We start from the raw sequence: 269,162 nt of genomic DNA, 5'->3' as shown, positions 1-269,162 counted from the left end.
ATGTAATTGGATTTTAGTTAGACATTTTGTGACATACCGGTCTGTGGCCAGTGCTCTGGTTACGGTAATATCCAATACCTTCTCTGAATAACAGATAAACAGTCGCTGTTGACTTTTAACACACAACCTAAAAAATTGTTTCTGATAATAGATATAATAATTTTTATATTGTAATAATTTGTGTTAATTTTGAACTGCAGTACAGTAATCGATGCAGTGAAAAGGTATTAATATTTTTGTTATAGATTTGTTGAAATATTCTTTGGATTCGGTCTTGATTTAGATCTACGTTGGGTTTTGTTTTGTTTTTTGTTTGTTTTTTGTTTTTTGTTTGGTTGGTTGTTTTTGTTTTATTTGTTTGTGTGTTAGTTTATTATTATTATTAAAAAAAAATATTATTCAATAATTTATCAGAGTGGCACAATCATTGAGGATGTTTTCCGAAATGGGACAACAATAACTGGCTGTGAGCCGAAGATTATGTATGTTGATTCACAGATGGTTATCATTACTACTATGGTAAATTATCAACACATTATTATAACTCATAACATTAATGGTACTATAATAATGGGCATACCAACAGGGATCGATCCTAGATCGACCGCTCATCAGGCAACACTTTACCACTGGGGTACGTCCCCCCTCCCCGCCCCCATGCATTACGTGTGCGTGTGCATAGAATATAGGATGCGCCTGAGGTGCGATGGATCGCAGGGTCAAACGCCCTCCGTGAACTTTCCAGTCCCTCCAACTACTGTCCCTCCAACTACTGTCCAATGATTAGTACAGTAACGGTCATGGTATGTACTATCTTGTCTACGGAAAAGTGCATATAAAAGATGTTTTTGAAGGAGTAGCCTGTGTGGCTGTAGCGAGTTTCATATCTCTCTCTCAGTGGGTCTCACTGTTTCTGATTCTCTCTCTCTCTCTCTCTCTCTCTCTCTCTCTCTCTCTCTCTCTCTCTCTCTCTCTCTCTCTCTCTCTCTCTCTCTCCCCACCCACGTATTTTATAACCATATGGCAGACACCAAGTATCCTTAGTTTATGGTGTTGTTAAATATTTCTATTTCTATTTTCCTTTTTAACTGAAATTCCGCAACAGCGCCAGCGGTGGACGTTTGAATATGAAGTTACGAAGTTGTATACCTTTTACGACTTAAAATCTGACGTAAATTTGGTTCAAAGAAGTTCTGTCGTAACCCGAGGAAGCCTGGGGCAGCTTGTTAAATTTACAAACATCCAACATCCGAGAGACGTTTATCTTGGTTGAAGACATTGCGAAAACACTGTCTGTACACTGACGACTGGACCATTGCCATTCTCAAGTGAGCCATGTCGACCAGCTGCCCGCACTGAGGTGGAGGAATATTGGGCTTTCAAGCCACTGCCGCTAGATCTTGTGTAACATCTTGGACCTATTCACTTCTGTAATATCTTTTCTACACAAAATAATCCTGTTGTTTATTTTCTCCTGAAGAAATAGGTATTTGGAGGAATGTTCAGCTTTATGCCGACGCATATTGGTGTATACAAAAAGTTTGTTTTGTTTAACGACACCACTAGAGCACATTGATTTATTAATCATCGGCTATTGGATGTCAACCATTTGAAAATTTGGACATATAGTCTTACAGAGGAAACCCGCTACATTCCTCCGATTCTCCAACGTTAAAAAAAAATAACTGTCACAAAATTTAGTCGGGGGCGGGCCCCTAGGGCCCTTCTTAGATCCGCCACTGATATGAGTTATAATAAAGTACGAGATATGTCATTCAGCGGAAAAGAGAAAGAAAAACAGTTGCTGTGATGTAGAACACGTATTTTAGTTAGCGGTGACATGTCTCTAGTATGTACTTTCCCATATATACCTATAACCAATCAAGTATAACAGTAGTGATAATTTGTATACCTTTGCCAGTTTGCCCTTTCTTCATCTTCGGTAATTCTTGCCGTATCCATTCTGCAACCTTAAAATTGACAGCACATATGATATAGAACAGTTATTTATATGAACTTTGTTGTATATGGAAAGCCGTTCTATGTAGACTAGGGCCTCCACGAGTCCAATATATTGGACTCGAGTACTCGAGGGTCAAACTCGACCCGGACCCGAGTACCCGACGCTTACACAAGATGATAATGAGACAAAGGAATATAACGTAAAATAGCATTATATAGCTTAATTCCAGCACTAAACATGAATGCCAAATCATGTCATTGTATTGCATTTAGAAACCCGTTGATACGTTCAGTATTGTGACGGACGGACGAACGGACGGCCAGATTAAAAAAGAAACTAGCAAATAGTCATATAATTATCGTGTAACTTGTATCGTTGATTAGTTACTGCTGAACTAGTTGCTCTACACTGTCTCACTTGTACGGGTACTCGAGTCCTGTGAATGGACTCGAGTCTTTGCTAGACTCGACCCGTGCCCGAGTACTCGAGTACTCGTGGAGACCCTAATGTAGACTTATAATATTTACTACTACAATCATTAATGAGACATTATTTTGTTTGAAAATACCCGTATAGTGTCTATTTTGTACACATTCCCAGCATTATGATCAAAATGTTAAAGTTTGTTTTGTTTAACGACACTTCTAGAGCACATTGATTTATTAAAACATTTAATATTTTTTTGCATACAGTCTTAGAGAGGCAAACCGCTGTATTTTCCCAAGGATAGCACACACCACGATATTTGATATACCAGGCGTGGTGCACTGGCTAGAACGAGAAATAGCCCAGTGGGCCCGCCGACGAGGATCGATCCCAAACCGAGGCGAGATTTTTTTCCACCGGGCTTCCATTATGATCACTGCACACAGTAGAACTACAAATAACGATCGGTTTCAATGGTAATAACTTGGTACTTGGTGTTGCCTCGACCAGAAGCGGTCAGGCCCTTATAAGGGCCCTATGGGCAACCTAGGGAGACACCACAGCATCGTAAAGGTCTAAAATTAACGAGCTACTCTCGATTCACTAATATCAAAACCTATATTAGCTCGGCCATTTACCTTTCGACCGACCGTTCAAATTGCGCCAAATTCCCTCAATCAAAATTGCGCACCCTTTTCTCTTTGGCATTTAACTGCTCCATTCAAATTCCATAGCACCACCACCACCACCACCCGCCTGCTACCGATTTGATCGGGCTGCTGGTGCTCCCTTGCACCTGCCAGTGCAGGCAGTCCCTCCTCTCCCCTCCCCCCACCTTTCCTGTCATGGACGGGGGAGCCGGCCAAGGCTGGCTCTTGCGCCCACGACAGTCGTGCGCTACAACAGTTTGTTCTGAATGTGCAAGTAAAACCCTATGACATGATATGACATAATAAGAAAACTGTGTAACTTACAGATGACCTGCGCTCATTCTATGGACAGAAACACGGGCGTCAATTTGAGAACTTCTCGGGACAAAACATTTAATAGCTAGTTCCCGTTAAAACGTAGATTTATTGGCCAAGCGAAAGGTAAATAATTATATACTACGGCCTCTCAAAGTTAACACAAACCCTCAATTTTCTCCTCACTCGATAACTACCTTCGATAACTGCTTTTCCTTAACTCAAACGACATTCTTCTACCGGTATATATTATCTAAATAATTACATTAATGCCTGTATGTAATTTGGAGGACAGCCCGAGGCACTGACAGCTTTTAGTTAAGGACAAGAAATCGCGATGAATAACATGGGCGTTTAGCTGATCAGTTGATTTACTGTCACTAACTGTAAAGGTGTCTTCACAGGAAACGGTGATAATGCTAACTGGACTTGTGTAAATTACAAACACTGGTGCCTAGAGATAGTTGTTTATTGTCGTAGAATGTTTTCTGAGGGTAGAGGGGATTGTTGTTGATGAAACCTGCAACCGTCCTCGGTGGCGCAGTGGTTAAGTCATCGGAATACAAGCTGGTAGGTACAGGGTTCGCAGCCTGGTACCGGCTCCAGCCCAGAGCGAGTTCTTGTGGGCTCAATGGGTAGGTATAAGGCCACTACAACCTCTTCTCTTTCACTAACCACTAAACAACTAACCCATTGTCATGGACAGACAGCCCAGATAGCTGAGGTGTGTGCCCAGGACAGCGTGCTTGAACCTTAATTGGATATAAGCACGAAAATAAGTTGAAATGAATCCCAGTGATGTATATACAGAATGATATTGGTTACGTATCAAGAGTTTTAGTATATTACGTAGAAGTTAAATATTAAGTCATAATATAGCGTTATGTACATGTCATAAAAGTAAAATGAAAATGTATTTATTTAATCTTATATGTAACTATATATTATGTTTTGGGTATTGGTTTTCTTCACAGTACACACGTGTATGTACTCGTCCATGTGTGTAGGGGTAGTAGCGAGAATAACGTAGTGTTAGTATTTAGTTTAACTCTGATCACTACTTAATGAATAGTTCAGTCGGTAGAGCGCTCGCTTGAGGTGTTTGCGTCGTAGGATCGAATCATCTAAGTTGACCCATTCTCAAATGGGTTTCCCGTTCCAACCAGTGAACCACCACTGGCTAAAGGTTGGGTATGTACTGTTTTGTTTGTGGAAAAGTGCATATAAAAGATCCCTTGCTACTAATGGAAAAAATGTAGAAAGTGCATATAAAAGATCCCTTGCTACTAATGAAAAAAAAAATGTAGCGGGTTTTTCTCTAAGTCTATATCCGACGCCATATAACCGTAAAAAGAATGTGTTGAGTGCGTCGTTAAATAAACCAAATGTTTGACATCCAAAACCCGATGATCGAAAATCAAGGTGCTCGTTAAACACAACAAAGTTTTACTTTTTAATCTTTACTGTCTCTCGCACAGACAGTTTCTACTCTCAAACAACTGACGGACAAATGGACACACGGACGGGTCGTTATTATCAGTTTCACCAGTACCATCATTAGTATTACCTCTTTCATTATGTTTCATAGCAAACAAACGTCAAGGTAAAATATTATTTGTCTTTGACAATTACATATTTTTGTTTGTATGGTACTATCTTGTTCTTCCATTAAAGAAAATGTGATCGCTTGAGCCTAATTAGACGGGCAGCTGAAGAAGTCGGCGCAGTAAGAAAACAAGCCGTTGTTGTTAGAATTTGTTTTGAGGATTTCCACCACCCTCGGTAAGATGTCTGGCGCCACCATGAGAAGTTCTCAGCAAACTTTAACACGTCAGGTCCAGGCCAAAGTCTCGGTATATTCGCTGATTACAATTAGGAAGATCTGGAGGAATCAGATAATTCCACGCTTAGAGACCGCGTAACTCGGTGAATAGAAGCTTCACAAAAACTACAGTGGTGTTCTAGTCGCGCAAATTGCAGGTTGTCTGCGTGACGTTAAAAGACAACTTGGGGCATTGTCGGTTTTGAGAACAATGAATTATATAATACGTATATGATGTGAAAGAAATACCTTTAGAATATCCAAACTCGAACGTTTGAGGCGAGGGCTCGAACGATCGACCCCCACCCCCTTTCTACGTCCCACCTCCCTCTGGTAGGCCCGTTAAGTTAATGTTCTGTTTCAACCTGTACTCCACGACTGGTATATCAAAGTTAAAGTTTGTTTTGTTTAACAACACCACTAAAGGACATTGATATATTAATCATTGGCTATTGAATGTCAAACATTTCTTAACGTTTGACATGAAGTCTTAGAGGAAACCCGCTACATTGTTCCATTAGCAGCAAGGGATCTTTTATTTGCACTTTCCCACAAACAGGACATCACATACCACGTCCTTTGATAAACAGTCGTGGGTCACTGGTATCTAAAAGGCCACGGTATGTGTTGTCTGTCAGGTAATGTGTCACGATACCTTGCAGCCAATCAGCAGAAGTGTAGTATGTAACTGAAGCATGTTTCTTCTCTAAAAGTGTGGAAAAGTAGCGCAAGAACCAGCATCCAATTACCGTTGATTTAAAGGGACATTCCTGAGTTTGCGGCAATTTTTAAGGTGTTATCGACTAACAGAGACTTTTTAACGATTATAATTACATATCAAATATATTTTTCTGCATAAAATATTAGTGGCTGTATATTAGATGTTTTTCTGATCGTTCTAATATTTGTACTAGGTTAAATTTCATTTTATTTCCTAAAAAAGATTTGGGCTTTTTACAAATATTAAGACGACCAGAAACACATAGAATATTCAGACACTAATATTCTAAACAAGAAAGTATATTTAATATGTAAGCTTAATGGTAAAAATAGCTTATTAGTCGGAAACGTCTTACAATGCAGCAAACTGGGGAATGCCCCTTTAAGATGTCCTCAAATTATCTTATTGACAAAGATGTTTTGTTTCAACTTTTCCACCGTATACCCATGTACAATAAGCGTTTTAAAATAACAAACACTTTTAAAAAATATTGTAAAATAATTTACCTTTCCAAAATTCTAAGCTTTCAAAAATAGAGATGTACTTTTAAAAATATTATTCAATATTTATAATTTCGGAGTAAATAGAATATATGAATATTGTGGAATGCTGTTGTTACATATGTGTGGTATACTATATGCGTGTTATACAGACCATTTGTGTACGTGGTATCATTTCACTTCGAAGTGGTAATGAAGTAACTGATGTTTCTACGACTACTGTTGCTATGCCTGCTTGTCAAGAACAAAAGACTGATAACGGAGAAAACAAGCCTCTAGTTAGACTAATTATAAGACAACAATAAAACACTGATTAATTAGATTCGGCGGAGTGCAATTAGGGTTTTTGTTTGGGTTTTAGTTGTCGTCTGAGAGATAAAACCGTCCTCGGTGGTGTCGTGGTTAAGCCATCGGACATAAGGCTGGTAGGTACAGGGTTCGCAGCCCGGTACCGGCTCCAACCCAGAGCGAGTTTTAACGACTCAATGGGTAGGTGTAAGACCATTACACCCTCTTTTCTCTCACTAACTACTAACCAACTAACAACTAACCCACTGTCCTGGACAGACAGCCCAGATAGCTGAGGTGTGTACCAAGGACAGTGTGTTTGAACCTTAGTTGGATATAAGCACGAACAATAAGTTGAAATGAAATAAAATGAGAGATAAAATACACGTACTTCAGCCACACCCTGCTGAGAATTTGATTTTTGCACAGCTCTGTACACTGTGTAATGAATAACTTTGAATTTTTATCTTTAAACTAATCATTTGATATGCATATAGTATAATGTCGTTGATACTCAGCAGCCTTTGTGTTTTTCGTGCTGGGGTGTCTCTAAACATCCACTCATTGCTTTCCTGAACTAAGTAATGGTACAAAAGAATTTGGCGAACTAGCCGTATCTCCTCATTATAGTTTGGAGATTGTGCTGGGGTATAAACAGCTACACCCCAGATTGATCATTCTTTGGTTCCAGTCAAAGAACCAAAATGTATGTATGTATGTATATATGTATGTATGTGTGTATGTGTGTATGTTGTCTGTCTGTCTGTCTGTATATATGCATATAGAGGAAAGGAAAATATTATCTGTTTAACGGCAACACATTTTAAACTACGCCTATTTAGTGTCTGTTTAGTACGAACGCAGTACCCACCAGCATCACCACTATACAACGTTTCTTTTGTTTAATGACACCACTAGAGCACATTGATTTATTAATCATCAGCTATTGGATGTCAAACATTTGGTAGTTTTGACATATAGTCTTAGAGAGGAAACCCGCACATTTTTTCCATTAGTAGCAAGGGATATTTTATATGCACCATCCCACAGACAGGATAGCATATACCACGGTCTTTTAAATACCAGTCGTCGTGCACTGGCTGGAACGACAGCGCTATACCACCGAGGCCGACCTATATAATGTTTTTCATCAATGTCCTTACTTAGTTACTAACGCTACTTAACTTGTTTATAGCTGTTTGTTTTTGTTGTTGTTTTTGTAAGTGCTATGTAATACTGTGTGCAATAAACAACTTATCCATCTGGACCGTGAACTGTCAGTTTCCCGTAACAAATAAAGTCAGCAAATTCAGAAAAGCAGTATTATCGCTAATTACCACTGACAGTTTTGTAGAAGACAGCATTAGTATTAGTAATGTGTTCTTTTCTTTCAAACACGAAAACCACCCAGAAACCCAGGCGCCATCCTGATTAACAAATTGTGTTTGGTGTATCACTCTCAATGTTTGAAAAACACATTACTTCACAGAAAGTACCCTTAATGAAAAGTGTTTAACTGACATATACACACACAAGTTTATAGTGACCGTCTGGAACCAACTACGTCAACAGCGGGAGCGGGAACTCGTTTGGTTCAAGCACGCCCATCCCGGGTCAGGGCTCTGATTTCGCCAGTGACGGGACCTGGGACGGGAACTACGTAATGGAATGGAAACTCGTTTAACGTGCCCATATCCACAAAGGTTCAGGCACGCCTACCACGGATCCGACCTCACACTTCGCCAGTGGAGGGTTCCATTCATTCCCTTATATTTATATAATGCTAACCGATTGTGTAATCGAAAGTTGATTGGTTGATGCCAGCCGATTATAACCGATGATCGAAGATGAAATTCAAATTGATTGCCAACACTAATTGGGAATATATAATCGGCTTTTGGGTGGACTTTTATAATAATAATTTATTCGCCGTAATGTATGACCGTTATATGATTTCGAATGACTTGTCAGTAATAAATTATCGTCACTTGTAATGTAATATTTTCTTTGCAATATTTACCTTTTAAATTAATAAGTACTTACATTATTAAACACGTTAATATGCAGATTCATTTCTTGAAGATAAATCAACAACCTTACACCACCATTATTGGCGTATAAATTAATAGGTTGTTGTTATAGGATATCAATACAATTTTAAAATAAACTCTCTTTGTTTAAGGGTGGATTGGTGGGTCTATATAACTTTTTAATAAAAAATATAATATAAATTAATAATGATCGTTGATGTATTCAACACACGATAGTTCAGACGTGTCAAAATGTGATTGGTCAAAGCCTTCACGGAACAAGTGTCTGCTGTCCGTGTATCTTCAATAACGGTCTGGGCGTAATGAAGTTCTGTTCTGTTCTGTTCTGTTCTGTTCTGTCACTCGACTCGTGAGAAAAACACAAAACGGTTAACTTAACTCAAGTGTCAGAAAGTGTAGATCTGTAACTTCATTAACACAAAATAGCAAAGTTTAAAAGTTAATGCTTGTTTTGTTCACTAGCACCACTGGAGCACATTGAATTATTAATCATTGGCTATTCATGTCAAACAGTTTGTAATTTTGACATATAGTCTTAGACAGGAAAATGGCTACATTTTCCCATTAGTAGCAAGGGATCTTTTATATGCACCATTCAACATTCAACATTCAACAGACAGGATATAACACATACCACGGCTCTTGGTATACCAGTCGTGGTGCACTGGCTACAAACTAACAAGATAAATTATTTATTTCCACTGTTGTACGTCCCATATGGTATTTATATTGTACCTATAGGCATCCTTAGTGGACATGGGCCACAAAAGAGTTTTTATCAAATGAATTTAGATTACACACATATTTAAGATTGCCAATGGAAACGCGTTATATAAAAGAAATATGTACGATTAGAATATGCGCTAATAAATTAAATGTAGAATCTGGCAGGTATCGAAACATCGAACGATCAGAAATAATATGTACTCTGTGTAATGCTACAGAAGATGAATATCACTTTATAATAGTGTCCACAATACAAAGATTTGCGTTGTAAATATATAAAAATGTATTATTATAAGCAGCCAAGTGTGTATTGTTTTATACAGTTATTAACCACCGGTAACAATAAGGAATTGAATAAGCTAGGCAAATATTTAGTGCAAGCGAATACAATTAGAGATCGGTTAATGCAGCATGATAGTTAATGTAATAAATGTAACATATACCACTTCATTTGTCCATGATTATATATAAACCACACCCACCATTGTTTACACGTGTGTATTTTGTATAGCTATGTTGTATTATTTATGTTATGTATTCAGCTGATGAGTTGTAAAACTCAAAGGAAATAAAGAACTTGATCTTGAACTTAACCGTGAATATACTGATGTTGGCGAATAACCATGACCGCTTGACGAATATATAATTACCATGACACTGATTTGTCTTTTCACTCAAAACCATCGTATTATGAGCACTTTAAAATTAATAATGCAATTCCAAATGAAAATTTATTTATATTTTTTATTTATTACATTATTTGTTTATTTATTTATTTATTTATCTATTATTTTATTTATTACATTATTACATCTATGATAATTATATTTTCATGTAACTCATATAGTAACTTATATTATTGAAAATGTTGTTCAAATCAGTTGATTGACGCTGCACGCAGACCATCTGAACGATACAGTAATGTTCCACTGGTTCTTCACAGTAGATATATTAAAACCCCAGCTAGAACATACAAAAATATCTTTAACTCATTAATTATTTGTAATCATGGCATGTTTATTTATTTATTTATTTATTTTTTATTTTATTTTATTTTATTTATTTATTTTGTGAAATGGTTCCTATTCCTGTTTTGTGAATGGTATAATGAATCACAGCGGTTTGACAAGATGTTACTTCCAATGTGTTTGTGTCTCTGTTTTCTTAAACTAAGCCGATTATTCCGAGATTCGCTTGCCCTCACTTTGAAGACGCATTTGACATTAAGTTGTTAATACCCGGGGCGGTAAGAATATATATCCGAAAATGACCCACCCCAAACAAACATCCTGCGAGGCTGTGGCCTTCAGAAGATGCTGGCAACACATGGATGCGTGTTACTGCTAGCATGATGAATGAATCACCACCACAGCTGTCTTGTAAAGCGACAAACTTTCCTTTCCAACCACCGCCGAGTCAGTGGCGCATGTCATCCTTCTTAAAGCTCGTAGGTACTAATTTGACAAACGACCTCGGTGGTGGTGTAGGACTTAAGGCTGGTAGGTACAGGGTTCGCCTCCTGGTGCCGGCTCTCACCGAAAGCGAGTTTAATGACTCAGTGGGTAGGCAACAACACTGATTCCACCATAATCCTGTACATATCCTGTATATATTTATTATTTTGTTGTGTATTGTATTATGCTGATAAGTTGTAAAAACATAAAGCAATAAAGAACTTGAACTTGAACTTGAATTCTCTCTCACTAACCACATACAGCCCAGATAGCTGGGACCTTACTTGGATATAAGCACGAAAACAACTATAAATGAAGTAATTAATAATTTGGCGAAGTCAGAGGCTATGCCCAGGATGGACATAAAGTCTTAGAGAGAAAATCCGCTACATTTTTTAGTACATTAGTAGCATGGGATCTTTTATATGCACCATCCCACAGACTGGATAGCACATACGACGACCCTTTCCCCCTCCACCTCCCGCCATGGAATCGTGGACTGGTTATGCCAGAACCCGAATCCATGGTGGGCGTGCCCGAACCGTAAGGATGTGGGCACGTTAATATAGTTCCCTTCCCTTCCCATACGACGACTTTTGATATACCAGTCGTGATGTACTGGCTGGAACAAGAAATAGCTCAATGGATCCACCGACACAACCAACCAAAACTATTTACGCGCCTATATTCACTAAAGGAAAGGAAGGAAGGAAATGTTTTATTTAACGACGCACTCAACACATTTTATTTACATTTTATATATGGCGAAGACGAATGGGCCTTTGGCAAACTAGTGGTTGAATCCATGAATCACTATCTAGTGTCTCGTCTATAGGATGACAGCTACTTCCGAGGAGATCTGTTCCTGGCGATTTCATTCCTCGTGCACTGCCAAAAGAGGACTGCCACTCCCAGACTAGTTTTACAAAATCAAAACCAGAGCCGGATAGAATAAATACAGTTGTTATGTCATCCACTCATGAATCACTGTCACACCAGTGATGATCCATCGGACATAAGGCTGATAAGTACTGGGTTCGCCTCTTGATATCGGCTCCCACTCAAAGCGAGTTTAGCTATTCAATGGGTAGGCGTATGGCCACTGCACCGACATCTTTAACTACTAACAACTAACCACTAATCCACTGTCCTAGACACAGTCCAGATAGCTGAACCTTACTTGGCCATAACCATGAAAAGAAGTTAAAATGAATGAAATAAATGAATGACGATGTCATAGTCTATGCCCAGGGTGAACATGCCTGAACCATAATGGGATACATTTGTTAATCATTGAACATTTGAAGGATACCAGATATTTATTTGTTTATTTATTTATTTAAGTCATCTCACTGTCACAAAACTATTTAACAGAGAAGCTAACGCCACTACTTTTGTTGGCAAAAGAGCCAATTACGAAAGACCAAACTCCGGCTGTTTAGCTAATAAAGTGGGTTGTTGGTTTTCCAGCAGACTGGAAATATTTCAGAAAGCTGGAGACAAAAGGAGAAAACGTATTGCTTGGAGGATATGCACAACAAACTTGTTTAAAAACCCGCTAAGCATGTCAACATCTGATTGGTGAACGCCTAAAGGAGAGAAAGCTCTTTCGGTTGAGTGTTGTTTTAAGTAACTCTATCACTTGTCTGGCGCCGGTTCTAATAATCTTTAACTGGGTACCCAATTGTCAATGCATTTCACATATAGAATACTAGTATTAGGATTTTAATTGTTAAATATTCGATGCTAGAGATAAACAAAATAGTATACATGAAAACGTGTTTAACCCAAACGAAAATAGTATACATGAAAACGTGTTTAACCCAAACGAAAATCCGGAGAGGAAGAGCCCATTTTAAACTACAGCCATTTTGTGTCTTAGATTTAACTAGGTCGACTCTTACAAAGTGTAACGTTCATACTTTGAACAAAAAAGTATCCCTATTAATTTGTGAGCTAATGAAATATTGTAATGCATCACAGAAAAAAAAAAAAAAAATTCCATTCTGTGTATTCGTTGATTAAGTTATCCGCCATTAAATTACCTATTATGCTTGAATAACTGCATAAATAAGAAAACAAGATGTAATTAGACCTAAACAAGAAAACTGTGTTTTATACACAAAAAGAGCTAACTCTAATCTTATTTATATATTTATTTATTTTATTACCTATAAAAAAAAGTCTATTTTCAAAAATTTATTTAAAAAAAACAAGAACATGCATATACTAGTACATAACATTTTATCTGGAACCGTAGCGGTAAATGTAGTGAAAAAAAAGCAGAAGAAGCTTACCTACCTTACCTAATTTTTGTTCGGCGTGTTCTAGACAAATATTAATAATTTTAAAAAATCTATTGGTCTTTTTTGTTAACACTTATGCTTTGCTATGCATAAAAAAAAACTAACTAAAATTAACCTAGCAAAATATAACTGTATAAACTATATTCAGTACCACGTGTTATTTATGTACCTTAAAGCGTAGAGAACGATCGTGTGAAGTAACGGTTTTAAGCCATTAGGACACACAATCATTAATTATAATTAGTGATAAATGTATATTTCTTATTCGGTTCACCCGATCTTCTCTACTGTTATCTCATTAAAATAATCTTGATTAAATAATCTTTCGATTAATTAGGGAACCCTTTTTCTTGTCTGTGTCCCTGACAACCATACATTTACTCAAAAACACGCTTCCAAGTCCATGGGCAATTTTGTATTTTACTACAAAGATTCATAAACTTGGTTAATTAGTTAATTAACTCACCTTTTGCTTTAGTACAATTTAACGCTCTGTTTTTAATTAGCCGTGTGTCTTTAAATTGTATGCATCTCTTTAATATCTAACAATAGGTGGTGTGTGTGTGTGTGTGTGTGTGTGTGTGTGTGTGTGTGTGTGTGTGTGTGTGTGTGTGTGTGTGTGTGTATCTCTTTGCGTCTTTGCGTGTGTGTTATGTGCCCAGGACATTAACGTTAAATTATTTCACAAAAACACACCATGTTAATATAGTGTGTGTGTGTGTGTGTGGGGGGGGGGGGGGGGGGGGGGGGGGGGGGGGGGGGGGTAACAAGCAAAAATGCAATTTATGTAATAATTATGAAGAAGTAATTACGTTAAATTCGTTTTTCTTATATTATGATGCGTCGTCTTCTACCACATTCATGCAGATTCTTTATGTAAGTTGTTTGGGAGGTAAATTAAATCCACAAAAATAATTGGGATTTTTATTAAGTACTATTCATTACACCTATACCTGACTGGTAGACTGAATTAGACTTTGTTTTAAACTTTCTTTTCATGTCTGGTGAAGATAAATTAGGATAAGTCCCGTAATCCCGGCCTGCCCCATCGAGTCGCCCCCTCCCCGCTCTAAACTCTCCACAAGAACCGCCTTTACTTTTAGAAATTTGCCTGCATGATATCTTAATCTGGAGAACACTAAAGTTTGTTATCGTCAAAGGCTTGAATATCTACCGTGTCTCGGCGTCTGTGAAGATAATCCTAATTCCAGTCACACGTTTACATTAAAATCATCGCTATACATATTCCCCGTGGGTGGTACATCTTCGCCGTTTATTTGTTTACTGATATTCGTCAACAAACAATACGCAGTTGCTTAGTGTTACTGATTACTATACCGAATGTAATGTAAATTGCTTGAACGTAAATTTACCGTATTGTGTATATTTATAATTAATTCAAACTAACCACACATTGTACGTGAATAACTAACATGGTTTTGTTTTGTTTTGGGTTTTTTGTTTGTTTTTAATTTTGTTATTAACTAAATCTTTTTGTTTTCTTTAATGGTGACATGAAAAAAGTTGCCTAAATAAAGGTTTACAAGAATAACCGGGTGGGATAGTGTACGATGAATTAGTGACGGATCATTTGAACATTACATTTTTCATCTTTCCATGTGTTAATCTATATCTTACCCCCAAAAATTGTTTTGTTTAACGACACCATTAGAACTCATTGAGTTATTAATCATCGGCTATTGGATGTCAAATATTTGGTAAGTTTGACAAATAGTCTTAGTGAGAAAACCCGCTACATTTTTCCATTAGAAGCAAAGGATCTTTTATATGCACCATCCCACAGACAGGATAGCACATACCATGGCCTTTAATATACCAGTCGTGGTGCACTGGCTGGGACGAGAAATAGCCCAATGGGCCCACCGACGGGGATCGATCCCAGAGAGACCGCGCATCAGGCGAGCGCTTTACCAGTGAACTGCGTCCCGCTCGTAATGTTATTTGTGCAAATACCAGTAAATATTTCCAGTAAATTAGCATGAACATATATTTAGTGTACAGTTGCAATGCAAACCAGGGGTTAGGTTGTGATGGAGGGCTTAAAATCAGAGAATGAGAACAGGTTAAATAATTAAATTACATTGTTATGTTTTGTCGTGTGTTACTTTATCTAAGGTGTACATTTTAGAGTTGCACTGATATGTAAAATAAATCAGGTCTTTGGTTCTGAAAAAAAAAATAGAGAGAAAAGAGAGAGAAAGAAAGAGAGAGAGACAAAAAGAAAAAAACAGAGATGGGGGGGGATAGAGAGAGAGAAAAACAATTGAGAGATGGGGAACAGAGAGATAGATGGGGAGAGATGGGAAGAGAGGGAGGGGGAGGGGAGGGAGAGAGAGAGAGAGAGAGAGAGAGAGAGAGAGAGAGAGAGAGAGAGAAACACTCAGAGAGATGGGGAGAGATAGAGAGAAAAACAATTGAGAGATGGGGAAGAGAGAGAGAGAGAGAGAGAGAGAGAGAGAGAGAGAGAGAGAGAGAGAGAGAGAAAGAGAGAGAGAGAGATTCACCAGAACGCCATTGTTTTAAGTGCTATACCTGATTAGTTTAGCATGACAATACATGAAGTCTGGAACTCTGGAACGTTAGTCTGGCGATAATTTGCACATCTCAGACAGCGTGTGTTAAAACATGCCGGATGTGATTGTACCTGGGTGTCTCAATATCTCATACTGCACCAGGTGTGTATACCAGACCTGTCTCAAGAGTTTGCAGGCCTGGCATTCCACAATTAACATCACACCTTCAACTAGGTGTCCGAGGAACGTGTGTCTCTGTTACTCAATCTCGGCCGCCGGTATTACTAATGTAATTTCTAAACGCAAATAGAGATTTAAATAATAGCAAGCTGATTTGAATTTGTGATTCTTTTGGAATTTAAAAGTAAAAATAAAAAATAAAAATAAGACACTGGGAATAATTAAAAGTTAAAGTTTGCTTTGTTTAACGACACCATTTGAGCACATTGATTAAACTAATCATCGGATTTATACATTTTGGGTAATTTTTATTCGTAGTCTTCAGAAAGAAAAAAAACTACACTTTTCCATTAGCGGCAAGGGAACTTCCCCCCATAGACAGGACAGCACATACCACAGTCGTGGCGCACTGGGTAGGACGAACAAAATAAATCTGTTTTGTTTAACGACACCATTAGAACACATTGATTAAGTTAATTATCGGATATAATTGGATGTCAAACATTAAAAAACCGTTGACTCGTACTCGTCAGAGAAAACCCACTACACGTTTCCATTAGCAGCAAGGGATCTGTTCTATGCACTTTGCCATAGACAGGACAGTACATACCACGGTATTTAATATACCAGTCGTTGGGTATTGGATGGGACGAATGAAACAAAACAAACATATAATTAAAGAATGGGTGAAGCGGATATTACTAATGCAATTTCTAAACATAAATAGGCAATTAAGTAATAGACAGCTGATTTTAAATTTATGAATATTTTAGAATTTAAAATAGGACATTGGAAATAATGAGTACCATGAACGACGAATTATCCATCTCTAGTTGTTTATGAGTACTTTGTTCAGAATTCAATTGCTGAATTTTTGGTATACCAAGATAATGAATGAAAGGGGTACATTTTAGAGTGGAGATATTCAGAATTCACCTTTGATTAAAAGCATTTCTCGTTTTATTCTGAGAACATAGTGCTTAAAAACTCTTTTACTTTGAATGTCCTTTTAAATAAATGTTAAAATTGTTTGGGATCTTTCTTTCTTGGTTATTTTTGTTTGTTTTGTTTTATTTTGTTTGTTTGTTTATTTGTTGTTGTTGTTGTTGAGTTGGTGTGTGTGTGTGTGGCCACTGGGGGGGGGGAGGGTGAGACTATAGTGCGTAAACAAAATTAAAGAAAGTATGTTTTATTGTTTAACCTTTGAAGTTTATTGAAGTTTATAAAAATAATTATTTCTTTTGATAAATTCTTTAAACTTTTTATGTTGCAAGTTAAAAGAATATATATATTGAAAGCGATAACGCCGCACCAGTAAAATGGAGTAGTATTGCTAATTATCCACTATCCGCAGTGCCAGCACATATCTGTAAAAGATGTGTATTTAATTAGCTAACCCATTGAAGGGATCTTGACCCCTCTGGGATCAAAACGAAATGCACGCAACGCGATTTCCAGTGATGCTTGATCATGGTACAAACACTCGGTGCTGGCCTCACAAAGCCGTCGTTCGACGGATTCCGACCTGATGGTGTTAACAAGCTTCGGGCGTGATGGGCGAGATAATGGTCAAGCTGTGGTCACGTGACTGGTTACGAAGAATACCCCTTTAGTCTTGTCCTTTCTACACTTACGTGAATCGCCGTGGTTACTGTCCCAGCTTACCTGTGTTCACTGGGTGGAAACTGGTCGACCAATCGGAGACGCCGACAGGAATTGGCTAGGAATTGTTAAAAGACGAGAGGCTAGGGTTTTCGAGAACAGTGTTTACCTGTCTGTCATTCAGTTCACCTGTGCTGGCGATTTCTGCCGGAGTCATAAACTGAGTCTCTCTTTTGTTTTTCATGTGTGTTAGTGGTGGAAATTTTTTGACAGTTGTTACAGAAGTTAGCATGGTGGTTACGTGTCTCTAAAAAGACTGTGGATTAATCTGACGATTCTGTGGTTGGCGTGTTGACAGAGAAAGAAAGAAAAAACCCGTTTGACAGTTCTACACACGAAGACATGGCCAGTGGTAATATGTTTTGCAGTGAGTCTGAAGTTTTTCTATCACTGGGATCTGTTTGCACTCTTTTCTTACTGCATGATCACACCTGGTGATTTTACTTCTCTTCCGGGGATCGAGTTTTGTATTCACACAGTTACTTTCGGAATTTGGTGTGATGAAAAAAATGGGGTGCATGGATCATAGCAGCTAATTTGACATCTTGGATATTATTGTAATAAGACCCCTACCCCAACACTAGGGAGGGTTATCTCACAATATCCAGATTCTATCAAATATTAATGTTTTAGATGGCTAAACAATCAAAAATATGATTAATTATGACTAATAAATAATTTTTATGTAAATATTTTATGTTTTCTTTTTTTCTAAATATAATTTTGTAAATCAATTTTTTTTTTACAAACCCTTGTTTCCAACCTATGTTTGGTTCTGTTCTGTACTAGGGTGTCGTCAACCAAACTGAAATATTCCCACCCTTTTCCTTGGCCCAACAACTACTGTACCATATGTCAGACACTTGATGTTCATTTATCATGTGCTGGGGTGTCATCCAACAAAAAAACAAATCCTAGCCTTATGTTCGATTCTGGTCACAGAAGTCCAGTCACAGTGCTTAATGGACTTGACCTTTCTCATTAATAAGCCGTTGTCACCAGTCGGTGCTCGGCCCACTTCGTGTTTTTGGATCTCGTCCCCGTGCACCTGTCCGGTTTTTTCGCGGGGTGGTCGTTTCCTAACGACAGCTTGCTCCGTCTTTTGTGGCCACCGTCAATAAGGGGCGCTCATTGTCCCCACTTCCTCGCACACCTGTTGACTTCACCTGTTGCTAATTCGCGCTGCCTTGTCGCCACGAGTGTGGGCTCTTTGATTTCACGCCTTCACTGTGTTCAACACACTGGGGGTGGGGACACATTTACAAAATCATAATCACCTCGACTTCTTCAACCCCAAAATGTACGATTATTACTGACAGGGGCCATTCACACTCTATAAAGTCCAAGGTTGTCAACCTAGGTATTTGTTTTAGGTGTGTGGTGGTCTTTTGTTATTTGTTGGGAGAGGGTGTATATATATATATATTTTTAAATTATTCTAACTAGTAACACATTATAAAGGGCGGAAGGACTTTCCTTTAGCACTCTCACTAATCCTAATCCTAACTCTATTTATAATGTTCTTAATACGTGACAGTGCTAAAGGAAAGTCCTACCTCCACCGGTATTTATGATAAGTATTTATAATGTTCTTTATACGTGACAATGTCAAAGGAAAGTCCTACCTCCACCAGTATTTATGATAAGTATTTATAATGTTCTTTATACGTGACAATGTCAAAGGAAAGTCCTGGCCACTTTTTAATAATTTTATAACTCTAAATATCAGAAAAATTGCTGAAATAAAATTTGTTCCAATGAGAAGCCTGCTAATGTCAAACTGGTTATTTCAAAATTTTATTGTTCAGTTTCTAACGTAAGAGATTCTTAAATCTTATCTTTAAATGACTATTTGCTTAGTCATGTTAGAAATAAGTCAAAACTTAATTTATAATCAAATCTAAACAAACTATGTAGGAGAGTGTTTTGTCATTAAGATATTTAGCTGAAGCGGATAATGATTGGGTCATAATGCCAGTCTGTTGGGGGGTGTCTCCAAGGAGACGGATCGCTAATGGGATTAACAGTGTGTCAATCAATCGCTAACACCCTCAACCATACAGACCCAGCTCAACTGACAGCCCGGCCATCAGTAATTAACTACTACTTACATGTATACAATAGTGATGAACCTACCTCTAGTGAACACCTACAATTTAGCATAAAGATGGCCTTACAAGACAGGTGGCTGCCTAACCGAGGTTAATTAAAGCTAATTGATATGCTGTACAATCTTGGATAATGACCAAATATAGTATAAAGATGGTCTCACAAGACAGGTGGCTGCTTAATATAGGTTAATAAATGTTTTGCAGTACAATGGTGGATAATGACCAAATGACTGTTTTAGATGCCAAGTTACCTGGTAACGTTATATCCAAATATTTCAAAATCATAAATGTACTTGACCTTCCACAAAATTACTGTTTGGAAGATATCCTTTGTTTGACCCATACGTTGACTACTGATCCTTCATTCGATCTATTTTAAAAAGCTGAGGTTTTGTACAAAATTACTGTTTGGAAGATATCCTTTGTTTGACCCATACGTTGACTACTCATGGGCGATCCAAGGGGGGGGGGGGGGACCAGGGGGACGCGTCCCCCCCAAAAATTGTTCAAGTGCCCTCAAAATGTCCAAGTGCCCTTTTTGTTTGTAGAATTTTTTTTTTTTTAAGTAAACAATAATTATATTGTAGATAAATGAAATCAAGATTTTCGTGTACATGCGCAAGCTTGCAGATATGTGTCTGTGTTATTGAGTCTCAATGGGGCCCCATTGAGGTTCTAACGCGAGTGACGCCAATTTACTTCATTATTGCTAGTATATTATGACGTAGAACTGTAGGAATTCATATTAATTGTAAATATCAAAACTTGTAGTAAGGTGCCCTTTTGACGAGTCAATGTGCCCTTCTTTTTTGGTCCCCCCCCCCTAAAAATATTTCCTGGATCCGCCCATGCTACTGATCCTTCATTCGATCTATTTTAAAAAGCTGAGGTTTTGTACAAAATTTCAGTGTTGTGCATTCCATTCTTTATCACTATTCGACTTTCTTTTTTAAACAGATCTTTAAAAAAAGAAGTTTTGATATATTAATTATACGGATTATTTTAATAGCAATAATACTAATTACAACACCCCATCCCCCAAGGGGTTTTTTCTCCCAAAGAAAAAACTTCGTATGTTCTTCCCCTTTAATCTCTAACAGAAAGTCACGTTGACATTATTTGTATTTTCTTGTCCAGGCTTTTTGTTGACTTTTGTCATTACGCACAAAAACATTGCATTGTAGTTCACAAACGCTTGTTATTACAACACTAATGGCTTAGACCTCGGCGGGTCTGCGTGCTGGGTCCCAGCGCCTAGCACAATTGCATTAGTATAAAGAGCTTAGTGAGGTCTTCCCAGGTTCCCACAGATGCTGACCAGACGACATAATGCATAGCAGACGACATGCATTATCAGAAACTTATTTTGTTGTGTTTAACGACACCACTAGAACATAGTGGTTTATTGGTCATCAGCTATTGGATTAGCCCGACTCTGGGACGGCAAAAACAAAACAGAAAAAAATAACCAGAGAGCGAGTCCATCAGGAAGTTAATTCTGCGCATGACACCTTTAAGACACTGAATCTCAGTAATAAATGTAAATTCATGAATATTAATTTTATCATTCCCATAATATAACTTCTTTAGTTTCTTTTTATTTCTAAATTCATTTTCTACATTTACATAGTCAGTGCAACTTGGTATTCAAAATTATGAGGTATGAATTTGGTAGTCTGTTTACCTGTTAAGAATAATCTCTATATGCAGTCGGTCGGCGTTTTATACAAAAGTACTTTTTAAAGTAATATTTTTCTTTCTCTTTGCGTACTTATTGAGAGTTTTAAAATTGTATTAGTTTAAAACCAACATATATGACCACTAATTAAACTGCACGGTATTGTCAGCAGTCAGTGTGTATTAAGACTTGGATAAAACAATACAGATTTGTGTTTCGTCTGGTTTCTGACATCTCCGAACCTCGCTACGTGTTAATGTGTTTGTAATGTAACCAGGCGGGATATCTAGATTGACGTACAATCCTTGTTCTGTGAGTACGACTCGGAAGTTGGCTCGTTCGGCAGACCCCGTGGAGTCGACCACCGCTCGCCCGCCATCTTGACACATCACCCAAGTGTTTGACATCACTCGGTATGGGAGCCGCTTTCAAAGAATAATTCTAAATAGTATTAAGAAAACTCCTCTTCTGTCTTACTTTGAAAAAACACATCTAAAGGAATCTGTGTTTCCATTGTGAATCTGATGTATAATACAAATATATTACTGTATACGTAATCGTAGACTTGTCTGAGAGTTGAGAGTAATTGGATTTCAGACCAATAGTAAAAACATATATTATGTTAGTGGCAGACTTTTGGACTTGAAACAAAGTTCAGAAATCTGTTAAAGGTAAATATGTTCTGTAATCAGATTTCATTATTTTATTCGTGTAATTGGGTTCTTTACATGCAATAAATAAAGTAAAACTATTTTTGATATTAATTTATATTTTAAAAATCACTTTGAAAATGTCTTCTTTCTAGAGAAAAAAAACCAACCTCACCAAACCATACCGGCTATAACAAATTGAACAGTATTACGTGTAGTGTGCACATAGTACTAAACATACTGTATATACTGAACATACTTAATATACCGAATATACTGAATATACTGAACATACTGAAAATACTAAACATACTGAACATATTGAATATACTGAACATACTGAATATACTGTATATAATATTTTTGAAGGTGTTGTGTAAGTCTTTTGTATATTTTGAAAGACGGAGAGATAATGTATTTTCAGGGCTCACACTGGAACCGATGTTTGTTTAGCCAGTGTTCAGACATTTAAAAAAAAATTATAATTTTTTTTTTTTTTTAATGACTAAAATGTGGTTACTTTCAGAACATTTTTATTAACCAAAAGGCTGAAAATTGGCACGTGGCTAATTTGGCAATGGCCAGGTTGGTTGAGCCCTGACTTTACTGTATAGCTTCACTATCTTTCGAAATTAGTCAAATGTTCCAAACGAATCGCACATCAGATTAATTCCACTTTTGCGTAACGAAAACGTAACGCCGATAACCGTTTCTGGGTTCAAGTTTCTTTCTGGTAATCAATTGTCTGCACTTTCAAAGACCGCGATCCCGTCGGTAAAGTGCCACGTATGTGCTAGACCTGGTGTGCGCGATATCGGCGGCTACTTCAAAGCGAACAAGTGGCGAGCTGTTCCATAAAGAACAATAGAACAAGTGAACGACTACAATGGACCTAGATAGGTGACTTCTCCTGCTGGTCACTCCGTCAGCTCCTGGTTCTAGTCTCTGTCTACCCGCTATGTGTGGTGCGCAATAATCGTGCAGAGGACAATTTAATCATGGCGATATGAAGCACTTGACATCTCCATACGCCTCCTGTCTTGGACAGATCCACCGGGGAATTCCGGAGAATGTGCCCAACTCAGTCGTGCTTGAACCTTCAGTGGATATAAGCACGAGTTAATTGATTGTTTGATTGATCTTCAAACTAAGTTTCAAAGTTATAGTAAAAAAAATTATGGGGTGGTGGGTGGGAGGAGGTAATATAGTTTTTTAACAAAATCCCTTCAGTGAGACCATGTAAGAAGATATTTGATAAAATAGTTTTGGTTAACTTAAAATACGTATTTATGACACATGGAGCCATTCAAATTCAGCTTGGTATTGCAAGGGTAAGAGTATGTGCGTTTCTTGTTTGAAAACATGGCCATATAGGTCGTGTCAACAATAACACACAAAACAACCCACTGATGTGAATATCAAGATTGGTTTCAAAATTCCATTAAACAATTTAAAAAATTTAATACATGAATACCAATGTGATTCAAACTGAAGCATTTTAAATAAAGTAAAGAACGGTACATTAATATTATAACTCTCGTCTGTCCTGGTAAATCGGATCATGAACATTTAAGTCATGACTTTTCCCAATTACATACCATTGGAAAATCATGGAATTTGGTCTTGGGAAGTCATGGTAAATTAAAATTGTTGATATATATATATATATATATGTATATGTATATGTATATGTATATGTATATGTGTATATATATATATATGTGTGTGTGTGTATGTGTGTGTATGTGTGTGTGTGTGTGTGTGTGTGTGTATGTGTGTGTATATGTATGTGTATATATATATATATTGAACGAAGAAGAAGAATATATATATATATATATATATATATATATATATATATATTGGCGTTGGCAATTCGCATTAAAACATTGTCATTTTACCGATGATTGCCCCAAAAAATCGTTGAACATTCTAAAAAATGGGGTGATGCAAAATGTCTTTAATAGTCCTGTAATTTGTTTTGTAATAATGTGTATTCCTCCTGTTATTACATAATATTTTGTATTAGTTTTATTGTTTTCCTTTTAAAGACTTACATTATTTTAAAGATTTAGTGTAGCGTGATAAAACATACTTTCTACTAGCAATGTACATCTAATTAATTGACGCTTTAGGATAATTATTCCTCTTTGGTTTCTTCAATTCCATCATCGGTCTTTAAATTAGTATTAATTACACTCCTTTAACAAGCTTACAACGGGTATCTCCCTAGTTTTACAACGGAAGAAAACCATAGCCTCTGGAGAAGAATAATAAACGCTGGGATAAGCATCAATTAATTGCCGGAGATATATGGACGAGGGATCCAGTTGCCTCATAATTACCCCGGCTAATTTGTCACCGTGCATAACGCAGCAGAAAATTGGAAGGATTAAGATATGGCCTAAGCTGGCCCATAAAATTAGTCTCGCCCTTTGGCTTGTTAATCGAGGTTATTATCGCCGAACCCGTGGTGGACTGTACGATAGTGCGAATCTGTTGGTGATGAAAGGGCTCTTCGTTGCATTATGGTGGTAACTAGAAGTGAAAATGCCTTCGAGGTTCTTCCCCTCATGGGAGTCTCGGTAAACCTACTTGCCCAGGCTAAAACAACACACACCCTGTGCCGTTAAGTTGACGAAGCATGTTTTCACAAAACTTAGTCCCCATTGAAACACTGGCGAAGTCTTATCCGTTCAAATTGTGACGACACAAAAGATGCATTTCAGTGTGATACCTACGTGAAAGGATCTTAGGGAGGTGTGGATATCGATCCCTGGTATTTTTTACACTAATATTTGAGTTAGGATCGCGAGCTAAAACAAGCAACAGTTGACTGGGGGTTTGCTGCGAGACAAGATTACGTAGGTCCCAGAGTTAGGTACCTCGGTGTGTTATGTCATTTCTAAACCCGTCGCTTCACGGGGCGGTGTTTTAAGTCGTGAAACTTTTCATTGCTGTAACGTGGGTCAGTCAGTAATTATCGAGAGACTATTTCCCACAGGTGGTGAACTTGGTTAATGCTGCTGTTATAAATAGGACCACCACAGATTAAAAGGTGTATACGGAACCCACTTTTAAATGGATGCAAAAGTTATTATTTAAAATGAATTAAACACATTCTCACAATCCACACTAAAACTGAAACAGGTAACACAAATACGTTTTGATTGAGGACACAAAGTCTTTAGTTATTAGGTTGTGGAAAACATGGTAGTCGTTGAAGCTTCTTTTTAAAGGAAGAAAAAAAACTGGTTTAAATTTTATTGAATCCAGTGTGTTTCTGGGCATCCACCTATTTGCAGTAATTAAAAAAATACATGTACAGTCGGAACTGTGTTAAGCAGCCACTAAGGAGAATAAAAAGTGGCCTATGAAGACAGATGGTTTATAGGTTTATTAGATGTTTTGGGAGAATAAAACTGGCCTCTTAACACAGAGAAGGTTGTAATGCGAAATCTATAAGATATGTGCCTTGGAAACAGGTGTAAATGACTTTGACGAGAACATGAATTTAATGTCCTAAAATATATTGGTACACACTCGGTTTACATAGACTAGTAAATGACTTAAGTGACATGCTTAGAAAATCACCAAAGTTTAAGATGGTGCTTTCAATACGAAGAACGCCGTGACTTTAAAAATAAAGTTTAAAAATGGCTGTCGTCTGCGTGTGATATTAGATTGAACTTGTCTTCAAAAGATGTCCATTAACATAACTGCGGCATTCAATGCCGTTTCCACAGGCGTGACAAACAGGAAATTAACGGGAGGTAACCCTTTGACAGAGTTGTGTAACATGTCGCTTTAGGGTCCGAGAACAACCTCGATTGTCCTGACACACTGTATTGTTCACCGGACCAATGTACCCGACATCCACTGATCGCCATCACTATCTCAGCACTGAAAGGTCAATATACAGACTGATGGCACTCAACAGGGCCGGATCTAGTGAAAATTGCAGGGGAGATGTTGTCCCGCACCAAATAAAAATCTAAAAATTCGCTCTTTAAGTGCCTAGCTGTGGTGTCATCTAGGCATATTGTGCTTATGTTGACATTCCAAATCACAGCACAGAACTTAAACTACAATCAGAAATCTTAACATAAAGGACGAATCGAAAACAAATTTATGACCATCCATTTCTGTTAACTATTGTAAAGTTTTACTTGTTTGAAAGCATAGATATGTAGTAATGTTACTGTAATTGTAGGCCATATTCTGTAAGCCATACTGGTTACAAAATTGATGTGAACCTGAATTTTACGGAAAGTCACGATATCAGGTGAGAATTGCACCACGATCATTTCTATTCTAGACGGATCGTTAGACGCAAATTCCATTTGTCAGAAATCGGTCAACGTATAGTTCGTCCATAATGCATTCAATGATTGGATACACAGATGCATACACACATACGTACGGACAGACAGACAAAATATGCTCAACCCATTTGTATAAAAAGTGATTGTTTCAGATTACGCATTGTGTATGACGTGTACGCACACGAATTATACACAACTAGAATAGTCTTATTCAACTTACTGTACTAGCACAACAAATATGCTATACAACCTGAGTCATCTCCTCCACTCCGTTGTTGTGCTAGTACTAGATAAGTATGAATAGTAATGAAAATTAGAAGAAAAAAATTCTAATTTGCACCCGATTCTGTTCAGATTGATATACTGCTGGCCAGTCCAGATTAAGTATAGGATATAACAGTGTCATTGAATACCCTAGTTAGCACACACATCGTACAAATTGTGTTGTATTTTTACCGTATGTACCATGTATATTATACTACTCAAAAGAATTTAAGGGTCAAAAATTTATAACCAAATAAGTTTCAGAGTGTATTAGATTGATGATGTAAACTACACCAAATTTTTTATTTATTGTTCCATATTTACAAAAAAACACAAATAAACGTCACTGTATACAAGAAAGTCACATGACATGCTGTCAAAGTTGAAGGTTGTCAAACATGGATTTTACACATTAGAACATTCGTTTAATAGTGTGTGAATCCACCCCTGGCGCGAATACACTCGACACATCGTTGCCTCATGCTGTTGATCAGACGTCTGAAGAACTCTTGGGGAATGGCCTGCCACTCTGCCATAAGAAGTTGACCCAGATCATGAAGGTTGGCCGGAGGGGCATGGTTATCCCGAACTCTCCTGCCTAATTCGTCCCAGGCGTGCTCTACTGGGGCCAAGTCAGGCGAATATGCTGGCCAATCCATCCTGGCGATACCTTGTTGTCTGAGAAAGTCCGTTACCACCCTGGCGCGGTGGGGTCTGGCATTGTCATCCTGCAGAACTGCCCCGCCGCCAATCTGCTGAAGGCCTGGGAGAACCAACGGCCGGATAATCTCATTCAGATAGGGATTCCATTCAGATCGCCATCCACCACATAGAGGGGGGTCCTGTGGTGGATAGAGATGCCGCCCCACACCATGACGCTGCCACCACCGAACCGGTGACGTTGTCTAACGTTAACGTCAGCGAAGCGCTCCCCAGGACGTCTGTAGACACGAACCCGACCGTCGTTAATTGCAGACTAAACCTGGACTCATCAGTGAACATCACTCGACCCCACTGAACACGTTGCCACCGCAGATGAAGCGTGCACCAGTGACGTCTGGCCGTTCTGTGACGTGGTAGGAGTGGTCGTCGAACAGCCTGGCGACGGCAGCGTAGATTATTGGCTCTCAGACGATTGCGTATGGTTTGATCAGACACTCGAGTTCCAGTCGCAGTCCGCAGATTGTCACGTAATCGGCGTGCAGTGGTTGTGCGTTGACGTAGAGCCATATTGGTGATGTAGCGGTCCTCTCTATTTGTAGTGCTTCGGGGTCTTCCCGAACGTGGACGATTTGGAACAGAATTCGTTGCTTGGTACCGTTGCCACAGTCGGCCAACGACACTCTGACTGACACCAAGTCTCAGAGCAACATTTCTTTGCGTATTGCCATCCTGAAGCCAAGCAATAGCCCTTCCTCGATCTTCGATAGTCAGTTGAAGTCGTACCATTGTCGAATTTGGAGTGTGCACCGTACACGAACGCAAGCTCCAATTATACGGAAATTCAGCATTGGGAACATGGAATACACGTGCAAATGAAGCGCTTTGTGAAAAAGCAAGTTATGGGCACTTAGCAGACCTTTCGCTTTCGCTCTAATTTACGTGCAAATGTAAGAATGTTTTCGCCATTTGATCTAGTCGACAGTGTCAATGACAGTGGATTTTAATTCATTTGTGGGTTGCTTAGACCCACTTTCGTCAAAATGGAACAATACCATGCGTGACATTATGGTCTAGCTAATATAATTGACATTCAAAAAATAATGTCGAAAATATCGTCTGACCCTTAAATTCTTTTGAGTAGTATATATATATATATGGTCTGAGCGAATAAAGAATTTGAAAACCCAATTTGTTGCACTATCTCCAGTAAAACATTATCAAAAGTCATCTAAACAGCCTTACTTCTTTTTGTAGCGATGGAAGGACATTTGTTTATTTTCCATACTACGCCTTCTTTTCAAATAAAGGGCGGGACGTAGCTCAGTGGTAAAACGCTCGCTCGATGCGCGGTCGGTCTAGGATCGATCCCCGTCGGTGAGCCTATTGGGCTATTTCTCGCTCTAGCCAGTGCACCACAACTGGTATATCAAAGGCCGTGGTATGTGCTATCCTGTCTGGGATGGTGCATATAAAAGATCCCTTGCTACTAATGGAAAAAATATATAGCGGGTTTCATCTCTATGGCTGTGTCTAGTGGTGTCTTTAAACAAAACCAACAAACTTCTATACCAAATACTCGACCTTCTTATTTGTATACAGGTATGTTCTATGGTATTATGCTCTGTGGTTACATCATTATCGACTTTACAGAACCAGCTCAGTGAAATATTGTTATTAGCTGACGATGTAGTAGTGTTGGTATTAAGTGCTCCTTCTGGCAGTAACTAGTGGGAATTTCCCTAGTAGCTCAGTTGGTAGATTGTTTCTGTTACAACAACAATTGTTATTTGTTGCAGGTCTTACGATCAGTATGTTGCCGGACTTTGACGACTGTGATATGGACGCCGGACAGATCTTCCTGCTCAACAGTCCTGGCTCCTCCACTTCCGGTTACTTCTCCACTGACGACGAGGCTTTTCCGTCCACCGCCGATAACAAAGTAACCTGTGTGATATTCTCAATGTCCACAGCATTCTCTAAGTCTTCAGTACAGTGTTAACTGTAAATTGGTTTCATAATTGTAAAAGATTTGTATTTTTCAATTAATGAAAATAACGAATTTTAAAGGGACCGTCGTGAGTTTGCTGACATTGTAATGTTTTCAACTAAAATATCCTTTTTAATAACTAAAATTACATATTAAAGATATTTTATTGTTTAGAATATCAATGTCTGTATAAACAAAGTGTTTGTTGTCGTCTTAATGTTTGTAACAACTCAAACCGGATTTTATCTTTCAATAATTTCGTATGTACTAAAAGATGTATTACAAAATAAAACGAACAATGACTGTTGCAAACATTAGTACAAGAAAGTGTATTTAATATGGCTCTGGTAGTCGTAAGCAACTTAAAATAGCTGCAAACTTGGGACAGTCCCTTTAAATACGCGTGTAATTTTATGTTTTATGTATTTTTATTGCAGTAAACTTTATTCAAAGTGGAATCGTTTAAAATAATTGAAATAAAAAATTTTCCGCAAACATAGCAATTTCAGAAGTTTAACATGACATAATTAATGATTTTCTGTGTAATTTTGTGGAACCGTAAAACAAATGTATACTTGCTATGTTGTGATGAATGTTTGTACAGGGCGGCGGAACTAATAGCTAATTCGGGGCATTTGTAATTTTGTATATATCTAATACGTATAATATGTCAATAATTTAACTTTTTTAAAACTACAAAACAGTTTATTGTAACTTTATTTTCTTTATATTCAAATACCGATTGTGTCTACATACAATGTTTTTCAGTTTTCATGGGGTTTTTTAATTTAATGAATATTTCAAAATGTCATTCAGCATTCAGAAACGTGTAATAAATTATTGAAAATGCTGTGTTTCTCAAAACGTGTATAGAGGATGGGTTTGTATTAAATCCGCGTGGTTATGGTATTCCCTCAATGACGCTTTGTTCCGCCCTCTGTTAAAATTACCTACTTTAAAACGTGTGCGACATGCGCAGTTGCAGGAAGAGATGGATGTGGACCTTACCCCCCTTGACTGTGTGGAGGGCGACTGGCACGAGACTCTACAGAAACGACTGGTGAGACCATTCTATCATGACGTCATACACACGTCTACCTTTAATGACCGTCGCTTTAAGTCCTTATATCACTGGCGTCGTCACAATTCAAATACTTTAAAAAGAATAACTACAAGACATAATACATTCTTCAAAGTTCATAACATTCTTAAAATTTAAGAATTGTTTCTGGGGAATAACAACGTTTAGTCTTCATTAACCAATCACTTTGGGTTTGAAAATTTTTGTTTTGGTCAAGCAGTCAACAGGTAAAGTCTTTGCAATTTACAATAAAATTTTATGTTACCATGACAACATTATTATTATCATTATGTTCCAATTTGTTAACAAAAGACAAAATAATACAGTTTGTTTTAAGAAAAGACAGAGTAGTAAGTAGTTAAATTTCTTATACGCATGCATGTAGCATCTTTGACGTAAAACCCCCTGAAAGCCTTTAAAATTAACCGCATTATATGTTTAATAAAAATGTATTTGATCTCTCTCTCTCTCTCTCTCTCTCTCTCTCTCTCTCTCTCTCTCTCTCTCTCTCTCTCTCTCTCTCTCTCTCTCTCTCTCTCTCTCTCTCTCGCATAATGGGGTAACCGATATAAATATGGACAAAACTCAAATTTAAGTTTGATATTATTTTTTATTACGAAAATACTAAGTAGTCTCTTCACATGTCCACTATCAAACATTCAAAATTACTGGAAGCATCATATTTCGTTTCAGAGTGATAATTTCTGTATCCGGACTCCCCTTAGACGAAGCGGGTCGCTGGATATCCGGAAAAAACTCTTCCAGTCGCAGAGCAAGATCCCCTTTCCTTGCATCGCAAAACCAAAACGAGGCTGCGCGCTGAAACGACCGCTAAACTACAGCCCGGAGCCAAAGGTATTGCTACAATGGTATTTAGCATTTTGTTGGCCAGTGTACACTTGTGTTATTTAATATATATATAACATTTTGATCTATATATATTAATTTACTGTTATTAAATCAGAATTACTTAAGATCAAAATGCTTATTAATGCATTTTAAAAATGTATTAATGTTTCGAATGAGAAATGGTTAAATGAAGTAGTTATCAAAGAGTAGCAACCCATTTCTTTGTAAAAATGATTGGTAGACATAATTATGGAATTTGTTTAAGGAATACGAGTACTAATTAGTTTTGTTTGATCAGACTGAACGATCGTCCTCCGTCTTGAGAGCAGAGAGTAGGATAAAGGAGGCTGTTGAGACGCTCACCTCGTCCGAGATGATCGCAGACGGAAGCAAAGTGAGTTGGACTGGCTTTTTTTAATCATGCACACAATATTCTGTATAAATATTTTGAAAATGAGTATTTTTAAGGCTCTGTCTGTGAGGTATATAGCAAGGATGATCATGTGTTTATTTTAATGCTATGTTTAATAGCATAAAAATACACATGGGCTATTGGGTGTCAAAAAAAGGATGGAAGGAAGGAAATGTTTTATTTAACGACACATTTTATTTCCGGTTATATGGCGTCAGACATATGGTTAAGGACCACACAGATATTGAGAGGAAACCCGCTATCGCCACTTCATGGGCTACTCTTTTCGATTAGCAGCAAGGGATCTTTTATATGCACCATCCCACAGACAGGATAGTACATACCACGGCCTTTGTTACACCAGTTGTGGACGAGAAATAGCCCAATGGGTCCACCGACGGGGATCGATCCTAAACCGACCGCGCATCAAGCGACGTTTTACCACTAGGTTACGTCCCGTGTCAAAAAAAGGTCAGTATACCGGCAGTATTAATTGTATCTATTGGAGCATATATGTCGAGTCTCAATGGGGTTCACCACATTGTCTAACGCGAGTAATGAGCGCCTTAAAGTTGCGTGATTAAAGTTGCATATATACCGGCCTCGGTGGCATCGTGGTTAGGCCATTGGTCTACAGGCTGGTAGGTACTGAGTTCGGATCCCAGTTGAGGCATGGGATTTTTAATCCAGATACCGACTCCAAACCCTGAGTAAGTGTTCCGCAAGGCTCAATGGGTAGGTGTAAACCACTTGCACCGACCAGTGATCCATAACTGGTTCAACAAAGGCCATGGTTTGTGCTATCCTGCCTGTGGGAAGCGCAAATAAAAGATCCCTTGCTGCCTGTCGTAAAAGAGTAGCCTATGTGGCGACAGCGGGTTTCCTAAAAAATAAACAATGTCAGAATGACCGTATGTTTGACGTCCAATAGCCGATGATAAGATAAAAAATCAATGTGCTCTAGTGGCGTCGTTAAATAAAACAAACTTTACTCCTTTTTTTAAAGTTCATAATGATAGCCTAATAGTTGTTATGTATATTTACCCTACCTATAGTCCGTCCCACGGGGAACGACTTTTTTCATGCTATGGAATTTACTACAAGTTATTTATTTCTGTACCGACTGATTTGTAAATAGCACAAAAAAATAGTATTTTGTTGTTATTTCTAAAATACTTTTACTCTTCTTCTTACGTCAAAACAAACTGAAATTATTTATTTAAAAAAACACATTTTTAGAGAATAATGGGTTGGACTATAGACAGCTGTCTCTAGAATAGTGCCCTTTACAGCTATAATTTACAAAATACCCTATATATCGGTTTTTTTTAAATGTATAACTACCCTACCTAGACAGAGCCGTCCCTAGAATAGTGCCTTTTTAAAGTTTTAATTTACAAGTGCCCCTTTGTATATGATAGTCATAGTTATCTACGAAGCAAAGTTGGTTCTGTGGGTTTTCTCTCGGGTCCCCCTCCCAGTTCTCCCCCTCCCTGGTCAACGCTCAAATTCACGTTTTAGTGACTGAGATCTAAGAGTAACGGGTTTGAACTCTTCTAAATAATAATATTTGGGTTATAAAACTCCAAAAGAGGAAGTGATACTGTCTGAAAATGGGTAATTTTGCTATCAAGATGCCAAGGGGTAAAAAACACATTCTTGGGTTATACTATTTAAAATAATGCTAAAAATAGTTTTAAAATTATTGTTTAAAAATGGCAAATTTTGCGATTTAGATGCCAAGAAAAGGCGTTTAAAGCCATCCGATTTTTAAAAAGTTCCCCGGCGAAACGTACCCCCGGATCCCTCTACGCATCTTGTGCCATGCTTAACAACGACCCTGATCATTAGCCCACCCCAATTTAAAAAATGTTCCGACGGGCCGAAAAGCTGCAGCTAGCGCTAAAGAAAACCGTAGCTAGTCGGACACTGTGATATATACACAAACCACAAACGCATTCATATTAACTGCAAATATTAAAACTTTTATTAAGATGCCCTTTTAACAAGCCAATGTGCCACTTTTTTCTTGCTCCCCCCCCCCCCCCAAAAAAAAGAAGAAAAAAATGTCCTTGATCTGCTCATACTGAAACCTTCAAATGAAACGGTATTTCAAGGGATGTTGCCATAAATAAATATTTAGTACTGAATTGTTTAGTGGGCATTGGAAGTAGATGTTATTGGCATTTGAATAATAATAAATAATATTATACAGCGATGTCTATTTAAAGATACAAATGTTTATTTCAGGGTTACGCCTTATCCACAATACCAGGGAAACATAAAGACTTAAAAAGTATTTCATCCCAAACTGTAAGTTACAGTTCCTTATTTCTTCTATGAACCAAAAACCTATATTGTTTTTATGGTATCAATATTTACATTTATTAAAAAGTCAATGCTACTAACTTTTAGTCATTTACAATATCAATATTAGCCATATTATTTATTATATATATAATCATGTATTGGTTATCTCGACCATTAGTTTCGATTATATACCTTTAGTTTTTACTTAACAATGTAAAATGTTCTAACATTTCTGGTTATAACAATGAAACCTCCAATTAATATTTACTTATTTTTGGTTTTATATACTTTCATTATAATCGTGTTTTTATTATTATTAGTTTTTATAAATTTAAAATTTGTTAATTTTAAAAGGCTGAGACATCTTTTTAAAGTATCTAACCCTAGTTCCTGAGGTATGTACTTTTTCTTCATATAACATACATCAACATTGGATTTGTCAGAATTAATAACTTAAGCAATAAATACATTGTAAGTTAACGGTTATAAAGCAGTAACTTAAGCAAAAAATTCCAAATTTTTATACTACCAAGAAACTAGGGTCAGTACATTTAAGACAAACAGTCCCCGGTTTTCCAAAAATAAAAAATCTCATTTACACACACAGCTGTCAAACTTGTTGTCTGGCCACTACGACAACGACGTTGATGAGTACGCCATTGTTGATTGTCGATATCCATACGAGTACATCGGAGGTCATATTCAAGTAAGACATAACTTTATTAATGTATTAGATGAACTTTAAATATCTGCTAGCTGCATATTCTGTATATTGTGGATAATGGAATTTAAATCCACTTTTTATTAAAATTTGTTTTTATATATAAATAAAATATTTTAAAATTAATTATTAGTGTGTCATATCTATGGCTTGTGTAATGAATTCAATGTTTTTTCTTTATATTATTTTAAAAATATCACGTCATACTAAGAAATGGCAGTTTACACTGACATTTGTTATAGTTAGAGCTTATGACGTTTTAATGTAAACAAGGAAAGAAAGTATAACAGATTTTTATAAAAGTAACATGTTTTTATAAATATAGTTTTACAACAGCTATTTAAATGCACCTGTAAACAAAATCCTGGAAATAAATGGTATTGTTCTATTTATAATTTTCATTTTTTTTTTTTTTAATGTTTGTTTTATTATTGTTTTAAATGTTATTGTATTTTCAGAGTGCTGTTAACTTGTTTACATTTGATGACGTCAGTGCACTTCTGGAGAAAGCCAATCAGAAGCGATGTGACAAACGTCGAATCATCATCTTCCACTGCGAGTTTTCCTCCCACAGAGCGCCTCGCATGTAAATACCATTTCCCAGAAACCTATAGCTATAACTCTTACTCTACACACAGTATCGCAATAATCATACGTCAGAACCAAATACCTGTAGGTTTTGAAAAATGTGTCCCAGAAAAACAAAAAACAAAAAAATACAAAAACCATATCTCATTTAAAATCATATACCCGGGTAAGCCTACCTCTACAAATGTATGTCAGATTTAGATACTTGTATCCATTACAGAATGTAAATGTATGCACCTAATCACTACGGTAACAAAATACATACGAAATAAAGATCATCTGTACAATTGTTTGCAGTTAGCAGGGGATACAACTCTGTGTTAACTGATGAACATTTTGTTACATAGTCGATTTTTGTAAATATAAAACGCTATATTTAACTGTTTTTACATTTATCACAAATTATGTATTTAACCTATTGCCCATCCTCATGATTTTCCAGCAAGTGTCTTTCTAACAGTAAATGAAATTTTATCGGCAAGTTATAAGTTTCACATTTCACATTTTAAAACAATTGTGTACTTTTAATATTTGTTCATGCATTTGTGTTTTCAAGTTTGTTTTGTTTTACAGTAAAGTTGAATAAGAATTACAAACTATTAAATTGTGAGCACTAATAAGAAGGGAAAATGCTAAGCAAGATATTTTTGCAGACACTTCCGACTGTTTGTTCAAGTTGTAATAAAGCTGCTATTCTTAATATATTTGTAAACGCCAACAGAAGTTGATTACAGACCATATTTACTGTTTTTATCTAGTAGTTTTCTGTAACTATTGTATTTATTTTTAAAAGAGATGGTTTTTGTTGTGTTACAGAATGCGACATCTCCGTAGTCTGGATCGAGCTCGGAACAGTGACCGCTATCCTCAGCTTTTCTTTCCAGAAATATATCTCTTGGAAGGGGGCTACAATGTCTTTTATGAAGAAGCAGAGGTATGTATTGCAAAATTATGTAATGGTATTAAAAATAAAACTGAATGTATAAAACTACAACTACAACTACAACTACAACTAGTAGGTGAAAAGATGATGCACACGTGAATATCCAAACATTGAATGCTATTAACTAAACGCCGACATTGGTATTCCAGTAATTATTCAAGTCCAAGAATATTTACGATCAAGCGTAAAATAACCAGAGAAGGCGCACTAGGATTTTGTATTGGGGGGGGGGGGGTGGGTGGGTGGGGGGTGATACTCAAACACACTACTACAGTATTAAGTCTTGTAGGATAGGCCAATAAATAAAGTGAAGGAAAAACATATGTGATTGGTAGACATGCTCCCAGCCCCACCACATGGCAACGTCAAAGACTGTATGGGGCAGTAAAAAAATACCTAAAAAGTAATATAGGGTCTTGTCCAGCTAGACAAAAAGGCCTATTTAAACTAAAAATGGAACCCTTTTCTCTCTTTTTTTTTCCCTAGGGGCGAGAACTCCTCCCGCACCGTCCCTCGGTAGTTACGGCCTTGGTATTACATTTAGAATCACACATACTTATTCATAATTTAATTTAATTTTAGGAATTATGTGAGCCCCGGATGTATACCCCCATGCTGCACAAAGATCATTCGTCAGATTTACGTCACTTCCGCCAGAAAGCGAAATCGTGGACTGCTGGTGAAAAGAAAAAGACCCTGATGAGATCTTTACGTTATTGAAATGAACTCTTCTACCACTTATCATGACGTCATTGAGATTGTGCTAGCAAAAAACCCCCAAAAAAATCCCCAAAACAACCCGGCAACATGTTAAAGTCAAATTTGTATCCCTTTTGGATAAACATATTGGTTACTTAATCACGACAGATTGATCTGTCATGCAAAACAACGGTGTCTGACTATTGTATCTTTAAAATGTTATATTCTACACCTGGTATAATAACTTTTGTTGCATGTTTATATATGTAATAATATTAATATTATACGACTTAGCCACAGTTAAAGATGCAATCACCGTAACATTACCCCAAGTTAAATTATTCTAAATGAACATATTACCCCAAGTTAAATTATTCTAAATGAACATAGTTTATTATTTAATTGGGGAGACAGATATTTCTGTCGATGATCATAGTGCATATAAGTTATTAAAAGCTAGTGCTTGCTGTACATATGTGTAGATATACATGTAAATAAGCAGGGACGTATTTATTCTGCCATGTACAGTACTGTGTTTTATATATAATGTACAGGAACCGGTGTACAGTCTGGTCGTGTTGGTTGAACGGTATTTTATATTTAATTTTAAGAATGCGTGGGAAAGAAGTCGAACATCAAGTGAAAATACATTCTGTATGTGTATGTCGTGCTGGTTTGGTGCAACTAAATGTCATCTGAGCGGTAGAAGTAAAATCAAAGTGTGAATATATTTTTACTCGTGATTAGTTGCATCAGGCCTCTGAGAATTGAAAATATGTGTGACCCATTTATCGGTTACGCAGAAATAAATCCAGGTAACCCATTTATCGGTTACGCAGAAATAAATCCAGATAACCCATTTCCTTTTTGCTGAACCCGTTATAAAGTAAATGGTGCTCCAAATTTCGCGTGAACAAAAGATGGGTTATGCAACCTTAGATTCGCGAGAACGAAAATATCGTTCGCGCAATTTTCAGAGGCCTATGCATGGACTTGGAAAACAAAAATGTGTCACGGTTAAAAGACATTTGGGAAAGTCTTGTGGCGAAGGTTGAATGTTTTATTACGGGAATGGACTTCATGGTTACGTGTATATTAGGTTTAGCGTTTAGCATTGTTTTTCAAAAACTATATAACCGCTTTAATACAAACAATAACGCTTACGGTGAAGGTTGAGTGATAAACATGCTCGGATAGACATTGGTGATGGAGATTTTGTTGGAAGTTAATTGTTCATCTCTGTATCCCAGTAAGCAGTTCCTGCAATAATGATAAGTATGAACTCGTATAATTAATATACATGTATACGTATTTTTACAGTATGCTGACTCAATAAAATGTGACTTTTTCCGTCAATTAAACAGGCCGATACGGAAGTATTTCTATATGAATACTTCCAGTGTAAGTTGATGAAATAATGACACGTGTGAACTAATCTAATAAAGATATCTATTTTTTTTTTACAGTATGCTAACTCGATAAAATGTGACATTTTTCGTCATTTAAACAGGCCGATACGGAAGTATTTCTACATAGATACTTCTAGTGTAAGTTGATGATGGGATATCTGTATGGAAGACATTAAACTGCCAAGCATTATATGCTGTCCATGAGTTTACAAAATGGTGAAAACCAAACCAGTGACACACCGTTTCCTATCGGTATATAGATGGGGTTTTTTTTATTGACGAGAGGATGATACGCATGAACTGATTTTAAAAGATTTTAAAACTTTATTTTAATGACTGAGTGTTCAACACAAATTCCAGGCCAGTAATTATACGTGAAAATAAAATTGTTTCATACTTGTAATAGTTATTACCTATTGGTTTGTATATAGTGTACATGAGTACCTCAAAGAAATACCATTTGTAACATGATGTATATATAAATAGTTATAAAAATGATACCTTGTTTTGTGTTTATTTTACTGTGCTTATTTGTGGGTTTTTGGTGGTTCTTTTTGGGGGGAGTGGGGGTGGGGGTGGAGTAGGGATTTTGAATGAAGGACCGGATCTAGGTCAGTGATAGAAACACTCTTGGTTTGAGTTTGGAGTTTTCCTTCTCTTAGGAGAGTTTCCTTACTAGGATTCTGAGCCTCTCCAGCCCAGTTTTGATTTTGGAGTTTGCTTCTCTTAGACAATTGTCTTTCTTGACTCAAGTCCTCTGTCTGTCCGGTCCATATTAGTCTACTCTCTACCCTTTGACCAGACCAGCTTGTGTGATCTACAAGGAGCTGATGCTCCTGCTGGCATAGCTCTCTGAGTCGTTGAGACATGCAAGCTACCTCACCACGTCAAGGAATGGACCATGAGATAGACTGTATTCAGTTATGGCATAACCATTCCAACAGATCATAACACGGTGTCTCATCATATGTTATTGCTATGATAATTTATTACCCAATTATTTTAATAGGGGAATAAAGGCTTATTGAACACATTAGTTTTATTATGACTTGGGAGTCATACGAGTTATATAGAAATACAGGGTCTGTGCCCAGTATATAATGACGTCACACACATGCAATTTTTATGGTGTTACCATGACGTTAAAGTATCTGATCCTGAGTTTAGACTGTAAAAAATTTATAAGCACCACTATTCCATTTTGGAAAATAAAAAATGGTTGAAAATTATTTTGTCTATTTAAAATATGATTAGCAGATGGGTAATTTGCATCAAAACATTGTAATATGATGATTGCAGAACGAGATATGGAAAATCTAAAAATAAAATCATGGAAAATCATGGAATATGTTTCAAAGTATATGAAAAAAAGAAATGTTTTATTTAACAACGCACTCAACACATTTTATTTACGGTTATATGGCGTCAGACATATGGTTAAGGACCACACAGATTTTGAGAGGAAACCCGCTGTCGCCACTACATGGGCTACTCTTTCTGATTAGCAGCAAGGGATCTTTTATTTGCGATTCCCACAGTCAAGATAGCACAAACCATGGCCTTTGTTGAACCAGTTATGGATCACTGGTCGGTGCAAGTGGTTTACACCTACCCATTGAGCCTTGCGGAGCACTCACTCAGGGTTTGGAGTCAGTATCTGGATTAAAAATCCCATGCCTCGACTGGGATCCGAACCCAGTACCTACCAGCCTGTAGACCGATGACCTACCACGACGCCACCGAGGCCGGTGACATGGTAATGAAGACGTTAGAGGGATTAGCTGAGTCGACAGCTCTAACCATGACTGGTATATCAAAGGCTGTGGTATGTGCTGTCCTGTCTGTGGCAAAGTGCATATAAATGTAGCTGGTTTCCTTTAAAATTACCAAATGATTGATATCTAATAACTGATGATTAGATATACAGATAGAATAGATGTTTAACGACACCACAGCACAAAACAATACATCAGCTACTGGGTGTCAAAACTATGGTAGACGCAAAAAAAAATAATCGATAATTAATTAATAAATGTGAATTCTGACTAGTACCGAGTGCTCAACACAAATGTTCGATCTTTTATATGCACGTTCCCGCCATAGTGTCTTTTAAAAACAAACACTTTAAATAACCGTTACATAGGTTATCTTTAGTCTGACAGCAAGTTTCATTATTTAGCAGTTTTAGTTCAGGATAACGCATAACGGCATTTGATATACTAGGGACGGGAAGTAGCCCAGTGGTAAAGCGCCAGCTTGATGCGCGGTCGATTTGGGATCGATCGCCGTCGGTGGGCCCATTCGGCTATTTCTCGCTCTAGCCAGTGCACCACGACTGGTATATCAACGGCCGTGGTATGTGGAAAAATGTAGCGCGTTTCCTCTCTAAAACTATTTGTGCAAATTACCAAATGTTTGACATCCAATAGCCGATGACTAATAAATCAATATGCTCTAGTAATGTCGTTAAGCAAAAACAAAGGTTAACTTTTAAGTCTGATGGCTTACCCACCACCACCAAGGCAAGTTTCTATAATGAGCAGTTTCAGTACAGAATAATGTATCACGTAATTTGATATACCAGTCCTTTTAATTTAAAGACAATTTATGTTCATTTGAATATATTTTGTGGCTATTGTGAAAACAATCCTCTTATGCCTTTAATAGTCGTTAACACTACAGCATTTAGGGTTGGGGGGGGGGGGGGTTTAATGAACGGTCTTCTTATGATACAAGTCTGATGTAGTTATGGGGTATAGCGTTCGTATCAGGTGCGGTACGTCATCAGATCGATCTCAGACAGGGACGTCACGTGTCTTAAATACCAATTTTAATTTCCTTAACGACACTACTAGTACTAGAGCACATAGATTAATTAGCAACAAGAGATTTTTTTATATGCACAGAACAGCACATACCATGACCTTTGATATACCAATCGTGGTTCAATGGTTGGGACGGGGAAAAACAATCAGACAATGAGTCCACCGAGGGGGTTCGATCCTTGACCTTAGCACCCCAGGCGAGTAGGCCCCTACTCTGAGCTAGATACAGAACTTTGTCCTCAATACAAACGATAAGGTGCAAATCCCGTCTGTCCGTAATCCGTCGGCGTGTCCGTGTGAGTAATTAACAATGCATAGATACGCACACACGTACGGAGAAACATAATTGGAATCTACTCAACCCCGTTGCACAGAAAGTGATAACGTATTGTGGCATACGTATACGAATTACGGACACATGGAATTTGTGCCTGTCACATGATCATCACAAACAACACGTGCCTATACTGCTCAGTCAAGAATGGTATAATACTTGGGATTAAGAAAAAGTTTGTTTTGTTTAACGACTTCATTAGAGCATATTGATTGGTTAATCATCGGCTATTGGATGTCAAACATTCGGTAATTCTGACATAATAGAGGAAACCCGCTACATTTTCAATTAGCAGCAAGGGATCTTTTATATGCACCATCCCATAAACAGGATAGCACATACCACGGTCTTTGGTATACCAGTTGTGGTGCATTAGCTGGAACGAGAAATAGCTCTATGGAATTGGGATTAATGTTAAAGTTAAGTTTGTTTTGTTTAACGACAACACTAGATAATATTATTTATTAACCATCAGCTATTGTATTAGTGAAAACCCGCTACATTTTTCCATTAGTAGGAAGGGATATTTTATATACACCATCTCACAGACAGGATAACACATACCATGGCTTTTGGTATACCAGTTGCGGAGCACTAGCTGGAACGAGAAATAGCCCAATGGGCCCACTGACGGGGATCGATCTTATACCGATCCACATTAGGCGAGCGCTTTACCACTGGGCGATTAAAGAATGGAGTTTGATGATACTTCAGCTTATTCTTTTAGAATACTTTGTTTAGATAAGAAACCCTCATTTGAATAACACTGGGTAGAGTGAATATTACCAATCATATCTCAAGCGAGTGTCCTAACTACTAAACCACGCCCTTTTTTTATCTGGTCCGTTTTGATCGCAGTAGTTGAATCATTTCGTGAGCATCAATACCTGGGGCGGGATCTAGCTCAGTGGTAAAGCGCTCGCTTGATGCGCGGTCGGTTTGGGATCGATCCCCGTCGGTGGGCCCATTGGGCTATTTCTCGTTCCAGTCAGTGCACCACGACTGGTATATCAAAGGCCGTGGTATGTGCTATTCTGTCTGTGGGATGGTAATTTTAAAAGATCCCTTGCAACTAATGGAAAAAATTTAGCTGGTTTCCTCTCTAAGACTATATGTAAAAATTACCAAATGTTAGACATCCAATAGCCGATGATTAATAAATCAATGTGCTCTAGTGGTGTCGTTAAACAAAAACAAACAAACTTTACCATCAAGCCGAGTGAGGGGCGGGATGTAATGCAATGAGTCACAGGATATATCGCACTTTATGGATCCGGGGTTTTTTCCCTTTACTTTTTCATACAGTGCCCACGAATGGTACATAAACGGCCGTGCTATGTATCCTACCTATGGAAAAGTGCATATAAAAGACCCCTTTCTGCCTTTTCAGTAAGAGTATCCCATTTTACCGTAGCAGGTGTATTATTTCTTATTCTATTGATCACGCGTCGAAGTAACCAAATAGTCTTTCCTATGATGCTTGTTACAAGATGTAGGCCGAATTGGGACATGCTATTAGTGATAACGATATGTGTTTAAAAAAATATTTGTTTGCTAGGCCTAATAAATCCAAAATGTAAACACCCGATATCATTACTGTTTTTACAGTGATTCATGAGTGTATTCCATCACAGCTGCATATATTCCATTGAGCTCTATCCTGTGCAAGTTTGGGGGTTTTACGGTAGTCTTGGGAGTGGCAGTCCTCTTGCGGGCGAAGCAGCAAGGAGGAAACATCCTGTTAGAATCTCCTGCGGCATTGGCGGTCCTCCTTAAACCGAGTACTTGATAGCGGATCATGGAAGCAGTCACGACTTTGCCTACATCCTTTCTTCTTTGCCTTTCGTAGAGATACGATTTTGATAAGGAAATATGGTTTTGTCATTCAGAAAATAACATTAAAAATAAAACGAAATTTATACACTGATAATATGTTGTCGTTATTTTACTGGTTTTATAAGCTTTAATTTAATTTCAAAACATCTGTTTAACTATGTCTGTTACAGGTTGTTTGTTTTAGAATAGCTCGAGTGTCATGTCGTCGTATTTTATTAGCATGTGACAATACTATTATGGCTAGAGACTGCTTAAGTTTTTGTTGTTGTTTGTGGGATACGGTGTCGGGTTTCTTCTTGTAGCGTCAGAGGTAGTCACTGACATGAAGGTTTAATTTTATGATTAAACTCGAAAAGGATCAAACTACAGGTATGTGGTAACAGATTTAGAGAAAAGTGTCTTATTTTAAACACAATTTTATAATAAATTACCTGAATTGTAAATTCGAGTTAAATCGAGTTAAATATTTCGACAACGAGTTTATCGAATTTAACTGTAATAACAAACAAAGAAAACAACTTTTATTTAACAATACGTTAAATAAAAGTTGTTTTCTTTGTTTGTTATTACAGTTAAATTCGATATATTATTACAATTCAAGTCGGTATCTTATTACATTTCAAGTCGATATCTTATTACATTTCATGTAGGTATAGTATTACAATTAAAGTAGGTATATTATTGCATATCAAGTCGGTATCTTATTACAATTCATGTAGGTATAGTATTACAATTAAAGTAGGTATATAATTACAATTAAAGTAGGTATATAATTACAATTAAAGTAGGTATATTATTGCATATCAAGTCGATATCTTATTACATTTCAGGGAAGCTATGGTTATAACGAATTAGGGCAGGTGTTGTGGTTTGGTTTTGTGGGGGTTTTTCATCATCTTTTTTTTAATAATTCAAGTCAGTGTTTTATCACAACTCAAGTAATTATAACAATTCAGGTCATTTATTACTATTCAGGGAATTATACCCGTCCCAATAAAGTGCTATCCAGCACACCTATATTGTGTCTGGGGAGGTTCTCCTATGCCGTTGTGCAACGGCCCGAGTGTAAATAAAAGTATTGTCTTGTTGTGTCGTATAGTGTACTAAAACAATACAAGGTACGATTATTGATCTTGTCTCTTGTGTTCCGTGTGCGAGGATCCATCACTCGTCCATATATCACGTGACCTAAACCCGAAGATCAAAGGAAACCATTAACACTTGAACTGAATGGACGTTATTACGTTTAATCTCACTTATTATGGGATGATATAAAATGATAAGACGATTCGAGCTTATCACACGTGCGTTATAGAACTCGGGGCAGCCTCGAAACCCCCACCGACACCTTCCAAGGGTAGTTTCATCCCATTAAGCGGGATAATTGTATGATTGGTATTAACACTACAGAAACCTCGCCGAAACTCGCCGAAACAGATAAGATACACGTGTTGTAGATGCGTAAAATATAGCACCTCTCTCGACAAACAGGCAAATTCCATTCACAATGGTGGACAGACATGTGAAAAGAAATTATTTTATTATTACGGTTCAGGAATATTCTGTGATTTGTGATCCACAGTATCGAATATGATAAAATATACCAAGTTAGGTCAAAAACACACTGAAGCCGGATTTGGGCCTGGGACTGGCAAATATGGCAATGATATTATGTCTGACCAGTGTTTTGACGTCTGGGTCTGAAAAGTTGTTCTCGTATCTCTGAGTTAATGTTTTTTTATAGACACCAACAATAATGGTAAAAACTCCACATTGATTAATACATACCTTTTCCTGTTCAAAAGTTAAATAGAAAGGTTCGAACATTGTACAGTTGCTAGTCTGGCAGTGTGAAAATATAGCGCATGTTCTGGTTAAAACAATATTTATTTCTGTATGTATTAACAGATGGGATTGGTCAACAGGCATAGCCTATATAAAGACCTTTCCCTACATTATACAACTGAAATATTAGTTGGTCAACATGGACATTTTAGAAAATCCAAGATGTGCATTTAGTGTTGAAAAATGTAAAACTACTGTATATTTAACCTGTTAAAATATAAATATTTGTATATAGATTAGAACAGAGAAACAAGAAGAATAAAGAAGAAGGTGAACGGTTCTAGCAGTTAAAACGTTTGCTTTCAGCTTTGCAGATGAGATTGTCTTCTTGTAGTGTTAAGTTGGGATCGCCATATATTAACGTGTTGATATTTAAATTTAAATGATTTAACCTGGATAAATAGGCCTGGCGCTCTCTGTTATATAGAGGACAAAATAACAGGAAATGTTTCGAATCTTCAACGTGATGACCACAGGTACCATATGGATGTTCTCCAACGAAGCGTGTAAATGTGTAGCCATTTAGATCACTTATTCCTAATCGAAGTCTGCAGTGCAGTATTTGTAGCTTTCTTTCGCCCTCATAAACATGTGCAGGGACTGCCAAATCTTTTGCTTTTAATTTTTCCTTTAAAGAACTGATTGATGTGAAATTTTTAATATCCATTGATAAATTGTTTCATAAATTAATGCTAGATGGGAAGAAAGATTCAGAATATAATTCTGAACGACATCGATACGAAAGAAAGTGTTCGGTATTGCGCAGGGAATATCTGTTTATTTGACCGACAGTTCGAGGTAGGTGGATGAACAAATATCTAGGAGAGAGGCCGTTACATAGTCTGTACTGTGTGTCTCCTCTTCCTCTCAGCTTTAGGGACAAGTCCTGTTTCTTAGTTTGCGCCAAGCACATATTCGATTCAGTATACGGTTGTATGTTTGTTTGTTGTTGTTTATTTTGTTTGTTTGGAGGGTGGGGGAGGGTGTTTTCGTTGTTGTTGTTTTGGGTTGGGTTTTTTTTTTGGGGGGGGGTGATGGGGGGGGGGGGTTCGTCTAGGATCACAGAAACTACTGGGATACTCTTTTTGATGAACCAGCGGCAAGGGAACCCTTACATGCACCATCCACAGACAGGATAGTGCATATTTATTTTCGCCTTTGTTACACCAGTTGTGAAGCACTGGCTGGAACAACAAATAGCTCAAATGGGCCAACTAACAGGTATCGATCCTAGTGCGACGGCATAAGATAAGCATGCACATGTTATTTACAGATTAGCTCAGCAGAAAGAGCACTTGATCTGAATAAAAGAAAAGATAAAACAGAACACTCGCCTGAAATGCTAGGATCGGACTCTTTGGCGGACATATTTAGTCATGGTATGTTCTATCCTCTCTGTATGGGAGAGTATATCAAACATCACTTGCTGCTAATTCAACATAATGTAGCGGGTTGCCTCTCAAAACTATAGGCTCTTACGCCTGTGACAGGGGCCGCGGAATAGGAGTCCACGAGGGTCATGACCCCATTTCCCCCGTTATTGTGCTCTGAAGGTTAGAAAAAAGTTCAAAATATGTTTTGTTTAACGACACAACTAGAGCACATTAATAAATTAATCATCGATTATTGGATGTCAAACATTTGGTAATTGTAACACGTAGTCATCAGAGGAAACCCGTTACATTTTTCTTAATGCAGCAAGGGATCTTTTATATGCACTTTCCCACAGACAGGAAAGCACATACCACGGTCTTTAACCAGTTGTTGATCACTGGTTGGAACGAGAAAAAACCCCATTCATTTGAATGGATCCACCGAGGTGGTTGGACCCTGCGACGCAAGCACCTCAAACGAGCACTCAACCGACTGAAGGTTACAAATGCAGTATTTGAACACCTGAAATTCAAAATGTTCATGTAAGAGCATGCCCCCATCCCATCCCCATCCTCCAATAGGTTCGCGCTTTCAGGTCTTTAATTGTTCATCCCCGGTCATCATACTGACAGTGTTTCCTCTCCCTACTTTCAAATACACTCCGCGGGCCGGGTGTGATTTATAAATCATCTCCCTGGTCATCGGACATAAGGTCGACAGGTACTGGGTTCGCAACCTGGTACCAGCTCGAATCCAAAGCGTGTTTTAACGACTCAATGGGTAAGTGTAAGACTACTACATCGACTTCTCTCTCATTAACAACTAACCACTAACCCATTGTCCTGGACAGACAGCCCAGATAGCTGAGATGTGTGCCCACGACAGCGTGCTTGAATCTAAATTGAATATAAGCACGAATATTAGTTAAAATGAAATGGAACAATCTCCTATGACTGTTGAGGCAGCCCTGTGAATGAAAGTTAGAAACATGAATTAACATAATATATATACTATCACTGTATATCAAGTAGTTTATTGTGCTTTCATATATTAATAATAAATCAGCTCAAAACCACTATGCTTTAATCTTCTGAACCCGATAGCGCGTTCCTGGATGTAGTTCCCTGGTGTTTATAGCTACCCCTACATTCTACTTCAAAGAAAACTCACACGACATTACCCAATACACTGAATATGACCATTAACTTTTCAATTTAATGCGATAATTTGTACTTAACCATTCCCAGATGTGTTCACAATCTTTTCAACGTTCGTCACATCGTGAAGCAAACGTGTGGAGAACTCAACTCGTTTCCCCGGTCAGCACCTTTCCCGTAATTAACCAACGAAAGTAAAAACATTTTTCCGTCACTAAACGGGACCATCGCGGGACCTGTCGGTCTCTTTGATCTCGTGTGATTAATGGTCAAGTGATATATTCTAAATAACCAATTTTACGCCTGCTAGATTTGCAGCTAGAACTAGGTGATACGTGTTCTTCCAAGAACAATACCATAGTGTACAGGTATCGGACAATGACGTAGTGTTTAAATAATCGTAACGAACGATATTGGTATTCATGTAACGGACAATACCATTTATTGTTCACGTAAGCGGACAGTACCCGAATTCACAAAATGTAAGATGTAATGCGTCATATATTATTTAAAGTGCCACAGTAAAGGCACATTTTTTATTAGATGTATGGAATGAAATTATATTAATATATCCGATAGTTAATTTTAAATTTTCATAAAACTAATCGGTTAAAACACACCGTTTTAACTGCTTGTATATTAACATAAATTATATTACTAATAAAAAACTAAACTAAAGTGGGTGTTGTTTAATAATACAACTAGAGCACATGCATAGTGAATTAAGCAATGGCTATTGCTTAATTAAAGTTTGTTAAGATTGATGATGCAACTAGGGCACGTTGATTAATTAATCATTTCATTTCAACTTATTTTCGTTCTTATATCCAATTAAGGTTCAAGCACGCTCTCCTGGGCACACACCTCAGCTATCTGGGATCTTTGTCCAGGACAGTGGGTTAGTTGTTAGTTGGTTAGTGAGAGAGAAGAGGGTGTAGTGGCCTTACACCTACCCATTGAGCCCTTATGAACTCGCTCTGGTTGGAGCCAGTACAGGGCTCACTGTACCTACCGGCCTGTAATCCGATGGCTTAACCACTGCGCCACATAGGCCGGTTATTAATTAATCATTAGCTTTTAGTCATATATGTTCTAGTAATATTAACCAAAACTATGGTATTTAAAACTGTAGCTGACATATTTAAAATGTTATAGTAGTATAAACGAAAACTGTAGCTGACATATTTAAAATATGTTACAGTAGTAACCAAATGTAAATGTATCAGGAGTGAATACCAAAGTTTTTTTAGTTTTTTTTAACCACGCGGGGTTCTGATCGGAAAGGTTTTTGACAAGAATATTGAACCGGTGGGGACTTTAACCTGGATTCGTTAGTTCAGCATATTTTCACATGCTGAATGTAGGTAATGCGCTTTTTTGCGAGGGGGGTGGGGGGGTGGGGGGACGCCATTGATTTGTGGAGGTTTGGTTTGTTTGTTTGGGGTTGCTGTTGTTTTGTGGGATTTCGTTTTTTTGGTGAGGGGGATGTTTTTATTAATATTAATTGTTCAGTGGTTACTAGAGTTCTGTTGTCAAATAAATTTTGAATCCATATAATTATAATATTTATTTATTTATTTATTTATTACTTTGTTTTTCTTTGTGGAGATGATGTTGATCAGGAATTAGGTCAATAATGTGTTTATTAAATAAACAACTATCTTGTATGGTGTTAATGTCACAATCCGAAACTCCATATTATGGTTGGGATAATCAGATTGGTGCTTGGTTACTTTTACCAGATGGTGACGTGTGAAAATTTGCAGACGATCGGCGGGGATTTGGCGCCACATAATCGATGCAAAACCGTCAAGGGAGACAAAGATGAAACAAAAACAAACCTCTTACATCACCACAATGGCTGCTTGTTTATTGTCTTATTGGAGAGTCTAGATCAACTCTGCTGTGACCCTTTTTAAGACAAATGACAATTGTATATTGTAGCATTTAGTTTATACAACACCTGCATTGTAAAGTAATGCTACTAGTGCTAGTATTATTTTGGGTTTTGTTACATCTGTAGCATTTATATAATATTATATATTAATATCATGAACAGTTAACGTTTGTTTTGTTTAATGACACCACTAGAGGACATTGATTTGAGGGTTTAACGTGCACATTCAGGGCAAGCTGTTGTGGCGCACGCCTGTCATGGGCACAGGTATCGACGTACGTCGGCTCCTTCGTCCAATGTGTCCATCAGCAGCAAGGGATCTTTTATATGCACCATTCCAAAAACATTATAGCACATATCACGGCCTTTGATGATATACCAGTAGTGGTGCACTGGCTGGAACGAGAAATAGTCCAATGGGCCCACAGACGGCAGGTGGTCCTGCCTCCATCAACACTAAATAATAGCCTACATTTCCAGCCCACACCTATTGGAAGGCGAAGTAATATGTTACTGACCCCTCCACTTGCTGACGTCGCCATAAAACAGCTGTGGTGGCAGTTATCATGACGGGGTCACCGGGGAGGGGATATGCTCACCGTTATCAAACAGTTATTCATAAATGCATATCATCATAGCTATGGTTATTCCAATGAGCTCTGTCCAGTGCTAATTTTGATTTAGTAAACTAGTATAGGAGTGGCAGTCCTCTTTGTGGCGGTGCAAGAGGGATGAACTCTCCAGTAAAGTGTCTCCTCAAGAGTGGTTGTTCTCGTACAGACGAGGCGCTAGACAAAGATTCATGGAATCAACCACTATTTTACCAAATGCCCATTCGACTCTGTATTGTGCAGAGATATGGCCCTGTCACGTATTGTGTTTTTGTCGTCCGGATTTGCTGCTGTTGTGTGTGTTTTTAAATACATAGCTCTACTATAGGCGTTCGGGGGGGGGGGGGGGGGGGGGGGGGGGGGGTGGCGTGGGGGGGGGGGGGGGTGGGGGGGGGGGCTTGATGTTTGCTTGAATTGAAAGAAAATGCCCGAAATGGATAATAGCATTTATTTATAATATTAGCATTCATACAGATAAATAGTCTCGCAAACGAATCGTTACGTTTACACGGTAAAAACGTTTCAGGCTAGCTCATTTTGCCCGAATATCTCTAGCGTTTTTGCTCTAATTTGAGGATTTTCCCCTGTACTGTGGTCAGTTTCTCCCCCCCCCCCCCCCCCCCCCCCCCCCCACACACACACTCACACCACACATCCCTGTCTCATACGCTTATGAGCCTCCATTGTTTGATAAGCTTGACATTTTGTTGCAGGGCAAGGCAGCTTAGGTACCGAGTTCGTTCATCTGTCTACCAGGATGATCAACATCAGAAGAGCACATCTCTCCAGTGTCTTTAATCATTACGGCGCCGGTTTTGTAGCGATGTTTGTATATAGGTGTCTCTTATTAAAATGGAATAACAACAATTTTCAGTGTTTTACTGTTATCTATTTTGTCTAAATAAATAACAACAAACACCACCAGGTAACTTTAGACAATGCAGTCATTACAGTACAGCGACAACCATTGATACTTTAGACACAAATAAACAACATTAGGGTTAATGGACTCCATTAAATTAACTCTACTTTTCAATATTTTCTCGTATTAAACACGTCTGTTGCTGTACGCCAGCAGTTGATGACTAGCGAGTCAGTGGATGTCTCGGGTACTATCAACATGTAAAACAACCAAAGTGAGCAACAATGGAAAACGTCGCCATTATTTGCGACCTCTAATTTAGAAACGGATAATCACAAGCTTAACGACAACATTATATTCACATATCCAAAAAGCCAGTTTAACGATCTATCTGTTACCGTCTGCTTCTTTTCCTGAATGAGTTTTACTTACCTATGTTTCAACATCTGTGAACACATTGACAAAAAGTCAAATGGTAGTGCAAAAGGAAATAAGAAGCATTGTTTTAAAATTCTTTTTTTTTCTTATTAAGTTGTACCACTATATACTACGGAAGTCTGTTTTTCCAGATGTTTTGGTAATTGTAAAGGAGATAGTAATGGACCCAAAATAGCTTTGTTTTCTTGTGTTAGAACAAATTGTCCTTCGGCAATGATTCATCACTACTATGTTCTTTCAGTATCTTACATTCGCCCTCTATCTATTTGAAACTGAAATTTGCTTTCTGTCTTTGAATAAAGGTTATTTTGAATGAAGTCACAGAAACATGAACATAAACAAATTCAGATGTATAAGTAAATAATTGAAACCTTTAATATTAATTAGTTTCCAGATCTGTTGCTGTAAACATACAAGGAAAGATAACAAAAATTAGCCCACTGAACTGAATTAGCCAGTTTTTACACTGTGCTAGATAACTTATAACTCACGCTTTATCACGATTGACTTCATAACTCCTTTTCATTTTTTTTTAAGAATTCTGTTGAATTAGGTATTCCCCAGATTGCCATTTCACGTTGTATCATAGTTTTTAAAATACTTAAACAAATTAATATTTTCATCTTTATATTTATTGTTACGTTGTTACATTTTTATGTCATTGCATAATGTGGACTATATTTTTCGCGTATGATTAAATGAATTTGTAGATGAAATGTTTATGAATCGTTTTACAATAAAGAAACCGTAGCTTACAAAATTAATGTTTTGTTACTGTGTTGTGAGGTGTAGATAAGGCAATTCCAACCCTCGGGACAAAATTAGTTTGTAACGGACTCGGTAAACCTCGGCCCTCATAAAAAAAAAACAACCAACAAATAAAAAAACTAACAAAACAAACAACAACAACATTTTGTCCCTCGAGTTGGAATTGCCGTATCTACACCTTACAGCAGTGATAGATTCTATTAGTAATTAACTGTATGTTGTCATGTGTGCATTTTGGGGGATTGATATGATAACATATATGTGATTCGGGACATAGAATTATTGATTAGCAGTTTAGTATCACCAGTGTGCCTGATCGTTCTTGATTTGCAGGTACTCTGATTACCTGGATTTCCAGCTGCTGTGTTGACAGTATTAAACATTAAATTTTATGTTATTATAAACAAAAACAGTATTTGTAATTTTGGTTGTTTTCAGTATATAAATTACACAACTGTGGTGTTACAAGGAGATTCGTTAGCTCCTATTGTTTTTATTACGGTCATCTAAAAGTTTGTATGCTAGTCAATAATTCTGGTGTTAATTATTGTAAACACTATTATATTGTTTGATGATCATATGTGTTGTTTTATAGTAAATACGTGTTTTCTAAATATTTTCTAATGTTTTTATTTAGCTGTTCGCGTTTGTTGTGCGATATACACACAAAAAAAAAAAAAAAATGGTTTATTTCACGACGCACTCAACACATTTTATTTACGGTTATATGGCGTCAGACATATGGTTAAGGACCACACAGATTTTGAGAGGAAACCCGCTGTCGCCACTACATGGGCTACTCTTTCCGATTAGCAGCAAGGGCTCTTTTATTTGCGCTTCCCACAGGCAGGATAACACAAACCATGGCCTTTGTTGAACCAGTTATAGATCACTGATCGGTGCAAGTGGTTTACACCTACCCATTGAGCCTTGCGGAGCACTCACTCAGGGTTTGGAGTCGGTATCTGGATTAAAAATCCCATGCCTCGACTGGGATCCGAACCCAGTACCTACCAGCCTGTAGACCGATGGCCTAACCACGTGCGATATACAAAACTGAACCTAAAATAGCCTGTGTTTTCGCTTTGATTTTTATTTATTTATTTTTAAATATTATTGTTGTTATTGTTTTCTGTTGTGGGGATTTTCCTTTTGTTAATCTAAATGTGGTTTAAATTAGTCTTCACAAAATGAAACAAAGAATAAAAAATAAGTTGTGACATTTCGTCAGTTTTGGGCCCTGGTGTGTTTATGATGGGTTGAGCGTTGAACGACGAAACTAATGTGTTTATGGTAATTAATAAGGCGTTATTTTCATTGATAATCAAGATCACTTATTTTTTATTTTTTTATTTTTTTTAAGATACTTTACCATTATGTAATAAATACACCCATCATCGCAGATTATATTGGTGAATGTATTATGCGAAACTTTGCAGTGCAACTTAGTGGCGCCAGTTTAAGTTGTATTTATAAACAAAAACAAAAAACAGTAACATGTTACGTACAATATATCTATGAAGGTGAATGCACTGTCACCTGTGGTAGAATCAATTACCTGTCTGTGTGGAAGATGTACGTGTTTAAGTAACATAGTCTGGAGTTCATTACAGTTTAATGTTTTAATTAACTTGTACTCGTCTTGTTTACCGCGCTCTTTGTTATTGTAATGGCTTTCGGTTTCACACGTTTGTGTCCACCAGAAGTAATCCATGATTACCGCCGACATACTGCGGAAAGACTTTTGAAAGTAACAATAACAGTTGCCAGACAGACACTCTTAATTGTATTTGTATGCATGCAATACAACATTATCTTTGTCTAGTTTGGGTGTTGACCTGAGTCAAGTACAAGGTCATACAAGAGACGGGACCAGGGTAGACATACCTGAACCTGATGGATGTGAGAATGTCAAAGTGTTTGGGTTTGGATTTCAGTTGTGTAATGGCGGGACGTGACCCGGTGGTAAAACGTTCGCCTGATACGCGGTCGGTCAAGGTTCGATCCTCGTTTGTAGGCCCATTGGGCTATTTCCCAATCCAAAGTTATAACAAATATCGTGGTATGTACTATCCTGTCTGTGGGATAGTGCATATAATATATTTCTTGCTGCTAATGAAAAAGGGTAGCTCACTACGTGGCGGTAGCGGGTTTCCTCTCATTACTAGTATGTTATAACCATATTATGCCCAACCTCATATAACTGTAATTAAAAAATGTGTTAAATTTCAGTTGTGTTATTTATTTTCGGGGGGGGGGGGGTTCTGTTGTAAAACATAACGACATATTAATTTGATAGTTATGTATTAATACCACTATAAATAAAAAAATATATACATGCTAAACGCACAATAATGTCTAGACTGGGATTCGAACTCATATCCTTTGACTTAGTGCATCAGTCATTGTTAGAGTGCTGTCTTAGACAATTTGTCATCAGACTTTTATTGGAATCGATTCTTGGAATGAAACGAAACTGGTCGCTTATCGTATCGTAGACTCTGTTACTGCTGATATAGTAAACGGAGAAAAATCGATGCCTCTTTCAATAATAGTGCCAATGCAGACGGAATTACAGGAACATGCATGTTGTTATTAATATTCACAATATGTACTGTTCTTCATTGTATGGAATTAATTAATTTGATCAAACCATCACTGGCGTATCCGGGTGGAGGGCGACATGAGGGCAAGCCCCCTCCCATCACACCTCTTTCCCCCACAAACTTATGTATCTCCATGTCGCCACATAACATGACTAATAGATAATGTGGTTAGCCCCCCCCCCCCCCCCCCCCAATGTTGATACCCACACCTCAATATAAACTCCTGACTACGCTATCGCAAATCATTTGCTACATTGTGGTATGTACCCATAAAGAATAACTTTACGCGGAAACTTTGAATTTTTTAAATTTAACCATAATTTAAATAATAATAATAATAATAATAATACAAATTCAGATGCTTAAAAATATATATATATGTGTAACACGTTTCAGAACTATCCAGTCAAAACTCTAGAAGATGGACTTTAAAACTTTGTTATTAAAAAGGCAGACAAATTCTGAAATTTAAAAATATCTCCATTAGTTGTGAAGACCTGTAATGTATTGAATTAATTAATTTGATCAAACCATCACTGGCGTATACCAAGTTTTAGAACCATCTAAATAAAAACTCCAGGATGACACAGACTTTTAAATATTTTAATTACTATTTTAATTTGAAAATGTAATTTTCGTAAATATTCAACCAAATCTGTCCAGTCAAAACTCTAGAAGATAATTTGTAAATGTTCAGTGTAAAACTTCAATTTCGTTTCATTAATATTTTAAAAATTATTATTAATTTTGAAAATCTTTGTCTATTAATTTATGGAGACTGACCCAGAGAATAAATGTACCAAGTTTGAAAAAAAAAATCCAATCAAAACTGTAGGAAAACTTTGAAATGTCCAATATAAAATTTCAATATTAACTTCCATTAATTGAAAACACCTTACCAAGTTTTAGGCCTATTTAATCAAAACTCAAGGAGGAAGAAATGTTGCTGAATACAAACAGTCGGACGACGTACGCCAGACAAATCAGTATCAGTAAAGATCTCGAGATGAATGCCGTAGCGTTGCTAAATATCGAATTTTAGATACCTTCAAAGGCGAAAAACAGCAAATTAAAGTCATTTTCGTAATTATATCTTTAATAGATTTTAATTGGACCTAGTCCTTTCCCGTCCCAACCATAGACACACAACTGGCATAGCAAAGATCGTGGTATGTGTTGTCTTGGTTGTAGGAAAGTGCTAATGGTAAAGTGTAGCAGGTTTCCTCTGAAGTCTACGAGTCAGAATTACCAAACGTTTGACATCCAATAGCCGACGATTGCACTAGTGGTGTCGTTAAACAAAACAAAAATTTTACTACTAGTATTCTTTGACAAATCTGATTGATTCAAGTCAAATATTCTTTAAAATTATAAAAGAAAATTATAAGAAAAAGACAAGAACATGTTTAAGTATTTTATTCACGTTTTTTTATTACATTTACATATGTACAAAGCGGAAAAATTCAAGGGGGATAGAAAAGAAAAGAAGAAAAAAAATGTGTAGAGATTGAAATGACAGACGACTGAAATAGAAAAGAAAAACCAGAAAAGAAAAAATATTTGTTTTATCACAGCCAGTTCTTTGCATTTGTCCGTTGATTCATATTGCACTGGTAGTCTTTGGTTATGGAAAATAAACCAAATAATTACTTATAAGGAATCCACGGGAATATAACACCCGAGTTAATTCCATTTAAACAAGTCAGCTCCATTTACGCCAATGAACTGAATTTAAACAGGTAAACTCCACTAAAAACAAGTCATCACGTCACATGCTCACAATCAAATATACCTCAAAATGATGACATACTGTTTTAAAAATCCATTATGAAATAAGTGTTCACAGCGATCTATCACTTTCAAAATGTCAGCTATGAAATGTATCCACATATATGACCTTTAGTCCTTCATAAAACGCATCTAAATCCACGAGGAATACATCACGTGACACACAACTTGTTCACAAACGGCGCCTTGGATGCAGGAGGTGGTGTTTGTGTTTTTTTCAAAAACGTGTGTTAGTTGTACATATAAAAATATTTATGAGTAAACTACTGAAGGTTAGCCACTGGAAGAGTATTTATAAGATAAATACAAGCTGACGTTGACTAAGTGTCTGAGGTTTCGAAACATACACAACTAACTGTCCGCCATTACTTCTGTAAATATTAATATCTCAGTTCGTTCAGTATTGACCTTCATTCAACTCCAGTGTTCGTTTAGCTACTTTGGATTTTTAGCAATGTATCGATACACCTAAATATACCAACAGGAAAATCAGAAATCACTATTTTAAATATTATCCATAGAAGTCCGAACCGTACCATCCACTACTATGTAATCACTATTGAAAAATTCAAAAAGAATTTTGCCAAAAAAAGTTGTCTTGAATACGGTATTTAACAAAGTTAGGTTCATCACAATCACAATTTTAGCACTGGGGTTTTGGTTTCTCACAAAGTCTGTCAATTATCGAGATGTACACTCTATTCATCGATTGTTTGATTTTCTTTTTCGAATATCATCACGTTTTGATATTAATGTCGTCGTCCGCTAAAACAATTTAGGAGAATAGAGGAGATTGACAAATCAAAGACCTCCTCGATCGTCCTCGGCTTTCTCCGGCAGTCCACGATTTCGACTTGACACGGAAGTGACGTAAATCTGCCGCATGGTCTTCGTGATGCATCGACAGGTAGCTTTGGGGAACACAGAAATCCTTAAACCAAAGATGAATCGATTAATAATATGAGTCATTGTTTATTTAATAACAATATACGTTTGAATCAATATTATTAAACATTTTAAAAGCATAGGATTTTTTTACAAATAACGCTGACAAATTCCATACTCTATTTCCACTTCGGACTCTTCCATTTAATTTGATTCCGTGATACTTTGGGTGTCTCACCGTGGGTAAATGACCTGGATCCGTATCTTGTATGACTATGACATTGGAATTTTTAATTAGTTTTTTTTAGTGGTTCTTTGTTTTCATTTTGAGTTTCAGTTACCTGTACTAGTATACTGCTATTACATGCCCCCAGGCATTTTATATTTACACTTCTTCTTTTTTGCCCAAAAAAAATTGTAGGCAGACATATATATTTATAAATGAAATAATATAATGTGCACATTGCTGGGAATGGTATGTAGCATCGGGTTACAGTCGATAAAATTCAACAGTAAATGGGTAATACATGCATAGTACTACTATACAATATAATAACGTATGTCATATATCAATGTTGTCTGTTCTATGCGTGGTAGCAGTGTTCAAATAATTACACAGTTTAATTAGCTGGTTTGAATTGTCGCTGGACAGTAGTTGCGTTAATTTAAATGTTGATGGTTTATTATAATAAAAATTTAAAAGTTTAATATATTTATCTCTTATGTTACTGCAGAAAGGACACACTAGAACAAAGTTATATTCGTCTTCTACTACATTCATATTGCACAGACTACAAATTCTATTATTCCTGTCTAAATTGTGGTATCTGCCCGTTTCTATAAAGAGATTATGGGAAGATAATCTATATTTACTCAAAATATGTTTGTATTTCAGGACAATAGGTTTCTGAAGGTAAGTTTGTGAGCAATAATTATTAACAACGAATTTTTATAACATGCATTTTGGAGAATTGTTGAATACAGCAAACGTAGATTGGATAAACTGATCAGTCATTCTCTGTTTGAATAGTGATATAAATATATTGCAATTTTCTACATTTTGATTATACCATATGTGACCAAAACCATTAGTGAGAAGCAGGTCTTGTATTTGACTAACCAAGTTAACAGAACGTGGTTTTCTTATGCACTCGTCATATAGGGCGGTATAACACTCCAGGCGCGTGCGCAGGGGGAGGGGGGGTCGACCCCCCCCCCCCGCTCAAAGCGATTTTTTTTTTTATATCCCGATTTTTTACATTCCTATGAATATGGTCAGAAAGCAGCTCGGCTAGCCAGCAGAAAACACCTCAGAATAGCCCTAGAAGGGGTCAGTTTTTCACCTCGACCCCCCACCTCCCCTGCAAAATTTTCTGCGCACGCCCCTGCACTCTTTCAAAATACAGTTATTTGTATCCAATATTTAACAATACGAATGTTCCTACCAGATACTTATGTACAAACGTGATCTACCTAATTCAAAATAGACCACCATATTAGTAGTGCTCCTTTTCACGCCTAAAATACGTTTACAGAATTGTAAATATAGGATCTCGTAACTATTTGCTTTGTTAAAATCCCAAACTTCACATCCAACAACCATGGATTATTAATAGACTGGTACCTTGTGATATGAGAAGAACTCCTTGTATCCACCGTCCAGCAGGTAGATCTCGGGGTAGTACAAGAACGGATACTGGTCGCTGTTCGACTTCCGGTCCTGACTCCGTAGCAGACGCATCCTGAAAGTGCAATGTGGCGTTCACTACAGTCACAACGTAATGGATTCAGTTCTACAGTCGATTCCACTTGATGACAATTATATACTCGCACTAAACTAGCGCGTTAAATGGAGGTAAAGTGCAGAACTCTGATACTTGGATGTATAATAATACCCCTATTACTACTGCAGATCAGTTTTATTTAGGTATTCCTTTTCGATACAATAATACGTTTATGTGTATGTTGCGCCGACGAGCCGCAAAAATCAAGGCAAATAAAGAATTGAACTGAATAGACTAATAGCTATAAGGCTAGAATTAAATTGAAAGCAGGGTGAAGAGAGGACTGTAGTCCAGGGACTAATTTCACAAAACCTAGTTTTGCTCGTAAACGTAGGCCTAATTAACGACTTTACCACAATTCGTTTTACTATTAACAGTAAAACTAATATCGTTTCAAGTATACATTTTTCATTTTCTTTTGTCCTTACAATGCTTCATTTTCCATAATAATGTAATTTTCTGCATCAAATAGATGCCAAACACGAGTATCACTGGTATAACTGCTAGTCACAATCGTAAACTTATAATGTATGGTGAAATTGGCTTAAGAACTACTCAGACGAGAGTGGGGAGGGGGACGAGGAGATACTGCTTCGGGTCCTACATTTCCTTCGCCTATAGCCTTTACTTTAATTTAAAAAATAATGTTACCAGTGTGTTTCCCCATCCCCACTCATGAACTCTTCTCGAATCTTACCCCCATCCCCCATGTATGGCTGACCTCTAGCGTAAAGTACTCACATTTTTGGCGCCCTCTGTGATGAGTATTCGCAGTGGAAGATGAGAACATGTCGCCTGCCGTCAGATTGATGATTTTCCACCAGTTCAGAAATCCCCTCCTCCGTGAAAATGTTTATGGCTCCCTGAATCAGTATTACGAAATTATTGACGGATATTCCAGTCTCAAATTCAAAACTGATATTAGGCTATAAACTTTATGGAAAGATATTAAGCAACAGAGATGTGGAATAATGCAAAAAAATGTCCGACTGGGAAGAAAAGATAACTATTAAAGGTGACACAGGAATGGGAGCAGTTGCACATTTTCCTGTGGACGACTAAGGCATATCGGCATATTGGGCTATTTCTTGTTCCAGCCAGTGCACCGCGACTGGTATATCAAAGGGCGTGGTATGTGCTATCCTGTCTGTGGGATGGTACATATAAAAGATCCCTTGCTACTAACGGAAAAATGTAGGTTTCCTCTCTATGACGGTGTCAAAATGACCATAAGTTTGACAACCAATAGCCGATGATTAGTAAATCATTGTGCTCTAGTGGTGTCGTTAAACAAAACAAACTTACTTATTATTCAAAGAAAGATGTATGTGTTCTCTAAATTGTAATTTGAAAGCTGCTATCTACGATTATGATTATTATTTGTTTCTTGTGGTGAAATACCAGTTAGAGTAGAAGTTATCTGTGTCGTATTATACCTGTATATGTCCGCCGTCGAACTCGTACGGGTATCTGCAGTCGATAATGTCGTGCTGTTTGATTACGTCACTGTATTTTCCGCGAAGTAGATCGTACACCTGGAATTAACAGACAACTGTACACTTAGGAAATCACATGTTATTATTCATTTGCTTTTAATGTCTGGTATGGGCTGTTCTGTATGTGGGAAAGTGGCACTTTTGTTTTGTTTAACGACACCACTAGAGCACATCGATTAATTAATCATCGGCTGTTCGGCTGTCAAACATTTGGTGATTCTGACACGTTATGTAGCCGTCTGATTCATTACACGTAAAGTGTCACAATTATCAAATGTTTGACAGCCCAATTAATTAATTGATGTGCTCCAGTGATGTCGTCAAACAAAACTAATTTTAATTTCACTTCAATATTTCACCTACTTCATTATTATGAAAAAAAACCTATTTTTAAAGCTGTCTTACAACAAATGTATTTTTATAAAAATTAAAACTGACGACGTTACCAAAAATGTAATGCGTTACAATAATCAATTAATTCATAATTAAACAATTTTTAAATTGTAAATCATAAATACACTCGCACATTGTTTGAAAATATAAAGTTAAATATATTACTCAACTAGTTTAGCGGGTTACAAAATGGCGGGCGTTTTTAAAGTTATGTTAAAAAGAAGAAACAGAAAAGGGACAAAAAAAGATTATTTAATTTTTAATTTTAAGTACCATATATTATAAGGTTCCAGTAATGTATCTGTTATCCAGAAATATTCTGCACCAAGTGAACAGGAAAACATGCATGTTTACTACATCATATGACATTTTAATAAGTACTGGCCTAACGTATTTGCTACAAATCGATTTACAAGCGATTAACGACGATTAAACTCACTGTCTGCGGACTGATTGACTTGAGGTCTTGGTGTCGTCCACAGGTTGTCGGAAGAACGTGGTTCTGAAAACAGTAATAATATAATTTAAAACACGGTTATAGTACTGGTATTTAACTCTTTATTTTCAAAACGCATATTTTAAGTTAACACGGTTAATGATTGAGAAAGAAAAATTCTAGGAATGAATGATTTGTAAGAACAGATTCGTTGATTAAGCCTACTGCTGAGTGAGGTGCTAACTTCACTATTTTGTTATAAATGCAGAATATATTATACTGAGATGGATGCTCCTTTTTCAGAAAAAAATAATTAATGTGTCAAGTATCTACGACTGATGCGAGCAGCACAGAAGACAATTTTATCTTAATTAAAGTAATTGTAAATATCATCATTTAACTTACGATGAAGAGGTCTTTAACACGATAATTTAATATTTGTGTAAAAGTCGTAAGAAAAATCACAGGTGTATGATTTATATGAGAAGATACAAACAGCAGTAATGCACGTGCGAACTATTCATACCTGAGAGCCATCACCAATAAGATTCTCTGTTCGTTGTAACCTGTCAACAGCCGACTTGACTTGCTCGTGTGTCGATCCTTCTGATTGGCGGAGACGAGAGAGAGGCGGGCTCAAACATAACTGAATCACAAGAACAAATATTTTAACAAGGTACACACATATATTAAAAACATACTGTTTTATCAAATTTATTATGATAAATAACACCAATGTAAAGTTTCAAAATTAAATCAAATTGAATTGCATTGTCATTTATGAACAAATGAGTGATACCTTTAATACACTTACATCATAGTTCTATATACTTTGATTAGATGCTGAACAAAAAACTCCAGTTTTCTTTTTCCACCAAAGAACAGCTGTACAAAAATAGTCGATAATTTTACGTGTTTCATTCAGTTTTTAGAAATAAGATGTAGGTCAGATGTCGGGAATTAACGTGCTTATATCAATTTAATTTTCAAGTACGCTCGTTGCGAGCACAATGTTTGACCAGGGATAGAAACACACTGAATTGATGGTTAAATAAGATATAGGGTCTACCTGGTAGTCTAAGGTGTTTTGAACTCGGATGGTTAAATAAGATGTAGGGTCTACCTGGTAGTCTAAGGTGTCTTGAACTCGGATGGTTAAATAAGATATAGGGTCTACCTGGTAGTCTAAGGTGTCTTGAACTCGGATACGCTTGAAGGCGCTGCCCAGATCCTCATCGTCCCCACGGGATCGTTTTGAGGCGAACGCTGACTTGAAGTCTGAGAACAAACAGCGGCGAGAAGTCTTTTTTTCCCGAGACCCTCCACTCGACGAAACACAGGGCGGCGGCTGGTCCGAACCATCCTGGAAAGAGAAACAGTCGAGTGTCATTTGTCGTCAAAATACTGTTTAAAACAAAACGAAACAAACATTAAAAATACATAGATAGATGGATGGATGGATGGATGAATGGATGGTGAATGAAAGAAGAATGAATGAATGAATGAATAAAGATAGATAGATAGACAGATAGACAGATAGATACATACATAGATAGATAGGCAGATACATGAATGAATGAATGCATGAATGAATGCATAGAGATAGACAGACAGACAGACAGATAGATAGATAGATAGATAGATAGATAGATAGATAGATAGATAGATAGATAGATAGATAGACAGATAGATAGATAAACAGATACATGGATAAATAAATTATTGAATGAATGAATGAACGAACTAATTAACAAACGAACTAATTAATTAATAAAATAAATAAAATTCAAATTTGAAATATATTATTTCTATAATACTTATTTATTCAGTCTTTTCCCCCATACATTTGTTTTATCTTTTTTTGTTCTCTTTTATAAGCTGTCCTCTTTCATGATCAACTGTAACCTAATTACCGTCATCGTCGCTTATGAAGTCCTCCAGTATCAGCGCAACATCACGGCAACAACAGATTTACAAATCACGTATAACACTTTGAAAACTAAAAACTACAAACGCGTCCTATTTTAAACTGCTACTGTGGTGCACAAAAACTCTGCCTGAAACGACAGTGAAATAACCTAGAAAATCTGTACTGCACCTCCCCGAGATGAAAATCCCACACTGAGGCACACACCTGCCAAGACCGAGAAGCGAACGCATGTAGTTGGTTTTACAATTATTCGGCGCATGTAACAGGCTAAAAAGCAGAACTTATTTTTTACTTCTAATTTATTTTCAGACTGTTATGTATATAAAATGAAAAGCGAAAGCGTGACAGCTATCTGATTTTTAAGTGAACTAATTTTCACACTCTCCCGACATTGATGGGTGCACTCCCGTGTGACATATATGGTCATCCCATTGTCATGCGCAACGCTTGGTCTAATCAGCTTGGACCAATAAGCAATGCTTTTGTTTGGGAAGTCGGGTGTGACCAAATGAAATAACGGATCTGATTGGTCAAGACTTCTGACTTCTGTTATCATTCACGAATTTTTTTTTTTACTTTTTCATTTCAAACTAATAATAACACTTGTATTTCGTATACATAAACAGTAAAAAAAAAAAAAAAAAATGAGTACATATTGCGTCTAGGAAAATGTACAGTTGTTTTCGGTTTTAACTTGTGATATTAATTTATGATGTAAGTTAATCTGGTGTCCAGGGTGTATTCTACAATACATTTCGTGTTCCGTGATTAGGCAGATGGCCGTTTCTGTGAGACATTTTACACAATGGTAGTAGAGAGTACACATTATCTGACAAATAACTGTCCTCCCCAGAACCTCGGTCCAATATTGCTCTATTGTATCTACCATAATACACGCCTGTCAGCATTAAATACAGTTACCAACAAACAAATTCAAGCTAACCTATACAAAACACATTGCAGACAATGTAGCTATTTTTTTTTTTTTAAAGACAACATATTTATATTTAAACCTCATTATTATAAATATGCTGTATTTTTTACCCCAGTAATTTGGCGTTACTTACTTGTTTAATACCTTTTTTCTTTTTTTTTAAATTCCAAATTTTTTGTTTTTAAGTTTAATGCGTAACTCCCAAAAGGTCACATGTAAAAACAAACAAACAAAAAGAGAGAAACAAATTAATGAATAAATGTTTAATGACACCCCATCACGAAAAAAAAAGAAAGAAAGAAAACTGGCATTGTGCACTGGTCACTGATTGTTTTAAAATATAATTATTGTATTTTTAAAATTGTAAAGAAAACTATAATTATTAATTTTGAAGTATATACATGATATGCAGATAAAAAAAAAAATTCAAACTGCTACAACTGTAAAAAAAAAAAAAAATTGATTTAAAGAGGTTGTTTTTTCTTTTCTTCTTTTCTTTTCTTTTTTAAATTGTTTTTGAGGTTGGGTTTTTTTAAAGAAAATTAGAAAAGTAAGCTATTATTTTTAAAAGCTACCTTTTGAAATGCACAATCCGGGGAACCAAATCCACTGTCACGTGACATCTCGTCTTCAAGGTGGGCCAATGAGAGAGCAAATGGACTAGAACTTCGTGGTGATGACGTCATCAAACCACCGGGACTGTCAAATACTAGATTTTGCATATTTTCCTCCAAAAGACTTAGCTGCAAAAGAAGCAAAATCAAAAGATTAAATTCAAAATGAATGAAAATCACACGTTAAATTGGTAAATATTTTAACCAATATATGTCTTTTTTTTCTTTTCTTTTAAATATAAAATTGTATTGCCTTCTCGTTTCATGCATTATAATTATTCTTCTTGTTCTTGACAGTTAACTTTTAACTGCTTATGGCAAGAGACATTCAGTTGTAAATTCAATACAATCCATACTTGTGTACGTCTGCACTGTGAACATCTACCACTGCAGCCTCTAACACAAATATACCAGGAAATTAAAATAAAAACTAAGCTCTCTGTAGCTCTGTTTGCAACGCTGGATAGCAGGCGAATGCTGTACCAGGATTATCGTCAGCCTTTTTCTCTGCTGGCGGCAAACTGGTAGGAAAGCCTCCGTCTCAATCACATGACTGACGGAACAACTCATAGGCTCCTCCTACTCCAACTGCAGAAAGCCATAAGTATCCCAGATGGTTTCTTACCTGGAGAACAAAAATATCCCAATCGTCGTAGACAATACAGTACTTTCATGGTGATTAAATTACAATGGCCCTCGGGATTAATTCTTATCTAAACGTTTATTGTGCTAAGTGTTGATTCGTGCGGGCCGGCCGATTGTAAAATACCTTACAGACAGGTAGGGACTCGTCGGACAGCGTGTTTTGCCAAGTATCTACCAGTATCAGGTTCTCCCGCGATTACGCAAACTCGTACACATCAAAAGTTTAGTGTCGCGGCTCATACGCCTTTCGTTTATTAACGGACGCTTGGAAAGACGGATGCAGCATGTTGACAGCTCAGTGACGACAATAAACATGGTCGGAAACTCGACTTTGAAAAATACACTCTTATGCAAATGTTTGTGTGAAGTCATGGGGTATTAATAAATTATGTAAATCTTACAGGCCCTTGTTAGATGGATACGCCAGGTTTTGTTTTAATAACATTAATTAAACACATTTGTACCTAGCAATAAATGACTACTACACAAGATGCTGTACATGCTTATTTTTGAAAACGTTATGAATATCGATGCTGTGAATGCTATGTGCATATCTTTAAGAAAAATTACTGTAAATTGATATTCATCAAATTATTGGTAGGCCTACCATTCTTCTTTTATTTTGAACATGTTTCTTACAAAAATTAAAACAAAAACAAAATTAAATATTAATTACGTTATTTATTGATGTTCGAATATACTCATTGATTTGGTTAGTTGTTTTTTGTTGTTGTTGTTGTTTGTCATCCTAATGTTTATAGTAGCTTAAACTGGATTTTTATTTCATAATATTTCTTTCTTATTGTGTATAAAACTACTGGGAGATAATTTTAGTTATTGTATGTGTTCAAGCAGGTCTGTCGTGGGTACAATCTCTGACTTCGCTAGAGAGTTTTGCCCACGACAGATGTCTAGCTGGTGAAACCCCTATATTATTGTATTCTGATTTTGTTTTTGGTCTACTTCCCCTCCACCCTTCCACAGTTATTCTAAGCTAGGTCTGTTCTGCTCAGCTGAGACTTGCGGTGAAACTGTTAGATAACCGCCCAGACTTTGCGTACACGAACATCGCCCCCCCCCCCCCCCCCCACACACACACATACTTACCGGGTAGTTAGGTAGCTTATGTTTGTCTTGCAATTGATGAGGGGAGAAAACCTACCACAAGACTTTCACGTACATAATCTACTCTCACGCCAGACAACTTACCCGTATCACAGACACAACACGGCCACTTTCTCTCTCTTTCTCTCGTTACAAAACAATACTTTCAGCAAAGACAACTAAACTTTGGTTCTACTCGGAAGGTTATTCACGAGGGAAGTGGTGATGGCAATGTCGGGGGGCATCTTTAATACGTGGTTTTTGTAGAGTGGGGACTAACAATGGGCTTGTGGTAGACAAGACTTTTTAATTTTAAGATAATTTCAATTTTTTTCTTTTTTACCTCCACCCTAATTAGCAGAGTGTTCTTTTCCACACGTTGGATGTGAACGGGGGGGAAGCAATTAAATGACTACGGTTTAAAGTAATGGACGTTCTATTCCCGAGGCGCTGTAGTGGTAATTATGAGATCAGTTTTATTTCTTGTATAGAGGTATCAGTGTACGATTTTTAATTATGAATAAGCTGACCTCCCCGGGGGTCGGTGCTTTAGAGTGCAAATTAGCTTGCCTATTGCAAACACCACCAAACGTAAACAGACGTACGAACATGGGATGTGGAGGGGTTAATGACGAACCGCACACGAGGTATGCATGGGGGAGGGGGTTAGAACATCCCAGATTTTGTGCACACACCCCCCCCCCCCCCCCCCCCCCCCCCCCAGTGCTGGAGCAAATCTTCAAATTTCATTTCATTATTTGGGCAAAATGTGTTAATCTGAAACCTTTTCACCATGTATTTCCATCATTCTACCCGCCTAATTAGTTGTAATCCATGTAAAAATGCGTAGTGATTCGTTTGTAACCCTATATAATTGTTTGGCAGTAATGCTAATATAAATAAATGTTGTTATCCAGATTCGTGCATTTTCATTTAATTCGGGCAAAAATGGGAGCCCATACACTTCGCAAACACTCTTAAATTTAGTTTTGTACAAACATATTTGAAGATATCCCCCCCCCCCCCCCCACACACGTTCCATGACATTATGTTTGAGACAGAGAGAGAGAGAGAGAGAGAGAGAGAGAGAGAGAGAGAGAGAGAGAGAGAGAGAGAGAGAGAGAGAGAGAGAGAGAGAGAGAGAGAGAGAGAGAGAGAGAGAGAGGAGGGGAGAGAGAGAGAGAGAGAGGGGGAGGGAGGGAGGGAGGGGGCAGAGAGAGAGAGAGAGAGAGAGAGAGAGGAGAGAGAGAGAGAGAGAGAGGAGGGAGAGACAGACAGACAGTCCTATAGATACAAACGAAAGAACAAAGACCAAAAAGGAAGAACGAAAAAGGAATATGGAATTTTATTATACGAGTTCACGTTCTTTTAAAATGGATTTCAATTATTTATTTATCTTTTAATTGATTTTATCCATATGTCTATATGTCCGTCCATTTATTAATTAAATTATTTATGTAACAAGACTGGAATTGACTCTAATAGGCCTACATCGTGTATCGTGAACAACTTGAGAAACCCGAATATTAATGTAGTTTTTCTTTAATTCATTTTACATTATTCAGTTTCCATTCAGGTCGGTGGCGTCGTAGTTAAGCCATCGGACATGAGGCTAGTAAGCACAGGGTTCGCAGCCCGGTACCGGCTCCCACACAGAGCGAGTTTTAACGACTCAATGGGTAGGTTTTAGGGCTAACCTAGAGAACTCTGTATGGCATATATTTTAAATTTAGAAACGCCCGATCAAAAAATGGAGATCAAAATTTATAACAAAATTTATTTTATCTTATTTATTAATTTTCATTAGAAATGGCGCATCAAAAACATAGCTTTAAAGCCCCCATATCCCCATTGGCTTAATTTCAAAATTGACCTAAGTAATTTCTGCCCCGGATTGGGCCCCTGGCCTCCAGAGGTCGATCCCGAGGTGGACATGCTCGAAACCTTAGTGGTATAGGAGCATGTTAAAAACATTACGATACGATTCAATGGGTAGGTGTAAGATTACTACATGCTCTTCTTTCTCACTGACAACTAACTCACTGTCCTGGACAGACAACCCAGATAGCTGAGGTGTGTGCCCATGACAACGTACTTGAACCTTAATTGGATATAAGCACGAAAATAAGTTGAAATGAATAAATGTGTCTATTAAATGTTTCGCGGAGCGGAATCTAGCTCAGTCGGTTGTGTGCTCGCTTGAGATGCTTGCGTCGCAGGATCGAACAACCTCGGTGGATCCATTCAACTGATTGGGTTTTTTCTTGTTCCAACCAATGCACCACAACTGGTCAAAGGCCGTGGTATGTGCTTTCCTGTCTGTGGGAAAGTGCACAGAAAAGATTCCTTGCTGCATTAGGAAAATGATGAGTGTTTCCTCTGATGACGACAGAATTACGAAATATTTCACACGATTAATTAATCAACGTTCTCTAGTGGTACTTTAAACAAAATAAACTATCAAATGTTTCACATCCAATAGCTGACGATTAATTAATCAACGTGCTCTAGTGGTGTCTTTAAACAAAATAAACTATTAAATGTTTCACATCCAATAGCTGACGATCAATTAATCAATGTGCTCTAGTGGTACTTTAAACAAAATAAACTATTAAATGTTTCACATCCAATAGCTGACGATTAATTAATCAACGTGCTCTAGTGGTACTTTAAACTATTAAATGTTTCACATCCAATAGCTGACGATTAATTAATCAACGTGCTCTAGTGGTACTTTAAACAAAATAAACTATTAAATGTTTCACATCCAATAGCTGACGATTAATTAATCAATGTGCTCTAGTGGTACTTTAAACAAAATAAACTATTAAATGTTTCACATCCAATAGCTGACGATTAATTAATCAACGTGCTCTAGTGGTACTTTAAACAAAATAAACTATTAAATGTTTCACATCCAATAGCTGACGATTAATTAATCAACGTGCTCTAGTGGTGTCTTTAAACAAAATAAACTATTAAATGTTTCACATCCAATAGCTGACGATTAATTAATCAATGTGCTCTAGTGGTACTTTAAACAAAATAAACTATTAAATGTTTCACATCCAATAGCTGACGATTAATTAATCAACGTGCTCTAGTGGTACTTTAAACTATTAAATGTTTCACATCCAATAGCTGACGATTAATTAATCAACGTGCTCTAGTGGTACTTTAAACAAAATAAACTATTAAATGTTTCACATCCAATAGCTGACGATTAATTAATCAACGTGCTCTAGTGGTACTTTAAACAAAATAAACTATCAAATGTTTCACATCCAATAGCTGACGATTAATTAATCAACGTGCTCTAGTGGTGTCTTTAAACAAAATAAACTATTAAATGTTTCACATCCAATAGCTGACGATTAATTAATCAATGTGCTCTAGTGGTACTTTAAACAAAATAAACTATTAAATGTTTCACATCCAATAGCTGACGATTAATTAATCAACGTGCTCTAGTGGTACTTTAAACAAAATAAACTATGAAATGTTTCACATCCAATAGCTGGACGATTAATTAATCAACGTGCTCTAGTGGTACTTTAAACTATTAAATGTTTCACATCCAATAGCTGACGATTAATTAATCAACGTGCTCTAGTGGTACTTTAAACAAAATAAACTATTAAATGTTTCACATCCAATAGCTGACGATTAATTAATCAATGTGCTCTAGTGGTACTTTAAACAAAATAAACTATTAAATGTTTCACATCCAATAGCTGACGATTAATTAATCAACGTGCTCTAGTGGTACTTTAAACTATTAAATGTTTCACATCCAATAGCTGACGATTAATTAATCAACGTGCTCTAGTGGTACTTTAAACAAAATAAACTATTAAATGTTTCACATCCAATAGCTGACGATTAATTAATCAATGTGCTCTAGTGGTACTTTAAACAAAATAAACTATTAAATGTTTCACATCCAATAGCTGACGATTAATTAATCAACGTGCTCTAGTGGTACTTTAAACAAAATAAACTATTAAATGTTTCACATCCAATAGCTGACGATTAATTAATCAATGTGCTCTAGTGGTACTTTAAACAAAATAAACTATTAAATGTTTCACATCCAATAGCTGACGATTAATTAATCAACGTGCTCTAGTGGTACTTTAAACAAAATAAACTATTAAATGTTTCACATCCAATAGCTGACGATTAATTAATCAATGTGCTCTAGTGGTACTTTAAACAAAATAAACTATTAAATGTTTCACATCCAATAGCTGACGATTAATTAATCAACGTGCTCTAGTGGTACTTTAAACTATTAAATGTTTCACATCCAATAGCTGACGATTAAATGTTTCACATCCAATAGCTGACGATTAATTAATCAACGTGCTCTAGTGGTACTTTAAACTATTAAATGTTTCACATCCAATAGCTGACGATTAATTAATCAATGTGCTCTAGTGGTACTTTAAACAAAATAAACTATTAAATGTTTCACATCCAATAGCTGACGATTAATTAATCAACGTGCTCTAGTGGTACTTTAAACTATTAAATGTTTCACATCCAATAGCTGACGATTAATTAATCAACGTGCTCTAGTGGTACTTTAAACTATTAAATGTTTCACATCCAATAGCTGACGATTAATTAATCAATGTGCTCTAGTGGTACTTTAAACAAAATAAACTATTAAATGTTTCACATCCAATAGCTGACGATTAATTAATCAACGTGCTCTAGTGGTACTTTAAACTATTAAATGTTTCACATCCAATAGCTGACGATTAATTAATCAACGTGCTCTAGTGGTACTTTAAACAAAATAAACTATTAAATGTTTCACATCCAATAGCTGACGATTAATTAATCAATGTGCTCTAGTGGTACTTTAAACAAAATAAACTATTAAATGTTTCACATCCAATAGCTGACGATTAATTAATCAACGTGCTCTAGTGGTACTTTAAACAAAATAAACTATTAAATGTTTCACATCCAATAGCTGACGATTAATTAATCAACGTGCTCTAGTGGTACTTTAAACAAAATAAACTATTAAATGTTTCACATCCAATAGCTGACGATTAATTAATCAACGTGCTCTAGTGGTACTTTAAACTATTAAATGTTTCACATCCAATAGCTGACGATTAATTAATCAACGTGCTCTAGTGGTACTTTAAACAAAATAAACTATTAAATGTTTCACATCCAATAGCTGACGATTAATTAATCAACGTGCTCTAGTGGTACTTTAAACTATTAAATGTTTCACATCCAATAGCTGACGATTAATTAATCAACGTGCTCTAGTGGTACTTTAAACAAAATAAACTATTAAATGTTTCACATCCAATAGCTGACGATTAATTAATCAACGTGCTCTAGTGGTACTTTAAACAAAATAAACTATTAAATGTTTCACATCCAATAGCTGACGATTAATTAATCAACGTGCTCTAGTGGTACTTTAAACAAAATAAACTATTAAATGTTTCACATCCAATAGCTGACGATTAATTAATCAATGTGCTCTAGTGGTACTTTAAACAAAATAAACTATTAAATGTTTCACATCCAATAGCTGACGATTAATTAATCAACGTGCTCTAGTGGTACTTTAAACTATTAAATGTTTCACATCCAATAGCTGACGATTAATTAATCAACGTGCTCTAGTGGTACTTTAAACAAAATAAACTATTAAATGTTTCAAATCCAATAGCTGACGATTAATTAATCAACGTGCTCTAGTGGTACTTTAAACTATTAAATGTTTCACATCCAATAGCTGACGATTAATTAATCAACGTGCTCTAGTGGTACTTTAAACTATTAAATGTTTCACATCCAATAGCTGACGATTAATTAATCAATGTGCTCTAGTGGTACTTTAAACAAAATAAACTATTAAATGTTTCACATCCAATAGCTGACGATTAATTAATCAACGTGCTCTAGTGGTACTTTAAACTATTAAATGTTTCACATCCAATAGCTGACGATTAATTAATCAATGTGCTCTAGTGGTACTTTAAACAAAATAAACTATTAAATGTTTCACATCCAATAGCTGACGATTAATTAATCAACGTTCTCTAGTGGTACTTTAAACAAAATAAACTATTAAATGTTTCACATCCAATAGCTGACGATTAATTAATCAACGTTCTCTAGTGGTGTCTTTAAACAAAATAAACTATCAAACGTTTCACATCCAATAGCTGACGATTAATTAATCAACGTGCTCTAGTGGTACTTTAAACAAAATAAACTATTAAATGTTTCACATCCAATAGCTGACGATTAATTAATCAATGTGCTCTAGTGGTACTTTAAACAAAATAAACTATTAAATGTTTTGTGAACAGTTTAGGCCCATTACATGACATTTAAAAGCTTGCTTTGTTTAACAACACCACTAGAGCACATTGATTTATTAATCATCAGCTATTGTATGTCAAACATTTGGTAAATCTGACATATAGTCTTAGAGAGGAAACCTGCTATATTTTTTCATTAGTAGCAAGGGATCTTTTATATGCACCATCCAACAGAAAGCATGGCATATACCACGGCAGTTGACATACCAGAGGGTGCACTGGCTGAAACAAAAAATAGCCCCACCGACAGGGATCGATCCTAGACCGACTGCCCCTCAGGCGAGCGCTTTAGCACAGCGCTATATTCGCGTTTCTTTTGTTGTTGAGTATATTAAAAGTATTAATTTACTTCAATCTTTGGAGTTGTTTTTTTAACCATATCAACGTAGCTTTTGATATATGGCTTCCTGTTTGTGGGAATAAAAAATATCACATGACCAGCTCATATGTTTTACAACTGCGCCAGACGATGACAATTATCACAACTATGTTTAGGTTTATTGTCCAAGGGGGCGGAACGTAGCCCAGTGGTAAGACGCTCGCTTGATGCGCGGCCGGCCTAGGATCGATCTCCATCGGTTGGCCCATTGGGTTATTTCTCATTCCAGCCAGTGCACCACGACAGGCATATCAAAGGCCGCGGTATGTGCTATCCTGTCTGTGGGATATTTTATCACAGCATACGTCACCAGTCCCAGGCACGGTAGTATTAAAGGCTCTATTTATAGCCCTTGCGACTTTGGTATCTAGTGCTAACTTAAGTGTATTTTAAAATTCTCAATGATGTAGAATTTGGCCAAGACTGTAAGAGCGGATTAGTAACAAAAATATGATATCCATTGCTGTTATTTTTAGTTTGTTTGTGTTATTTTAACACTTATACGTCTAAGAGATACACACACACACACACTCTCTCTCTCTCTCTCTCTCTCTCTCTCTCTCTCTCTCTCTCTCTCTCTCTCTCTCTCTCTCTCTCTCTCTCTCTCAATCCCTTTCCCTACTTATCCCTCTTTTTCTCTCTTCCCCATCTTTTCCCTCTCTTCTTCTTTTTCTCTCTTCCTCCGTTTCTCTCTTCTATTCTTTCTCTCTGGCCCAATTTTTTAAAACTATTTAATTATTTCATACGTCTTTTGGGGGTTTCTATAATATTTTAAACGACTATATTTGGTAATTTTGACATATAGTCTTAGAGAGGAAACCCGCTACATTTTTCATTAGTAGCAAGGGATCTTTTATATGCACCATCCGACAGACAGGGTAGCATATACCACGGCTTTTGAAATACCAGTCGTGGTGCACTGGCTATAAAGAGAAATAATCCAATGGGCCTACTGATGGGGATCGATCCGAGACCGACCGCGCAACAAGCGAACGCATATGTATACCACTGAGCGATGTCCAGCCATTTGGTTTTGATGAAACGGGATACAAATACTTAAACACTGTTTACATAAAAATTACATGATTTTTACACTGATTTTCTCTTTATTGAAAGTATTTTATTAACAACCCCCAGTTATATTCAGCAACATGGTTAAACACAATTTTATTAAATTTATCAATTTATATAATTACCCAATTTCCTGTGATAACATCCTGTTTAGAGGAAAACATGGTATGCACCCCTAAATACAGCGCATTGAAAAATCCACTGCCCTGCAGGTTGCGTCAAACGTCAACAACAAAATATAGTTATTCCAAGTCCATGACAACATCATGCACAAATATTTTGTAGGAAGTATTTGAAAATACGAGGGAAACCTTTCTCCATCATCCAGGCTGTCACTAATCTGTACCGCGGGTAGCCTGGTGAACTTGCCACAATCAAGGGCATAGGCGCGTTCGTATATAAAGATTGGCGTCGTTGTGACATCGTCAGGCTATCCTGATAGGATTGTATTAGCGAAGCAGGTGATGAGATTTCGGAGATTACTAGCAGATTTACGGTATTGTTATGAAATTCGACCATGGCGATTTAATGCACAGCTAGTGGTGGGCGGTGTTTAGTTCATTCATTAGTGTAAGCAGACCTATTTTATGTATTACATCGTACACAGTCGAATCACGCCTTGGCCACGTTCAGCCAGCTATTATTAACATTATGCAATAATAATTCAGACTGGCCCAGACACAACATTCAGTAAGCCCCTGCCCCCCCCCCCCCCCCCCCCCCCCCCCCCCCCCGTCCGCATTCTCCCATCTTCCGTCACTCCCAGTCAACAAGGATTTATCTAAAAATTATTGCATGAGATATGTTATCCATTTAGTAAAGAATGTGCTGGGGTGTCGTTAATCTTGCCATTATACTTTTCTTTACCCTTATAGTATAAGCCTGAAAAAAATTATGTACACGGACCTTTTATATGCATTTTCCCCACAGACAGGACAGCACGTATAACGGCTTTTAATAACTGTGACAATTTTTTTTTTTTTTTTTTTTTTTTTTTGAGAATGGTAAACAAGGAGAAATAATCATTAGGACCCGATAGTCGAGACATAAATAGAGAGAGAGAGAGAGAGAGAGAGAGAGAGAGAGAGAGAGAGAGAGAGAGAGAGAGAGAGAGAGAGAGAGAGAGAGAGAGAGAGAGAGGAAGGAGGGAAAGAAAGAGAGAAGGATGGGGGTATCGTCGGTGTACTCTTATTAACCATTAACAGCTTAACATTAAGACACTATCCTGAACAGACAAGTGTACCCAGGACAGTGTATTTAAACCGTAGTAGCATATTTATAGTATGAAAATCAGGTTAAAAGTAAAGGAGGAAATGTGATAGGCTAGTACTACTACTATACATTTAATAACATGCAGTATTCTATTTTTCACCAACTTACAATTATGGTATTCTTCCCAAAACCTCTGTGCTTCCTGCAACTTAAAAACAACAACTGCTGTGTATACATTAAAAATAATTGTAATAAAGTTATTATGTTTTTGTCAAAGGAATTACGTTTGAAGCGTCCAAAGTACATTGACTGAAGTAACAACGTCATTGCAACCGAAACGTTTGACGTCAATAACATGACGTCATTAGTAGTAAATACAGCTGAATCTATATTTCATTAATTAAAATCATTTGGTTCAGCAGGAATGTTCGAATGTCTGTCAGTTTCTCCACCATTACCAAAACGAAAAACATGTCCACTATGCATTCCTCACTAGTTTCCTTTGGATAATATTCAGACATCTCAAAGTTCAAAATTAGTTGTGTGTGTGTGTGTGTGTGTGTGTGTGTGTGTGTGTGTGTGTGTGTGTGTTAAAACCATTTTATCATTTATCCACTCATTCATTCATTAATTCGTTCGTTCGTTCATTTATTCATATATTAGGCCTACTATAATTCATAAAGTAAGTATGGACATAGTATTCTGTTTGTTATGGCTTTGAAAGAATACTCCAATTCATTTAAAACACACATATTGAAAACAGAACAGTTAAAAACCATTTTATCATTTATCCACTCATTCATTCATTAATTCGTTCGTTCGTTCATTTATTCATATATTAGGCCTACTATAATTCATAAAGTAAGTATGGACATAGTATTCTGTTTGTTATGGCTTTGAAAGAATACTCCAATTCATTTAAAACACACATATTGAAAACAGAACAGTTAAAAACCATTTTATCATTTATCCACTCATTCATTCATTAATTCGTTCGTTCGTTCATTTATTCATATATTAGGCCTACTATAATTCATAAAGTAAGTATGGACATAGTATTCTGTTTGTTATGGCTTTGAAAGAATACTCCAATTCATTTAAAACACACATATTGAAAACAGAACAGTTAAAAACCATTTTATCATTTATCCACTCATTCATTCATTAATTCGTTCGTTCGTTCATTTATTCATATAAATTAGGCCTACAATAATTCATAAAGCAAGTATGGACATAGTATTCTGTTTGTTATGGCTTTGAAAGAATACTCCAATTAATTTAAAACACACATATTGAAAACAGAACAGTTAATAATAAAGCTTTTGTTTAATGATTGTATGGCTGTAGTCACGTTTTAATGTTCCCTGCTCAGGGGCGTAGTGTGATTTGGACCGGAGGGGGAGGGGAGGGGTCAGGGGTCGAATATGAACATCCATTTAGCGGGGTCTCAGTGACATCTAAGGCGTAAGGCCAAAGCTTTTTATTAGTTGTTCCTCGGATTCTCAAACGTGAAAGAAAAAAAAAAACTGTCGCAATATGGGGGGGGGGGGGGGGGGGGTGCGGGCCCGGGCTGCTCCTCCCCTTACATCCTCCACTGATAGTGAACGTTTCCCACGAGGCGGGATTTAGCTCAGTCGGTTGAGTGCTCGTTTGAGGTGATTGCGTTGCAGGATCGAACCACCTCGGTGGATCCATTCAACTGATTTTTTTTCCCGTTCCAACCAGTACACCACAACTGGTCAAAGGCCGTGGTGTGTGCTTTTCTATGGGAAAGTGCATATAAAAGATCGCTTGATGCATCAGGAAAAAAGTAGCTGGTTTCCTATGATGACTACCTGTCAGAATGACCAAATGTTTGACATTCAATACCCGATATTTAATCAGTGCTCTAGTGGTGTCGTTAAGCAAAACAAACTCTTTTTAAAAAAACAAAAACATTTTCCATGGACGCTTATATGAATAGCCTAATTTCGCTAGTTTTAGCTTGAGCTGGAGGTGTGTGTGTGTGTGTTGTCCGAACCCTCGAAGCCCAATCCATCCTACGCCACTGAGCGGGAGGTGTGTGTGTGTGTTGTCCGAACCCTCGAAGTCCAACCCAGCCTTCGCCCCTGACTTCTCGAATGATTGACTTGGAAAAATAATAAGCTAGTAGGCCTATTACGAACAGTCGACTCTCTCGACAAAGCAGCCGGTTATGTGCTTGCCGGGACTAATGCACGCTGCGCTGTAAATGAACCCATTCTGTTCAACGAGCGGGTGGTGCGTCTTGATAAACAGTCATTCTGCGGCGACGACAGCTCGATACTCTGTGCTCGAGACTATGTGTGGGAAACCGCCATCCACCGTGAACATGACGTTCTGAAAATTACATCATTTAAATTAGACACACTGGTTTAGTCTTCACTTGGCGCACATCACAGTCAGGTTAAAGTTTTATTTAACGACACCACTAGAGCACATTGATTTATTCATCATCGGCTATTGGATGTCAAACATTTGATAATTTTGACAAATAGTCTTAGAGAGGAAACACGCTACATTTTTCCACATACCATGGTCTTTGATATACCAGTCGTGGTGCACTGGCTAGAGCGAGAAATGGCCCAATGAGTCCACTGACGGCGATCGATCCCAGTCCGACCGCGCAACAGGCGAGCACTTTGCCACTGGGTTGCGTCCCGACCCCAAGATCATAAAAATACACTCTTGTAAACTACTGATATACGTTGTTCTACATATGCTACAAAAATCAAGTTTGAAGCCATCCAAATATTGCTGTTTTGCATAGTCTCTGGCACGCACCCCTTTTGGCTGCCTTATTCAAATCTTTCTTACGGACCTGCATTATTTTATACATTTTTAATAACTGGTGATATAAAGCCGGTTACTAAAAAATCATTTTGTTATTTGTACAACTAGAGTATGGAGTACTAAAGCTTTTATTACAGTTGCATAATTATTATCAAGTGAATGATTCATTTCATAGTTAATTTATATTTCACTTATAAGAAGAAAGGTATATCTGCACAATACAGATATGAACAGGCATTTGGTAAAATAGTGATAGATTCCACGAATCTCTGTCTAGTGTCTCGTCTATAGGAGGACAGCCACTCCCGAGGAGATCATTTACTGGAGATTTCATTCATCTTGCGCAAAAATGACTAGTTTATTAAATTAAAATCAGCAGATCTCATTAGAGTAAGTACATATGTGATGACATGCCCTTGTGAATCACTGTCACAACAATGATGACATCAAGTGTACGCGAAATATGAACATATCCTGCCCCACCGATGGCACCTGTCACATGAGTACTGCTACCATAGCAAGTCTGTCACAGGCACGGCGGAAGCAAGTAGACATGGGGGTGAGCTGACTGAGATCGAGGGCGCAAAGTAAACTTTTTAATGGGTTCGGGAAAATGTCCCTTCGTAAAATTCGAACACTAGATGTTCTGAAAGCTATCAATTAAATTGCAACAACAGATACACTTAGTTTCACAAGTTTCACAAACCATAACGCGAGGGTTCTGGGGATGCGCACCCCTTTAAACATTTTAAGTGTCCCTAAAAATGCAGTGTTTAGCAGATGAATTCAATGCATTTATTCTTTTCTAGTGGGGGAAACGTAAATATTTTTGACAACTGAATATTAATTAACCACCTAGATAACACGTGGGTATACTTGAATACTGTATCACGTTGCACCCACTCTAGGGAAATATTGCATCAACCCTGCTAGTGATGTCATTAATGTCATAAATATATTATAACATGAGCTCGGTGTCATAAGGAATGTATGTACCGGTGTCACGGGGATCCTACAATACCCGTAACTAAATGAAACACGATTATCCAAATATCTCTCCTAACTGTCTATCTATTAGATCTCTCTGTAACGGGCAGTTATACCCGCGTGGCTCGGCTAGGTATGATCAGAGATAAGATCTTATTTAAAGTATATGTAATATAGCACGTTTAGTTCACTAGAAAACACAACAAAAAACACAATACACTTTGGAATCTGTATTAATACTACGCTGACAAATGTACTGCCGCAGTAGTTAATTAACAACAACAAATAATAACAACCCAGAACTGATCACTTAATTAGTTAATCTCTAGGTGTCTAGTTTACACAATATTGTAATCACTTCACCGTGACACAACACCCACACGTGTGATAATTGAGAAACGCTTCCAGGGGAACTTAATTAATAAAGGAATTACAACTCTATTCCTAACTGGTTAATTTTTAATTAACCCTTAACTACTCATTCAGTAACCTTGTAATACAGAATTAATACTGGTACCTATCACAATAAAGACAATAACCTACAGTTTACCTAGGTCCTCTAGGATGACTGGTTAAGCTATATATATATTAGAACAGTGAGCCTACAGTCTACTGCGTCAGATTACCGGCAGCACCGTCTAAATAATATTGGTATAATACAGTATTAAGATACTTAAAGTCACATCAATCACATCAAGGTTATACAACAGAGCAGAAATAATATTTACCAAGTCCAAACGGACGCGTTCCCTGGAAGCCTTCCAATATGTTTCTCCCTGATATCTCTAAAACCCTAGCTATTTATTATAAAATCCCAGTATCGCCTGGGAGAAAAGCGGTCCTTCCCCTATCAAGTGATATTTCCACAGCGACCAAGCCGGCATATTTTTCTTAGATGGCCAGACTTGATGACACCTAGTCGCCAAAATCACGGTCGTAAAAACCGCACTCGCGGAGGTATTACGTAACTACTGGCCACATGGCCTCCGCATCTGGTATGGGTGTGTATTAGAAAAAGCTCGACGACCGTCGCGCAGAGGTATTTCGTAAACAAAAGTGCCCAGCTGGGCTTAAGTGCATATTGGAACTGCACACGGCCCTCTAAAACAATTAATATCGCCACAGGCGAAAACAAAATTAAGAGCATGTTCCATCACAACCGGATTAGGGGCTTGTTTTATTTTCCAAACGAGAACGTATCTTGCGAAGTTTAGGTAGTGCTAAACCAAATAACTTCTGGCTGTGTCAAAGTTCGAGGTGCACCGAACTTTTGATAGATAAGTTAACACCACAAGTCCTGTTATTGGTGATAAAAGTGAGCGTGTTGATTGTAAAAACAATTAGTTTCATCTGGACAAAAATGTATGCAATTTTATTTCATCTAGTACCACTGTGTCAAGTAGCCTTGTGCTTGAAATATATATGGAGTACCTGTTAAAGAAAGTACTAATTTTTTTTGTAAAACTAGGGGTGTTGTAAAATGAAAGGTACCATTTTATTCAGTTAATATTTTGAGGTAGGGGTTGTAGTACTGATATTTATGGGTCATAGTTTGGTTGATATGTTGCATATAATGTTTTTAAACGCAAATGTTAACATGGTCGCATGAGGCCCCCCCCCCCCCTACTTTTCAGAAATTATGCTTTATAATAGTGTAAAAGTGTGTGTATATAAAAGTGTGGCCCCCTCCCCACACTTTTTGTTTTGTCCACCCCCGCCTTGCCACCTTCATACGCCACTGGTATATGTACATAGATAAAAAAATAAAAATAATAATCAAATGTGCGTGTTAGTCTGGGTTGTGCGTGTGTACTGGTGTGTGGGCTTGTTTTGTAGGTTATTGTTTATTTGGGAGCAGATTTGTTGTTGTTACTGGGGATTTCTTTGTGGGGGAGGTAAAATTGTTGAGGGGGGTATTTAAAAAATATTAGGGTTTTTTTTTGTTTTGCATGCCACTTACGCTTATAATCATGTATATAGAACAATGTCTTCATTTTAACATTTAACCTTGAAAAATTGGCATGCAAGACTAACATAAATATGTTTACACAGATACTGTTACTATAGGTAGACATTTTTAGGTTAAATTATATATTTAGCTGTTATTACAGCAAAATTTACACTTTATAATGCAATGTATATAGGCCTAATTAATTTACAGCAAACGAAATATTTAGTCAAACAGGCACATGTGCAGGAAATTGTGTAGAGAAAGTCTAGACTGGCTAGTGGTGTTTTTATGGGAGGGGTCGGGTCGTGCGTCCCCAGAAACACACTGAACCCCCTCCCCCCCCCCCCCCCAAAAAAAACAACAACAAAAAAAAAAAAAAAAAAACAACAACATAATATGGCACGTGGGGAAGGGGACTGTTCTGATCGGAATATTACATATAGTCCGTTCCATCCTCCTACAAAAATATTTTGTTGTTTTTGTAAATACTAGTAATTTAAGTTTGGTTTGACGTAAAAATAAAAATAAAAGTTTTTTGGAAATAACAAAAATATATTATTTTTGTGTGTAATTTAGAAAACAAGCGGCTCAGAAATAAATAACTTGTAGTAAATTCCATAGTATGAAAAAAGCCGTTCCCCGTGGGACACACTTGCATCTGATTGTATTTATTAAAGGAAACATGACACGAGACCATATTATAGCTCATTTTAAAAGCAAAATGATATAAAAATAATATACAAATAACTTTATAACAATAAAATACGTGTAGTTAACTTAAAATGAAGAAATTACGCTAATCAGTATCAAAGTACGATTTATGCATATTTATTCGTGAGCGTTCGGAAAAAAAGGGAAGTGATGTCAGAGCCGCTGTACTCTTCCTTGTTGTTAACTGTTTATATATGGAGTAAGGGGCTTACGATCTTTTCAGTCCAACAGTGCCGTACTGCGCGGCCTTTGGGTGTAAAAATAAACAGTTTAAACGATCGGAATTGTCTTTTTATGGTTTTCCAAAGGATTGTATCCGAAGAAAGACGCGTGTATTTTATCGTAAATGAAAAGATTGGACACCAACACCGCATAGTACTTTGGTGTCGGCCTATTTACAGCCCGGAGCCCGAACGTTACCCGGAGACAAAAACAGTACTCGGTTGCGAATGCCGAGGTGTACATTGTACATATTTGGCACAAAGATACACTTCAGCATGATATATTTATATATGTTAAAATAAAAATGTAGAAATGTTTTTTGTTTGGGTTTTTTTGGGGAAAAAAAAAGATTTTTCATGTTAGGGCTGTAGGCCTACAAACAAAATCTGTATTCACCGTCCGAAGAAGGAAACATCAATAAGTAATTAAATATGGCATATACAAACATGGGATTTGACATGAGGATACATCTCAGTACGATGTATTTAAATATGTTTTTAAAAAAACGTGTAGAAAACAATAATAATTTTAAATAATGTTTTTAATCTTCAAAGTAACACGAAGTTCAATACAAAATAAACCACTACTGTCGGTGTCGAAATAACTGTAAATAATGCTGTAAAACCCTTGATTAAGTAGACTTTCCCATCTAAAATTACAAAACTGACCAATTACGTAGTACCAAAGAAAAGAAAATTATTACTTGGGTATCGCGAGTGGTCGTTTTTACTCTAACGCACCCTACTAAAAGGCCTAATAATAAACTACTTTTTTTATGAGAGAAAAATACTATAACCCCATTTCGTTCTATGTATGCAAATTGAAATATATTTAGTTTAAAAGTTGATTATACTCTCAAGTCATTTATGTTGTTTTACAAGTCAGGCTAATGAAAGTGAAGCGCCTTGTCGTAAATTTGAGCGTTTGTTTACACTGTGCATACAGATTTCATAAAAAATGCGATATTTTCTAAAAAAAAATAAAAAAATGTTTGTCCTACATTTATATTTTTTTTTTACATATTTAAATACATCATACCGAGGTGTATCTTCATGCTAAATATGAACAGTATACATCTCGGCATTAGCATCCGGGTTTTGGTTGTCTCCGGGTTACTTTCGGGCTCCGGGCTGTAAATTGGTCGACCGGTCTGGTCTGGCACCATCGGTTTCTCCACCCTCCGACTCGCTATCCGTTTTTTCTTAAGTATCACTGTTGTAAGTAAATGTGTGTCATTCTTCATTTACTAACAGCTCAAATTGATACGGCAAAACTTTTGCGAACGAGCACTTTGTGCAAGTCTTAGATTCTTTATGAATGGTACGGACTAATGCTTTTAAGTGTAAGGCTTCAGATCAAGCGACGCGTCTCTAACGTCACGGACCTCGTGATTACCCTGCTCATTAAAGATCGGCAATTTCCGCTAAGAGTTCATATCTCAGGGTTTTTTACAGATATTTTAAGTAATTTTTTTAAATTTTTTTAGGTGATTCAATTTATAATTAATTGTACATGGTTGGTGCCAAATATAGGTAACGTGACATGTTTCCTTTAAAGTTAGTCTAGTGAAATTATAATCATGACTAGTAAATGTTTTACATCATTGAATCAATGATCCCATGGTTAGTGGATTTTTATAAAATTATAGAAGCCCAGGATTCATAATCCGAGATATCGGCCGATCTGTACATAATCAGACGACGTGGCCATTGATAAAGGGGAATAACTTTTAACATACAACAATCAACAAGAGTTATCTGCAATTTTTGTATAAATCAGGGTGGAGTCGTGGTTAAGCCATCGGACATAAGGCTGGTAGGTACAGGGTTCGGAGCCCGGTACCGGCTCCCATCCAGAGCACGTCTTAACGACACTTTGGGTAGGTGTAAGGCCACTACACCTCTTCTCTCTCACTAACAACAATTAACCCACTGTCCTGGACAGACAGCTCAGATAGCTGTGTGCCCATGACCGCGTGCTTGAACCTTAATTGGATATAAGCACGAAAATAAGTTGAAATGAAATGAAAATAAATAAAATATATCTATCGCTAAGGCCATAGATTATTTGTCTTTATATAGTAGCTTTTATTAATATTAGTAGTACCCACAAATGTTTTTAATGCCTGGGTGCAACACATTGGTTGCTCCCACGGTAACGTCTAACAAACCCATTTATTAACGGGTCAGTGCACACATTTACACACTAAACATAAAATTAAAGTTTGTTTTGTTTAACAACACCACTAATAGCACATTAATTTATTAATCATTGGCTAATGGAAGAAGAAGGAAATGTTTTATTTAACGACACACTCAACACATTTTATTTACGGTTATATGGCGTCAGACATATGGTTAAGGACCACACAGATTTTGAGAGAAAACCCGCTGTTGCTACTTCATGGGCTACTCTTTCCGATTAGCAGCAAGGGATCTTTTATTTGCACTTCCCACAGGCAGGATAGCACAAACCATGGCCTTTGTTGAACCAGTTATGGATCACTGGTCGGTTCAAGTGGTTTACACCTACCCATTGAGCCTTGCAGAGCACTCTCAGGATTTGGAGTCGGTTTTTGGATTAAAAATCCCATGCCTTGACTGGGATCCGAACCCAGTACCTACCAGCCTGTTGACCGATGGCCTAACCACGACGCCACCAAGGCTGGTCATTGGCTATTGGATGCCATGCATGCTGTAATTTTGAAATATAGTCTAACCTGCTACATTTTTCCATTAGTAGCAAGGGATGTTTTATATGCACCATCCCACAGACAGGATAGCACATGGCACAGCATTTGGTATACCAGTCGTGGAGCAGTCTAGAATGAGAAAAAGCCAAACATGTCTGGGGTTCTCATTTTACACAAAAACTGCTACATATGCATGGGCTGGAATTACCACAAAGAAGTTTTCAATGTTAATAAGTTACACATTTCAAATTACATGCACTCTCCCCTGCAAACTTCAGTTCAATGATATTCCATAAAATCAAATTGAATGACTATAAATATAAACAGATACATTTAAATTAAAATCATATATTATATAAGACAGAGTTTAAAAAAATATTTCAAATTGTTAGATTCTATTCATTTATTACAAAAAGTTCAATCAATTTTTATTCCAGTTAGAAAGAAAAAAAGGGGGGAAAATGACCGAAGGAAATAATGACCAATGTTTTTTCTTAAAATTCATATTTTCCCCTTGAAATAATAAAACAAACCAGCTGAACTGTGTACCAATTTATTGCAAAACAATTTCTTTAAAATATCACCAAAATAATTCCCATTTTGTCAATCAACAAGGCATTTCTGATAATTTACATCAAATTAAAATTAAAATTAAGTACCTACAAAAAACAAAACTAAAAAACCAAATAGTCGTGCTATAAAGGATTTTAAAAATGGTTTACTGAAACAAATACCAGCACTTAGTAGTAGTAATATCTGTACAAACATGTATTAAACTAATTCAAACAGATATATCCTGAACCCAGTTGTTCAAGTATAGGCCTAGATTAAAGGGACAGACCCTACTTTCAACCCCTGAAATCTTTTAGTTAATCTACAAACCTGTAACACATTTGGATAAAGTTAGAATTGAGTGAAATACAAGTCTGCGACTTTGACATGATGAAATGCCCTCTAAAAATAGATTAAAACTCGACTCCATAACTGATACTTCTCAGACACACATGCATTTTTAAAAATATGATAAATGCATTTTGTGATATTAAAAAAAACATAAAGACCAAAAACACTTCGAATGTATGGAAATTGATAATCTAAACCATAAAATCTAAGTAAAGTATGATTTCAGTTATCAAAAACGGCTATAATAGTCAAAAATATGCCTTAGTGTTTAAAAACTAGGGTATGTCCCTTTAACTAACCATCAGCTATTGAAATAGTCATCTTCGCAGGAGCAACCACAGTTTTTAAAATAATTTCTTATAAGTTGTTTAAAAAAAGAAAAAACAGAAAGTCATTTTTAGAAGTTCTTTTCACTAATTTATAAAGTGGTCTAAAATTGTTATCTAAAATAGACTGTTGTGAGTTTTCAGCTATTGTAGCACATTTCTGACCCACAGAGCTTTTATATGCACCATCCCATGAACAGGATAGCACATTCCACGCTTTTGATATAGCAGTCATGGTGCACTGGCTGGAACGAGAAATAGCCCAATGAGCCCACACTAACCACCCAAGCGAGTGCTTTACCATTGAGCTATGTCCCGCCCGAGATATTTTAATAACATAATTACATATAAAATGCATTTTCTTCTTTAGAATATCAGTGTCTTTATATACAAGGTGTTTCTGATCACCTGAAACATGATTTTACCTGCTAATAATTTTGTACATATGAAAAAATATATACGTGTATTAGTAAGTAAACTGAAGTTTTAGCTACTACAAACATTAGGGCAACAAGAAACACATTGATAATGTCACTGATGATTAATATAAACAATAAAATGTGTTGGACATGTAATTGTAGTTGTTAAAAACGCTCTGTCCATCAGGAACATGTTATAGTGCCGATGGGTTAAAGGTGCAGACCCTAGTTTCAAACCTGTAACACACTGATAATGTCACGGATGATTAATGTAAACAATAAAATGTGTTGGACATGTAATTGTAGTTGTTAAAAACGCTCTGTCCATCAGGAACATGTTATAATGACGACAGGTTAAAGGTGCAGACCCTAGTTTCAACCCGTAAACATGGACACTAAGTTTAGTTAAAGTCTTCAAACCTGTAACCGGCCTCGGTGGCGTCGTGGCAGGCCATCGGTCTACAGGCTGGTAGATACTGGGTTCGGATCCCAGTCGAGGCATGGGATTTTTAATCCAGATACCGACTCCAAACCCTGAGTGAGTGCTCTGCAAGGCTCAATGGGTAGGTGTAAACCACTTTCACCGACCAGTGATCCATAACTGGTTCAACAAAGGCCATGGTTTGTGCTATCCTGCCTGTGGGAAGCGCAAATAAAAGATCCCTTGCTGCCTGTCGTAAAAAGAGTAGCCTATGTGGCGACAGCGGGTTTCCTCTAAAAACAGTGTCAGAATGACCATATGTTTGACGTCCAATAGCCGATGATAAGATAAAAAATCAATGTGCTCTAGCGGCGTCGTTAAATAAAACAAACTTTACTTTACTTTCAAACCTGTAACACATTTGGATATAGTTACGACAGAGTAAAACAAGAGTCTGTGACGTTGAAACAAGGAAATACCCTCAAAAATAGACTAGAGCTCGTCTCCATAATGGTTACTTCTCAGGCGCACATGCGTTTTTAAAAATATGAAAAATGCATGTTTTGGTATTAGAAACACCTGGATGACCAGAAACACTTCTGTTGTATGAACATGGATAATCTAAGCAATAAACTCTAAGTAATATTTGATTTCAGTGATAAAAAATGACTATTAACAGTAAAAACTATGCCTTAGTGTTTAGAAACTAGGGTCTGTCCCTTTTAAGCTAAGCAACTGTTGAACAACTAGGACCTGGAAGTTCTGCTGAGATCTGTGAACAACTCTGTCAGTGAATCACAAGTTCAATATCTAGCAGGGCTTTAGATCTCACTCAGTTGGGCAACAGGCTTCTTTTTGTTGTTGTCTGTCTGTTCTGAGCACACCAAGGTCTTTTTAGTGCAGTAATGTTCATAATAGCTGGTAAAACGTTCTACATATTCACTGTTCAGAAATGTATTTTAAGTTATTTTAATCTAACTACTGTTTAACATTCCATTGATTTTGAGGTGAAATGTTTTGGATTTAGCAAGTTTGTACTTAATTTAGGGTTGCTTATTTTGGGCATACTTAGTTTGGGCACACCCTTTCTTGCCTCAGCCTTGGTGCAATCTAAAGCTCTGTCTACACATTGGTCCTGTTACACTATTCAATGACATATGAATATATGCATCATGCCAATGAATTTTATTTTATTTAAACAAGTACAGTATTCTGAGAGTACTGCTAAAGCAATACATGTTGGACCTGTAGGGGACTAAAAACTTTTTTTTTGTAGAAAGGTTATCATACATGGATTTCATTTCAACTGTTGGTAACAGCACAGCTAATGTATTTGTTTCACCATCTAACTCGTCATACTCCTCTCAGTATTAATATTTTAAGATTAATGTAATATAACCAAACACAAGTAGTCTGGCTGTTAACACATCCTTTATCAATAATCAGGATCCAAATAGTATATATATATATTATCATCCATTAAAGGCTTTTGTAAGAGATATCACTGGCACTATAATTTGCGATATCTCCTGTGATATTCTCCTAGGATATATCCCTTCTTTCGCTACATCACTGTGTATGTTTCAGCGCTACAACTATCATTTGTGATGTCACATCACTGTCATTCTGCTAGTTAACGAGTCTACCACTGCCAAATATAGTGACATTCAACCCACATTACTGACATTGTTTACAACTGTCGCAAATGAAAAGAATGATAATGGATGATAAAAAGAATACTGCCCTCGTGTCTTGTGTTATCATCATTTGTCAGCACTCATTGATAAAAGTATAAAAATTTTCGGCAAGCCTCCGATTTCATACTTTTATCAACTGGTGCTGATAAATGATGATATCACAAGACACTCGGGGAGTATCCTCTATATATACGTATAATTATGAGGACGAACTAGTGTGTTACGTAATTATAGTCCGTCTCATCCTTCTACAAAAGGTCTTTTTGTAAACAATTTCAGTTTGGTTTGAAGTAAGAAGAAAAGTAAAAATGTTTTGGAAATAACAAAAAAATACTATTTTTGTGTGCAATTTAAAAAACAATCAGCTCAGAAATTAGTAACTTGTAGTAAGTTCCATAGTATGATAAAAGGTGTTCCTTGTGAGAAGGACTATAAGTAATTACATAAACATAATTTAATTTAATTTAATTTAATAATTTAATTAATAAGGACTAATAAATGAAATCAGCTGATCAATAAAGCAGCAGTTCTACTCACTAGTAAGCTGTAACTACACCTATGTAAAAACGTTATACATTATTTATGTTAATGATGAATACTATTTAGGTACCATATTTCCCCATAAGCCTAGCAACATTGCACTTGTTTCATATTTTAACATAAAAACACAAATAAATCAATAACAAACTGATATTCCATCTACCAACTAGTAATACTGAATGATAACAACAAGACACTTTCACAGCTTGCCAGGTGCACACATGACATTCACAACCAATGATGGTCAACAGAAAAAAACATGAATAATAGTTTGTATCAGTCCATAAGGGTTGTTCCAGAATTAACTACATAGGGTGGGGATGGAGTTGGGAGGGATTGTAAATATTTTTTGTTTCGTGAGTCTGCCACATATTAAACATATGTAAACATATCTTAAAAAATAATTAAAATGTGGATAGTGGCAATATTTTTTAAATTGCCTAACCCTCCCCATCACCCCCACATATGATATATTCTAGAAGAACCCCACAAGCAATATCTCAGCATGTGCATTAATTGTAAAGAAAACGTAACAATATTTCTCAAATCATGGTATATAAAACAGCTGTCTCATATACTTGGGGACTATACCACACTGGCATGTTGCTCTTACTTGGGGACTATACCACACTGGCATGTTGCTCTTACTTGGGGACTATACCACACTGGCATGTTGCTCTTACTTGGGGACTATACCACACTGGCATGTTGCTCTTACGCTAACTGTAACTGTAGTTCACTATCAATTACTTAATTAATGCAAGTTATTCTGAAAATCGTTTTAAATGGAAAAATTCTTATGTTGGCACAAGAGGAACGTATCCTTGGTTTCTACAAAACAACTCTGCTTCAAGTGGGTGTATTTTATCAAAGACATTGCCAAGTCAAAGTTGAAACTATAGGTCCATCTGCAGATCATGTGTTTTTGTAAGATAACTACAATTCTAGGAAGTGGATTTCATCAAGTGTTGGCAGCCATGGTATTCATGAGTGAGGAAGATCGTATTTATGTTATGGTCAAAAATTATTAACACAACACCACAACCTGTCCCGGTCTCTGTCTGTCTGTCTGGCTGTCACTCTCTCCCAACACTCACTCTCACCCTCCCTCCCCATCTCTCTGGGTTTTTTTTTTTTTTTTCTCTCTCTCTGTCTCTCTCTCTGTCTCTCTCTCTCATATTAATGACATTCTAAAATAAAGCAAAAATACAACAAACTATTATTAATAGTATACCAATGGCAAAAACAACATTGACGTTGTATACAATCTGTAGGAACAATCAATATTAAACTACCCATTGCAAATAAAATTTTGTAAATAGTATTTGCATTCATATACATATCAAATATATTAAACAAAATAACTGTACAAAAAATATCTTTGTGGCATTATATACAATACATTAAAACACCTCGCCAGAAGATGTTTTGTGACCTTAAAAAATCCCCAATACTAAAATGATGAAAGTCAGCAATTAAAAGGATAATTAAAACTAGAATAAACTAATTTGTGGTTACTTAAAACCACACTCAATTGCTTGCAGTACACCACTTGTTGAAGACACATTCAACATACAGAGTTATATTTACACGGAACTTACACATATTTATTTATGCAACATGATGTTTAAATGTTAACTTTATAAAACCAGACAAAATAAATGTTTTGCAAAGTTGTAGTCAAATATCAGATGATATTCTTCAAAGGCTATTTTCATTTTATAAAAAACTATTGCAAATTCTGCATTAAAATTGACTTTTAGAATTGGCTAAAAGAAAAAAAGGACCAACGGTTAACTCCCTTTAAATAGTGGCGTAATTCTTATAATTTTTTGAATGGTGACATAATTTTTATGATTTGCAAAATTATTACTATTAACACATCAAAATGACATCACAAAGTATGCAGTGAAATATATTTAAACCATACAGCTCATAGTTGATAGTTTTATTATAAAGTTACTATTTAAATTATTAAGTTGTATGGCAAAAGAAATAAGTAAAACATAAATTAAATAAGAATGAGGCAAATGAAGATATGTCAAGCTAAGAATGTGCATAAAATCATAACACAGGCAAAGTGTCAACCTATAATGGCACCAGAAAGATTTGCTAAATGTCATTTATGTGTGCAGGTGATGACTATGTACAGTAGTGTAAAGCAAAATGTCATGTACGGCAGACATAGCCGTCTTGCCCTTTATAGATAGGTGGTTGTTATATTGGGTGTCATGTACAGCAGGGTTGTCTGTGTAAATCTGCATAGATAATACAATATATATTTACCCTGTATATTTCAATTGTATTTTTTAATGTGAAGTAAACACAGACAATTCATAACAATAATAAAAATTTAATTCATAATACAAACAAAATTTTCCCGAAATGGTAATAAAAAAAACAAAGAGGAGGAAAAAAGAGATATTTTCCCAAAGTGTATGATAAAATTGATATTACATCACATCATATTTATATGACACATGATATGAAGATTTTATGTGACATGGTGTCTCTCTAGGACCCTGTTATGGTTTTGTCAGTGTCTTTATGCAGAGTTGTCTTCTCGTAACTCCTGTTCCCCACTCACCCTAATTCAGTCATAATTTCTAGAAAATCAATTACATGTAGTTTCATTAAAAAGCTCCAGTCTCCTGATGCCTATATCTTATATCTCTAACAAATACAGATTACAGGGCTTTTGAAATAAAACAGTAAACAGCTATTGTTAAATGCATGATGTACATCATTTACAGTAACCAATGAACATCATTTGGAGTTACCATTGATACCAACACAGAAAGAAATTGAATGATAAAAATATTGTCGTGGTATTCTATATAAGATTAACACATTTCAATATGGCACAATTATAACAATCAATTCTTATCATCAATACATGCCAATAATATTATTTAATTTCAATTTAAATAAACACATATAAAAATATTTACTTTTACATTTTCCAAACATTGATAGTGACTCATTTAAGTACAAAATAATAAGATAGTTGTTTAAAAATAATCATACATATGTAAACATAAAATTTGATATGTAAAACATATTTTTTTGCATAGTTACTCACAGGAGATATCATTTTATTGCATCTGTCTTGGCACTTTTCATTCACTATTTTCGTTACAACGGTAACAAAATAATGTAAGAAAAGTTATAAATTAAAGTAGCTACAGTAGAATCTCATTGGCTCGAACGCCCAACAGTCGAACCTACCGGTATTCTCAAACCGAGCACAATGTCCCGATTTTTTGTTCTATTAAACCCTTTTATTTTGGTGCTGATTGGTCGAATACCCCTTGGGTCGAACAGAAGCTTTCTCTCGAACCAGTTTATTGGTCCGAACTGTAAAATTAAACATATTTAGCTCGAACGACTAAGTCTGTCCGAAGAAATACAAAACATTATTTATGTACAAATTTTTCATCGACCCTTTCACGTCAGTCACAGAGTAAGTTATTATAAATTCGTAAGTGGAACGAATAAAGCCTAGATCATATGCCAGCTTATCATGTTGTTTATTTAGCACCTATCGGTAATTATCTTTCTAGTACAGACAATTGTACTACGATAATCGTTAGCTGAATGAACCTTGCATGTAACACCAATCAGTTAGTGAGCCTAGGCAGGCCTCGCCGGTTTACTTTAATCGTTTTACGCATGAGCGTCGGCATATTTTGCTTTTAACTTGAAATACACGAGATATCAATGTAATGTAGTGATTGCAACAATAACAGGTAGGCTAAAGGGCCTCCGCCTCTGCTTCATGCACTTTCATTTTTTCTCAACGTTGTCAATATGTCGCAAAAGATTCTACAACAGCATAATAAAGAACGATTTTTTAAATTAATAAATATTTATAAATACAAACTGCCAGTGTGTTTGTTATTTGTTTATTTAACGGTGATAAATAATAGTTACAAATATGTATCTCATCCGACATTTGACGGCGACTTTGTTACTCATGAGTCAATCGGACCATCTCGCCCAAGCCAGTTTTACAGAAATATGCGAGGTATTCCGATTGGTTTTTGTGTTAGAGAAGCACCTGACAACGGCCAAATGCATGGTTCTAACTACCCAATGGGTCGAACACACTTTGATGCACCGACAGTGTTCGAGCCAATGAGATTTTACTGTATATATATCTATAAGTATAACACATGGTTAAGAAGCAGTTAAAAGTGGCATGACTGAAAAAAATATTATGTTTAGTGGTTTGTTCATTACAGATATTAATAAAACAAATGTTGTACTAAATTATGGGATGCTTATTGCAACAGTTTTCATCAAACTAATATTAGTTTCATCTGCTAGATATAACAAGTTGTCAAACTGAGCAAGCTAATACAACTGAAAAGATCTATAGCATACTGTCATGGATTATGTCTTTGAATTAACAACATATATTTACATATTTTAATATAGTTCAACACCGGGCATTGTAAATATAATTTCTTCCATTTTTCACCAATATTTAATGACTTTTTTACAATATTTGTTGGGACAATTCTTTTTTAATACTTTTGTAAATGTTTTGGAAGGCACAATGTAAATTATGGGAGAAAAACAAGAAACTTTAAAGAATGTACATACATTTCAGGAAAAGAAGACTGAATTTATGTACATAATGTTACATGATTTTAGAAATACAGGTATAAAGAAATGGATTTTCTTGCTGTCTGCAATCTTGTAACAAGTATGTTTATGCATTAATTTGGTTTTCTTTCATTTTGAGTAGGATTTCACTGTATTTTACATACCAGTACTTACCGAGTACTGAATGATCAACATAATGAATAAATTATGAAAGCAGCTAATTTTTCAACAAGTACATAATTCTGCTTCTACAGTCTACCACATTTTCAGGTATTAAATGTAAAGCTAATCATTGTTTATATTATAATTCATAATTATGTAAGTGCATAACAAATGATATTATTCTGCGTGGAGGATTTCTCAAAACTCATCTTCAGATTCAAAACGATTTACTACGAAGTGAATAACAAGTGGAGATTTATGTACAAATGAAATTGTATAAAATGATATACATTCACAAATATGCATCATAAAAATTAAACATGTTGCTCAGTGTTTGCAATTATTTTATTGATAACTAATAATTTTTAATTATTAGATTAGCTAAATAATGGATTTTGTTTCAAAACAGACATCAACATGCTCACGGATTAAATAAATACAGTGATATTGATATATATATATATATTTTTTGTTTTTGTTGGTTAGACTGGGAAACTGATAAAAGGTACATTTCTTATTAAAGGAGAGGACAATTAAGGCATTTGGCCTGGTATGCATATTCAACGATATATAATGCACATTATTGCTTAATATCAACATGTATAATCATATAGTTAATTAATAAAATGGTTAAATGTGACGGCTATTATATATAACGGGCGCAGCCATTTTGTACCATCTCAGTGAGTACGCCCTCTGGCGAGCTGGTGGTTACGTAATACTTAACGCATAACGTCAGGAATGAGCCTTAGAACTAGAGAAACACAATCTACCTGGTTTTTGCGGGATGATAAATAGTCATACATTGCAATGTTCTGTAATAATACACATCCCAGTAAGCCAGCAATAAGTATATCCAGCACTATATATATTATTTTTCAATACAAAATAAAATACCATTGTCAAAATGGCTACACAACAAGTCGAAACAACGAACAATGTTTTGCCCATGCATTAACCTACGTAATGAAATGAAATGATACACAGAGTGTTTTCTTAGTTAATTGGTCTATGCTGTTAGTTGCTTCTACCTGTGATTCCTGATTGGCTGGTATTTGACTGGTAACTAGAAGAGCCAATTAATCGACTGTCTAGACACAAAAATACATACCGGTATTGTGGAATATTACCTGTCGCCCCTAAAATTGTAATGGACATGGTTTATTACTCTAAATAGTTCTGTAAAACTATTGATTAAGTAGACTTTTCCATCTAAAACCACAGAACTGACCAATTACGTAGTCCTAAAGAAAAGAAAATTATCACTTGGGTATCGTGGGTTGTCGTTTTCGCTCCAATGTATCATATCAATAGGCCTAATAGTGTACATTTTACCTTTGGATTATTAAACAGAGAAAAATACTATAACCCCATTTTGTTCCGTTAATGCAACTTGAAATATATTTAGTTAAATAGTTTATTATTACGTCATTTATGCTGTTTTACAAGTCAGGTTGATCAAAGAGAAGCGCCTTGTCGAAAATTACTGCTTTTGTTTACACTGTATATACAGGAGATGGTCAGGAGCTGACGTCACTTTGCCCCAACCTATCCCACCGGACGTCACAAAAACGAAACAAAATGGCTGCCCCCAGTTAGCAGGAATAATCATGGTTTTTTATTAACTCTAAATTTACGCGTTTTTCATTTGCTAAAGTGTCAGTATGTGTTGGTGGTCCGGGTATGCATCTTTCCAACACATAAGGCTCTTGTTTGAGTTGACCCTACCTTTAAGTAGCCATAACCTCCAATTTAAGAGGCAGACAATCTATAAACTTGTGAGTCGGTCTTAGATGATGTGATCATAACCTCAGAGTTATTGGCTAGACTTTTAATCAGATTATATGGTCATAACCTCAGACTGGAAGCCCATGAATGTTTAACTTTTATTCAGATGATGTGGTCATAACCTCAGAGTTATTGGCCAGACTGGAAGCCAAAGAGTTTTAATCAGATAATGTAGTGATAGCCTTAGAGTGGAAGCCCTTGAATGTTTAACATCTAATCAGATAATGGGGTCATAACCTCAGAGTTATTGGCCAGACTGGAAGCCAATGAGTTTTAATCAGATAATGTAGTGATAACTTTAGACTGGAAGCCCTTGAATGTTTAACTCTTAATTTTAGATATTAGATGATGTAGTGATAACCTCATTTATTGACTAGACTGGAAACCAATAAACATTTAACTTGTAATCAGATAATGTGGTCATAACCTTAGACTGGAAGCCTGTGAATGTTCAACTTTTACTTTTAGATTCTGTGATCATAACCTCAAAGTTATTAGCCAGACTAAGACTGAAAACTGCTGACACTTTCTCTTTTAATCATATGAGGTCATGACTTTCAACTTCTTGGCCAGACTGGAAATGGCTGAAAGTGTTTGTTATTGAGTAAAAACCTCATCTCCGCGTGCTGCTAGTTTACTTTCGGCTGCATGTAATTTACTGGCAAGAACTTGGGCAGCAAGCTTCTGGTGGGCAAGGGCTTCAGACTTTTCATGAAGCTGCAATCACAAAAAAAAACCTATATAAAATCGCATACATGCACATCTGTTTCACTGTCATAATATACCTAAGCAATCAAAGAAAAAGGAATCATCAATACAAAAATTCTCCTGGGTATTAAAATATACAACAGGTCTGTTATCTTAGACAGTTCCACTATTTACTTTTTCAATGCTAAACATCACGTCAATTTTAATTTGTTAAAATTAATTTACTTTTGTTTTAGAAATATATATTATTTTGTTAATACTGCCCCATAGAATCTGTGTATCAGGTTTCAGAATAACTCTGAAAATAGCTATGATTATGTAATTAAATATGTACCAGCTGTTTACAAATACATCAATATTTTCACACGATTATTTGTTCATCCAGCAAGCAGTAATCTAATGAGTACATGGATTCAAAATAATAACTAACTGATATGGTTGGGTGAATGTGTTATTCCTCTCTGATGATAACTGATACGGTTGGGTGAATGTGTTATTCCTCTCTGATGATAACTAACTGATACGGGTTGGGTGAATGTGTTATTCCTCTCTGATGATAACTAACTGATACGGGTTGGGTGAATGTGTTATTCCTCTCTGATGATAACTAACTGATACGGTTGGGTGAATGTGTTATTCCTCTCTGATGATAACTAACTGATACGGGTTGGGTGAATGTGTTATTCCTCTCTGATGATAACTAACTGATACGGTTGGGTGAATGTGTTATTCCTCTCTGATGATAACTAACTGATACGGTTGGGTGAATGTGTTATTCCTCTCTGATGATAACTAACTGATACGGTTGGGTGAATGTGTTATTCCTCTCTGATGATAACTAACTGATACGGTTGGGTGAATGTGTTATTCCTCTCTGATAATAACTAACTGATACGGTTGGGTGAATGTGTTATTCCTCTCTGATGCTGCCTATATTTATGTAATCAGAGATTAGTTCTCAACTACAGCAACCAGGACTGCACAGTCAGACTACTACATGGTTCTATGACATATGATTCTCCTACCAACCAGGTCATGGATAAAGAAATTTGAAATTGCTCAGCCCTGGCTAGGAATTTTTCAAGCTATCTTAGTGCTACAAAATCATAAAAGCATCATAGGCTATGCCGTCACTACATCAAACGCCATAGTGATATCATAGCTTACCAATTAGCAGCTAGGAGTCTTTGTTTTTTAAGTTCATCCCACCCAAGATGGGTGCACCTCGACCTTGAGTGGAACAAGTTCCTGGTCCCATGCTTATAAAAGTTTTAAAGTCAAGACTCAAGTCTCTAATAACGTCTTTAGATCTTAACATCATCAGTCATGCATACAAATGCATACCCAGATCCTAATTCAGGAAATATTACACAGATTTCGCCATCACTCCCCTCAGACTAATTAAAAAACAGCAATGTTTAGCTTCTCTCAGCATGTAAATTTATATGGTATTAATAGGGTTATGGGAACAATTTTCTCAGGATTTTTTCAAGTCTAGGTCTGATTACACATATCATCTTTGATATACCAGTTGTGGAGCACTGGATGAATAAATGAAGGTAATTCATTACAATAGCACTTCAGTCCAATAGTTCATCATTACAATGGGCCACCACAGTCCAATAATTCATCATTACAATGGCCCACCAGTCCAATAATTCATCATTGTAATGGCCTACCACAGTCCAATAGTTTTTCATTACAATGGCTCACCACAGTCCAACAGTTCATCATTACAATGGCCCATCAATCCAATAATTCATCATTACAATGGCCCACCACAGTCCAAAAATTCATCAATAGTGGCCCATCACAGTCCAATAGTTTATCATTATAGTGGCCCATCACAGTCCAATAGTTCATCAATACAGTATCCCATCACAGACCAATAATTCATCATTATAATGGCACACCACAGTCCAATAGTTTATCATTATAGTGGACCATCACAGTCCAATAGTCATCAATACAGTGTCCCATCAGTCCAATAATTCATCATTACAGTGGCCCATCACAGTCCAATAATTCATCATTATAATGGCCCATCACAGTCCAATAGTTCATCAATACAGTGACCCATCAGTCCAGTAGTTTATCATTATAGTGGCCCATCACAGTCCAATAGTTCATCAATACAGTGGTCCATCACAGTCCAATAGTTTATCATTACAGTGGCCCATCACAGTCCAATAGTTTATCATTATAGTGGCCCATCACAGACCAATAATTCATCATTATAATGGCCCATCACAGTCCAATAATTCATCAATACAGTGTCCCATCACAGTCCAATAGTTTATCAATACAGTGTCCCATCACAGTCCAATAATTCATTATTATAATGGCCCATCACAGTCCAATAATTCATCAATACAGTGGCCCATCACAGTCCAATAGTTTATCATTATAGTGGCCCATCACAGACCAATAATTCATCATTATAATGGCCCATCACAGTCCAATAGTTCATCAATACAGTGTCCCATCACAGTCCAATAGTTCATCAATACAGTGTCCCATCACAGTCCAATAATTCATTATTATAATGGCCCATCACAGTCCAATAATTCATCATTACAGTGGCTCATCACAGTCCAATAATTCATCTTTACAGTGGCCCATCACAGTCCAATAATTCATCATTATAATGGCCCATCACAGTCCAATAATTCATCATTACAGTGGCCCATCAGAGTCCAATAATTCATCATTAGAGTGGTCCATCAGTCCAATAATTCATCATTATAATGGCCCATCACAGTCCAATAATTCATCGTAAGGTAAACAGTTTTACCATTTCTGTTAACAGTGTGACCAGATCCTGGGGGCTCATTGGTCCATTGGTGGACTTGGTGTTCAAATCATTCGGAAACGGACCGTTCAGTGTCGTCCTGGACTTGGCTGGCTGGTTCACCGGATCATTCAGGTCATCTGAAATATACAAACATTAGTAGATGAGTGCATGTGCAATATCATTTACCATCAGTGAGGACACTGACTTAACGTCATAGAGGACACTGAATTTGCCATCATTGAGGACACTGACTTACCATCATTGAGGACACTGACTTACCATCATTGAGGACACTGATGAGCCCTGACTTACCATCATTGAGGACACTGATGAGCCACTTGATGGCGGCCTTGGCCTTCACGGCCTTCGACGACCCTGGCACGGCGAGTTCGGCGAACCTGAGACTGAGCGTCTTGGTCTTCTGGAGCTGTTCCTCAAACGCCTTCCGGTACGCATCAACCGTCATGTAGGCCTCGTCGCGCCGATGTTTGTATAGCTCAATCTGAAACAGCAAAATGGAGGTTAACACCAGTGTTTCTACAGCTCTATCTGAAACACCAAAACGGAGGTTAACACCAGTGTTTGTATAGCTCTATCTGAAACAGCAAACCAGAGGTTAGCACCAGTGTTTGTACAGCTTTATCTGAAACACCAAAACAGAGGTTAACACCAGTGTTTGTATAGCTCTATCTGAGAAACTAAAACAGAGGTTAACGCCAGTGTTTTTACAGCCCTATCTGAAACACCAAAACGGAGGTTAGCACCAGTGTTTATATAGCTCTATCTGAGAAATTAAAACAGAGCTTAGCGCCAGTGTTTGTATAGCTCTATCTGAGAAACTAAAACAGAGGTTATCCCCAGTTGTTATATAGCTCTATCTAAGAAACTAAAACAGAGGTTAGCACCAGTGTTTATATAGCTCTATCTGAGAAACTAAAACAGAGGTTAGCACCGGTGTTTATATAGCTCTATCTAAAAAACCAAAACATAGGTTAGTGCCAGTGTTTATATAGCTCTGTCTAAAATGGCAAAACGGAGGTCAGCTAAAGTTTGTTTTGTTTAACGACACCACTAAAGCACATTCATTAATAAATCATTGTTTATTGGATGTCAAACATTTGGTAATTCTGACCCGTAGTTATCAGAAGAAAAGTTTGTTTTGTTTAACGACACCACTAGAACACATTGTTTAATTAATCATCAGCTATTGGATGTCAAACATTTTGTAATTCTGACTTGTAGTCATCAGATGAAACCTGCTACATTTTTCCTAATACAGCAAGGGATCTTTTATATGCACTTTCACACAGACAGGAAAGCACATACCATGGCCGTTGACCAGTTGTGACAAAAAAAACCAATCAGTTGAAAGGATCCACCAAGGTGGTTCGATCCTGCGACACAAGCAAGCACTCAATGGACAGAGCTAAATCCCGCCCCCAACTGAGTTTAGCTACAGAAAAGAATCATTATCACAGCAGTAAAACTGTTTTTAATACAGCCCTCTATGTTGTGATCAATTTAGTCACATATGAGACCATTTTTTAAACTTAATATATACTTGCCTAAGGTCAAGTGAAAACAAGTTCAAAAAAAAAAAAAATCGCAATGGAGTTAGTTATAGACCAAAAATAGTATCATGGTTAGGGTCGAAGCATTTCCTAGAATAATATAATTTATGCTGGATGTCATTGCATGAAAATCACACCTCTCAACCTTGAGGCACTGGAAACCGGTTGAGGCACTGGAAACCTGGACACTGAAGTCCAAAAACCTGGAGATTTCAGTAAAAACCTGGAGATTGACCTATTCATACATAATCAAGTGCTAAGCAAAATAAACTGGTCGTTCTTTTGTGTAGAAAACAATATTTGACAGGTGACATCAGGGAATTTTCACTTCTACGTCACGCGTGCAAACTCTCCAACGAGAATGCGAGAGACTGGTAGCGATAACCTTATTTGGCATTGATTTTCTAAATATGGATTGTTGGGTCCAGTCTTCTCACTTCGTTTGTTATTTCTGGCCGGATTGGCCGAGAACTCGACTGAGCAAGAACAGAAATTGTTTGAACTACAATGGATTTTTATCGCAAGAGAAAAACCGTGAGATTTTAGAAGAAAAAAACCGTGAGACTTTCGCGGCTTACCATGAGACTGTGAGATTTTGCGGAAAACCGTGAGACTTGAGAGGTCTGGAAAACAGATGCCCAAAAGACCATTAAGTGTAAAAGGTTTTGTTTAATGTATGAATGTTCGACAATTTTCAAATCCTTTGTCTTTTATGTATTATATAATGGGACCATAAGTAAAATGAATAACATAAAATTATCACAAAGTTTGGTATATAACCCACCGAACAAAACTGTATCTCAGACATGATAGTAACATACATTTAGTAATATCTGTGAATATCCATCCACCAGTGGCAATTCCCCATACAGACATATATTATTCTGTGATCACTGTCATTTAACGTACCTCATCTCGTTGCCTAGCAATGTCTTTGCGCAGGTTAGCTGCAGCATGTGCACAGCGACAGGGCTCTGGGTTCGACTGGCGACACTGACATGCTCCTAACACAGCCAGCTGACAAACAAATAAAAACACTTTATAATAAAACAATGGTGTCACTTTGAACAGCTTTAGAGTCATCTGAATCACCTGTCTGAAGTATTTTCTGTGAGGATCCTGAGAGCAAGCAAAGATGGCACGACACTATCCCAGCTGTTTTATATTTAACACTGTTCTAAAAATTGTAAAGAGTCAAAATTGTTTTACATCTTTTCTTTGTGCTACAAATCTTAAATTACAACACTGTTCTACAAGCAATTAAATCTTTCTCTTGATATACTTAGTAACAAAAATACAGTGTAGACTAAACACTGATTAACATAGATACCAAACTATGGCGAATTATGCTTTTTCATAAGCTGGGCTCATTAACACCTGTATTGAAGCTCACATCTCTGCACAAGATAAAGTCCAAAAAGTGATTTCACAGGTTGTGACAGTATGATGCATCACTGTCACAGAACACTGTATACGGATAGGCCTACTCACAATCTACTCTACAACAAATTGTCTGGCAGTCTACTAAACACGATCTACAAATACATGGAACATACAGGTGTATTGTACAGGTAGATGAAAGCTATTATACAACAAGGTATATTTTCTTCCTATAAACTGTCTGTGAAATCTTACATGCACTTTGAAACACACATGTGAAATCTATTAATGTTACAACTGTACAAACCTCAACACACGAGTATGTTCCATAATCCTCGTCGGACGACTGACTTTTAGACTTTTCATACTTCGTCTTGTCACGCACGTCCAGTAATGCCACCAGTTCATCTCTTTCACGGACAAGAGCTGCAATCAAATTTACTTATTATGTGTTTGTCTAAAACTAATATAAATTTTAAACAGTTTTAAAATATACTTCTGGTCTTATCATTATTTTATCTCATCTTAAAATCACTAACTAATAAGAGAATTATTATTATTTTCCCCATATATTAACCATTCCTCAGAATTTAACTGACAACAATCAGTTTAAATCATCTACATTTTGTGTGAATATTTTGGAGTCTACACTGGTGATATGGTGTTTAATTCTATAAACTCTGAGACTTTATGATTCCAGGCACCAATTTCACAAAATACTGTAAACCCAGTTTTGCACATAAACATAAATCTATGACTAAGCCACAGTTTGTTTGACTGCTAATAGTACAACTAATATAGCTGGAAGTATACATATATTTATATCAGGGGTGGGGGGAAATAAAATTGTCAATCGGTCCCATTTGATGTCATCATTAACAGAGAGGGGAAAGAGGGGGAAAAAAGGAAGGAATAAATTTTTTTTTTTATCACATCAGTGGTAAAAAACAAAAAACCACAAATTGTATATATTTTACATAATGGAATAAATAATATAAAAAAGGAATAAAAATTATCAATTTAAATCCCATATATGTATAAAAAGTACGAATATTCAGTACTGTGTCCTGAAAATTAATAAAAGATCGCACCGTTGAAGCGTTTGACGGCCTGAGCTAGTACATGTTTAGACAAAGAGATTAATAACGTCATCACTGATTGGACAAAATTTGACCTCTACTGGCTCTTAAGATAACCAGTACATGTAGCTGTTCTGCTTACTCCCACTTGTTAACAAACAAAATGGAAACCTTTTGTTAATTTTAAAATCCTTTATAATTATTGGATAGACTGCATTGAACAGTCAACAATAAATACATTTATAGATTATTTCAGTATATTTTATGCTATTTCAAGTAGTTTGTATTGCACAAAAGTCTCTTGCTTCGGACTGGGACACCCGACCCGACAAAGCTCTGTACATAGGTGTTGACAGGTGTTGATTGTAACCAGTTGCAAACTCTGGGTCCTTTGTTTTAATTGGAGTGTAATACCTTGATGGCTCTCTCACCAAGAATGGTGTTATTGTTAACGTCTGTTTAATCTCTTGACTGGCTCAGCAACTTTGACAAAATTAATGTCTAGCCTAGTGGCTGTGGATTGACACTACTGTAGGTCCGACTTCAGTGACTGACGATATATACTTACCGTATATCTTCGCCTATAAGTCGAATTTTTTTCACCCAAAAATTATTTTACAACTTGGGGGGTCGACTTATAAGAGGGTAAAAAAATTTCACCAAAAAATATTACTGTTTTGGGGATTATTTTACAAGTTTTATTGTTGAAGTATGCCATGTATTTATACTCAAATATGTTAATTTGACACATTTATTTTTTATAACCTTTTTTTTTTTTGGCATTAGAACGGTTTTGGTTATGCGAAAAGGCGTACGATCTCACTCACATGCCAAAGACAACAGTCCACTTAGTTAAATTAACAGTCATCACTAATAGTAAAAATGTAAACAATACTAACTACCTGTTGCCTGAGTTTATTTTGAAATCTGGTCACTGGCATTAATGGTTGTTCAAACAATGTTTTGGCGCTGATTAACTTCATGAATATTACTGAGCTTTCCCTTAAAATAGACTGATCTCTGCAGTTCACTATCTAGAGCAATAGGGACACACAACATTTGGTACAAAAACCAGTGTACTTTCCAGAGTTATCCTCCTTACATGTATTAATATGGCGGCAAAACGTGATACTTTCAGTTTTATCGTAGTGATCTGTTGTCAGTGTTTATAAATAAAGTCGTTGTCTGTGCACAAAACCATCTGTACAGTACTATACAGTAACAGTCAAACAGCTTTCATTCTCTACTAAGGGAATATTTCGTTCTGATGCTATGTAATAATGATAGTTTGATTGGAATAGTCTGATTATATTGCGATGTACAAAACGTGAAAACCGAAGTTTGTAAAATAATTTTCTTTTGTTCAAATATTATTGTTCTCATGTGCTGAAAATAAGAAATATTTCAATATTTATAAGTAGTTTTTCATGGGTCGACTTATAAACGGGTCAATAAAAAAATACGTTTTCAGGGCTTGAAATTAGGGACTCGACTTATAGCCGAGATCGACTTACAGGCGAAGATATACGGTAGGCAGACTTCAAAATCACAGACGTCTTGCCACTAGCCATATTGACCACTATTTATTTATTATTTTAAATCATGCATGAGATACCGATGTCGGCAGGCCGGTCCACTTGACGGATAAGAATTTGTTCCAATAATAGAAATGGACAGGTGCTTTGGACCGACAAGAATGACAAAAGTGGGACCGGCAAACACACGTTTTTAAAAAATAATTTCGGTCTCAGAGACCGAGAATCGGTCCCAGACCGGGAGAAAAGGGCTTATCCCCACCCCTGATTTATATATATATATATATTTTTTTTTTTTTTTTTTCATCCTTATAATACTCCATCTTCTGTAATGATGTATTTTTTTTTGTAAAATAGATGCCAAACACATAGAAAATATACATACAAATGATATAACTGTTAGTTGCAAACATAAACTTACTAAAAAACATTTTACAAATATGATCCTGCAACAATACGTTTTTCTTTCCTATTACTCCCAATAAAGTAAGATCATTACATACTGCAGATGGTAGCCCACAGAATCCCACAGATTAAAGTAAAATTGATGTAATTACGAAACTGACCCATCTTGTGAGAATTGGCTCGACGTAGTTCCTCTGACCGGGCTTCAAGACACGACATCAAATAAGCATTCTCCTGGCAAACTCTGGAAATAAACCTTTTTTGTTACTGGTAACTATCATTCTCCTGGCAAACTCTGGAAAGAAACCTTTTTTTGTTACTGGTAACTATCATTCTCCTGGCAAACTCTGGAAAGAAACCTTTTTTTGTTACTGGTAACTATCATTCTCCTGGCAAACTCTGGAAATAATCCTTTTTTGTTACTGGTAACTATCATTCTCCTGGCAAACTCTGGAAATAAACCTTTTTTGTTACTGGTAACTAGTATTCTTTCAGCAACTCTGGAAGTAATATAAGACTCCATCAAATGTGGTCATGTGGGATAGAAAAAGTACACCTGAGGTGGTGAAAATTTCAACCTGGGACGAGGCTTGTACTTTTTCTATCCCACATGACCACATATGATGGAGTCTTTTTCTCTCATTCATTCGGTAAATAAACCATTATTTTACACGAACAGACAAAGATGGCTGAACAAGTAACTTCTTTATTTGACAATTTTATCATAAATAAACTACATTATTGTATTTGCCGTGTTTGTTTCATGTGTTAAATAAAATTTAACATTACAAATTAACAAGATAGCTTTTAAAATGAAGGTTTTAATAACAAAATATTAATTTAAAACTGTGTCTAATGACCTCACGTCACCGCCTCACATTAATATGACGTCATATATTACCAACAACGTCATGTTAAACGCAAGCGCGTGATATCCCATGTAAGATAGAAATTTCTTACATGGCTTTCTTTCATGGGATAGCTCTGTTCCAAATACCTGAGGATGAGAGAAACTTTTCTCTTAACTGGTATTTTGGTTGGTTTAGAATACAATGCATTTGTAAACACTGGGTACCTTGTATAAAGACAATTCAGCAGTAAATAGAAAAATACAAGAGAATGTAACAATGTTATATAATACATAATGACAATGATTTTTTTTTTACATAGTAATTATTCTTAAAATTAGGACCAAAAAACCATAAACAATTCAGACTAATGGCCCAGGGATTTTTTTTTTTTGGTTACTAAACTGAACTCATACAACTATTATAAGATCAAAGGAATACTTTTCAAAATAAAAGAAAATGAATAAACCAGATTCAGAATCAAATACAATATAAGCAAAATACATAAAATATGACTAACATAAGATCCTAACCAGCATTTTAGAAGCTCTGGGTGAGCAGAAAATTTCACCAAATTATCTGTTAAATCTTCAAAAACCCAGTTATTTGCAAACAAAATATCAATTATTACATAAAATTATTTTGCCAAATAAAAATTGCGAATTAACTATTTTTAAGGCAATTTCTAGAGCTAGACCTGCAGGTGTACTGAAGATGAAAGCGAGTGTAAAGCATGTTACCTGTCGTAGAGGACCTCATAGTCCCAGCAGTGAGCTAGGTACGCAGCACACCTGGTGTACTCTACATCCTCCACCTCCTCTACCTCAACCTCCGAGTCAGAGTCAAAGTCACCCTAAACCAGATAGACAGCCAGTGTTACCGTCACCAATAGCAACCCACGCAAAGCAAGTCCTTTAGGAAGGTGATATAGATCATTATACAGTCAAATCCGTTTAATTGCATAGCCCCGATGTGTGTCAAATTTATGCTAATAACCGGTATAACTGATTATCCGATAGAGCCCCATGTATATTCAATCGGCCTCTCAAAATTACAACAATGAGGTTTTGTTCACCTGGTGCTCAAGCATCTAGTTTTTAATAAACTAACCGGGGTAGTTTTCTTCCACACACTGAATGTATGAGTGTGGCTGAATTTAGCTTAGTCAGGAGAGCACATGCCTGAAGAGCTTTGGCTGTAGGATCAACCCCCCTTGGTGGAACCATTCTTAGAGTGGTTTGTTTTTCTGTACCAAACCAGTGCCATACTACTGGTATATCAAAGACTGTGGTATGTGTTGTCTTGTCTGTTGAAATGTGCGTATAAATAACCTCTTGCTGCTAATGGAAAAATGAAGGTTTCCTCTAAGACTAGATGTCAGAATTACCAAGTGTTTGACATCCAATAGCTAATGATTAATTAATCAATGTGCTCTAGTGGTGCTGTACAAATAAATATAAAAATTAATCAATTGCTATTTGATATTACCTTACAAGCAAGGACTTGCTCCACATAATAGCATGCAAAATAATAGAAAAAAACTGTCCCACAGCTGAAGCAAAAAAACATTTAAAAACAATCACTATTAGCTGAAGATAAATGTAACAAGCATATGCACGTCTACCTGTATCTACAAGTAGTATCACAACAATTTATTCGTCGGTTATTTTCATTCATTGTTTATGCAAATCTGTTCCATGTATTTTGGTTGTGTTCATTATTGTGTGGGGGGGTTGGGGGGTGGGGGGGGGGGGGAGATAGGTTGAGTGTTCAGTTTTAGTTTTGGTCCATTACAAATATTGTCAGCATTGTTTGAAATGGTAGTTCAAAACATCAATAAAATTATACATGTATTATATGGGTATGTGTATATAATATTACCACAAAGAATCTCTTAATACCAAATTAGACCTTTGTGGTAAATATATTTGTCTAATAATAGCTTATTTCAACTAAGCCATACTAATTTTTTTTCAATATTAATTTGCGTATACTGAGAAATCATATGGAACAGCAAGGTAATTAAATAGTTAAACTACATATACAGACCATGTTCAATTTATACTAGCAATTCTAATGCTAGCGTTTTAAAAAACTATTCAAATCAACATGTTGTAAGGGAAAATCTGTATACTACTAGGTTTCTGACCAAAGCCATCATTTAACATATATGAAGGAAATAAAGCACTGCTTAAATGAAAACAACTCTAGTTTCACACACACCGGCCTCGGTGGCGTAGTGGTTAAGCCATCAGGCTACAGGCTGGTAGGTACCGGCTTCAACCCAGAGCGAGTTCTTAAGGGCTCAATGGGTACAGTAGGTGTAAGGCCACTACACCCTCTTCTCTCTCACTAACCACTAACCAACTAACAACTAACCCACTGTCCTGGACAAACAGCCCAGATAGCTGAGATGTGTGCCCAGGACAGCGTGCTTGAACGTTAATTGGATATAAGCACTAAAATAAGTTGAAATGAAATTAAATCTAGTTTCACATTTTTAAAATAACAAATTCTATAGCTTCATGCTACTAGGAAACTTTTTCTCTCTCTCTGTTCAGAGTGATGACTGAGTTTTGTGCAAATAATCAAGTCATTAACCTGTAATGACTCTCTGCAGGTGTGAAATTTCACCTGTAACTACAACACTTGAAGGTGTAAACCTATCAAGCCACTTGTACACCGATGATGTTCAATCTCACCAGTACGACACCTGACGTAGGTAAACACTTACTAGCGGTCTGTATTTGCTGTTTCATTCTGTTCACCAACAGCGTGTGCTTCAAGAGTATGTTAAATAAAGTAAGGGCAGGCACCAAAGACCTCTGTGTCAAGTTAAGAAGTATCAGTCACTCTATACATTAATCAGTTTTACACAAAACGTCCTCTTGGTTATTTACACAATGCTTCAAAACCTACTTAGAATGTATGCTGATTGAAAGAAGTGTTTTAAATTACAACATAAAATAACAAAAATGTTTTACACATGACCTTGTAGGAATGGCAATAACTAATTTTTAAATTTTGATTACTTTACATTTTTATTATTTGGGTTTAACATTATTAATTAACAGTAGCTAGACTTAAATAAATGTTAAAAGGTACCAGTTGTTATCGTTATTTTTATGTTCATGCAGGCTTGTAGGAACGATATTTGAAGAGGAGGGTGGGGACACAATCTCTAGTGAGGTGGCACAATCTCTAGTGGGGGGGGGGGGGGGAGAGGGCACAAGCCAGATTTTTTTCTTTATTTATATATAGAAAGACAAAATGTTCTTACATTTTCATTCTCAAGTGAGGGGGCACAGGCTCCCTCATCCCCACCCCTTCCCCTGTTCCTATCAATGGATAAACTGAACAAATGTAGAACTTCTTGCTCAGACCATTTAAAAGGCAGCAAATGAAGTAGAAGTCTAACTATTGTTTTATTGCATGTATACTATTAGCAAAAATAATTATATACATTCAGAATATTTTCAAATAACAATAACAGATGTTTACACTTATACTAATTAAATATTAAATTATAATTGCACTATTATTGAAGAATTTTAAAGACCAAACTTATACAAGTTTATCTGACTTGGATTTAATGTGCTAAATTTCATTATTTTGTAAAGTTATTTAAAAAGAATCAAGTTTTTGGATTAATGGACCAATGTTGCAGAGTGTTTTTCCTAGACATTTGGCAAGGCATGGTAGACTACATTTTGGAGCAATTTTCAGGCCACTTTCTTTTTTAATTAAAGACCTCCAAAAAATAATTGAAAGAAAAATAAATGTAATTAATCTGCTTACTTCAATAAATAAATGGCAAAATATATAACAGGGATATTTTATTAATTAATAACAAATGCTTTGAGCATTTCGTAAAAGCCATTTTAGAATTAATTATTGAAAAAGGGCAGCATGGCACTGATTAAGGCAAGTTGGCGCTGGACTATTGTGGCATGGTGTCGCATCATGCTAAAGCAAGCTAGGGAAAACACTATTACAAGAATGAGCCCACACAAACTACTACCAGAATGAAGTGGACACACCACAATGCCACCTGGTACCAACTGTTGATTACATGCCTGATGGACCAGACACTGTGACCTGGTATAGGTGTGATAGCTGCAAGACACAGATCACCTGTCGGTATCACGGTGTGCAGGTAACACAGTGTGCCGGTAACACGATGAGCAGGTACCGGTAATCACACCGTCGCATGCTGAGCTTTGACCCGTCTTTCTTCAAACAGGGCCATCAGCAATATGTGCAGTAGGTTGATTCATGCATGTATGTTTCTATGTACATAAATGTAGAATGCTGATTTGAAGAATCTAAACTTGGACACAAAGCAGAATTTTAACCTAATGTCATTAAAAAATCTGGGAGTCAATATAATTACATATGCTCTTGCTAATGCTAAAGTTCACTAGAAAAAAAAGAAAAATTATAAATCAAAAAGAAAAATTAAATACCCAAAATAAGCTTTATGAATTTAAATTAAAATGTTAGCACCATGACCAAGATTAAATTGAAACTCTGAAAGTACACGTGTGTATTTTTACTAAGCATGATCAGCATCAACCACAACCACATCATGATTTCCTCAAAACAACCCAAACTCTATCCCTCACCACAACCAGACTCCTCAATACAATACAACCAAACTATCTTAACACAACACAACCAGACTCTTAACACAACCCAATCCCACTCCCTCAAACCAACCCAAACTCTCTCCTTCACCACAACCAGACTCTCTTAACACAACACAACCAGACTCTCTTAACACAACCCAACCCCACTACTTCAAACCAACCCAAACTCTCTCCTTCACCACAACCAGACCCTCTCAACACAACACAACTAGACTCCCTTAACACAACACAACCCCCTGAAACCAACCCAAACTCTCTCCCTCACCACAACCAGACTCACCAGCAGATCTGAAAGTCTAGCTAGAACTGTAAGGTGTGATATGTCTCTACATACTAGCTGTATGATAAGTAATTTACCTATCGAATCTGACAGCCCAAGTCTGCTGGCTGTCCATGAAAGACGACTCCTGGTACTCCAGTTCAAACTGCAGCTGGTTCACTTCCTACAAGACAAGCAGCATGCACAAGGCTTTCAAACGATGTTAGTGTCCATGCAGACAGTTCTACCCAGCAAGTCAGAATCTAGTCTAGTTAGAGCCAGAATTATTTACATCTATTATAAAAGTGTCTAAAGTCCATTCCAGAGGGAACGCTTTTTTTCATGCAATGGTATTTACTACAAGTTATTTATTTCTGAGCCAATTGTTTACTAAATTGGACACAAAAATAGTATATTTTTGTTATTTCCAAAACACTTTTACTTTTTTTCTTATGTCAAACAAAACTGAAATTATTTATAAAAAAAATGTTGTAGGAGGATGCTTATCTACTATCAAAGATCTAGACATAGCATTTAAATCTTACTATTATATTAAAATCACAACTACACAATTTTCTAAATTTTTGTCAACACAAGACAGTCAGCATTATTTTTCTAAAGGGGCGGGACGTAGCCCAGTGGTAAAGCGCTCACTCGACGTGCGGTCGGTCTTGGATCGATCCCTGTCGGTGGGCTCATTGGGCTATTTCTCGTTCCAGCCAGTGCACCACGACTGGTATATCAAAGGCTGTGGTATATACTACCCTGTTTATGGGTTGGTGCATATAAAAGATCCCTTGCTGCTAAGTCGTTAAATAAAACATTTCTTTCTTTCTTTCTTTTTCTAAAACAATATGTCAATGAGACTGTTTTTGGTTTTTTTGTTGATTTGACTTCTTTTTATTTTTAAACAGTTTAAACTTGAATAAAAAAAACTTAAGATTTTTGTCAACACTAACTTTCTAAAACAATATGTCAATGAGATTGTTTCTTTCTTTCTTTTTGTTATTTGGTTTGCTTTATTTTTATTATTTTTAAATAGTTTAAACTAGAAGACAAAAAAGATACTAAAACTCCAATAATCCATGATTGAAAATTATTAGAAAAAACTTGTCATAAATTTGTGAAATTGCTGGATAAAACTGCCAGAAGGATGAACAAAATTGAGGCACATATTTCACTAATCCATTACAAAATGTGTATTTAGTGTAATATTGTATTATAATAATACTACATACTAAAATGCAGTTTTCAGTTGTCCTGTATATTAGCAGACATCGACAACTTGAGTTATTATAGGTGCATGTTTAATTAGTTGTGGCATCTAACAGTTTATACTGTTGTTAAAAATAAATGTTTTCAGACATCAGATGCACAACCTTTGTTAATTTACTCTGTATCAGGTGTCAATATATTCTGGTGTAACAAACAGAATAACACTGATGTGCAATTGTTCTTGACAAATTGTGGTTGGATGGTATAAATGCCATTCTAACGAGGTCTATCTGTCACTGAACTCTGGACATATTACAAAGGACCAGACATTAAAAGATTGTATACAAAGACTAATTTAATGTGAAATATGTGCCAAAATCTTATAAAATGCAAGATACAAACAGAAGTTAATATTCATTCTTCAAAAATGCGAACAATGCAAAATAAGTAAAAGTATGAAAGATAACCAGAAAGACATGCATTATTATTTGAAACTGGCAAACCAAGATCACATTTTGTTTCTCTCATTTCATTTCCACAGTAGTCTTAACAGTACTGGTATCTGGTAAACAATACAAAATGATGTTCCAACAAGAAACTGAAAATTGTGAAAATATAACATTGTACCAGACAGGGGTGGGAATTGGTGAACTGTAAAAATTTTTATAAAAATCTAGAGGGGTCCCGGAAATCCTAGGTTAAAATCTGTGCCATCTGACACATTTTGGAGGAAAGGACGATTAAAATTGCGAGGAAATGCTATATTCCATGAGAGGAAAACAGCTGATCCGAGGAGAATTGCCAACCCTGACCAGAGTTTTTTCCAAAGGGTATGGAAAGTAGAATTGACATGTACCCCATTTATCTTGGCAATAGATAGCATAAAACATTTCAAACCCATAACCACCTAGTAGAGTCACTTATGATATGTTTTGTTTTTATTATGTATCTACAAAATCCTGTGTCTATACACCCCTCCCATCCCAATTTTTTCATACAGTGAAGTCATAAAAAATAGAACTAGTTTAAAAATCAGAATTTGAATTTACCTTCTAACAATTTGTTTGTTGCTTCATTTCAGAGTACGAGGGTCTATATGCACCAAAACAATCTATCACACCCTGAAATATGTTACCGGTAAGTCTACATTTCAGGTAAGAAATTTCTAAAGATGCATGGCATTCTTTGTGTTTGGTGACCAAAAATCCTACATATACATTTCCAGTCTTAGTCCCTGCCAATTTATCAAGCTTTGTGAACAAGTCTTTACTACAAGCTTATGAATAGCCAGTTCAATATATACTGTGTAGCAAAGCCATGTGACAGTTGCATAATAAAATGTATATATCTTGTGCATAGCATAGCTGTTATATCATGTACAATAAAACTAATATTTATTGTTTAAAACATCCAGTTATTTAAATTATTTATTAAACAATTTCTTTTTTTTGGAACCAGTATTTTTGGAAATAAAATGAAGCATTCCAGGCATGTATATATAGAGGATTTGCCACAAGTGTTTTTTAATATAGAACATATCAATCTAGTTTATGTTAATCGGTATTTGTCAAGGCTCTGCCGATTAACTAGATGAGGTTTATATTTTACATATTAAAAAAATTAGTAGTCAATTCTATTTATCCTATAACACTTCTAAAATAAAATTTTAATTTGATATTTAATCAATCACAGTACTAAATTCACCTTCATCGGTAATATGACATCATCACAAATCCGTTTGACATCACACATTTTAACCAAATCTTATGAAAACGTTAAGCTCAGGTATACAGGTTGTTGGCTTGTAAACAAATGATCCATTGACAGCAACACATTATTACCAAAATACCTTGCAAATTTTAATATACCTTTAAATTAGCATTATTACACGGGTTAATTGTCACATACGTTTATGACATGGATATCATGGGTAAGTATAAATATATGTACCGGTATATATTAGATACACATATACATGTAAGTTCCTTCATATCTGATTCCTCGGGCATTCCTAAACACAAAATGTTCAAATAAAATCTTATTTAAAACCCTTGGAAGAGTAAACACAATAGGCCGAATTTACAAAGCCTGTTTATGTCTTACACACATGTAACTACATATATTTACAATGCTTAAACACCTGCGTTTAAGAAAAACAAGCTTTGTAAGTTCTCAATGACTAAATATCCTGAAGATACAGCAGAATCCATGTATTTCAAAGCAATACTTAATCAATACTAATATCATCTAAACATTAGGACGACGAAGAATAAACCAGATCTACGGAAATGAATAATCTAGGCAAGAAAATGCCAGCTTCAACCAGTGAAACAGGAGGAACACAGGGCTCATACTCAAAAGAATACTGGTTAAATAAATAGCCAATTTGAGACTGTAAAATATTTCCTTGAAAATCAATATTAATATTTTTTTAATTGGCTAAATACTTAAATATGAACTTATACCCATCTGTTTAGAAATTTGCTGTAAATCATCTCATAAATTCAGTATGCGAATGAAAAAAGGGTTACGCAAACTGTACTTATGCAAGCGACGCGCGAATGAAACTGTCGCTCTCACAATTGTCAGAGGCCTGCTTTACACACAAAAAACTGATAATGGTTTTCAAGAAAAACTAAAATAATATGTTAATTAACAAATAATTCTGATATTCAAACCCTTGAATCCCATCATTAAATTTTCAGCAAGCATTTTTATTACCAAAGTTAGGGTCCAGACAAATGGATCTATATAACCCAGTCTAATAGTGAATTAAACACTAATTAAAGGTGTAAAAAATAACTCACCTCAGCCACACGTTTACTGTATTCTTTGACAAATCTTTTATTTTTCTGAACACTCTCTTCAGCTGCATTAGTCTGTAAAAAATAAAAATTGTATCAGCACATAAAATGTTCTTTAAAAATAGTTTGCCCAATACAATTACAAAACACAATTACTAATAGATTTTGGTTTTCATACATCCAGCACTATAATCATGCAGAGTTATATAAACACTGATCCTGTACAATTTAGCAGAATAGTAGAATAAAATCTAAAAGTATTATTTGTTTTATTTTTCTGAAAGAAAAAACAAGACAAAAAAAAAAAAAAGATAAAAAGAAAAATGTACCTGAGCCTTCAAGATTGCGATCGCCTCGTATTTGGCTTCCAGTCGCTTCTGACAAGTGTCAAGTTCAATTTTTAACTCCTCCACTTCCTGCAACACAGAGAGGGGATATATTTCACCTCATTTAATTATTTCGATTTACATGTATTTCACCTCATTTGATTCTTTCAATCTTTGTGGACATACACATATCTTCACATATGTTCTATCAGTGTAAGAAAACAAAAAATTGTCTAGTTAGTGCTTATATACAGTGAAACCTGTCTAAACAAGATCACACTATTGACCTAATATTTATCTGATTTAGACAGGATCCAGTGTTTAAACGGTCACATTTCAGAATTTACAACATTTGGGACCATGAAACTTGGTCATGATGATCATAGAGCTTGGTGTATGTACAGACATTTCCTTTCGGTTTCCACGCTAATGCTGATGCATAGTTTCTGTACTCTGACTTCAGTGAACTTGGTTTGAGTTTGGAGTTTTCCTTCTCCTAGGAGTTTCCGTACTTGGATTCTAAGCCTCTCCAGCCCAGTTTTGATTTTGGAGTTTGCTTCTCCTAGACAGCTGTCTTTCTTGACACATGTCCTCTGTCTGTCCGGTCCATATTAGTCTAGTCTCTACCCTTTGACCAGTCCAGCTTGGGTGACCCTACCAGGACCTGCTCTATTTCATTACAAGCAATGTTTCATGATCAGGCAGTGCCACAGTGCAGCTTTTGTTCTGTGTGTTGGTAAGTATATATAAACAATCTGTTGCGGTCATCAGTAATAAAGAGCAGCCTACATGCACAAGGCAGCGTCAGGGTTTTTTTCTCTGCAAGACTGGGTTTTGAACTTATCATGTTAAACAAAATTTCTTATTGATTAACCATGTATTATAATTTGTTTAAAATCCCTTTTTTTTTTATATAGTTTTAATATTTATCGAGTTACATATATATATCAACTGTCAGAATAGTTTTTAACAATTTACATACATGACAACTGACAGATGCAAACATGTGTAAGTGTAGAATATACCTGTATAGTATTACCAGTGACTATAAACACAATGGAAGTTAAAAAGTTCATACCTGCATTGCTTCAAAGAGTTTTCTCTCAATTTCATCACTAGTTAACATTTTCCCATCTCCTGGCCCTGAAATTAAAAAAAAGACCAAGAATTTATTAAATGTCTATGGAATTGTGTAATCTAAAAACTTGTTTGACCATTCTTAGATGTTGCATAAATATGCAATACCAACATTTTACAAAAAAGATAAAATTAAAAAAGTGAAAAAATATTATGTAGGCCTACACTTAGAACACAATACATTGTAGCTGGGATGGAGGAGATGATGGTGGAAGGGTCATGTTTTATATCTTTTCTTGCTCACTGGTTTATGGATGTATAACATAGATATCACAGAATTCAGACAGGTGATACAAATCAAATCAAACTAGTCTAAATCTGTTCAAAGTGACACCATCACCAGTAGCTCTGATTGTTTTATTGTAAACTATTTTCACTTTTGAAACACAACATAAAGTTACGTGTGTGTGTGTGTGTGTGTGTTGGAAATTGCAATCATTTTAAATTTTTTGGAAACATTAGGGCCTAATGATGGTTATAAAACAGACATGATGAACTGAAGAAGTTCCAAACATGATGATAGCCTGTCAAAACCATGAGTTTAAATTAAAATCAACTAAAGAACTGTTTAAATTTAAAACAACTTACAATTATTTTCATTTTTATCACGATAAACATTACTTCCATTTGACTCCACAGATGCTGAGCAGCCATGCTTTTTAAGTAAGGAGTCAAGGTTCTGTTCGTAAATCTTTTTCTGTTGCCGGAGCGAAGTTCCTAGAGGAACGTCGGCGTACGTCGGGAAGTTTTCCTCACACCTTTCAGCACTACCCGACTCTGTTGCAGACGACAGAGATTTACTTTTACTTCTGCCGATTAAAGATTTAGATTGTTTATTTTTAGGTGTGGCGACAGCGTCACTGAAACGGCTTTCTGAACCGTTAGCTTTGGAAATAAAACTTTGGCACTGGCATGACGAACCATCTTTTATTCCGTCAAGTTGCAGAAACGTCGCGAGCCCACCCGGTTTGAGACCTTCTCCAAGTCCTAAATCACCGCAGACGATGTTAAATTTATCATCGGACTGCTTGTTTTGATTGTGGCTGCATGGTATATGGTCCATTTTTTTTATGAACCAACTTCAATGGCAGCACTGCATGTCAAAGTTGACACTTGTAAATAAACTTTCAACGTAAGCTTCGTCGACGGATGAGCCGAACAACAACCGGAAGTGAAACGTTGTTGGCACTTGTTGCTTTAGAGAAAATAACGCCACATTAAAATCTCTTTTACGACCAAATTCTAAAGTTCAAAGTGCTGTTTTCAGCATACGTTACAGAGTAATATTGATGTTAATGGTAATCCGTCATTATATTCCCAAACATACCAGTGAACGAGAAAATATTGCATGTTAGTGCACTGATACAACGTAAAGGTCAAGTAGGAAATATTTACACCTTGCTAGGTGCAGACAAAATAAGCATGACAGGGCGATCGACGCCGAGCACGTTTTTGAAAAATGTTATGCAAAATGGTATAGGGCGATATGTCTGTCAACTACAACGGATAACAGTCAAGTTCTGCAAGTCGAGTGGGGCCAGTAGGGGCACACGGTAAAAGTGGTTCATTAGGAATAATTCACTTCGAGTTTAATGTGATCATGACAAATTATCTATACAGAATGAGTCTGTATGATGAGACTGAAAAAGTGTTAAAATTTCAAGTTTGTTTTGTTTAACACCAATAGAGCACACTGATTTATTAATGTCAAACATTTGGTAATTCTTAGAGAAGAAAGCCCTACATTTTTACTTTTGTAGTGAAGGATGTGTAATGCACTTGAAGTCTTCCCACACAGGATAGCACATACCACATTCTTTGATATACCAGTTTTGGTGCACTGGTTGGAATGAGAAAAAACTCAGAATGGATTAACTAATTGCAGGTTTTAATATTTCTGGTTTAAATCACCAAGGCCCTGTTTTAGTATTAAGATCACTGTAAGTGCATATAGTTTTTATGCACTTAAGGTGATCTTACTGCTACGATCACTTTGTAAAATGGGCCCCAGATTTTTAAGCCTGTGTTGGTAAATCATTAATTATGTGTCTAGATCAACACAATAAAATATGAAACTTCTATACATAAGGTATTCACAATAAAATATTGTATAATAAATCATTAATGTTTTTACAATGTTTTTTCTTATTTATACATATTATTTTTTATTTTTTTAGAGACTTCATTGAAAACCATCTTCTGGATTTCACAAAAACTAATCCTGGGGTCGTCGTGTATCTGAAACCTCGTCGGAACCGGTCTCCACAACTGTTTGCTGAATACTGTACGTTGTTTCATTTATAAAAACTGGCCGTTGATATGTACCAGGTACCTTCTTGTGTTTGAGAAAGTTCATCTAAAGTGTAAAAGGTTCCATGCTGCTTATCAGCAGTGGATTTCCTTTCTCCCTTCCCCTGCCCCCTTATCTTAACCCCCTCTTTTTTTTTCTCTCTCCACAAGTTATGATGTTATACACCAAATATGTTCAAAATGTACTGAGGTGTCATTAAACAAATATTCATTTGATTTTCACTCAATTTTCTTATTATTTTGGTGCTCCAGCTGGAAAATTGCGTTTAGTGCATAGGTTAAATGGCGAGCATCCACTAATGATATGACCAATTCTCACCATATATATCATTTAATGATAAGAGCAAAAACCAGTATGTATGTCTCATAAAATCACAGGGTGCTTGGATTTGCTGAATGTAGGTCAGTTCAAGATTTGTGAAAGAGCAACACTCGGCCAAGATAACCAACTTTTTAGTGTCCGTCCTGTACATTACCAAATTAGCCAATTGATAATTGTTTTTAGAAAGTGGCTATAACATTTAGTATTTGGCTGATAAAATATTCCTTGTATTAATAACATTTTAATCAGTTTCAAGGATATACAACCCTTACAATGCTGTGGAGTTTTTCATTCTCCATGGCACTTTTTTTTGTTGTGGACTATTATAAAAAAAAAATTCAAGGCATATTTTTTTTGCTGTGGACATTTTCTTGATTGCAGGGCTTGGATATATGAGTAGCAGGCCTGCACAAATTAAAAATTTGCATAACCGGAAAATCGGTTATGCCAAAAAAAATTGCATAACCTATTTTGATTTGCATAACCGGTTTTTTTTAAAAATGAAAAAGAACTTTAAAATAATTTTAATAAAGAACACCATTGTCATGTTGAAGTAAAAATGAACTGTAATAATATACCTTTATAGTATACACGTCAAACTTATACAGTCAAATTTTTCATCGCCATGTGTGATATTTGACAATTTCCCGTAATCAGCCGAAGTTTACCGATTAACGTTTATTAATGGAAGTATCGCAATTTCTGATTGGCCGCATTTTGAAGGAATTCCCTTCGGTGACATCCAACAACCAATGAGAATATCTTACACTTCACAATATAAGTATTCTAGCTAGACTGGTATCTGCCATTTCCGTAACATTTAATTATAATAACACATGTCGGAAACCAGTCAAGTTGTTTGTACCCGCGATGTATCGTACGGTCACACGTTTTCGATCGACACGCGTTTCTGATCGTTCACATTTGTAATTGCAATAGTGCGAGAATGTGCGAACACTGATGTCACCACAAGAACGAAAACGAACACGGAAGTCACTGCTTTGTTCCGAGAGAAAAATTATTAAATACTTATAATTTTTTATTTATATTTTATTCATACATTTCGCTTAAGCGATCGAAAACCGGTGACTCTAGGACATTTTATTCAGAAAGTTTTGCACGAACGGTAAATCGGTTATGCGAAATAAATTTGCATAACCGACGCACGAACGAAACGATCGTTCGTGCAATTTGTGCAGGCCTGGAGTAGCAAGGGATCTTTTATATGCACCATCCCACAGACAGCATAGCACACACCACGATCTTGGATATATACCAATCATGGTGCACTGGTTGGAATGAGAAATAGCCCAATGGGTCCACCAAGGGGATCAATCCTAGACTGACAGTACATCAAGCGAGCACTTTACCACTGGGTTACGGCCTGCCCTTAATACTATTTGAAATTCATAGTCTTTTGCACGTGTGTGAATTGTAGTGTGTAGATGCTTAACGGAGCTCATCAATTACATCTAGTTTTAATGTAATATTCTCATTTCTTTTCAGTAAATGGCAGGACAGAGTCGATGAACATTGCTAATTTCACGAAAGACGAAATCTTTCAGTGGGTCGAACATTTCCGAACACGATCTGGCACAGAAATAATGCGCTTTCGGAAAGAGTGGCACACGGACACACCCTCAATTCAGGGAGTGTGGACTCCGTTCACAAACAAAGACACTGCTCTGAACGTAACAGAGTTACCTAATGAACAGAGTTCACAAATGATTCCTCCTAAAAGTGCTTCAGATCAAATTTTGGAAATCGCAAAGCAGATACAATCCAAGGAATTAAAAAATCCAAGTGAAAAAGAATAAACTAAGGGTGTTGTGTTTTTAGGATGTTATTTTTGTGTGATTTTCATACTGGAGAATAGTATTTTCTGAGAATGACAATTTATAAACAAATATAAAAAGTACCATTAAACAGTGGCATGTAGTTTTGTTTGTTTTTTGGTTATAATTTCTTGGGACTGTTTGAAAATTGTTACATGGAGGGAGGCAGGAGGTACCATAATTATTTTTTCTATTTGTTGATGGTTTAAATAAACTTTGGGGGGGGGGGGTGGGGGATGGGTATATAAAATAATTGCTTCCTGCCTCCCCCATGTTATTTAATAATATCCCTCGTGATGTACCTAGGGTACATAATAAGCATTTATCTTGCAATAGCTATATACCATCATCACAACACATGACTAGATAAATTCTATATTTTTAGTCGGTGACAAAATATAGCTTTCTGGGGAGAAACGTTTACCCCAGTTGTGATCAGCAAAGTAATTGTGATCTTAGACCCTTTAATGCAAAAAAATTATGCAATGATAATATCTAATAATAAATAACTTTAATAAGAAGATATTTAGTATTGTAAAATATATTACATGAATAAGAACTGCATGTATCTTGTTTTCGTGTAAAGGTAATCTTGGCAACAAGGCAATCGATACACTTGGCTTGAATTGCAAATGCTATCCAGCAGAACATCACGATATATCTGAACACTCGACACTCCCATTCGATATTCTAACCATCACGGGTCGAGGTCAACATCTTAAGTGTAACCAGTTGATCTTTAAATATTGTAAACTCAAAAACCAAGCACAGTACCATGCTCTTGAACATGCCATCTATGTCGAAGACTTGCATACAATAAAAGAAAAACACCACTTAAAATTAGTCCGATTTATTTCACACATTGCAAGTCTGTCCCTAGTCAGGAAATGTGAGGAGAGAAATCAGACAGTGAATCTGGAACGACTTCTAGAACATGTTTCAAGTATTTCTCCATTTCTTCACTTGATACCCCAGATGTCAGTCTCTGCAAAACAAATAAAATTATTATTTCAGAAAGGAAAGGAATACTTGTTTAACAAGACCTCGGCATATATTAAACTTCAACTGTTTGATGTCTTAATATGTATCGGTAATGGATCTTAAATTGACTGCACATCAGACGAGCACATTACCACTGGACTACGTCCCACCCTTTTCACAAATAAGTTCTTTGATTCGATGCTGTCCTTTGCTTATCATCCCGATTTCTTAATGGGACTATACTTTTTATTAAAGTCTGAAACCAAGCTGTGTTTTTTTAGACGTTCAGTGTTGCTGGCATAGCGAAAATATCCAACAAACTTCCTGTAACAAGTATTTAGAGAATACTGCTAAAACAATACATATCCTGTACCAGGCCCAAACAAATTTCTGTCACCTACGTACAAGGGCCATAACTCTGTAAAAAAAAAAAAAAGGACCAATTGCCATGAAAGTCTTAACTACATCTGTAACAGTAAAGTTATATATAAAATTTCAGCATTGAGGCCTTGTGAATAAAACATCTGGTAAACTATGTAGGTCAGACCCACGAAACCAGCTGGGGACTAAAATTAATTCACCTTTCTATGAGATTTGTGTGTCTTGTCTGGTATACTGCAGTCAAACACTTCATTTTCCTTTTCATATTTCTGGAACAATGCTATTGTTGACCTGGAATGAAGATCAAATATAACCACTTAAAATGTTGAAGATTTTCTAAAAATGAAGCAAAAATAACACAATCTGATACTTGTAAATCATATCATTTGCAATCCTACAATACAGGGCTCGCGCTGTTGGTAGCCAAATTAGCCATTGGCTAATTTTTACTAAAAAATGGCTAATAAATTTGCAAGTGGCTAAAATTTTGGCTAAGCCATTTTCTGTCTTCTGATGTGAACAAACGGTTACATAATCTATCCGACACCTCAAACATAATAATACTACCAAATATTCAATTAGCGTAATGGCAATCTCGCGACCGGTAACGAGAAACGGTGTCATGCAGAATACAGCGTAGACCTTATAATGTTTGCTTATTTTAATAATCACGGTTATTAATTTTAACGGCATGCATTCATCATGTATGACAGCAATGTCTGGAACATCTGTAACTTGTTATTTTCACTTTGTAAAATCTTTGAACCAAAAACAGACCGACAATGCGTGTCAATTTGAATACACATGCCAGTACAGGGCCAAAAGACGTAGGCTATCTCAAGGGTTGGGTTCAGCCAGACCGAGCGAAAACAAAATGTTCGCTAGACTGGTTTGTGCGCTTCATGTTAAACCAAATGGACACGACGAACACCTATCAAATAGTTCGCGAACGTTAGGAAGAACGTTCGTTGGCTGAACTGAGGGGCTTTCGGCGCGAATATACGCAATCTAATTAGATTGGAATATACGTCACGCTTCAGAGTCGGCTGACACCCGCGTGTCAAGAGACATCGTTGCGGACATTAAACAATACGATTACGCAAAAGTAAATCTTGATGTAAATTTGTAGAAAAACAATAGTTGTTCGCATCAATGAATACCTAACTGTAGTTTTTGTTTATTCCTTTGTCTTTGTTAATTTCGCACCCATGGTCGAGAGCACGCATGCAGATCGCGATCGCCGGAAATGAACATGCAGTATTTAAATTGAAGTTAAATGTACACTGAATAAAATTAGTTTACAATAATCATATTTGTTAGATAATTTTAGATATAAATTTGTAAGACTATGAGGTGACATTTAATAAGTTAGCTGGATTTTAAAAAGACCGTATTTTTTGTTTGTGTTTTTCTTTTAATAAATGGAGTATACTGTGAAGTCGGCATTCTTAGCCGAGGTATTTTGTAAGCAGAAATCACAACAAGCATTTAACTGCGTAAAACAAATTTGGCTAAAGCATTTTCAATATGGCTAATAAAAATTCCATTTGGCTAATATTCTGGCTACATGTATTTTTGATCCAGGGTGAACCCTGCAATAGGAACAAAATCAGTCTGCTGAACAATGGATGTGTATAAATGTTCAAGTAACTATTTGCTTGAAAAGTAAAAGGTTTTGGGTTTTTTTATATACCACTCCCAAATATAAATATTTTAACAGGTCGTCAGGAGTATAACTGTTGGGTATTACATTCTATAAATGGCATATTTTAATTTAAATTAGATGACTTTTGATGGAAGTTTTATTTACATTGATAATGAAATATAAAAACTCACATTCTTGCCAAGTCTGGTATCAGCTGACCTTCACCGGTTGAAGGACACTGCTTGGATATGTGAGTCGCAAACCTCCGGACAACAGGGTGGAAATGATTCTGAAAAAACAAAAGCAATTCATTTTCATTCATTTAATCAATAAATGCATTTTAGGCTGATGGTACTCATAAGTGTGTTCACATAAGGCTAACATTTTGTTCCATAAAATGGTATAAAGAGCAAAATATATCTGTTCAAAAAGCAATCTTTGTTTTAGTAACAACCAAACACTTATTGAACAATTCTCTAAGAGCATATTTGTGAAAAATTACAATGCAATATAAGAAACGTGCTTCTACTTATCCTTGTGAATTTTTAAATTGCACTTTATTAATCAAAATAATATGTTATGCATGGAATGAGAAATTTCAGGGAATGGACATTGAGCAAATTCCAAAGGGGACATGGAGAATATTTCATGACATCATTTCTCTTAAAATGGGTAGTTTCCAAACTATCTAACAAGCCAAAATAAGCTGGAAACATCTTTCCATCCAGAAGCTATTTACAGTCAACTTTTGCATCATTAATAGTAATCAGTATCTGTTGTGTTAATTTCAGTGGGTAATAGGTCATCTCCAAGAAGCAGCCAATCAAATATCTGTAAATCATTTTTGAACAAATATTGGACGTCGTTATGTGACAATCAAATTTTACACTGTGGTCTCTCAAATGACTTTTGTAGGAAAATGTATTCTTATAAAGCAAACAGAAATCATCAGGCGATTAACTTAACAAGACACTATTGCAAGATATCTTATTTGCAAGGTTTTGAACACAACTGACAAAGATAATGGCTGGATTTTTTATATCTCAGAAGTCCAGGGCCCCGTTCCACGAAGCGATCTTGGCCCTAAGATCAACTTAAGTGCATAGGGTAGCTATGCGCCTAAGGTAATCTTAGGGCTCAGATCTCTTCATGGAATGGGGCCCTGGTAAACGACGTACTCTCAAAGTAGTGATTTCCCACAGAGTTGCGTTGTGGGCGTGGCAGTGTTCCGGGTCGTCCAGCTCCGGCAGATACACACCGCTTCCCTGAGCCTCGTTATCAAACAGAAGGTCCGTACTCGTGTGATTCTGAAAACAAACACATTAACTCCAGGATTATTAAATATATAATAATAATGTTACAGTGCTCTCTGAACCAAGATAAACAAATAATGGAAATGATTATTAGGATCTGGAACCAATTTAATAATCACCGACAGAAGAAAGGTTCATGTTTTAAAGTTGACTTTAGGAGAAATACTACTTCAAATGAAATGCCATTTCTCATTTATATCACATACCATCCCAAAATGTTAAAACATAAGTAGAACTAGTATTTTTACTATGGATAGAAAATTTCCCCTATAAATAGGAACCAAATTCCAAATTGCCAGTTAAAAGCAGTTTTATGTTCTAAATTACTGAGAGTCCATTACAAAAGTGGTCAAAAGTATTGAGTAAAGGGTTTAAGCAAAACAATCTAAAAGAAGATATTGAAAAACACTGTTTTGTTGAAAAAAATCTACCCATTTAAATGCAATAAAACAAGTGTTACTTTTCACAAATATGAAGTTATCTAAAAACATATTCAAATAATTTAGATTTGTTATCAATGTGTCCGGTCACCTACATTTACTTATGTATCATTACAGAATAGTTCAAGTTAATTCCAAATATTTATTAGTTTTATAAAAGTGCTATTAATAGTTGCATTCACACTATCATTTTTAGTCCGGACTAAACATTCACACTAACCATTTTTCAGGTCTACATTGGTACAGACTAGTGTAACCCGGACTAGTTTGGTATGACCAAAACCATCGATCTAGGCTCATAAATGTTTCGCTTGCAGTCACATATTTTTGTATGATAAGGTAAAAATGTGTGTGAACGTGCCACTTCAATTTAGTTTGGACTAAATTTAGCTCGTACCAAAAATGCAAGTGTTAAAGCAGCTAATGAGACAGACAAACTGAAAAAGATCCCCTACATGTATCAAACTGCGGACAGCGGAGAGAATTCCAAGGACTGCGTGCGGCTGGTGCTGCAGACAAATGGTGCACAGTCTCTTGAGGAATGCCAGGATTCTGGGTTGGGAAACCTACAAAGAGTAATACAATGTTTCAAAGTGTAACACAACCTTTCAAAGTGTAACACAACGTTTTAAAGTGTAACACAACCTTTCAAAGTGTAACACAACATTTTAAAGTGTAACACAACCTTTCAAAGTGTAACACAACCTTTCAAAGTGTAACACAACGTTTTAAAGTGTAACACAACCTTTCAAAGTGTAACACAACGTTTTAAAGTGTAACACAACCTTTCAAAGTGTAACACAACCTTTCAAAGTGTAACACAACGTTTTAAAGTGTAACACAACCTTTCAAAGTGTAACACATTTTAAAGTGTAACACAACCTTTCAAAGTGTAACACAACGTTTTAAAGTGTAACACAATGTTTCAGCCTGTCAGCAGTGTCACACATAACACAAAGAAAAGGAAAGTTGGTTTATCAATGCTCCAGCATACTGTTAGTCATAAAAATGCTCCGGTGTATTGCTTTTTTTACAAATGTATTGTGGATTTTTTTTTTATCTGAACCTCACTAGAACTATTCATCTCTGATCAGAACAAGTATTCCACAGATCTACATCTTTATTGTATACTGACGGCCAAAACAAACTTTACATACATAAAATCTGAATCATTTAATAAATATTGTTGCTAATTGAAAAAGAACCAATTTAGAAACCACCTTACAAACACTTTGCATGTGTCACAAATAGCACTGTGACGTTTAACTGTTGAACTTCAAGATACTTTCATAATCCCACCATATCATTTGTGGGTTTTCTATAATACAATTTCAAGCCTTGTGAAGTTTCTTTTGAACGTCAGTATAGATAATTCCAGCAATTACACCCTATTACAAAATCAAGTATTTCACTGACTAGTATGGGTAAAACGATCTTATCTCTTTATTGCAGCTCATTCCAATATTTACACTCTAATTACAACAAACAAAACACGCATCAAGCTTGATGCTAATACGTTTGTATTTACATCACAATATATGTGGGTGGGTGTTTCCCATCCTGTTCAGGTAGTTCTAATGAAAACATATCTGTATACTGAAGTGAGACCAGTACAAGTTAACTGCATATTATTTACCTGTCTTTTTCTCTTGCTTATCATCAAGTCGAGGCAGTTCAGAATTATTAAAATATCTTTGCTGTCACTTCCTGAAAATCCATAAAGATAAATGCAAGATATTTAAACATTTAAAAATATATGTAGTTGACAAGTGCATTTCCTAATTCCTTAATGTCAGAAGAAATCTACATCACTTAGAAATAAACAAACACAAACGTTATCTCACTCTGCTGAATGAATTACTGACAACAGTTTAATAAATAAGTAGAAAAAGTGATAAGCCCAGTCAAATATCTCACTCTTATAATAAAATTAAGAAAATCTACTGAATTAATAATGACTTTGTAATTGTGAGAGATTTAGATGTGTGTTTATACCTGCGTGTATTTTCAAAAGTTTTTGATACAGATGTCTGTAGAAGTTCATCGGGTCAATGTTTAGTGCTGCCCCCTGGCCAGACAAGATGGTGAATGCTGTCTGGATACACTGCAGACTTTGTCGGTATTGTAACTCCTGCAAAATAAACACTACTTTAACATCATAATAATTGTTCCTTGTACTTCCTGGAAAATAAACACTATTTTAACATCATAATAAATATAACTTATAATTCCTGGAAAATAAACGTTACTTTACATCATAATAATTTTAAAAATAAACATCACTTTAACATCATATTTACAAGATGTTGTCCACTGACAGTTGTTAACAACAGCAAACCAGTATGAAATTAAGCCAAGCTATAAACTCACCCCAGATTCAAGTATATTTTTGAAGACAGTAAACAGATCGTCAAAGAAATCTATGTTGATCAGATGGGCAAACCTGTAACAGATTGCAATCAGATATCACACCACCAAGAAAAACAAAACACACAGAAAATTACAGGGATGTGAGAGCTATGCTGAAACGCGTAAATGCACTTTTCCATTTTGTCTAAAAAATCAAAAACATAATGTTCAATACTGTTGACCACACAAGGTTCATTTGCATGTTTTCATGGTTTCAGGTTTATGATGTGTGCCTTATATTATAAGTTAGAACCAGTTTAGATTTGTTAGCATTGAATGCAATTTTTAGCAGTTCCAGGGGTTGCAAACAACAGTTTTCCTACAGGGGCCCTTAAGTGGCTCCTGGACCCCGGCCACAGTAAGTTTTTTTGTTCCAGCCCCTTTCACATCCCTGAAATTATGTACAAAAAACATTTTCATTCAAAATGCGTATTATGCATACAAATTATAGATAATAGTTTCTGGGACAAGTTCTTTTGTAGATGTTTTTTCTGACATGAGTGTCAAGAAACCCATTCCTTCGAGCGAGCCTTGGCAAGCTCCACAGATTAATTTTCTTGAGAAAAGTATTGGAAAGAATATCTACAAAAGCATGAGTTCCAGAAATATTTTTCAAGTGCAATTAGTCTAAGACTTATAATCTTATTATATATAATAACAGGGTCTGAAACTCACCAAAAAAATATGGTGGCCCCCAAAATAATAATGGATGTTGTCAAGTTGTGGTAAGTGAACCACGAGCATGATTTTAATGTGGAATACAAATTAATTGTGGTTCATATGTTATAGCTCTAAAGATCGGCCACATAATATTATTTGGACGACTAATGCAATATTTTTTTAATATTTGAGTCGCCCAAACTGGACATTGGGTCGCAATTGGCGACCTGGCTACAGGCCGTTTCGAGCCCTGTAATAATCATTTTATAAAATTGTATGTATTTTATTTTTCTAATGCAATGTCACTCATTTTCTCAACTCAACTATTATGGCTCAAATATATAAAAATTAATTAAAGCCGCACACCCTAGTTCCATCCAGCGAAAATAAATTATAATTTGGTTAATCTACAAACCTGTAACACACTTAGATCACGTTTTTATCAAATGGGTAAAAAAGCAGGTTTTATATCGATAAATACCATGGGAATCCCCATGTCCCAATTGCTTGAAATAATTTTGAAAGTTTGTATTCTGATGTCACCGGTAGATGTCGCTCGAAGCACAACAATGCCTACGTCACTACAATATCACAGACTTGGGGTGCATTCTTTTCACCTTCCTGGACATGTTCCAACTGTTCTGTCCTGGTTGTATCCCCTCTCCAGATATCGTAGGACTTAGCAAAATTATTGGTTTTAAGGGTTTGTAACGTTTTGTATTGAGATACTTACTTGTCTGAACTTTATTGTTACTGAAAATTTTCACGAACTGTGAAGAAAAATCTCACAAATGAACAACAACAAATCGGATGTTGATTGCGCGAACCGTGCACGAGAAAACAAACCGAATTAAAATGATAACGGTCATGTGGTATACCAACGTCTGTGACATTGAAATGGAAATATCCCGTCTAAAAATAGATTAGACCTTGTCTGCTCAACGGTTTTTTCTCAAACGTGCGTCCTTTTTTCAGAAATACGAAAAATGCATTTTGTGGTATTACAAACACCAGGATTACCAGGATTACCAAAAAACACTTCAGGTGAATGGAAATGTATATTCTAAATAATAAACGGTAAGTAAAGTGCAATTTTATTTGTGAAAAAATGGGTTTAATAGCGAAAAACAACGCCGTAATGGTTAACAACTAGCTGTAACTAGGGTGTGTCCCTTTAATATTAAAAAAACAACATTACTTTGTGTAATTTCTATAGCAAACTAGACAAATCAAATAGCTTCCATTAATTCATAAAACTAAGCTGTATTAGCAGAAATACAGCCTGACTTTAAAGTATACAATAACTTACTTTGCAAGTCCTTCGAACACAGAGGGCAACAGTCCTGACTTCCGGGCTTGTTTGAGAATCCTGAAGTAGGTTACAAAAACAGCGTTCATCACCTCTGTGTGCTGGAAATATAGTCAGAATAATGACATCAGGATTACTTAATCTCTAGTAAACATTGATAGTTTATGAATCTGATTGTCTGAAATGAAAGAATGGAATGCACATTGTTTAATCAGTGGCTGTTCAGTGTCAAATGACTGTGACACGTCATTTATATACATTTACTCATAATCAGGACAGCACATACCCGGTATCATGGCTTTTGATAAACCAGAATAGCACATACCCAGTATCATGGCTTTTGATAAACCAGGATAGCACATACCCAGTATCATGGCTTTTGATAAACCAGAATAGCACATACCAGGTATCATGGCTTTTGATAAACCAGAATAGCACATACCCAGTATCATGGCTTTTGATAAACCAGAATAGCACATACCCAGTATCATGGCTTTTGATAAACCAGAATAGCACATACCCAGTATCATGGCTTTTGATAAACCAGGATAGCACATACCAGGTATCATGGCTTTTGATAAACCAGAATAGCACATACCCAGTATCATGGCTTTTGATAAACCAGAATAGCACATACCAGGTATCATGGCTTTTGATAAACCAGGATAGCACATACCCAGTATCATGGCTTTTGATAAACCAGAATAGCACATACCCAGTATCATGGCTTTTGATAAACCAGGATAGCACATACCAGGTATCATGGCTTTTGATAAACCAGGATAGCACATACCCAGTATCATGGCTTTTGATAAACCAGAATAGCACATACCAGGTATCATGGCTTTTGATAAACCAGAATAGCACATACCCAGTATCATGGCTTTTGATAAACCAGAATAGCACATACCAGGTATCATGGCTTTTGATAAACCAGAATAGCACATACCCAGTATCATGGCTTTTGATAAACCAGAATAGCACATACCCAGTATCATGGCTTTTGATAAACCAGAATAGCACATACCCAGTATCATGGCTTTTGATAAACCAGAATAGCACATACCCAGTATCATGGCTTTTGATAAACCAGGATAGCACATACCCAGTATCATGGCTTTTGATAAACCAGGATAGCACATACCAGGTATCATGGCTTTTGATAAACCAGAATAGCACATACCAGGTATCATGGCTTTTGATAAACCAGGATAGCACATACCCAGTATCATGGCTTTTGATAAACCAGAATAGCACATACCCAGTATCATGGCTTTTGATAAACCAGAATAGCACATACCCAGTATCATGGCTTTTGATAAACCAGGATAGCACATACCAGGTATCATGGCTTTTGATAAACCAGGATAGCACATACCAGGTATCATGGCTTTTGATAAACCAGAATAGCACATACCCAGTATCATGGCTTTTGATAAACCAGAATAGCACATACCCAGTATCATGGCTTTTGATAAACCAGAATAGCACATACCCAGTATCATGGCTTTTGATAAACCAGGATAGCACATACCAGAATAGTATCATGGCTTTTGATAAACCAGAATAGCACATACCCAGTATCATGGCTTTTGATAAACCAGGATAGCACATACCAGGTATCATGGCTTTTGATAAACCAGAATAGCACATACCCAGTATCATGGCTTTTGATAAACCAGAATAGCACATACCCAGTATCATGGCTTTTGATAAACCAGAATAGCACATACCCAGTATCATGGCTTTTGATAAACCAGAATAGCACATACCCAGTATCATGGCTTTTGATAAACCAGAATAGCACATACCCAGTATCATGGCTTTTGATAAACCAGAATAGCACATACCCAGTATCATGGCTTTTGATAAACCAGAATAGCACATACCCAGTATCATGGCTTTTGATAAACCAGAATAGCACATACCAGCATGGCTTTTGATAAACCAGAATAGCACATACCCAGTATCATGGCTTTTGATAAACCAGAATAGCACATACCCAGTATCATGGCTTTTGATAAACCAGAATAGCACATACCCAGTATCATGGCTTTTGATAAACCAGAATAGCACATACCCAGTATCATGGCTTTTGATAAACCAGAATAGCACATACCCAGTATCATGGCTTTTGATAAACCAGAATAGCACATACCCAGTATCATGGCTTTTGATAAACCAGAATAGCACATACCAGGTATCATGGCTTTTGATAAACCAGAATAGCACATACCCAGTATCATGGCTTTTGATAAACCAGAATAGCACATACCCAGTATCATGGCTTTTGATAAACCAGAATAGCACATACCCAGTATCATGGCTTTTGATAAACCAGAATAGCACATACCCAGTATCATGGCTTTTGATAAACCAGAATAGCACATACCCAGTATCATGGCTTTTGATAAACCAGAATAGCACATACCCAGTATCATGGCTTTTGATAAACCAGAATAGCACATACCCAGTATCATGGCTTTTGATAAACCAGAATAGCACATACCCAGTATCATGGCTTTTGATAAACCAGAATAGCACATACCCAGTATCATGGCTTTTGATAAACCAGAATAGCACATACCCAGTATCATGGCTTTTGATAAACCAGAATAGCACATACCCAGTATCATGGCTTTTGATAAACCAGGATAGCACATACCCAGTATCATGGCTTTTGATAAACCAGAATAGCACATACCAGTATCATGGCTTTTGATAAACCAGAATAGCACATACCCAGTATCATGGCTTTTGATAAACCAGAATAGCACATACCCAGTATCATGGCTTTTGATAAACCAGAATAGCACATACCCAGTATCATGGCTTTTGATAAACCAGAATAGCACATACCCAGTATCATGGCTTTTGATAAACCAGAATAGCACATACCCAGTATCATGGCTTTTGATAAACCAGAATAGCACATACCCAGTATCATGGCTTTTGATAAACCAGGATAGCACATACCCAGTATCATGGCTTTTGATAAACCAGTAGCACATACATATCATGGCTTTTGATAAACCAGGATAGCACATACCCAGTATCATGGCTTTTGATAAACCAGGATAGCACATACCCAGTATCATGGCTTTTGATAAACCAGGATAGCACATACCCAGTATCATGGCTTTTGATAAACCAGGATAGCACATACCCAGTATCATGGCTTTTGATAAACCAGGTATCATGGCATAAACCAGGATAGCACATACCCAGTATCATGGCTTTTGATAAACCAGGATAGCACATACCCAGTATCATGGCTTTTGATAAACCAGAATAGCACATACCCAGTATCATGGCTTTTGATAAACCAGGATAGCACATACCCAGTATCATGGCTTTTGATAAACCAGAATAGCACATACCCAGTATCATGGCTTTTGATAAACCAGAATAGCACATACCCAGTATCATGGCTTTTGATAAACCAGGATAGCACATACCCAGTATCATGGCTTTTGATAAACCAGGTATCATGGCTTTTGATAAACCAGGATAGCACATACCCAGTATCATGGCTTTTGATAAACCAGGATAGCACATACCCAGTATCATGGCTTTTGATAAACCAGAATAGCACATACCCAGTATCATGGCTTTTGATAAACCAGGATAGCACATACCCAGTATCATGGCTTTTGATAAACCAGAATAGCACATACCCAGTATCATGGCTTTTGATAAACCAGGATAGCACATACCCAGTATCATGGCTTTTGATAAACCAGGATAGCACATACCCAGTATCATGGCTTTTGATAAACCAGGATAGCACATACCCAGTATCATGGCTTTTGATAAACCAGAATAGCACATACCCAGTATCATGGCTTTTGATAAACCAGGATAGCACATACCCAGTATCATGGCTTTTGATAAACCAGAATAGCACATACCCAGTATCATGGCTTTTGATAAACCAGGATAGCACATACCCAGTATCATGGCTTTTGATAAACCAGGATAGCACATACCCAGTATCATGGCTTTTGATAAACCAGGATAGCACATACCCAGTATCATGGCTTTTGATAAACCAGGATAGCACATACCCAGTATCATGGCTTTTGATAAACCAGGATAGCACATACCCAGTATCATGGCTTTTGATAAACCAGGATAGCACATACCCAGTATCATGGCTTTTGATAAACCAGGATAGCACATACCCAGTATCATGGCTTTTGATAAACCAGGATAGCACATACCCAGTATCATGGCTTTTGATAAACCAGGATAGCACATACCCAGTATCATGGCTTTTGATAAACCAGGATAGCACATACCCAGTATCATGGCTTTTGATAAACCAGAATAGCACATACCCAGTATCATGGCTTTTGATAAACCAGGATAGCACATACCCAGTATCATGGCTTTTGATAAACCAGAATAGCACATACCCAGGTATCATGGCTTTTGATAAACCAGAATAGCACATACCCAGTATCATGGCTTTTGATAAACCAGAATAGCACATACCCAGTATCATGGCTTTTGATAAACCAGGATAGCACATACCCAGTATCATGGCTTTTGATAAACCAGGATAGCACATACCCAGTATCATGGCTTTTGATAAACCAGGAAATAGCACATACCCAGTATCATGGCTTTTGATAAACCAGAATAGCACATACCCAGTATCATGGCTTTTGATAAACCAGGATAGCACATACCCAGTATCATGGCTTTTGATAAACCAGGATAGCACATACCCAGTATCATGGCTTTTGATAAACCAGGATAGCACATACCCAGTATCATGGCTTTTGATAAACCAGGATAGCACATACCCAGTATCATGGCTTTTGATAAACCAGGATAGCACATACCCAGTATCATGGCTTTTGATAAACCAGGATAGCACATACCCAGTATCATGGCTTTTGATAAACCAGGATAGCACATACCCAGTATCATGGCTTTTGATAAACCAGAATAGCACATACCCAGTATCATGGCTTTTGATAAACCAGGATAGCACATACCCAGTATCATGGCTTTTGATAAACCAGGATAGCACATACCCAGTATCATGGCTTTTGATAAACCAGGATAGCACATACCCAGTATCATGGCTTTTGATAAACCAGGATAGCACATACCCAGTATCATGGCTTTTGATAAACCAGGATAGCACATACCCAGTATCATGGCTTTTGATAAACCAGAATAGCACATACCCAGTATCATGGCTTTTGATAAACCAGGATAGCACATACCCAGTATCATGGCTTTTGATAAACCAGGATAGCACATACCCAGTATCATGGCTTTTGATAAACCAGGATAGCACATACCCAGTATCATGGCTTTTGATAAACCAGGATAGCACATACCCAGTATCATGGCTTTTGATAAACCAGGATAGCACATACCCAGTATCATGGCTTTTGATAAACCAGGATAGCACATACCCAGTATCATGGCTTTTGATAAACCAGAATAGCACATACCCAGTATCATGGCTTTTGATAAACCAGACATACCCAGTATCATGGCTTTTGATAAACCAGGATAGCACATACCCAGTATCATGGCTTTTGATAAACCAGGATAGCACATACCCAGTATCATGGCTTTTGATAAACCAGGATAGCACATACCCAGTATCATGGCTTTTGATAAACCAGGATAGCACATACCCAGTATCATGGCTTTTGATAAACCAGGATAGCACATACCCAGTATCATGGCTTTTGATAAACCAGGATAGCACATACCCAGTATCATGGCTTTTGATAAACCAGGATAGCACATACCCAGTATCATGGCTTTTGATAAACCAGGATAGCACATACCCAGTATCATGGCTTTTGATAAACCAGGATAGCACATACCCAGTATCATGGCTTTTGATAAACCAGGATAGCACATACCCAGTATCATGGCTTTTGATAAACCAGGATAGCACATACCCAGTATCATGGCTTTTGATAAACCAGGATAGCACATACCCAGTATCATGGCTTTTGATAAACCAGGATAGCACATACCCAGTATCATGGCTTTTGATAAACCAGGATAGCACATACCCAGTATCATGGCTTTTGATAAACCAGGATAGCACATACCCAGTATCATGGCTTTTGATAAACCAGGATAGCACATACCCAGTATCATGGCTTTTGATAAACCAGGATAGCACATACCCAGTATCATGGCTTTTGATAAACCAGGATAGCACATACCCAGTATCATGGCTTTTGATAAACCAGGATAGCACATACCCAGTATCATGGCTTTTGATAAACCAGGATAGCACATACCCAGTATCATGGCTTTTGATAAACCAGGATAGCACATACCCAGTATCATGGCTTTTGATAAACCAGGATAGCACATACCCAGTATCATGGCTTTTGATAAACCAGGATAGCACATACCCAGTATCATGGCTTTTGATAAACCAGGATAGCACATACCCAGTATCATGGCTTTTGATAAACCAGAATAGCACATACCCAGTATCATGGCTTTTGATAAACCAGGATAGCACATACCCAGTATCATGGCTTTTGATAAACCAGGATAGCACATACCCAGTATCATGGCTTTTGATAAACCAGAATAGCACATACCCAGTATCATGGCTTTTGATAAACCAGGATAGCACATACCCAGTATCATGGCTTTTGATAAACCAGAATAGCACATACCCAGTATCATGGCTTTTGATAAACCAGAATAGCACATACCAGGTATCATGGCTTTTGATAAACCAGAATAGCACATACCCAGTATCATGGCTTTTGATAAACCAGAATAGCACATACCCAGTATCATGGCTTTTGATAAACCAGAATAGCACATACCCAGTATCATGGCTTTTGATAAACCAGAATAGCACATACCAGGTATCATGGCTTTTGATAAACCAGAATAGCACATACCCAGTATCATGGCTTTTGATAAACCAGAATAGCACATACCCAGTATCATGGCTTTTGATAAACCAGAATAGCACATACCCAGTATCATGGCTTTTGATAAACCAGAATAGCACATACCAGTATCATGGCTTTTGATAAACCAGAATAGCACATACCCAGTATCATGGCTTTTGATAAACCAGAATAGCACATACCCAGTATCATGGCTTTTGATAAACCAGAATAGCACATACCCAGTATCATGGCTTTTGATAAACCAGGATAGCACATACCCAGTATCATGGCTTTTGATAAACCAGAATAGCACATACCCAGTATCATGGCTTTTGATAAACCAGGATAGCACATACCCAGTATCATGGCTTTTGATAAACCAGAATAGCACATACCCAGTATCATGGCTTTTGATAAACCAGAATAGCACATACCCAGTATCATGGCTTTTGATAAACCAGGATAGCACATACCCAGTATCATGGCTTTTGATAAACCAGACATAGCACATACCCAGTATCATGGCTTTTGATAAACCAGGATAGCACATACCCAGTATCATGGCTTTTGATAAACCAGGATAGCACATACCCAGTATCATGGCTTTTGATAAACCAGGATAGCACATACCCAGTATCATGGCTTTTGATAAACCAGGATAGCACATACCCAGTATCATGGCTTTTGATAAACCAGGATAGCACATACCCAGTATCATGGCTTTTGATAAACCAGGATAGCACATACCCAGTATCATGGCTTTTGATAAACCAGGATAGCACATACCCAGTATCATGGCTTTTGATAAACCAGGATAGCACATACCCAGTATCATGGCTTTTGATAAACCAGGATAGCACATACCCAGTATCATGGCTTTTGATAAACCAGGATAGCACATACCCAGTATCATGGCTTTTGATAAACCAGGATAGCACATACCCAGTATCATGGCTTTTGATAAACCAGGATAGCACATACCCAGTATCATGGCTTTTGATAAACCAGGATAGCACATACCCAGTATCATGGCTTTTGATAAACCAGGATAGCACATACCCAGTATCATGGCTTTTGATAAACCAGGATAGCACATACCCAGTATCATGGCTTTTGATAAACCAGGATAGCACATACCCAGTATCATGGCTTTTGATAAACCAGGATAGCACATACCCAGTATCATGGCTTTTGATAAACCAGGATAGCACATACCCAGTATCATGGCTTTTGATAAACCAGGATAGCACATACCCAGTATCATGGCTTTTGATAAACCAGGATAGCACATACCCAGTATCATGGCTTTTGATAAACCAGGATAGCACATACCCAGTATCATGGCTTTTGATAAACCAGGATAGCACATACCCAGTATCATGGCTTTTGATAAACCAGGATAGCACATACCCAGTATCATGGCTTTTGATAAACCAGGATAGCACATACCCAGTATCATGGCTTTTGATAAACCAGGATAGCACATACCCAGTATCATGGCTTTTGATAAACCAGGATAGCACATACCCAGTATCATGGCTTTTGATAAACCAGGATAGCACATACCCAGTATCATGGCTTTTGATAAACCAGGATAGCACATACCCAGTATCATGGCTTTTGATAAACCAGGATAGCACATACCCAGTATCATGGCTTTTGATAAACCAGGATAGCACATACCCAGTATCATGGCTTTTGATAAACCAGGATAGCACATACCCAGTATCATGGCTTTTGATAAACCAGGATAGCACATACCCAGTATCATGGCTTTTGATAAACCAGGATAGCACATACCCAGTATCATGGCTTTTGATAAACCAGAATAGCACATACCCAGTATCATGGCTTTTGATAAACCAGGATAGCACATACCCAGTATCATGGCTTTTGATAAACCAGGATAGCACATACCCAGTATCATGGCTTTTGATAAACCAGAATAGCACATACCCAGTATCATGGCTTTTGATAAACCAGAATAGCACATACCCAGTATCATGGCTTTTGATAAACCAGGATAGCACATACCCAGTATCATGGCTTTTGATAAACCAGAATAGCACATACCCAGTATCATGGCTTTTGATAAACCAGAATAGCACATACCCAGTATCATGGCTTTTGATAAACCAGAATAGCACATACCCAGTATCATGGCTTTTGATAAACCAGGATAGCACATACCCAGTATCATGGCTTTTGATAAACCAGGATAGCACATACCCAGTATCATGGCTTTTGATAAACCAGAATAGCACATACCCAGTATCATGGCTTTTGATAAACCAGAATAGCACATACCCAGTATCATGGCTTTTGATAAACCAGAATAGCACATACCCAGTATCATGGCTTTTGATAAACCAGAATAGCACATACCCAGTATCATGGCTTTTGATAAACCAGAATAGCACATACCCAGTATCATGGCTTTTGATAAACCAGAATAGCACATACCCAGTATCATGGCTTTTGATAAACCAGAATAGCACATACCCAGTATCATGGCTTTTGATAAACCAGAATAGCACATACCCAGTATCATGGCTTTTGATAAACCAGAATAGCACATACCCAGTATCATGGCTTTTGATAAACCAGAATAGCACATACCCAGGTATCATGGCTTTTGATAAACCAGAATAGCACATACCATACCAGTATCATGGCTTTTGATAAACCAGAATAGCACATACCCAGTATCATGGCTTTTGATAAACCAGAATAGCACATACCCAGTATCATGGCTTTGATAAACCAGGATAGCACATACCCAGTATCATGGCTTTTGATAAACCAGGATAGCACATACCCAGTATCATGGCTTTTGATAAACCAGAATAGCACATACCCAGTATCATGGCTTTTGATAAACCAGAATAGCACATACCCAGTATCATGGCTTTTGATAAACCAGGATAGCACATACCCAGTATCATGGCTTTTGATAAACCAGGATAGCACATACCCAGTATCATGGCTTTTGATAAACCAGGATAGCACATACCCAGTATCATGGCTTTTGATAAACCAGGATAGCACATACCCAGTATCATGGCTTTTGATAAACCAGGATAGCACATACCCAGTATCATGGCTTTTGATAAACCAGGATAGCACATACCCAGTATCATGGCTTTTGATAAACCAGAATAGCACATACCCAGTATCATGGCTTTTGATAAACCAGAATAGCACATACCCAGTATCATGGCTTTTGATAAACCAGAATAGCACATACCCAGTATCATGGCTTTTGATAAACCAGAATAGCACATACCCAGTATCATGGCTTTTGATAAACCAGGATAGCACATACCCAGTATCATGGCTTTTGATAAACCAGAATAGCACATACCCAGTATCATGGCTTTTGATAAACCAGAATAGCACATACCCAGTATCATGGCTTTTGATAAACCAGAATAGCACATACCCAGTATCATGGCTTTTGATAAACCAGAATAGCACATACCCAGTATCATGGCTTTTGATAAACCAGAATAGCACATACCCAGTATCATGGCTTTTGATAAACCAGAATAGCACATACCAGGTATCATGGCTTTTGATAAACCAGGATAGCACATACCCAGTATCATGGCTTTTGATAAACCAGAATAGCACATACCCAGTATCATGGCTTTTGATAAACCAGAATAGCACATACCCAGTATCATGGCTTTTGATAAACCAGAATAGCACATACCCAGTATCATGGCTTTTGATAAACCAGGATAGCACATACCCAGTATCATGGCTTTTGATAAACCAGGATAGCACATACCCAGTATCATGGCTTTTGATAAACCAGGATAGCACATACCAGGTATCATGGCTTTTGATAAACCAGGATAGCACATACCCAGTATCATGGCTTTTGATAAACCAGGATAGCACATACCAGGTATCATGGCTTTTGATAAACCAGGATAGCACATACCCAGTATCATGGCTTTTGATAAACCAGGATAGCACATACCCAGTATCATGGCTTTTGATAAACCAGGATAGCACATACCAGGTATCATGGCTTTTGATAAACCAGGATAGCACATACCCAGTATCATGGCTTTTGATAAACCAGAATAGCACATACCCAGTATCATGGCTTTTGATAAACCAGGATAGCACATACCCAGTATCATGGCTTTTGATAAACCAGAATAGCACATACCCAGTATCATGGCTTTTGATAAACCAGGATAGCACATACCCAGTATCATGGCTTTTGATAAACCAGAATAGCACATACCAGGTATCATGGCTTTTGATAAACCAGAATAGCACATACCCAGTATCATGGCTTTTGATAAACCAGAATAGCACATACCCAGTATCATGGCTTTTGATAAACCAGGATAGCACATACCCAGTATCATGGCTTTTGATAAACCAGAATAGCACATACCCAGTATCATGGCTTTTGATAAACCAGGATAGCACATACCCAGTATCATGGCTTTTGATAAACCAGGATAGCACATACCAGGTATCATGGCTTTTGATAAACCAGGATAGCACATACCCAGTATCATGGCTTTTGATAAACCAGAATAGCACATACCCAGTATCATGGCTTTTGATAAACCAGAATAGCACATACCCAGTATCATGGCTTTTGATAAACCAGAATAGCACATACCCAGTATCATGGCTTTTGATAAACCAGAATAGCACATACCAGGTATCATGGCTTTTGATAAACCAGAATAGCACATACCCAGTATCATGGCTTTTGATAAACCAGAATAGCACATACCCAGTATCATGGCTTTTGATAAACCAGAATAGCACATACCAGTATCATGGCTTTTGATAAACCAGAATAGCACATACCCAGTATCATGGCTTTTGATAAACCAGGATAGCACATACCAGGTATCATGGCTTTTGATAAACCAGGATAGCACATACCCAGTATCATGGCTTTTGATAAACCAGGATAGCACATACCCAGTATCATGGCTTTTGATAAACCAGGATAGCACATACCAGGTATCATGGCTTTTGATAAACCAGAATAGCACATACCCAGTATCATGGCTTTTGATAAACCAGGATAGCACATACCCAGTATCATGGCTTTTGATAAACCAGAATAGCACATACCAGGTATCATGGCTTTTGATAAACCAGACATGATAGAAAGAATTAAAATTAAATTCCTGTTTTGACATAGCTCAAAATTCGGTTCATATCATAAACCAACATTTCAGGAAAGGGTCTTAAAGTGTTACTCTTGTTTTATACATTTCGCCGAAAGGCAAAAAACCTCCCGATTAGAATTTTTTACCTGGACAATCTTAAAACAAATGTTAACCCAATTCAAAGACAAATTAGGAAAGCATTTTTTGTTATCCCTTTTCAACTAATATGCCTCAAATAATATAGCAGACAGGGTTAAAAAACAAACAGAACTGAACAATTAAAGCATCTGTCTTTAAAACCCAAACCCATTAAAAACCAGAGCTGAAACGATTTTGAATAGTGCTAACATCTTGAATTTGATGAGATCTTCGTGCTTATAAAATGTTTAGAGACGAAATTGAAATCTTTAAAGACGTCACAAACATACAATTTATATGACATTCCAATGGCATTAAAGTCTCAGAATCTTGAGTCCAGACTCTAAAACGTTTATAAGCACCAGATTTAAAGTAGACTTGAGTGTAGACTTAAATGATTTGTCAGTGCGAAAAATATTGTTTTGTTTATTTATAGCATATTGATTTATTAATCATCTGCTATTGGATGTCAAACATTTGGTAATTCTGACACAGTCTTAGAGAAAAACACGCTACATTTTGCCATTAGTAGCAGGGAAATTCCTTGGTCAAGTAAACCAACAGGTCATTTTTAGAAACTCATTCAAATGAGACAAGTTTGGTATCATTTGAAAGGTTATTATCTCTAGTGTCAAATATTACAGTAATCCTTTCTCAGTAGATGTGTTTTAGTCACTGATAATGCAACTAATGCATTGACCATGAATGCATCACTATTTTACGAAAAGTTCTATTAACACATTTATCAGCATATTTTTTATACATAAGTGAGTAGAAATAAAAATCTTTATACAGGAATAATCCCAGACATGTCCTTTGTTAATTGACATAATATATAAAAGACATATTTATATTTCAAGCAGACTTTTATCCATAATATTTACATGTTACTTGTGTGTACGTCCGACACCAAAATATAACATTTTTTAATCTCCACTTCTGCTAACTGGTTGTAAAATGTTACTAACTGAGATGCAATGTTAATTTTATATGGTTGATTAAAAGATATGAAAACAATTACTGAATATGTAACAATTGCCATGCTACTTTGGTGATGTTACAGTGTACGTCCGACACCATAAAGCATGTTTATTTTTTCCAATTTTGAAGCAAAGTATTGATATTTATGCAGTGCCAGTGTGATTTTAGGAGACATTTTTTATAACTAGAGCCAATTATGAATATCAGTATTAATGTTTTATCCATATAAGTGGATTAAGAGGAATTTATCAATGTTTGCAAAAGGCAGCTTCCTGCCAAAAGTGTTGATTATGTTTTAAAAGGTAAAAATTATACTTTCAGCTAACTGTTCATCTCCATAACAAAATAACAAACCCAGTCATTGCATTTACTGCCAGAATTATACAAACTGGAAACTTTGTAGAGGATCACAACTAACATGGTAATGTGACGTCACATTTGAGGAAACCACTTTTACATTCAATGGCAGCACTTTACTATTTTGAAATTTTCTAGTTCATTTTACAGAGATTATGTGTGGAATCAATAAATATAAAGTTACTTATCACAAATAAATGCAAAAATATTAAAATATGTCTCTTGCACCTTGTTCAGGTCCCTAATCACTGGGGGCTGCCACAGTTACAATTACCCCCATCTTATATGCCTTTAATTTTAGAATAATGAAATTTTTCTGTGGTGCCATCATCTCATAGTCATACATGTAGCTAGTGGCAATTTTTCTTGTGTCACTTGTCATTTGTAGGCCACCCCACCTCATGTAGTCATAGGTGTTACCTTGAATTTATGAACGGTGTTCATCTTAATTTGCTCAGAAATAGTTAAGTTTATGACTAATATTTAAGGTTTCTTTCAAAAAAAACCCCAAGCACATGGCCATGAGGGGAATTCATCCTCACCCCCTGAACCCACCTCCTGTGATGCACCTGGTAATTGTTTTTCATTTTCTTCAAACAAAAATAATAAATCCTAGCTCAAACTGTGTTTTTAATATCATCTTGTTTGTTAACCATAATGACTGTTTTTCAAAACATGTAAAGTTGTATCTCACACAAATATGTCCAACACCAAAACATTTTACGTCCGACATCCAGCATGTTTATCACTATTGTTTTAGTATGTGATTAAAACACAAAGTTTTTACATCTGATATACAGATAAACGTCTACCCTATAGGAATAGGACACAATATTTCTAATATGCCCTCACACGTCACAGAGAATTGGCCATAACCATGTGTGGGTGAAAAATTTAACTTTGTGTGCATACGTCCGACACCATGCATATTTTTCCCTGTATACCTAAAGCGGCATAAGGATGGAATCAAGTTTATATATAACAATGGTGCCCTAGTTGGTTCTTACAATGTATAACAATAAAAAGTTGTGGAACTTTTTGTATATTTATGTAATGCTTGGCTGAAGTGTCCAAAATGTAATTCCGACACCACGGAACTGCCCAGCAAGGGTTCTTTTATACGCACCATCCTACAGACAGGATAGCACATACCAACATACCACGGCCTTTGATATACCAGTCATGGTGGCAACAAAAAATATAGTGCAATGGGTCCACTGAAGGGGATCGATCCTAATCATAAACTGACTGTGCATCATGTTAGAGTCCAAGAGTCAAATCTCTCACGACATCATAAACATACATATATATGGCACTGCTGTTATTAAAGAGTCCAAGAGTCAAATCTCTCACGACATCATAAACATACAATATATATGGCACTGCAATGTTATTAAAGAGTCCAAGAGTCAAATCTCTCACGACATCATAAACATACAATATATATGGCACTGCCATGTTATTAAAGAGTCCAAGAGTCAAATCTCTCATGACATCATAAACATACAATATATATGGCACTGCAATGTTATTAAAGAGTCCAAGAGTCAAATCTCTCACGACATCATAAACATACAATATATATGGCACTGCAATGTTATTAAAGAGTCCAAGAGTCAAATCTCTCACGACATCATAAACATACAATATATATGGCACTGCCATGTTATTAAAGAGTCCAAGAGTCAAATCTCTCACGACATCATAAACATACAATATATATGGCACTGCCATGTTATTAAAGAGTCCAAGAGTCAAATCTCTCACGACATCATAAACATACAATATATATGGCACTGCCATGTTATTAAAGAGTCCAAGAGTCAAATCTCTCATGACATCATAAACATACAATATATATGGCACTGCAATGTTATTAAAGAGTCCAAGAGTCAAATCTCTCACGACATCATAAACATACAATATATATGGCACTGCCATGTTATTAAAGAGTCCAAGAGTCAAATCTCTCACGACATCATAAACATACAATATATACGGCACTGCCATGTTATTAAAGAGTCCAAGAGTCAAATCTCTCACGACATCATAAACATACAATATATATGGCACTGTCATGTTATTAAAGAGTCCAAGAGTCAAATCTCTCATGACATCATAAACATACAATATATATGGCACTGCAATGTCATTAAAGAGTCCAAGAGTCAAATCTCTCACGACATCATAAACATACAATATATATGGCACTGCCATGTTATTAAAGAGTCCAAGAGTCAAATCTCTCACGACATCATAAACATACAATATATACGGCACTGCCATGTTATTAAAGAGTCCAAGAGTCAAATCTCTCACGACATCATAAACATACAATATATATGGCACTGCCATGTTATTAAAGAGTCCAAGAGTCAAATCTCTCACGACATCATAAACATACAATATATACGGCACTGCCATGTTATTAAAGAGTCCAAGAGTCAAATCTCTCACGACATCATAAACATACAATATATACGGCACTGCCATGTTATTAAAGAGTCCAAGAGTCAAATCTCTCACGACATCATAAACATACAATATATATGGCACTGCAATGTTATTAAAGAGTCCAAGAGTCAAATCTCTCACGACATCATAAACATACAATATATATGGCACTGCCATGTTATTAAAGAGTCCAAGAGTCAAATCTCTCACGACATCATAAACATACAATATATATGGCACTGCCATGTTATTAAAGAGTCCAAGAGTCAAATCTCTCACGACATCATAAACATACAATATATACGGCACTGCCATGTTATTAAAGAGTCCAAGAGTCAAATCTCTCACGACATCATAAACATACAATATATATGGCACTGCAATGTCATTAAAGAGTCCAAAAGTCAAATCTCTCACGACATCATAAACATACAATATATATGGCACTGCCATGTTATTAAAGAGTCCAAGAGTCAAATCTCTCACGACATCATAAACATACAATATATATGGCACTGCCATGTTATTTTTAAAGAGTCCAAGAGTCAAATCTCTCACGACATCATAAACATACAATATATATGGCACTGTCATGTTATTAAAGAGTCCAAGAGTCAAATCTCTCACGACATCATAAACATACAATATATATGGCACTGCCATGTTATTAAAGAGTCCACGAGTCAAATCTCTCACGACATCATAAACATACAATATATATGGCACTGCCATGTTATTTTTAAAGAGTCCAAGAGTCAAATCTCTCACGACATCATAACCATACAATATATACGGCACTGCAATGTTATTAAAGAGTCCAAGAGTCAAATCTCTCATGACATCATAAACATACAATATATATGGCACTGCCATGTTATTAAAGAGTCCAAGAGTCAAATCTCTCACGTCATCATAAACATACAATATATATGGCACTGCAATGTTATTAAAGAGTCCAAGAGTCAAATCTCTCATGACATCATAACCATACAATATATACGGCACTGCAATGTTATTAAAGAGTCCAAGAGTCAAATCTCTCATGACATCATAAACATACAATATATATGGCACTGCAATGTTATTAAAGAGTCCAAGAGTCAAATCCCTCACGACATCATAAACATACAATATATATGGCACTGCAATGTTATTAAAGAGTCCAAGAGTCAAATCTCTCATGACATCATAAACATACAATATATATGGCACTGCAATGTTATTAAAGAGTCCAAGAGTCAAATCTCTCATGACATCATAAACATACAATATATATGGCACTGCAATGTTATTAAAGAGTCCAAGAGTCAAATCTCTCATGACATCATAAACATACAATATATATGGCACTGCAATGTTATTAAAGAGTCCAAGAGTCAAATCTCTCACGACATCATAAACATACAATATATATGGCACTGCCATGTTATTAAAGAGTCCAAGAGTCAAATCTCTCATGACATCATAAACATACAATATATACGGCACTGCAATGTTATTAAAGAGTCCAAGAGTCAAATCTCTCACGACATCATAAACATACAATATATACGGCACTGCAATGTTATTAAAGAGTCCAAGAGTCAAATCTCTCACGACATCATAAACATACAATATATATGGCACTGCAATGTTATTAAAGAGTCCAAGAGTCAAATCTCTCACGACATCATAAACATACAATATATACGGCACTGCAATGTTATTAAAGAGTCCAAGAGTCAAATCTCTCATGACATCATAAACATACAATATATATGGCACTGCCATGTTATTTTTAAAGAGTCCAAGAGTCAAATCTCTCACGACATCATAAACATACAATATATACGGCACTGCAATGTTATTAAAGAGTCCAAGAGTCAAATCTCTCATGACATCATAAACATACAATATATATGGCACTGCAATGTTATTAAAGAGTCCAAGAGTCAAATCTCTCATGACATCATAAACATACAATATATACGGCACTGCCATGTTATTAAAGAGTCCAAGAGTCAAATCTCTCACGTCATCATAAACATACAATATATATGGCACTGCCATGTTATTAAAGAGTCCAAGAGTCAAATCTCTCACGACATCATAAACATACAATATATACGGCACTGCAATGTTATTAAAGAGTCCAAGAGTCAAATCTCTCATGACATCATAAACATACAATATATATGGCACTGCCATGTTATTAAAGAGTCCAAGAGTCAAATCTCTCACGTCATCATAAACATACAATATATATGGCACTGCCATGTTATTAAAGAGTCCAAGAGTCAAATCTCTCACGTCATCATAAACATACAATATATATGGCACTGCAATGTTATTAAAGAGTCCAAGAGTCAAATCTCTCATGACATCATAAACATACAATATATACGGCACTGCAATGTTATTAAAGAGTCCAAGAGTCAAATCTCTCACGACATCATCAACATACAATATATATGGCACTGCCATGTTATTAAAGAGTCCAAGAGTCAAATCTCTCAGGACATCATCAACATCAGACTATTAAACTCTTGAGTCTACACTCTAAAAGTCTTATAAGCACCAGGCCTGAAGTAGTCTGGAGTGTAGACTTAAGTGTAGATTTGAATGAGTTATCAGTACAGGTGGGACTAGCACTGTAACATGTGGCCAGCAATGAGAAACGTGGATGAGGGAGTACACCACAGCTTACCAGCCTGAGTTTCTTCTTCTTGTCCTCAGTCGCTCGGATCTCTGTCAACTCTATCTCTAGCTTCTCAAGCTGCTTCTGATGCTGCAAAACAAATAAATCACAAGTCAAACACTTTACACAACTCCATCTCTAGCTTCTCAAGCTGCTTCTGATGCTGCAAAACAAATAAATCACAAGTCAAACACTTTACACAACTCAGTCTCTAGCTTCTCAAGCTGCTTGTGATCCTGCAAAACAAATAAATCACAAGTCAAACACTTTACACAACTCCATCTCTAGCTTCTCAAGCTGCTTCTGATGCTGCAAAACAAATAAATCACAAGTCAAACATTTTACACAACTCAGTCTCTAGCTTCTCAAGCTGCTTTTGATCCCGCAAAACAAATAAATCACAAGTCAAACACCGTACACAACTCAGTCTCTAGCTTCTCAAGCTGGTTCTGATGCTGCAAAACAAATAAATCACAAGTCAAACACCGTACACAACTCCATCTCTAGCTTCTCAAGCTGGTTCTGATCCTGCAAAACAAATAAATCACAAGTCAAACACTTTACACAACTCAGTCTCTAGCTTCTCAAGCTGCTTCTGATGCTGCAAAACAAATAAATCACAAGTCAAACACTTTACACAACTCAGTCTTTAGCTTCTCAAGCTGCTTCTGATCCTGCAAAACAAATAAATCACAAGTCAAACACTTTACACAACTCAGTCTTTAGCTTCTCAAGCTGCTTCTGATGCTGCAAAACAAATAAATCACAAGTCAAACACTTTACACAACTCAGTTTCTAGCTTCTCAAGCTGCTTTTGATCCTGCAAAACAAATAAATCACAAGTCAAACACTTTACACAACTCCATCTCTAGCTTCTCAAGCTGCTTCTGATGCTGCAAAACAAATAAATCACAAGTCAAAAACTTTACACAACTCAGTCTCTAGCTTCTCAAGCTGCTTTTGATCCCGCAAAACAAATAAATCACAAGTCAAACACTTTACACAACTCAGTCTCTAGCTTCTCAAGCTGCTTCTGATGCTGCAAAACAAATAAATCACAAGTCAAACACCGTACACATCTTCATCTCTAGCTTCTCAAGCTGCTTCTGATCCTGCAAAACAAATAAATCACAAGTCAAACACTTTACACAACTCAGTCTCTAGCTTCTCAAGCTGCTTCTGATGCTGCAAAACAAATAAATCACAAGTCAAACACTTTACACAAAAAATAATAAACTGGATAGCATATTATGTGGTTGTTCTTGTTGTTTTTGTTTTACAGGAAGTGGTAACTAAAGTGTATAGTAAAGTTGGTTTTGTTTTACAGGAAGTGGTAACTAAAGTGTATAGTAAAGTTGGTTTTGTTTTACAGGAAGTGGTAACTAAAGTGTATAGTAAAGTTGGTTTTGTTTTACAGGATGTGGTAACTAAAGTGTATAGTAAAGTTGGTTTTGTTTTACAGGAAGTGGTAACTAAAGAGTATAGTAAAGTTGGTTTTGTTTTACAGGAAGTGGTAACTAAAGTGTATAGTAAAGTTGGTTTTGTTTTACAGGAAGTGGTAACTAAAGTGTATAGTAAAATTGGTTTTGTTTTACAGGAAGTGGTCACTAAAGTGTATAGTAAAGTTGGTTTTGTTTAACAGGAAGTGGTAACTAAAGTGTATAGTAAAGTTGTTTTTGTTTAACGACACCGCTAGAGAACAATGATTTATTAATCATCAGCTACTGAATGTCAAACATTTGACAGTTGTGACATATGCTCTTCAGAGGAAGCCTGCTTCATTTTTCCATTAGCATCAAGGGATCTTTTATATGCACTTTACCTCAGACAGGACAGCACATACAACTGTCTTCGATATACCAGTTGTGAGGCCCTGGTGTTTAGTTAATGTTTGCTAGCACTATTACATATTTACACTATAATACAGCAGTATGCTGATATCACCACAATTGGTAAGGCTGTGGTATGTGCTTTCCTGTCTGTGGGAAAGTGCATATGAAAGATTCCTTGCTGCATTAGAAAAAATGTTGCAGGTTTCCTCTGATGACTACAAGTCATTATTACAAGTTATTATTGTGCTCTAGTGGTGTTGCTAAACAAAAACAAACTTTAACTTTATTTCATGTCTAACAAATAGTTCTTTTGACACTTGGTCAAGACAATGAGAGAAGAAACCTGTTGTCACGTGAGCTACTAAAACCAAACAACTGCAAAGTATTTTTTATTTAGAGAATACTCAACAAGCTATGAGGCACTACCATTTATCTTGCACGTGTGAAATGATGTTGTCCTTCGCAAGCCTTTGGCGAGAGAAGGACAACATCAATTCATAAGAGCAAGATAAATGGTATTGCCGAGTAGCAAGTCTGGTATTCTATTTATTACCCATTTTCAATAGTTATCATTTTATGGAAGATTTTCAAACCATACTGTTGTTGATAATAAGTTTGCAAGTTGAGAACAAGAGACAGTGTTGTGTCATGGCTGTGACGTACATATCGCTGATGATGTAAGTTAGTTGTTGACATAACTTCCACCATGGAAACTATTCTTACACACAATTATAACCACCTATAGTGAAGCACTGTTTATGATGTCAAAACGTATCTAGGGGAAGAAATGGGTTTTTTCTTTCTCCACTTCTCTCTGCCCATATGGGTAATAAATGCACTTTCTCGTCAACAGGATAAAACTGAACATTAATAAACCAGTGTAAAGTACAACTCATCACACCTCAAGACAAGACCTCTATCACTAACCTACATTTCACTGCATCCACATAAAAGCCACCCACCTTTCTTTGTTTTCTAGACATCATTAACAACTTTTCTTTTCTCTTAGCTGCATCTTTTTTCCCTTCGGCGCTGGACAAGTCAATTTCTTTTATTTTCAGAGAAAGGAATGTATCAAGAACCTGAATAAATCAAACATAATACTTGCTGAAAAAAGTTTATGTGCACCAAATAAAATGCTTTCAAATCAATTGTTCAGTTTGTAACTGGTTGACTAGTGTGGACAAACCATAATGTTGCAAATCATTTCATAATGTTCATGAATTTCAGAATGACCAATAAATAATTTCTTGAAAACAATGCCCAGAAACTATTTAATGTGAATATATATCTACTATCACTAAAAGACACAGTGAAGAACTTAGCACAGTAGACCACACTGAAATGATTAATATGTTCTTTATTTCACACCCATCAACACAGGTTTATTTTTCATTGTTCAAACTAACATATATCATATTAAATAAATGTATAAAAACAAAATGAAAACTAACCTTTGGTTGTATTTTGAAGTTTCTTGCTTTTATCATTCTGCCAATACTCCGAACAATCTAAAAATAATGTAAGCAGATGGCTGAAATATTTCCATGAAGCTGCTTTAGCCGACATTAAGGCCTATTCTGGCATTTTATAAAACAATATAATGTAAGCCAATCTACTAATAAACATTAAACCATCGTAAAAAATCTTTTATAATTTTATAAAAATATTTATTGATTCATATGCGTGCGACATATTTTATTTTGAAATGAGTTACAAATTATTCCACAATTCTATACTTACAATAAATAATTTGATTTCTCTTTTCATACATACTTAACCTGGCCTCTTAACGTGTGCATTTCCCCTAAAATACTAAGAGGTCAGGTGTTAAAATAAAGTAATTATAATAATTGTATTATTACCATTCAGGTGTGAATAAAGATATAAAATTGTTTTAAAGTTTCACAAAGGCACCAGCCACCTCGGACACCAACGCATGAGAATATTCTATGGAGTTGTCACATCACATGGACTATCAGGTGTTCATTAGTAGATAGAAGGTGGCAAGTTTCAACAACTAGGACTTCCGCTACTGCCGCCTAACGTCATGTTAACAAGTATACACACCAGTGCGCTCATTTAACTGACTAATTTTCTCACACGGGCTAAAACGGAGTTAAATTTGTAAAATACATCATTTTAAGCAACTAGAATCTTACCTCAAGAGTAACCTCCCCTGTCTTGTCTTGATGGAAGACTCTTCTTATGTCTTCACAAACCCGATCTGACACCTGAGAAACATATTACTTTCAAATCACACGTTAATATTCACATACATTCTATATAAATATTTCAAGGAAAACCCCCAATGATAGGACAATTTTTAAGTTTAAATAATGTTTTTATTTAATACATTTAAGAAAAGTTTGTGCCCAGGTCAAAGGAGTAAGGGGTGATAACCTGGGGGTTTGGTCCTCTCTATTCAAGATGTGAAGTTTCTTTTTTTTAATCACTCATTTTAAAATTACAGCATAACACAGAGTTCGACAAATCCGCTAGTCCGACACCCGTGGCTAGTGGTTTTTAAGTTCAGGCTAGTGAGAAACGCAAAACCACTATCCCACAGGGCTAGTGGTTTCCACCCCCCTATTTATCGCTCGATCGTGGGGTTTTTTGTTTTTTCTCTCAGCTGAAATTTCGTTTAATAAATTTGATTGTGACGTTTGTCATCGAATAATATCAACAACGCAATCAGTATATAATAATAATCCGCTTGAACTAGGTCTGCAAACTGCAGTAACATGCTATCTCTACATCGCCACAGTTACAGCATGCATTGTGTACTTTTCCCTTTCATGTTTCTGGCACAGGAAATAAGTCTAAAAAGTAAAGTTTGTTTTATTTAACGACGCCACTAGAGCACATTGATTTTTTATCTTATCATCGGCTATTGGACGTCAAACATATGGTCATTCTGACACTGTTTTTAGAGGAAACCCGCTGTCGCCACATAGGCTACTCTTTTTACGACAGGCAGCAAGGGATCTTTTATTTGCGCTTCCCACAGGCAGAATAGCACAAACCATGGCCTTTGTTGAACCAGTTATGGATCACTGGTCAGTGCAAGTGGTTTACACCTACCCATTGAGCCTTGCGGAGCACTCACTCAGGGTTTGGAGTCGGTATCTCGATTAAAAATCCCATGCCTCGACTGGGATCCGAACCCAGTACCTACCAGCCTGTAGACCGATGGCCTGCCACAACATCACCGAGGCCGGTCGAAATAAGTCTAATGACATGCGTGTTTTGATTGGTTGGACACGTCACGTGGTAGTTAATCTCGCACATATGTTTTAGGCTAAGAACTTGGAAATCACCAATCGCGACAACAGGTTAATCTCAATCAAGTAAACCCCAGTCATGCTTTGAATTTCAGTGTTTGTTTTATTTACCTATTGTTTTCAAATTTAACACTTCGCTGACATGTGGTTATCGACAATCAGGAAAACAATTTACTTTAATGGTAACCACACATGCAATGACTCTGCTTGGCCTATTACATGTATGATGTAGCGGTCTGGATAATGCGTCACAGCTGCCGATACAAGATGATACCTTTTTTGTTCATTAATTAACAACGGATTAGATGTCGCCTTTATATTCTTTTGATATCGGTCTGACATGGGATAATGCCCTGTATTTGAGCAACTGGCATCACCGTTCCTGGCGACATAAATAGTAGGGCCCTAAATGTATAACCCACTACCGAATACACTGAACCATGTATTACTGTGTGTCACACTGTCGTACCCTCATTTAAATTTAATTATTTTGATAGTGGGTTTAGATATCAACCATGAGTTTGCTCAATTATTTTTCCCCGGGGGAAGGGCAAAAGCGAAAACGGAACAAAGACGATGGATCACACTTGACAAAAAAACAAACATACAACACAACAAAAAACTGAAAGTTACAACATGATTTAAGTGTTTGTTTTATTTTACTGTTATACTCGTAAATGTGTAATGTTCCAAAAATTATATAAAAATCCAGTTATAATTGATCAGGAATTTGGGCTAGTGCTTTATCTTGGTGGGCTAGTGGTTTTCACAAACCCACTAGCCCTGTGGCTAGTGACTTTTCTAAATATTTGTCATACTCTGCATAACATATCCCTTTTTTACTCTTGTGGTTAAATGTAGAATTGTTTTTATATCAGGCATAAACATAGCAATGAAATAGCCTTCCAGTGACTTGACAGATAGATCTCTGAGGATGTCATGTCATGTCATAGGGTTTTACATGCACATTCAGAACAAGATGTTGTAGTGCACGACTGTCGTGGGCACAAGAACCGGCCTTGGCCGGCTCCTCCGTCCATGACAGGAAAGGTGGGGGGAGGGGAGAGGAGGGACCGCCTGCATTGGCAGGTGCAAGGGAGCACCAGCAGCCCGATCAAATCGGTAGCAGGCGGGTGGGGGTGGTGGGGGAGCTATGGAATTTGAATGGAGCAGTTAAAAATGCCAAAGAGAAAAAGGGTGCGCAATTTTGATTGAGGGAATTTGGCACAATTTTGAACGGTCGGTAATATAGGTTTTGATATTAGTGAATCGAGAGTACCTCGTTAATTTTAGACCTTTACGATGCTGTGATGTCTCCCTAGGTTGCCAATAGGGCCCTTATTTTGGCCCTGAACGCTTCTGGTCGAGGCCTTGTGTTAAGGTTGTACCTATTGTCTTAAGTCCCTATTTTAGTGAGTTCAACGGTCATTCATGACACCCATCCCCCTCTGTCCTTGTGGGATCACACCGCTATTTCAGCCAATGAGCGACGTGTAGGCGACGAATTTAGTTCCATGAAAAAGAGTACCTCTTTTCTTTATTTTATTATGTTGGGTGTCTGAACAGACTTGACAGTATGATTATGGAATATTGGAAGGGTAACATTGCCTCTTGATTTTGGCATATCAAACTGACAGATGCATATCTGCTTAGCTACAAGCAAGACCATTGTTTGCTATGCCTGTGGTACATATATTTAACGAGAGTAGCCTCCCCTCCATTAGCCCATGTGCTTAGGAGAGTGGATAATTAAAATTGCAGGTGGCGAAGTATCAATTTTATTTACTTAAATCCTGTCACAGAAGCTGTTCTCTTCATGTCAGGTAGTATATAGCACCTACTGTTAATAATTTAGTCAGTGCTTGGCTTTATATTTGTACTGTCACCAATGTATAATCAATAGTGGTGAGATACCTAAACACTATTTTACCAGTGCATAGCACCGGCCCGGCCGTGACCATGTTGTAATTGGTGCAAACTTCACCAGCCATGTGCTTTCGTGTTCTCAGAGCATCGGCACACACTAGGCTACACATTTTTAGTTTTTTGAAGTGTGGTGGATATTTTAATCAGCACTAATTAGCATAATAATTAAGCAAATATAGCATGAATGCACTGTGGATAGCCACCACTTTGCATAAAATTAATAGAAACACAAGACAGAGTAATGTAAATAATTGTGTATTATGGAATGGATATATCAGACATTATAAAAAATATGGCATATGGTGTCATGAATATTAGACTGCCAGGTCAGGATAAACACAAGCCAATTAATGTTCACAGGCTTCGATACATGATTCATGTCAAATCAGTCACTTTACCAAAATCTTTTGATGTTTCTCACTTATGTCACCACAGTTTGTGTGTCAATATACACCACTTAAGTCTAGAGCCACATGTAATCAATAATCAAAGGCAGCACTGTAGAAATATGGTTCCAAAGAAATGTTCAGGCCATGGTATATATCCAGATTGCATTTTATAATAGTTCAGGTAAATAAATACATACATACAAAATTATAACATATATATATATATATATATATATATCAGAAAGAATTCACCGAGTGTTCACAGTTTGTTGCCAACAGAGTTATAGTTCAGTTCGGGGTCGAGTAAGTTTTTTGAATATGTTATTGTCCGATGAAGTCTATCATACATATTGTATCTTTTTCTTCTTAGAGATGCCCTCCTGGCTTGGAATTGCTGTGTTCGTTGACGACTCGCATGTCTCCTGGCTATCCGCTCGATGCTCTTCAAGTGGCATATGACCGATGTTTTGTCACGTACCCCAGCTCCCACAGCTGTACATCTTTGAATGACCGAACTTGAAAACCCACTGTTCAGCATATGCACGGCACTGTGTATGCGGCTGGTGAAATTTCTATGGTATGTAACAGTTTTTGGATTTGTTCTGCTGTATGCTCTGTTGACGCTCTCACACTTTTGAGTATTTGTGTTCAGTTTAGTCTTCTCAATGGCTTTTACACCCAGTCGTATGTCTATGCATTGTTTAATCAGTGCCTCGTCCTCTACCGTGACATTTAACTTTGTACCGTTAGGCATGAATGTCATGTTTGATCGTCCCTTTTTCACCCCTGAGCACACAAAGGAATGTTTTCTGCATGTTGCTCCACATTTCCCAGTCACACAATATAGTATACTCGTAGCAGTGTAAGACAGTTTGCTTACTAACTTGTTCATGTTGCCGGCAAGTTGGTTGTGCGCCGATGTATATTCACTGTGGCAGCGCCGTCTCAAGTCGATAGCAAATCTTTTTTTTAACCTTTTCTCGTTCCGCTTTTGTGTTTCCAGGGAACATGTTGTCACTGAACTTGACCCTTTCTGTAAACTTCCTTTGTGATTCGGATAAATGATGGGTGTCTCTCAGATTTTTTATCTTCACTTTAGATATTTTGCTCTGGGATGACTGTAATCCGGACACGGCACGGGAATCGCCATCAGTCGTGAAGAATCCAATCGTGAGTGGAGAGACGTCTGATGAGAAGTCACTTGAACACTGAGCTGCAGAATGTTCTTCGTCTCCTATTGTGTCGTCAAGCCGGAGATTTGCTGTACAGGTACCTGTATGATCGGGGCAGAGTATTAGTCTATTTTCTCTCGCTGCTTGAAGCTCACGAGCCTTGCAGAGTTTATTTCCTGTGTAAAGTCCTATTATTTGTTTCTTGCCAGTCTCATTTTCCACCATAGTGTAAGTTGCTTGTGTAGCCGGTTGAAATGGTGTTGAACCGCACCCACTTGAAAGAGGATTGTTGTACCGGCAGTCTCCTTCTATGGCAATGGGATGGTCAGCTGAAAATCCCCTATTAATGTTCAGTTGTACTAAGTCTGCTCTGCGTATGGACATGTCAAGTTTATTGAGACTGGTTGTCACTCGTCCCACTTCGTTGGCAGTATTCTGCATTCCGCTGGTAGCCGGGGGGGTGACTCCAGCACACAGCATTATTCCCCGGAAACCGGTAACACCGACAGATGTGCTCTGTAGTCCTACGTGTACACCGACATTTGGCTTTGCTGATTTTGGTCCCCTCCTAGTATTCTGTGTTGTCTCTTCATACAGTTTGTATTTTTTACTTGTGAATGAACACTTTTGACATCTCAGTCCTGCACGGGTGCACAGGCCCCATTTCTGACACGTCTAGATTCCATGTGTACTTGCCAGTGCACCCTGGAGAAGCTAGTCTGTGGTCTTCATTACTGTCATTAAACATCTTTAGAAGCATACCACAGTGTATAATTTTGGAATCATTCATGTCCATTTTTGCTTTCAGGAATTCGCCTGCCTGTGTACCACCTCCAGTTGAGATCCGTGTTGGTCGGAGAAGTCTAATGTCACTGGGAATTCCATCCGCATCCTTGACGATGTATGACTGTCTATCACAATGGTGTACCACAGCGTTGAACTCTTCTTGACTAAGTCTCTTGGTAACTGGTATGTTGTCACCTTCAGGCTTAAGACACTTTGTTTTAGTAACACCTATAGTTCTTTTGAACAGACATTGGTGTCCCTTTTGAAAGGCACCCTTGTTGTGCAGGTTTTCTGTTGGATTTTTCTTTGGCTTCATTGTTAGCACACTGGGTGTGGTATATTCTCTTAGTATAAGGAAAAGTTGTGAACTTTTGTATCTCTTAGCATGTAGCAGTCTTCAGTGGAATGGAACCTGTGGTGTGTGTTATGTTAATAAATACTCTCATGCAGTAAACTGATGCGTGTTCTGTTTTGAATTTGTTTATGATTGTGGTCAGTTCTCTCAGCCATCAGATACTTTAGGCTTCAGTTCACTCCCAGTTTGAAATTGCCCATGTGTCCCGTTGACAGCTGCCAGTGTGCATACTTCCCTCTCATACTGTCCCAAAATAACCTTTTTGTGGCTCACTTGAATTTGCCAAATCCAATATTTAAATTAAATTTTTAATAAAAGTTCATGCATATGACATATTAAAATATGCCAGTACCCAGTATGGTCTTGTAATTTTAATGTGACCATTTCATAAGGTTCTGCTGTCAGTACACCCCATTATACAACAGCAAACATTTGGAATGTCACCTCCATGTTATAACTTTGGTCAGGTGAACTTGAGGTGTGGAGAAGCTTAATTTTCTATTATTTCAGCCCAGTGTTGCTAACCCCCCTTCATGGCCTCTTGCGTTAATGCATATTAGAAGACATGACCAAATTTGGTGTTTTCCTACTAGGTATGCGTCATAGTATGTCATGTGTCAAAACTGACTAGCTATCCCATTCCAAACCCCCTCTTAAGGGATCACACCACTATTTCAGCCAATGAGCGACGTGTAGGCGACGAATTTAGTTCCATGAAAAAGAGTACCTCTTTTCTTTATTTTATTATGTTGGTGTCTGAACAGACTTGACAGTATGATTATGGAATATTGGAAGGGTAACATTGCCTCTTGATTTTGGCATATCAAACTGACAGATGCATATCTGCTTAGCTACAAGCAAGACCATTGTTTGCTATGCCTGTGGTACATATATTTAACGAGAGTAGCCTCCCCTCCATTAGCCCATGTGCTTAGGAGAGTGGATAATTAAAATTGCAGGTGGCGAAGTATCAATTTTATTTACTTAAATCCTGTCACAGAGGCTGTTCTCTTCATGTCAGGTAGTATATAGCACCTACTGTTAATAATTTAGTCAGTGCTTGGCTTTATATTTGTACTGTCACCAATGTATAATCAATCGTGGTGAGATACCTTGTATAGCATTGAATACAATGACAGAGGGGGAGTTAAACTAGCCTAGCTATTTAATTTGAAGGGTTAAACCCGTATAGTGTAGGTACTGGTTTAAAAAGCCTAGTGCTTGGCATACTTAACTTTATTACCAATGCAATAAAACGAAACTAACGGTGGAAAGTAGCAATTGTATACATATATGCATCGATCTAGGTACTTAGTTTGAAGAATTTTGATTCCCGCCCCCTAAATATAGGATTTTAGTAGGCTTACTTGGTTTGTCTTCAGGCTATCTGGATAGTTGGGTATCGGTTTTCCTGCATGTCTTTGCTTCTGGAACCCTAGTTGACTTACCTTAGTTAGTTAGGATGGAATGCATCAGTAATAAAAAAAAAACATGGTGCGGGTGCAAAGACAAATTCATGCAGTTTATTTACAGTTCGGTGTAGTGGGGTTCTTTATCCGTGATTGGCTGGATTGGATCAATGAGAGTGCTGCAAAAAATAGGCGATATTTATCTTGGTTGATTATCTAATGATGTTGATTGACTGGTTAATTAGCCAATTGGGTTACTGCGACTTCGATCCTGTCTTAGTGAGAAAGAAAGCAACAACAACAAAAAAAACCCAAAAAACTAATGTGTCGTTAGCGGGTGGTGTATGCCAGTTGTCAATCACGAGGTACAGAACATGAACATATTTACAGTAGAATAATATGGTTATCGTGGTTAGGTCTGGATGGCATTGGCATATCTAGTGGTTATTAATCACTCGCTACCGTCCCGCCGTTAATCCCCAGGTTGGAGTGCCTGATCGAGTGCTTAAGGTCGCTCTTCCATCCAAGGGATGTACAGGCGGGTGGTTTTGAGTAATTGTTAATTTATATTGCTAAATTTATGCCAGCTAATTTGGATGAGTATATGCTTTTACTTTTGTCGTTTCACCGTTCCCCCCCCCCGGGTTGGAATACATGGTCTGTTCGAGTGCGTAGGGTGGATGTTCCACCAAGGGGGTCACAGATGTCACGATTCAAGCATTGTCATATCTAGCGGTTATTAAATCATTCGCTACCATCCGGCCGTTGATCCCCGGGTTGGAGTGCTTGTTTGGTCGAGTGCTTAAGGTCGCTCTTCCGTCCGAGAGATGTACAAGCGGGTGGTTTTGAGTAATTGTTAATTTATCTCCGAGGATCAAGACATCCATTTTTATAATTCACATCTCCACTTCCTCTCTTGGGAATCCTAGATTCACCCTTGAAATGTTACTAAATGTCCACTACAACATAACAAAATAACACAATATATCACCATTTACTTAATCAGCTCTATTGTATGCTTTAGTAAAAAGGTAATACAACTTGTGTGTATGTGTGTAGTGGCGTAGCGTGTGTTGCCAGTGCCCGGGGCAAGGCAAGTATTGCGTCCCCTAACCAGTGGACCGTTAGCACTCCCCGAGTCCCTTCCACCAGTCCAGAATTGTGCGCCCAGGGCAACCGCCCCAGTGGCCCCACCCACACTACGCCACTGTGTGTGTCAAAGCAGCTTACGCGTAATACAGAAAATGCATTTACCTCCCGTTGCTTATTCATAAACGGCACCAAAACTGTAATGATGTTGTTCGTGTAGTTGAAATGTGGAAGACCAATCAACATCTGACCCAGACATTTCACTGCAAGTACTGACAATTGCTGAAACAGACACACACAAAAATCAAATCAGATATGTAAGTGGTTTAGTGAAAGCAATACCACCCTGTAAACAGTCTGTTTTTATGTCTCTGAAAAAGGAACGGGCTACTGCACCCTGACTGGAATAGTGTGGAGAAAAATTTTTTGAAGATTTTATTTTAAATATACTGACTTTGATAGATGAATGTACCGACTAGTATAATTAAAAACAGATAAAACATTTTAAAAATAAAATGTTTTAACATTTATTCCAAGAAAAATTAAATGTTACCTTTGGTAGATAATTTTGTTTAATTTGGCCATTTTTCTTTGTCTTCTTGCTTACAAATTCTTTTACTTCGCCTGAAAATAATGTTTTATCGCTTGGAATAAGATTATAATACAGATATGCCTTTACATCAAAGAAAGCTTAATAACAATAACTATTGTAAATAAAGGCATAGCATACAATATTACATGTTACTTATTAATTAGCACATGAATATCAAATAATATAATTTTTATAAAAATTATACAGTCCTGTCAAACCCAGATTATACATCAATTCTTAAAGATAACACACAAGATTAATAACAAATAGGTTTAAGTTAAATCGACAGACTGCACTACTAAGTCATGTTAGACAAGCATCCTGATAGTACTGCTAAAGCAATACATATCACCTATTTTCTTCTAAATTTAAGGGCTATAACTCCATGAAAGTTGGGTAAATTGCCATGAAAGACAAAATTTTATTTGTATGATAAAGCTATAAACAGGACAGAGACAGAGACAGAGACAGAGACGAGACGAGACGGGACAGGACACAGACAGACAGGACAGAGACATGACATTACAGAGACAGTACAGGACAGAGACAGGACAGACAGATACAGAACAGAGACAGAGACAGGACAGACAGAGACAGAACTGAGACATGACATAGACAGGAGATAGGATATTACAGAGACAGGACAGGACAGGACAGGACAGGACAGGACAGGACAGGACAGGACAGGACAGAGACAGGACAGGACAGGACAGGAGATAGGACATTACAGAGACAGTACAGGACAGAGACAGGACAGACAGATACAGAACAGAGACAGAGACAGGACAGAAATGAGACAGGACAGAGACAGGAGATAGGATATTACAGAGACAATACAGAGACAGAGACAGGACAGAGACAGGAATGAGATGAAACCTATAGTCCCCTCTGGTTGGACCGGTAGAGGACTAATAACAATACAAACCTCTCGCTGTTAACTCAAGATATTCAAGGTATTTGCGGTAATTCAGTAAGAGAGCCGACTCGAAGCCGTGTAGAGATTTGGTCTCCATCGCCATCTGTCATACAAAAACAACTCAAATAATATAGGTGACTGTTATATAGAAGATTTGTTATGAGAGCGTCACTGAAAAGTTACGAGATGTAGTTAAAACTGATGTATAGAAATGATTATTGTAATTTTTTATAGAACCAACAGAAATAATAATTAGTCTTGTAAGTAGGGGCGGGATGTAGCCCAGTGGTAGAATGCTCGCTTGATGTGGGGTTGGTCTAGGATTGATCCCTGTCGTTGGGCCCATTAGGCTATTTCTCAATCTAGCCAGTGCACCATGACTGGTATATCAAAAGCTGTGGTATGTGCTATCCTGTCTGTGGGATGGTGCATATAAAAGATCCCTTGCTACTAATGGAAAAAAATGTAGCAGGTTTCCTAATCGATCTCAATTTATATCACTCAACTTGTTTGGTTGGCGTTCCTGTAAGTTGTAGTGTGTCAGTCGATGACGTCGTGAAGTGTTACGACGTCCTACTAGGCATTCTAGTGGGACGTATCACTGTAATATGTACCAAGATGTTTGTAACCATATGGGTAATAATAACAGTTCTAACTGATGTCACAGAAACCTTGTACTAAACGTGACATTTTACCCTTTGCTGTTTTTCCTTGTCCGTTGGTAAGCGAATCTTGTATGCCGGGATGATATCCTTGAAAACGTCGGCGAGAGACAGCATCGCCCACGACTGCACCGTCACAGATATACCTGGGTCCTCTTCCAGTAACATCAGGTAGAGTTCACGCAGTTTGCTCATCTACAGAATAAAACATCAACGTCCGTGTAAAATGTACAATACACACATTGGGGATGAATATGATATCAACATTTATATAAAAAGTACAATACACAAACTGGGGATGAATATAATACGTTTATATAAAAAGTACAATACACACATTGGGGATGAATATAATACAACGTTTATATAAAAAGTACAATACACACATTGGGGATGAATATAATACAACGTTTATATAAAAAGTACAGTACACACATTGGGGATGAATATAATACAATGTTTATATAAAAAGTACAATACACACATTGGGGATGAATATGATATCAATGTTTATATAAAAAGTACAATACACACATTGGGGATGAATATGATATCAACATTTATATAAAAAGTACAATACACAAACTGGGGATGAATATAATACAACGTTTATATAAAAAGTACAATACACACATTGGGGATGAATATAACACAACGTTTATATAAAAAGTACAATACACACATTGGGGATGAATATAATACAATCTTTATATAAAAAGTACAATACACACATTGGGGATGAATATAATACAACTTTTATATAAAAAGTACAATACACACATTGGTGATGAATATATCAATATTTATATAAAAAGTACAATACACATATTGGGGATGAATATAATACAACATTTATATAAAAAGTACAACACACATATTGAAAATGAATATGATATCAACGTTTATATAAAAAGTACAATACACACATTGGGGATGAATATAATACAACGTTTATATAAAAAGTACAATACACATATTGAAAATGAATATGATATCAACGTTTATATAAAAAGTACAATACACACATTGGGGATGAATATATCAATGTTTATATAAAAAGTACAATACACATATTGGGGATGAATATAATACGTTTATATAAAAAGTACAATACACATATTGGGGATGAATATAATACGTTTATATAAAAAGTACAACACACATATTGAAAATGAATATGATATCAATGTTTATATAAAAAGTACAATACACACATTGGGGATGAATATATCAATGTTTATATAAAAAGTACAATACACACATTGGGGATGAATATATCAATGTTTATATAAAAAGTACAATACACACATTGAAAATGAATATGGTATCAATGTTTATATAAAAAGTACAATACACATATTGAAAATGAATATGATATCAATGTTTATATAAAAAGTACAATACACATATTGGGGATGAATATATCAATGTTTATATAAAAAGTACAATACACACATTGAAAATGAATATGGTATCAATGTTTATATAAAAAGTACAATACACATATTGAAAATGAATATGATATCAATGTTTATATAAAAAGTACAATACACATATTGGGGATGAAAATAATACAACGTTTATATAAAAAGTACAATACACATATTGGGGATGAATATAATACAACGTTTATATAAAAAGTACAATATACATATTGAAAATGAATATATCAATGTTTATATAAAAAGTACAATACACACATTGGGGATGAATATATCAATGTTTATATAAAAAGTACAATACACACATTAAAAATGAATATGGTATCAATGTTTATATAAAAAGTACAATACACATATTGAAAATGAATATGATATCAATGTTTATATAAAAAGTACAATACACATATTGAAAATGAATATAATACAACGTTTATATAAAAAGTACAATACACATATTGGGGATGAATATAATACAACGTTTATATAAAAAGTACAATATACATATTGAAAATGAATATATCAATGTTTATATAAAAAGTACAATACACACATTGGGGATGAATATATCAATGTTTATATAAAAAGTACAATACACACATTGAAAATGAATATGGTATCAATGTTTATATAAAAAGTACAATACACATATTGAAAATGAATATGATATCAATGTTTATATAAAAAGTACAATACACATATTGGGGATGAATATAATACAACGTTTATATAAAAAGTACAATATACATATTGAAAATTAATATATCAATGTTTATATAAAAAGTACAATACACAAATTGGGGATGAAAATTACATTGGAAAAACTAATTTTCTTTTGACCCAGAGTTAACTGTGGAAATGCAGGGAGATATACTTACCCTTTAGATAAATAACAAGGATATGATTTTTTTTTAGGTAGTGATAAACTACTGAATTCCTAAAAGTTCTGAAAGATTTTTGTCCGAAATATAATAAGATCAGAAATTAACCAGTTTTTGTACAAAAAAAAAAAAAAAAAATGATAATATACACTGTAATACCTTGTCTGTGGAATTATACACAATTCTAAAACTTTAAAATATTATCAGTATTGAATAATACTTTTTGAATATTCATAAACTTTGTTTCAACTGGGTTTTTTTTTAAAAAACCAAAATTAGCCATTTAGCTAACAATTTGGACTATTTAGTTTGTTTAAGTAGGAGAATAAAATTTGGCAATGTAGAAAAATTTATAACATATGAAGTATGACAATGTAGACATTTAATAATATCTGAGACATGAGCTCAACACAAAAACACTTGAAATATTTGAGATTAGTTTTTGGTCAGTGATTAATAAAACCTTACATTTTCTTGTGGATTTTCCATGACAGCAAACACACAGAGAGCGATTTTCTCTTTCCTCTCAGCCAGCTTTCTTCTTCTCAGGGCAAACAGTTCGACATTTGACATGGCGGGCAGTGCTTCCTTCGCAGGTTTAGAAACAGCTCCATCTTTATTAACGTTGCTAATATCATCTTGTTTATCATTCTCGGCTTCTTCTTCTTCTTCTTCCGATGCTGGAAATATGAATAACTGTTTACTAATACTCCAACATGAGTAAAAATACATGGCCCATTGGGTTGTTGAGTTACAATAAACTGAATAGTAAGTACCAGTGATGGGAATCGGTTAGTGCTCAAAATAGCGGTCAGCAAAAAGCAGTTAATTTTTTTTAAACCTAGCTATAGAAATAGAAATTCACCTACTAAAATTACAGGTCATTTTTCATTTAGTTTGTGATTCTGTTATTAATATTTTTATTTTATAATGCTTTAAAATACATCTCAGAGTCCACACTGTCCCAAACTCTCCACTCACCCCTTGCTGTCTTATTTCCAGCAGACCATATTTTTTTCACAGCAGGCCATATTTCTTTTATATCATTCTTCGTAAACAATCATACCAGCAGCACATCATGTATTATGGCAAATGTAAACTACGATATAATATCCATGAATTTTATAAAACTTTTCTTGGCATATAATAAAAATAAATCAATGCCAATTTACATCTAAAAATTATCAAAATGGGGCTCAAAAGAAAGAAAACGAAAAACTAAACAATGTGTCTGATGTATGTACATGTATATTATTAATAAAAGTATATATTATTGTGCATTTAGGCCCATAGTGTGAGAAAACAACAATACACAATAAATACCTGTATGCAGTGAACCATTTGGCACAAGAAAAATAGTTTCTGGTTCCAGCAAATTTGTTTGAGTCAATTTTATTTTATTATTAATGGGTTTTTTTGCTGTTGTTTTGTTTGTTTTTGGGGTTTTTTTTGCCTCCATTCCCCATAAAGCTTATCTTAATTTGCCGTTGTGCCCCTAGTGTGTTCTTAAAACTGCTGTGGTGCCTTCCTCATCCCATGCCCCTCTAAGGCAATAATTGCAGTGCCCTTTTGACAACGTAATTCAAACCCTGTAGGACATATTGAGAAGACAAAAGAATTGAAAATTAAAATAAATCAAATTGTCTACACTGATTTTAAAGACATATTTAGAAACTAAAGCACTGAAAATCATAAAAACTTAAATAGTATAATAAAACTCTTGGATCACATTTAAATTAGAAAACAAAAGAATGGAAAATTACCATAAATAAAATTGTATGCAGACATTACAGAACAAGTTGGCCTCTACATATGAGTTATTTCCCTTGCTGTAAGCACTTACATCATAATAAACCGGCCTCGGTGGGGTCGTGTTTAGGCCATCGGTCTACAGGCTGGTAGGTACTGGGTCTGGATCCCAGTCAAGGCATGGGATTTTTAATCCAGATACTGACTCCAAACCCTGAGTGAGTGCTCCGCAAGGCACAATGGGTAGGTGTAAACCACTTGCACAGACCAGTGATCCATAACTGGTTCAACAAAGGCCATGGTTTGTGCTATCCTGCCTGTGGGAAGCACAAATAAAAGATCCCTTGCTACCTGTCGCAAAAGAGTAGCCTATGTGGCGACAGCGGGTTTCCTCTAAAAAACAGTGTCAGAATGACTATATGTCTGACGTCCAATAGCCGATGATAAGATAAAAAATCAATGTGCTCTAGTGAAGATGTCTAGAAAATTAAACTTAGCCTTAATAGTTAAAAATAACTCCAATAAAAGACACATACTGTTGGTGGTGGGTTTTTGGTGGGGGGGTTTTGTAACCTAAAAGCCAATAACGTTTGTTTTTTATATTTGGAAATATGGATTTTTCTTTTCTTCTTTTCTCTGTCTATCTGTTTAATTTCTTTTTTATTATATATTTAGTCTGTCATTAATTTTGTGCTCCAAATTTGACTGTTTCAATTAACTAGTAATTTTATTGAATGCACTTTATATTTATGTATCTATTGTAAGATAATGATTTCAGGGCCCCAACCCTGACATTATCAGTATATAAATATCTGGGACAATAAATTTTTTTTTTTTAAATAATAATAAAAAAAAAAGATAAAAAAAGTGCTCTAGTGGCGTCGTTAAATAAAACAAAGTTTACTTTTTACATCATAATAAAATGTATAAATTATACATTTTATTACTACCTGCCATGTCAATGTACATTCATTCTATTTGATACATTATACTATAATGTATAAAATAGAAGAGATCCAATATAGTAATGATTAAGTAACGAAAATTAAAACCACAGAACTCGAAATAGTGGCCTGCGAAGTGAAAAGCAGTCCATTTTTTAGACCTAGTGGGTAAAATAAAAATTCACCTGCTAAAATTACCCAAAAGTCGCACTTATTTTTCAAGGACAGCTGTGTGTATGATCATCTCATCTTCTAGTTAGTAGAGATAGAGCTCCAGATTCTGTTATATTTTAATTTTATAATCTCAAAGGTCTTAATTTTTCATATTTCTTTTGGCACTTGACTTTACAGTACAAGTGATATACACTAAACACCAACCAGCTTCTCGTTCAATCATCTGTGGAATGATTCGCCTTTGTTCTTTGGTCGGCAACAACATTTTCATTTTCCTGTTGGTTGGAAGGGTACGAGGTATTTTCTCAAATGAAGCTTCATCTTCCGTCACTTCCTGTTTTCTCTTTTTCTTGTTTGGTTTACCATCTGTCTGGTTGCTGCAGAAGAAAATGTTACTGTTTTATACGGGTAATCATACCGTAATGTCAGCTAAACCTAAAGTCTCATCCAGAAATTATCATATGAGACAATGGAAGGAATTAAAATGATTTTGGAGAGTAATTCTGGAATTTATTTTCAGGATGTTCAGTATGAAAATATGATGCATTCATGGCTAAGATACCAATTTTGTAATATAAAAGCTTGTGACTTATGTCTGGTTGGAATTACTATTTCTGATTATGTATTAGTTGTATTTAAAAACACATATAAAAGCTTGTTTTAGTATATAGAGATAGAGATGATATTGAAAGCATTGTTTGGTCAGTGAACATATATCTTAGAGCAGTGATTGGCCAAAGTCTAACATTTAACATTAAAGAACTAACAAACAAATTAATTGTGGACACAGAACTTGTTTATATTGTTGTTTAACCAAATGCAAAATATTAGGTAGAAACAGAACACCATATTCCTAATAGAATAGTAGGTATAACTCTTTTTGTTTTAAAAGAAGAACATAGAACATTATTTCTTTAAAGTGACAATATATAAGAAGCCATCAGGACTCCAGGTAAGAGTCTGATGTGATTTTCTTAGTACTAAGCTCCAAGTCTCGGCTAAAAATTGCACACTGCACCTGATACTGAGACTGCTGGCAAAGCTTGTGTTTAGCCCGGATTTTGAGTAGAACTTCACATCCTGGTCCTCCAGTGGAGACTCGTGTTCCTCTATCTCACGGCTCTCTTCCTGAGCTTTTCTAAAACTGTGGTCTCCGGCCTGTGCATCTCGGAGCTTCCTAGCTAGTTTCTTTTTCTGCTTCGACTTCAATTTCTTAATCTTACCCTGTTTGCCAAACTTATTCTGTTTTTTGTTGGCTAACTTTACTTTGCTCGTCTTTGATACTTTAGACTTTCCTTTATTTTTCTAAAAAAATAAAGAACAAACAATAAACGGCAGTGAACATTCTGACATACTGGGACACCAGTTGTCGAGGTTTCTGCCAGAGGGTAATTTTTAACGGGTATGGTGCCATACCCAAAGTTTTTTGCAGATTTGATTTTTTTAAGTTAACCTTTTGACAAAATTAATTACTCTTAACATTACTGTATGATTTTCATAACCCTAACACTAAACCTAACCCACTTTCTTTACAGGGGAGGCCCCCCATACCCCCTGTTGACTATGGTTGCAACACAGGCACCCTGTAGTCATGCTCCTTTAAAGTTGTTATGTATTACACACTAGGCCATCGCAGTGGAATAGTGAATGTAAGCAAAGTGTATCATCAATATTCATTAATAAGATAAAAATAATGTCAGGGTTTCTGCCAGAGCGTAAAATGCCATCCGCAAAAAAATTCATTTGAGTATGGCGCCATACCCAAAATTGTTGACAGATTTTCTTTTTCACTGTTGGCTTTAAAATGATTATAAAACTATTATTTTTATATGTACATATCAAGATGAAACATTATGGAAGGAATATCTAATTGCAAGGTGAACAGAGATAGGAAACTGGGATCCCAAATTCCATACCCAAAATTGTTTTCTGACAAAAACCCTGAATGTGGATGTTATAATCCAACACTACAGAGAGAGAGAGAGAGAGAGAGAGAGAGAGAGAGAGAGAGAGAGAGAGAGAGAGAGAGAGATAGAGAGAGAGACAGACATCGAAATAAGTCGAGAACGGTCGTTCAGGTTACAAAGAGCAGCGTTTTGTTCTCGACAAAAATTTCAACGTAACAGTAGTTTTGTTTCCGAACATAAACCAGGCAATGCTTGCCGGACTTCCGCGTTTCATTTTCTCATAAGGAATTGCATAGATGTTCGTGTGCACTTGTGCAATTGCAAGCAATTTCGGCAATCCGCGTTTAAGCAGCACCCACTAGATAAATTTACTTCCGGATTTCGTTTCTCGTGTACCGATGTTCACGCGCACTGATACAATTTCAGAACGACCGCGTAGTAGTAACACAGTGTTCGAGATTAAAAATTTTGGGCAGTATCCCTGTTGGATACTAACATTTCAAAATCTGGTATCCTACCTGAGAATTTAGTATCCCACTTAAATGAAATTCATAAATAACATCGTAACAAACTTGGACGAGACTGTTACTTAACTTCACCAGTAAAATACTACGTTTATTGTTTCAGCGAAAAATAAAAACTCAGGATTAAAGAAACCCAACAGCATTATGTGGTATCCTGGTCAGGCTGGTGGGATACTGGATCATTGGAGTCTGGTATCCAAAATTAAATTCTGGTATCCCCGGGATATCGGGATACCGTTAATCTCGAACACTGTAACAGGACTTCAATTCTAACTTTCATATAAACTATATTTTGTGCTAACCTGTAAATGGGTTACCAGACACAATGCTTATTTCGATGCCTGCTGAGAGAGACAGAGACCGAGATAGACACCCAGACAGAGGGAGGGGGAGAGAGAGACCGAGAGAGACAGAGGGAGAGGGAGGGAGGGTGAGAGAGAGAGAGAGAGAGAGAGAGAGAGAGAGAGAGAGAGAGAGAGAGAGAGAGAGAGAGAGAGAGATAGATTCGGGCCCATGAAACTTGTACGGTTTTGACAGGATTTTGGTTTGTCCAGGTTCCGATATACACAGGTTTTACTGCACTTTGAATATATTTACAGGAATCGTATGAAAAGGGCCTATGTAATGATAACGTGGGATAGATGCGTATGAAATATGGTAAAATATGTGGTTTATCTGATCAACCACGTGCACAAAAACAAAAGTTACTTACACCAGCCATAATAAATATTGACTGAACCCCAGTCAGTTACAATTTTAACGTGCACTAAGTCGTTTCAGATTTTTGAAAACCAGTTGATTCTCGTCACTAACTATAACCAATTGTTGTTAATAATCCGATAACCGTAGAATAACACAAGCGGCACGATCGCTTGAGAATCCCGAAAGCTATATTCATTCCATACCCAACTCCAACTCTGCAAAAACGTTTTTATGGATGCCTTTACATATGTATGTCCCCGTCGGTGGGTCAATTGGACTATTTCTTGTTCCAGTCAGTGTACCACAGCTGGTATGTAGGCCTAAAAGTCCGTGGTATTTGCTATCCTGTTTATGGGATGGTATACACAAAAGATCCTTTGCTACTAACGGGAAAATGTAGCGGGTTTCCTCTAAGACTATATGTCAAAATTACTAAATGTTTGACATCCAATAGCCAACGATTAATAATGCCTTCGGTCAAAAATGACATTTGCGGGATCAAATAGACAACAACACCCGCAAATCTAAAAACTCCATATGGTTATTATCTCCTAAATGTTTTCTAGTGGTGTCATTAAACAAAAGAAACAATCATTGGTATACAGTTTATAACTATGATGTGCCGCGGCTAGGCTACTTATTGTATGTGTATTGCAGAGGTCAGTCTGTCCTCTACAAAAATACGAAAAAGGGTAGGGTCACAAAATTATTAGGATAAATGAATTGAAAAATAAGTTATTTTACAACAAAATATCTGCATAAGATAAAGTCCAATTGATATTTTAAGAATATACAGTATTAATACATATGTAGGTCTACCTAGAACACAAAATCAAAAACTTTTTAAAATCTATAATAAAAATATTTGAACATAATCCGCCCCACTTTTGGCTTTGTTTTGGGGTTTTAAAGCTTTTTATGAGGCTTGTTTTGTCGGGGGGGGGGGGGGGGGGGGGGTCGTGTTTTTCTTTACCGGTGGTGGGGTTCGGAAAGAATTTGCCTTTCTTAGGTTGTCCAAAGGTGATGGATACTGTACACCGAGGAAACAGTCTTGTATTCGATAAGTTTCTTTCTTCCAAATTCCTTCATGACCCCGCCTAGGATGTAGGGCAGATTTAACGAGAAGGAATGAAAGTTTTATTTAACGACGTACTCAACACATTTTGATTAGGCCTACGGTTAGCCTATATGGCGTCAGACATATGGGGACCATACAAATCTAAAATGATGTTGAAAATATATAAAACATTAAAAGTACTAGATCTAAGATAATGAGTGCAATATGCTCTATGCAATGGGATACACTTTTTGATACCGTCCCACAGGATAGAGCATACCACGGCCTTTGTTATACAAAGTTGTGAAGCTCTAGCTGGAACGAGTAATAGCCCAATGAGCCCACCAATGGGGATCGACCCTAGACCAACCATGTATCAAGCGAACGCTTTACCACTGGGATACGCCCCTCCCCTCCGATGAAAAATTAACATATTTTAAAACTTTTGTCCGATTACCGGACTTATAAACATCTCACTAAGGGGAGATAAAAACTTTTAAAAAATGGAAGTGTAGAATCAGTGACGGTACATGCCGGTTTTTTGACGAAAACATCCGAAGGTGTCCGAGGAAAATTGCAACAAGATGGCGGAAGAAGTGTTTTCTTCCTTTCATCCAAAATTTTATTGTATAAAAACGTCGTATGTAGGATTATTACTGACGTTTTGTGTATTTCATTGTGTAGTATTTACGACTGTATATAGTGTTTATGACTGTAACAAAAACGGTTGTGAGAACGGACAGTGTGTAAACAACACTTGTAAATGCGATGGAGGTTGGTCTGGCAAGTCTTGCGAGAAATGTCACGGAAGAGCAAGGTATGGATCTTAAGTAAACACTTTTAGTTGACAAGAGATTAGTTCAGAAGAAAGTTATTATTAATTAGATGAATCTAAACGTGAGAACCATTACTACTATCATCATCCCAAGTTTCAAAATTGAATAAAATATATTCCACCAAGTGCCTGGGATCGATCCTCGACGGAAGGCCCATTGGACTGTTTTTCATTCCAGCCAGTGCCCGATAGCTGATGTATCAAAGGTCGTGGTATGTGCTATCCTGTCTGGGGTGGTGCATAATACATAAATGATCCCTTGATACTAATGGCCATGGGAAAATGTAGCAGGCAGACCTGTTTACATTATTTTTATAGAAATTATAAGACTGTCAACATTACCAAATGTTTAACATCCAATAGCTGATGATTAATAAATCAATGTGCTCTAGTGGTGTTGTTAAAAAAAAAAATTCATTTAGACAGATATTTAGACAGTCATATAATCATTCTCTGCCATCAGAAATAACTAGATATAATATATAACAAAAATGCAGGATGTTTGCCAACCAAGTAATTCACCCAGTTAACAAATTATAATTTATTTTCAACAATAAATTAAGTAGAAAATATAATCAAAACTAGAAAAGTTTTATATGGCCAAAAATCTTCCTTGGAGAATTAAAACATGGCAGCAGTGAGTAATCTCAATGGCATTGCTGCTTGTCATGGTTAAGTACCATGGCTGTTACAGTAAAAAGATTTTTACAACTGGGTATACATTATTCTTCCTGTTTGCTTGACAAGCCAAAAATACAAGGGCAAAAAACCAGATATGTCATGCCATCATCCATCAGTGGTAACCCGGTGGTCACAACTTTGGAACATGCATTGTTCACACCGTGTAAATACCTGAGAAATCATCAGTGGTAACCCGGTGGTCACAACTTTGGAACATGCATTGTTCACACCGTGTAAATACCTGAGAAATCATCAGTGGTAACCCGGTGGTCACAACTTTGGAACATGCATTGTTCACACCGTGTAAATACCTGAGAAATCATCAGTGGTAACCCGGTGGTCACAACTTTGGAACATGCATTGTTCACACCGTGTAAATACCTGAGAAATCATCAGTGGTAACCCGGTGGTCACAACTTTGGAACATGCATTGTTCACACCGTGTAAATACCTGAGAAACCATCAGTGGTAACCCGGTGGTCACAAATTTGGAACATGCATTGTTCACACCGGTCGTGTAAATACCTGAGAAACCATCAGTGGTAACTCGGTGGTCACTAATTTGGAACATGCATTGTTCACACCGGTCGTGTAAATACCTGAGAAATCATCAGTGGTAACTCGGTGGTCACAACTTTGGAACATGCATTATTCACACTGTGTAAATACCTGAGAAATCATCAGTGGTAACCCGGTGGTCACAACTTTGGAACATGCATTGTTCACACCGTGTAAATACCTGAGAAATCATCAGTGGTTACTCGGTGGTCACAACTTTGGAACATGCATTGTTCACACCGGTCGTGTAAATACCTGAGAAATGCAGCATTTTAAATGCTCAGCTGGCGAAAACAGCTCACTGTAGCAGTGAAGATCTAAGTTCATGAAAAACCGACTGGGTTTCCCGGACAAAAAGACCTGTAGGATTAATTTGATTGGGATGGAGCATATGGCTTTGAAATTGTGTTTTTTCTCTAATAACCTGGGGAATTAAAGTTAAACATTGTTTTGTTTAACAACACCACGATAGAGCATCAGTTATTGGATGTCAAACATTTAGTAATTTTAACACATACACACATATATATATGTATAGAGGTTATTACCAGAGTGTTTTTCAGTATCATCAATATCATATATTGGGAATAAAAATTGTATTCCGAAATACACGAGGGTAATAATCTCTTTATTATATAAGCTCAAGCTTAATGCAACATGTTTTTGTAAACTGTACATGCAGCTTTAATTCCAGTCCGCCATTACTAGATATTCAAATGATGTGAGAATATGTGGCGCGGTGTATTTTTGAATGGAAATGATGTCAAACTCAAATGACGTCATTTTGGATGTCCTTACATCAAAATAAAGTTATGCCTAATGTTTTTTGTTTTCTGAACGCTGGACAGCTTTCAGTGTCAAATTGCCATTGAAATGTTTTTATTTGATGACTATGAAGTGTCACCCAAGTACGTTTGCTTAAATGTCAATAAACCTAGTGCCGAGACCTCGTCTAATTTACGAGAGTGCATGGTATTTAAAATATCAAGTCTATTAACATTGTTTTCTGTCTGGTTACTGTGAATTATGGGTTTTGGTAGTTGTAGGAGATATTGAGAGAGTGCATGGTATTTAAAATATCAAGTCTATTAACATTGTTTTCTGTCTGGTTACTGTGAATTGTGGGTTTTGGTAGTTGTAGGAGACATTGAGAGTGCATGGTATTTAAAATATCAAGTCTTATCATAAACATTGTTTTTTGTCTGGTTACTGTGAATTGTGGGTTTTGGTAGTTGTAGGAGACATTGAGAGAGTGCATGGTGTTTAAAATAGCAAGTCTAGTAACATTGTTTTTTGTCTGGTTACTGTGAATCGTGGGTTTTGGTAGTTGTAGGAGACATCGAGAGAGTGCATGGTATTTTTATCTCTGGATATGGGGTGGGGGGGATGTAGCCCAGTGGTAAAGCGTTCACTTGGTGCACGGTCAGTCTAGGATTGATCCCCGTCGGTGGACCCATTGGGCTATTTCTCGTTCCAGCCAGTGCTCCACAATTGGTGTAACAAAGGCCTTGGTATGTACTATCCTGTCAGTGGGATGGTGCATATAAAAGATCTCTTGCTGGTAATCGAAAAGAGTAGCCCAGCGAGTTTCCTCCCTCAATATCTGTGTGGTCCTTAACCATATGTCTGATGCCATATAACTGTAAATAAAATGTGTTGAGTGCATTGGTAAATAATATGATCTATAACAGGCTACAAAGTTAACAAGATTCTGTGCTTCCGTGAATTCCAGATTTTGTGTCAAAATTTCCAAAATATCTATTTTAAATCATTAACAAGTCCAGTGGAATTCTAAAACAAATTTCCCAAATTTTGTGCCTGTATAATAATTATAGGATGTTAAACAGGCTTCCATTTCATATCATTTTTATGTCCTGAGTGAAATAATTTTCAATTGTCACTAGGGACATAAACATGATATGAAATGGTAGCGAGTTCAATATCCTATTTATTACCCATAATCGATCTTAATTTATATCACTAAACTCGTTTGGTTGACCTTTATGTAAGGTACATGTAGTGCACCAATCGATGACATCATGATCATCATGTGATGTCGAAGTGATATGCCCCATTTGGTTTTCTAGTGGCACATATCACTTTGATATGTACCAACCTTTTTTCAGCCATATCGGTAATAAATAGAGGATTCGTCACAAGTGTTTTTAATATGTAAATATTGACCAAGTCTCAATCAATGTTAATCAGGATTCGTCACAAGTGTTTTTAATATGTAAATATTGACCAAGTCTCAATCAATGTTAATCAGTATTCGTCACAAGTGTTTTTAATATGTAAATATTGACCCAAGTCTCAGTCAATGTTAATCAGTATTCGTCACAAGTGTTTTTAATATGTAAATATTGACCAAGTCTCAGTTTTAATCAATGTTAATCAGTATTTGTTGAGGCTTTCCTGAGATAAATACCGATTGACTAGACGAGGTTGATATTTTACATATTAAAAACCATGTGTAGGGATTTCTGTTTGTTGGACTATAACACTTCTCAAATAACATTTTAATTTGATATTTATTAAATCACAGTACTGAAGTCCCCTCACCGGTAATATAATGTCATCACGATTAGCACAAATTAGTTTGATGTCATACATTTTAACCAAATCTTGTGAAAACATTACACTCAGGTACACAGGTCTTGCAATCTAATTAAAATTAGCTCCACTATTACATGTGGATCTAACACCAGCCAGTTGGAGCTCATGTCCACCAATCAAAACCTTACTTGCAGAATCCTGCCAGTGATTTAAAAATAATTTGAAAACATTCCGAATTATCCTGAGGGTATACGACATGTTTCGTGTAAATTACGAATGCCTTAAAACATGTTTTAAAACAATTTTAATTAGATTGACAGGTCTTGTTGGCTGTAAACAAATGACCCACTGAAAGCAAAATATTAACCTAGTTAATAATGGTAAATATCAAATGGGTTTATGACATGGATATTATGGGTAAGTTATTGGATATATAATATTAATAAGTTAGTTTGGTGTAATTTTTTAGCTGTCATGTTAGGTATGGTTTTCACTGTACGCAGTTTATTTTAAGCTGCTTGAACATATCATTTTGTGATGTAAATTTACAACAGTTGAGTGCCAGCAACCATATTCTGTCTTTTGAGTTGTAAACTTGAGCATGAGTTGAAGTTTAATGTTGCAGTATTTTCACCTGGTGTAAAAACTACCTGTATTAATTAGTAGTATATTTGTACATGTGGTATAAATACTGGTAGCTCACAGGGAGTTTGTGAGATAAACGTGTGTATGTAAGTAAATACACACAATGGTGGGTGTGTCCATGTAGATTGTGTTAAGTGAGACTCATTCAGGTGGAACATACAGCTACAAACACTTAGTGTGTAACGTGTCACCCCTGTACATGTAGTGTAGGTTTGACCTTTTTACTTCTCACCGAGTTGAATTTGTTTTTATCAACCAGGCTTTTGTGTGTGTGTATTTAGTGTCAACACGAGGAAGACAACATACATAGATGACTCTTCTGTCAACATATTGTGCAGTAAAGAAAATAACTTATTCCACGGTACACACTGTATATTTTCAGTCCATATTGCTATTTTGCATTTACCACAGTTTTGACACCCAATAGCCGATGTATTTTTCGTGCTGGGGTGTCATTAAACATTTCATTCATTTCAGCTGGATTCTGTGTTTCCATGAAGCCCATTATATTTGAAACATTGCACAAGATTGCCGCAGAGTATGATTCTCAATGTTAAGTAGGGGTGGGACGTAGCCCAGTGGTAAAGCATTCGCTTGATACACGATCGGTCTAGGATCGATCCCCATCGGTGGACCCATTGGGCTATTTGTCATTCCAGCTCCACAACTGGTGTACTATCCTGTCTGTGAGATGGTGCATATAAAAGATCCCTTGCTGCTAATCGAAAAGAGTAGCCCAGGAAGTGGCAACAGCGGGTTTCCTTTCTAAGTATCTATGTGGTCCTTAACCATATGTCTGATGCCATATAACCGTAAATAAAATGTGTTGAGTGCATTGTTAAATAAAACATTTTCTTCCTTCCTTAATGTTAAGTAAATCCATTAAAGGAGTATTAATCATAGATTTAAGAAAGTGTAAAAAAATAAAAGAAGGTGCATGTATGTAATAAATACAGTTAGGGGTTGAATTTCAATTTTTGGGGGTCACAGCAAGTGTTGTCTTTGATTTAAAATAAGAAAAATTAGGACACAAAGGCAAGTTGGAGGGGCACGAAGGCAAACTTTTCTTTCAAAAAAGAGGCACAAATGCAACTTGTTTCTGAGTTATAAGTTTCTGAGACAAAAATTATTTCACCTTGGACTCTAATGTTTATTTTTGATATAGATACATGTATATGCTATAATAATGTATTTTGCAAAAGTAATAACTTTTTCCTTAAATGCCCAATGTTGCAGATATGCTACATTATTAAAAGTATATACAAATTTATGAAAATTCTAAAATCAGCATGGAAGTGTTCAATGTACACTAACTCCTGTAAGTTGAATGAATATGATAATTTTCGTATTTACTTTGAGTATTTGGGCACTAGAAGGTTAAAATAAAGGAATGCATCAAATATGCCCACAGCACAAGACTACTTCATCCTTCCTGCACTGCTTGTAGGAGGACTGCCACTCTTTCAGGACATGCTTGACAGAATGAAGCTTGTTCGTGACCACAACGTCCCAATCGTGTTGCCAAGTCGTCAAGATATATTGGTTAATATAATATTTAAAATTACTACCGGGTAATGTGCAAGTCACAACAAATATATTTATAAATGTTGTCAACTTAAAATGCTTTAAATGTTATTTTTATGGGCATTTTAGCACATTTTGTTTTACATCCTGGTATAACTGACCTGACTTTGCTAGTTGTGATTTTCCTGTTACATTTTGTGTCATTTTTTAATAATAAAACGCTGGGTTTTAAGAAATATTCTGAAGTGCACCGTGGCTAAGCAAGTAAAGCAGCGCAGCATTTTTCTTGCAATCGACACCGTAAGATTTTAGGGGCATAACGGTAATTAAGGAGGGCATCTATCTATGGCAATTGCTGTCGATGCCATGGTGAAATTTGAACTCTGTACAGTACTTCACATATGTTTGTTTGTGCAATAAACAGGAAGCGAAAACAATGTATGTTAAGTTCTGAATATAAAAAAAATCCCCCAAATTCAATGCCTGGGTATGATATTTAATATAAATTTGTATACAAAATAAAACCAAATGTAATACAGAAAAAGATAAAAATTAAATTCCAATATTCTCTCCTCCCCTCTCTCCATCAATACATATATACAATATACCATCATATAATGGTTTCTTTCTTGTGTATAGATCAATAAGTTTGTTTATTTTGTTTTGTTTAACGACATCACTAGAGCACATTGATTTATAAATCATCGGCTATTGAATGTCAAACATTTGGTAATTTTGACATATATTCTGAGAGAGGAAACCCGCTACAATTTTCAGTCAGTAGCAAGAGATCTTTTATATGCACCATCCCACAGACAGGATAGCACATACCACAGTCTTTAATATACCAATCATGGTACACTGGCTGGAATAAGAAATAGCCAAATGGGCCCACCAACAGGGATCGATTCTAGACCAATCACCACTCATCAAGAGAGCACTTTACCACTGGGCTACATCCCCCCCCCCCCCCCATTATATAATTACTTCTTTCTTGTGTATAAATCTTTAAAAGCTTTGAAAAGTTTGTTAAGTTTTTCTGTTACGACTTACATTTGTTGCTTTATATATATCTGGTATATCAATGGCCATGGTATATGTTGCCCTGTCTGTTTAATAACGCACTACTACATGTGATCTAACATATTGTTTAAAATGTGATCTAACATATTGTCTAAAATGTGTTCCTGGATTTGAACAGTACATCCAAGTGGACGTGTATGTATAAAATAGCTTTTAATGCTTTATTTGTAGAGGAGTAAATTATGTGGTGGTAACAGGTTTCTTCCTATTTCTGTCTCCCAAGTGTAAAAATAGCCATATATGTTGTAGACTCATAGACTTGTAGTTTAATTCTTGATGAATACAAGCACCTGTATATACATGCAGGGCACAATATTTCACGCAAACTTCCAGTCGGTTACATAGTGAATCATATTATTTTAAAATAAAGAGTTACAAACTTCAGATTCATATTCGGAATGCAAATATAATTCACGTAACCAAACAGTCGGTTACCTAAGCAAAAATCACGTTCACCGAGTTCCGGTTATCTAAGATTTTTAAATATTGTCCCCTGTACATGTATATATAACTTAAAACTATTTTGAACTCGGTTTTTGTACCATATTTTATAAAATATTGTACAGCAAGTACAGAATGGCAACCCCTGCAATTAAGAAAATTTCCACATTAAAAAAACCCCCATGGCATTGAAAAAAACCCTAAAAATATTTCAAGGTAAAAAAGTGCCATGGAGAATTAAAAACTGCACATCAATCTCCACGGCATTGCTGATTGCTGTGGGCAATTGCAGGGGTTGGAATAGAATCTACTTTAAGTTAAAGTTTGTTTAACGACACCACTAGAGCACATGGATTTATTAATCATCGGCTATTGGATGTCAAATGTTTGATAATTTTGACATATAGTCTTAGAGAGGAAACCTGCTGCATTTTTTCCACCAGTAGCAAGGGATCTTTTATATGTACCATCCCACAGACAGGACAGCATATACCACATCCTTTTGTATACCAGTCGTGCACTGGCTGGGACGAGAAATAGCCCAGTGGGCCCACCGACAGGTGATCGATCCCACACCGACTGCACACCAAGCAAGTACTTTACTACTGGGCTATGTCCTACCCTTCAGTATGTTATAAATTATGTGTGTCTACATGGGTGTATAGTAAAGCATCTTGTTAATGCTTGTTTCTGTGGACTATTTTATAAATTATGTGTGTCTACATGGGTGTACAGTAAAGCATCTTGTTAATGCTTGTTTCTGTGGACTATTTTATAAATTATGTGTGTCTACATGGGTGTACAGTAAAGCAACTTGTTAATGCTTGTTTCTGTGGACTATTTTATAAATTATGTGTACCTACATGGGTGTACAGTAAAGCATCTTGTTAATGCTTGTTTCTGTGGACTATTTTATAAATTATGGGTGTCTACATGGGTGTACAGTAAAGCATCTTGTTAATGCTTGTTTCTGTGGACTATTTTATAAATTATGGGTGTCTACATGGGTGTACAGTAAAGCATCTTGTTAATGCTTGTTTCTGTGGACTATTTTATAAATTATGGGTGTCTACATGGGTGTACAGTAAAGCATCTTGTTAATGCTTGTTTCTGTGGACTATTTTATAAATTATGTGTGTCTACATGGGTGTACAGTGAAGCATCTTGTTAATGTTTGTTTCTGTGGACTATTTTATAAATTATGGGTGTCTACATGGGTGTACAGTAAAGCATCTTGTTAATGCTTGTTTCTGTGGACTATTTTATAAATTATGGGTGTACAGTAAAGCATCTTGTTAATGTTTGTTTCTGTGGACTGTTTTATAAATTATGTGTGTCTACATGGGTGTACAGTAAAGCATCTTGTTAATGCTTGTTTCTGTGGACTGTTTTATAAATTATGTGTTTCTACATGGGTGTACAGTAAAGCATCTTGTTAATGCTTGTTTCTGTGGACTATTTTATAAATTATGGGTGTACAGTAAAGCATCTTGTTAATGTTTGTTTCTGTGGACTGTTTTATAAATTATGGGTGTCTACATGGGTGTACAGTAAAGCATCTTGTTAATGCTTGTTTCTGTGGACTATTTTATAAATTATGGGTGTATACATGGGTGTACAGTAAAGCATCTTGTTAATGCTTGTTTCTGTGGACTATTTTATAAATTATGGGTGTACAGTAAAGCATCTTGTTAATGTTTGTTTCTGTGGACTGTTTTATAAATTATGGGTGTCTACATGGGTGTACAGTAAAGCATCTTGTTAATGCTTGTTTCTGTGGACTGTTTTATAAATTATGTGTGTCTACATGGGTGTACAGTAAAGCATCTTGTTAATGTTTGTTTCTGTGGACTATTTTATAAATTATGGGTGTATACATGGGTGTACAGTAAAGCATCTTGTTAATGCTTGTTTCTGTGGACTATTTTATAAATTATGGGTGTATACATGGGTGTACAGTAAAGCATCTTGTTAATGCTTGTTTCTGTGGACTATTTTATAAATTATGTGTGTCTACATGGGTGTACAGTAAAGCATCTTGTTAATGGTTGTTTCTGTGGACTATTTTATAAATTATGTGTACCTACATGGGTGTACAGTAAAGCATCTTGTTAATGCTTGTTTCTGTGGACTATTTTATAAATTATGGGTGTATACATGGGTGTATAGTAAAGCATCTTGTTAATGTTTGTTTCTGTGGACTATTTTCAGCGTGTTGTCAGACAGCGGGTTAATCATGGATGGTGTCGGCAACTATTCCCTGGACACCAAGTGTAGCTGGTTGATCAAAACGGGACAGCCGAACATGACTTTGCGTCTGAAGTTCAACCAGTTTGCAACCGAGTGTGGCTGGGACCATCTCTACATCCATGATGGGGATTCAGCCTTTTCACCGCTGCTTGCCGCATACAGGTACATTTTCACCTTTACTACTTTTAGGTATATTTTCACCTTTACTACTCTTAGGTACATTTTCACCTTTACTACTCTTAGGTACATTTTCACCTTTATTACTCTTAGGTACATTTTCACCATTACTACTCTTAGGTACATTTTCACCATTACTACTCTTAGGTACATTTTCACCTTTACTACAGTTTGGTACATTTTCACCTTTACTACTCTTAGGTACATTTTCACCTTTACTATACTTAGTTACATTTTCACCTTTACTACACTTTTACTTTTAATGTTCACAGATACAGTTTGTATACACCCATCTCAGATGGGTCATATTATGATATGTCGTCCGTCTGTCCGTACATCCATCTGTTAACGTTTTCTTGTCCAGACCATATCTTACATACAGATGCATACAGGATCATCAAACCTCACATGTAGGAACAACATGGGATGATGATGTCTCGTGTACTATTACTAGGTCACTGTGACCTACTTTTCAGTCTACTGCACATAACAGTAAATCCTTGTCTGGACCATATCTTGCATATAGATGCATCAGGACCATCATTCCAGCCAATTCACCACGACTGCTATACTAAAGGCTGTGTTATTCTGTCTTTGTAATGGTGCATATAAACGATCCCTTGCTGCTAATGGAGAAATGTAGCGGGTTTCCTCTCCAAGACTATATGTCAAAATTACCAAATGTTTGACATCCAATAGCCGATTAATAAATGAATGTGCTCTAGTGGTGTCATTAAACAAAACAAACTCTTTTTTTGGGGGTCTTTTTTTTGTTTGTTAAATAACCATGGTACAATTATTGAAGATTGATTGCTGTATGTATTTGACAGTGGTCTGGTGATATCGGAAGACAAGGTTGGTGTCTGATATGAGTAATTGTTGTATGTATTTGACAGTGGTCTACTGATATCGGAAGACAAGGTTGATCTCTGATATGAGTAATTGTTGTCTGTATTTGACAGTGGTCTACTGATATCGGAAGACAAGGTTGGTGTCTGATATGAGTAATTGTTGTATGTATTTGACAGTGGTCTACTGATATCGGAAGACAAGGTTGGTGTCTGATATGAGTAATTGTTGTATGTATTTGACAGTGGTCTACTGATATCGGAAGACAAGGTTGGTGTCTGATATGAGTAATTGTTGTCTGTATTTGACAGTGGTCTACTGATATCGGAAGACAAGGTTGGTGTCTGATATGAGTAATTGTTGTCTGTATTTGACAGTGGTCTACTGATATCGGAAGACAAGGTTGGTGTCTGATATGAGTGATTGTTGTCTGTATTTGACAGTGGTCTACTGATATCGGAAGACAAGGTTGGTGTCTGATATGAGTCATTGTTGTCTGTATTTGACAGTGGTCTACTGATATCGGAAGACAAGGTTGGTGTCTGATATGAGTAATTGTTGTATGTATTTGACAGTGGTCTACTGATATCGGAATACAAGGTTGGTGTCTGATATGAGTAATTGTTGTATGTATTTGACAGTGGTCTACTGATATCGGAAGACAAGGTTGGTGTCTGATATGAGTGATTGTTGTCTGTATTTGACTAGTCTACTGATATTGGAAGACAAGGTTGGTGTCTGATATGAGTGATTGTTGTCTGTATTTGACAGTGGTCTACTGATATCGGAAGACAAGGTTGGTGTCTGATATGAGTGATTGTTGTCTGTATTTGACTAGTCTACTGATATTGGAAGACAAGGTTGGTGTCTGATATGAGTGATTGTTGTATGTATTTGGCAGTGGTCTGGTGATATCGGAAGACAAGGTTGATGTCTGATAAGAGTAATTGTTGTATGTATTTGGCAGTGGTCTAATGATATCGGAAGACAAGGTTGGTGTCTGATATGAGTAATTGTTGTATGTATCTGACAGTGGTCTGCTGATATCGGAAGACAATGTTGGTGTCTGATATGAGTAATTGTTGTATGTATTTGACAGTGGTCTACTGATATCAGAAGACAAGGTTGGTGTCTGCTATGAGTGATTGTTGTCTGTATTTGACTGGTCTACTGATATTGGAAGACAAGGTTGGTGTCTGATATGAGTGATTGTTGTATGTATTTGGCAGTGGTCTGGTGATATCGGAAGACAAGGTTGGTGTCTGATATGAGTAATTGTTGTATGTATCTGACAGTGGTCTGCTGATATCGGAAGACAATGTTGGTGTCTGATATGAGTAATTGTTGTATGTATTTGACAGTGGTCTACTGATATCAGAAGACAAGGTTGGTGTCTGCTATGAGTGATTGTTGTCTGTATTTGACTGGTCTACTGATATTGGAAGACAAGGTTGGTGTCTGATATGAGTGATTGTTGTATGTATTTGGCAGTGGTCTGGTGATATCGGAAGACAAGGTTGATGTCTGATATGAGTAATTGTTGTATGTATTTGGCAGTTGTCTACTGATATCGGAAGACAAGTTTGGTGTCTGATATGAGTAATTGTTGTATATATCTATGTATCTGACAGTGGTCTGCTGATATCGGAAGACAAGGTTGGTGTCTGATATGAGTGACTGTTGTCTGTATTTGGCAGTGGTACGGTGATATCGGAAGACAAGGTTGATGTCTGATATGAGTAATTGTTGTCTGTATTTGACAGTGGTCTACTGATATCAGAAGACAAGGTTGGTGTCTGATATGAGTAATTGTTGTATGTATTTGACAGTGGTCTACTGATATCGGAAGACACGGTTGGTGTCTGATATGAGTGATTGTTGTATGTATTTGACAGTGGTCTACTGATATCGGAAGACAAGGTTGGTGTCTGATATGAGTGATTGTTGTCTGTATTTGACAGTGGTCTACTGATATCGGAAGACAAGGTTGGTGTCTGATATGAGTGATTGTTGTCTGTATTTGACAGTGGTCTACTGATATCGGAAGACAAGGTTGGTGTCTGATATGAGTGATTGTTGTATGTATTTGACAGTGGTCTACTGATATCGGAAGACAAGGTTGGTGTCTGATATGAGTGATTGTTGTCTGTATTTGACTAGTCTACTGATATTGGAAGACAAGGTTGGTGTCTGATATGAGTAATTGTTGTATGTATCTGACAGTGGTCTACTGATATCGGAAGACAATGTTGGTGTCTGATATGAGTAATTGTTGTATGTATTTGACAGTGGTCTACTGATATTGGAAGACAAGGTTGGTGTCTGATATGAGTGATTGTTGTCTATATTTGACTGGTCTACTGATATTGGAAGACAAGGTTGGTGTCTGATATGAGTGATTGTTGTATGTATTTGGCAGTGGTCTGGTGATATCGGAAGACAAGGTTGATGTCTGATATGAGTAATTGTTGTATGTATTTGGCAGTGGTCTACTGATATCGGAAGACAAGGTTGGTGTCTGATATGAGTAATTGTTGTATGTATCTGACAGTGGTCTGCTGATATCGGAAGACAAGGTTGGTGTCTGATATGAGTGACTGTTGTCTGTATTTGGCAGTGGTACGGTGATATCAGAAGACAAGGTTGATGTCTGATATGAGTAATTGTTGTCTGTATTTGACAGTGGTCTACTGATATCAGAAGACAAGGTTGGTGTCTGATATGAGTAATTGTTGTATGTATTTGACAGTGGTCTACTGATATCGGAAGACAAGGTTGGTGTCTGATATGAGTGACTGTTGTCTGTATTTGGCAGTGGTCTGGTGATATCGGAAGACAATGTTGGTGTCTGATATGAGTATTGTTGTATGTATTTGACAGTGGTCTACTGATATCGGAAGACAAGGTTGGTGTCTGATATGAGTGATTGTTGTATGTATTTGACAGTGGTCTACTTATATTGGAAGACAAGGTTGGTGTCTGATATGAGTGATTGTCGTCTGTATTTGGCAGTGGTCTAGTGATATCGGAAGACACGGTTGGTGTCTGATATGAGTAATTGTTGTATATATTTGACAGTGGTCTACTGATATCGGAAGACAAGGTTGGTGTTGATGTAGATTTCTTCGCCACGATACATCAGCCGTATATCTACGTCCATTTCTACAGTGACGCCGCGTACACCATGTCGGGCTTCAACATTTCGTTCAGGTCAGTCTCACAGATTATACAAATCCATCATATGAAAGCATGTGGGGTTTGAAATTTTAAGGTGGTGTAAATTTCAACCGGGGAGCACATACGTAACAATAGAGTTAGCTCACCTTATTAATCATAATTGTATGATAGCTCATGAAAGATTATAAGATTTCATCATATGCATCGTGTGGGATAGAAAAAGTACACCCGAGGTATACTTTTTGTATCTCACATGACCGCATATGATAGTCTTTTTCTCCCATCCATTCAGTAAATAAACTATTATTTTACACAAACAGACAAAGATGGCTGAAAAAGTAAGTTTTATTTGAACATTTTATTATAAATAAACTACGTGTTTGGTTCATATGTTAAATATAATTTAACACTACAAATTAACAAGATAGCTTTTATAATGAAGGTTTTAATAACAAAATATTTATTTTAAAATATTGACCTCACATAACCATCTTACATTAATATGACGTCTTTATTGTATGTTTGAAGGAAGTCCAGTAATAGTATTTGTGACTTGTGTGATTGAAATAAGTCCAGTATTGTTTATTTTATTGTATGAGTCAAAGTTCAGTATCTGTGATTTCATTGTAGGATTAGAATAAGTCCAGTATTTGTAACTTTACTGGATAATTTAAATAAGTCCAATATTTGTAACTTTACTGGATAATTTAAATATGTTTAGTATTTGTAACTTTACTGGATAATTTAAATAAGTCCAATATTTGTGACTTTACTGGATAATTTAAATATGTCCAATATTTGTGACTTTACTGGATAATTTAAATATGTTTAGTATTTGTAACTTTACTGGATAATTTAAATATGTTTAGTATTTGTAACTTTACTGGATAATTTAAATATGTTTAGTATTCGTAACTTTACTGGATAATTTAAATATGTTTAGTATTCGTAACTTTACTGGATAATTTAAATAAGTCCAATATTTGTGACTTTACTGGATAATTTAAATAAGTCCAATATTTGTGACTTTACTGGATAATTTAAATAAGTCCAATATTTGTGACTTTACCGGATAATTTAAATAAGTCCAATATTTGTGACTTTACTGGATAATTTAAATATGTTTAGTATTTGTAACTTTACTGGATAATTTAAATAAGTCCAGTATTTGTAACTTTACTGGATAATTTAAATAAGTCCAATATATGTGACTTTACTGGATAATTTAAATAAGTCCAATATTTGTGACTTTACTGGATAATTTAAATAAGTCCAATATTTGTGACTTTACTGGATAATTTAAATATGTTTAGTATTTGTAACTTTACTGGATAATTTACATGTAAATAAGTCCAGTATTTATGATTTTAAATTGTATATTTAATCCAGTATTTTTGGCTTTATTGTTTGGTTGAAATAAGTCCCAGTGTATTTTAGTCTGTTGTATGACTGAAGTAACTCCAGTGTTTGTGAATTTATTGCATGATTCAAGTAAGTCAAGCATTTATATTTTAAGATAATGTCTGGGAATTTTGGTGCTTATTTTGTTTGATTAAGGGTAGTCTCCTACTAGGTAGCCTGCTGTTTAATAGTGTTGTTAATATAAAAAATCAACTTGTTAAAGATCATCTGGTAGGAAAACAAGTCATTTGATTAGCTAATTATTATTATATTTATCGTACAAGCAATCACAGGTTTGGTTGAATTTGTCCAATATGTCCCAACTTTTTAACACATGTACTTGTTAAAGGGCCAGACCTAGTTTCAACCCGTGAAAATTAACACTAAGTTTATTTAATGTACAAACTTGTAACACGTTTGGATAAAGTTATAGTTGAGTAAAACACGAGTCTGTGACTTTGAAATGGTGAAATACCCTCTAAAAATAGACGAAAACTCGACTCCATAACTGTTACTTCTCAGACGCACGTGCATTTTTAAAAATATGATAAATACATTTTGTTATATTAAAAACACCCAAAAGACCAAAAATACTTTGAATGTATGGAAATTGATAATCTAAACCATAACTTCTAAGTAAACTATGATTTCAGTTATCAAAAACAGCTCTAATAGTAAAAAAAATATGCCTTAGTGTTTAAAAACTTGGGTATGTTACTTTAAGCAGGAAATAGCATAGGCTTTTATTTTGCTGCATTTGTTTTGACTATGACCAACTCAGTTTGGCTTTACATGCCAAATGTCAGCTTGAAGCTGTTTGTAGTGATCAGAATGTAGTGTCTATAGAAACAAAAAGGGCTGCTCTGAAATTTGGTCTCAACAAATCTTCACCATTTGTTTATGACCAGGAAGTATGTGAGGTGTCAGTTGATTAATAAATACCTGGTCACTGAGCTAAGCTTCGTATTTAGAAAAACAATGGGTTACAATACCCACTGCCAGCAGTTAACAGTCCGATATTTGGCAATTGCTTGACCTGTATAAAAAAAGAAAAGAAAAGAAGTATTTTATGTCCTGTTGTATTTTAAAAACTAAGGTCATATTTTAGTGTATTCTGTGGTTGTTGATGAATGTTGCAAATGACTGCCTCACTCTCTCCCTATACCTGTGATTATTTGTAGAACAGGCCTAAGTTTAATTTATTACTGCAATTCACTGTTAATATTCTCAGTTGGTAATAGGAATCATGGAAACGGTGGACTGTAAATATTAGTGGCATGTGGAGAAGTGCATGTGACAGAATGAGGCCGGGAGAAGTGGGGTTTTGTTTGTTTTACCTGTCATCCAGTGACTTGATTACCCTGTGTGTTTACACCCATGTGGGTCCAGTGAGTCATGTTATTGTTTATTATGTACAGTGTTCTCATATTGATACATTGTACTACTTGTGTATGTCTCACTCTTGTAAAACTGCCAAAGTTAGTAGTCACAGCTGCATTAAACAGCCAATTAAGGAAGTGAGGTTTTTTCCCCAGTGCCCTGATGACTGGTATGTCAAAGTCTAGTATGTGCTGTCCTGTTTGTGGGGGAAGTACATAATAAAACATTTGTTGCTGCTACTGGGTAGAATACCTGTAGCTATAGTGTGAAGTACCATTAAACAGCAATATTTTCCTATCTCAACCAATGTCCTGACGACTGGTTTATCAGTCTGGTATGTGCTGTCCTGTGTGTGGGGGAAGTGCATATCCAGTAATAAAACATTTGTTGCTGCTGCTGGGTAGAATACCTATAGTTGTAGTGTGAAGTGTCATTAAACCGCAGTTTTTTCCAATCTCAACAAGTGCCCTGACTACTGGTATATCAGTCTGGTATGTGCTGTCCTGTTTGTGGGGGAAGTGTTTAATAAAAGATGTATTGCTGTTACTGTGTAGAATACCTGTAGTTGCAGTGTAAAGTATCATTAAACCGCAGTTTTTCCTATCCAATCTAATAAATGTAGCTGAACACATACTGTGATGTTGAATTATTCAAGTGAAGGTAACAATGTACGTTCTACAAATAACCTTTCACCAGGCCAAAGTTTGAAGTGTGCAGATCTAATGTTTAATAGCACAGTTTATGCTACAAGTCCTGCCATTGGTAATAAACCGGACAGTGTTTTTTTTTTTATATAACATTGTGTTTTAATCTAGTTAGTAAATTTCTGTAATTTAATTGGAACCAGTCAATGTACTAGAAACTAAAAGTCCAAACCATTTTGTTAAAAACTACGATAAATTTCTCTCCTACCTTTAATTAACATTATATTTCCCTCACATTTTGTCCAGACACAAATCGTGAAAAATCCATTAGAATAACTTGGCAACTTGAGCCGACTTTTGTGGGGGAAAAACGTCCATTTCGCCAGCTAGATTAGGGTCTGATTATTATTATTATGAAGGGGAGATTTGTGATTAACTGATGGTTTGATTCCATAAACTGAGGATGCAATATAAGCAAGTGACTTATTTTAAAGAGGTTATTTTTCTCCCCAGTATTGGCGACTGTCCACTGGGCTGCTCGGAACATGGTACGTGTGAATCGGGAAAGTGTTTGTGCCATTCCAACTGGACGGGTTCGGGCTGTGAGACAGAAGTGTGTCCTGACAGCTGTAATGGAGGATCGTGTGACACAGCGACTGGCAAGTGTGTCTGTCCGGATGGGAAAAGAGGTGAGGATCAGTACACACTACCCTTGAAATATCGAGACACGATTTCACGCTAACTGTTGAACCGTGATTCACGATTCTGAAAACTGAAAACCTAGATTGTTTTTCTCTTAATGCAAGCAGGGTTGGATAGATCCACTAACCCTTGGTCTGGGCTAGTGGAGATTATCCACTGTATTATAAGGCGCTAGCCAAAACTTGTGATGGCTAGTGACTTTCTCAAACATTTGTCAAACACTGATGCAAGTATGAGCTTAAAGCCTGAATGTCAGATGGGAAATCAAGTCTTAAGTGAGAAATTAGGCATACAAAATTATATAGTTTTCAAAACTCATTCTGTTCTTCATTCTCCAAGCTTTGAACTGTCAACAAAAAGAGATAAACAACAAACAAACGATTTTCAGCTAAATATAATAGTAATGTCACACATCTAATAATTATTTTAACTGATTGTTTTTAAATTACATAAAACAGGCATTTTTTCTTCTATTATTCTTGTGGTTTCAGATATTTATCTAAGTGCTCAGTCGGTCTGAAAAAAATCCCCTTCCCAAAAGAAAAAGGCACTAAAAATTTCCAATTTTAATGCAAAAAATTCCCAATGTATATATTTAATTATGTCTGTTCTACTAAAGTAATTTAACAGTGATGTACTACATTATTCAGTGGCCTGAAAAAACATATCCCACGTATGATTTACTCACACTAATTTCCCCAATACCTTCAAACATAGGACCGTGGCAAAATGTCCTGGATAAATCCCTGGGGTTTTAAGCTCACCTTTAATAAGTTAGGCTTATTCATTCATTTCCATTATTAGCATCAAGTTTTTGCATTATATTTTTTCACATGGAATATTTTCTTTTCAGAAATAGTAGATGATAGTTTTATCAATGGTCATTATCTTCATGCAGTACTTACTTTTTATATACTAATAGGTTACGACTATTACTACATTACTTTCTGTCAAGACCATTCTTCAAATACATTTACTAATAACGTATTTCAGGAAATATGATTTTTGTTAATATTTACGAGTACAGAATTTTAAAATACCATAGGTTCTGTTCTGACTGCAGTTTATTTGGGAGAAATGTTAGAATATATGAAATATTACATTAGTTCAGGTCAGACCAGAAGTTAATTAGTCTGGGGGAAATGTTAGACTATAAAATGGTCCATTATTATCTGGGGGAAATGTTAGACTATAAAATAGTCCATTATTTCAGGTCCAGACTGTAGTTTGTCTGGGGGAGTTGGTGTTTGGGAGATAATACAGACAGACTCGCCCCCAGCCGGAAGAGCTTCCCATGCCACCGTTGTCAACGGCAACACTATGTGGCTGTTGGGAGGTTTCAGTCTGTCATCGTACAGCTATCATGATCTCTACAGGTAAGACTTCCACCTCTAGTACACAGCGTCACAACCTTTGATAAAGATTTACTGCGTCAATAAATTTGTCAGTATGAATTAGGAAATCTGTGCATTTCAGATTTTAAATGATGCTCCTTAAATTAGCACATAAATAGAAGTAAATGCATAGTAAGTAGTATATTAAATACTGTGTTACTGAATGTGTTTATGTTGTTAGGTATCACATGGACTAGTATATGAACTGGATGTGCTTATAAAATAGTATGTGAAATAGTTGATTTTGTGTTTATGTTGTTAGGTGTCACATGAACTAGTATATAAAATACTGAATGTTGTGTTTATGTTGTTAGGTATCAAATGGACACGCAAGTGTGGACCCAGGAGATGCCCAGTGGTGAAGTTCCTATTCAGAGATATGGACACGCCGTTGTTTACCACGAGGTAACATTTTCCAGTCTTTGTACAGTTAACACCAGTCTTGAAATATGAGGTAATAGGTATTATTTTTCCAATGCCAGTGGTGGCAGCTCGATGTTACATTTTCGTGTTCAGCTTTATTTATAAACTTAATTCTTAAAAGTATGAAACTTTGTGGGTAAAGTTTTATATGCCCAGTTTTTATAAAATTACAAAAGCAAGCAAAAACAGTTTGTAGTTTTTTTGTTTTTTATTTAATTTTTTATTTATTTTAGAACAAGTTGTACATGTTTGGGGGAGTGGTGGATGGGAATCCAACAAACGAGACGTGGATGTACAACATACCTGCTAAGACGTGGAGGAGACTGGCGGCCTCTTCTATACAGGTGAGAGGCCACAGCGCCCACTACTACGACGGCAACATCCACGTCATATTCGGCTACAGTCCCGTGTTTGGTTACCTCAACATTGTACAGCTCTACAACATTGGTGAGTAACAGGTCTTAATGTTAGTCAATCATTCTAGGCTTGGACCCATTGGGCTATTTCTCATTCCAGCCAGTGCACCACAACTGGTATGTCAAATGCTGTGGTATGTGATATCCTGTCTGTTGGTGTATACAAAAAGTCCCTTGCTACTAATAGAAACATGTAGTGGGTTTCCTCTCTAAGACTATATGTCAGAATTACCAAATGTTTGACATCCATTAGCCAATTATTAATAAATCAATGTGCTCTAGTGGTGTCGTTAAACAAAACAAACTTTCTTACAGGAAAGAACGACCCAGTTTGGTCTACTAAATGTATTTTTATGCTGATACATAACAGCAAATCACAAACTTTTTATAGATAAAAGATGTGAGTTTTCAACTTTTAACATATTTCAGGATCTTTTTGCTGGAAAATAATTTTGACAAAGTAGATCTGGAATGCTGAAAAATAACGTTTATTTAATTCTGGTGTAAAGTTTTCAGCTTTTTAACGATTATTTAAGATTTTAATTTTAAATGAATATCACATTTCTGGTATAATAAAATAGTTTTTTTCTCATACAATTAGCATTATATGTAAACATTTTAGATATATTACTAAAAGGCTTTCTCGTAACTAGTAAATTAGGTTAACATTTACATTTCTGAACAAAATGTTGTCAGATACTGTTGTTCCCTTTAAAAAATTGGTATGAGAAGAAGCAAGTTAGTGAGCAATATGAAAGTGGACCTGACATGTACATGTAAGATGTAATGTGTGTATTATTTCAGCGAATGACTCGTGGTCGGTGGCCGAGACGACTGGCGCCACGGTTCACGGGGGTTACGGCCACAGCAATGTGTTTGACGACCAGCGGAACCTTGTCTATGTGTTTGGGGGGTACCACTCGGGAAGTCAGTCCAGCTACAACCTCACCGACGTCCTGTACTCATACAGTCCAAGGCTCGTGAAGTGGTGAGTGATATTTTCAGTCAATCCAGCTACAGCCTTTGTATTTGTATAATCCGACACTCATCAAATTGTAAATGTGGTATTTTTAGTCATTCAGTCAGTCAAGTTCAATCTCTTGTATTCATACAGTCCGAGACTCACAAATGTTACTTGATATATTTTTAGTCCGTTGAATTACAACCTCTTGTATTCATACAATCCGAGACTCATCAAATTGTAAATGTGGTATTTTTAGTCAATCAGTCAGTTGAGGTTACAACCTCACTGTTGTTTTCTTCTCGTATAGTTCAATACTCAGTAAATGGTGCATGTGATATTTTCAGTCGGTCAGTCGAGTTAGGATCTCAACAAAATTGTGTATATATGTGTAATGTAATTTCATTTGCATAACAGAGAAATACACTGTTAGCTGTCATGCCTATAGTGACAGTAATACGACATTCAGACTACATGTACAGTTAAGAAGTGTTTGCAGTTTTACATTGCATTGAAAAACAAATTCATCACATGCTTTGTTTAGCCGTAGGCTTACAAATGACTGAAAATACTTAACAAAATCTTGTAAGTTAAAAACATCAACTATAATAAACTCCTACAAAAATAACCAATTCTGTTTCAGTTACTGAATTCTGTTGTTACGTTAATGTTTCTGTGTATAAGAAAAAAAACTTTTCTATTGGGAATGAAATGGTTAATTCTGACAGTTGTTCTGCTGCTGTTATTTAAATAGACACAAAAAACCCTTCAAAATGGCGATGGTGTTTTCTGTAGGTTGTAAATGATAAAGTACTGATGACTTTTGAGAATATCACAAAACATTTGACATAATTAATTCTTGCATTTACGGTAAAAGCTGTGTTAAATACTATATACAGTAAAACCTGTCTAAACTTGGATCATGTCGGGGATTTCATATTTATCTGATTTAGACAGGATCCTGTGTTTTAGAGGGTCTCTTTTTAGAATTTGGAATCGTGAAACTTGGATGGTTTTGACAGGATTCCGGTTTGTTCAGGGTCCGGTTTCAGGATGATACTTTGTAGCAGTGGTTTTCCGTGCTACCTGCACAGTGCTGTGTTAAATACTATATAAATTTGTGTTAATATTCCAGGACGATACTGCGTAGCAGTGGATCTCCGCGCTACCTGCACAGTGCTGTGTTAAATACTATATAAATTTGTGTTGATATTCCAGGACGATACTGCGTAGCAGTGGTTCTCCGCGCTACCTGCACAGTGCTGTGTTAAATACTATATAAATTTGTGTTGATATTCCAGGACGATACTGCGTAGCAGTGGTTCTCCGCGCTACCTGCACAGTGCTGTGTTAAATACTATATAAATTTGTGTTGATATTCCAGGACGATACTGCGTAGCAGTGAATCTCCGCGCTACCTGCACAGTGCTGTGTTAAATACTATATAAATTTGTGTTGATATTCCAGGAAGATACTGCGTAGCAGTGAATCTCCGCGCTACCTACACAGTGCTGTGTTAAATACTATATAAATTTGTGTTGATATACCAGGACGATACTGCGTAGCAGTGAATCTCCGCGCTACCTACACAGTGCTGTGTTAAATACTATATAAATTTGTGTTGATATACCAGGACGATACTGCGTAGCAGTGAATCTCCGCGCTACCTACACAGTGCTGTGTTAAATACTATATAAATTTGTGTTGATATACCAGGACGATACTGCGTAGCAGTGAATCTCCGCGCTACCTACACAGTGCTGTGTTAAATACTATATAAATTTGTGTTGATATACCAGGACGATACTGCGTAGCAGTGAATCTCCGCGCTACCTGCACAGTGCTGTGTTAAATACTATATAAATTTGTGTTGATATTCCAGGACGATACTGCGTAGCAGTGGATCTCCGCGCTACCTGCACAGTGCTGTGTTAAATACTATATAAATTTGTGTTGATATTCCAGGACGATACTGCGTAGCAGTGGTTCTCCGCGCTACCTGCACAGTGCTGTGTTAAATACTATATAAATTTGTGTTGATATACCAGGACGATACTGCGTAGCAGTGAATCTCCGCGCTACCTACACAGTGCTGTGTTAAATACTATATAAATTTGTGTTGATATTCCAGGACGATACTGCGTAGCAGTGAATCTCCGCGCTACCTACACAGTGCTGTGTTAAATACTATATAAATTTGTGTTGATATACCAGGACGATACTGCGTAGCAGTGAATCTCCGCGCTACCTGCACAGTGCTGTGTTAAATACTATATAAATTTGTGTTGATATTCCAGGACGATACTGCGTAGCAATGAATCTCCGCGCTACCTACACAGTGCTGTGTTAAATACTATATAAATTTGTGTTGATATACCAGGACGATACTGCGTAGCAGTGAATCTCCGCGCTACCTGCACAGTGCTATGTTAAATACTATTTTAATTTGTGTTGATATTCCAGGATGATACTACGTAGCAGTGGATCTCTGCGCTACCTGCACAGTGCTGTGTTAAATACTATATAAATTTGTGTTGATATTCCAGGACGATACTGCGTAGCAGTGGATCTCCGCGCTACCTGCACAGTGCTGTGTTAAATACTATATTTGTGTTGATATTCCAGGACGATACTGCGTAGCAGTGGGTCTCCGCGCTACCTGCACAGTGCTGTGTTAAATACTATTTTAATTTTTGTTGATATTTCAGGACGATACTGCGTAGCAGTGGATCTCCGCGCTACCTGCACGGTGCCGTGATCCTGGGTGACGTGATGCTGGTGTTCGGGGGGAACACACACAATGACACGTCCGTCAGCTTCGGGGCCAAGTGCTACTCCACTGACTTCCTTGCGTACGACATAAGTAAGATGGATGACTTGTTTTAATGAAAAACTTGACATGAAAATGTTATATGTTTGGCCAGCCTTAAAAAATAAAATGTGAACAAGCCATATATTAAATTATAAGCATATCTTCTATAATAATAATAATAATAATCATAATAATCATAATAGTGTTTTTCCCTAGCTTGTTTTAGCATGGTTCGGTACCATGCCTCAGTAGTCTAGCACCATCTTACCTAAATCAGCACCATGCTGCCCTGAGATTAAACAAGAGTTTAGTCTACCTTGCCTTGCCAAATATTTTGGGAAAACTCTATAATAATAATAATCATAAAAAATTTATAATAATAATAAACCATTTGGAGAAACTCTTGCAAGAGAGAAATGAAATGTATACTAAAATACATTCAAATGTCATTATCTCCGTGTTGAAGGGATCAACAAAAGTTGAGATATTGGTAGTATGAGATGATCATAATAGTTATGAAACTTGTGTCATGAGGCTGTTTCTCAACCACGCGAAAACAGAGTTGATATTGTAATATTGTTTGATTTTTATATACATATATGTATTTTAAAATGTTTTAAATTTTATTATCTGTTCCAGAATGTAATTCCTGGCAGTTTCTCCCACCTCCTGGGCTGGTAAAAGATCTGTCAAGATACGGTCACAGCATGGTGAAGTTCAACAAGTAAGATAAATATAGTCAGTTTTGTTGATTATCAAAATACGGTCACAGCATGGTGAAGTTTAACCAGTAAGGTAAATATAGTCACAGTTTTGTTGATTATCAAAATATGGTCACAGCATGGTGAAGTTCAACAAGTAAGATAAATATAGTCACAGTTTTGTTGATTATCAAAATACGGTCACAGCATGGTGAAGTTCAATAAGTATGATAATTATAGTCAGTTTTGTTGATATATCAAGATACGGTCACATCATGGTGAAGTTCAGTACGTAAGATAAATATAGTCACAGTTTTGTTGGTATATCGAGATACGGTCACAGCATGGTGAAGTTCAACAAGTAAGATAAATATAGTCACAGTTTTGTTGATATATCAAGATACGGTCACAGCATGGTGAAATTCAGTACGTAAGATAAATATAGTCACAGTTTTGTTGGTATATAAAAATACGGTCACAGCATGGTGAAGTTCAACAAGTAAGATAAATATAGTCACAGTTTTGTTGATATATCAAAATACGGTCACAGCATGGTGAAGTTCAACAAGTAAGATAAATATAGTCACAGTTTTGTTGATATATCAAGATACGGTCACAGATGGTGAAGTTCAACAAGCAAGATAAATATAGTCAGTTTTGTTGATTATCAAAATATAGTCACAGTATGGTGAAGTTCAGTACGTACAATAAATATATGTGTGTGAGGAGATTTATATGCTCCATCTCTGTGATAAAACATATTATTTATAACTTTATAGTATAGTTATACTATATATATACACAAAGAAACAAGTTAAGCACTCCCTGTATTTTTCACAATGACTTGTCTTACGAGGTTTGGTATTGAAAGCCTGATAACATAACCTCGGAAAAACAAATGTGTTTTGCAAGAATACATCTTTGACAGTGAGAAAACATAACAAGTGTATCCAGTTTTTAATCATGATTCTGAGAAGAATTCCAATATGCTATATTTGAGCCAAAAACAGAGGCACAATAAGTATGGAGGTGCGAAGTCAGAAACACAAGTCAACATCATGATTGATGATGAAAAATGTCATTTGAAGTCCACAGGTAACATTCATGACACAAATCATCAATAGCGGGTAAACCCGCCATGTACCCAGATGACAGCTTCCACCCTTCGTCTCATCCCTCCAGTAAGTCGTCTGATCTGCTGCATGGGCAACTGCTGCCATTCTCGATGAAGAGCTGCCTCTAATTATGCCAATCTGTACAGGTGGGATCAGTGCTTGTACTCGATGCCCCAAGATGTCCCAAACATGCTCTAGCGGGTTTAGGTCAGGACTCGTGGCCAGCCAGGGCAAGGTCGTCACAGCTTCAGTTTGGAGTAAAGCTGTTACTGCTCGGGAACGATGTGGCCTAGCATTGTCATCCATGTACAGAGGTCTGGTGGCGAGTGGATGGTTGTCAAAATGCGGCACAACAACTGGTTGCAGGACGTTACGAATGTACCAATCACCATTGAGGTTGCCTTGGATGGTGACAAGATCCAGCTTACAATCATGTGACAGGCAACCTCAAATCATTACTGAACCTCCACCATACGGGGTCATAGGTCGTATGTTCCTGTGTGTATAGGCAGCATTTTTATGCCTCCAGACTCAGTCAGCCATCCGTGACATGGAGCAGGAACCGGCTTTCGTCGGACCAATGGACTCTTCGCCAGGACCTCAGATTCCAACCTCTCCGGGCCAAACACCACGCTAAACAGCGTCTCTCGTGATGATCAGCAAGAAAGGGACGCTTGATGACCCTTCTGGCCTTCAATCCTGCAAATTTCAGACGATTCCTCACTGTTCTGGCTGACATCTGTCTATTGGGTAGCCATTGGCTCTTCAGAACAGAAGACATAGCAAAGGGTTGACGACGTATGAGCCGAAGCAGGGCCCTGTCCTCGCGCTGTGACATCATGCACGGTCTTCCTGACCATGGTAGATCTTTTACAGCATTTTCATATCAGTCTGCTGATTACGGTGTAATGATACCCCAGTTGACGTCCTATACTTTTGAAGGTCATGCCGGTCGCATGCATACCAATAATACGCCATCTTTAGGCCTCTGATAACCGTCGACATGCCATATTCAACGATTAAACTTCAACAATGCAAGACAGTGATGTTAAATGTCAACAATTACAGTGTATTGATACTGCATTTTTAGCAAAGATGGGTGGCATGATGCACGTGCATGTCGTTCTGTTGTGGGACGTCACAGTTGTCATTGTACTCTCCTATTATTTTGATGAAACACCATTCTTGACATATTCGTCACATAATTTGCAGTTTTTACGAATGGGGCCATTTCAGTACTAATTATATCTAGGGGTGCTTAACTTTTTTCTTTGTGTGTGTGTATATATATATATATATATATATATTATATACATTATCTTAAATACTTGATTATTTATTTTTTCAGTGAGGTTGTGATGTTTGGAGGTTTCCACGGTGTCATGCTCAATGATGTTGTGAGATATATTCCAGGTGTGTGGCATGTCTCTTCTCTCAGTTTAGTCACCAGAAAGAAAACTACTATCTCAGTATATGAAAAAATAATTTAACCTTGAATTTTTGCACTCCATTTGTACTTTGTAATTTTCATGTTGATATTTAATATGGTAGTCATATATAATTAAAACATAATTTGTTGTTAACTGAATGTATTCAACTGCCAGAAATGTTTGACAATGTCTATAAAAAAAGAGAAAATTATGAGTTTGACTTTTTAATGTCTGTTGTAGGTTTTTTTTCTCTAAAAAGTACCATGTTGCAAGGCATTTCCTGTGCAACTATTATTTTAAAGTAATATTTTACTAAAATTATACGCTGTTTATAAGTCATGTTTTTCAGTGTTCTTTTTCTATTTTATCAGGAAACTGCTCATACCTTGCGAACAAGAGTTTGTGTGAGAGCAACCTTCCCGGAGTGAAGTGTGTCTGGTCTGGTGCCAGCTGTAAGGAGAGAGATTCGTCCTATATAGAATCCTGTGATCCTAGTCTTGGTACGATATCCATCTTGTCATCGGTTTGTCACAAATATCAGTTATAGGTATTTACATGGTGCCAGCTGTAAGGAGAGAAATTCGTCCTATATAGAATCCTGTGATCCTAGTCTCGGTACAGTATCCATCTCTTCATGGGTTTGTCACAAATATCAGTTTTAGTTATTCACATGGTGCCAGCTGTAAGGAGAGAGATTCGTCCTATATAGTTCACAAGTGTTTTTGTCTAGGTGGTCTGTAAAACCTCCATTAGGTGTTGGAAAATGTTTCAGATTGTGTTAAAGGATGTGAGTATTTGAACATTTTATGGAGGGACTATGTGCCACACTTTAGACACCCAACCGAGTGCCACTCACTCCAGTTATTTCAGACTAGGAAGAGTCTTGATTTTTCAATCTGTTTATCTACATGTGTGTATGTCTAACAGTCCATTTTGCTGTGGAGTAATTTCACTTTCTAAACACTGGGTTTCATAGAGACATTGTTATTGACAGCTTGATGTCTGTATTAAAATTATTTATAACATTTTAGCGATTTGTGTCCCCAAAGTAAAGCTATCAGCATTTGTGAAAGCATTGGTAATTATCAAAGTGAAATATCAGAAGATGTGCTTAAGCTTTATAAGTATAAGATCAAGATGTTATAAAGATGTTCTTGGTTATTTATTACCCATATGGGCAGTGAGATGCGGGTGAATATATTTTCTATCTTTCTCTAGGGAAAGATAGAAGCTATCTTTCCTCACTGACGTCATGACGTTAATTTGGTGACGTTATCAGTTTCCTCGACTGTCAAGTCTCTTGTTTTTTCTTTCGTGACGTCATCAGTTTCCTCAGACTTTCACGTCTTGTATATTATATAGTTTGTGTCATGTAAGAAGTTTAAAGTTTAAGTTTCTAAAATATTTACACTATGGGTAATAAATACAATAACCCACTCGATACTCGGAATTTATTGTCAATATCATTCAAATATATGATACAAATACATCTCTGTAATGCAATAGAATTAGTCATTTTTATTATAAGAATGGTATAGCCATAACATTTGTTACTGTTTATCTACAGGCTCTGACATATACTGTAGCAGGTTTTCTACATGTCCTTCCTGCCACTCTAACCCGTTCAACTGTCACTGGTGTCACGACAAGTGTTCCAACAAGTCCTGTGTCTTAAAGGTATTGTATATGTTAACATGGCGATACTGTATGTTACTATCATGATGGTTCTGTATGTTACTATAGTGATACTGTATGTTACTATGGTAAAACCAGATGTTACATTGGTGACACTATATGCTACTATGGTGATACTGTATGTTACTATGGTAAATACTGCGTTACTATGGCGATACTGTATGTTACTATGGCGATACTGTATGTTACTATCATGATGGTTCTGTATGTTACTATAGTGATACTGTATGTTACTATGGTAAAACCAGATGTTACATTGGTGACACTATATGCTACTATGGTGATACTGTATGTTACTATGGTAAATACTGCGTTACTATGGCGATACTGTATGTCATGATGGTTCTGTATGTCACTATAGTGATACTGTATGTTACTATGGTAAAACCAGATGTTACATTGGTGACACTATATGCTACTATGGTGATACTGTATGTTACTATGTTAAATACTGCGATACTGTATGTTACTATGGCGATACTGTATGTTACTATCATGATTCTGTATGTTACTATAGTGATACTGTATGTTACTATGGTAAAACCAGATGTTACATTGGTGACACTATATGCTACTATGGTGATACTGTATGTTACTATGGTAAATACTGCGTTACTATGGCGATACTGTATATTACTATCATGATGGTGTTGTATGTTACTATTGTGATACTGTATATTACTATGGTGAAACTAGATGTTACATTGGTGATACTATATGCTACAATGGTCATGCTGTATGTTACTATGGTAAATACTACATTACTATGGCGATACTGTATGTTACTATCATGATGGTACTGTATGTTACTATAGTGAAACTAGATTTTACATTGGTGATACTATATGTTACTATGGCGATACTGTATGTTACTATCATGATGGTACTGTATGTTACTATAGTGAAACTAGATGTTACATTGTTGATACTATATGTTACTATGGCGATACTGTATGTTACTATCATGATGGTACTGTATGTTACTATAGTGAAACTAGATGTTACATTGGTGATACTATATGTTACTGTGGTGATACTGTATGTTACTATGGTAAATACTACATTTCTATGGCAATACTGTATGTTACTATAGTGAAACTAGATGTTACATTGATGATACTATATGTTACTGTGGTGATACTGTATGTTACTATGGTAAATACTACATTACTATGGCGATACTGTATGTTACTATCATGATGGTACTGTATGTTACTATAGTGAAACTAGATGTTACATTGGTGATACTATATGTTACTATGGCAATACTGTATGTTACTGTCATGATGGTATTGTATGTTACTATAGTGAAACTAGATGTTACATTGATGATACTATATGTTACTGTGGTGATACTGTATGTTACTATGGTAAATACTACATTACTATGGCGATACTGTATGTTACTATCATGATGGTACTGTATGTTACTATAGTGAAACTAGATGTTACATTGGTGATACTATATGTTACTGTGGTGATACTGTATGTTACTATGGTAAATACTACATTACTATGGCGATACTGTATGTTACTATCATGATGGTACTGTATGTTACTATAGTGAAACTAGATGTTACATTGGTGATACTATATGTTACTGTGGTGATATACTGTATGTTACTATGGTAAATACTACGTTACTATGGTGATAGTGTTTGTTACTATCGTGATGGTACTGTATGTTACTATGGTGATACTGTATATTACTATGGTGATTGTCTTCTGTCAAAACAGTCCTAGAAGTTAGCTGTTTCTCTTTAATGATCATAGTTATTTGTTTCTAAATATTAATTTACCAGAGGTACAATATTATGTTAGTGATTGATCTCTGGTACAACATATAAATAAAATTAAAATATTTGTAGCCTCGTGTGTAAGAATAGTGATGGGATCATGACAACTATTAGTAGTATTTATTTGAGTAGATAGGTATACTTTCTGTTTTGTTATGATTCAGATCCCTGTAAATTAATTGACTGTTAAAATTAACTCATTTCTGTGTATATAAGCCATACAGCTCAGTCAGCTTGAAGAATCTGTAAAACATTTATCAAGCAGTCTTTCAATTATTTCATAACATGAACATTGTACATTGGAACCTATTTGATTGAAACTGATGATTTCATGATCTATTAGTGTTTCATATTTTACAGTTACAAGACTTTCATTGTTGTTGAATATCACATTTGTGCTTATAGTTTTTTGCCTGAATAGATGTTTTAATTTAGATATTTTCTCTGCATGTCACTTAACATCAGCATCCCGATTACTTGGCTCATGGCATTTGGCAGGCAAAGATTCATGTCCATTTAAATCTGATCTTAAGATCACAAAAAAGAATTCCTGTGTAATTTAGTTTTCCGGAAGTAAATCTGTGTATGTTTTTACAAAGTAGCCAGCAGAAAGACAAGCCTCTGTATCTGTTATAAAACTAAAGAACATTGCTCTTTTTATTGTTGCTTTCATGCCTGCTTATGTCACATAATGTGTGTTGTCAGTGTTTTTAGTGCAACTTTAGTTGAATTTAAAAACCAGCATTTAGGCAAATACGGCACTTTAGATTTGTTTTCATCAATTTTTTTAGATTCAGTTTGAGTTGACATTTAAAAAAATGATGTATGCATGTTACAACACAACCGGTAGTCTAAAATTGTAGCATGCAGTTTTTTTGGTCACCAGCTAACATTTTTCTTAATAAAGAGTTGAATGTATATTGTATATAATTCAATTATACCCAGGGTGAGATTTAGCTCAGTCGTTTGAGTGCTCACCTGAGGTGCTTGCATCACAGGATCGAACCACCTCGCTGGATCCATTCGACTGATTGTTTTTTTTTCTCATTCTAACCAGTGCACCACAACTGGTTAATGGCCGTGGTATGTGCTTTCCTGTCTGTGGGAATTACATATAAAATATCCCTTGCTGCATTAGGAAAAATGTAGCAGCTTTCCTCTAATGACTACGGGTCAGAATTACCAAATGTTTGTCATCCAATAGCTGATGATTAATTAATCAATGTGCTCTAGTGGTGTCAGACTTTACCTTTAACTGCATTTACCCACACCTTATTGGTGTATATCAGAACTGTACAAGTTGTAATTCAGATAAAACATTTAATGAAAACTTTTGGTTTTTTAATGATACTCAATGTTTATTACATGTATATGTCTAACCAGGCACTTGTGCTAAAAGGTGTTTTGCGGGGTCAAAAACCCTGCTCAAAGCAAATGTTCTTGTTTTTAAAATATATTTCTTGAGGAACGTGACACAAATCCCCCTTCGCTGACCAGTCTAGACCCTCCCCTGCATAATGTCCTGCACATGTGTCTGCTAACATGGTATTTTTATGATACCAAACCTTGATTGAGGATAGAATCAATCTACCATCAAATACACTAGTATTACCAATTAGCATTACGTTCCCACAGACAGGAACTAAATCAGCTGTAATGCTCTGGCTCAGATGGAGGAAATAAGAAAATGGAGATGAGGGGAGTTTTAACAATGAGATGCAGCGAGCAGTATATTGTAATCATTTAAATTTCCTGAGTTTAAATCTTGTGTTTTCACACTTAAGACCATCACAGAATGTATTTTTATTTGTTTCACTCTTTACGAAGCTGATCTTGGTCACTACTATTTATTTCTTTCACGTGTCTGTTAACTGCATGCCTAATTGCTTTGCTTTGTAGAGTGGTATGTTCACTAACTGCACGGACCTGGGCTGTGAGCTGCTGCACTCCTGCCAGGCCTGCATCAGCGCACGGTGCATCTGGGACCGCACCAGCTGCAACTACCCTACACAGATTATGCCAGGTTTGTTTTGCAGTACAGCCACTCGCCGTGTAAGGCCGGGAAGACATTTTTAAATCAAAATACGACTTTCAAATCCACTGGTCAAGTTTAAAATATGTAAATTTATTTCTGATTTTGTGTTAATTTGTCACAAACTGGTTTTGTTTTGAAATTTTGTTCACACAGCATATTACATTATTCAAAAAGAGATTTGAAATACATTAATCGAGTTTACGATATGTAAATTCCTTTTTAGTTTTAGACAAATTGGTGTTGTTTTTAAATTAATTTTGTTAATTAAATATAATTACATAATAAAATACAGCTTTCAGATCCATTAATCAAGTTTATAATATGTAAATTCATTCTTTGTTTGTGACAAACGTGACACAAATTGGTATCATTTTCAAATTAATTTTGTTGTGTAAACATACTATTTGAAATTTTTGAATATGATAATTTGTCAGCCATTTTGTTTTAAAATGTCTCCCATACCTTGACACTTCGCACCCAGCTTTGTAGACTGCATCTCTTACTGTCAGTGTTTGAGGCTACAAGCATGCAGGCTATTTTGAAGTTTACCGGGTAACAAATAAAGACTGTTTGTGTAAGTGCTGTGTTTTCCGCTAGTACACGACGGATCCTTGGGACGGGTGTTTGAGTCTCGGCTGTGAGACGATCCACAGCTGCGCGGCCTGCTACCGAGAGGACCTATGTGTGTGGAACTGTGAACGCGGTAAACACTGCAGCTGTGGCAACCTCTTTGGTGAGCTTCACCTACTGGCTGGGAGAATTCAGAGGGGTGGGACGTAGCACTGGTAAAATGCTCACCAGGGGCCTAATTCACAAAGCTCTCTTAGGCTCTGCTAGACAACAAAGCATTCTCTTTGTAAGTCTTTTAGCATTGCACTGCGAAATCGCAAAGTTGCCAGAGTTTATTGAATTAGGCCACTGATGTGCGGATCTCGGGGAACATTTTGTTCAGTATCGCGTTGCAATTCGCTACACAAGTTTCAGAGATTGCTACACAATTTTAAAACATTAAATAGTAGTTGCTAATCCAAATGTTCTCTAGGTCTATATGGGATCGGTCACCATCAGTAGACCCATTGGTACAAAAAAATGTATATCAAAGGATGTAGTATGTGCTATCCTGTCTGTGGGATGGTGCATATAAAAGATACCTTGCTGCTGATGTAAAAATAAGAGTGGGTTGGTTTGGGATCGATCCCTGTCGGTGTGCCCATTGGGCTATTTATCATTGCAGCCAGTGCACCACGACTGGTACAAACAAATGTATATCAAACGCCGTGGTATGTGCTATCCTGTCTGTGGGATGGTGCATATAAAAGATCCTTGCTACTAATGGAAAAATGTATCATATATCAAACTTACCAAATGTTTGACATCCAATAGCCAATAAATATAGGCACCCCCTTGTATCCAAAACAATTTGCATGTCCGGTGATTCGGCGCAGTAGATGTGGATCGTTGACCCCGCTATTTATAGACCACCCATGATCTCACTTTTAGCCTATAAACACTACATTATTGTCGCAGAATTATTTTAGTACTCTTTTTGTTTTGTCTTGTTAAAAATATCATTATGAAAATGAACGATCACACATGACTCATCTCATGATCAGTTTCGGAATCCGTTTTCTTGAGTGGCACAGTACTGCAGATGCATACATGTTCAATGTTATGCATGGCTAAAATGCCTACATGGATTTTATTTTTCTCTAGTAGACTGTGCACACACGTGGATCTTATTTCGTTTTAATTTTTTTATAACAATGTGACAATTGTGAACTGGAATGACTGTCAATTAAGGTGTAAAACTTTCATTTTGTTTGCATTTGTCTGTGTTTTCCTTTTCAGTTTAAATAAAAATAACCGAACGAAAATAATTACATTTATACTGTTTACTATAATTTTTAAAATGCAGGAAAGGTGTTTTTAGACTGGTTTTAACATTCTTAATATCAATAAGTCTGACCTACTTCGTGTTTATATACACAAAAACAGGTGAATGATTTATTTTGAAATTATGATATAATTATTGATAGATAGATAGATAAGTAGTTTAACGTGCCCATATACTACTAGGGTTTCGAACACGCCCATCCCGAGTCCGACCTCCGATAAGATCGGTGGCCTGACTCGGGATGGGGGGTGGGGGGAGTGGGGAGGTAGAGTTGAAAATGGGCAGAATTTTGAAAATAGCAATTAGTAAAAAAGTTAATAGAATAAAAAAAAAAAAAAAAAGGTTACAAGCCAAAAATAAAAATAATTGACTGCTCGGCCGAATATTTATATAATTTGGAGCATTTTAGAAGGACAGTCCAAAAATAAATAAGAGAAAGAAAAGAGGGTCGGACTATTTAATAATATTTAATAAAAAAAAAAAAAAAGTAATTTCGACATAAATTTTTTAATGGAGGTCTAAAAGTTTAAAGTCCGATCTATATGGTCCGGGCCGGGGAGGTGGGGGTGAGTTTAAGGTGGGCAGAATTTGGAATACGAATTTAGTAGTTATGTCGAGGGACCTAAAGCCAAAAGGAGCTGCTACATTCAACTCATGTCTGGATAAACTTTAAAATCAAAAAAATAATATTAGAGTGCTCGGCTAAAACTTTGTTAGGGTGATTCGAGCAATTTAGATGGGCTGCTAAAGTAAAGTGTGTCGGACTGTTTACAAAAAAATTAACATAAAATTTTGAACCACAGCCAAAAGATTTAAAGTCCAACTAAGCCCTAAAAAGAAGGTTCTTGCCCTAGGAGAGGTTTGGCGGAACTCATGGCGAGATGTTGGGGTGGTCGGTTCGGAACCTCGGGAAGAAGTGAGGCAGGTCATTGTAGCACTCTCCCCGAAGTAAGGCTGGGTAATCTTCTGGAAGTATCAGCCTGATAATCCGATGGACGATTGGATTATCCATGTCTGATTTCAACAGTCCTTGTCGATACACCCCGTTCCACTCAGACGTCAAGTAGAAGGTGCGACTCTTCTCGGCGTACTGGAACTGGTACCACCCCTGAACCACCCCTGCTGGTCTCGCCTTCTTCTTTGAAACAGAAGGGACCGCCCCTGGCGGTTGAGCCACCGAGTTTGGTCCCCTCTGAGCCGCCTTGGGACGCCTTCTCCTCCTACTGCTCGGGCGCTTCAGTTTATTGTCACCGTAATACAAGGTGACAATAGCTGAACTCCCATTGTGTTCAACGCGATACTTGGCCAAAGGACCAAGCTCGCGCAACACAGCCCCAAGGGTTGGGGGGGAGAGAAACCTCGACGTTCACTGAACACAACCGCATTCTTTGCTGTCTCAAGTAGGAATCTATAATTATTGATAATTCTAAAAAATACTTGATTAACCATTGAAAAAGGAATTGAACTTTAATTCGTTAAAAACACCGACAACATGACAACTTCCAAAGCATACTTAAGCAAAATACCAAGTGCGCCGAATCACCGGACACGCCGATACACCGGACACGGTTATATATATATATATATATATATATAATTATAATTTTTATTATTATTTTATTATTACCAAAATTGTTGTTATATTAAAAAATCCCGCATTGCCTCAGGTCGGATATGAACCCAGTACCTGCCAGCCTTAAGTCTGAAGGCTTAACCATTATACCACCAAGGCTGCTCAATTCCGAACATTATATTGTATGTATTTACATACCAACTAAAATCCATTTATAGAGAATGTATTTATTTAATTTATTCTTTAAATTCTAAATATTAAGTTTTTTTCCCTTTTTCAAGCCAATCTAGGTCAGATAGAGGGCACTTCCCCGGCGGTGTACTCGGCGAGGTGTGAGGCCCCGTGTTCCGTGTACGCGTCGTGTGAGAACTGCACGCGTAAGAACTGTATGTGGTGCAGCAACATGCAACAGTGTGTGGAGACCAACTCCTACGTGGCCTCCTACCCGTACGGGCAGTGCACGGAGTGGACCACCAAGGAGGTCAAGTGTCCCGGTCAGTACTGTATGACTTCAAATATATGTCGGTCTCTGTTAATTTGAAGTCCTGAATATATGATTTTTTATTGTTCCATTTATATGTTTATTCTCAAGTGTCCCAGTCAGAACCGTATGGCTTCAACTATTAGTCGCTTTCGACTAGATGTCGAGGTTAATTTGAGGCCCTGAAAATATAAAATTTTAATTGATCCGTTTATATGTTTATTCTCAAGTCAGTACCATATGTCTTCAACTATAGGTTGATCTCTAAATTTCAATCCATCTTTTTTGTCTTTTTTTTTTTTAATTGATCCATTTATACATTAGCACATGAAAAACCAGACCACCAAGGAGATCAAGTGTCCTGGTCAGTACCGTATGTTTCCACCTATACGTCCATCTCGGACATAATCCATCCCATCCTCCTACAAAAATGTTTTTTGTAAATAATTTCAATTTGGTTTGATCTAAGACAAAAATTAAAAGTGTTTTGGAAATGACAAAATCAGGAACTATTTTTGTGTGCAATTTAGAAAACAGTCGGCTCAGAAATAAATAACTTGTAGTAAATTCCATAGTATGAAAAAAGGTGTTCCCTGTGGGACGGACTATAGATGTCGAGTCTCTTATTTCAAGCCCTAAAAGTGTAAACAAAAATAATTATTGATTCATTTATAAGTCAACCTGTGAAAAATGGCCTTTGAAAAAGTGAGATATTCTTGTAGCATGTTTTTTAATTGACATTAACTCAAACCAATCTAATGTTAAAAAAAAAAAAAAAAAACAACCCAAAACAACCCAAACAAACCTGAATTAGTATATTTGAATATAAACACTGGGCATAATTCAACAGTAAAAACTATTTTAGGATAGGTACAGCCCCATTAAGTGACCAAAATTCTAACACATTCCAACAAAAGTACCAGTTACTTCAATATCTTGACAAAAAGTGTTAACCAAATTTTGTTAAGTGATTATTTATTATTCTTTTAAACAATCTACAGTTATAGTTTTAGATATTTCGTTATTAGGTTGGTAGATGGTCAATGATGGACAACAAGTGTTAAAGATTAACAGTTTGATTGGCGAGTTATTAGTTTTTCTTTCCACAAATTGCACTAAAATTAGGAGATGACTGTTATATTTGACTGTTTTGTGGACGTTAATGCTGGTTTTACTGTTGCAAATGGATTTGACTAACCAATCATATTTTGTATTATATGCAGATTGAGTTAGAATATAATGTATCCACTTGTTACTATTTCACTGCGACTGATATATCAAAGACTGTGGTATGTGCTGTCCTGTCTGTGGGATGGTGCACATAAAAGATCCCTTGCTACTAATGAAAAATGTAGCAGGTTTCCTCTCTAAGACTATATGTCAAAGTTACCAAATGTTTGACATCCAATAGCTAATGCTTAAAACCAATGTTTTTTTAAGAATATAAAGTATCCTCTTATTGCATATAATTTATACATACAAAAGAATTGGGCACAAGTTATCCAACTTATGAGGCCCTCTCCTAATTACAAGCATTAAATTGTACAATAATGGCCACTGCAATTTTCAATAAATAAATAAATAAATAAATAAAGTAAACATTTGTGAAAAACGATTGAATAAACTAAAAAGACAGAAAAGGAAAAGAAAAGAAATAGAAGTAATCAATGGTTTAATAGTATTCATTATTAACATTTTATCTTCTTGTTACTATCTGAATGTTTAATGATTTGTTGGGTTTTTTTTCACACAGCGACTCGTTGCTCAGGTCTGTACTCGTGTAAGGCATGCCAGGCTCATCCGATGTGTGGCTGGTGTAACGATGCCGGGGACACGGGACTCGGCAAGTGCATTGAAGGGGCCAACCAGGGACCCGTCACAAGAAATGGGACCAAGCACTTCGTGGACATGGCCAAGTGTCCTGCAGAAAGATGGTTCTTCCTCAAGTGTCCATGTAAGTCATTATTAAAGACCCTGATCCTAGTTATTGTATGATCTAAAATGTTTTCACATATTACAGATTTATTTTGCTTTCTTATATAACTTTTTACTTAAATTATAACTTTTTAAAAATCTAGTTTGTTTCAAGTAATCTTTGTTTTTTTAGTAGTTAAAAATGTATTTTATGTGAAACAGAAACGGCATTTACCTTGGTAACGAGGGTCATTGATTTTAAAAGTTAATATTAAATTAGGGATTATTGGGAAGTAGGTATATGAAGCAGAATTTATTTTAATATTTTAAAATTGTTTTGGTAGTTTATCAGTTAAAATTGTCAATAAAAAATGTCAGGTGACATTTGTAAAGTAAATATCATATATTTGTCACTATTTTCTTTTGTTTTTTAGTGTGTCAGTGTAATGGACACAGTGTGTGTCTCAATGGAACAAGTATTTGCCAAGACTGTAAACATCTTACTGAAGGTAAGGAGATGTGTTTTCATTTTTTTCTTTTAAATTTCAAATTTCAAATGTTTTGATTTGAACTTCAAACTTTTCATAACTAAATCTATTAATAAATTCACATCTAAAACTAGAAATATGGTTAGTTTGCCGATTTATTTATGTCTTATGTGTAAGTGCCAGATGTGATTTGTTTTAAGATAAAAATACAGAACTTTACATACATTGTTTTTGCTTTCTATTTATTTTGCAGAGGAATATATACCATGAGACCATGTAGCAGTTGAGTGTTATGTTCTTGCACAAAATAAATGAGTGCAATAAATAGGAAGTTCTGTATTAATTACATATACCTTCTTTTATTTTTTACAAAAACTTTTTAAAATTTCTTCAGTCTATTAATCAGTACTTCTTTCATGGATTTTCTTAATGTTAAGAATCATACTCTGCGGCAATCTTGTTTAATGTTTGAAATACGATGCGACATAATTTGTAAATCAGACATGACGTAAGTAATAAAAAGGCACTAACACCAGTGAAAATTAAAAGGGAATTCCCCGTTTGCAAGTTCGTGTCCAGATTGCACATGTGTGTGATACAAGATAAATTTATTCCGGTTTGAAAATGTCTTTATCACTATAGTAAGATTGAATAGGTATGTTATAAGCTCAAGACTCTTTATTTTCAGGACACAATTGTGAATTCTGTCAAGATGGCTACTACGGTAATCCACGGAATGGTGGAAATTGTTCAGGTATGTAAAAATAGATTAAATCTTAGTTCCTCACTCAACATATTGAACAGTATAAGGGTTTTTAGAGTGTATTAAATTGGTGAATATTATTAGTCCCCTACCAGTCCAACCATGAGGGGACAATAGGTTTGTCTCTATCTTTCTGTCTGTCGGTTCGTCCATCTGTCCCACATATAGTTTTCCAGACTTTTATTTCACAATGCCTCAAGATATTGAGCTGAAATTTTGTATATAGTTTTATCATGTACTGTTACAGATATGTTTGACTTTCATGGTGATTTTGTATATAGCTTTATCATGTACTGTTACAGATATGTTTGACTTTCATGGTGATTTTGTATATAGCTTTATCATGTACTGTTACAGATATGTTTGACTTTCATGGTGATTTTGTATATAGCTTTATCATGTTCTGTTACAGATATGTTTGACTTTCATGGTGATTTTGTATATAGTTTTATCATGTACTGTTACAGATATGTTTGACTTTCATGGTGATTTTGTATATAGCTTTATCATGTTCTGTTACAGATATGTTTGACTTTCATGGTGATTTTGTATATAGCTTTATCATGTACTGTTACAGATATGTTTGACTTTCATGGTGATTTTGTATATAGTTTTATCATGTACTGTTACAGATATGTTTGACTTTCATGGTGATTTTGTATATAGCTTTATCATGTTCTGTTACAGATATGTTTGACTTTCATGGTGATTTTGTATATAGTTTTATCATGTACTGTTACAGATATGTTTGACTTTCATGGTGATTTTGTATACAGAGTTATGGCCCTTGAACATCGGAGATATGAAAGTTTGTTTTCTGGACTTTTTTTCTGCATTACCTCAAGATATTGAGCAAACATTTTGTGTATAGCTTTGTCATGTTCTGTTACAGATTAAGTTTGACTTTCATGGTGATTTACTCATTTATCAGAGAGTTATGGCCCTTGAACTTTTGCGACACAAAAATTTGATAGGCTTGGTAGGGGTATGAATTGCTTAGCAGTATTCTCAGAATGCTTATTCTGTTCTAATATGTCACTATGGCCTGTTTTTTGTCCTCTGGCTGATTTATTTGACAGCAATTAAGTGACTGACATGTGACGGTTTACACACTCTGTCTTCGGTGTTAGGGTAAGATCTACCGTATATCTTCGCCTGTAAGTCGATCTCGACTATAAGTCAAGTCCCTAATTTCAAGCCCTGAAAACTTATTTTTTTATTGACCCGTTTATAAGTCGACCCATTAAAAACAACTTATAAATATTGAAGTATTTCTTATTTTCAGCACATGAGAACAATAATGTACAATATTTGAACAAAAGAAAATTATTTTACAAACTTCACTTTTCATGTTTTGTACATCGCAATCAAACTACATAGCATCAAAACAAAATATTCCCTTAGTAGATAGTGAAAGCTGTTTGACTGTTACCCTATGGCACTGTACAGCATGGTTTTGTGCACAGACAACAACTTTATTTATAAACACTGACAACAGATCACTATGATAAAACTGAAAGTATCAGTTAATCACATGTTTTGCCGCCATATTAATACATGTAAGGAGAATAACTCTGGAAAGTACACTGGTTTTTGTACCAAATGAGGTATGTCCCTATTGCTCTAGTGAACTGCAGAGATCAGTCTAAGCTGTTTTAAGGGAAAGCTCAGTAATATTCATGATGTTAATCACCGACAAAACATTGTTTGAACAACCATTAATGCCAGTGACCAGATTTCAAAATAAACTCCGGCAACAGGTAGTTAGTATTGTTTACATTTTTGCTATTAGTGATGACTGTTATTTTAACTAAGTGGACTGTTCTCTTGGCATGCATAACTAAAACCGTTCTAATGCCAAAAAAAAGAAAAAGGTTATAACAAATAAATGTGTCAAATTAACATATTTGAGTATAAATACAGGGCATACTTCAACAATAAAACTTTGTAAAATAATCCCCAAAACGGTAATATTTTTGGGTGAAATTTTTTTACCCTCTTCTAAGTCGAATCCCCAAGTTCTAAAATAATTTTTGGGTGAAAAAAATTCGACTTATAGGCGAAGATATACGGTACCTTAAAATAATATGTTTTCTAACCACACACTAGTTCCCTCTCCATGGTAACAAAATATCTGTGCAGTAAATAAGTTGGTACCTAAACATTTACAAAGTCTTTTATCATTCACGATTTATTTAGAACATAAAAATGTGTTAGTTCTTTACCTACTTAGTACTGTTATAAACTGACTGTTGTAATTTGAATGTATAATGTATTGCTGTTGTGTACCAAAAAAATGGTGCTGTAAAAAACAAAGGATAAAAGTCTTGTATCTTTTGAAAAGTACCTTTTTCTTTTTCATTTCTAATTAAGTTTATTGCCTAAGCTTCTATGATTTGTTTCTATTAAAAAGAACCAGATTTTTAACATTTGATGTTGATGTTATGTTGTATGGGTTTATTTGACAGCGTGTGCGTGTAACGGCCAAGCTGATACTTGTGACCGGGAGTCAGGAGGCTGCTTCTGTAAAACCCGTGGAGTCACAGGACACAAGTGTGACAAGTAAAGATGATTTTTACTCATTTAATGATTCCACTCCTCTCCCAACCTCCAACCCCCCCCCCCCCCCCCCCCCACTGTCAACAATTACAGTATTTGTTTGTGTCCATTACAAACTCGCAGACCTCAATTTAATACAGTTGAACTAACAGAATAATTAAATTTATAGTACTGCAGTATTGTGCATGGTGTTATATTTTCATGTACAGTAATCTGAACAAAATAACATCCACAGTGTATTGAAATAGTAATAATAGATTTTACCTTTAGTAATAGGCTACTACAGCGCACATTTGAACACATTTTGGTTGAGCCAGTTTCTAGATATATAGAGTATTTCCTTCAAACAAAATTATTAAAATGTGGTTATTTCAAGGAATATTTTATTAGCCAAAGACTAAATGTTGTAGCCACTTAAAAAAAGTAGCACATGGCTCAATTGACGATGTACAGTATGAGCTACTAGATTTGTTTTGTGCATCAAAATCAAATCAGATCAAATCAATTTATTCATAACAATATAAATGAGTTATGCCACATCTTGTAGTCTTTTATGACCCCAGCAGGCACTCATAATGCGGAAAATAAAAATCATAATTTCTCACTGAAAAATTATCATGCATTGGTTTAACATACACTACTGTTGGACGATTTGACGCCAACAAACCAAGCACCTTGTCAATACTAAATATGACGTCATAACAATTTGGCAAAGCACACACAATGACATCATGTAGTTTAGAGCGTTTGCGTTTATGTCTTTCTGGTTTCAGTGTTAAACTTGTAATAAAATGGAAATTTAATGCAGTTCATTATAGATTTTTTTGACAGAATATATAGAACTTTGGGTTTTGAAAATTATCAGTGAACCATGAATAAAATACAACCTTAAAGCAATACCCAGAAAAGTAAAGTAGGTTACGTCGTTTTTATAGACGTGTAGCCGATGTAGGCTATATCAAAAATAAAGGCTTAAAAAAACACACAAATAGCTGGGGTAATAAATAGAATACAAACTTGGTAACAGTTATAAAATTTATGTCCCTCGTGAAATAATTTTCACTTCTCACTCGCTAAAATGAAAATTATTTCACTCGGGACATAAATTTGATAATAACTGTTAACTCGTTTATTATTCTCTATTTAATACATGCACAATCAAAATATAAATCAGTTACACAAGTTTAAACAAAATGAGCTAGGTACACCTCAGTTATGAGGATAGAAGAATTAGAAACATATACGAATAACATTATGAGAAACTCGTGTTGTGTTACAGGTGTGATGATATTCACAAGTATTACGGTGACCCCAAGTCTGGCGGAACGTGTTATTGTGAGTAATCAACATTCTAGTCACACCTGACAGAATTTAGTAAATAACAGAATAATTACTCTCTTTTTTTATTGCCTATGCATTTTACTGTAATCTAATTGGTTAAATGGTGTTTGTTTTTTTGCATTTATGTCTCTATCCGCCCCTAATTTTTTTTTATTATGACAACCTCTCACACCACCATCTTTCTGCAACTAGCCAGAGCATGCATATATAAAAAAAAAAAAATCTTGGAAAGCCGTGCTGCATGAGTAAACCGAAAGTGGGAATAAGAGGTTTTTGAGTGATGCAGAGTATATTTATTATTTCATGTTGGGTACATGTATAAATATTTTCTGTTACAGACCAGCTTATAACATGTTAGGCATGTATGACTGTTTTTCTCTTACAGACCAGCTTGTGACAGATTACCAATTCACTTTCAACCTGTCAAAAACTGAGGATAAATTTTACACTCGGATCAACTTCATGAATGTACCAAAGTCGGTTAGTATGCATCTCACAATAACACTAAATAAACATACTTCCAGTTTACCATGATGCTGTGAGCTATATTTCATCCATCTATCTGTCAAGATGTCCATCCATTTATAGCTAAAAGTCTGGAATTTTCATTTGTAATTTATTTACATGTCCTCTAAATGTCCTCTGCTGATTGCCGTCACAAATTTCATGGACTGAACATCTATCATAACGAACAATTGTCAGGCTTCATTTGTTTCTTCAGCCACAGTGAGTATTTTATCTGGAATTGCCCTGTTGAAATTTGATCTCAGTTTTCACTTGAAATGCATAAATAACAAACTTATATTATTATGCTTATATTATTATGATTTTTTAATAAATATTTTTAATCAATTCAGGGAGACCGAGATGTTGATTTCACATTGAACTGTTCTGGTGCAGCTCTACTGAATATCACTTTTAAATCAAGTAAGTTATCCACACTGTACATTAATGTGACACCGGCCCTACTGAATATCACTTTTAAATCAAGTAAGTTATCCACACTGTACATTAATGTGACACGGCCCTACTGAATATCACTTTTAAATCAAGTAAGTTATCCACACTGTACATTAATGTGACACCGGCCCTACTGAATATCACTTTTAAATCAAGTAAGTTATCCACACTGTACATTAATGTGACACGGCCCTACTGAATATCACTTTTAAATCAAGTAAGTTATCCACACTGTACATTAATGTGACACCGGCCCTACTGAATATCACTTTTAAATCAAGTAAGTTATCCACACTGTACATTAATGTGACACCGGCCCTACTGAATATCACTTTTAAATCAAGTAAGTTATCCACACTGTACATTAATGTGACACCGGCCCTACTGAATATCACTTTTAAATCAAGTAAGTTATCCACACTACATTAATGTGACACCGGCCCTACTGAATATCACTTTTAAATCAAGTAAGTTATCCACACTGTACATTAATGTGACACCGGCCCTACTGAATATCACTTGTAAATCAAGTAAGTTATCCACACTGTACATTAATGTGACACCGGCCCTACTGAATATCGCTTTTAAATCAAATAAGTTATCCACACTACATTAATGTGACACCGGCCCTACTGAATATCACTTTTAAATCAAGTAAGTTAACCACACTGTACATTAATGTGACACCGGCCCTACTGAATATCACTTTTAAGTCATGACCATTTGGAAAAGTTTCACACTAAAAGATGTGCAAGCTTTCTTTATTCCACACTTGGTCTTTTAGTACCATTCTGAACAATTTATTTGTTTTGCCATTCTGAACAAGTATTTCTACCATTCTGAATTTATATTTTACTATTCTGAACTGTTATTTTTACCATTCTGAACGTTTTTTTTTTTTTTTTTATCCATTCTGAATAAGTATTTCTACCATTCTGATCGGTTATTTTCTACCACTATAAACACATTTTATACCATTCTGAATAGCTATTTTTTGCTTTTCTGAATTTATTCTAAAAGATTATTTTTCTCCATTGTTATCTTGCCTTTTGATCAGTTGGCCATGTATCACTATCATTGCTTTGTAATTTTAAGATTTATTGATTATTTGTATATTTTCAGAATCTCACCCACAAGAAAGGTTTGTAGTTCAGTCGGACGCGTGTGACTATTTCCGGTCAAAGTTCGAACACAAAAACTACGCTTTTGCCGGAGAGCAGAACACAACATTCCTTGTATATGTTTATGAATTCCAGACTCCATTTTGGCTTCAGGTCTGTATTTTCATACTGAAATAGCAAGTTTAATACATTACATTACTAGCATATAAAACTATATTTTCTTTCATATTTGTAACGTCGGTGGTGAAAATTTGTGGTTTATCACACTGCTGTCTCTGTAATTTACTGCTAGTCTTAGAATTGAAAAAAGAGAGAGAAAATATCCCAGCTCCTGGCTAAATATTAAGGATGAGTTTGTCAGATTCAGCCGTTAAAATTTGGGTCATCTGCAATAGCAATTTTATACAAATAATAATAAAATAAATAATTAATATTTATAAAAATGATGCCTCAAAACTAATTTTCCACAACATTTTACGGAAGCACTGCTGATTGCTGTTGAGAATTTTGAGAGATTACTGAAAAACTAGCATTTTTAGTTTTAAGTTTAAAAGTACAGTCCCTATTAATTATATTTTTGCTTGTTTTAGATCTCATTTTCTCAGTTTCCAAAGATTGATCTTGTTCATTTCTTCGTCACATTCTTCAGGTGAGCTCATTGATAAATCATTTACTTTTATCACTAATAACTAACCACTAACCCACTGTTCTAGACAGACAGCCCAGTTAGCTGATGTTTGTGCCCAGGACAGCATGCTTGAACCTTAATTGGATATAAGCACTAAAATAAGTTGAAATAAATGAATGAGTCAGTAGATTATTATTTTATTTACCCTGCTTAGCTCAGGTGGGTCAGTCTAGGATCGATCCCCATCGGTGGGCCCATTGGGCTATTTCTCGTTCCAGCCAGTGCACCACGACTGGTATATGAAAGACTGTGGTATGTGTTATCTTGTCTGTGGGATGGTGCATATAAAAATCCCTTTGTACTAATGGAAACAAAATATAGCATATTTCCTCTCTATGGCTATAATGTAAAATTACCAAATGATTGACATCCATCAGTCGATAATTAACAAATGAATGTGCTCTAGTGGTGGTGTTAAACAAAACCAACTTTTGATTGTCATTTTAGTTGTTTCCTGTCTTTACTACTGATAGCAGCTGCACTGTGGAAAATCAAACATAAATACGACAGCTATAGACGGCGCCAGGTAAGAACCTAGACAACTTATTAAACTTCAATTTGTATCCTTTTATTTTTGGCCTTTAATTACATTCATATTAATCGACCACATTGTAGCAGATGCTTGATATACAGTTAATAGTATTTGTCTTATGTGATGCATTTACATTGAGTAATTATACAGTGTTTTACATAAAAAGGGGAATTTACGATTATAACGTTGATATTGTATTTGTTTGTAATTTGATACTTTGCAATATTTTTGACATGAAGAATTTAAAAGCATTCTCAAATGTAAAACTTTATTTGAATAATTGAATCCCTAATAATCTGGCCTAAATTGATTAAAATGATGTATGATCTAATTATGAAGGTTTTAGTTTTTAATGGATTTAAAGATCCTGCTAAATCATGAGAATTGAGTGTCAACAGATATATATGTTATCATGTGAAATAATATCAGTAGGTTGCTCATTTGGGAATGTAATATTTTCTGTATTATTATACACAGTAAAGAAAATATTACATTCTCCTGCAAGCAATCTATTTCAATTATCATGGTATATTTAAACGGGCTTGTTTGATCTTCACGGCTGATGTTAGTGGAGATGTCTATAGTACAGAAAATATTACATTCCCATATAAGCAATCTGTTTTATTATTATACGTTATATCAAAATGGGTTTGTTTGATCTTCACAGCTGATGTTAGTGGAGATGTCTACAGTACAGAAAATATTACATTCCCATATAAGCAATCTGTTTTATTATTATACGTTATATCAAAACGGGCTTGTTTGATCTTCACAGCTGGTGTTAGTGGAGATGTCTACAGTACAGAAAATATTACATTCCCATATAAGCAATCTGTTTTATTATTATACGTTATATCAAAACGGGCTTGTTTGATCTTCACAGCTGGTGTTAGTGGAGATGTCTACAGTACAGAAAATATTACATTCCCATATAAGCAATCTGTTTTATTATTATACGTTATATCAAAACGGTTATATCTTCAAATATACTTCAGTAATCTTCACATTACATATATAGCAATCTGTTTTATTATTATACGTTATATCAAAACGGGCTTGTTTGATCTTCACAGCTGGTGTTAGTGGAGATGTCTACAGTACAGAAAATATTACATTCCCATATAAGCAATCTGTTTTATTATTATACGTTATATCAAAACGGGTTTGTTTGATCTTCACAGCTGGTGTTAGTGGAGATGTCTACAGTACAGAAAATATTACATTCCCATATAAGCAATCTGTTTTATTATTATACGTTATATCAAAACGGGTTTGTTTGATCTTCACAGCTGATGTTAGTGGAGATGTTTACAGTACAGAAAATATTACATTCCCATATAAGCAATCTGTTTTATTATTATACGTTATATCAAAATGGGTTTGTTTTATCTTCACAGCTGATGTTAGTGGAGATGTATACAGTACAAAAATTATTGTTGATATTATTGTTATATCAAAACATATTTGTTTGATCTTCTCAGCTGATGTTAGTTGAGATGCAGCAGATGGCGAGTCGGCCGTTTTCCGCAGTGTGTGTTGAGATAGATAACAAACTTGACAAACCCGCGGCCGACAAGAAAGACCAGAAAGACCTGCCTGTCATTCGAAGGAGAAAAAATGTAAGCACGAGTCAAATACTGGAGTCAAATAAAGACAATATTGTGAACCTTTTGTCTATTCCATCTGTCACGTTTTGTAAATAAAGACAATATCGTGGACTTATTGTCTGCCCCATCCTCTGTCCCTTTTGGTAAATAAACACAATATCGTGGACTTATTGTTCGTCCCATCCTCTGTCCCTTTTGGTAAATAAACACAATATCGTGGACTTATTGTTCGTCCCATCCTCTGTCCCTTTTGGTAAATAAACACAATATCGTGGACTTATTGTTCGTCCCATCCTCCGTCACTTTTGGTAAATGATGTCAGTTTTGGTTTCATATATGAAGAAAAACAAAAAACAAACCTATTTTAGTGTGCAATTTAGAAAAAGATTGGCTCAGAAATAAATAGCCTGTAGTAAATTTTATAATATGAAAAAAGGCGTTTGCTGTGGGAAGGACTATAGGTCGACATCAGACATCCATAATTCACCTGTAATATTTTAGTAAGAACTGTCAAGGTAGAATGAAGAAACATGAAAATTAATGTATGTCTGTGTGTGTGCATGTATCTGTTTCTCTCTCTCTCTCTCTCTCTCTCTCTCTCTCTCTCTCTCTCTCTCTCTCTCTCTCTCTCTCTCTCTGTGTATGTGTGTGTGCGCATGTGCGTGTGTGTGTGTGTGTTGTCTGTCCAAAATGACAATCCTTATGTTATGGTGTTTTGTTATGCTGATTATTTAAACAACTCTGGGATAAATTTAAGAAGCCTGTTTTTCTTAAATGCAGGTGTTTAAGCATTGTAAATGTCTGTAGTTACATGTAAATTCGGTCCCCCATGTTTACCCTCATCATTGGTTTATTTTAAATGAGGGTTTGGGCTCAGATACAAAACACACCTGTAGAAAAGTATGTTTGTAATGGTTTTATTTTTAGATGTACAACAAGCCAGGCGCTATTTGCCTGGAGCCGCTGCACGGCAACAAGGCAGCCATACTTACACTGTTGATACAGCTGCCCACCGGTGAGGGTCCATTCGCGCCCAACGGCCAGTCGGGTATCGCGCTCGGCAGCTCCATGGTCACGTTCGGAGGTCAGTACACGTCTACGGTATTATAGAATAAGATAACAAAGGAATGTTTGTTTAATGACAGGTCGCACATTTGTAAACTGGCCATTTGGTGTCTCACTTATGGTTGTTGCAAGCCTTGTTCTGAATGGTGAGAAAAAGGAAAATCACAGCCATCACAAAGGCAGCTTGTAACAAAAAGTCATAAGGGATTTCTATAGTTATTGCCATCACTAGTTTTGAAGTTGTTTAATATGTACTTTCTGAAAATTGCATGAATGATCGTTTCATTTGTGCATTTCTTACACATGGCTCATTTTGTATATCCAAAGACAGGACAGCACATGCCACATCCTTTGTTATACCTGTTTATATTGTTACTACAATAGAGCTATTTGTTGTTTTTTCAGGCAACACTCGTAAACAGAGCATAGAGCATGTTAAAGGGGAGAAATCCAGACTTCGTAAACATTTACCTGCAGTGATACAACACACTCCAGCAGACCACACCAGCGTCTAGTTAACCCCTTGTACACTACAGACTAGTTAATCCTTTCTACCCTACAGACTAGTTAATCCTTTTTTTTACCATGCAAACAGTTAACTATTTTTGCCCAACAGACTAGTTAACCCTTTCTACCCTAAAGACTAGTTAAGCTGTTTTATTCTACAGACAAGTTAACCCTTTTTGCCCTACAGATTAGTGCTGCTTCACTCCATTACTTGTATAATATTTGTGAAAACATGGAGATGAAACCACAACTGATGTACCAATCATGATCTTAATTCGGTTTTTCTGCATATATATTATGTATTTTATACTGATATTTCAAACTACACAGTATTTTAGTAGCAATTGTTGGGAGTTAACCTTTCTATTTTAAAATTAATTAATAGTATTTTGGTTAAATGTATTCTAATTTTACAGTAACATATATCCCCCAGATCCTGTCTCATTAGAAATGTATTGATGGAAAGAACATGAATAGTAACAGCAAATATGCTAATTTTGTTACCCTAAAGCATTCATTTCAATGAAAAATGTTAAAAACTCAAAAATATTGTTTAATATATATTTATACATATGAAGGGTCCACAGGAATAACCTATGATGTCCAAACTGATAGTCAGTATTATAACAGTTGTGTATGTCAGGGTCACAATAGCACACTAAATTATAAACCTATAATTGTGGTAGGCCATTAAAAGTAGTTGCTAAATTTTGTTTTCTTAGGCATAAATATCCAACGATTGTAAACATTAAATAAAAATATATCACCTTTCTAAAATGTGACATCACAGATTATTCCTGTGGACTCTATATGTATACAGTAGAATCTCGTTGAGTCAAACTTGGAAGGGTTGAATACACCGCAACGCTCGAACCAAAAACAAAGTCCCGAATTACACTTACACGTTGTTGACCGAATGGATAGGTCGAACTACCCAATGGGTTGAACAATTTCTCGAGCACCGACAGGGTCCAAGCTAACGGGATTCAACTGTATATATATATATATATATCATGGTGGTTAGCTTTGATAGTTTCTGCTATACATGAATTAATGTAAAATGGTGTACAGTTATACACATATATATAACAGATTGTCTAAGAATGTTTAACTGTAAAATACAGCATTTCATAAAATGTCGTTTTTTTTCATTTTAAATAGTAGACCAATTTTGTAAATGTTTACTAGTTCTAAATGAAACAACACCATGTACAGGTGTAAACTTATATTTGTATATTTTTGTCATGTATTGTTTATATAGTGAAACCCCACCCAATGACCACCCCGCTTCTAAGACCACCCTACTATAAAGACCAATATTTTAAGGACCGGGATATTTTATAGTAAAAATACTTTGGTATTAAGACTACCCTACTGTTACGTATTACGACCAGTGAAGTCGGACCCAATGGTTGTTTTCAGTACATTTTGACCCCACAAGTGACCTGAGCATTTACCTGTTATGTCACACAGATGTCGAGCAAATAACGTGGTGATATCTTGCCCAGTTGTCCTGGCAAATGGTGTTAAAGTTTATTTTATCAATTAATTTAATTATATAGTCTTATCTTTATTTAGCTGGAAAAACAAAGTATTACTTTCATACTAGCACAATTGGCATTTCATGGTTAATTTCTGGAATGTACGGTGCACAGTTTTTTTAATGTATAACTTGCACACAATAATGTTAAAAAGTAACAGTTACACAGAGTAACATGTTATTTATGAAACGGATGCAACAATTAACAGCAATCAGTCATGTGAACCAGAAATCACTCTCCTCTTCTTTTTTTTATTACCTTTCAGGCAGTGGAAACCCTGTAAATATCAAGAGGGTGTCATTTGTCCAGCCAATTAATTGAGACATTGCTGGCGACAACTGGGAAAGAGGGTGGGATGTAAAATACACAATTTATATTTATCAAATGATCATCATCCTGTATATTGTTAATTCGGTATTAGGACCACCCCACTATTAAGACCAGTTTGAAGTCCCACCGATGGTAGCAATAGAAGAGTTTCACTGTAATGTAATGCGTACTATATATTGCTTTTTTATAAGCCAAATATTTGTATGGTTTACTTTGTCTGTACATAGTCGGTCAACTACATCTTAGCCAGCCAAGGCCACCATTCCACACCTAAATGTTTTTTACCATAAGATAAATGTTAAAACTGGCCTCATGACAGCCATAAAAATGTTTGAAAAACATTTGAATGGTCATTTGACACCCTTTTGTAATAATAGGGGTTTATCATGGACCAGGAGATAATTTTACCTGCCATCCTGTCGGACTGGTCATTAGACACCCTTTGTAATAATAGGGGTTTATCATGGACCAGGAGATAATTTTACCTGCCATCCTGTCGGACTGGTAATTATTTTGTGTTTATACTTTATGGTGATGTTTAGTCCGGCAGGCTTTGATTCAGTCGGGAAGAATTTGTAGCTTACCAGATTGAATTTCAGTCACTTTTGAACCCTGATAACTTACTTGGAATATACATCTGTAAAGTTGGGTATGGAATGGTGGTGTTAGTCAATGATTAAATTTCTGTTCATTACAATTTAACATCATCCCTTTGGTCCAGCCATAGGAATGCAAGTTTATTGATTTCTCGATGAACATAAAAATACTGTTTTCAGGGAACGTCATATCTTTATATTGGTACTTCAGTGATTAAATCCCCAAAAATTATTTAAAATCAGATATGAACTTCTGGTGTTATGGTATGTTTCAGATTTAATTATAAGGCTTGTGTGTTATTTCTTTTACGTTCATCTGGGTATGAACAAAACAAATAATCCACAAACCTATGTGCGAACCACAGTTTTTTGTTGTTCATACCTGATAAATGTAAAAGAAATAACGGTCAATCCTTAATTAAATGTGAAAACACTGGTATTCATTACTTATTTTTCTACTTTGACTGCTTTTTGGGGTTTTTTGCTCTTAATCTTTCTGTTTCTATTTGTCCTGGTTTATACAAGATGAATATAGTATTTGTATCGGCTGTGATGATACATAAGTACTGCCAGCCGTCTTTATAATGATTCTACTGCACAGTAGAAGATTTTTGAAACATCAAAGGGTGGCGTGTTGTATGATAATGGGATAGTGGTTAGTGAGAAAGAAGAGGGTTCTTAAGGGCTCAGTGGGTAGATGTAAGGCCAGCCACTACAGCCTTACATCTACCCATTGAGCCCTTAAGAACTTGCTCTGGGTTGGAGCCGGTACCGGGCTGCAAACCCTATACCTAGCAGCAGTATGCTGATGGCTTAACCACTGTGCCACCAAGGCTGGTTGATAATACAAGCTTATTAACAGACAATAATGATCAACTGTGCAGTAGACGCTGGTTGAAACATCAAAGGGTATGGTAATATTCAGTATGGCAATACAGGCTTATTAACAGACAATAATGATCAACTGTGCAGTAGACGCTGGTTGAAACATCAAAGGGTATGGTAATATTCAGTATGGCAATACAGGCTTATTAACAGACAATAATGTTTGGTTTTGGGGGTGGGGGTGGGGGTTAACAAGTAGTTTTCCCCATTAACATCACATTTTTCTTTTGTGGTACCTTTAATGTTGTGTTTCCCTTTGTCTGCTGTGTTGAGATTTAAAATATCATTGTAAAATATATTTGTGCATGGTTTGCCTAAAAATATCTTCATATATAAAAGCTGTTGCCCGAACATTGATCTCGATGACAATAAATCAAATTGAAAATTTTCCAAATTTAATGAAATAAAGTATCAAAATAGTAGGACTTACAAAGGGGTTGACTGTTGTAGTGTGTGTATTGGTTGTTATTATAAGCACAATAGTGATAACGGTCGTATTTATTACATGACACTTTAGAAAATACTAACACATATCGGTGATATCAACCACAAGTGAATATAACAGCCTTTTGTCTATTACAAAATGTTGTGTTCATTGCATGTTGTTCCACGTCCACATGTTTATTAACTCTGTTTTTATTTCTGAATTTGTAAATTTGTAAACTAGTGTACTAGTGCTGTGAGTTGTAATATTCATTAGCCACTGGTTCAGTAGACATAAAGTAAACTTTCTCAGATTAATAGTAAATTGACTAAAATTATATAATAAATAAACAATGCAAATATGATTGATATCTTATGATATTACCCATAGGGTTATTTCTCGTTCCAGCCAGTGCACCATGACTGGTATGTGCTATCCTGTCTGTGGGATGGTGCATATAAAAGATCCCTTGCTACTAATGGAAAAATGTAACAGGTTTATTCTCTAAGACTATGTCAAAATTACCAAAACAGCTTTTGATTAATAAATCTAGTGCTCTAGTGGTGTTGTTACACAAAACAACTTTAAAATGTAACTCATGATGTAGTTTATCAATATCACATTAGTCCCATTAGTACAACATATGTGATATGATTGTAGACTTTAGTCGGTGAGTTAAAAGTTAAAGTTTTGTTTTGTTTATTGACACCACTAGAGCACATTGATTTACTAACAGACAGGATAGCTCATACCACGGCCTTTGATATAGCATTCGTGGTGCACTGGTTGAGACGGGGGCAGGGGGGACCCAATAAGTGAATGGGTTCACCAAGGCAGTTTCGATCCGATGACACAAGCACCTCAGACGGGTGCTCTATCAACTGAGCTAGATCCCGAGGTTATTGATCGTAAGAGAAAACATAAAACAGCCTCTATGTATTAATATGCTGTATATAGCCTCCATTTGTATTGATGTTTATCAACTGAGCTAGATCCCGAGGTTATTGATCATAAGAGAAAACATAAAACAGCCTCTATGTATTAATATGCTGTATATAGCCTCCATTTGTATTGATGTTTATCAACTGAGCTAGATCCCGAGGTTATGGATCGTAAGAGAAAACATAAAACAGCCTCTATGTATTAATATGCTGTATATAGCCTCCATTTGTATTGATGTTTGAATCCATGACATCCCTGATATACTAGACTTGTTAACTCATCTCTTCTTTTTTCTTTCCTTTTCTTGTTTCTCTCTTTTTTTCTTTTTTTCTTTTTTTATTTCCGATATGAACCTATTAAGACTGATATGAGTCCATTATTTTTTTTGTGTGTGTTTCATTCATTGTACAGATTAAACGAAGATAACTTGAAATTGTAAAAATGTCATGCCTGTGTTTATTAATGGTGTACCAGTGAAAGTAATTTAGAATCTGTAGCAGTATAAGAGTTCTACTAAGTGTATATTAATTTCAAGACATTTATTGTATATATTTATGCAGTGATTTGTATATACCTGTACCTGTATATAATGAAAATCGTATGAAACTAAATCCATTTTTTATTACCTGTACATAATCATGAATTGTGATTATTTAATGACATAAACAAAAATTAACTGTGACAGTAATTATGATATAGTTTTCCCCCTGGAGATTTCGTTGTACATGTAAATAGGTTATTATAATAATGTTCTTTAGTTCCACATGTTCATTTCGACTATTTCCAAATACGGTTTATTAGTGTTAGTAGACACACATGTTGTACATGTTGGTTGATTCTTAACTAGTAGGTTATGAACAAATGTTTACAATAATCTCAGTATGTTTGACCTACTTGTGCCTTCCATATATGTTTACACTAAAACAAAATCACAGAGTTTAAGACTGTTATAATATTTGTTTTCAGAATACCTTGAGAGATGGTTGTTGGTAATTTTGTGTAGAGTACCAAGTATTTTTACTGAAGAAATTGTTGTCACCATCCATTACTCTATTGCTCATGTGATTTCATTAACTAGTAATTGTAATTTGAGTGAAAACAATTGTATGAGTCTCACTCTGATACACCAGGGCCCTGTTTCACGAAGCAATTGAATGAGCCTCACTCTGATACACCAGGGCCCCGTTTCACGAAGCAATTGAATGAGCCTCACTCTGATACACCAGGGCCCCGTTTCACGAAGCAATTGAATGAGCCTCACTCTGATACACCAGGGCCCCGTTTCATGAAGCAATTGAATGAGCCTCACTCTGATACACCAGGGCCCCGTTTCACGAAGCAATTGAATGAGCCTCACTCTGATACACCAGGGCCCTGTTTCACGAAGCAATTGTATGAGCCTCACTCTGATACACCAGGGCCCCGTTTCACGAAGCACTCTGAGCGCTAAGATCTTCTCATGCAAAGATTGCTTCGTAGTCTAAATGAATGTCAACTGAATTACTACAGTTCATGAGTACTTGTTAGAAAGACCCTAGCAAAAACAAAATATGCATTGAAAAAAGTCTCCATGGCTTAAACCACAGCAGTTTTGCTATTATTATGTCAGCATTACGAAAAAAAGAAGTAAAAAGAAAAATTACAAAGAAAATTGAAACTTTGATGATAGAATAAACGCTGTGTAAAATTGAAAACATTGCAGCAGTCTGCATGGCATTGCTGATTGCCGTGGTTAATTAGTAGGCCCCAGATTTTTAAGGTAACTTAGCACTATGATATTGTAAAAATGTCAGTGATGTCATAGTTTACAACGGTTTTACAAGATCGTAGAGCTAAGATAGCTTCACAAATCTGTAGTCAGGGTTGCATTAAATACCATTTATCTCACAACCAGTTATTTTGAAATGTAAACATCATGTTGGATGCATTTTAAACGAGTTGTAAGATTGTCACAGGTATGATTAAAACACCTGTGGTTAAGATGTAGGTAGCATTATGTGTTATAGACCACAAGGAATATGCTATTTTAATAAATTTATTATCAAAATTATGTGCATTTTAGATGTTTTTTAAAATGGAGTTTAGTGTACTGTTTAAATTGGCTCACTATAGAACATGCAAAATGTTCTGATTTAGATGGATGTGTCAATTATTAAACGTGCCAGTTTGGGTAAATAATATATTTTAAACTCCAGACTGATTGGCTAATATACACCTGGAACTGTTGTGTGATGCCTAATGATTGGTCAAGTACTCAAAATGGACAAACAAATACTGGGACCTGTAAATGGAATCCTGACACCTGGGTAAGAATTGCACTTGCTGACAGGTAAAATACATTTGTGTACCTGGACGTAATATTATGAAGTGGATCTCTCGTTACATACAGGTTTCCGTTCTTACTCTTGTTCTTATTTATCTGTATTAGAGTCTCAGGTATACTTTCTGCTGTTTTCATTGGCATGTATATAGAGATTATTATATGAGCTTTACGAAACGAGTGTCCAGATTTTTAAATTGTCTAAGCGGAAGCGATGGTAATACATAAATCCTGACACAAGTTTTGTAAAGTCAGTACGACACACATGAGTGTAATAATTTCTTTATCATCAATATTATTACTGTTATTTTTTATGAATAACAAGAACCGTCTCAGAATGTTAAACCACAACTAGAAGGAGACAACAAAATGATGTCATATTTTACATACAAGGACTGGGGAAGCAATGTCATGTTATGACATCACTTCACAAAATTACATCATTACACTTGTTATTACACGTGTGCTTCGCATGATTATTACTAACTCGGTTGTGTTGAACCATGTGGATAATAAATCACACAATGTACTTATCCAGAATCAAACATATTTTACCATTCCATCGATTATAATATCTATTTTATTCTAAATATATCTATCAGTGCTAGCTAAAACCTTACGTTTTGCAAATTTAGCCAAGATTTGAAATGAAGATGAGTCTGTATAGATGCATATTGTGAAATGTGTGAAACTTGGAGAAAATGTCTGTTTTTATAGGAGTCCCTGTTATTAGCTATCAAGGTGCTGGTGATGATTGTACTCTAATTGTACTAGTGAAAACAAGTTCAGTATTCGTCAGTGACTTACAAGTGTGTGTGTGTGGGGGGGGGGGGGGGGGGTGTAGGTGAGTGCATGTGTATGCGTGCATACATGTGTCTATGGGTGTGAAAAAAGTCATTATTCTTAAGTGAATTAGAAGTTTGTGCAGATGTGTGTGTCTATATGTGTGCATGGACAGACGTGTCTGTATGCATTTTGTGTGTACGTGTGTCTGTGTGTGTGTGTCTTCTGTGTGTGTGTGTGTGTGTGTGTGTGTGCGTGCGTGCGTGCGTGCGTGCGTGCGTGCGTGCGTGCGTGCGTGCATGCATGCTTGCAGTACAAGTGTGATGATAAGTAATAGTCGTGTTTTTTGTGTATGGCAGCATGTGTTTGTGGGTGTGTGCACTTGTATGTGCTGGACATGCACATTTTGATGATGCATTTCTGTGTGTCTGTGCGTGCATGCGTGCATGCATATACATACATACACACATATCCTACATATGTGTTTGTGAAAGTTTTAGAAAGATCTACATTATAAGGAATTTTATTTTTATATCTGCTGTACATATTTGTTGACATTTCAGAGTTATTACATGTTTGTTTGTCTGACTTCTAGTATTTATTTATGGATGAAATACGGTTTCATTATAACAAGAAATGTACAGAGAAGTAAAGGTCATCTGGGATAATCATTAACATGTAAAACTATAATCGGATGTAAAATTAACGACTGCAGTCAAATGAAATTCGTACCTGTTGAAAAATTCATCCATTATTTTCATACTTGTTTGAGTGTTAAAAATAAAACATAATAAGTTAAATGATAAATTTGTGTTCGAAAATACCCCCATTACCGTACTTGTGCAACTGTTTTAATGTCAAGAATAAAGTACATGTGTATAAGCTAAATAATTAAATGTAAAGTCATCCATTATATGGATATTTGTTTCAATGTTATAAATAAGATGTTAAGGTAGATTAATATTTGTAAAATGCATTTATGATATGTATGACTGTTTTAATGTCAAAAATAAATCATTGTACATTACATAATTAAATGTAAACTTCATCCATTATATATAAACTGTTTCAATGTCAAAAATAAATCATAAATTAAGTGATTAAATGTGAATGTAAAAGTCGTCCATTATATTATATTATAATAAATTTAAAAGTAAAAGTCTATGTCTATGTTAAAAATATGGTAAAGCATGATTGTAAGTTAAATGATTAAATGAAAAATTCATCCAACAAAATCATGTATAACTGTTTTGTGAGCAATAAATCATGTTGTTATAAGTGGCTTGTCAATTAAATTGTTGATTATGATTTCATTTTATTTTAAATGTCTTTTCTCCTTACCAGTAAAAGGAATAAATTATACCAATTGCTTGCACTTCTGAAGTTCCGTCACATTATCATCATGTTGTACTTGTACAGTTTCAGTGACTTTAATAAATTACTAAACTTGTAGATTGTAAGTTTTCTTGGAACATTCTTTCACATTTGATCAGTGTGATACTTATTTTTGGACTCTTTCTATAACACCTATTTTATGTAAATGATATTTCTGTACTTTCTAGTGTTATGCTCATTGTCTTTTGAATCACATTCATGAAGCTAAAGTATTTTATCCTAATGAAATTGTATATCTCTACTGATGTAACTGTATGGTTTTGATTGCATTAAAATTTTATAGGAATTAGGTTTTATTAGTGACAGCCAACATGTGGATCTTTCTTGTATTTAGACATTCAGTGGAAATTGTAATGGTAATTTTAAATCATATAATAAGATACAACACATCTTGGTAGCATTTGGGGTTTTTTAAAAATGGTTTACGAGAAACAACATAAGTTACTTTTAATGTTTTATGGTTTAAAAACAAACAATTATAATATTTATATTCAAGAGCTTTACATACAGAAGTAACTGTTTTGAAATGAAAAAATAAATTGACTTTAACTAATTTTTATATATTTTGAATTTTTTTGCGAGATTCACTAAATATTTTTATTTTACAAGTTCTTACTCCTAGTATGTACAGTACAGGACATAACTTGCTGAATAGGTTTTATCAGCTGTGTTAATAATCATAAACAATACATGTTTTGTGTAAAACCAAGTTGATGCAAATAAACAAAAAAGCATACTGCTACTCTTGGGCACTAATTTAGGATTAAAAAAGTAAAAATTACTTCTCCCTTCCCAGAAGAAAGCTGAGAAGTTAGATAGAAATGGGTGAAGTAGATATTTATCAGTACACTTCATAATGTTTTGTTGTGTTCCATGTTTATTCGGAAAGGATTTGAATTTTACATTCTGTTCAAACATAATATTTCACGGTCACTGTTAACAAAATTGATTATATCAGACAGATTTCACTTGACTTCTTTGTGTACGTTTCTCATAAATATTTTCCTCTGGTTTCTAATTTACATGAAGAATTTGTATGAGGTTTGTTGAGATGATTAGGTCATAGAATGTGTTAGAAAAATATTTGCCACAATGTATGAATACAGGATATTACTTACATATGTCATCATGTCTTGTTTCTGTTGTACGTTTATGATGCTTCAATAGTAAAATAAATATATTTCTGTTTAAAAATAATATTGTGTCTTGGTGGTGTTTAAAAGTGGAAGGAAGGAAATGTTTTATTTAATCAATCCTAGACTGACCGTGCATCAAATGAATGCTTTACCACTGGGCTACGTCCCCCCCAAAAACCCTAATGGAATAGAAATTTTCACCCATTGGTGGAAGCAAAAGTTAAAGTTTGTTTTGTTTAATAACACCATTAGAAGAAAGAAATGTTTTATTTAACGACGCACTCAACACATTGTATTTACAGGTATATGGCGTCGGACCACACAGATATTGAGAGAGGAAACCTGCTGTCGCCACTTCATGGGCTACTCTTTTCGATTAGCAGCAAGGGATATTTATATGCACCATCCCACGGTCTTTGATATACCAGTCATGGTGCACTGGCTGGAATGAGAAATAGCCCAATGGGCCCACCGACGGGGATCGATCCCACACCGATCATGCATTGAGCGAGCACTGTACCACTGGGTTACGTCTCGCCTCACCCCTGCGTGTGCTGTAACCTCACCGTGGTGCAGGGGTGTAACATTCTCTTTGAGAATGGCCAATACAGCACAAAATTAAAATTTTGAGTAAAATTCAGTATCTGTAAAATTCTGTGATATTTGTGTTTTTGCACTGTTTTTGTTTAAATCTTGAATTTTTATATTGATGTTGATCATCACTTTATTTATTTGCATTACTATAGTTTGACACCCAATAGCCGATGTATTTTTCGTGCTGGGGCGTCGTTAAACATTCATTCATTCACGTCTCGCCTCAATAATACCATTAGAGCAAATTGATTTATTCATCATCGGCTATTGGATATCAAACATTTAAGTTTGACATTAGTTTTAGAGAGGAAACCCGCTTATTTTTCCATTAGTAGAAAGGGATTATTATATATGTACCATGCCACAGACAGGATGGTACATACCACAACCTTTGGTATACCAGTCGTGTTGCATTGGCTGGAACGAGAAATGGGCCAACCAACAGGAATCGATCAATCACCGTGCATTGGGCTACATGGTAAATTTTATTAACATGCAAACAGTTAAAAATAACAACACTAATTATCTTTAAATATATTTATTCCATTACCTGATATTCATGACCAGCATATATGATTGTAATAGTCAGGCAATATCAGCAGTAACTTATCTTTCATTCTTTCTAGCAGTATATATGTCTTATCACTATCACTCATGCTCTCTAGTAGTGCATATGTTTTAACATTTATCAATCTCGTCACAAACTTAATTTAAATATCATATTCAATATAATGACATTGTGGTATTGGTTGCTGTATAAAACTTCATACTATAGTAATCGTTTTAATTTTGTTTCATTCCTATTTTCTACCAGCTACCTACAATCTCTCTCTCTGTACATATGAATTGTGGATTGTTCATGCCAGTATCAGGATAGTTATGGATGCCACAGAAAACACCAATAACTGAGATTAAATTAACATTACAGACAGTTCATATACCAAAATACCTAATGCATAAAACAGTAAGCTAAACACAAGGTTCCTAGTATCAATGATATGCTAAAATAATTGGTCAATAAATCAATTTTGATATGTATTCTTAGAAAATGTAACAATCATGTAAGAAGAAAAAAACAATTGGAGCCAACAAGACTAAACACAGAAGCAAAATGTGAGCCTAAAATATCACTTTTGGATATTATTATTATAATATTAACAATAGTTCAGCTTCATCTACTCTTCAGTAGTAAGAAAACACAACACACATTGCTGTAGTTCGAAGTGGATGGAATAATCCTAATGTATCATACACTGTATACAAAATGGTAAATTAAACAATAACAAAGTGGGTGTATGTAGTAACAGTGGGTACATCATGAATATCAGACTAGGTGAAAGTCAAAACGACTGCCATTTTGCTGCTTTTAAGATAGAACTGTCCAGAACTGTCCAGTCTCTTTAATAACAATCTCAACCAGATCTCCACTCATATTGGGCTGACACAATTTCAGCTGAGAAATAATTAAATTCTATTACTTTATGTTGTGCTACTGAACTTGCATAAAAAGATGGTAAATATTTGTATCTAAATATTTTATGCAAAAGGATGCGACAACTGATAAAATAAGAATTGAAACCGATCTTTTAAAAACCGAAAACCCTAAACCATAGCTAAATAAAAAAGTTAAAATTATACAAGGCATTTTTTTCTTTTTTATCAAACAAAAAACTGAAGAAAACCCCCATCCCAGGGCCTGTTGCTTCATAGCAACGTAATGCTATTTGAATGGCGTTGCCATGACGTTAAAGTCTGGACTTTTATTAAAGTGTAGACTTTAAGGTTTATAAGCACGGGACCTGATGTAACAAAAAGTATTTAATCTTTATCCAAACACGAGCAACAAACATGGCAGTTTTAGAGATGTACATGTTTTTGGGTGGTTTTAATCTTGACGAAAAGCTGAAAAAATCACATCACTGCTGTAATAAAAAATATTTAATGTAATATCTTGAAACAGATATGGATATTTTAGAGATGTGAAATAACCTTGCCAGTAGACACATGTAACTTGTGCAGATTTAAAAAAGATAAACATGAAGGCACTGGTTATGGCAGGAATAGTGATATTTACAAAGATATGTTTGTTGGGATCACATTTCGTCTCATTCAATTCACAAAGAGATTTAACTCTACAATCATTGATAAATTTACAACACAAAACATGTATTAAATTACTGTTTCACTAACTATATGATCAGTTTATTACATTACTTAACTATGTTGTATATTGTTTGCTGCAAAGAGACTCCATAAAAACAATATTCCATTTGTCCTTGTAATCGGACCGTTTGCTGGTCTACATACAGTTAGTGTAATTAACAGTTGTATATGTTTGCTGGTCTACATACAGTTAGTGTAATTAACACTTGTATACATGTATGTTTGCTGGTCTACATACAGTTAGTGTAATTAACACTTGTATATGTTTGCTGGTCTACATACAGTTAGTGTAATTAACACTTGTATATGTTTGCTGGTCTACACACAGTTAGTGTAATTAACACTTGTATATGTTTGCTGGTCTACATACAGTTAGTGTAATTAACACTTGTATATGTTTGCTGGTCTACATACAGTTGGTGTAATTAACAGTTGTATACATGTATGTTTGCTGGTCTACATACAGTTAGTGTAATTAACAGTTGTATATGTTTTCTGGTCTACATACAGTTAGTGTAATTAACACTTGTATATGTTTGCTGGTCTACATACAGTTAGTGTAATTAACACTTGTATATGTTTGCTGGTCTACATACAGTTAGTGTAATTAACAGTTGTATATGTTTGCTGGTCTACATACAGTTAGTGTAATTAACACTTGTATATGTTTGCTGGTCTACATACAGTTAGTGTAATTAACAGTTGTATATGTTTGCTGGTCTACATACAGTTAGTGTAATTAACAGTTGTATACATGTATGTTTGCTGGTCTACATACAGTTAGTGTAATTAACAGTTGTATATGTTTGCTGGTCTACATACAGTTAGTGTAATTAACAGTTGTATATTTTTGCTGGTCTACATACAGTTAGTGTAATTAACAGTTGTATATATTTGCTGGTCTACATACAGTTAGTGTAATTAACAGTTGTATATGTTTTTTGGTCTACATACAGTTCGTGTAATTAACAGTTGTATATGTTTGCTGGTCTACATACAGTTAGTGTAATTAACAGTTGTATATGTTTGCTGGTCTACATACAGTTAGTGTAATTAACAGTTGTATATGTTTGCTGGTCTACATACAGTTAGTGTAATTAACAGTTGTATATGTTTGCTGGTCTACATACAGTTAGTGTAATTAACAGTTGTATATGTTTTCTGGTCTACATACAGTTCGTGTAATTAACAGTTGTATATGTTTGCTGGTCTACATACAGTTAGTGTAATTAACAGTTGTATATGATCATCAGACTATCATTTCTGAAAAATCTAGTGCAGTGAAAAAATCACACCTTAAATGATGAGGAAAAAAATGCATTACTATAAATAATCTGTTTAAAGGGGAAAGGCAGAGAGAAATCACACCCTAAACTTGATTAAGTGTTACAGATGATTATGATTTATAACCTTACAGATACATACCAACTGCATTATTTCTTTTATATAATACCATTTATTTATTTATTAATGCATTAACAGTTCTATAAAACTGAGAAGTGAGGTTTGTTCATGAGGGGCGTGGTGAACTAACACGCATACAACAGTTCATAATGCTCGTATCCATCAAAAATGAAAGTCTTCATTACAGACTACAGGTCTTAATTATTCTACTGTCTTTTTAGTCTTAGGCGAAAATTTGAAATTACACAATCACTGCATGTCAAGGGAAGGTTTAAATGTTTATCTCTACATATGCTCAACAGATTTACAGGTTTATCTCTACATATGATCAACAGATTTTCAGGTTTATCTCTACATATGATCAACAAATTTACAGGTTAATCTCGACATGATCAACAGAATCCAGCTTAACCTCAATATCGGACCATCAGATGCCTGTACACTACAAACTCTAACATCTTGTATTATGCTCTGACATGTATTTTCTGTACATTCAAAGACAATGGTACGTACAGAAAGAGACAACACTACCTGTGTACACTGTACAAATATTACACACTATGTACACTGCTCATTGAGGCTTAAAACAAATGTTTCCACTATTAATGGAATATTACAATGATCAGAGTTTTTATTATAAAACTAAATTTATAAAAAATTTAATTTTTTTAAAACTTCCAAAATACACACGGAAAGGAATGTTCCAAATGGATCATTGTAACAGTTTACATCATCTAATGATCATAAAAACATGACAGTCACATCAACAGCATTATTCAACTCAATTATAAAACAAATATTTCACTACATGTGAAAATACTGTAAAATGATAGAATATAAATTTGTTCACATTTCTTTTCTATCAAATGTGCATTCTGTGGAATGTATTCAGCTAGTTTTGAGCAGTGGAATCTACAACTGAAGAAATAAAATATTGGCAATGTGTATTGATATGTGGAACAAAATTTATTCTGTTTAATTACATTTGGCAATAAATAAGTCTTTATTTGTGGTTGTAACACACAACATGCATTCTTCATAGCTGAAATTTGTCTTATAATGTTATTTAAAATGTTTAAATATTTTTGAAAAATGAATAATCTTTGTAGTTGTTAACATGACAAGACAGTGACATGTAGTAATTTATCGTTTGTGATCATTTCGAATGACAGAACTTGGATAAAAGTAAAACAATTTTTTACAAATAATTTTTTTTAAATGTGTTCGAGTTGATCATCTTAATTTAAGATCTTTTGCATTGACTTCATTTTCATTTTATCTTATTTGAATTTTAAAAAAAGTTAAAATCAGTTTCACTGTTTTTTAACTCTTCGGTCTAAGAATAAATAAAACAACTGAAAATCACTGTGTGAAATCCAGAGGAAAACCTTGTTGTCCCCCCTAATTTTATTTCATACAATCTAACAAATAATAAATTTAACAATCTATCATTGATGATAGTAAAATGTTAAAATATATTTATTAATTTATTTACACATTAGGCAAAACATTTTTTTTATATATATATACAAGAATGAAACTGCCATGATGATTTTATACAAATGAATTCAAAAAATGAAATATGATATCATGATATAATAAATTTTTACAGTGTATGTTGTAAACATGGATAAAAAATAAAAACATCTAAAGACATTTTACACATGCTGATTTTTAACAACAGATTTGTTGTTTCTAGTTTGATTCTAGACTGAAATAAAATCATAATTCTTAAATCTAGCTGCTACTGTCTTTTTCTCAATTGTTTTAAACTGTCACTAGTGTTATGAAGCATGTTTTCTAGATGAACAAATCTCCCCTTCCATGTACTGATTTCTCAAACACTTACAAGAGAATATTTAACAATCTTGTCACTTGTCAGAAATATACTCTGAATGAAACAGAAAATCATTTACAAACTCTCAATAACTCAATTTCAAGCAATACATAAGCTCAAACTACCTGGTAATCCGGGGTTAACTATCGGGTTTTCCATTGCTCTGTTATCATCTGTTGTGAGTTCCAAGTCAGTAATTTATGAAACCATCATGTTTGGCCACCCAAATCTTAACACCAATCAACCAGGTCTCATCATCCCTCTGCCTTGTACCGGCATTTACAATCATTTGTCAAATCGTTTGTTTCATACCATAGGCAATAATACAACTCAATGAAGAGGCCAACTGTATGGACTTATTTCCAACTAAAAACCAGAGCACTTTCAAAGCGAAAAGACAGACCACTATCACCATCAGTGTTACTTTAGACTTGATCATTTGTAAAGTGTTACCCTACCATTAGTGTGTTCTAATGTTCTAAGCTCATGACCGATCATGATGGATCATTACTCAGCAGCCATGAAAGATGTCATGTATTCAGATGACAATGAGGTGTCTCAACTTATCTTCAAATTGTCTTCAAGTTAGATAGGAATGACAAAACAATGATCATCTTTAAATTCGTAACTCTGCATCTTTCCAGCTTTATGTGTAGGAGTACTACCACTATCAAGACTGGTTTCTTATCACCTAAACTGGCACAAGACAAGGCTTGATGGATATCAAACCTGTTGTATTCAGTACTATACCTGCACAAGACGAAGCTTGATGAATATCTAAACTACTATCTCTCAACAACACTTGGTATAATACTGAGTAGGATTTTCATCCAGAAAACCACTATCTGTCTGTCTTACATTTGTGATAAAATTGTTAAACATCACACGTATTGTGTGCAGTACTAAATAATTATATAGAAAATGAAGGGGAAACCACTATGTCTAGTACAGCACATGAGAATTGTACCACAAGCGAAATGTTTTAAATACAGGATGAGAAATGAACGTAGCACCAATCAGATGACTTCGTAACTGTCAGATTCATTCTTATTTTCATTAGCAACACAAATACACATTTTCACTCAAATATTATTACAAGCTAAAGAATTACGGACGTGAAAATTGTGAGAATGATAGTTTCATTCGCACGTCATTCTCACAAGTCATAAACGGGTTTCAATTCTCATGTTAAATTGTTCCTTTTGCAACTAGTTAAATTGGAACAAATGAATACTTACACAAACTCTGTTTGCAGGAAAGTGCCGCATATATAGAGCTCTACTGATTATACTGTTGATGAATTATTTTAAATTCTTTGTCATTTCATAAATTAATATGTAAATTTACAGATGTACTGATACATTTTTAATATTTTTGCAAAAATATATCTAGCAAAACAAATTTGAAATTGTGTTTTTATATATCCCCAGAAACACATTTTAAAATATGAAAATAAAACAAAATTATATTGGTGAACATTGTTTTATGTATTGTATATATGATTAAACTTTGAACAAAACTTAATTGTTTTTATGCATTTCTTGGTCCCTGAATTACATTAAAAAAAAAGCAAAAAAAAAAGCAAAACAAATACTGCATATAAATTGTCAAAATAAAGAATAGTATGATTCAAGCTTTGTATTAAAATGACATGAAAGTTATTGCTTACTGTACTCTCTTACTACATAATTTCTGACGAAAGCCAGAAAAATTACAACCAATCACAAATCTTCTTATAAACAAAATAGCCAAATTTACTAGCAACGATACTGTGGATTTGTGCATATAAATAGACATTACACCACATCAAAAAACATAAATGAACACTGCCTCATTTACACCAACTATTTCCCTGAACTTCATTGGCTTTTGACATTGGCATGATCACTGATTAGCCAATCACAATCACTGTTACTGTGGACTGCAGCAACTCTGGGACTTGTTATCACAGTATCATGTGACTTGCCGTCCACTAACATAATAGTTATTATGCTTGATATGTTTCTTTCATTGTAATCCACAACCACTGATATCACATTTTGTAAAACAAGCTTCTGTTGCCTATCACACAATGCAGGCTTGGTTTTTGTTTTTTTGTATGTTTTTTCCTCCATCTAAGATGCAGCACTTAGTTAAGATTTATATTAATCTTTCTTCCGGTGGTTTTTTGAGGACGTTGCCAAGTTCTACACGAGATCCAGATGTTTCCTGACGACTTGGACTGTATGTGCCACGGGTTGCACGCTTCGTACGGGCCACCATTAGGAAAACAATTACAACTGAAACAAAAAACAAAACATTGTATGAGCTACCATTAAATAATATATGAGACAACTGGAACAAAAAACAAAACATTGTATGAGCTACCATTAAATAATATATGAGACAACTGGAACAAAAAACAAAACATTGTATGAACTACCATTAAAAAAAATATGACAAATGGAACAAAAACAAATAATGTTTTGACAAATTTTTATTATATCATTATCAATCAATTTTTAAAAAGTAACAAATTCCCCATCGATATTGGAGACAAGGAAATGTTTTATTTAATGACACACTCAACACATTTTATTGAATTTTAAATGGCGTCAGACATATGGTTAAGGATCACACAAATATTGAGAGAGGAAACCCGCTGTACCATGCCACAGGCCTTTATCACACCAGTTGTGGAGCACTGGCTGGAACAAGAAATAGCCCAATGGGTCCACAGACGGGGATCGATCCCAGACCGACCGCACATCAAGTGAATGCTTTACCACTGGGCTACATCCCGCCCCCTATATTGGAGACAAAAACGTCTGCTTAATTATTCCCTATTATGTTGTTTAACAGGACTGTCCTCAGTTTGATGCCATTGTAAAAAGGAAAGATTAAAAAAGCTTAATAAGTATAAATTACATGCATATCATAAATACATTTTCCTATCTATAGACCGTCATTCTATAAACATGTTTTTTGTCAATAATTTCAGGTTGGTTTGATGTAAGAAGAAAAACAAAATTGTTTTGGAAATAACATTTCATCATAACATGGTGCAATTTACAAATGAATCGTCTCAGACATAAATAACTTGTAATAAATTTCATAGTATGAAAAAAGGTCTTCCCTGTGGGACGGACTATAGAATATCAGTATCTGTATATTCAGTGAGATTTTGGTTGAACTAATGCTTGTAATGTGGCAAAAGCGAAACTTTAGTTTATGAATACATATGGTGGCATTTTGTTACCACAAAGAGAAACAGAATGTAACATAGTTACCTATTACTATAACGATGAGAACGACGGCTACGATTGGTCCGATGATGTACCATATATTCAGCTCGTCAGTCTGGACCTGCAAACAGACATGTAAAGTGATGGACGTGCGATACGGTAAATCTTTGAACATGGTCACAGACCTTTATTTCTAAAATACACCCCATTGTGCTTGGCTTCAAATTCACATTAACAAGTCCTGGTTTTAACACGATACACAAATAATAGCTTTAAATTCTGGTCTTAACATGAGAAAAACTAAAAAAATCCATGAATACAACAACTTATACACAAATAATAGCTTTAAATCCACTTGATCTTAACACGAATAGAAGAATTCAAACACAATTAATATCCTTTTTAAATTCTTTTTAAATCATAAAATTCAATGTTCAACTTAAATATGACAATATTTACTATTGAAATACTTAAATTATATGCAACAATATTTACTATTTCTCTTATTTTTAAAATTCTGTCACACAAGGAACTAAACATTAAAATGTGAGTGGCTTATACTTAGTTTAACAATTTAAAATTCTGTCATACAATCAACTGAACATTAAAATGTGAGTGCCTTACACTTCGTTTAACAATTTAAAATTCTTTCATACAATCAACTGAACATTAAAAGGCAAGCAATAAAACTTTGTTATTGTTTATCACTCAAGAAATAAAAGATGAAAAAGCTGTACCATTTTTTGGCAGCGAACACCTTCATAGCCATCTGAACACACACAGAGAGATCCAAGGTTGCCATTGTCATTGGCAGTGATATTACATGTGCCTCCGTTCTCACATGTCACTGTACTACAAGGATTGCGTATGCATTTTCCACTGTTGTTGACAAAGTCCTCCTTGCAAGAGCACGTATAATACCCTTCCATATTCTTACAGGCTTCATTCTCTTTACATGGTTTAGACACACACTCATTAACATCTTCGGCACAAACAGGACCCATGTAACCTGAAAGTTAATTAATATTAAAAAGTCATTTAACCTTCTATCATGTCACTTACAAGATACAGGGAACATTGTGTTCAGTATTTCGTCGCAATTCGCTACACAAGTTTAGGAGATTGCTACACAATTTTAAAACATTAAACAGTAGATGCTAATGAATTTTCAATTGACTAGAAATGTCACTAATCAAGACTTTGAAAACAAAATGTTCCCTGAGATAGGTGCCAATATCCAATGAAGGGGTGGGATGCGCAGTCAGTCTGGGATCGATCTCCATCAGTAGGACCATTCTGTTATTTCTCATACCACAGCCTTTGATATACCAGTCATAGTGCACTGGCTGGGATGTGTTGTCCTGTCTGTTGGATGGTGCATGTAAAAAATCCTTTGATACTAATGAAAAACTGTAGTGGGTTTCCTCTCTAAGATTATGTCAACATTACCAAATGTTTGACATCCAATAAATCAATGTGCTCTAGTGGTGTTGTTAAACAAAACAATCTTCTTTTCTTCGAGATATTAGTAGGGTTTTCTTTTATAAAAATATATCCAAATTCAGATTTCTGTAAAGTTCTGCAGTTTTCAACCCACACCCTTTTCTCTTGCCCTAATTCTCTTCTTCTTCCCCTTTGTTCAAGTCTACTATTAAGTCTGTGGTATTTAAACATGTACAATGTAGGGAGAGGTCTTAATATAGGTCAAGCATGTCGACCAATCCCAATATGTTTTAAACATGTACAATGTAGGGAGGTGTCTTAATATAGGTCAAGCATGTCGACCAATCCCAATATGTTTTAAACATGTACAATGTAGGGAGAGGTCTTAATATAGGTCAAGCATGTCGACCAATCCCAGTATTATTTAAACATGTACAATGTAGGGAGGTGTCTTAATATAGGTCAAGCATGTCGACCAATCCCAATATGTTTTAAACATGTACAATGTAGGGAGAGGTCTTAATATAGGTCAAGCATGTCGACCAATCCCAATATGTTTTAAACATGTACAATGTAGGGAGAGGTCTTAATATAGGTCAAGCATGTCGACCAATCCCAATATGTTTTAAACATGTACAATGTAGGGAGAGGTCTTAATATAGGTCAAGCATGTCGACCAATCCCAATATGTTTTAAACATGTACAATGTAGGGAGAGGTCTTAATATAGGTCAAGCATGTCGACCAATCCCAGTATTATTTAAACATGTACAATGTAGGGAGAGGTCTTAATATAGATCAAGCATGTCGACCAATCCCAATATGTTTTAAACATGTACAATGTAGGGAGAGGTCTTAATATAGGTCAAGCATGTCGACCAATCCCAATATGTTTTAAACATGTACAATGTAGGGAGAGGTCTTAATATAGGTCAAGCATGTCGACCAATCCCAATATGTTTTAAACATGTACAATGTAGGGAGAGGTCTTAATATAGGTCAAGCATGTCGACCAATCCCAGTATTATTTAAACATGTACAATGTAGGGAGAGGTCTTAATATAGGTCAAGCATGTCGACCAATCCCAATATGTTTTAAACATGTACAATGTAGGGAGAGGTCTTAATATAGGTCAAGCATGTCGACCAATCCCAATATGTTTTAAACATGTACAATGTAGGGAGAGGTCTTAATATAGGTCAAGCATGTCGACCAATCCCAATATGTTTTAAACATGTACAATGTAGGGAGAGGTCTTAATATAGGTCAAGCATGTCGACCAATCCCAATATGTTTTAAACATGTACAATGTAGGGAGAGGTCTTAATATAGGTCAAGCATGTCGACCAATCCCAATATGTTTTAAACATGTACAATGTAGGGAGAGGTCTTAATATAGGTCAAGCATGTTGACCAATCCCAGTATTATTTAAACATGTACAATGTAGGGAGAGGTCTTAATATAGGTTAAGCATGTTGACCAATCCCAGTATTATTTAAACATGTACAATGTAGGGAGAGGTCTTAATATAGGTTAAGCATGTTGACCAATCCCAATATGTTTTAAACATGTACAATGTAGGAAGAGGTCTTAATATAGGTTAAGCATGTTGACCAATCCCAGTATTATTTAAACAGGTACAATGTAGGGAGAGGTCTTAATATAGGTTAAGCATGTTGACCAATCCCAATATTATTTAAACCAGATTTCAAGATAATAAACCAGTTGCATTACAGTCACACATGTAATTACTGACGGGGTTAATGCATGTTTAATAAACAGAACTCGGATATTTTACCAGTTGCGTTACAGTCACACATGTAATTACTGACGCGGTTAATGCATGTTTAATAAACAGAACTCTGATATCTTACCAGTTACGTTACAGTCACACATGTAATTACTGACGCGGTTAATGCATGTTTAATAAACAGAACTCGGATATCTTACCAGTTGCTTTACAGTCACACATGTAATTACTGACGCGGTTAATGCAGGTTTAATAAACAGAACTCGGATATCTTACCAGTTGCGTTACAGTCACACGTGTAATTATTGACGAGGTCAATGCACATTCCGTTATTGAGACACGGCCTGCCTGCACACTCATCGATGTCTGTCTCGCAGTTCATCCCGGAGTAGCCAGGTGCACACGCACACTTGTATCTACCATCTTTGTTTTGACACGTCCCTCCATTCTGACACAGTGACGAGTTCTGTGTGCATTCATCAACATCTTGGGAACAATTAACACCTTGCCAACCTGCAAATATAATAATCAATATAATCAATCAAATCAAATCAAATCAAATCAAATCAAATCAAATCAATCAATCAAATGATTGAATGAATGAATGAATGAATGAATGAAATATTAAATTAAAAAAAATAAATAATAAATAAATAAATTAAAAAAAAAAAAAAAACTAACCTCGACCACTATGGATACAAGTATAACTTACAAACACATATTAAGCATGTGACAACTAGGAAGTTGGAGTATTTTCATTGCAAATACTAAATATTGTTTAGGGCAAACTCTTCCAAAACAGGCCTCTGATAATTACGCGAACGATCATTTTGCTCACGCGTCTAGCTTAGTTTTGCGTAACCCATTTTTTGTTCTTGTCAAAAAAATAAAGACATGTTACTGTTCACATAACGATATATTTTTACGGGTTATGCAAAATGAAATGGGTTACCTGAAAAATAATTGCGCAACCCATATTTGGGTTCTGAAAACATGAATTCTCAAAGGCCTGTGATACTGGTGGAAGTATTGCTTGAGGTAGATTAATTACTTCTTTAGAAACAAAAGTACTAACCATTCTGACAGACACATGTGTAGTTCACTTCATTCTGTTCACAGCTCTGTGTTGTGCTATTATTGCATGTGTTATCAACACATGGCCCACGTGTGTTGCAGGTTTCACCTGAAAAACAAACAAAATGCTGTCAAACACAAATATCTGGAATACATCTACTAGTAATTAGTATATAGCATGTCAGTGACACATATCTGGAATACATTTACTAGTAATTAGAATATAGCATGTCAGTGACACATATCTGGAATACATTTACTAGTAATTAGAATATAGCATGTCAGTGACACATATCTGGAATACATTTACTAGTAATTAGTATATAGCATGTCAGTGACACATATCTGGAATACATTTACTAGTAATTAGAATATAGCATGTCAGTGACACATATCTGGAATACATTTACTAGTAATTAGAATATAACATGTCAGTGACACATATCTGAAATACATTTATTAGTAATTAGAATATAACATGTGAATGACACATATCTGGAATACATTTACTAGTAATTAGAATATAGCATGTCAGTGACACATATCTGAAATACATTTACTAGTAATTAGAATACAACATGTCAGTGACACATATCTGAAATACATTTACTAGTAATTAGAATATAACATGTGAATGACACATATCTGGAATACATTTACTAGTAATTAGAATATAGCATGTCAGTGACACATATCTGAAATACATTTACTAGTAATTAGAATATAACATGTGAATGACACATATCTGGAATACATTTACTAGTAATTAGAATATAGCATGTCAGTGACACATATCTGAAATACATTTACTAGTAATTAGAATACAACATGTCAGTGACACATATCTGAAATACATTTACTAGTAATTAGAATATAACATGTGAATGACACATATCTGGAATACATTTACTAGTAATTAGAATATAGCATGTCAGTGACACATATCTGAAATACATTTACTAGTAATTAGAATATAACATGTGAATGACACATATCTGGAACACATTTACTAGTAATTAGAATATAGCATGTCAGTGACACATATCTGAAATACATTTACTAATAATTAGAATATAACATGTTAATGACACATATCTAAAATACATTTACTAGTAATTAGAATATAACATGTCAGTGACACATATCTGAAATACATTTACTAGTAATTAGAATATAACATGTTAATGACACATATCTAAAATACATTTACTAGTAATTAGAATATAACATGTTAATGATACATATCTGCTTTCTAAAAGCAAAACGTTACATCACATTAGTTACATCATTAAAAAGTTACATCACTTTATTTACAAGACTAGGCCTACATTCCCAGCGAGTGTCGTTAATTTGACACACATGCTTGAACCGTAATTAGATATAAGCACAAAAATAAGTTGAAATGAAATGAAAATTTGACACATTGGGTGTCAAACAAAGGTTCAGATGTACAAACCTAGGAAGTACTGGAGACACATTGGGTGTCAAACAAAGGTTCAGATGTACAAACCTAGGAAGTACTGGAGACACATTGGGTGTCATACAAAGGTTCAGATGTACAAACCTAGGAAGTACTGGAGACACATTGGGTGTCAAACAAAGGTTCAGATGTACAAACCTAGGAAGTACTGGAGACACATTGGGTGTCAAACAAAGGTTCAGATGTACAAACCTAGGAAATACTGGAGACACATTGGGTGTCAAACAAAGGTTCAGATGTACAAACCTAGGAAGTACTGGAGACACGTTGGGTGTCAAACAAAGGTTCAGATGTACAAACCTAGGAAGTACTGGAGACACGTTGGGTGTCAAACAAAGGTTCAGATGTACAAACCTAGGAAGTACTGGAGACACATTGGGTGTCAAACAAAGGTTCAGATGTACAAACCTAGGAAGTACTGGAGACACATTGGGTGTCAAACAAAGGTTCAGATGTACAAACCTAGGAAATACTGGAGACACATTGGGTGTCAAACAAAGGTTCAGATGTACAAACCTAGGAAGTACTGGAGACACGTTGGGTGTCAAACAAAGGTTCAGATGTACAAACCTAGGAAGTACTGGAGACACGTTGGGTGTCAAACAAAGGTTCAGATGTACAAACCTAGGAAGTACTGGAGACACGTTTGGGTGTCAAACAAAGGTTCAGATGTACAAACCTAGGAAGTACTGGAGACACGTTGGGTGTCAAACAAAGGTTCAGATGTACAAACCTAGGAAGTACTGGAGACACATTGGGTGTCAAACAAAGGTTCAGATGTACAAACCTAGGAAGTACTGGAGACACATTGGGTGTCAAACAAAGGTTCAGATGTACAAACCTAGGAAATACTGGAGACACATTGGGTGTCAAACAAAGGTTCAGATGTACAAACCTAGGAAGTACTGGAGACACGTTGGGTGTCAAACAAAGGTTCAGATGTACAAACCTAGGAAGTACTGGAGACACGTTGGGTGTCAAACAAAGGTTCAGATGTACAAACCTAGGAAGTACTGGAGACACGTTTGGGTGTCAAACAAAGGTTCAGATGTACAAACCTAGGAAGTACTGGAGACAGGAACACTCCCAGCGAGTGCCGTTAATTCGACACGTGCTGTTGTTCTCACATTCAGTGTGGTTACACGCCGGTATCTCACAGTTGTTGCCATAGTAACCCGTTCCACAGCTGCACGTGTAGCTGCCCTCTGTGTTGGAGCAGTTTCCGCCGTTTTGACACGGAGGTTGGTCCAAGTCGCACTCGTTGACTTCGTTACTGCAGTTCGTTCCTAGATAATTAAATAAGAACAGTTAATTAAACAGGAAGGAAGAATTGTTTTTATTCAATGACACACTCAATACATTTTAATTACAGTTATATGGCGTCGGACTTATGGTTAAAGGAAGGAAGGAAATACTTTATTTAATGATGCACTCAACACATTTTAATTACAGTTATAAGGTGTCGGACTTATGGTTGAAGATGACAGAGATAATTCCTGGAATCCCACTGACCCCATCCCATGGGATACTTTTTATATATGAAGAGTTCAGGTGCAAAAAAACGATAAATGCCATTTTATCAAAAAACCAACTTCTACTATCATTACTCAGTTCAAGGCGTTATGTTCCGATTTTCATACTCGGTTTTTGAAATTCTGACCTTTATTTACTTTATTTATTTCAAATTAAAATCGCCCACCATGGACTTGACATGTTTTAAATAGAAAGCACAACAAACGCTAAAATCTAATATTACTGCTATATTACTATGGGATGTGTGTTGACAACTTTCTGCGATTTTCTTCTATGTTGCTGTTGAATAAGCATTTTGAGAGTACTGCTAAAGCAATACATGTCCCTACTGCGCCAAACAAATTTCCATAGCTCCTAAATTCAAGGGCCATAACTCTATTGAAAACAAGCATTCTGAAAGTACTGCTAAAGCAATAAATGTCTCTACAAAACACAAATTAATTTTTTCTCTCTTAAATTCAAAGGACAGACATGAAACCTACAGTGCCCTCCGGTTGGATCAGTAGGGGACTAAATAGCAAAACCTCAATAAAGTCGAAGTTGACCTGTAACTCTACTATAAAGCTATACACAAAATATGTCAACTTATATCTGAAGGCATTAATGGAAAAAAAAAATCCAGAAAACTGACAGAGACAGGGAGGATGGACAGACAGAGAGAAAGTCTATACTCGCCTCCTGTTGGACTGGGAGAGGACTAATAATGTTAACGCATAAACACACCCACACTTACCATTGTAACCAGTTCCGGTACAGATACAGGTGTAACCATGTGATTGGTCGGTACAGCTACCGTGCATGCAGGGCTGACTTTGGTTGCATACACCGATATTTTCAGAGCAGTTTGTACCTCCCCAGCCTGGAAGCACAACACGTAGAATTCATAATATGACTTTATTAAAGATTTAAACACGAATAAAAGAATTTTTAATTTACTGCTAGAATTAAGGTTAAATATGTGAAGGACACAAAAATTCATTCATTTGAACAGTGTTACTTTACTATTATTTTTAATATTAAAATATTTCTGATGATAAAATCAATAATAAAATGATGGATAAACTCTTTTCTGATAAATGGTAAATCAAAGTTAAAGCTTGTTTTATTTAACAACACAACTAAAGCACATTCATTTATTAATCATCGGCTATTGTATGTCATAACACTTAGTAATTCTGACATATAGTCTTCTGGCATATACGCACTGGTTGGAATGAGAAATAGCAAGAATGATGCAATGTTGCTTAAGAGAGTTTAAGAGAGCTTTGTCAAATAGGTCTCTATACTGCATGTCTGGGTTTACAATCTTTCAGTAGAGGTCGACATCCATTTCAGACTGGTCATGTTTTGCCAATTAGATTTACGTGTGGTACTTTGATTATCTACTGACCTCCTGTACAGTTACAGATGTAGCTGTCATCCACACCATAGCAGACTCCGTTGTTTTCACACGGTTCATGCATAGAACAGAATATGCTGTTCTCACAGTCCGTCCCATTGAAACCTGAATAAAACAATCAATTTATACATACAAACAACTTATGTAGTAAAGTATTATTAATACAATGGTAAGAGCAATTCACTCAAACACTTTATGTAGTAAAGTATTATTAATACAATGGTAAGAGCAACCCACTCAAACACTTTATGTAGTAAAATATCATTACTCAAAGTAGTAAGGATGCACATACAAAGTGCAGATTAAAGTAAATACATCTTGAGCCGAATTTACCAAGCCTGTTTATGTCTTACATGCGTGTAACCACATACATTTACAATGTTTAAACACATGCGTTTAAGATAAACAGGCTTTGTAAATTCGGCCCCTGAAGTTTTGAAGGACAAAAACAAACCTATGTAGTAATCAAGTTATATATAACGTACAACAATGTGAGTCTTAATTTAGGGCTCCAAGTTAACAGCGGCCATGCAGTAATTTACCCCAATGCCCTAGATATATTCCAATGCCCTGAAAATTAAACAGTTGCACAGCTAAACTGGCTGGGCCATATTTGCATTTTTCTAATTGATCATAATATTCAAATGCTGTTTTACTTTAAACCCTGAAACCGTTCATACTTGTTTATTTTGAATGGGAGCTGCTATGTTATATAAAGACACTGATGAAGTTGGCCTTGATGCTTTACCTCCTAGCTGTAATCATGCAAGGTTTCTAGAATTTTATAAGCATCCACTTAAAAATGTACTAGCCATGATTAAAAATTCACTAGCCCTACTTTAAATAAATACAATTTTACTAATAGTTATAATCAGATATGTCACCTAAAGAAGAGATAGAGCTTAAAAATCCTTAGATTGGGGGTGGAAAGAGGGGGCAGAATATTCATATTTACAAAATATATAAATGCAGCTTTTGACAAGGTTTTTTCCACTAGCCGTCAGGCTATTTATAGTATTTACTAGCCCAACACTGAATATCACTAGCCATGGGAGTGGGGCTACCATAATCTAGAAGCCCTGTCATAATGTTCTAAAATAAATCCTCATCAGTCTAGGAGAAATGGCCTTGCCCTATAATTTGCCAATTTCGAGGCTTGTTAATTGTACATAATATGTTGACAACACAGCTAACTGGATTATCACACCTTTAATCAATGATTTAACATTAATATATGTTTGTATTAGATTGCTTTTAGAGTTTTTTAACACATCTTTTATATATTTAATAACTCTGAAACCATTTTCAAATACCACCATAACAAGTATAGTATCATACCATCTTGACATTGACAAGTGTAACTTTGGTTACTGCTGGTACAGTTGCCACCATTTTGACATGGTAGACTGGTACAGAAGTCTATTGGGATATCACAGATGGCACCAGTGTACCCTGGAAGACAGCTGCAGTTGAAAGCCGTCTGTGAAAAAAAGAAAAAGTAAAAGATTAATTTGTTTGTTACAATTTTAATTAATTTTATTTGATCAACAACAAAAAACCCTGATCATTTCCAATTACATTAAGTAGAACAACTTTATAATAAAAAAAGATTAAAGTAAACTGTGCTGTAAAAATTGCATGGTTGAAGCTGTAATCTGTCAATTCCCAATTTACATTAAGTTGGTGAATACATTTTCATAATTACCCCAGCGGGTATTCATAACCAGGCGAATAAAAAATTCATGATTTTTACACCTACCCATTGAGCCATTAAGAACTCGCTCTGGGTTGGAGCCAGTACCGGGCTGCGAACCCTGTACCTACCAGCCTGTAGTCCGATGGCATAACCACTGCACCACCGAGGCTGGTTTACTGAATACAATTCCACTTTAGATTTCATTTTATTGACTACAAAATCAACTAAACCAATCAGGAATGTCTTTCATCTTAGCATCCTACTCAGTTGTTTCCCAATTATTTTATTGCATGATTATTTCTAGTAGTATGTCAGCTGTTAGTAAAAGACGATTAAAATTATAGTTAACCAAGTGCTGATCCCAGGAAATATTTTATGTTATTAGGCCATGCTGTGAAAACAATAAATGTTTGGTACCAATTCATCATCGTTTTGAAAAGAGAAAAGAAATTCAAAATAAACAATATTAAAAAAAAAGATTTTTTTTATTTATTTTTATTTTTAAATCATGATTTCTCAGTGAGAAATTATTATGAATTGGTGCATGGTACATTATTGTCGGATAATTTGGAACTTTGTTCATGGTTAAAAAGAATGGAAGAATGAATGTTTAATAACACCCCAGCACAAAATGGATAAAATGATGTCAAATGAATTAAGCAGTAACCCCACCCACACAAACAGGAATTAAGCAGTAACCCCACCCCACCCCACCCCACCCACACAAACAGGAATTAAGCAGTAACCCCACCCCACCCCACCCACACAAACAGGAATTAAGCAGTAACCCCACCCCACCCCACCCACACAAACAGGAATTAAGCAGTAACCCCACCCCACCCCACCCACACAAACAGGAATTAAGCAGTAACCCCACCCCACCCCACCCACACAAACAGGAATTAAGCAGTAACCCCACCCCACCCCACCCACACAAACAGGAATTAAGCAGTAACCCCACCCCACCCCACTCACACAAACAGGAATTAAGCAGTAACCCCACCCCACCCCACCCACACAAAAAGGAATTAAGCAGTAACCCCACCCCACCCACACAAAAAGGAATTAAGCAGTAACCCCACCCCACCCCACCCCACCCACACAAACAGGAATTAAGCAGTAACCCCACCCCACACGAACCCACCCACACAAACAGGAATTAAGCAGTAACCCCACCCCACCCCACCCACACAAACAGGAATTAAGCAGTAACCCCACCCCACCCCACCCACACAAACAGGAATTAAGCAGTAACCCCACCTCACCCCACCCACACAAACAGGAATTAAGCAGTAACCCCACCCCACCCACACAAAAAGGAATTAAGCAGTAACCCCACCCCACCCCACTCCACCCACACAAACAGGAATTAAGCAGTAACCCCACCCCCCCCCACCCCACCCACCCACACAAGCAGGAATTAAGCAGTAACCCCACCCCACCCCACCCACACAAACAGGAATTAAGCAGTAACCCCACCCCACCCACACAAACAGGAATTAAGCAGTAACCCCACCCCACCCCACCCCACCCACACAAACAGGAATTAAGCAGTAACCCCACCTCACCCCACCCACACAAACAGGAATTAAGCAGTAACCCCACCCCACCCCACCCACACAAACAGGAATTAAGCAGTAACCCCACCTCACCCACCCACACACAACAGGAATTAAGCAGTAACCCCACCCCACCCACACAAACAGGAATTAAGCAGTAACCCCACCCCACCCACACAAAAAGGAATTAAGCAGTAACCCCACCCCACCCCACTCCACCCACACAAACAGGAATTAAGCAGTAACCCCACCCCACCCACACAAACAGGAATTAAGCAGTAACCCCACCCCACCCCACCCCACCCACACAAACAGGAATTAAGCAGTAACCCCACTCCACCCACACAAACAGGAATTAAGCAGTAACCCCACCCCACCCCACCCCACCCACACAAGCAGGAATTAAGCAGTAACCCCACCCCACCCCACCCACACAAACAGGAATTAAGCAGTAACCCCACCCCACCCACACAAACAGGAATTAAGCAGTAACCCCACCCCACCCCACCCCACCCACACAAACAGGAATTAAGCAGTAACCCCACCCGATCCCACCCCACACAATGCGTGTGATTAAGATTTTGCTGACAGATTTATGTCAATTTGAGTAATCAATTTATTATTATCATGGCCCTTTATAGATGAGAAAATCTAGTCCTGGGAAAAACAAAACAAATTCTTTTTTTTTCTTTTTTTTTCATTTGATATATACAAGAAATCATTTTTCAAAATTTGGTAACAAAATGAAGACCCACTGAGATGTTTATGATAATACAGACTTTTTTCTGAAAATAACACTGTGCACAATTCCATGTCTTAATTCGGAAGACGGCAAACAAGAGTGTTTGTTGAGATGAATTCCTGTATTGTTTGAAGACACTGAACGTATGGGACGGCAAACACATTCCTGGACAGGTGTAATAGCCAAGTTATTATTTCCATCAACAAACTCATCTATAAATAGTGAACATGACCTTGTGTCATAACTGTGGGTTTAATTAACTGCTACACTATGTTTCTACAGTTCTAGTCAAGTTCACCTTTCCAAACAATTTACATATTTTTATAATTTTATATAATTTAATATATTAATAAATATCTACTTGGAATTAGCCATGAATAGTTAACTATAGATACATGTAAATAGTATATTTCTTTTAATGGCAAAGATAAAGGTTAGCCAGTGTTTGAAATAAGAACTTGTCCATTTGTACTGACAAATCAAAATCTGCTCAGACAAGCAAAAATGTACCTTATCCAGTGGACAAGTAAACATTTTCAATGCAGTTTAATTTTTAGCAATCAAAATCATTGTCCTTGCACTTAAATAAAACAAACCACTTATTTGGACAAGTAAAAATATTGGAGAACAAGTAGATTTCTAGATGTACTGCTTTCTATATGTATTGATTTCAAGATGTACTGCTTTCTATATGTATTGATTTCAAGATGTACTGCTTTCTATATGTATTGATTTCTAGATGTACTGCTTTCTATATGTATTGATTTCAAGATGTACTGCTTTCTATATGTATTGATTTCAAGATGTACTGCTTTCTATATGTATTGATTTCTAGATGTACTGCTTTCTATATGTATTGATTTCAAGATGTACTGCTTTCTATATGTATTGATTTCAAGATGTACTGCTTTCTATATGTATTGATTTCAAGATGTACTGCTTTCTATATGTATTGATTTCTAGATGTACTGCTTTCTATATGTATTGATTTCTAGATGTACTGCTTTCTATATGTATTGATTTCTAGATGTACTGCTTTCTAGATGTACTGCTTTCTATATGTATTGATTTCAAGATGTACTGCTTTCTATATGTATTGATTTCTATATGTATTGATTTCAAGATGTACTGCTTTCTATATGTATTGATTTCAAGATGTACTGCTTTCTATATGTATTGATTTCAAGATGTACTGCTTTCTAGTTGTATTGATTTCTAGATGTACTGCTTTCTATATGTATTGATTTCAAGATGTACTGCTTTCTATATGTATTGATTTCAAGATGTACTGCTTTCTAGTTGTATTGATTTCTAGATGTACTGCTTTCTAGATGTCTTGATTTCTAGATGTACTGATTTCTAGATGTACTGCTGATTTCTAGATGTACTGCTTTCTAGATGTACTGCTTTCTAGATGTACTGCTTTCTAGATGTACTGCTTTCTAGATATGTTGATTTCTAGATGTACTGCTTTCTATATGTATTGATTTCTAGATGTACTGCTTTCTATATGTATTGATTTCAAGATGTACTGCTTTCTAGTTGTATTGATTTCTAGATGTACTGCTTTCTAGATGTACTGCTTTCTAGATGTCTTGATTTCTAGATGTACTGATTTCTAGATGTACTGCTGATTTCTAGATGTACTGCTTTCTAGATGTACTGCTTTCTAGATATGTTGATTTCTAGATGTACTGCTTTCTAGATGTACTGCTTTCTAGTCAGATGTATTGATTTCTAGTCAGATGTATTGATTTCTAGTCAGATGTATTGATTTCTAGTCAGATGTAGATGCTGCTTATTTCTATCATTGTTAACTGTATATTAAAGGTGCAGACCCTAGTTTCAACCCGTGAAAATGGACGCTAAGTTTGGTTAAAGGTGCAGACCCTCGTTTCAACCCGTGAAAATGGACGCTAAGTTTGGTTAAAGGTGCAGACCCTCGTTTCGACCCGTGAAAATGGACGCTAAGTTTGGTTAATCTACAAACCTTTTAGTTAAAGTTACAATAAAGATAAACAAGAGTCTGTGTCACTGAAACGGTGAAATATCCTTAAAAATAGACCAGAGCTCGTCTCCATAACAGATATTTCTCAGACATACATGCGCTTTTAAATGGATGAAAAATACATTTCGTGGTATTAGAAACACCAGGATGACCAGAAACACTTAAGATGTGTGGAAATGGATAATCTAAAGAATAAAATCTTAGTAATATCTCATTTCAATTATCAAAAACGGGTTATAATAGTGGAAAATATGCAGCAGTGTTTAAAAACTTGGGTCTGTCACTTTAAGAGGAATAATGGGTAACAACACCTCACAGTTAAAAAGTTTATTGCAGTGCATAAAACCTTTTAGTTTGAACTCATCTAATGTAACTGCACAGGATAAAAACAAAATCAAACTTTAGTTCCTCCTCCCTTAGTACACAGAGAGTGTAAAAAGCGAAGAGCCTTTCGAGTTGATTAATTAGGCTACTGCTGATGTGTTTAACACTTACACTCGGGGCTGTCGACCCACTGATGTCACTGCATCCATCACTCGAATCATTACGACACGGACTAGTACTGCAGTTCCGATTTACCTGGGGGAATAGAAACAAAGAAAGGAATGTTAATTTAATGTCAGATGAGGACACTGTTTTAATTAGCGGCTATTAGGTGAAAAGATTGATTATTATTCAAACCAGCCATATGGGCTAATCTTATACTGGCCACATAAGTTACTCCTGTACCAGCCACATGTTATTAATGTACAGGTTACATAAACTACACCAACTCAAGTACTCCTGTATTGATAGCCACATAAGTAACTTATGTACAGGCAACATAAGCTACTCCAGTATCAGCCACATAAGTTACTGATGTACAGGCAACATAAGCTACTCCTGTATGAAACACATAAGTTACTTATGTGCGGTTACAAAAGCTACTTCTTATCAGCCACATAAGTTATTAATTCTGGATCAGCCCGAGAATACTTGTTCGGGTCCAGCCACACAACCTATTCCTGATGTACCAGCCACACAACCTATTCCTTATGTACCAGCCACACAACCTATTCCTTATGTACCAGCCACACAACCTATTCCTGATGTACCAGCCACACAACCTATTCCTGATGTACCAGTCACACAACCTATTCCTTTTGTACCAGTCACACAACCTATTCCTCGAGTTCCAGCCACACAACCTGTTCCTCGTGTACCAGCCACACAACCTATTCCTTGTGTACCAGCCACACAACCTATATTCCTGATGTACCAGCCACACAACCTATTCCTGATGTACCAGTCACACAACCTATTCCTTTTGTACCAGTCACACAACCTACTCCTCGAGTTCCAGCCACACAACCTATTCCTCGTGTACCAGCCACACAACCTATTCCTTGTGTACCAGCCACACAACCTATTCCTTGTGTACCAGCCACACAACCTATTCCTGATGTACCAGCCACACAACCTATTCCTTGTGTACCAGTCACACAACCTATTCCTCGAGTTCCAGCCACACAACCTGTTCCTCGTGTACCAGCCACACAACCTATTCCTTGTGTACCAGCCACACAACCTATATTCCTGATGTACCAGCCACACAACCTATTCCTGATGTACCAGTCACACAACCTATTCCTTTTGTACCAGTCACACAACCTATTCCTCGAGTTCCAGCCATACAACCTATTCCTCGTGTACCAGCCACACAACCTATTCCTTGTGTACCAGCCACACAACCTATTCCTTGTGTACCAGCCACACAACCTATTCCTGATGTACCAGCCACACAACCTATTCCTTGTGTACCAGCCACACAACCTATTCCTTGTGTACCAGCCACACAACCTATTCCTTGTGTACCAGCCACACAACCTATTCCTGATGTACCAGCCACACAACCTATTCCTTATGTACCAGCCACACAACCTATTCCTTGTGTACCAGCCACACAACCTATTCCTTGTGTACCAGCCACACAACCTATTCCTTATGTACCAGCCACATGTTAAGTTAGTTCATCTATACCAACTACATAAGTTACTCCTTTACAAGCTACATACGCTACTTTTGAAAAAGCCACATAGGCTACTCTTCTATAACCACATAGGCTACCCTATTTATTAAAAGAAAGGGTGCTAGACAGAACATACACAGATGTCAAAACAAAACATAAAATTTTAATAATTTGATAAATATTGTTGCTAATACAAAAAACTAATTAGAGACCACTTTACAAACACATTGCATACATCACGAAGTGAATTGTGATGTTTAGTTGTTGAACTTACAAAGTTTCTTTTGGATGTCAGCATATATATACATTAATTAGACTCGAGTACTCATGCAAGGAAGAGCACTCTCATTAATTCTATTTTTTACGTCATTTTGCCATATGCTTGCTGCTGGTTACATTATGGGGCTATGAGACATCGACGGAAAACAAAAGTCAAATGTGTGGAATTCAATACAATGGCATGATTTGGCATCCATTTTCAGGGCTGGAATTAACATGCATAATGCTAGTTTACTTTATTCCTCATTATCATCTAGTGTACGTGTTGGGTACTCGGTTCTAAGTCGACTTTAACCCTCAAGTACTCGAGTCCAATATTTTGGACTTGTGGAGGCCCTAATATACATGTATGGACTTTGATAGAGTCAATATCAATAGTTAGGAGTTTGAAAATGAAGATTTTAACTGTTAGTGTTACCAGATATAGTAATATATCAGCTTGTGCAATATGACACAAAGTGCAATAGTCTTTAACAATGCATGGAATAAACTGTTATTAAAACACGTAACTAGGTCACTAAGTTGTAAATTATATTCAAAAACAATTATCCCATGTGACCACATTGTTCAGCAAGCTGTCAAAACCGTTACACAAGTTACTCACTGTAAGGTCATTCGACAATTACATCATGTAAAACCAAGCTATTTCTTTTACCCCACCCCACCCCCACCACACACACAATGAGAGTTCATTCAACAATTACATCATGTAAAACCAAGCTATTTCTTTTACCCCACCCCACCCCCACCACACACACAGTGAGAGTTCATTCAACAATTACATCATGTAAAACCAAGCTATTTCTTTTACCCCACCCCACCCCCACCACACACACACACACACACAATGAGAGTTCATTCAACAATTACATCATGTAAAACCAAGCTATTTCTTTTACCCCACCCCACCCCCACCACACACACACACACAATGAGAGTTCATTCAACAATTACATCATGTAAAACCAAGCTATTTCTTTTACCCCACCCCACCCCCACCACACACACACACACACACACAATGAGAGTTCATTCAACAATTACATCATGTAAAACCAAGCTATTTCTTTTACCCCACCCCACCCCACCACACACACACACACACACACAATGTAAGGTCATTCAACAATTACATCATGTAAAACCAAGCTATTTCTTTTACCCCACCCCACCCCCACCACACACACACACAATGAGTTCATTCAACAATTACATCATGTAAAACCAAGCTATTTCTTTTACCCCACCCCACCCCCACCACACACACACACAATGAGAGTTCATTCAACAATTACATCATGTAAAACCAAGCTATTTCTTTTACCCCACCCCACCCCCACCACACACACACACACACACACAATGTAAGGTCATTCAACAATTACATCATGTAAAACCAAGCTATTTCTTTTACCCCACCCCACCCCCACCACACACACACACACACACAATGAGAGTTCATTCAACAATTACATCATGTAAAACCAAGCTATTTCTTTTACCCCACCCCACCCCCCCACACACACACAATGTAAGGTCATTCAACAATTACATCATGTAAAACCAAGCTATTTCTTTTACCCCACCCCCCCCACCACACACACACACACACACACAATGAGAGTTCATTCAACAATTACATCATGTAAAACCAAGCTATTTCTTTTACCCCACCCTACCCCCACCACACACACACACACACACACACAATGAGAGTTCATTCAACAATTACATCATGTAAAACCAAGCTATTTCTTTTACCCCACCCCATCCCCACCACACACACACAATGAGAGTTCATTCAACAATTACATCATGTAAAACCAAGCTATTTCTTTTACCCCCACCCCACCCCCACAATAGAGTTCATTCAACAATTACATCATGTAAAACCAAGCTATTTCTTTTACCCCACCCCACCCCCACCACACACACACAATGAGAGTTCATTCAACAATTACATCATGTAAAACCAAGCTATTTCTTTTACCCCACCCCACCCCCACCACACACACACACACAATGTAAGGTCATTCGACAATTACATCATGTAAAACCAAGCTATTTCTTTTACCCCACCCCACCCCCACCACACACACACACACACATAATGAGAGTTCATTCAACAATTACATCATGTAAAACCAAGCTATTTCTTTTACCCCACCCCACCCCCACCACACACACACACACACATAATGTAAGGTCATTCGACAAGCATGTAATGTAAAATTAAGTTATTTCTTTACCCACACCCACATAATGAGAGTTCATTCAACAATTAAGTAATGTAAAATTGGGTTATTTCTTTACCCTCCCCCCCCCACACACACACACACATAATGTGTGGATATATAGCAGAAAAGCATTTGATTCTTTTTAATTTATGTTTGTGCTTATATTTTGTCCTGGACATAAACCTAAGCTATATGGAATATCAAGGACAGTGGGTTAGTGGTTATATAGTTGTTAGTGGCCAGTGACAGATCAGTCAGTTAAATAGTGGCGGTTCACATCCCCAGGGTCATGACAACTTGCTCTGGATGGTGGGAGCCGATACAGGGATGCAAACCCAGTACCTACCAGCCATAAATCTGATGTGTTAACGACTATACAACCAAGGCCATTAAGAACGGCATGCATGTTAAACAAGTCATCACCACCTAAAACAGGACAGATACTGTATTCTACTCAACAAATCGTAGTTAACCTTTCAAATGTCACAGTCCTGTTATTTGCACACACCGTGTAAGGTATTTTCACTTTAAAGATCAAATGTGTATGGCAAACATCGAGAAAACTACTTGGTGGAATGAGGTGCGAGACAAATTGGAAGTTTAAAAATACAAAACTCCCCATCCACGTAAATCACAAATAGAAGTACAGGTTTAATAAATCCATGTGTTTTTACTACAAATGTGTAACCCCAGCTGCCTTGATGCAACTTTAGAAACTTGTCACCAGTTTTAATTTATTTTACCAAATTGTAACAGACGAGAGGAATCCTATTCTGGGTGTCAATGTGGCAAACACTGCATATTTACACAACAGACAAGTATTTTAAAACAGAAGCCAAGACATATAAACTGAACACCACAGAAAGAAAATTTAACTCTTAAGATATATTTTAGATTATGATTAAAGCTGGTTTTAAAATGTAAACAGTGAAATAAAATACAGTATGTTTGATATAACATTTCAGGACATTGCTTAATCCGTGTCACAAACAGGTATCATATCAAATGTAAGTAACTTTGACCAATGAGAAGAAATCAATGATTACCACACCTGTTATTATTTTCCATTGTCCACCGACAGTGATCGAGGGCTATTTTTAACAAAAGACTAAGAGTTTGTTTTGTTTAAGGACACCACAAGAGCACATCGGCTATTGGATGTCAAACTTTTGTCCAGTTGGAGTGCACTGGTTTGAACAGGAAAAAACACAATCAACTGAATGGATCCATCAAGGTGGTTCGATCCTGCGATGCAAGCACCTCAAGCGAGCACTCAACCAACTGAGCTAAATTCCACCCCCTATAACAAGATCTACATCTATTGGTAGACTGTTTGTCTGAAATGTAGGATCAAACCTCGGTGGACCCACTGGGTTTTTCTACCCTAACCAGAGAACTACGATTGGTATATTAAAGACCATGTTATGTGCAGTGCTGTCTTATCGCATGGGCACACTGGATAGTTGCCCGGGAGCCCCACGATTTTAGGGGCCCCGAAATTCAATTTGAAAAATAAAAATGTCCCAGTTGGGGGGGGGGGGGGGGGGGAGCTGTTAGAGACAGCTTTACTCTGCTTTACACTGCTTTACCCTGGGGCCTCAAATATTCTTAAAGGTAGACTAAACTCCAACAAGAGCCTTATGTGTTGGAAAGATGCATACCCGGACCACCAACACATACTGACACTTTAACAAATGAAAAATGCATAATTTTAGAATTAATAAAAAAGCGTGATTATTCCTGCTAACTGGGGGCAGCCATTTTGTTTTGTTTTTGTGATGTCCGGTGGTATAGCTTGGGGCGAAGTGACGTCAGCTCAGGTCCAACTTCTCTATTATGCACAGTGTAAACAAATGCTCTAATTTACGACAAAGCGCTTAGCTTTCATCAACCTGACTTGTAAAACAACATAAATGACTTGATAGTATAATAAACTATTTAACTAAATATATTTCAATTTGCATCAATATAATGAAATGGAGTTACAGTATTTTTTCGTTAAAACAATCCAAAGAAAAAATGCATATTATTAGCAAAAACGACCACTCACAATACCCAAGTGATAATTTTCTTTTCTCTGGGACTATGTAATTGGTCAGTTTTGTGATTTTAGATGGGTTTTACAGAATTACTTACAGTAATAAAGCTGGTAAAGTCCATTACGATTTGAGGTTATCACACAATACCCTGTGCTCTTAATAAAAGAGGCACGTCTTTTTAGTGTGTCTAGACACAGTGTCTAAGGACGTCTAAATATACACCTGCCAATCAAGGACCACAGGTACAGGCCATGGAAAGAAAAGACCAATTAAGCAAAACACTCCGACTATTATTTCAGTATGCGAGTTAATTTATATACAACATATAATACAGTTATTTCAACACTTTGACAATGGTGGTTTATTTTGTATTGAAAAATAAACCACATATACACGTTGCTGTGTTACTGGGATGATTATTATTACAGAACATTGCGATGCATCCGCAAAAATCAGGTATGTTTTGTTTCTTCAGTTCGAAGACTAATTCCTGATGTGACACGTTAGGTATTACGTAACCACCAGCTCACCAGAGGGCGTATTCACTGGGAAGGTACAAAATGGCTGTGCCCGTTATATATAATAGCCGTCACATTTAACTGTTTTATTAATTAACTATACGATTATACTTGTTGATATTAAGCAATAATGTGCATTATGTATCGTTGAATATGCACACCAGTTCAAAAGCCTTGCTTAACCTTCTGACTACTGCAGGCGAGATATCTCGCCCGACGTCACGTCAGTCGATATACTGTACACTGTATACAGTGCATTCCCCAATTCATATTTCCCGCCGTTTTGCACACGACACTCACCGGAAACGGAAATATAATTAAAGAAAAAAGATTTTTTTTCAAAATGGTGGTTTTTGTTTTGATTTTTTCAATTGAAAATACCTTGAAATTTTGGTTTTCGGCAAGTATTTTCGCTTGACAACAATGGCGGCACGTCGCGGTAATTTTCAGGGATCGATAGCTGATTGTAACAGCTAATTTGATAATAAATTTGATCGTTTTACCAACAACGAAAATGACCAAATATTGCAATATGAATTGTAGTTCGGGTTTTAAAAAAAATTCTGGTCAAAAAACCACTGTTATCGGGAATAATGGACATAAATACTGGACAGCTGGCCACAAATGCCCGTAAGTAAACGCAACTTTTTCGATTTTTTGCCTAATTTTAATCACCATTAGCCGATCTAAAATAATAAAAATTACAAAAAAAGACACGAAAATAATACTTACCGATTCATATATGAACTTTATTTCATGTATTTATGAAACATTTAAGTGAATATATGTAAGTAAAAATTATAAACTTGTACCCACTCAACGAGGTTTTTGTTAAAAATTAATCCAGTAGTCTAAAGGTTAAGCATTCCTTTAAGACGGCACTAGCTATGTGTTTTCTTGTTCTGTGGGGAAGTGTATATAAAAGATCCCTGGCTACTAACAGAAACAAATGTAGCGGGTTTCTTAACAAGACTATACACATGGATGTCAAAATTACAAAATGTCTCACATACAATAGCTTTGAACTTTTAACTAAGAGAATATTAAGTGAAAACTATGATCCATGGAATATAGTCATTTAGTACTGGTTTGTGCCCAACACAATTGATCTCAGATTGTAACATGTATAGCCTCTAGTGGATATATCATAGTGTAAGCCATAGACCTTAATATAGGCATCGCCTGTTGGTCAATCCCAAACGTTAAATGTTAATAAATATTGTTTAAAAAATAAATATATATATATATATATACAGGTATATATCCTAAGTGCACATAAGCACATGTCTCAACTGGCAGTCATAGATATTTACTTGGAGTGCATGTGTATGTATTAACCATGGAATCAGTCATCTATAGTATGATGTTGTGTATTGGCCTTTTCAATCAATATATCTACCACAATTATTGTAGTTTTAATGGGGGGCACTTTGCAGACAACTTTGAGATAATTACCTTAATTGGAAATATCTATTTTGAGAACATTTTGATCACACTGAATGCTTGATCAATACTATACCAGTGAGAAGATGGGAAACATGCAGCTCTGCATTATCAGCAACCTAACGAGTTGTGCTATTTGAAAAAACTGTGGTGTTCATACGACGTCAATGCAAAAAGACAGCTAGTGTTGTCATTATATTCCTTCATAGATTTAAGACCTAGTTGCTCTAGAGACACATAATTATGTCAATAATGTTTATCTATTAAGTAAATAGACAAGACTATTTATTTTAGAATTGCACTGTTTTCAAGGACGGGAAGTTTTTGTTATTATCCCGAAGACATTGACATGACATACAGCGTACAGTTATATAATTAATTACCATCTACTTTTACACATCAACCTTCAACGTAATTATTCTTCCTAGTTTATCCATCATTTAATCTGGGTTTTATTTTACCCCTGAGGATGTTAATACTCTCATAACAAAATGCTAAGATATTTACTTTTTACCACATAGATTTCAGTGAAAACATATGAGCTATCAGCATAATTATATTATTTTAAAATTATTTTTTAATGACAGATTATAAAAAATTATTACTACATTTTAACATTCTGTCAATCATTTTCCGGCCTCGGTGGCGTTGTGGATAGGCCATCGGTCTACAGGCTGGTAGGTACTGGGTTCGGATCCCAGTCGAGGCATGGGATTTTTAATCCAGATAACGACTCCAAACCCTGAGTGAGTACTCCACAAGGCTCAATGGGTAGGTGTAAACCACTTGCACTGACCAGTGATTCATAACTGGTTCAACAAAGGCCATGGTTAAAGGTTTGTGCTATCCTGCCTGTGGGAAGCGCAAATAAAAGATCCCTTGCGCTTAATCGGAAAGAGCAGCCCATGTAGTGGCGACAGCGGGTTTCCTCTCAAAATATGTGTGGTCCTTAACCATATGTCTGATGCCATATAACCGTAAATAAAATGTGTTGAGTGCATCGTTAAATAAAAAAACATTTCTTTCTTTTCTGTCAATCATTTATACAAACTGAAAATAATTTCAAAATGTTATATGGTCTTGAAAATGTAAAATACATAATTTTATAAGCTGTGAAATAGTTAATTTTTTTAATATATGATTACTAATCTTAATACACAAACCTTGATAAAAATTTGCAAATATTTGATCAAATTAATTTACCATTGTTTATGACATTATGTTATAAAATTTTGTATTAACATGTTTTATTTTATATAAATGTTTGGGGAAATATTTTTACAATTTAATTATTAAATATTTCAAATTTAATTTTTTTTACAGAGTTGCAATAAAAAACACAAAAACATTTATAGTTCAAATTCCATCCTGTTTTAATGTAATGCCCATTTATTGTGTTTTTAATACCTATTAGGCAATGGCACTACAGGTAAATATTTTAAAGAATATCAGTAGGCCTATATATATATATCATACGTATTTTCTATATACAGTAATTATATTCATTGTGTCTGTGTATTCTATTCCTGGTGCTGTACGTGTATTCTAACTGGCATGTTGCAATCATTTGTGTGGATTCATTTGCCTATTCAGCAAACTGTCCTTGGACATTGTTCAGTTTAACTTTGTAAGCTTTCCTTCACACTGGGTATCTCTCTCAAAGTTAACCGTGGCCTGTGTATTTACTTCCTCTGTTAACTTGTATTGGATTGCTCAGCCCGTGCTCAGGAACAAATGTTTACCGTTGACAACGGATTGAGAACCACCTCGTGATTGACACCTGCACGGAATCAATGACTGGCTGTTCAATACATTCTTTCACAAATGAGAACAGAATCACACTGTGTGGTTACAGCGACACTGAAAAGTTGCTTTCATACTTTATTATAATACATTATTATACAAACGGTGAATTTGGGATTACTGAAACTGTCATGTTGTTTCTATATCCGGGTTTTTGTCCCTGGGGTTTTTTCTGACTGTAAGGACCATAACTTTTCACCTGTAGCACTTAATCCTAAGCCTAATCCTTTAAGTCTTTATTATCATAATACCTTTTAGCAATATTTTATTTCTTTCCATAATCGCAACCGGAAAGATTTCCACTAACTCCTGTTACACATTCTTTAGTTATGCCTACAGCAATAAGTTTATAATAGGTACTTTGTAAAGTATGCCTTCCAGTTAAAGCCAAGTGAAACATATAACACGTGTGTACACGTACATGAATAAACAATCCTTTTCAATAATCACCTAACTCAAACAGCTCCGACTGGAAAGTCACACAAGGAGTCCGTCAGATTAGGCAGCTCCAA

At 36.0% G+C, this 269,162-nt stretch overlaps 7 protein-coding genes across 8 annotated transcripts in view; 3 read left to right on the top strand and 4 right to left on the bottom strand.

The window, feature by feature from the left end:
- Window positions 1-25,740: 25,740 nt before the first annotated feature.
- On the top strand, window positions 25,741-38,733 carry LOC121382917 (M-phase inducer phosphatase-like). Its single transcript, XM_041512598.1, has 10 exons — window positions 25,741-25,810; window positions 29,086-29,228; window positions 30,256-30,336; window positions 31,051-31,212; window positions 31,505-31,600; window positions 33,869-33,931; window positions 34,536-34,634; window positions 35,108-35,235; window positions 36,054-36,171; window positions 36,763-38,733. Exons 1-10 carry the CDS (start codon window positions 25,741-25,743, stop codon window positions 36,898-36,900), a joined length of 1,098 nt encoding a protein of 365 aa, XP_041368532.1. The 3' UTR covers window positions 36,901-38,733.
- A 17,509-nt stretch (window positions 38,734-56,242) lies between these two features.
- LOC121384630 (M-phase inducer phosphatase 1-like) lies at window positions 56,243-76,204 on the bottom strand. Its single transcript, XM_041515094.1, has 9 exons — window positions 76,046-76,204; window positions 65,063-65,230; window positions 62,801-62,986; window positions 62,150-62,269; window positions 61,627-61,689; window positions 60,735-60,833; window positions 60,040-60,161; window positions 59,139-59,256; window positions 56,243-57,560 (listed from the first exon to the last, which is right to left on the bottom strand). The coding sequence occupies exons 1-9, from the start codon at window positions 76,202-76,204 to the stop codon at window positions 57,405-57,407; spliced, it is 1,191 nt and encodes a 396-aa protein (XP_041371028.1). The 3' UTR covers window positions 56,243-57,404.
- A 19,761-nt stretch (window positions 76,205-95,965) lies between these two features.
- On the bottom strand, window positions 95,966-118,082 carry LOC121384360 (coiled-coil domain-containing protein 125-like). The gene is made up of 11 exons (XM_041514725.1): window positions 117,417-118,082; window positions 116,770-116,834; window positions 115,695-115,781; window positions 115,369-115,440; window positions 111,445-111,530; window positions 105,752-105,834; window positions 102,879-102,997; window positions 102,101-102,208; window positions 99,933-100,122; window positions 99,621-99,757; window positions 95,966-96,835 (listed from the first exon to the last, which is right to left on the bottom strand). The coding sequence occupies exons 1-11, from the start codon at window positions 117,889-117,891 to the stop codon at window positions 96,716-96,718; spliced, it is 1,542 nt and encodes a 513-aa protein (XP_041370659.1). The 5' UTR covers window positions 117,892-118,082; the 3' UTR covers window positions 95,966-96,715.
- A 126-nt stretch (window positions 118,083-118,208) lies between these two features.
- Window positions 118,209-121,391, top strand: LOC121384361 (39S ribosomal protein L43, mitochondrial-like). The gene is made up of 3 exons (XM_041514726.1): window positions 118,209-118,381; window positions 119,006-119,112; window positions 120,967-121,391. The coding sequence occupies exons 1-3, from the start codon at window positions 118,251-118,253 to the stop codon at window positions 121,275-121,277; spliced, it is 549 nt and encodes a 182-aa protein (XP_041370660.1). The 5' UTR covers window positions 118,209-118,250; the 3' UTR covers window positions 121,278-121,391.
- Window positions 121,392-122,129: 738 nt separating this feature from the next.
- On the bottom strand, window positions 122,130-171,890 carry LOC121384126 (nucleolar complex protein 3 homolog). The gene is made up of 21 exons (XM_041514366.1): window positions 171,844-171,890; window positions 169,719-170,005; window positions 168,905-169,077; window positions 166,302-166,513; window positions 163,547-163,708; window positions 162,861-162,954; window positions 161,897-161,967; window positions 161,509-161,625; window positions 153,096-153,167; window positions 152,388-152,444; window positions 151,896-152,015; window positions 149,111-149,191; window positions 130,434-130,534; window positions 128,426-128,498; window positions 128,051-128,186; window positions 127,692-127,762; window positions 126,511-126,621; window positions 125,481-125,609; window positions 124,494-124,591; window positions 122,858-122,948; window positions 122,130-122,280 (listed from the first exon to the last, which is right to left on the bottom strand). Exons 1-21 carry the CDS (start codon window positions 171,850-171,852, stop codon window positions 122,176-122,178), a joined length of 2,370 nt encoding a protein of 789 aa, XP_041370300.1. The 5' UTR covers window positions 171,853-171,890; the 3' UTR covers window positions 122,130-122,175.
- Window positions 171,891-173,474: 1,584 nt separating this feature from the next.
- LOC121382916 (attractin-like protein 1) lies at window positions 173,475-230,832 on the top strand. The gene is made up of 28 exons (XM_041512597.1): window positions 173,475-173,707; window positions 183,425-183,625; window positions 187,568-187,699; window positions 191,605-191,780; window positions 193,007-193,169; window positions 193,502-193,592; window positions 193,844-194,057; window positions 194,831-195,014; window positions 197,696-197,850; window positions 198,439-198,523; window positions 200,964-201,028; window positions 201,417-201,545; window positions 202,613-202,722; window positions 206,436-206,559; window positions 210,320-210,532; window positions 212,273-212,473; window positions 212,868-212,942; window positions 213,610-213,675; window positions 216,153-216,246; window positions 217,523-217,578; window positions 217,970-218,064; window positions 218,442-218,511; window positions 219,667-219,818; window positions 220,256-220,314; window positions 220,801-220,879; window positions 222,367-222,504; window positions 223,420-223,576; window positions 223,963-230,832. The coding sequence occupies exons 1-28, from the start codon at window positions 173,475-173,477 to the stop codon at window positions 224,070-224,072; spliced, it is 3,627 nt and encodes a 1,208-aa protein (XP_041368531.1). The 3' UTR covers window positions 224,073-230,832.
- Window positions 230,833-235,532: 4,700 nt separating this feature from the next.
- The window catches only part of LOC121383452 (protein crumbs-like), a 156,576-nt gene continuing 122,946 nt past the window's right edge, over window positions 235,533-269,162 (bottom strand). For both annotated transcript variants that reach the window (XM_041513504.1, XM_041513505.1), the window contains 10 exons: window positions 258,819-258,902; window positions 253,657-253,798; window positions 252,310-252,423; window positions 251,653-251,778; window positions 250,445-250,672; window positions 247,908-248,015; window positions 247,109-247,345; window positions 244,376-244,647; window positions 243,684-243,759; window positions 235,533-242,693 (listed from right to left, as the gene is read on the bottom strand). In XM_041513504.1, coding sequence (XP_041369438.1) covers window positions 242,554-242,693; window positions 243,684-243,759; window positions 244,376-244,647; window positions 247,109-247,345; window positions 247,908-248,015; window positions 250,445-250,672; window positions 251,653-251,778; window positions 252,310-252,423; window positions 253,657-253,798; window positions 258,819-258,902 — 1,527 coding nt within the window. In that variant the 3' untranslated portion in view covers window positions 235,533-242,553. The remainder of the gene's footprint in view (window positions 242,694-243,683; window positions 243,760-244,375; window positions 244,648-247,108; window positions 247,346-247,907; window positions 248,016-250,444; window positions 250,673-251,652; window positions 251,779-252,309; window positions 252,424-253,656; window positions 253,799-258,818; window positions 258,903-269,162) is intronic.

The sequence above is a fragment of the Gigantopelta aegis genome, chromosome 10 (genome assembly GCF_016097555.1).
Source record: "Gigantopelta aegis isolate Gae_Host chromosome 10, Gae_host_genome, whole genome shotgun sequence".
Classification (NCBI taxonomy): Eukaryota; Metazoa; Mollusca; class Gastropoda; order Neomphalida; family Peltospiridae; genus Gigantopelta; species Gigantopelta aegis.
This window is presented reverse-complemented; position numbering and strand designations above follow the sequence as displayed.

Bases quoted from the DNA above. Each gene is read 5' to 3' on its own strand.
- LOC121382917 (XM_041512598.1), top strand. From the start codon at position 25,741: ATGTCCATTAACATAACTGCGGCATTCAATGCCGTTTCCACAGGCGTG. The intron at 31,213-31,504 runs GTATTGCTACAA...TTGTTTGATCAG, and splicing joins ACTACAGCCCGGAGCCAAAG to ACTGAACGATCGTCCTCCGT. The intron at 33,932-34,535 runs GTAAGTTACAGT...TTACACACACAG, and splicing joins AAAGTATTTCATCCCAAACT to CTGTCAAACTTGTTGTCTGG.
- LOC121384630 (XM_041515094.1), bottom strand. From the start codon at position 76,204: ATGACGTTGTTACTTCAGTCAATGTACTTTGGACGCTTCAAACGTAAT. The intron at 65,231-76,045 runs GTAAGTTGGTGA...CTTCTTTTGCAG, and splicing joins TTGGGAAGAATACCATAATT to CTAAGTCTTTTGGAGGAAAA. The intron at 60,162-60,734 runs GTATAATACGAC...ATACTGATTCAG, and splicing joins TCGACGGCGGACATATACAG to GGAGCCATAAACATTTTCAC.
- LOC121384360 (XM_041514725.1), bottom strand. From the start codon at position 117,891: ATGGACCATATACCATGCAGCCACAATCAAAACAAGCAGTCCGATGAT. The intron at 115,782-116,769 runs GTATGAACTTTT...TCTGTGTTGCAG, and splicing joins AACTCTTTGAAGCAATGCAG to GAAGTGGAGGAGTTAAAAAT. The intron at 102,209-102,878 runs GTTTGTACAGTT...TTTGTTTGTCAG, and splicing joins GAACATACTCGTGTGTTGAG to CTGGCTGTGTTAGGAGCATG.
- LOC121384361 (XM_041514726.1), top strand. From the start codon at position 118,251: ATGACAGGGCGATCGACGCCGAGCACGTTTTTGAAAAATGTTATGCAA. The intron at 118,382-119,005 runs GTAAAAGTGGTT...TTATTTTTTTAG, and splicing joins GGGGCCAGTAGGGGCACACG to AGACTTCATTGAAAACCATC. The intron at 119,113-120,966 runs GTACGTTGTTTC...ATTTCTTTTCAG, and splicing joins ACAACTGTTTGCTGAATACT to TAAATGGCAGGACAGAGTCG.
- LOC121384126 (XM_041514366.1), bottom strand. The intron at 130,535-149,110 runs GTAAGCTGTGGT...CTATATTTCCAG, and splicing joins AGAAGAAGAAACTCAGGCTG to CACACAGAGGTGATGAACGC. The intron at 124,592-125,480 runs GTACGTCGTTTA...TTGTTTTTTCAG, and splicing joins GGGAAATCACTACTTTGAGA to AATCATTTCCACCCTGTTGT.
- LOC121382916 (XM_041512597.1), top strand. From the start codon at position 173,475: ATGGCGGAAGAAGTGTTTTCTTCCTTTCATCCAAAATTTTATTGTATA. The intron at 195,015-197,695 runs GTGAGTGATATT...TTGATATTTCAG, and splicing joins AGTCCAAGGCTCGTGAAGTG to GACGATACTGCGTAGCAGTG. The intron at 198,524-200,963 runs GTAAGATAAATA...TTATTTTTTCAG, and splicing joins AGCATGGTGAAGTTCAACAA to TGAGGTTGTGATGTTTGGAG.